This window comes from Urocampus carinirostris, chromosome 1, assembly GCF_059441175.1.
Source record: "Urocampus carinirostris isolate Australia breed hairy pipefish chromosome 1, RoL_Ucar_1.0, whole genome shotgun sequence".
Classification (NCBI taxonomy): Eukaryota; Metazoa; Chordata; class Actinopteri; order Syngnathiformes; family Syngnathidae; genus Urocampus; species Urocampus carinirostris.
Window position 1 is genome coordinate 32,829,740 of NC_142349.1, and position 231,796 is coordinate 33,061,535.

Below are 231,796 nucleotides of genomic sequence, written 5' to 3' on the forward strand. Positions count from 1 at the left end.
ACAATGCGTTTGAGAATTAAATATTGAGTTAAATATGCTTTGACAATTCCGTAAAGAACAGTCTGGAGGAGGGCGCAGTGGTAGAACCTACTTGTTCTTCTACCAGCAGCGCCGATACTTAATTCTAGCTCTGGGGCTCAGTGGATTGACAAAAATGTTGTGTAAAGCCTTTCAGGCTGTCTATCTGTGTTTTTCTTCTCTCTAGCTTCCATAAGACTCATGAGATAAGTTGGTAAATAGCAGTCTATTCCCTTTGCTGGAGCAGCAAACATACCTTGAGCCCATGGGGGAAACCTTATTTCCATAAGCAGCGTAGTTGCTCCGGGATCTGTCATTTATATGGTGGTTTCATGTGATGGCCTGAGATCTGATTTCAAATACATTTCTAGAATATCATGACAGTGGATAACCTTTTTAACAGGGGTAAATCAGACAATTTTTTTCCATTTATCTATCAAAATGCTAATAATAATGTGATTCCATGTGTTACCAGGTGGGATGCTACATGAGCGTCTGCATTACGGTCAACCTAAGGCAATTGCTCCCCTTAAAAATGGTTGCAATTCCCTTTATTAAGCAATAATAAACCTTACAAGCGCACCATGGCACCTGTTTACTCACACCAAGACAGACTATATAGAATAATGCAACAGTATTAGCTTTGAATATGTTGCTGTGTCCTATCAGTGACCGAGACAATCTGGATTAGAGCTTAAATAGACAAGACAAAATCGGTCTAACGAAAAAATGTTTTGTTTTTTTCCGTACAAAAATTGTTACACGGTGTACATAACTTGAAATGATCAAAAAACTTATACAATACGGGGAATATGTATAAGTCACCAGTTAGTGATGTCCGTCACTTCTCCCGTAAAACAAAATCGGTCTAACAAACAAAACAACAACAACAAAATTCCGTACCAAAAATGCTATATTGGCGCAAAAATGTGATATTATAAAAAAAAAACGTATACAATACGGAAAAAACGGACATTGTCAAGGCACAAAAAAAAACCCACACAAGGGTTGATTACGTTTACAAACAGGGAGTAGTACAAATGAGCTGAATATTTGGATTTCTGGGTCAATCCGAATGAATCATCTACTAGTCTATATGGTTTTCGTGAATAATCCGATTGGAAAGAACAATGTAATTGCACAAATACGTAATTTATGCATTTAACTTTTCTTATCAAAGGTGTGGTGAGTCATTTAAAAACTTAACCCTGAAATCCTGACTTTAAGCAGGGAGATGGGAGAAGAGTAACACATCTTTGGCGTTTATTTGTTAGACACACTCGAATAAACTTTTCTTTTTTTACCTTTTTGGGGGTTTGTTCCGCCCCAAACAAGCCTGATAAAAGTAAAATAAAAGCAGATAGACGTAGTGAAAAATAAGCATCAGGTCTCTTTGAATCTAGTTGGACATTGTTAACACATACTTAACAAAGAAAATATTTAGCTTTCAACATTTTAAGGACACCTTAAACTACACACCCCACCTTTAAATAAAAGATTTCACCTCTGCACTTACCACAATCAACGGAGTGCCATGCTTGTTTCCTCTTTCCTCATTTGCTGCATCTTGTGCGTTCACAAGTTATGCTCATACATGGCTTACCAGAAGCATGGACTTACAAAGTATGCACGACCATTCAAAACTTGGGGTCGGTTGGAAATTTATTTTTGGGGGAAAATTGCTGCTTTTTTTAGACTTAACCAATCAAAAAAGACATGCATTGTTAACTTTGTAAATTATTGTTTTAGCTGCTAATGTCTGTTTTTAACGTCATATCTACATGAGTGTACAGAGGCACATTTCCAGTAACCAGCTTTCCATTGTTCTAACAATACCCTGTGTATGCTAATTGCGTTAGAAAGCAAATGCATAGTTAGAAAATCCTTGGGCAATCATGTTAGCACAACTCAAAACAATTTTTCTGATTGGAGAAGCGACCTTTCTTTGAGCTAGTTGATTATTTGAAGCATTACTTTCGAAATGGCCGTAAAACAGTGTACTTTCATTTCATATAAAACTCGACATTCTATTCTAGAAATGAAAGATATTCAATACAAGAAATTGCTAGAAACTGAAGATCTCCTTCAATGGTATGCACTACTCCCTTCAGAGACAAACAGGCTCTAACAGAGTTGAAAGCGAAGTGGGGGGCCCCACCGCACAATCAAGCAAGGCGACAAGTACATTATAGTCTCTAGATTGATGCCTTACAGCTCCTCAACTAGCAGCTTTGTTAAATAATACCCGAAAAACAACAGTGTCAAAGCCATATCTGAGACTGGCCAATAAAAGAACACAGACAACGGACACAGAAAGATTGGAAAAAAATCTTATGGGCCAATCAATTGAATTTTGAGGTACTATTTGGATCACAAGAAAAAGCATTTGTGAGAAGCAGTAAAACGGGAAAGGTGCTGAAAGAGTACCTGACTCCATCTTTCAAACATGGTTTTGTTGTCGGGGCAGAATTAAAATGGTAATGTCCCAGAAAAATCAACCAATACACATAAGATGAAAATAAGCCAAAATTAGCTTGTATAATTTGTCTCTGTACCACGAGTGCACAGTAAAAATCCCTAATTAAGAAATTGCACATGAGCAGCACTGCGCAGGGCGGTACGGCGGCGGGGTGGTTAGCGCGCAGCTCCATGTGTGGAGTTTGCATGTTTTCCTGGTGCCTGTGTGGGTTTCCTCCGGGCACTCCGGTTTCCTTCCACATTCCAAAAACATTCATGTCAGGTTAATTGGCCGGTCCAAATTGTCCCCAAGTGGGAATAAGTGAGTTGTCTATCTCTGTGTGCCCTGCGACTGGCTGGTAACCAGTTCAGGGTGTCCCCTGCCCACTGCCCGAAGATAGCTGGGATGGGCTCCAGCGCCCACGCAATCCTACTGAGGATAAGCAGTGCAGATAATGGATGGACATTAATGCGCTAAAGTCAAGTCAAGTCATTTTTATTTGTATAGCCCTTAATCACAAATAGTCTCAAAGGGCTTCACAAGTTATTACATATAAGAAGTTTAGGTTATTCGTATGCTATAGAGTAGAAGTGAGTTTTAAGCTTAGACTTAAACATGTCCACTGAGGCAGCAGATCAGATCTCAGTGGGAAGAGCATTCCACAACACCGGTGCCCGGATGGAGAACGCTCTCGAACCAGCGGAACACTTCTTGGCACTTGGGATCACCAGGAGACCGGCGCTCTCGGAACGAGGGCTTCGGGCCGGGACATAGGGGGAGATCAGATCTGAAAGATATGAGGGGGAAAGTCCATGTATGATTTTGTATAGTAATAGGAGAACCTTAAAGTCGCATCTTAGGCTAACAGGGAGCCAATGCAGGTTAGCCAAAATTGGGGTGATGTGATCGTACTTTTTTGTCCGAGTTAAAAGCCTCGCTGCAGCATTTTGTACCAGCTGAAGACTCTTGAGTCTGGTCCTCGGATGACCGGAAAGTATTGCATTACAGTAATCGAGACGGGAGGTAAAAAACGCGTGAATTATGATTTCCGCATCCGACTGAGAAAGTGTAGGACGAATTTTAGCAATGTTACGGAGATGGAAGAAAGCGGTTCTAGTAATTTTCTTCACATGTGTTTGAAAGGACAGATCGGGGTCAAATATGACACCTAAATTTTTAAGTGAGTCGCTCTGTGTGATGTGGCAATTGTCGATGTTCACAGCGGTTTTAGAGAAAAAGTCACGGGACTTAGATGGACCAATAACTAACATTTCAGTCTTTTCAGAGATAAGACGCAGGAAATTGAGTGACATCCACTCTTTTATCTCAGTGAGGCAGGCCTCCAAAAATCCACAGTTTAGTGTGGCAGATTCCTCCATCGGGAGATAGAGTTGAGTGTCATCTGCGTAGCAATGGAAACTGATATTGTACTTGCGAATAATATCACCTAGTGGAAGCATATAAATACTGAAGAGAAGGGGGCCAAGCACTGAACCCTGCGGAACACCACAGGTAACACTAAAGGGCTCAGATGTCAATTCGCCATTTTTAACGCAGTGTGCCCTATCTGAAAGGTAGGATCTGAACCATAAGAGCACGTTTCCTGAGAGACCAATCAATTTTTCCAACCGTTCTAGCAAGATATTATGGTCCACTGTGTCAAATGCAGCACTAAGGTCCAGCAGCAGCAAAAGTGATGATGCGCCAGAGTCCATTGCCCGTAGGAGATCATTGGTTACCTTAATCAGAGCTGTCTCAGTAGAGTGGTTAGCCCTGAATCCTGATTACATTGATTCAAAGAGATTGTTCTCGGACATGAAATCATTCAGCCGCTGTGCCACTACTTTTTCAAGTATTTTAGAAAGAAACGGTAGGTTTGACACAGGTCTATAATTACATAAGTTTTCTGGATCAAGGTTGGGTCGTTTCAGTGTGGGTTTAATGACGGCGGACTTAAAAGCCGCTGGAACTACACCTGAGGAGAGTGATATGTTTAAAATATTTAAAACTGAAGGTGCAAGAACGCCAAAGAGACCTTTAATAAGTGAACCTGGAAGCGGGTCGAACTGGCAAGTCGTCGGTTTGGCCGTATTCACCATCTGTTTAAGATTATCGAGTGACAGTTCACTAAAACGGGACAAAATCCCTGGACAGCCACCATGTCGTGCATCTATAGATTTGAGTGCTTTAGTATGTGTTGAATTAATACTGTCTTTCGCGATTTCTTCCTGTATGCTTTGGATCTTCTTAGTAAAGAAGACCATTATGTCGTGGGCAGAATGAGTGGAGCTATCCGGGATAGTCTGTTGCCTTGTAAGCGATGCTACAGTGTCGAAAAGGACCTTGGGATTGTTCTTTTGTGATGCAAACACCTTCGAAAGGTAGGCTGATTTTGCAGAGGCAAGGGCCGCTTTATACTTCAACAAACTATCACACCAGATTTGATGGAAAACCTCAAGCTTGGTAGCGTGACATTTTCTTTCAGATTTCCTGCATTCTCGTTTAAGGGATCTAGTTTCATCATTAAACCAAGGCGTGCGTCTCTTAAGTCGTGATTTAAGCCGGATGGGCGCTACTGAATCCAGGGCACTAGCCAGGGTAGCATTAAATTCATTTATGAGTGATTTGATAGAGCCTATGTAGGAAGGAAAGGACGCAACTGCTCCTGGAAGAATATCGGAGAGCTCAGAAACTGTGCCCGTGCTTATATTGCGTCCATTGAATCCTTCATTTTTTTAGTACTACATCTAGCTAGCACCTCAAATGTAACTAAATAATGATCCGAGATAACTGTAGTACACGGTAACACCGTCATGTTTGAGGTTGAAACTCCTCGAGTCAGAACCAAGTCGAGCGTTTTTCCATCTTTATGGGTTGGCAAATCAACCAGTTGATTAAAACCAAATGCATCAATTAGAGACTGAAACGCAACAGTGAGTGAACTGAGTGGGGAGTTCATATGAATGTTAAAGTCCCCCATAATTATAATTTTTTCTGCATAGGTTACTAGTTCAGACAAAAGTTCAGCAAATTCGTCTAAGTTGTGTATGGTCCTGGTGCGCGATAGATAGTTATTACATAAATTGACAACGGAGAGGACCTCATAACAAGAGCCTCGAACGACTTGTGATTATTAGAGGTACGAGGAGTAAATTTGAGCGTTTTTTCAGAAATGAGCGCGACACCGCCACCCTTTTTCAAAGAACGTGCTACATGGCTGCTAGCGTAGTCTGGTGGCGAAGCATTATTCAGTGGTAAAAACTCATCCGGGCGTAACCAAGTCTCACAGAGACCGAAAGAGTTAAGTTTATAATCGCGAATAATATTATCTACAAGTAAAGCTTTAGGAGCAAGTGATCTAATTGTCATGGCCAGCATGGTCGCCGTGGCGACCGGCTGGCCACGCCCCCTGGGCACCAGCTGAAGCAGATCAGCTAATTGCGTGTGTGCTACTTAAGGCTGGGTTGTGGGTTTTGCGGGTGCTGGCTCATTACACATTTTCCGTTCTGTTATGCCCTGTCCTGTTTAGTTTGAGTCTTCTGAGTGTAAGAATGTTTTTGTTCTGTTTTGTCCCGGAGTTTTGGACGACTTTTATTTTGTTAAATAAAAGTTTATGATTGTCAACGCAATTGAGTTCTCGCTTCCTGCCTCCGTTCTGGTCCGGTCCACCCCGTGACACTAACGTTCAAAAGACCAAATTTTAGCTTTGAATCATTTAACTTAGCTGTAGTCTTTGTAGAGATCGTCACAAGATGTCGCCGTTCGTGTGCGTTGGGCTTCAGGCGTCGGTTGACTCGCAGAATCGACGAAGAAATGATGGTTGGATTAGACAGATCTTCATGTCCTTGCTCCTTCAACTTCACACGCTTCCCTGCACAACATCCCCGCTTCTGTTTTCTGTCTTTGCGCCGTCTTCGTCTTAGATTTTTCTTTTTCTTCGGTGGAGCGGGAAAGCAGGGCAAACCCGAGTCCCTTTGGAGCTCGTTCGGGATGTCATGGGTGGTATAGAAAGTGCCCGAAAAGTCGAAATTTAGACCCCCACCCAGTCGGAAGACCTCCTCCCGGCTGTAGGTCTTATTGGCCACGCATGTATCCAAAAAGGAAAGCAGGAGGACAGTGGTAAATAGTAGGATAGCCGGATAGCAAATAGCCGCAACGTAAACACGCGCCGCCATGTTGGAAACCCAAATTAATTGGGTTTGGGTAATTGGTAAAGTAATTGGTTCACTTGACTAAACATGCATGAGTAATCCAAAAATGAAATGATTATCCCAACACTTTCAATCAGACTATATGCAGTCGGACTAAGACCCTAATCGATGCAAAGATGATTTCATAACACGTGCACAACCAATTGCTGCTTACGAAAACTTGAAAACAGTTCTTAGTGTCATAAAACCTGTTCTAACTATTGCAAGAATGCAGTGTGAATGGTCTTTAATGAGTGTTTTTTTAGAAGTTCTTTGGGGCAGCAGTAACTCAGGTAGAGTGCTCGCCTTGGTACCGAGAGGTCACAGCTTTGATTCTTCGCTCTGCCGAGTTAAATGTGTTCTTGGGCAAGACACTGAATTCCTGATGCGCCCGATGAGCAGGTAGAAGCCTTGAATGGCTGACGCCGCTATCGGTGTGTGTGTGAATGGTACGTGTGAAGCACATAGTAAAGCGCTTTGAGAGGTCTCCAGTGACTTGAAAAACCCTATATAAAAGCAGACCATTCAAGTTAAAGTAAGAGATTTTTGGTATTGAAGAGTGGAAGGTGAAGTCTGTTGTTTTTTTTTCTTTTTACAAGGAGAAATGTATGTAGGCATGGTGTTTAGCAGTTTGTTTTGTTGTTGTTCTGTAATATGTGAGGGTAGTTGTGTGATAAATTTTAATGTGTGTATCGTTTGTCAAGCTGATATAGGTAGAAACTCATAACACTGCACAAGAGGGTAATCTGGTTTGACGTTTTATGCATGGGCTTTGTGCTTGAGACATTTTTGTGAATGGCATATTTTGCGAGTTTTTTCATGGGGGGTCATTCTTTTTAATTTGAGAGATTTTTAGCTTGACATACATTTTCAGGGCTTGTGCTTGAGAGCCTGTTAATGAATGTTACAGTTTTTGTGAGTGTAAGAGTCCCTTTTATGAAGTGTTGTGGTTGTTGAATTAATTACTTATTTGCTAGAAAGAGTTTTGATGATAATTGAGTGTGATTGCGTCTGTGTGTGATTCTTTTCTATCCCAAAAAGTTTTTTGTGTATGTTCGAACAACCCTACTGTCTACCCTTGAGTTTTCAAATAGCACTTGAAATATGCTTTATTTTCACTGCATTGCTGTGGTGGCAAAAAGCGAGTAGCAAAAAGCTCCTTGTAAATAAACCTCATTGACTGCTGACATGCTTGTTTTGCAAACAAGCTGAGAGTAAAGTAGCGCTCCGGTTGATCCTCCCGAACTCGAAGGAAGCGTATTAATTCAGCCAGGATGTGGTCTTATGAAATTATTTGTTGGACAAAGACCTCTTTTCCACTCCCCCATTTCCGTCAACTCTGCCCTGGGGTCAATCAAAGTATATTCCACTGTCAAAGTGTCAGGTGGAAAGCTATTTAAAGAGCTTGACTTTTCCTAAGTATCATGAGAATAAGTACATGGTTTAGTGAAATCCCTGCCCAAACGCTCAAAAATCTTTAGAGATTTTCTTCCCCAAGTACGGCCTAATAAACGACTCAGGAGTGTCAAAAAGAGCATTGTGAGCTAAGAATGCACTTTTAGGAAATATGATTATGTTAAGTTGAAACAACAAAACGTGAAGTGCAAGTGTGCTGGTAGTTTTTACATTAAATACAAAGTTTTGCCTTTGTCTGTTAAAGTAGAGGGTAAATACACTACAACTAGTTATGTCTGTTATGTGACTCAGTAAGTAATTCAAGGGACAACGTGTCTTATATACCGTTTCCTAGTGCAGTGTTTTTCAATCTTTTTCGAGGCAAGGCACATTTCTTTCATTGAAAAAAATCCTTCTGGACGCCGATAGTTGAAAATCTGGAGAAAAAAAGCATTCATTAACATTATAAGCGTTTTTTTAAATTTAAGAATGACTTTATATTATAATTTCCTAAATAGAAATCAAATAAACACAAGGTATTGAGTATTTTATAATCTTTCATATTTATACGTACTCAGTGTGAAACCTGGGACTGTTTGGATGAACACAGAGAGGATTTCCTGGCAGGAATCGATGAAAGACACACACAAAGCTCTTCCTCCACAGCTCTTAGTCTTTCCCTCACTTATTTCCTTTTCTCCAGGCACAAGGCAATTAGCTACTTGCTGCTGCTGCTGCTGCCGCTTATGGTATAGAAGAATACTACATGATTACTGTGCCAGGCGCTAGACTGCACAAGCACACAAATTGGATAATTTCCCATGGCACATCTGAAAAAACTAATATTTATTAATTAAAAAACAATATCTGTTTGAATAATAAGGAAACATTTGATTATACTGCTATTAAATTTTTATAGCAGCATGTCTGCATGATAGAGTTAATATTGGGTTATTTATGGGTATTGGATTTTATGGATATTTATTCTGGACATTTATTTTGTGAATTTTGTATTTTCTTTTAATTATGGGGTGAAAAGTCCCCCAAGAATAAAGATTAATTGATCTTTGACAAAGTCAATTAATATTCTGATTCTGCACCACTCCTCCCCCAACCCTTTGTCCCCCATTCCTCCGACCTAATGAGATCGCCCTGAACAGCTGTCCAAAAGGTAAGATATAAGCAGATATGTGCTGTGGAAAAATAAATAAAGGCCATTTGAACTCAGTTGGGCATTGTTAACACATACTTAATACAGAAAATATTTACCTTTGAACTTCTTTAAAGACACCTCAAACAATGCACCCTAATTTTAAGCCTGCGGCTTGAAATCCAATGTGGGTTGTATAAAGACAAAATTGAGATTTAATTCTTATATTAGATTCTTAAATTTGCGCATGCGTCTTTTAATCAAGTATTCACTCACGTACCCCCCCCCCCTGTCGTCATTTTTTTGCCCTCCCCCTAGCCCCCGTTGTGTCTACCTGTCCATTTCTTTCTTTGCCGTGACTCCGTAATCCACCTGAGTGCACGGACGACAGTTTTGACATAAGAAGAAAAGATAGACTTCCCAAGGAGAGGGACAGTATCTTGAGTGCCTGGGGATAACCGGATTAGCGCACACATTTTGTGCCGCTGGCACTTTTTCTTATTATCCGTTTCAACCAACAACACCCCTTTCACATCCGCCTCCTGCCCTTTCTGGTAGTCACACCAAACGCAGACCAATACACAATAGTGCTTTTGCGGTACTCAAAACTCAACATACATCGACCAGGCTTCTACTAGTTTAGAAACACTAGCCTGCATATACAAAAATAATTCTTATATTTGTACCATGAAATTGTGGTCCCCAACACCCTTTTTGGCAGCGCATTGTTTAGTATGAGTGTGTTTTTCAAAATTCAGCATCGACGCAGTGCTATTTAAACATAAACTGTCCAGTGGTCTCATTTACAATTCCCCCTCCTCAGCTATTCTGGTGCCACTCTCCCTTCTCGTTAGAAAAGTCGTTTTGTTTTTTGAATAAAAAAATCCTGATTGAGTTTTGATCACAACCCTTGTTTTACGTCTCCTTGTGTCCTGCATTTGGGTCTGTCCGCGTGACAGATATGGTGACAACAAATGGATTCAGAACCTCCAGCTCAGGCAGATAAGAAGCAGAGGGCGAAAGACAAGGAGATGGTTAGCTTGGTGACCCCCCACAGCCCATCTCTTCATCCGTTTGGCCCTTCTCCTGAAAACATCTTATCACAACTTCTGCTGTGCTACCGCACCCCTGGGTCTCCCATAAACAGTGGCTTCCCATCGAGAGAAGCAAATGATATAGACTCCCTGCAACTGCCGCACTTTGTGACTTTAATGAAATCCCATTGCCAGAATAAGAAACGCTTAAATATCTACTGTATTGTAAACTTTTTTTTCCATAACTCAATTTGTAATGTCTTTAGCAACTTGCACTTGAAGGCCAATATTGTGTTTATAATTCCATACAGTTAGTGCTAATTCAAACATTTCCCCATCAATTCCATTTCAATAACATATAGTGAGGCTAAAGCACATATTTGATCAGATAACCTATCTTCATTATGAAAATGATTTCAAGAAATCAATATAATCTCGCGTCAATGGCAGACACTTGTACACTATTTTCGTATTTTGAAATTGTCTTCTTATGCGACTCGATCATTGTTGTCACTGTTATTCCACTTTTCCTTTCCCTTATCACTGACCCATCATTATGGGCAGGAAGAGGAAATAAAACAAACAAAGTCACAATAGAATGAGATGAGGTCCCTCTCAAATGCAACATTGACTGCACAGAAATAAATTATGGCCATCTACTGACAAAGAGTGTAATTGACCCCCCATTTTTTTCTTTTTCTTAGTATTATTTTGCCAAGGCAAAATCCTGCGACCCACTGAAAACAGGTCCGCGACCCACTTTTGGGTCCAGACATACCAGTTGGAAAACACTGCTTTTATAAGATTTGTTCGTGGATGTTTTCAGAGGGGTGAAAAAGCTTAATTGTTGCGTGCCATTTCCAATGAAATGAAGTCAAGGTCAACTGCCTTTAAGAATGTGTCTCAATGATTTTGAATGTGATTTTTCAACACTTTTATTTAGCACTGAACTCAAGTTTTTGATTTCAAAACAAAGAAAATCACATGTTTTGTATTTAAAACAATCAAATTACGTTTCCCTAAAGTCTAGTGACTTAGTGGTAATACATAATGTAGAACTCGGAGCGGGTAAAAAAACTACGTAAATAGCATAGCACGGTATGTAGGACAGGGGCAACACTTGCAGGTATGTAATAATGTATAAGTCACGTTCTCTGCTGAAGCGCTGACGCATAGACACACATTGGCTGTATAATTCCCGTATTTAATGACATACTTGTGATTTATTTTCACGATTTGCTCCCCAACAATACTGACCCAAAAGCTACGTCCGTGCTTAATATTGCCAACAATCATCCCACATCTCTACTTTAGTTGGCCAGCGATCGTTGTTGGCATCATATAATTGAGAAGGAGATTAGATTTGCTGTGTGCAGCTTCAAACCCTGCTTCAAAAAGTTCTGTACGTATTGCAAAATGTGCTCATTGTAGCCATAAATCCAGATGGCATCTTTGATTAACCTGTTAGCGTTTCTGCCAGCCTGCTGGCGGGCTGACAGGCTGTTAAGAAGCAAAGACGTGTCTGTATGATGTCACCGGTCACTGAAATATGTCATGCCACATATTGGAAAACTTAAATTCATGGGATTCAAGATATAGAAATGAATATTATACTAATGTTTAGTTTTTTAGACTGTGATCAACTTTGACCTCGGACCAGGTAAAGCTTCATGCTTTTGTCCCAGCTATTTCTAGACAAGCAGCCCATGCTACACTTATTGTTAGGCATGTAATTGGCAAAGAAAAATTCAGGTGAGAATAAAACCTTTTTTTCTCTGTGTGTTCCAACATAGATTACTCAATGTATGTAGCACCTGCAGTGATTATTTCAAGTGGGAACAAAACTTCAGAGTGTTACCTTTCAAAGCAGACCAAGATTCTCCAAACAGTTCAACAACTGCATTCAATTTACTTTGGGTATGTCTTGGATCAGGGTTTTAGGTGAATTTTACATGATTGGTAAGCGGTTAAAAGCATCCGCAATTATTATTTAATATATTTTGGTTTTGCGTGTTAATGTGTTTTAATATTGTTCTGTTGAGCTAATGATCTGTTTAAATACATTATTATTTATTGATTTCATTAAAAAAAAAGTTTTAATATCATATCATTTGACATATGAGCACATATACAGTTGCCAACATTTTTAACATTGCAAGCATTATGGTTTTTGTGTGCCTCCCTCTGTGGTCGCAGTGAAGTGCTGCGTATGCTTAATCAAACTTCCTCGTCTTAACTTTCGGGATGAGACTTTTGTTTACTCTTTACCCCGTCTGTCTTTACTTATCAGTGTAAAGAAATGTCATGGGGTCAATTGAGGGTCTGCTACACTTTGCTTCTACACTTCCTACTAAATGCTTATATTCTGTGCTGAATGCACTGCGTAGAAGCTAAATGTAAACAAAACACTCACAAGAGAGCGCTACTGCATCCCAGAGTAGTGGAGGTGCAATTGCACATTTATTCTGGGAATGTTTAAAAAAAAAAAAAAAAGTTGCCTGAAGTGAAACGCAACCGCGCCCACCTTGCAAAGGCCGCCCCACTATTTGAGAACCTCTGATTTAGGCTGGGCGGCACGTCGGATGGGTGGTTAGCGCGCAGCCTCACAGTGTAAACCAGCTCAGTAGCCCAGATGGTAGTGTGCCCGCTTTGAGACTGGGAGGTCGCTGGTTCGCGCCTCGACCGAGACATACCTAATTGGTATAATGGCGGCGCCCTCTGGCTGCGGCTGCACCGACTCGCTACAACGGGTCAGGTGTATCGACATTTCGTTCTGTGTACATTGTTACAAAGAATGACAATACAAAGGAAATTATTCTTATTATTATTATAAAGGTTCAGGGTTTATGTCCATACAGCTACTGCAACCTCCCCGTGTGGAGTTTACATGTTCTCCCCATGCCTGCATGGGTTTCCTCCGGACACTCCGTTTTTCTCCCACATTCCAAAGACATGCATGTCAGGTAAACTGACCGGTCCAAATTGTCCCTAGTTGTGGATGAGCGAGTGACTTGTCCGTCTCTGTGTGCCCTGCGACTGGCTGGCACTTGAGGGTGTCCCCTGCCCACTGCATGAAGATAGCTGGGATGAGATTGCTACCTAGGATAAGCTGTGAAGATGATGGATAGATGGATGATTTAGGCTGACCTAATATGGTGGCCTTGGTGAAAGTCGGTCTTTGTATCGCTTCTTTCCCGTGCAAGTCTCTCATCTGAGATTTTGTGAGCTTTTTAACGTGTCAAGGGGGAGGGCATAAGTGGCGGTTTTTTTTTTGACGGGGATTAAATGCTCCCCCTTTCTCATAGACTTGTCCCAAGGCGACAGTGGAGTACAGATGAGAGGTAGACGTGAAAGGATTCGTACAGAACAAGCTGTTAACTTGCTGGCAGTCATTCTATTAAGGCACGCAGAAAAAAAAACATTTAATGGGATTTCATTGCAGTCTAAAGAAAAGCCCATGACGTTTCCCCTTTTTTCGTGGAAAAGGTGACTTAAATTGGTTTAAATGAACTTGTGGACAGACTTGGAAATGCCCAAACCTTTAGACCACATTAAGAGACCCATGAACGCGTTCATGGTGTGGTCCAGGGGCCAAAGACGCAAGATGGCTCAAGACAACCCCAAGATGCACAACTCGGAAATCAGCAAGCGACTCGGCGCCGAGTGGAAAGAACTCAGCGACTCCGAGAAGCGTCCTTACATCGACGAGGCCAAAAGGCTGCGTGCTCAACACATGCGCGAACACCCGGACTACAAGTACAGACCGCGGCGCAAAACTAAAACCTTCCAGCGGGCGGAGCACCTGCTCTTCCCGCACGTGGAGACCCTCAAAGGATTCTCCGTGGACTCGAACTTTGTCATCCAAGGGGAGAAAACGCTCCTGGCGCCATCCCCGCTGAGACATTTCCATCGGGTGGCCGACTTCCAGCCTCACTTAAGCGGTTTCAACGCGCCTGCCTTCGGGCACCAGTCTGGGGCGGTGGTCGGGGGGCTGGCTTGCCTGGGGCAACACACCCACGCGTTGCCCGGCACTGGTAGCCCCTACGTGGTGCCGTGCAACTGCAGTGCTTGGTCGCCCGCGAGCTTGCAGCCGCAGCTGGCTTACATTCTCTTCCCGGGAGGGATGAGCAAAAGCGGCGTGGACACGTATGCTGCCCCGGGGGCCAGTGGGTGAATAGAGCGCTTCGCACTCAAAAATCGAGATGAACTCACTATTCATTAAACTTGGATGGTTCGTCATTTTTTTAAGACTGCGTGGGGAAGTCTCAGATTTCCCCTCCCGGTGTCGCCAAAGAGCAAGTCGATTAGGCACAGTGCAATTATTCATACCGAAATTGAAAATATCTGAGGGAGACCAGGTACAGTTGTTACACATCTTGCTTTCCCCCCATTTCATATTTTTTGTGCTAGTCCCCTAACACCCTTAGACATGGTGGTACATTCATTTGTCTTTTTCAAGTACACATCAATGGTAGAGGGATCAATAGCTCCAAATGTCTGGGATATTCTTTCAAACAGAGATGCACAGTGCTACAACCGTACCCAGTACCGGGTACGATTTTAAGACTGCTAGTGGACTGTTACAACAGTGTGATTTATTATTACAAAAAAGCGCCAGATAGTCCAATATTTGAAGAACTCTTTATTTCAAGGTGGGGTGCATAGTTTGATATGTCCTTAAAAGGTTTCAATTTAAATATTTTCTCTATTAAGTATGTGTTGACAATACCAAACTTAGTTCAAAAAGCCTTTATGCTTTATTTTCTATTGCACCAATCTGCTTTTATCTTACGCTTAACAGGCTGGAACAACCCCCCAAAAAGATGAAAAAAAAGTTTATTCTTCCACGTCTAAAAATGCATGCAAATCATGATTTACTTGGCCACCATTTCAGCAGAGTAACACAATTTGTGTGCATTTCTGAGAGGCTCTCAAATTCTTCTTTTTCATCTTTTCGGAGGTCTGCCACAAAAGGCCTGATAAAAGAAAGACAAAAGCAGATAAGCGCAATGGAAAATAAGAGATTCGGTTGGGAACTGTTAACACATACTTAATAGGGAAAATATTTAACTTTCAACTTTTAAGGACACCTCAAACTACGCACCTTACCTTTACAGAGGGAAAAAACAACTATTAATTGTACCAAACATGTTAGGACTGCCTTTAAAAGGTGAGTGTACCATGGAAAGAAACATATGAAAAGATGTCTGAAAATCCAACAAAATCCCATCACGCATGTTTATGCATATGAGCGTATTTGTATATTCCCCAACAGGATTGGGTTGATAAATGTACAAATTTAATGTGATAGTTACTAGTTGTTTCTTAAAAATTGTTATGTTATGTAATCCAAATACTATAATATTGTAGTAATTTAACTCAATTCAATTCAAATACTTTTGTATTACTCCAATATCAAATTAAAAATGACAAAATAAACATTAGGGATTTTATTCATATTTAGTTTAAGAAAAACGAATAATTTAACCTTGTGAATGAAATAGAGGAAACCAAGGTCAGGTAGTTGCTTTTGGTCCTATAAAAAGTGCTCAAATTTTTACTACAGTATGAAGAGGGCTGGGCCCCACCAGGCTGTACTTGCCCAAGACACATTACAGGAAATGGTGCTCCTACGACCATAGTAGTCAAGGGATACAACCAACCAACCATAGTTTAAACAAAAATAAAATGGAAGACAAGATATGCTGTTTTAGTTTACATTAAGAGTATGTACACACACAAAGTGTTCATTTTCTAAATTTCCAACAAACTTAGATGTGTTGTGTCCAAGTTTCACTTGTTTGAAGGGAGGGTGGCAGACCTCTTGACAATATTCTGATTTACAAGGCTGTCCGTTCATTTCAGATTGACTGGTGTTCTCCTTAGTCTGACGCAAGTGTCTTGGAATTTAAATCCTCTATCCTACCATCCATTATCTGCATCGCTTATCCTCAGTAGGGTCGCGGGGGTGCTGGAGCCCACCCCGGGCATCTTCGGGCATTGGGCAGGGTACACCCTGAACTGGTTGCCAGCCAGTCGCAGGGCACAGTGACACTTGCTCATTCACACCTAGGGACAATATGAAATGACCAATTAATCTGACATGCATGGTTTTTTTTTTTAATGAGGGAGGGAACCTGAGTCCCCAGAGGAAACCCACGCAAGCACGGGGAGAACATACAAACTCCGCTCAGAAAGGCTGGTAGCTGGATTCAATGAACTCAGAACTGTGCCGCAGACGTATTAACCACTCAACCGCGGAATAAAGACAACTCCTCTATTGGCAGTTATGTAAATGTAAATTTAAAGTAAAATTGTAATCCCGCCAAATAATGCATACTTTTACTAAGTATGGCTGTAATTTAATAATGTATTTTTGTTACGGATTTGTTGTAAAATGGCCAGGATGAGATCAAGTCCAATCTCTAAATGGTACCTAAATACAATTGTACTAATACTGCTAGTACACATTTTGGACAATATGAACACAATAGGCCATTGGATGGACACCTGTTTTAATAGTCTGTCTGGTTCATTTATTTTAAAGAATTCGGATACTTGAACTGTACTTTGGAATTGGGATTTATATTAATCTAGTCAGTGTAATATGTGGATCATGGATTGCTGAGTAAATACATATCATTTGGAGTGAAGAACTCGTGGTATTATGTGCAATTTAGTGAAATTGGACCATTTCCATTCCTGTGCAAAACACTATTTTAAAGACTCGGATTTGTTGTTTTTTTTTCTCATCTAAATTCAGGGCTTGTTTCAAGTTTTTTTCTTTTGAATAAAAGCTCAAGATTGAATTTATATCAACATCGAAGAAGAATGTTTGTGGCAATATGTAAGCAACCACTAAGCAGAAATAGAATTAATGACCATTAAACTGTAATTTATCCCCAACACTAGGTGTCACTCTAATACAACTTGACTAGAGCTAGTCCGCAGCTGTAATTCTTAAACGCGACAAAACTCAATACCTTAAGAACTTAAATTTAAAAGAAAAGGAATATTTCAAAATTATATTATGTGCGGGGTGAGACTGACCGTCACTTCTCCACAAGACTAAATATTCTAATTACGACTAGATTATTCTTTAAAAAGGTACAACATAGTCATTAACTTAAAACTCCCGAGCGAAAAAAATCGTTTCTAAATTCTTGCAGTACTTAAGGCATCTTGTACACCCGCAGGACAATACGGCGTTTCAAAATGATTTATCAAACAGTTCAAAAGACAAATGTTTTTATTTTTTTAATATTCTAATCTTCACAAAAGAGCATCAAATAGTTTTCTGTCTGAAGCCACGGAACACAAATCCCATCAGAACTCACTTCCCAAAACTGGTTTAAGGTGAGCTCTTCACTAACGTGCCCCGTGACAAAATCTACTTCAAGACTGAAACTTGGCTCATTCATTCAAATATTCTCATCTATATGAATTTTTGATCATTAAACATATTGTGTACAAGAAAATCCGAAACTGTAAAAAAACTGAAACAATAAACCGAGCTTTTCAACAAACTCCCATTTTTTTACTTTTAGCATGATTTAGCAGCTATGTATGAATGCGAAACAGGGTCCTAATAAAAAAATATGTGGAAAAATGTGCATTTTTTGTATCTTATAAACTATTTAATGTCATTTTAATTTATCGTCATTAAGAATCCTTACCCCCAAAACATAACAGGAGTTAGAAAACCACTGTAGTTTATGTTCTTCACATATTAAATCAAAATTATGTTTTTATATCCGCTCCAATTTTTCACTCAAGAACTCCTCCACGCTGTCTGTGTTCCACTTGAGGATGCTGAGTTCCTCAGAGATGTTCCCGTTATCATCCAAAAGCTTGAGTACAGGATCGGAGCCTCGCACGTACTGAGAAAGTGAGAAAAATGTTTTAAGTGGGGGCGAAGAGAAATGATTTAAAATTTTAAATAAAAGCCAGAATAAGTAATCTATTCACATGGTTGTCAAAATCACATATTTTACTTGAGGTGTTATGAGTTGCAATTCTGGCAATATATCATGATTATTATTTTGCCAAGTTTCGCATTTGTAGCATAGAGCAACAAGTGATTACTTGCTATCACTCACCTTGATCTGAAGACCTTTGAACATCTTTGGCTTGTCACTCTTCACAAAAGCTGAAGAGATGGGGAAAAAAAAAAACGGGTTGGGTCAAGCAGGACTCAATTTACTGTTCTATTTTAAAATGACGGGCAGCTTTTTTATTGACAGCTGGCACAACCTGGTGATTAAGCCCCATCTCAAGACCGTTGAGATGGCTACAGCTATAGTCAACAAACAAAACAGTGGCCATAAGACACGATCCTCTCTGGCATGAGATCAGTACAACATGGGTGGTCTGCTTCCTTGGCAAATGGTCAAAACAAACAAACGATAATCTTAAGTGACCAAGACCACCTACTGAAGAATTTATAAGTGCCTAGGAGCTCTGTCCTTAGATCAGAGCGTCATAGAGGGCTGCCCTCTTTTTGGTGCTTGCTTTCACATTTTCAATATACAGACTGAGCACCAATTGACCAAGACGTCCATCCGTGCATTTTCCGTTAACGTCATCAAGCACTAACCTGGAAATGCACAAGTACTCGTAACGACGAAATGCCAACTATTTCAATTCATGGTACAAACTTCCTGGACTACAACAAATTTCTTTGCTGAGCAAAGAGTTGCATTCATGATGCTACGGTTTTTGGGGCTTACTGCCGTCGCTCGGTATTGAGAAGTCGAAAAATGTCCGGACATTGCCGTTAGTTAGATTTTGTATTGTGTGCACCTTTTTCTGAGTACAGGACAGTACTGTACTGTACTGCTACTTTCTGCCGTGTGGTGCTGTGAGAGGTCACACACAGGGTTGGGTAGGGTTATTTTAACTTGATTACTTTCAATTACTTTTGGATTACTCCAATACCAAATATGCTAAAAGACAAAAGAAACTAAATATGAATAAAATTATGACTCACAACACGTGGTAAGCTTTCTCTCCTGGCTTTGATCTCTGGCAAAACTAACATAAAATGCGACAGAAACAAAATAAAAATAAATCCCAACATCATTTTTGCCGTTCCATGTATTCCGTTACTCCCCAAGCCTGCACAAAATTTACTAATTTTATTCATATTTAGTTTCTTTTGTCTTTTATTAGCATATTTGGTATTGGAGTAATCCAAAAGTAATTGAAAGTAATCAAGTTAAAGTAACCCTACCCAACCCAACCCTGGTCACACAGCATCCACCCAAAAGTGAAATAAATCCGCTTCCTCTTCCTAGTTTATGTGTAAACATTCTATACGGTATCTCCAGCGCGCTAAGAACATAGACATTTTTATTGTCGTCTTGGGATCAAGAGATCGCAGTTCGAATCCCGGCTGCTGTGTTACATGTCAAAGTGTCCTTGGGTAAGACACTGAACCCCCAATACCCCCAATAAGCAGGTTAGCGCCTTACATGGCTGCACGGCCGCTATTGGGAAATGTGAAGCACACTAAAGCGCTTTGGGAAGTCTTGACTTGAAAAGCGCTATATAAATGCAGATCATTTAATTTAATTTGTTGTTTAATATCTCATGCATCAATTTAATATGGTTGGTGTAAAGAGCCAAACAGTTTCTTTTGAAGTGGAAAAAAAAAAAAAAACCTTCATGCGGTTGAGAAAATGGCTGGATGGCTTTTTTTTCTCATCCACTTTTTACCACAGAGGAGGAAGTCACCCGACTCTTCCAAAAGTAAGTTAAACTTAACTTTATAGTCAAGTCATGCTTATTTGTATAGCCCTTAATCACAAGAAGTCTCAAAGGGCTTCACAGACCACAGCTTGTCAAAGCCTAATGTGTAGCTTTGTTTTTCAGTACTATGCTTCATAACGTTATAGAGAATATTATTTTATAAATGTTTATTATTCAGTTTCAAAACAATGCAGGTTAAACATACATTCCATAATAAATATAGCTCTAGAGCAAATTCAAATTACAAACGATCAGTCGCAAGTATGTACACGACTTTCATTATCAACAGTAACAGCCCGCCCTGTGGAACGTTACCGTGTTAACCACTATGATAAATGCTAAATTCACTGTTGAAAACATCAGACCCAGTTATACCAGGTAATAAATTAATCTTATAAAATGGCCAAAGTTGGACCTGTACCTCAAGAGAACTCACCTTGGACTTGAGGGAACCTCCCCAATTTTCATCCGCACACCTCCAAGAAGGCCCCAGCATAGAGCTGTCAGTAAATGAACACAACATGAGATAATCGTTTACGAAAAGAGGCATGTGAAAACACATGGACGGCACAGAGTCGCCCACACATGGAGATAAGAGGCGGCCCGGCCGTTAGAAGGACTGTTGACCAGCGGGCGTCTCATCGCAACTGCTTGCAATCGTTAAGCCGAGTGAGTAAACATGTTTCAGAGTTGACAGATGGCCCCTTTGTCATTTAACCTCAGGAGGCAATGTTGACCACAATGGATACCTACTGCTGCCCCTTTACATTTTTTGTTTCTCACATATGGCAAATTATACTCACAAAAAAGTTACAGATCAGCCTAGGGATGAAATTCCCTCTTACCAAGTTGACTTAAAGATTTAAACATTGCATACAAAAGATAATGAGAAATGTCAAAAAAATCACTTGTTTGGATTTTTAAATTTGTCTCGTCTCCAAAAATGACTCAAACACCCTGTGCCTCAGCGCTTTTAATAGTCAAACGCATTAAAGGTATTAAGCACTTCTTTATTAAATGCAGCCAAGTAGAACCTCCATGCAGTGATAAAAAAGGTGCTCCCTTCCAGCCTCACAGCCTGGCGCAAAAATACACAAAAAGCCAAGCGCAGGCCGCCTACTGATGTTGAATCTTTACCTATGATCTGTTGAAGAATGATCAACACGCTAATTGTCCTAATTTGAAATACATGTATTGCTCTTAACCTCCAAGACGGGCTTTCAGATAGTCTTGAAATAAGACTGCAGCGCAGAATTAGTCTTTTTAGTTATTCATGATTTTAGAATACTTCAAGGAGCTTTTGTTTGTTAAATAATTCACTATTCCAAGGTTCAGCTTTATATAATTTACCACTTGTCGTCTTTAAAGAAAAATCCCCTGCAGCATGTTTCAAAACAATTAATAAAACAAAAAAAAAAGTAAAATATTATTTTCCACAGGATCATGTTCAGTTTGTTTGTTTGGTAACATTTATTTAACTACTAATGCTGACCAAGCGCTGCTGTTGCCCGCAGGTGAATAAGCCCGAACCTGGCCGAATCAGACTGAAGCTTGATTTGAGGGACCGAGCCCTGAGTAAACCCAAAGCTTTACTTACGCAGGACAAGCCGGTCCCGAATTTCTGAATTCCAAGATCTTACCTCACAAGACTAAATTCAGTCATCCCTTGCTTCTAGATGTAAGATAAGACTTAAAAACAACCCAGCCCGACCTGACTCGGCCCACGGGTATAAAGGCCCCAATAAGCCCTAGCCCAACCGATTAACTTGATTTAAGGGACTGAGCCTGGAGCTAGCCCGAGTTTTCTTTTTGTACTTGTGAGGTGGAAGGAGGATTTTGGCAGTCTCTGATGATTCCCCCCGCCCAAGCTAATATTTGTAACAGTTTGAATGCCAATCCAAAAAGCACAGGAAACATTCGTGGTGCCAATTACCAACATATTAATGGGAACATTTCTTTGCAATTGGTCTTTGTCCTTAATGTAGGCATAAACAAAATGTATTTTTCAAGAATGTAAATTTCAAATAGCAGTCATCCGGCATTTTTCCTAATGTACGCTAAGGGAGCAACACTTCTACCTTGCGTGCTTCCAACTGAGCTTCCTGCTGGCAGCAGTTCCTGCAGTCAGGCTGGATCTTGGTGAGGCTAAACTCCCTGAGCAGGTCACAAGAACTGCATAGAAGGTTGCTGGAAAAACCCAGATCCCTGCAAGCTTCAGACGTCACCTCGGAACCATACGCCGACAGCTAGAAGGCAGACGAGATGAAACGGAATATTAAAAAATGTCTTCAGAAAAACTTAAACCATGTAGTGCTGAGGCTGAAGAAAGGATAAACTAACTGGAATACATACCCGTCAACCTCAGCCAACTGCTACCCTAATCAATATTTGCAGTTTCCCTTATTAATCGATAATATAGCTTACAAACAACGCTGCACTTATTTACTTACGGCAAGACAGACTATGTAGAATAAAAACTAAGATAATTTGTGTAAACAATGTTATTTGTCAAATAAACGACACAAAAAAAAATCATTTCAGTATCTTTTAGTTCTCTCCCCACTTGTATTAAATTCTGTGTTTCTTATTGCAAACACTCCCCTACTCAGGACCATTCGACTTTCGTAAAACGGTAGATTTGAACGTTTTTTTTCGGGATGTCAAAAAATATCCGGACATAGATTTGGTATTATGTGCACCTTTTTCCGAGTACAGGACAGTACTGTAGTGCTTTTTTCCACCGCCACCTACGTGTGGTGGCACTGCGAGAGGTCACCAAGAATCCACCCTGAAGAAGAAATCCGCAATCTACTTCCTAGTTTGTGTGTAAACATAGAGTACGACGTGTACCGAATCTCCAGGCGCTCAGAACTTTAATATCTCGGGAATCTATTCGATATGGTTGGTGTAAAATGTAAAGAAGAGGTGAGCCGTTTCTTTTTAAATTAAAGTGGAATAATAACGCTTGATGCAGTTGAGAAAATCGTCAGAACATTTTTTTTTCGCCCACTTGTTACCACGGAGCAGGACCTCTTTAAGAGCTTCTTCCAAAAGTAAGTAAAACCGAACGTTATAGGGCATATTATTTTAGGAAATGTTTATTTTTTAGTACAAAACAATACAGGTTACTAATACAAGTCTTAAACATACTTATACAAACCTTAAACATACAAAATATGGCACGGAAGCAACTTACGAACAAATTCATCTTACGAACGATCGTCCGGAAACGTACTCGTTCGCAAGTCGGGCAGCGTCTGTATGCACCCTACCTCGGCCAAAGAAGCCCAGCACGACTTAATGATTGACATTTTAAGCCCGAACCGGGTGTTCTGCACTCACATCCTATGCGGCCCAGTGCACTTGCACAGGCATGCGCACTGAGTAAATAGCTGTTTCTTGGGAATTGTGCAGTCTATTGTCCTACGGGTCAGTCATACGTGCCTTTTACACACAGTGTATATGATAGCAGAATGTTAATAGTACCCTTGTTTCATATGAAGGATTTTATACATTTGACTATAAAGGATTTTATACGATTAAATACAAGTTACATTTATTGAGTTTAATGCAAGATATTCACTGACTGGGCTTTAGTTCAATAACAGGGCACGCTGTTCCAAATGCAGAGTATTTTGACTAGGGAATTTTGATAACAGGACTCTGACGGAGGACGGCAGCCGTTGTTTTGAGAACATGGCGCTGTGTTGTGAGAACGGTGGGCGCAAAACAATTCCTTGGCACGCCCATGGGAGGAGCAGACGCCATCTTGTGGGGAGACGTGGGCCAGGAAGAGAAAGCCAAACGACTTCAGAAGAAGGCTTCCCACAAACTTCGACCTCACTAATTTGGCCGTTTTCGATGGAGTACAATTAAATTTTTAGGGGAAAAAAATCTGCCCCTGTGTGGAAATATCTGCTTCCTGCTCATATTTTCCCTCAAGAAACGAGCGCACATAAATTGTTGGGTGAATGTAGGTTGTGTTTGGTTAATGGAGTCAGATAACTACTTCGAACAATTTGGTAAACGGTACATTTTGATATTTAATTCCCAACACATATAATAAGTAAAAGTTCAGTTTATAATAATTCTGAGTTTCGGCGTTGCTGGTTGTATTTTGTTGGAAAGAAAACAAAAATGAATGATGCTGAGAAAATGAACGCATTTAACATTACTGTAGATAGATAGGAAAAAAACAACCGTGTGGCTATATTTAAGCTCGTGCTGTCACACGTTGTTCTGATATGGCTTAATAGAGTACGTGTCCCCTATTTCTCCCTCTTTGAGTTAAAAAATTAGAATTGTACCCGATTGAAAATATTTTCCAACTGAATCTTAGAACATTGAAGCAGAAAGATTCGCAAAAGTAAGAAATTGCGGCAGAACACCGGCCCAGGCCAGATTTCAAACCTCTAATCAATTTGATGGGGATGCGAACGGAAATTTTAGATCAATTCATTAAATATGCAAACGTGTTTAACATTCGGTGAGGGTTTTACATTAAGTTAAGTGGTTTATCCATCGTACTCCTTAAATAATATTTCCATCTTTAATTGTAAACGTTTATATGACTGCCTTGTTGACTGTTTTATGTTAGATTTTCCATAAATTAATGAAGACTAGCACACAGATGTATGCCACTCAGCTACGAATAAGACAGTTAATTACTTTAACAATCGTGAAAGGATTTCAAGTTATCATTGAATAAACCGAAAAGGATACATTTTAAAGTAATAAATCACGTTAGCGCTGATTCTTCAAATACACGTCGGGAACTCTCGAGATTTTGAGTCAAGCCACGTCATAGCGGCGGAAACAATAAGACGCGTTTGTAAGCGTTAAACGTAGCACCGAGATGGAAAATGGGCCCAGATTGGAAGCACTTATGGATTCAGAATGACGACTTTATCACATATTTGACTTTAATGAGATAAACTCACCGTTTTTAAAAGCGAAAGCAGCCACAGGAGATACACCTCTCCCGACATTTTGAAGTGTGTCAGAAAAAAACTACAACGATGGACCCTTAAATTAACTCGAGTAGTGTCTCAAATTGTGCCTAACGAAAAAAAACGGGTGCACACTTGAGTTGAGTTAATCCCATGTTTTAAAGACACACAAATTAATGTATGGATGTGTGCACAACTTATGCATTATTTATAATAGTTTTTGGGGATAACATTTTAATGTTGTGGGGATTATTTTTGGAAAAGGCACATAACGGTATTCGTACTCGTAGTCTGCGTTTGTCCAATCCAACGTCGACAGACAACAGTGGTTGGCGAATAGAAAGCGACTGCTTCACCGTGACGTACACAACCCTGATTTATGCCTAAAGTGAATTTACTGACAGCAGCACATACCTGTATGCGCATTGACCATGTTGGATGTGTCCCCTTTACCACGAGTGTCATAGGAGCACCATTTCCTGTGGTGTGTCTTGGGCAAGTACAACCTGGTGACGCCCATTCCTCTTCAGGTGAATGTGCTATCCACGGCACTAATCCGCAAAAAATCAAATAACCTTCATCTGTTTGTGTGAAAAAAAGTTATTTGTGAAAAACATCAGCAGCTTTTTGATATCTTCATGTTAGTGTGCTAATAAGTAGTATAAGTAGGTTTCTCACAGTTCATGGATCCCTTAACTGCCGGGGTCGTTTAGGCACTCCTTACTGGAGTGTGTCTTGGGGAAGTACAAACTGGCAGAGCCCATATCTCTCTAAGACGGCTTTTTGGTCAGGGGTTTGCAGATAGTAGTGGTTTGCATGGTTGCCAGTATCAGGAGGAGCTTCTTTATCTGACTCAGATTCAGCACCTTCATCATACAACTCTTGTTGTCATTCTTGGTGTAAAACATCATCCCACTCTTCAGACATTGACGGGAAGCAGTGTTCAACAATACTCATACAAGATCCTAAGAGTAATATTAAAAGTCAGTAATTATATTTTAAAATTAGCACTCCAGAGTGATTGACTTGCAGACCATTTACCATTTAAAGAAAGAAATGACATTTCAAACTAATAACAGTATTGCAAGTGACTCCTGTAACACTAAACACATACAGTTGAGTGTCATCTGCATAGCAATGGAAACTAATATTATACTTGCGGATAATGTCCCCAAGCGGGATCATATAGATACTAAAAAGAAGGGGGCCAAGTACAGAGCCTTGAGGAACACCACATGGGACATTAGATTGTTTAGAGGTCAGATTGCCATAGTTAACACATTGCATCCTGTCTGACAGGTAGGACCTAAACCACAAGAGTACAGTTCCTGAGATACCAATGCGTTCTAGACGAACCAATAATATGTTGTGGTCGACCGTATCAAAAGCAGTGCTGAGATCCAGCAGCAGTAACATTGATGAGGCACCAGAATCTATTGTTAAAAGGAGATCATTGGTTACTTTAGCAAGGGCTGTCTCAGTAGAATGATTTGCCCTAAATGCTGACTGGACAGTTTCAAAAAGGTTATTTTCTGACATGAAGTCATTTAGCTGCTGTGCAACGACCTTTTCAAGTAATTTAGCAAAAAATGGCAGATTTGACACTGGCCTATAATTACCTAGGCCTACTGGGTCAAGGTCAGGTCGCTTAAGCGTGGGTTTAATGACGGCAGACTTGAAGGCTACAGGAACAATACCCGAGGATAGCGATATATTAATAATATTTAAAACTGATGGTCCTAAGATCCCAAACAGATCCTTCACCAGTGAAGCTGGAAACGGATCAAGCAGGCACGTAGTTTGTTTGGCCCTACTGACCATCTGTGTTAGATTATCAAGGGACAAATCATTGAAACTGGAGAATGTTTCTGAACAACCGCTGACACAGTCCATACCTAACACCTCCACATCTTTTCAGGTCATCATCTGAATCTTAAATAACTATATTTTGGGTTGGCACAATTGATTTTCGATATTTTGCTTGAATGTTGCTTCTTGAAGTTATGGATTCTCCTGAGATGATGAGTGTTTGCACTGTATAATAACAACTGTTGAATATTTGTTGGGAGCTGATGCTTACTTGCTTTGTGTACTAATAATAGGGATTTCATTTTCACTATACTGTATCTTGTTTTTTTCTGTCCAATATTTGTCTGCATCTTCTCATCACTGCAACTTTCTTTGCTCATTTTCATTATGTGCTATTTATATGGGGTCCTGAGCCAATATTATGGCGAATAATTACCACGAGAAACTCTTAATTTTTTATGTTCGAACATTACATATCTTCATTTGTATTTCCCAATTATCATAATTATTGTTTTTGGACAGCCTAACAACAGTAGCTGAGAGACGGGCACTGGAAAAGCTGCGGTCAATCATGGACAATCCATCGCATCCACTACACAGCATTATCTCCAGACAGAAGAGCAGTTTCAGCGACAGACTGCTGTCACTGTCTCGTACTACGGACAGACTGAAGAGATCTTTTCTTCCTCATGCCATGAGGCTCTTTAACTCTACCCGGCAGAGTAAAAGCCCACATTAAACCACACCACCTACATTGCATATTACCGAATTTTATTGCAATATGTATTCTGTGTAGCACTATTTAGATATTCTATATAACACGCTACAGTGGGCATTTGCACGTCACACTGGGTATTTGTATATTGTATTCTTTTTCCTTTATTATTGTATTGTTTCCAGCTCAGGGATGCTGCTGGAAATGTGAATTTCCCTTTGGGGATGAATAAAGTATCTATCTATCTATCTATCTATCTATCTATCTATCTATCTATCTATCTATCTATCTATCTATCTATCTATCTATCTATCTATCTATCTATCTATCTATCTATCTTGTAGTGTCATCAGCAAATAGAATATTTGACTTTAATATGAAAAAATGGGTTAGATTTGTTTTGGTTGCTCTCATGTTGATTGTATTTGTTTAGGTTAAGCAGCTATGTATCCTCGGTTATTAAATGTACCGTAGTCACATCCATGATGGCGGCGTCAACGACGTACGACTCCGTGCTGATCAAGGTATGAAAGAAGATTTCTATGCGGGACTCTTGGAACTGGCCAATGGCCGGGGAGCCTCTTGACAGTGTGAAGAGCGTAGACGGGTGCATGTGAAATCTGGACACCGTGGACAGTGGAAACCGGGGAATACTTGCTCACACGGCAAGGTGCCGCTGCGTGGGAAGCTTTTGTAAGCCGCAAAACGGGCCATGCAATCGATGCAATCACAAAAAATGGACAATTTGCATCGCGGGTGGATTTAAATATCCACGCAGGTGGACGCTTTGTGCTCGCCGGGTTCCTACGCGTGTCTTTTCGGTGTCTCGAGCTGCGTTCCCCTGTGTTGGGCATGGACTGACCTACTCATTCTCCAGATGATTTGATGGGGCTGCTCAGAGTCATGATGCCGCCCAAATTGCAGCTGCTGGCTCTGCTGGCGTTCGCCGTGGCCATGTTCTTCCTGGAGAACCAAATTCAGAAACTGGAGGAGTCCCGAGGAAAACTCGGTAAGTCCAACAAAGCCGAGTTACTGCGCTTTAGCAACGATGTGCACCGACATAGGATGTTTTAAGAGCGTGCGATGAGCGCCGCTGCGCATTAGGCGCTCACTCAGCTCAAGGAAGGTTTATTTGCATGAAAGATGGACAAAATATTAGTTTAGCCTATAGATTCACTCTAGAAATTATATTGACATAACCACACTAAAAATCAAATCATAATTATATCCAGATCGTGCTCATATTTAGAATTGCTCGTATCATGAGCACATTTTTCCAATAACGGATGACTGAAAACCAACACTCTGCCTTATATCTCATCTCATCTCTCATTAGCTACACCGCTTATCCTCAGTAGGGTCGCAGGGGTGCTGGAGCCCATCCCAGCAATCATTGGGCAGTGGGCAGGGGACACCCTGAACTGGTTGCCAGCCAATCGCAGGGCACACGGGGACAGACAACTCACTCGCTCATTCACACCTAGGGACAATTTGGACCGGCCAATCCACCTGAAATGCATGTCTCGTATTCCCACTAAAAATATAATCACAACTTTATCATAATGCTATCATCCAGCAATTTGACAATACAACTGCTATTGAATGCATACATGAATCAATACAGTATATATATTTTCCAAGAAGATTTTGTATTTTTGTTATACAGTGATACCCTTACGTACAACATTCATTTATAACCAGATCGTGCTCGTATTTAGAATTGCTGGTATAAAGTTTCTCAATACAGAATTACTGAAAACCAAATAATTTGTTGCCAGCCCCCTAAAAGCATCCAGGTTAACACTAAAGGGCTATGCTTGTTTTAGGAGTCTTGTCAAGTCATGTTTATTTGTATAGCCCTTAATCACAAAGAGTCTCAAAGGGCTACACAGACCACAGATTGTTGCAAACCACAGACTGTTATTACACCATCCCCTGATCTAAAGCCTACATGAGGGCAAATATTACACAGTTATTTTCAACATAGAATATAGGTTATTCATATGCTATAGAATAGAAGTCCGTTTTAAGCCTAGATTTAAACAGTTCCATTGAGGTTGCAGATTGAATCTCAGGGGGAAGAGCATTCTTCAGAACTGAGGCCCGAATGGAGAACGCTCTCAAACCTGCGGATCTCTTCTTGGCTCTTGGGATCCCTAGTAGACCAGCATTTTCAGACCGAAGTCTTCGGACCGGAACATAGGGTGAAATTAAATCTGAAAGATATGAGGGAGAGAGTCTATGTACTACCAACAGAACCTTAAAATCACATCTTAAGCTAGCAGGGAGCCAATGCAGGTTAGCTAAAATCGGGGTAATGTGATCAAACTTTCTTGTCTTAGTTAAAAGCCTTGCTGGAGCATTTTGTACCAGCCGAAGCCTCTTGATTTTGGACTTTGGGAGACCGTAGAGTAGTGCACTACAGTCTTCTAGTGTGCAATGTGCATAGCAGTGCATTACATACTTAGTCAGCTCAGGAAAGGTTCTATCTGCATGATGGATGGTCAAAATGATAAGTCCACAGATTCACACTATTAATCATGTTTACATATTAACACTGAAAATCAAATCATAATTTGATCACAATGTTATCAACCAGTAATTTGACAATGCAACTGTAAAAACACACACAAATGAATCAAAACAGTTTATTTTCCAAGAAAATTTTGTTATTTTGTTGTACAGTGATACCTCTTCATACAACAAAAATTTGTTTCCAGAATGTGCTCGTATCTTGAATTGCTCATATTTATTTTTAAAATTTGAATCGGCAGTTAAGCGGGTATGAGCTAGGGGCTAGACGACAAATGAAATAATTTCAATTCAATTGTCGTTTTAAAAATCAAGAATTTTTAACTTAAGCTAAATCTTGAATTTGATAAAGAGATTTTTAAATTGAATTAAAATTACTTGGTGCGGATGCTGGTTATTAAACAATAGCTGCTATCTAATAAGTTAATGGTGACAGGTATACACGTTAGTGACAAGCTATGAGTAGCAATTGGAGGGGACGAGGTATACGTTTTTAATATTCATTAACTTTGATTCTTGTCTTAATGTTAGATAGATAGATAGATAGACACTTTATTCATCCCCGTAGGGAATTTCACACTTCCAGCAGTATCCTTGTGTTGAAAATAAAACAATAATAAAGTAAAAAGAATATAATACATAAATACCCAATGTAACGTGTTGATATAGAGCATTTAAATAGTGCTACGTAAAATACACACTGTGATAAAAACATTGTTATACACCGGATGTATTTTTAATCAATTAAATCATCGCTGTACGAATACATGTTAGGTTATTTATTTTTTTTATTGTTTCAGGCTTCTAAAACCAAGATTTTATTTTTTCCCTATTGCCCTGTGATACACAAATAAGCAGCTCCTTCATGCTCCTGTGAATGTTTTTATTTCATACCTTTGTGCAATTGTGTTCTTTGTTTGAGAATTTGTATACAACTGAGTTACTCGCAGTCAATAGCAAAATACGATTCCCGGAGGTGCAACAGTTAAGTTCTGCCGCCTGCAAATCTTGAACGCATCATGGCTGTGAGCGCTTTTCCTTTATAGCCGAGGAGAAGCCACTGCATCTTTTCCATGCGAGAGAAAGTGCAGCACAAAGTGGCGCCGTGCATGAGTTTGACGCAAAGGCTGGATTTTTGCTGTACACCAGATGTGTACAGTAAATGTATTGTCTTATATGCTCGGGTACTAATATCTTGTCCTGTTTTACAGATAACCTTATTAACAATCATTATAACCCCCATGAAGGTGGTTTTGTCGTTTGTCTATTAATGTACAGTTTTGTTTTATTCAGGGTTTGTATTGGTACTTGAAATACTTGAAAATGCTTGAATTTTAATGCTGTGTTTTAAATGTTTGAAAGGTGCTTGAATTTGAAGTGCTTGTAAATGCTGGAAATTGTTGCCATGTTTTTAAACAGGTTCGCTTAAAAATGACACAGGTATAGCTCTCTGGTGGCTTCACTTTGCCATTGCATATCTTCTTCCACCATGATTAATGGCTGCTGGCATTAATTTGTATGGCATTGTCCTCTGAAGCCTCATCGCCCGCTACGGGTCGCACCCAAGCGGACAGGTGCATGCTGTACCAAAACAAAGCACTATGAAATGTGTATTTGTGTAAGGATTACGCGTCAATTATAATTATTTATTATGTTTTGTGCATAAAGTTAGGTATGGTTTCCCAGTGGCAAATTGGCAAACTTCCCACAAATGAAAATGTAAGCTACATACTGTATTATTGTCATTTTAACCAACACTTATGTCAGGAGAGACGCGTTTCAAACAAATACAATTGTGACCTACTCAACATCTAAAAACCATATGTCTTTATACATGTACACACAAGATTATGTAAATCACAGATATATTTGTGGTTCTGCAAAATACAGAAGTCAAACCTAATTTCTTCATCTAATGGTACTTTGAAAGTCCTTAAAAAAGTGTTTCAATAAAAAGTTGTATGAACATGTTTTATTGTAACATGATAGACGTAGATGATGTACTAAAAATTAGATTTTAGTTTTCTTTAATAACAACAATATTTGAAAATTAAAAGTTCAGTCACAAACTGTGAGGTAAAAATAACCTTTTTCTGGGGAGCTGATCCTAATTGTGCATTTGGTAGCTTCTTAAGGTGACCGTGAATAATCATTTTTTACAATTTCAGACGCCCACGTCTCTAATGAGTCTGTGTAGCATCTTTACAAAGGTTTAATTTGGATGCACTGCATTCCTTTATTTTCACAGGTTTTTACATTGCACATCCTCGCTGAAAATACACGAAGTGGAAGGTTTTTACAAAGATAATAGTAGTAATCAGACATGGGGACTTGAGACTTAGTGACTTGGACTCGAGTCGACTCGAGTCGCTGTTTTTATGACTTGTGACTTGACTTGGACTTGGCAATCTAAGACTCGGGACTTGACTTGTGACTTGACTTGCCCAAGAAAAAAATACTTGGGACTTACTTGGGACTTGAAGGTGAAGACTTGAGACTTACTTGAGACTTGCACATGTGTGACTTGGTCCCATGTCTGGTAGTAATAGTTTCATATTTTGTTGTTTTGGAGCGTATTAGTCACTTATCTATTGAGCCATGGTATCTTTTTAAAAATCTAGATTGTTTAATAACAACATGAGTTCATGTTTCCTCTGTTTGAAGAAGACCTTGAACACAGTTAATGCAAGTGATGCAGTTGTCTTTTTTGAAGTAGCAAGCTCGTGTGTTTTGAAAAACTATGACTGACTGCACGTATTGTGGATTGTTAAAAAGAGTTTTTTATGCCCATTTTGAGTTGGTTGGACTTGTGTGAGGTGTATTTTTAGTTTTTAGCTTGGGCTACAAAGTTAACGAGGCTAATGGTGCGTTTCTGATGATTGCGAGTTGTTCATTTTTATTTTTACATTTTTGAATGCAGTTAGAATGAATCCATCATAGGTGAACGTCATCACTGCAAGGAACAACTGAAGATTAAATTACTGCAAAAGGTTATTAAATGTCCTTGATATCCATTCTTAAGTGCATTCTCGCTTCCCTATCATCATGTACTGTGGTTTTCTCAAAAGTGCGTTAAAGATAGTTTCCGAGTCAAGATACTCTAATTTAGCTTCTGTACAAAATCCAAAAGACTACAAAATGCTTAAAATGAGTGTATTTCCAGATAAGTACATGTTTTATGTGCAATGATCCGTCACTTAACATTCGAAAGTTATGACAAATCCTTTCAGTCGCTTCCTTTATTGGTATACCATATTTAGTGGGAAATCACAATGAAAAATGACTGCGTATAAGTCATAGCAGGATCTCACTTTGACTCATAAAACAGAAAGAAAAATTATCCTTTGTTACAGATTTTATGAAATGGGGATTTAATTGCTCAAGGATTGAGTTTGCCTTTTGTAGGAATGCAATACAATTAAAAATGGGGAATGGTTCACTGCCTGCCTCAAACGGGCTCGTCTCAAATAATTTATATACTATGCGAGAGGTCGTAAAGTTTTGTTGTTTTTGTAGTGTGCATGCTATTTCAAAGCTATGTACTCGTTTTAAATTTAGGCTTTGCCAAAGTGATTCATGTTAAAAACCGAAGGGTGTTTGTCAAAATAGCATACTAATAAACTGGGTTGGGACGGTCACTTTAAACATTTTATTTAAGATAAACAAACAATGTAACCTTGAAAAGGAGTAGAAGAAATCGTGATCACGTAGTTGCTTGTAGTCCAACAAAAAAGCAATACATTTTAACCATGTAGTATAGTGTATTGAGCAAAAACAAAACTTTCTTTCTCACATGGCAGACAAGATATGTTCTGTTTTAGTTCACATTAAGAGCACATTAAGAACCCAATATTGTTTTAAACACACAAAGTCTTCACATTCTAAATTTCCCAATAATCTGAGATGTCTTGTCACCTCTTTTTGTAGAGTGACAGTGATTAAAATTACAAAGGACACAATTAGTCTTTCAGTGGATTATGTCTATGTAAATGTGAGACGCGTGAATGAGTGCATGAAGGGAATGAATGGATTATTGAAAGAACCTTTGGAAGAGGGCATTCAATTGCATTAATTATGAATCAATTTCATGCTATTTGATTTATATGTCCATACTTGTTTGTTAGTGTTGTCTCTTTAATTGTACTTTATTTATATGGAACTTTTCAGTGAGTTTTGCAAATTTTTTGGTCGTATAGTCATGTTTTGTACACATGCACCTCGGGCTACTGCGTGGGTCCTGAGAGTGAGCGCATCAGTGCATTTGTGTGGAATGAATGAGACCGCAGAGAGAGGGGTGCGAACAGACATGGCGAATATAAAAAAAGCTAATGCTAACGAGTAAAAGAACAAAAAGTTCAAATCAACGCACACCGGATTTCATCATTGTCCCCTGAAGTGTAAAGCATAAATATGCTTTTCAATAAATGTGTAATTGTGCAAAGTCATCTTTATTTTTATTAAACGAACCTGTGATTTGATGACTATCCATCAAACAGCGGTGAGATTTTCACAAGCCTCCATATGGCAGAATTAAAATAATAATTTCACGTCACATTATAGTGATTACTCAGTTATTTTTGACATGTGGGAACGTTATCAATGTCATCATTTCTCACACTTCCAATTGGAAGGGAGCATCCACTGCGTTCACATCTTTTTCACACCTCCCATTAGGGGTCCAGTCAGTCCCAATCAAGATCTGGGACACTGCAAGATTATCTTTCTGATGCTTCCACTGTGGGAGATTTGATGCAACGGAAGATACCCCAAGGCCTGGCTGCTACTTTAGGTTTCCTTTTGCCAAATTCTCCATGACCTCATAAGCATGCTAGACTGTCGAGGTCCTGCTGGGTAAGCACAATTGTGCACTAAATAACTATCAACATAACAAGTGACATATTTACTTTTAAGAATCTTTTTTTTTTTTATTCATCACGCAGATACACAATTTCCAGGGTTTATTACCAATATGACGTTTTCTTGAAGGCTCTTTCCATGGCAAATTGGAAATAGTAAATGGTATACAGTATGTTGTATCATATAACAATTTCATAAATACTGTACAAAGAGCCTTTAATATGTGACAATATATACAGTATATATACATCTCCAAGCCAGATGCACTATATATATATATATATATATATATATATATCTATATATATATATATATATATATATATATCTACCCTGGTCATATCCCCTGAGAGGGGTGACCGACAACACATACAAAAATTTAAAAAAGGAGAAGAAAATAAAAACATTTTAAAAAAGGGAAAAAGTAGCAAAAAACCCCACAATTTTTGGACCATGGCCAACCCAAATGCCCAAACACCCAAACAAGTTAAGCACGGCATCCAAGTTGGTCATGCTTTCGTCCCTCCAGATGATATATATATAATGTGTGTGTATGTACAGGTATATATGTGTGTGTATGTATATATGTGTATGTATGTATGTATATGTATGTATATATATATATATATATATATATATATATATATATATATATATATAGGCAGCGCCAAGAAGGAGGATGCCTCTCGTCTTAATAGACTGGTGAGGAAAGCGGGCTCTGTTGTGGTCACAGAGCTGGACAGCCAGACAACTGTAGCTGAGAGACAGTCACTGAAAAAGCTGCAGTCAATCATGGACAATTCATCACATCCACTACACAGCAACATCTCCAAACGGAAGAGCAGCTTCAGCGACAGATTGCTTTCACAGTCTTGTTCCACGGACAGACTGAGGAGGTCATTTCTTCCTCATGCCATGAGGCTCTTTAACTCCACCCGGGGGAGTAAAAGCCCACATTAAACCCCACCCCCACATTTGCATATTACCCAGTTTTTATTACAGTGTGTATTTTATGTATCACTTTTTAAATACTCTATATAAACACGTTACATTGGGTATTTTTGTATATTCCTGTTACTTTATTATTATTTTATTTCAACACAAGGATACTGCTGGAAGTGTGAATTTCCCTTTGAGGATGAATAAAGTATCTGTCTATCTATCTATCTAATATGTATTATTTGCCCTCATGTAGGTTTTAGAAGATTGGATGGTGTCATAATAGTCTGTAGTTTTGAGTAGTCTTTGATCTGTGCAGCCCTTTGAGACTCTTTTTGATTAAGGGCTATACAAATAAACATGACTATATATATATATATATATATACATCATTTATATATATTTAGATATGTGGTTTAATTCCACCAACCGGCCTCCTTGTGTGGCATTATGACGGTGTGCCGGAGTGGGTTTTCCCACTCCGGTTTCCTCCCACATTTGGAAAACATGCATGGCAAGTTTTTGGTGACTCCAATTGTGAATGGGTGGATGTCTAATATGTACTATGATTAGCTGGCAATCAGTCCAGGGTGTACACTGCCCACTCCCTGATTTCAGCCGGGATGGGCACTTGTGTCTAGTGAGTATAAGCTGTTAGGAAAATTAACAAATGGAATTTTGTGGCTGAAAACGCCAGCTGCTCTACAGGTTGGACTTTTGCGACAGTAAAGTTTTATTTTATAACCAAGGTGAAGCAAGTAAAACATGTGGAACAAAGGCAAAAACTCACTGAAAGTTAGCTGTAGAGTGCATCACGGTTCACAATTCACGGTGCCCGTAACGGCCAGGGTGATAGGGGCACCACCACTTCCTTTGGTGTGTCTTGGGCAAGTATAGCCCATCCCTTTCAAGGTTACCAGTGGGACTGCAACTAACTAATCGGTCGATTATTCTTTCGGTTATTCGGTGACAACTGATACTCGATGCTAAATCACTGGGGAAGCCTTTTTTGTTCCAAAATTTAGAGTAGGACTGTTTTGTTCCCATTCACATCATACATAAGGCAACGTATCACTTGTGGCTTTCATAATTTTCTTGAAAAAACAACTTTGTGGCGATGACGATCTTTGTCACATATAAAAGGCTCTTTGTCCGGTTTAGGATTCTCTGTTTCGTGTATGTTTGTATCTACATATAATTATTTATGTATTTACCTGTCCTTTGAACTTCAGTCCAACAGCGACAATGATATCCTTCCCCACCCCTTGTTTGGCAAATTAATTTAAATAAAATATTTTGTGATTACATTTCAAAAAAATTTTTTATTTAATCTGCTAAATTGTCGAAACTTATAGTGTGCTATGTGCAGGGCAGAGGAACATCGATCTCGAACATTAGCGTGTGAATTTGGAGTCATGCCTAACTAATTAGCACGGAGGTCCCATCCATATCAAACTTGTGAGCTCGACTACATTAAGCTTTCATATTTTGGCAGTGGCCCTAAACTATTGTCTCGCTGGCCGCAAATGGGCTGCATAGACTCAAAAATATAGACAAACACGAATGCGGGCATGCATGTGCGTGCGCCTACAATTGTCCCGGAAAGGATGTCCTTTTGCCTGCCCTCCACAAAGAAAAAGTGTTGACTTTGCAATCAAACAAATGCCATCCTGATGGCTGGAGTGACCGGGCCGACATCTGCATAATCGTGTCGAAAATTACTTGCTGTGTTGGCAAATAGTCTGTTGCAGGATTTTCTGCATCCATGGTGCTGATAACAAATCCTCATCTTTTGGTCAGCTAACAACTGGCTTGGAAATTGTAGTGCGGGTCAAACAACCACAGGGAACAAGTGTGTCAGTGATAAATATTTCTTTTAAAGCTCCCCTCACCAGCAAATCTGATTATGTTTTACAACTCCTTGGTCAAATTTATGTAATAACATTTTGAACTTTTAATCGAAATTAATCTATAGTTTTTTTTATGGCATTCTGTGCCATAAAGTATAAAAACGTTTTGACAAAAAGTTTTATTTAGAAAAAAAAAAACAAGTTTAAAGGCTTTGGCGCTGCAGCTTAGTAAGTAACAAGCCTCTGGAAATGACACCAGTATGATAATGATGGCAAGAATGAGCTTGATCAGATCTTTGTCCACATAGGGTAGTAGGTCCCACTTCTTAATGTTGCACTCAAGCGACCGAAATTGAGTGATCTTGTCATCGGAAACATCGGGTGATGAAAAGTTCTCACAAAGTTCATTCATCTTTCATGCATAAGATTAGTGTTCTTGCAATACAATTTTATTTTGCTAGCAAAGTGCTTTTGTGGTTTTAGAAAGCATTGTTTAGATAATGGAAATATCATAAATGAAAAAAATAAAACAACAAAAAATCACCAAAGTGACTAATTCATCCTTTCACAAAATATTATTTTGGAAACCAGTAAATGTTTACTAAAGATTGGTAAAAATTGGGCAGCATGCGGACCTCCCATTTGAGAGAAATGTCTGGCATTGAATAAGCTAACAATCAGTCAAATCAAATATTTCATTATATTCAATGTTACAAAAGCGGTCTCAATTAATGAAACTAAAAATGACTTATTGCGGGCTGTGTGCACAACCTTTCTTGAGGGATTCGGACAAATGGATCCCTCATTTGAAAGGATCCCAGTCGCGTCCCAGTTATAGAATCCAATCTATTCTCACTTTCATTTGTTAAGACCTGTAAGAGCAATCATGAGGCTCAGAGTGCCCCACGGCAAAGAGCAATAAATGAAAAGGAGCAAAAATAAACGAGGTCCCTTTAGACACAAACATGGGAAAATAAATTATAAGATACAAATAGTACTTAATGAAGGAGAAAGTTTTACACACTATCAATTGTAAAGTCTAAAAAATTTGGTATAAAATGCAATTTGGAATTTATTCAGGGTTTCTATGGGTACTTGAAATCCTTGAAAATGCTTGAATTTTAATGCTGTGTTTTCAAGGTTTGAAAGGTGCTTGGGTTTGGGATGAAGTGATTATAAATGCTGGAAATTGTTGCCAAGTTTCCCAGCAAGTTTGCCATTGCATTCCTTCTTCTCCCGTGATAAACGGCTGCTGGCATTAGTTTGTAACCCTAATTATCAGTGTAAAGCGCTTTGGGGGGTCTTCAGTGACTTAAAAAAAACGTTATATACTTTAAATGAAGGCCATTTACCATATACAGTATTTTCTGAAATTACAGATGATTACCATAAAATGTTTTGATAAGTGCAGATTGCAACAACCCCGCATTGCTGTACAAGGTTTGGTAGATATCCTGCTCTGATTACCCAATCAGAAGCCGAGGTTATCAATTGAAAAAGAAGAAAACACTTTTTTTTTTACTTTAATCTTGACAACAAGACCAAGTCAAGTCATGTTTATTTGTAAAGCCCTTAATCACAAGGAGTGTCAAAGGGCTGCACAAACAAGAGTATTGATATATATTTTAAAGTATGGAAATGCTTTTCTCCAGTTTACCTGTCTGATCTATCTTTGCGATTGTCCCCAACTAGATGAGGCCGTCTGACCAACGGTGATTTGTTCATTTTGTGATATGATGTTTGTTGCAGCACAACTGAAAAGAAAAAATAAACCTGAAAAATACAAACTATTACCAGCTGCCGTTGATCACGAGGGAAGCCGTGGCAAAGCCACCAGAGAGCCGTGTCAATAAAATTCCTAAGCATGCTTGTGAAAAATGGCCGCAATTTAAAGGGACATTTTGTATCATTTAGGGCCTCCTAGTGGTGAAAAACAACCCTCATTCTTTAAAAAAAAAATTAAAAATTGATTTGAATGATATGTAAAAATGCTATCGTACAAACCTGCATTTTTTTCATTACTCTTTTAATTTATATAACATTAGCTCACCTAAAAGCAGCGGACAGATAGTCCTCATTCTTGTACTATTAATACAATAACCAGTTTCTGTAATGCAGTTCCCCTTTCACGGTATCCCCACTTCACAGCTCATGGGTCCTTAACCACAGGGGTTGTAGGGGCACCACAGCCTGTGGTGTGCCTTGATGAAGTACAGCCTGGCTGTACCCATCCCTCCCCAGGCGGTTTTATTTGAGTAGAGGTTTGATCCCCCACATGGAACAGACCGTACTGGTTCTCACAGTTTCCTGTAGCAGGTGAAGCCTCCTGCTCTGATTCAGATACAGCACCTTATCATCTGGTCACCATTGTTTTTCAGTGTACAGCGACATCTAGCGCTTCAGAGATGAGCCAGCACCTCGGGAATGGGGGACAGCGTTGTTTTTGTGACGTTACTGATACTAGATACTAAATCAGTGGGGAAAATCTATTGTTATATTTTGAGTATCACATTTTACAATACTCATCACTTGGGGCTTTCATATTTTTGTGAAAGAATACAAATTGTGGTGATGACATTACGTTCTTAGCTTTTGTGATATATTCAACGTAAAGGTGGTTTGGATCGTGTCCATCACACAAGGGGCGCACTGCACGCTAGGGCGCGCCGCACAATTTGAGACATTCATGGGCGCGTTATGGTTGTGGAAATACGGTACTTGCTCGCCCAACCCTAAGCGGCTGCAATGATGAATCCAGTAGATGGCAGCAGCAAGTAAACAAGTTCCTAATTCTGTCCAGCTCCTTTTGAATTATTAATGTTTTAGCTCATCTTCACTCTTTGCTTCTCATTCATTATTCCTCGCAGAGGATAAAGAACCGCCTGCGAGCAATCTCGCTGTTCATGTAACAAATACAGTATTAGGCTACAATTGAATTGCTTTTGATGTGAATTTAAGATGCACAATGTGGATTCCACCCAGCCTGCGCCGACCCAGTACACGCAGTGCACAGCATGCGGTCGTGTTGGCGGCCATGCAGGTTGCACCATTTCCTGCGATGCGCTATTGTGCCAATGGCACTCCTGAGGTTTGGCCAAGAAGCCTCCTGCATGACAATGACACCGCCATGCAGCTGCACGACTGTGGGCGTCATCCATTATTCTGACACCACAGTTCTTTGAGGCTGCTTATCGGCTGCCTCAATGCCGATTTAGAACAACTGTGCAGCGAGTAACCCGATGTTTTCAGCACATTTCTGCCAGTTTTGTGTTTGCGTAGTGCCTATTTGGTTTTGTTGGTTTGTTTTGAAACTTAGCTTGAGAAAATAATCAAACAAGTCCTGGTCTACATTTTTGGCCAGAGCGGTGTGAAATCAGATGTTAGACTTTCAAGCATATCACTTTTTTTCAAACCTTGCCAGTAGTGAGTGTCTGAAACGGAATTAAAACACTTCATATGTAAAACAAAATCTAGATTTTTTTTTTCCCTCTATATTTGACAAATATAACATGCTGTTATTTATAATCAACTCAAATTACACTGCATTGTATAAAAACAAGGCAGCACGTCGGATGAGTGGTTAGCACGTCTGCGGCACAGTTCTGAGGTCATGGGTTTAAATCCAACTTTCTGCCTTCTTGTGGGAGTTTGCATGTCCTCCCCGTGCTTGCGTTGGTTTCCTCCGGGCACTCCGGTTTCCTCCCACATTCCAAACAATCATGCATGTCAGGTTAATTGGCCGGTCCAAATTGTCCCTAGGTGTGAATGAGCAACTGAGTTGTCTGTCCCTGTGTGCCCTGCTACTGGCTGGCGACCAGTTCAGGGTGTCCCTTGCTCACTGTCCGGAGATATCTGGGACTGGCTCGGACCTCCCCCGCCACCCTAATGAGGATAAACAGTGCAGATAATGTATGTATGCAGTGTTCATTTTACCTCTGAAAAGTGATGGGTCCCGGGGACTCTGATGCTCAAAATTCTATGGGTCCCAACAGAGATCTATGGGTCCCCAAAATCTGGTGGTATCGAGGTTGAAATTGTAAATCGGCGACAAATATATAATATAAATCTATATATTCATTCTGGGGCAGCACAGCGGCGCAGTGGTTAGCCCGTGTGCGGCACAGTTCTAAGGTCTTGGGAACCTCCTGTGTGGGTTCAAATCCAGCTACAGGACTTCCTGTGCGGAGTTTGTATGTTCTCCCCGTGCTTGCGTGGGTTTCCTCCGGGCACTCCGGTTTCCTCCCACATTCCAAAGACATGCATTTCAGGTGAATTGGCCGGTCCAAATTGTCCCTAGGTGTGAATGAGCGAATGAGTTGTCTGTCCCTGTGTGCCCTGCGATTGGCTGGCAACCAGTTCAGGTTGTCCCCTGCCCACTGCCCGATGATTGCAGGGATGGGCTCCAGCCCCCCGCGACCCTACTGAGGATAAGCGGTACGGCTAATGAGATGAGATGAGATGGTATAGTCTTTATTTAGTTGCGACTTACAGCAACTTCATACACAACTCAACCTCAATAATTGAACTTGGCGCAAATGCCATTATTTTAAGCAGATTCGGCTTGATTTTATTTTCTCTGGAATTTCTGTCACTTTGCTTTTACTCGAGAGAAATAGCAGAATGACAAATTTTAAACGTTTATGCATATGTTGGATTTTTGACCACCATAAACTGAGTTTTGCGCCTATCTTGTGCACATGAATTCAATGTAATTTATGTAAATTAAATTATCATTCCACTCAACCTATCTTATTTTTTGAAATCCACAATGATGTTGAAACCGTTCTTGTTCCCAAGTAACCTTGCAATAAAACAACTGTTAAGGCAAAAGGAATACGTTTTTCATCTCACTTCCAAGAACACGTCTTTTTATTCCATCGATCCTTCAACCTGAGTGACCTTCAAGGCCTTTATAAGAACTTTAATTGAAACTGTTGAAACTCCCTCAGAATGGTCATTTTTCAAAATGTATTTACTTTTATCTCGCGTCTCCAGTTCGGCCTTAGAGAAAGACCATTTCTGTTGTGAAGTACACTTTCTCTGACAAGGTCTTTCTTGTTATGAGTTGTGTCAAATAGTGAGTGCACTTATAGGATTTTTAAGGTGATGCAAGACTTTTTTTTGTCAAGGTCCAGCGCACAAAGGCTTGGGGCTGAAATTGGATTTAGTTATGCTGGCAACTGTGGTCATGTCGGTGAAAGGCCCACGGCAGACATTTTCTGGAAAAGAGAATTGGTCAGACATTGCTGACTTCAGGGAGACTGTAGGTAAAAAAGAAAAGAAATAAATACAGTGGAAGCCCAATGTTTTTCAAGAGGGAGCACATATTTTTTACAATAGAAACATGTCCAAATGTGTATTAGTACAAGCAATTGCATTCTGTAATGCCTTTACAGATATCAAAGGAGAGATGATTTAGTTCATCAGTTTTAAATATTTTCGATATTCCTTCGCGAATTCCAAACTCTAAACTGTCTATCTGTAAAGTTGGCCATTTTGGATATGTGCATTTCTCAGAATTCAATGCAATGAAAATAACTTGTTTTTATATTCCTAAATATAAAAACAATCTTTCTCACACACACACACACGCACATAAAGTAACGTTTCAATCATCAGTCTAATTACATCTTTTTTACGTTTATCAATCTTGTATTCTTTTATTGTGAAGTTGTGCTCATGTGTGTTCCTTTTCCTGTTTTCTGCTGACGAATAATAAACCACGCCTATGGACTGGTTGTTGCAGTCCGTCAGGGACACAGCCGGGGGAGCATGCCGTAAGCAGGGCTGCAGCTACCACGAAGTAGTTTTATAACTTAATATCTGTTTTTATTTGGGTAATACAGCCACCAAAGAGTTTTTATAATGTTTAACTTTAACACTATTTCATCCAAGACTTTGACCTTCTTATCACATTTCTCAACTATTTGAAACTACGTTCTAAAATAGGTTGGGTCATTATTTAAAGAAGGGCTCAGTAACCTATGGCTTTTTCATGAGTACATCTGGCTCGGAGATAAATAAAAATAATTACTGTACATGTATTTTTTTCTCGTATTATTCAAATCAATAGTTGTTTTTTTACCACTAGGAGGTACTAGATAACATCCCTTTGACTTAGGTCAATTTGAACCAACATCCTTGCTTTTTTGCCCAATCAACACCTTACAAAATGTTGTTTGAAATAATAATTCTAATGGCATTTCTACTTCTCTAGTTTTTACAAATCACTCCACCTTTCAAAAAAACTTGATTTTTATAAATGTGCAAATGTATCGGCCTGTTTTCATCCAGATTTAAGTGTAAAAACATTGTTTTCATTTTAAATAAAACCAGTGAATATTTAGCCTTCTAGAAAAAAAGACCCACTCAATTTTAATAGATAACCCAAAAAGGGACAGAGTGTAATATTTAACACTTCATAGTGTTAAAAAAGTTTATTGAAAAAACAATATCGATTGAAAAAAAATAACCAAAATCAAATTAATTATTTAATATGAACATGCAATGTTCCTTCAAAAATAAAATTGAATTAATCGAAACCACCCCAAAAACTGTCATTCTGTTTTTAATATCGAATCCCTTTATAAAAGTTTACATGAATTGATGAAAGTGTAGTGTAGCAGGTATATTTCAGATGCCCCAATTTGGGTTGACCTGATTTCTTTGCATCCAGTTGCAGTTGTTGATATCATTTTCAGTCTCCACTCAGGACTCTTTATGCTTTGACCTCCCTGTGACACCTCACTTCTTCCCCGAGGTTTCTAAAGCCTGCACGAGTCATTTGCTTTCACTCTCCTTGTTGGCATTCGGAACTTTAAGCAGCCAGTAGCCCAGATTAACTCTGTCCCTCTTCTGAAACATACCAGAGGAGTTGCTTGTGGAGGGGAGTCACTGTAGCGACAACCTTAGGGGTCTGTGACAAGATTCGCAGAGAAGTGACGTATTAACGCTCACGAACTGCAGTGTTATTGCATTGAGGGGAGCTGACGGTGCAAATATCAAAACCTAGACTCGCGACCCAGACGTTGACTAAAAATTTTAAAGTTGAGTAAACCCTCAAAATAGTGAGAGAAGACATCAATGTATTTTGAACTTGCAAGGAGAACAGGTGAGGGAGCCCAAAACGGAGATAAGACATTTCTACCTGTTCTAACCCCCCCGTATTGCCCAAAAACTAATTAAAAAAAAAAAAAACCGCTAGTTTGCAATAAGAACTCATTGAAAATAATGGCGTGGGCGCAAATAATAAACTGCAATACAGCACAGGAACACTGTACGTGACTTTACAGCTTGAGGGTCTCCTTTCCCATGATGAAAACAGGCCTGACACTCATGATTTATGGTGAGCAGCTTGCTCTTTAATGGTTTGTGTCCTTCTGTAAATGCAATGTTGTGCACAATGCAGCAAGTCCATCCTTGCTGCATTTTCTGGCTCCTGCAGCAGGATGACAGACAGGCTAATCAGAATGTTACGGACGGCTCGCATTCCCCCGCCCTTTTGCGACACTCTTATACCTTATATCTCTTATAGTATTTGTCGCCGATCTCAGTTGGTACCTCTTAAGACACGCCCACTTTCCTTATTGCCTACTTTCATTTTGCTGATGTCGCTTGACCAGAGGTGGCAGATCTGGGCGCTCACTCTCACCTTGCACCAAAACGTCTTGTCTCTGCATTTATGACGTACACGTAGCGGAAAATGAGAGTGACCGTCTCTAGTTTAAAATATATGGTTCTTGTATAATTTGCAAGGCATGACAGTAGTTTGAACGGTGCCTTGAATGCTAAAGGAACTGTCCCCTTTTTCCATTTTGCTCTCTTTTTTCTGGGGGTTGGATACAATGCACCCACCAATGCCCTGAAATTTTTAAAAAATGTTGTGTATTCGGAGTAAACATCTTACAATAGTTTTTCTGACCATGATGTCTACTCTATCCTAACTTGGAGCCCAATTAGTAAATGTTAAATGTGATTCAATCTGTAGAGGTGTAACAAGTAATCAATTCAAGTTGCTTATTTAATGAATTATTCCTTTAGATCAGTGGTTCTTAACTGGTCTGACTTGAGGACCCTCCTTCCCACCTTAAGTACAAGCTGCAACCCAAAAATAAGAAAAAAATCCACTCTCAAATGTATTGAATCAAAAGTGATGCAGTTTAAACCAGATATAGAACAATATATTAAATTCTTATCAGACTGATATAAGTTGTAAGTTCAATTTTCTTCCGTAATAAAAGTGCAACAAAAAAATAGTCTCATCTCATCTCATTAGCTGCACCGCTTGTCCTCAGTAGGGTCGCGGGGTGCTGGAGCTCATCCCAGCAATCATCGGGCAGTGGGCAGGGGACACCCTGAACTGGTTGCCAGCCAATCGCATGGCACACGGGGACAGACAACTCACTCGCTCAGTCACACCTAGGGACAATTTGGACCGGCCAATTCACCTGAAATGCATGTCTTTGGAATGTGGGAGGAAACCGGAGTGCCCGGAGGAAACCCACGCAAGCACGGGGAGAACATACAAACTCCGCACAGTAAGGCCGGGAGCTGGATTTGAACCCACGCAGGAGGTTCCCACGACCTCAGAACTGTGCCGCACACGCGCTAACCACTGCGCCGCCGTGCTGCCCTAAAAAAATAGTGAATTGTAAAATTAGTTTTACTAAAAGTAGTGCAATAACAGGGACAGTTTGGACCGTACATTTAACCTGACACGCATGTTTTTGGGAATGTGGAAGGAAACCGGAGTGCCCGGAGGAAACATGCAGGCCAGAACGTGCATACTCTCTTCAATGTGAATTTTAATTATTCATCTGTTTTACAACATTAGTAGGCTAATTAAAAGATTTGATTTTAACAATTCATCTATTAATTGACCAAATTGACTACCAGCTGAATTAAATAGCAAAATAGTTGTTGTTGAACAATTTTTGCAGCCCTGTGCTCACTAGCCTAGATGGTAAGGCGCCCGCTTTGAGACTGGGAGGTCGGTGGTTCGCGCCCCGGCCGAGTCATTCCTAAGACTTAAAAAGTGGTCGGCGGCGCCCTCTGTTGGCTGCGGCTGCATCGGCTCGCTACAACGGGTCAGGTGCAATCGACATTTCGTTCTGTGTACATTGTTACACAGAATGACAATACAAGGAAATTATTATTATTATTATTATTATACTCTAAAATGTACCAAAAATAATGATGATCCGGTGCATTTAAACAATTCAATAGAATCTGGCATACTAAAGTCAGCACCCTTAATTCTAAATTGTACAGAAAAACACTTAGATGGACCGTTAAACAAATCACATTCATACAATAGTTGTTGTAAACATTTAAAGGTAAAAAACTAAAGTACCGTATTTTCCGCACTATAGGGCGCACCGGGTTATAGGGCGCACCCCCAAAAAATAGTTTTTGGTCCTATATCTTCCATAGATAAGGCGCACCGGATTATAAGGCACTACAATGGGAACGTCGACAAAACAGTCTGATGATTCAGTCAAACTGATTACCCCCTTAACATTCCCAAAGCTTGCAAAGAAGCAAATACGTGTCGTAGACACGTGCGGATGCGGTGTCCGTACGATGTCACTCAAATGCATCATTTCAAATATCATTCGAAAGGTTAAAGTCTTGGGATTCAAGAAATGCCAACCATTCCTTAGTTTCTATTTTCTTTTTCGCTCGCAACTTTACTGTGCATATGACAATAAACATTTGGAATTGAGTTTAATTCACTCAACTCATCACAGCAACATCAAGATCGTTCTAAAACAAGATACCGGGAAAATATAAAGCCGCATAGCTCACCTAAGTTATCACGTTCAATAATGATACGCAATCATGGTCTTCTTACAACCGTGAGTGTAGTAAATCCAGGACAGTAAAATGTTTACATATACAGACTAATGAAACATGTTTCTTTATAGCGTAGTTTAGCAAGCTTGCTATTCAGTCATCTTTTTCGGCCAATTGCAGGGTTTGTTTTGGCCCTCTAGCCTATCCGAGGCTCCGAATAACTTCAGCCAATAGCGATCGATTTAACGGATGACTGACGCATCTTTTTTGGCCAATTGCAGGGTTTGTTTTGGCCCTCTAGCCTATCCGAGGCTCAGAATAACTTCAGCCAATAGCGATCGATTTGACTGATGATTGACACATCTTTTTCGGCCAATTGCAGGGTTTGTTTCGGCCCTCTAGCCTATCCGAGGCTCCGAATAACTTTAGCCAATAGCGATCGATTCAAATGATGATTGACACATTGGTTAGCCAATGAAACGCCGGTATATAAATCAGCATACACCGCGGACTACTCCACGTTCGGGGGAAAATCGAGTCGGCGGCTGTTGCGTAAGTTGCGAGACCTTGCGATTTAATATTGAGCCATATATAAGGCGCACTGTATTATAAGGCGCATGGTCAGCTTTTGAAAAAAATTAAGACTTTTACGTGCGCCTTATAGTGCGGAAAATACGGTATTTATACCCTCAAAAGCGCATGGGTGCAGCAGTAATGGCTCTCCAGATAGTTTTACATTTTTTACCATTTTCTTATTCATTTACTTTTTTACTTTTTCTCTTGGATACATGCCGAGCAAATAAAGCCTACAATCGCCATGACCTTATTGACCTGGGACTTAGGCTGTATTGAAACTATTTTGATAATTAATGTGGTTAGGTTCACACTGCAGAGCTTAATGCTCAGTTCCGATTTTTGTTTGAAATCCGCCTTTTTTGTGGGAGCGTTCATATTTTCAACTTAATGCGACTTATATGCGATTTGCTCTTCCTGCGTGAATGTGCCACAACTGTCATGCATGCAGAAAAGGACACATGACGTCACAAGCAATGCATGCACGCTTAATTTTGTTTACTCAATCTTGTGTTGATGTTGACTTCAAAATACCACATTTGAATCACACAGAGGGAACCTGCTTTGTTTTTACCCGCATGCATCTCGATTCTGGCTAAATCTGCTTGGGAAATAATTTTGCAATCTCGAGCCCTGATTTTAATGCCCTGGATAAATGTTCTTGTGCGCTGAGAACGTCTGGGCAGTGCGCAATTGAGCACGGGCGCCGCTTCGGGGGAACATTGGACACAGGCTCTGGCATTATTTTTATTTCATTGATTTTATTAGATCGTCAAACGTCACACAGTGAAGTAAAATGTGCTGAAGAATTAGCTTTTGTCTGAAGAGCGGGTTTGGAGGTATTGCTAAATATTGGCTTAATGTTGTGGCAAAAAAAACAACAGTTCTGCTAGTATGACTGTATGGGTCAAAGCTGTTCCCCACCCATGCTTTAGTTGGTTACTTTTGTCAAGTTGTCTCACATTTGATACAAAAGACTAGAGAGGATGATGCTTCACCCTAAAAAAATTCATTCTTCTAGAAAGCAAAATGAGGATTGTCTCCCTTTGATCCAGAACCAGAGCAAGTATATTGCAAATCAGTCTTGGGAAGGAAAACAATTATATGCCAATGAACTGCTTCACTGAGGAGTAGAAGTTGATGGAAAGCAGGATAAAAAAAAATCAGGAAAACAAACATTGAGGCAAATAAGACAACTCTATCTTGGAGAGGAAAGATCAAAAATCCGGAGAAACAATCTTGAAATTAGATTGGAAAAGGACAGCCACAGGTAGAGTGTTGAACCCAACAAGGCCCACACTTTATTCAATCTCATGTCACAGACTGGCTTTCGAATACTACAAATGAAGGTCTTGTTCTAAATTATTGATTCTGCTGGAGCTGCAAGAGAGCATTTTCATCAGATGAATTTACTATCAATAGCAGGTTGATAAGGAGCTGATTAAGGGAGAGCAATAAAGCAAACTCGGCAGGGGAGAAGAGCGCAAACAGACACCTGCTGTCGCATGTTTACGGCAGCGAGCTTTATCATCTGTTAAAAAGCTGCAGGCCTCCGTTGCATCGGGTTTTAAATTCATCCCACGGAATTTGTCTTCATTAAAAAAGGAGTGTAGTACTAATAAAAACATGCTCGTTGTAGCCAATAATCCACACCTCATCTTTGATTAAAAATCTGCTCTAATTTTGTTTGATATTTTTGTTTTGCAGGTTGACATGTTCTTATTATTGTGTTCTTGAGTTAATTTTGGTGATCAGTTTGAATAATTATTTATTGTGTTTATCTTATTAAATTTTTCACTGCCATATATGTTGTCACGATCATTCAAAAATGTTTATATTCAAAGGATTTGTATTTTATTTTCTGAATTTTAGAGGCACTTTAAATATTTCCCTTTACATCTAATGAAGTCACTCATTGTTTCAAGTCGCTCCATATTTACTTTTTTATTTTCTGATACGTTTATAATGGTAGTGTTATGCAGAAGGGTACCTAAAACAATTTTATGTATTAGACTGTTTGTAGTCCGGGACGCGGAGGGGTAGGTGTTTGAGTCCAGGTTTGTTGGTTTGGGGGGCGCGAGAGGTGCTCTTATTCCCAGATAGGGCATGGCAGAAAATAATTGAGAAGCACTGCTCTAGGTGAGCCTGGATAAATCAAAAATTCTCAACCTCTGAGTAATTTTAAACGATGCATGTTTATGTGATAGTTTATGTATTTTTGCCTATTCCACTATTGTTTCATTACAATATTATTTTATTTACCATTAGAAGGCACTGAAACATACCCAACTTTTACTGAATATTTGCAGTTTTATCTTCTCAGAGTACCTAAATAGTTATTTACCATACAGTCATAATAAAGACCCAACATCATAGTTTTAATGGGAAAGAAGGGATCAGTTGGGGCAATGAGTGTCTTGGGAATGCAAATCGATTCCGACTCCCTTGCATCTCCACGAGATATTTAAGTAGGAGACATGGACTTTTCAAAATAAAAACAACAAAAAGCAAAAGTGGAAGAAGACGGCGATGAAGAAGACGGCGATGAAGAAGACGGCGATGAGGAGCTGTTCAGTGCTTTAGTTGTTTTGGTCTTTTCAACAAGTGGCTTCTCATTCGGCAGCGTGTTCAATGTCTGGCGTGATGGCTCTACTCTCCCACTCATCATTAAGTCTATGAATAGCCATTTTCTACTGGTTCTAATAGAGTGCCGTGTTTTCCCCCGACTCCTGTGTATGCATTATTAATCGTCGCTTACTGGGCTTGGAGGTAGCGAGCAAGGGCGGGCTGTGATAATTCTCCTGCAGGTGGGGGTTTTACCTCGCTGCAGCTGACTTTATTATGCAAACACAGGAAAGCCGAGCTGCAATTTTGTGTCAGCTCGTTTAATTTGTCTTCTACGTGATCCTGTCAGAAGTCCTGACCTACATTTACAACCTGGTTTCTAATAAATAAAATGTTCAAACGTAATAGCAGGCAGCTTCATTTATGGCACTGCTAGTACCTTTCATAAGGGTTTTATTTTATTTCATCGCGAAACAAAACAACTCAAGGGGAAAAAAATATTCAAAAACTCTAACCTTTTCACCAATTTTAAACGTTTGTTTTGCATTGGCATTAATCACATTTATTTCACAATGCATTTCATGCTCCCACATTCTTTTACATTTTAAAATCTTTTTTTAATTTATTATTAATATATTTGTATTTATTTTGTGTACATACTTCCAAGCAGTGTCTCCTTTAGACTCAGATCCTCTACCAAAATCCTGGGCACAGGAACTTCGCTTTTCCCAGCAGTGCACTCTTTGGGACAGAGATTTCTTAAGCTTTTCCAGGTTTCTGCTGGAGTCATTCTCGCAGCATGGGGTCATGAGCAGTGCTTTTGTGCTGACTTTCAGTCCAGCCTTTTCAAGTCACTGGTATGTTTCTTTGATATCAGCCGCTTCCTCAATTTGAGGATTATGCATTCCGTTCAAGGGTTTGTCCTGCGTCAAGCATTCACTTTTCTTATTGGGGTCCATCTTCTTGATATAGTCCTGAGGTTCACTTTCCTACTGGACATTAGTTCTGGCTTTTACTAGTCCCTTTCCTCATCCTTTTTCTGTGTGTATAGACTCAGTATCCTGGACTTGGGGTACAATCCATGGTAAGTAGCTTCCTGGTCTCGTTATCTGTGGCTTGTATCTCTTCCAGTGACCAAGATACTAAAAAAGCATCCTATTGGATTACCTAGGTTTTAATTGAATGGACCTTATTAACACTGTGTGTATATATATATATATATATATATATATATATATATATATATATACACAGTGTTGTCGTTGGACGCATTGTGTCTAATCAACGTGCGTCCCCGTGACGCAACTTTTTTGACACGAAATTGTCATTATCATTTTTTAACAAAGATTTACCGCACTCCAAACTTTTCGTGTGGTAGATCCGCCATTGTTGTTCTGGTCTCGCGGTCCGAGTTTTCGTCTGCACGCCGATCTCCAGTTCGAGTTGTGTAGTGAAAGTCCGTTTCTTTTTAGAGAACCGGCTTTTTCGGCTCAACATATTAAATAGAGCCGGCTCTCAAATGGCTCACTTGCTTTGATGCATTAAATAACGAATGATTATGTTGTATAAAGAAATTAGGAAAAAAAGGAAGTATAAAAGGAGAAAATGAAAAAAGACAGGTTTGCGGTGATCCCTTTTAATCAGTATATTACCAACAATAATTTAATGCAGAAAATGAATTAATAATTTGAATAAGAAAATGTATTATTCTACTTAATTATATTTGCATGTATTTTTTCCTTCTACGGTGAACGTCCAAGCGACTTCATTTTTGAATTTTTTTTTTATAATAAACCTCATTCTTGTCGAGCAACTCAGTGTCTCACAACAAAATGTTCATTAACAATATATATGATATAAGGAAACACATGTACAATATAACATGTTAAACTGCATAAATAAACATGTTTGGGGAAAAAATAAGATTTTTTTTGTATTTTGTATGGTAAAATACGACAGTTTGTAAGGGCATGGAGCACACTAAATTTTGGGGACCCATCGATCTCTGTTGGGACCCATAGATTTTTGAGCATGCGAGTCCCCGGGACCCATCACTTTTCAGAGGTAAAATGAACACTGATTATATATATATATATATATATATATATATATATATATATATAAAATGTGCATCTGGAAAGTATTTCCATTATTTCACCTTTTTCCACATGTTTTTGTTACAACATAATTATAAAATTGACTTAGTTCACACAACATCCCATAAAAAATGTAATTATGTTCTGTTTTTTTTTGCAAATGTATACATAAATATTCACAGCATTTGCCAAAAGTCTCAAAATTGAGCTCAAGTCCATTTCGTCTCCAATGATAATCCGCGAGACGTTTCTACACTTTCATTACAGTCCATGTATGGTATATTTCCCAATAAAAGACCCAAACATGTTTGACACGAAGGTCAAAATCCATTACAACGGCGCTAATTACTGCCTTGAAGTATTGAGTTACCGAGGCCTACGCAATAAAACAATAATGATGATGATCGTCATATAATTTTTTTCCGAAATACAGGCTGGGGGCGTCGTTGCTGTCATACACTTTCCAGACAAATTTCAACATGTTACCTAGTGTTTACTATGTTTGTGTACTGTAACTCAATGCTAAATCTATTCCACCCTGGTCATCCTGGAAGGGGGATTACCACTTGTGAGGCCCCTTTTCAAGGTTTCTTTTTTCCTCACGCTGAGGTTTTGAGTTTTCCTTGCCCGCATGTTGGGTTAAGATCAGGTAATGGTATAATTGTAATCCTTTGAGACATTTTTGTGATTAAGGGCTATATAAATAAATGTGACTTGACTTGAACAAATAAATAATAAAAACATTCAATAAAAGTTGATAATTTAAACTGTAAATAAACCACCTAAAATCCAGGAAAATAGTGGAGTTAATGCAACGCAAACACGAGTTCCAGACCAACATTCAGGAGACCAAGCAGTTGACGAGGACCAGCCAATCATTTTGCAGGAATAGGTGCTCACACAGTGAAAGCGAAAGGACAAGAAGAAGGCCGAAACGAGCGATAAAGAGATGAAGTAAACCAAGCAGACCTACTCAAAGCATGCTTAAAGAGTAACAGACAGGATAGCCCCCCCGAGGACAGCTAAGAGGGGTTTCAGAACCCCTGCGCCCCTACTGAGGATAAGCGATGCAGATAATAGATGGATAAAGTGTCTGTTGGAAAAAAACGCAACAGCGACGTGTAATGCAAACTTTGCCGACAATGTTGGGCAGCCAAGATGGGCAACACAACAAAGTTATTCCACCATTTAAAACGGTATCACCTGCCAGAATAAACTTTAAGGAAAAACATCCTTTTTACTATCTGTAATTGGAATCCCCAACAGTGGTTAAGATTCAGATCAATTACAATTGATGTTCCTAGCACAGTCTGCTTCCGTTTTCTGGAATTCTTGAACAGCAAGTTACAAATCACATATTACGCTATCCCACCAATCAAGGTGTTTAGGGGCTAGCATTCTCCAGGCTGTAACACTGTTGTCACTTCTGCCTCCATTAAATAACTTGTAGCCCAACAGGAGCTTGTCCGATGTTTTTGCCTTCTTTTGAAACCAGAAATGCTTTCGATAAATGGCAGATAATTCCTGCTTCCTAATCATAGTGACTCCGTTCCAACGTTTTGTTCTGCTGTGCAGCCTTTCACGCCCGCCTTTACTTAGGGAGCCCTCAGAGTGATGCAATTTCCCATCTGTGTAAAATGCTCCATAATCTTATTTCATAACTTGTTTCTCATTAGGCCCGACTGAATGTGGCCTTCATTCTTTCCGTTATTAAATGTTTTACTCGCACAGACAAGGACAGTCATAGAGTCACATACTAAATTTTTTAGTAGCGGTTTACCCACTCAACACACCTTTACAGTCATATACTGTCACACTCTAATGAAGTTTTTACACGTTCACATGTGGATGCGGTCATTCTTTAATTGGTTCATGCACAATCACCCCCAAAATTGACCTGCTTTTAAAGTATACAATTATAAACTGTGACATGACCCCTGACAAAAAATCAGTTTATAAACTATTTAACTCGATTGGAAGGGGCGAGGTATGATTGACATCATTATGCAAATAGATAGTTTCAGCCTTCAATATTTTTATTAGATAAAAGATGGATTTTATCCAGGTCACTCAATCGAATGAATGAAGTACCCAGAGTATGTTACCTTGTTGCATCTCCTGCAATTACAAATTGTGCTTATACATTGCTTGCCAAAAAGCTGTGATTTACACTGCTGTGAAAAAAATATTTCCCCCTTTCCTGATTTGTATGTTATTTGCATATTTATCACTCACAAATGTTTCAGATCATTAAACCTATTTTAATATCACACAGAGACAACCCAAGGAAATACAAAATACAGTTTTCAAATGCTGATTCCATTTATTAAGGCACGAAAAAAATCCAAACCTATCTGGCCCTATGTGGAAAAGGAATTGGCCCCTGAACCTAATAGCGAGTTGGACCACCTTTGGCAGCGTTAACAGAAATCAAACGTTCGCGGTAATTGGGAATGAGTCTTTCACAACGCTGCAGAAGAATTTTGGCCCAGTCTTGGCAAAATTGTTTCATATCTGCCATATTGGAGATTTTTTAAGCTTGACCTGCCCGTTTACCACTAGAATTCCCAGGAATTTTCCTACCCCCCCAGAACGACCAGCAGACAGCCCAAGGGCTGTGTTACTTAAAAATGACAACTCAAGACCCATCTTGTCACTGTTGTTCTGTAAATGCGGCTAGGTGGTTTTATTCAAATTGAATTTGGTGAGTGTGGTGTTGATAAATTCATAAAGAGCTTGTGCACAGGATCCTTGTTCAATAACTCACTCAACTAAAAAGTGAAGAGGGCAAAGCAATACAACACTCAGGAGGCTTTGGACATGATCCTTGATGAAGTGCACTCCTGTAATATAACACTTCAGCTGACTTCAGACTCAGAAATTTCTTCTGATAAGACTTTGGAAACATCGTATTTTCATTTACTGATTGTGGCAGTTGTGTTTTAGGAAAATATGATAGCAATCCATAAGGCAATCCCAAGAAGTCATACAGACAGGAGAGCCCCCCAACTTTAGTTGTTTGTAGGTATTTGGTTACTCAAGAATCTGTTAAATCAATCAATAAATAAATAAAATGCGGCGACGTGCGCTGCAAAATCTGCCGACAACATGTGGCAATCACGACTGGAGACACGACACAATTACTCCTCCATTTTAAACAGTATCTCTGGCTAGAATATGCTGAAAGAAAGCAATTCAGTTCCAAACAAGTGCTAGTGGACATTCATCAACCACCGGGCCAGTGAGCAACAAACGGCTTGCTAGCAAAGCTCTACCTTTGAAAACCTGAAACCAGCTCCCACTCTGTGAAGGTCTTCACTTGTATAATGTTTGTCATGTTTGTGAAATGCTCTGTAATAGTTTGTAACAGTACGTCTTTGTTCTGACATTAAAGATAAAGATTGGTTAAAGCAGCATCCGGTTTTGTCAACTTTCACTCAGGGGCAAAAATTTAAATGTGAAAGGAAAAAAATGACGTGATAATTGACCAATAAGAAATATTTTATTGGGGTAACAATTTTTGTCATACCGCCCAAGCCTATCCTAATGCAAAAAAACTGAATTCATCTTTATATGTCAACTATATCAACGGTGGTCTAGTGGTTAGGATTCGAGACTCTCGCTGCCACGATTCGGTTTCTATTACCGTTACATCCAAGGTAAAACCTTGTGTACAATGCATACCCAAACTTTGAGTTCTTTTTAGGTAAAAATCAATGTGCGTTATACACTTCATGAGCTGTGCACATCACTTCAACTTCATCTTTAACCCATTATAAAAAAAAAAGTGCACAGTAACATCTTTGTTCCTTGTGGCCCTCAACTGGAGAATCGCAGTCTCTAGGCCTGAACCGGCATCCACTTGAACGATCCAAATGTGATGTCTGTGTGCACTGACAAGACCTGCTTTGTTTCTGTTCTTACCGAAGCTGAACGAACTTGTTCCTCGACCAAAACACTCTTGTTCTCAACATGCATGGTCATCGTCAGGGAACAGGAAAAAACACATTTTGGAAAAAGTGATCATGATGACCTTTACAAGATCATTGTTCGAATGTAAAATATGTTCCTACACTGCAGAAAGCAAATACTCTGACCTTTGCCTTAGTACGTCTTGCTACTCGATTAGTACTATGTGCAATTTATGATTATGGTAATTCACATTGCATCTTATAATTAAGTGAGCTGACTTTATCCGAACACAATGACATTGTTTCCAAATGTAAATGTTTTAATGTAAAATGTTTATAGTATGTCTTGTGAGAGTGATATACAACCTCAATTGACACTCTAATGATGATGTTCTCGTTGGATACAACCCAAGAACATTTCTAAATCTACATATCAAAAAAAGAGGTTCAGTCTGTAGAATGCACTTTTCAGGTTAAATTGACTGTCAAATGAAGCAACAACAACAACAAAAAATGACATGCACATCCAAACAACCACATAATGCTGCCTATCATGCAAACAAATAAAAGAAGATGTTCACTCATGTAAGCTTGCTAACAAATGATCTTTGTGGCTTAATTCCATGCACTGAACGATTGGAGTAACACACATTAGCATAATATATAATAATGTGACCATATGTAATAAAGTGACAGGCGTATAGTCTGTTTGAAATACTTTTTGCCAACAGAAGGCTCATTTATTTGTTTATTCTTGAGTTGTCTGCTGCAGCTGTCACTTCTTCAAAGGCAGTTTTCACCGAATCTGTTTGCTTGACATCACATACAGTCACAGTAGTGATGCAGGTTCTCTGTCATCAGACGTCAATGCTGCTTCCACTGCTAATCTTCATTTGAAAAATCAATTTGCTTGGTAATTTAAAATTTCCCTTTTTTATCGTGCGGGGTGCATTCCATACCCACTTACAATTAATCCAGCAAATATGATAACTACACTAAAATTCGATTTAAGGAAGTCAATGTGAAGCACAGAGTAGCAAAATAAAACTGCAAAAATTTAAATTTTTCTTTATTGGTTATGGATTATTATGAAGCAACTGAACCTGAATTATGATTTGGATAAAATGTCTGAATTTAGTGTTGTTTGACTGAAAAGAGGAACGACTCAATCCAGTCCGACTCAGTGATTCGAATCGATATTGTACGATTATTTAGCATGACCGTGTAATACGTATAAATAGCTTATTATCAAAAAAGACTATTCAATTGGTAATGTATCTCGATAATTTTGAATGTGGAAAGTTTTGGCTCAGTACACAATCCTTATGCCTGCAGTCCTACTATATCGGTATTAAGGGTGTAACAAACTAGAACTATTTTAAAATTTGTGTCAAAAAGAAGTGTGTGGCATAGTAGTTGACTGGTTAGAACATCTGCCTCACAGTTCAGAAGTCCTGGTTCAATTCCAATGACCAGACTGCCAGTGTGGAGTTAGCATGACTTCCCTGTATCTGAGGGGGTTAATCAAAGTTTTTTTTTGTCTTAGGTTTTGTTTTTGTGTGATTTGTTTTGAACCCCAAACAGGATTCTTTTAGAACTCCTATTGTTTACAAATATCGCCGTAAATGGCAACATTTGTAAATGATGCGATTTTACTAAGCTGGCAGTGAATGAGTAAAAAGAAAAGTTATCCAGTTTGTAAACACATTTATGGGAGCAAGTGCCATTTTTATTATGTGCCGTTGCCGTTGTAATATCATAAGTCTGAGTCAGAGCCCGACCAGAATTTCGGCTGGTTCGGACCTAAAATGTCAATCATTATGTTCGGGTCAGGCCAGGTTTTCTCTCAGTGACATTTTTGAAAATTAACAAATGTTTTCAAAAATGAATAGAATACTTTGAAAAAGAAAACCTATTTATTGAAAAACAACATTTTTATACAAACGTTTTCTTTATCTCAAAGTGCCTTGTTAGATTCTTAAAGCTCCAATGTGTAATATTTGACCACTGGATGGCACTGTGTTGTCTGGTACGATACCAGACAAACATGGCACTGACAGTGTAAATGGAATATGAATTTCTTAACCTATGATTTTTTTCTAATAGAAATTAACATTGGTATGATAGTTCATGTATGTTTGCCTGGTATTCAAATAAAAGTTTATTTTTTTTTGCTGGATAAAATTACCACTAAGAGGTACTAAATATTACACACTGTCCCTTTAAGGACATACTGCTGCTTTGGTCCATGGTAAAATTTTTAACGCGTCAAAGTTATGGACGACCTTCAATTTTTCAGTCACTGATTTAAAATTGTCGATTAAGGTAACGTATACAGACACAGAAATATGTAAATGTTTAGGCAGTCTTGTTTAATTTACATTTTGTTACAAAAGACGGGTTTTACCTCGTTATCATAAATCCCCTCTCTTCCTCGCGAGTCCTCACAGAAAAAAAAATCAACTTCGGGTTTGCTTCTGGCTCAGTCTTGCAAATCGAGTAATTCGTCGGGCTCGAGCTAGGTAGGGCTCTAAAGCCTGCAGGCCTGGGTCGTGTCGGGCTGGATTCATTTTTAAGCCCGAGCATACATCTACCGTTGATCACTGAAAAACAGTGGGCGTTATCTAGACAACCCTCTGTTAGTATAAGGTACCGTATTTTCACGCCCATAAGGCGCACGAAAAGGCACTATTTTTTTTGCAAACTGTAGGGCGCCCCCTATCGAGCAGACCACCCTTTTGCTAATGCAGAGCAGCGGATGGAGAGTCAACATTTATGGGTGAAATTCAATGTTTTTGTGTGATCGTCCACATTAAAAAAGGCGACTTCTATGTGTCTCCAGTGACTGTTAGCCACCACTGTTTGCGAAAGTGCTCATGAAGGCTAACATCGTAACGTATCTTGGATGCTAGATTTGAAGGTTTTGTGCTATTGGAGGCTGAAGAGAGTTTTAAACTAAACCTAAAAGCTCGCTTTTCCTCCATTGAATGTTTTCTGTGTTTTCGTCTGCCATGGTGTGCTGATTTATGTGCTTCGCAGAATAACATGGAATTTGAGCAGCCGCGAGGGAATTGAAGTTAATGAATCGAAGGTTTGCAATTTGGAGGAAGCTGAAAAACAAACTCCCACAAGTTTTTATCCGTGTTTTTATTTTGTAATCAATACCTAAATAAACCTAACCAAACTCTGCTTTGTTCCTGCTGCTTTTTTGTAAAAATACCCACACTTGTTTGCTTGTCTGTGCTGTTGTAAGGCAGTCCCACGGCACTCCCGCCCAATGACCCGGTGCACCGTATGAGGCGATTAATAAAGAACTAGAACCAGCTACACTGAGACCCTTATGGGTGTGAAAATACTGTAGAGAAAACACAGTGGTTCGTTAACCACGATTGTTCGGAAGTCACTGACTGTGTATTTTCGTCGCGCAATCATATAAGCTTCTGCACACCAAATCCGTAGAACCAACAGCAACATCTGTCCATTATTTTCTAAAGCAGCCATCCGGCCAGCCGGCTAGGTCTCTTCTCTGTCATCCGTCATTGATTTTGCAATTCAATGGCATCGGAGCAGAACGGCAAAAGCTGTGTGTGCCTCCATCAGGGCGCTGATAGCCGAACTCTATTATTACTCACCTTAACCCAAGGCCTCGGTTCAAGGGGCTAAACCTCTTCTGGGTTGAATCAAAGAGGCGATCAGCCATGAAGGATTTATGATCTGCTTAGGTAAAGTGGAACCCGGTCTCCTGCACTTTTAGTACGCCATCATGAGTGACGCAGCGGCGGTAGAACATGACGGCTCGTCCCATTCCCACAGATCTAGAAGCAAAATATGAATGATGACTCGGGTTGGTTGTCTCTAATCGGCCGCGAAATTGCCTCGGTAAATATGTTCGACTGCAAGCACTCGGTCTCTTCGCTGTCTGCTGGTGTGAATGAAAGGCAGGCCGGGGTAATAGGCTTGTAGTTGTCACAATGTTTAAGCCCTGTGTTGGATTCACACTTCATAATTGGATTTTAATGCAAAGAGATGGCTCCAGGGAAGAAAGTGACAGAAATGGGCACTGAAAGCAGGCCCGCTGGGTGGCCAAAGTAATCGTGCTTTTGTCCTCTAATTAAATGACCTCAGATGGGAGCGCTAAGCTTGGGTTTGTGCGTATGTGTGCTGCCCCCTGATACGGAGGTTTGAGCCAAGTGGTCTGCTAATGAATGAGGTGTTCTACAAAGCCCAAGAAGCTTTCTTTGTCCTTGTGGTCTGTGTGGAAATTTGGCAGTTGAACATACAGTGTCTTTAGCGAGAGCTTCTGTGCGCCTCTTACCATAGTTTAGACATTGTTGGTAGGGACTAGATAGCCCCAAGCTTTATTGAATCTGCTTCAAAAAAAATCTAGAAACCCTTTAAGCCTCCTGGAGCCTTTCAGCCGGCGCAGTTAGTATTATGTTTGTTCACCTGTTTGTTACTCAAAACCAGCAGTCAGAAGAGAACAGATGCATGTTATAAACTTGAACATGAGTGTCCTTCACTATACAATATACAGTTGGGGCGATAACTTACAAAGACATATACTGTATATCCCAAACATATGTGAACCAATAAACATATCGGAAAATTTATTAGGGTTTCCTCCATACTAACTAAGTTCAATCATCTCAAGCAGTGTTTAATTGTGCTCTATAGAAGAAAAACTCCACTTTCACACAATGGTGGTAAGATTAAGCATCAAGTTTAATTTTTTTAATTTTCTGGCAAAGTCAAAGTGATTAAGTGAGGACACGTAACGTTAGTCTAGTTGCTCGATTGTTGTTACGATAGTGGTGAATGCATGAGTGTGTGAGCGAGATACTTTTTTTCAGTTAAATGAAAGAATGAAGAAAGTTTTCTTGGACACGTCCGAAAAACAGTACCAACCTCTAATTAAAAAAAGGTAAAAAAAATCATTTGCACCAGACACACGGAAAAAAATCGGCTGAACAATAAAATATTATCATAAACATGTGCCCAAAGGGAGTAGGCCTGAGCAGCGTTTAATTGTGATTTATAAAAAAAAAAGCTTAAATTGCACACAATGGTGTTAATAAGTTTAAGATTAAGCATCAAGTTTGACTTTTCTGGCAAAGTCCGAGTGATTATTGTGTCCTTGTAAATCGTGGCATAATAAAACTCATTGTCACAGACCTGAAACGGACACAGGACCCAATAGCGCTCGTTTTCTCAGTTTTCATTGAAAAAGAGGGAGAGTAGGGCTTGTTTAGGAGTGAGCGGTGCGGAAGTGACACTTCCGTGTCTGGCGAGGAAGATCGGAGACAGGCGGGCATAGCAAGTCGTTGGCCGGGACTGGAGATCAAAGGTGATGTCGAGTTCGTAAGCAAGGTCGGTAGCAGGAGGCAGGCAGGTAAAGGGGCAAAACAGGTCACGTAACAGGGAGGCAGAATGGGGTGTAATCAGGTCCGGAAAAAGGTTTGCAACAAAGATCAGGCAGAAAAAAGCAGGGCAAAAATGGAGTCAGACAAAAAGGCTAACTGAGCTGAAGGCAACAGTTCGCATAACGATCTGACGGCTTCCTCTTGGAAGCCGGGGGTTTAAAAAGAGAGTGACAGCTAATCAGCTGTCCGGGCTGTTGGCGCCAATTAAGCCGCCGCAGCTGCGCTCAATCGTCAATCATGACACTCATACCATATGTTCTTATCTCAATTGAAAACAGCAAACAATGAATGACTAGCTTCATGATAAGAAAGTGACATCTTGCACGCCACAGAAAGCAGCTGTCATCACTGAGAGCATCCTCAACATTACCATACCAACATTTTAGGATTGCAATGCAAAGTTCTCAAAGAAGGAAGAGTGAGTGAGTTAGTAAGCAAAGGTGATAGCGGTTACTCTTTGCTTGTTAAAAATTACGTTACTCGGTTTTCACATTTCCATTTATTTCTTGTTCCAAAAGCTCATGTCCCTTTAAACAACAAAAATACAGATTCTTTTGCACTTAAACTTTCAAAGGATATCATATACATTTGTAGGCGTATACCATTGATTTGTATGTATTTTGTTTGTTATTTGACAAACACTGATTGTTCTATTGTTTAATATTGTTAATTGAATAGAATATTCTATTGTGTACAATATTTTCTTATTTGTCCACAAAATGTAAATATTTGAATAAACAAGAGGAAATTAATGATGTTTTTATTTTCCTGATCCATCGATTAATTGAAAAAATAATCGTCAGATTAATCGATTATTCAGATTAGCCCTAGATGAAATACAATCGAATGCCTTTTGTGTGTCATCTATAAGTGGTGCAGATAATGGATGGATGGATCTCTATCAATGGTTGTCCAGTGGTTAGAATTCAGTGCTGTCACAGTCGGGTTTGATTCCTGTTGCATCCAACCGCAAAGTTTGAGCTGAGAAAGAGAAACAGAGGTGCGCTTTATACATAGGTACACATTATATATCAATAAAAAAGGTACAAATACATATTTTATTTATATGTAATGGGTGTAATAATGACTTTTGTTTTGTTGAAAGTCCTGCTCAAATATCTTTGTATAGTCTGTTTATAATGTCGTGCAATGACGAGTCCAACAGCGCCATCTGCTGGTATGGGGTTGGGTAGGGTTACTTTAACTTGATTACTATCTATTACTTTTGGATTACTCCAATACCAAATATGCTAATAAAAGACAAAAGAAACTAAATATGAATACAATTACTAAATTTTGTGCAGGCTTGGTTAGTAACGGAATACATGGAATGGCAAAAATGATGTTGGCAAGCTGTTTGGATTTATTTTCATTTTGTTTCTGTCGCATTTTATGTTAGTTTTGCCGGAGATCAAAGAGATCAAAGCCAGGAGAGAAAGCTTACACCGTGTTGTGGGTCATAATTTTATTCATATTTAGTTTCTTTTGTCTTTTATTAGCATATTTGGTATTGGAGTAAACCAAAAGTATTTGAAAGTAATCAAGTCAAAGTAACCCTTCCCAACCCTGGGGGTAAGGTTAAGTTAAGTCTCTGATTTTATGACCGGAATCCGGATATTGTTGGCAGTCTCCAGTGCACTGCTAACTACATCAAAACAGCTTGACAACTTCTACTACATGACTGTGTATGTTACAAGATCTGTCAGTTTAGTTTTAATGTAGTTACTAAACTTTTTGCGGCGCACCAAATGATAGGGGCTTACCGTTAGCCGCAGGAATTTCAACAAAACTTTTAAGTTATTATTACACCTGTTACATATATATATATATATATATATATATATAATTACACCACTTTGATATTTCCTAATAGCCCTGCTGATCTGACATCTAAGGGTTGTGTTTTAAAAACAAAGTAAACGGTTACATCTCAGTAGCTGAATTTAAACGTCAGTTATGAGTAAGTTAATACTAGGATACTTTAAATTGGAAAAGTTATTATATATCTATAAAAGCTAATAAAGTAATGACCAATAACATTGCATCTGATTGAGATGGAGAGATAAGCCCCAAAAATAGTCTCAAATGGTGCTTTTATTCTACACTATCGCTACCGGGCCTTTTCATGTTGTTCCACTTAAAAGGCTTCAAATGTCTGGTTGCTTGACTGGCATTTAATATTTATGGCCGGCACTGTCGCAGCTTTGACTCACTGCCATTGTCTTGAATATCGCAGCCAGCGTTCCACGCACCCTGTTCATAAAAATAATCCTGCAGAGGACACATGAGCCCTGGGCCGTATCGTTCGACCGCCGCAACTGTTGTTGTGAATGATTTTTACCGCTGCAAATGCTTCTTTATGAAATACACAGTTTTTTTAGCCACCTGGTGCAGTTCCGGGCATGTGCTGTACATGGGAGCAGCTCGGCTCCATTTGTAATCTGATACGACTTTGATCAGGGGCAACGTTTATAGCAGCACAGGCAGGTGGAAATGCCACATTTGGGTGTAGAGGGGCAGGGATGTAGGAACCTAGATTCTCCATTATTCATTGAAAATGTCACAATTTGAGAGTAACAAGAGTAAGACTGTTGGCTGGAGTTGTACAGTAAATGACCATGAGATGGGAAAGAAATAATGATAAAGGCGGTCTCCCTGTTAGGATCTGGCATACCACCCACCAACAGAGGGACCCAACTGGTGTTTTGAACTGGGCACAGATGTCTCCAATGATTACACTCTGTGCCCAATCGTCCTGAATTCTACTGATTGGATTCCCATATACAGCTCAGGCTTATAATATTACAACGCATTCTTTTATTATATATTTTTGCTGGAGTGCCACGTCTTATTGTAAACAACATTGACTATGTTGTTATTAATGACAATATTTACAATTCTACTTTAATTCTTATCCATTTCATGATTTGTTATTCTTTCTGGTTTTAACTTCATGGATCATTTATAAAGAACAAAAATCTCTCTGACGTAAGGAAAGATAAATGGGAGTTGGACGTAGAGTATATATAAAATATGATACCCTTGTCAAAGACTTTTTTGCGTCACTTTTAAAAATGTCAACACCAGCAAAAAACATACGGTATATATTATCAAAGCTTTGGTGTCAATTTTGTTCATAACTTGGCCTGACAGCAATACAATTTACTTCAGGATGATATAAGTTGACTTAACTATAAAATGACTTACAATTATACAGTCAACAGAGTTTAATGAAATGTCAATGTGGCCTATATGGAAAATTATAATGCAGGATAGTTAAAATAATGCAACATATCAAGAAAGTAAATTGAAATGCTATAAAAACCCATTCATTATTAACACGGTTGACAGTAGAAGTGCCAGATGTATCTCTAGGAATAATCTTAGCCTGTTTTTAGCCCGGCTTGGCTGGAGTGAATAAGTCACCACAGTAAATGAGTTGAACTAAATTCAACCAAATTTGATGCAACTGACTTAATTCTAAATTCAGCCAAGATAATAAACATATCCAGTATAAATCACTAATCTTGGTTTTGTTCAATACCCCCCCTGGATATAAAAAACATCCAACCATCCATCCATTATCCACACCGCTTATCCTCAGTAGGGTCGCGGGGATCCTGGAGCCCATCCAAGATGTCCTCGGGCAGTGGGCAGGGGACACCCTGAATCGGTTTCCAGCCAGTCGCAGGGCACACAGAGATAGAAAACTCACTCGCTCATTTACACTTAGGGACAATTTGGACTAGCCAATTAACTTGACATGCATGTTTTTGGAATGTGGGAGGAAACGTGAGTGCCCAGAGATAACCCTCGCAAGCAGAGAGAGAACATGCAAACGCCGCACATAAAGGCTGGTAGCTTTGATCCCATGACCTCAAAACTCTGCTGCCGGCACCAATCAAAATATATCACTTGTATTTAGTTTTCTTCAACAATCTGGTGCCAACTCTCTTTGATTGCAGTTAACCACTCAGCCTCCTTGCCGCCCTCGCTACAAAAAACTAAGAACTGAAAAACAAAGACATCAAACAAAGAAAAGTACTTCTTTCCTATTTAGCTGGAACTTACTGGTGCCATTTTTGGGTATCTTTGTGTACACGTGTGTGTGTGTGTGTGTGTGTGTGTGTGTGTGTGTGTGTGTGTGTGTGAGATTTTAAAATATAATTTGCACACTCGTTTGTGCATAATAATAAGAATATTAGAAATATTTTCCATGTGAAGATTAAACTCTTTGAGAACCTGCTCTAAAGGTGGCAATGCTCTGACCGTTACGAGGTCCCATGGCTATTAGGGCTTCCCGAAATGTCCGTTTCACGCATGTGCACGTACAATCCCATCAGTCGTCTTTCCTGCAGGCTTCTCCCAGCATTGTTTAAAAGCAGTCGGTCTGCTGTGAATTCAGATGGAAAAAAGCCTACAGGCCACAAAGGCAAAAGGGTGCTTTTGTGTGCAATCTTTTCACACGACTCCAGTCTACACACAGAAACCTGCCATCCCCCTCGTTGGTAGTGAATTGATGCCCCATCCCACGTCCGCCAGCTTTCAAATAACTGTCAACTTCCAGTCAAACTGCCAACCTCTCACCATCAGCCTGTCACCTCTGGCTCTCATCTTGCGGCTTTCATCCCAACCCCAGCAGATAAGTACTCGCGTGGTAAATCGTGTCAAAGTATTCAACGCTGGCTGAGGAAAAAATATGATATAAAGCGGTGGTTCTCAACTGGTCTGATTCTGAGGACCCACCATCCCACCCTAATAACAAGTTGCAACCCTATTCGAGAAAATAATTCCACTTCACAATTGTATCGAATGAAAGGATCGCGTACTTTAAAGCAGAAATAGTAGAATATATAGAACTTTTTAAAAAAAAATTAAAAAATCGCCAGCAAAACCAAAACAACATAATGTACTGTAAATACCTGAATATAAGCCTCTGTAAGTGACCCCTAAAACTTCTTTAAAATAGCCACATACTTAAAAAAGTTTGTATGCAGGATAATAAAAAATTGTGTAGGAAATAAAGATCAAAATGTTGCTGAAAAAGATAGAAATATAGCTTCTTAAACTATTTACTGTACTTTCAAGTCAAGTCAAGTCTTATTATTATAATTATTTGTATAGCCCTAAATCACAAAGAGTCTCAAAGGGCTTCACAGATTATTACACTATAGTACACAGACTATTTTTCAGAATATTATTATACATTCCCCTGTTCTGGAGTCGACGAGAAGAGTAGGTTATTCATATGCTATAGAGTAGAAGTGAGTTTTAAGCTTAGATTTAAACATTTCAAGTACAATGTTTTCATATTTCGCAATGATTTCCTTCTTCCACTCAATCGATGTTGTCACTGTTTGACACTTTTCCTTTCCTTTATCACTAAATTACTTGGGATCCATTACTTTGGTAAGAAAAAGGAAATAAAACAAAAATAATCGCAATAAAATGACATGTGGTCCCTGTCGAACACATTTGGAACGGCGCTTATTGACTGAACAAGAAGAGATCGAGCAGGGGATTATCGACCATGCGTGTCCTGAAAGGAGCTTCGAAATAAAAAATCTCTATTATCTGTCTATCTATCTATCTATCTATCTATCTATCTATCTATCTATCTATCTATCTATCTGTCTGTCTGTCTGTCTGTCTGTCTGTCTGTCTGTCTGTCTGTCTGTCTGTCTGTCTGTGTCTGTCTTAGTCATATCCCTCGAGAGGGGTGACCAACAGCAAGACAAACACATACAAAAACAAAGAATTGTTTTTTTTTTTTTTTTTTTAAAGGGGAAAAGTAGCAAAAGTCACACAAAATGTTTGGACCATTGCCAACTCAAATACCCAAACAAGTTAAACACCTTGGCACCCAAGGTGGTCATGCTTACGTCCCTCCTGATGAAACGGGACACCAGAAAGTGGCCATGTCACTCGGGTCAGGGTGACAAAACACACTCTTCTGTTCAACAGCAGGGCCCGACAGCTTTTACTGGTTTACCCCTGCCGCATCATACAGGTCCCCTGCCCATCCCTTAGAACATGTCTAAACATCCCACTATCCTTTTACAACACCTCTCCACTCATTCCTATCACCAACAAGATCTCTAGCTTCCACTATATTTAGACCTCTTTCCTGCAGTGCACTCATAACACCATTCATCCACGTCAATCGCGGCCTTCCTCTTGGTCTCTATCCATTTACTTCTGCTCTTCAACATTCGCTCCTCATCCATCCTCTACATGTGTCCAAACCAACCGAGTACTCTCTTATCCACACGCTTGCTCAGTTCCACTACTACTCCAGTTCTGTCCCTCACAATTTCATTTCTCAGTCTATACAATCTTGTCACTCCTAACCTACTCCTCAAACAATTCATCTCAAAAACATTTAGCATCCTAAGATATCTATTTTGCAGGTGTCCAATAGTAAAAACAGAACACGTTCTTCATTGTAAGCATCCAGAGAAACATTAAATGATTTTTTTAATAAAACATGGTCCTTATTATCTGACTACATTATACTGTTTCTATCCATGTCAATGGGGAAAGATTATTTTAAATCAGTCTTTTGAGTCATCAGAACAGATTGAGCTCTTATGTCAAGGCATCACAGCATTCAGTAGTATTTGTTTATCAGAATGGCCCATGTAGACCCCCAAAATGTCTGGCCTCTCCTTCTTGCATATACGCAAGGGTAGCCCCCTTGCATGCAACTCTCAACTGTATTTAACTCTGAGACACTCTAAAACCGACTGAGTCATTTAATCCTATTTTCATTTACAAGTGCACTTTGTGGTTGTTATGCTGAAAGGTGAACTTAGTAGATGGTTTCGAGGAAAAGGTCTTGTGATGGGAACGGTTCATAATCCTCGAAATCAGGGATCTCCAACGTGGTGCCTACCTAAGGACAGCAAAGGTGGCCACAGTCTTGTTCTGAAAATAGCTCACCAGTGCTGGGTGATTGTGATTCTCTAGTAAAATGATTTGATTCTTAGTTATTAACTGAATGTATTAAACCCTACTTCGAACAATTAACCTGGTAATAACATAGTAACAACATTGTAATGATGTGATATGCATATGAAACTTGGTGACTTTTGCGCAAATTAGTGACAAAAAGTAGCTCTCAGCTTGAAAAGGGTGGAAGTTATATTACCATCTCGGCTTTAAACTGAAAAATCTTTCATTTGATACGTTTGAGAGGTGAATTTTTTTTCTTGCTGTAGCTGAAGAGAAATGGCAAACATGTATGATTTACTATTGTGAAGATTACAAATGCACAGTATGATTATATCTTTTTACTTAGTGCAGTTTTACCCATCTCAGTTGCATACATAATATGTGATAATTATTTTATATGCAACCAAAGTGTTTGCTCGTTTAACTGGGTTTGAATAGTAATTTAATATGTACTGTACAGTAGCAGTAAATAAGATTATCTGAGTCTGAATCTAGCAGACCTATGAGACATTTTGCACACATATTCCCAGAATAAATAGAGATGGAGCATGTGGGAGGGCAGCACTGTGGTGTTTTTATGTTCAGTGAGTTAACCATTAAATCATCCAAACTTCTGTTTGCTCGCCTACTAGCATAAATATAAAAATATGTTATTTATTGGAATATTCCAACAAAACAAATGGTAAAAAGGATGACTATTTTGCAAAGCTGTATTCTGAATCACAAGTGCTAGGGCTGGGCAATATGGTCAGAAATAAAATCTTGATTTTTATCAGTCAACTTGGATTATTTCAGTTTCAACTGATTTTTTAGGAATAAACCCCACCCAACATAGATTTATTTGAAGAAAGTCTTAGTGAGTAATCAAACATAAAACATCCCGTGCCAAATGTTCAGACAGAAATAACAGATATAAAAACAGTCTTGATCCAGAGATAACACTCAAAGCTGGTGCATAAAAAAGGTACAACAGGGAATTATCTGCATACTCAACGAGCCCTTACTTTTATCAGCCCTGTTTGGGGCGGAACAAACCCCCAAAAGATGAAAAAAGAAGAGATAATTTTGAGTGCCTCTATAAAATGCACGCAAATTATGTGTTACTTTACCGCCATCTCCTGGCATAAAGTCATGATTGCTGACTTAAGTGTCAAATCCCACAACCTTTCTTTAAACCAATTTGAAGGCCTGATGGATCAAAGTAGTCTTACATGTTTACATCTAAATACATGCCAAAATAAGTCACATAGTGTCTCAAAGGGCTGCACAGGCCCACATCTAAGTTATTGCCCATGATCTCAAACCTACGTTAGAGCAAGCAATAACACAAAAAACAGCATGAAGAATAATGAGAAACCCTAAGAAGGTAACATGAGGTAATCGTCCTTCTATGATAAACAGGCCGCAATGCATGTTGAGTGGGCACGAATAGACAACATATAAGGCACATCAACCATGAACAAACTACTGGATTTGTGCTAAAGTTAAATACAGCAACAACAAATCTTCCCATCTGAACCAGCTATTTGATGCAAAAGGCTCCAGGTAATGTCATGCATCATGTCCAAATGCTGGTCTGTTTACTTGGAAAACATGTGATGCTGTGTAAATTGGAATTCATTTTTTGCTTTTTAAAGCCCCCAAAAGACTGACACTATATTAACAAAAACACATTTAATACAAATTTTGTGCTTTTCCCGCCTGCGAGAATCTTTTTCATAGGGTCAAATAAAGACCTCTTTTTGATGGAACCAATATATAAACGGTAGCATATAAAAATAAAATTTTATTGTCTTACCTTAACTTATAAACAAAGTCTATGCAATGCTCCTTTCAGATAAAAGCATTCATAAATAATCATCCACTTTTAAAAATAATCTATGCAATGCGAAAAAAATACTGGATGGCTTGACTTGCTGTTGGCTTGCTATTGTTTGGGGAATCCTTGGTCTCACTATCGCCCTCTGCCATGAGGCAAGAGAATTGCGTGCCTCATTCTGCATCTTCAGACGCTCCGAACAGTAATGCGGTATATACTAATTGTATTAATAATATTCATAACATAATGTGAATCAGCGGTTTAAAAAAAAAAAAAAAAAAAAAATTGTGAAGATAAAAGAGAAGAAACTCTAGCACTGAATAGATATAACCATTTAATATATTTTTGACGACAGATGAGGCTGTGTCTTAAAGTTGTTTTTTTGTATCTGGTTGTAAAAGATTTACGACTTTTGTATTTATGTTTAACAATGGGAAATACTTTACAATTTGAGATGAATGCAGAAATCCAGTGGTAGGCAACCTTTTCTGTACCACGGACCGGTTCAATTTCTGAGAATATTCTCGTGGCCTGGCCCATTAATAACAATAGTGATATGAATGATGACACTAGGAATAATATAAATAATAATAACAACAATAATCCTAAATCCACTGTGTAATCACTTGATTACTACGGATGTAGATGAGAAATGAAAAGACACAAGATTTTATGTTATCATCGCACCACCTTTTACAACGTTTTCTGGCTGAACTCTCTCTCATAATGCTCCATTACAAAGTTGAACAATGTGGCACCGTGAATAGAAAATAGTCTGATGATGAGATAACAGAGAAAGCCATTTCTTTTGTCATCTACAATCCTAGTGGTTTAGTGGTTAGGATTCAGCACTCTCCCTGCCACAATCTGGTTTGGATACCAGTTTCATCCAATGCTGAGAAAAGGTGCTCAGCGGTGTTTGTTGACTGATCAATCATTGCTCAAATGCTTTGACATCCTACTGTAACACGTTTTCTATAACACCCAAACTTAAAGGGTAATTTTGGGGTTGTGTAAGCAAAAATACGGCAACTTTTTTTCATTTTGCGCGGCACATTACCAAACGACCCACCAATTGCTGACCACTGCAGAAATCCATGTACACCAATGGCAGCCCTCATTCGGTTTCCTGTGTCTTACTTCCAGAGCGGGCCATCGCGAGGCACGAGGTACGTGAGATTGAGCTGCGGCATAACCAAGATGGCCTCCGAGAACGGGACTCGCCATGGGTGTCTTTGTCCGAGAGCGAGGACGACATTGTGATCATTTATAACCGTGTGCCCAAGACAGCCAGCACTTCTTTCACCAACATCGCCTACGACCTGTGTGGGAAAAACCACTACCACGTCCTGCACATAAACACAACCAAGAACAACCCTGTCATGTCCATACAGGACCAGGTACAAAGTTATTTTTTTTAAAAACTTCAATTGTGTACCTTAGAATAAACTCAATGAAATTTGGATGTATTGTGTACAACGTTTGCCAATTGTTACCCTTACTAATGATTGCAATTCCCCTTATCAAGTCAAGTCATACTCATTTGTTTTGCCAGTGTCTGAAACTCAGTAGCCTAGATGGTAAGGCGCCCGCTTTGAGACTGGGAGGTCGGTGGTTCGCGCCCCGGCCGAGTCATTCCTAAGACTTAAAAAGTGGTCGGCGGCGCCCTATGTTGGCTGCGGCTGCATCGGCTCGCTAGAACGGGTCAGGTGCAATCGACATTTCGTTCTGTGTACATTGTTACACAGAATGACAATACAAGGAAATTATTATTATTATTATTATTATAACTCATGACAAAAAGTTACCGGACACCAGGGCAGACAACTCTGAAAAGTTGCCTGCCCAGCCATAAAGTTGCCTGCCTCATTTTTTACAACTTGAAACACAATAAGACGATTCCTCGCAAAAAAAAAAAACATTGTTGCAAAGTATTAAGGATTGAAAATCAGAATATATAACAGAAAAACACTTTAAAAATAAGTTTATTATAAATCTACTTATAACATTTAAGACCTCGCTGTTTTCCATCTGCCATCAGTATGTTCGTGTATTTACTCATCTTCATTCATGCAATGTTTGCGTTGCGTCGTCTGCTACAAGCCACGTGAACTCCTCTTTCCACGATGCTTTTGATGTACGTTTACGTTTTGTCGCGCCATCAATTTTGTTAGCTTCCTCTGGGGCTGAGGTTTTGGCTTGATTCCTAACCACTTATCAATTTTTCTTCTGGTCTCTGTGCGTCTACTTTGGAAAACGATATGCAAATGCATGACTTTATAACGCTCAGGAAATTCCGGAAGCTCGAAGTTACTCGATGCAGGCTTCGGATTGGCTGCCGAGTATGCAAATTGCTGAACGAAGATTTCAAAATCGTAATAAAGCAAACATTTGATTTGGGGGGGGGGGAAAACAAAAACGAAAGTACAGCACAGATTAGATTAAACGAAAGTTTTGATTCTTTTTTCTTGAAAAACTTAACGGCCACCCGGGCAGAGACGTTTTGTAAGTTGTATGCCCGATGTAAAAGATGCACGCCCCGGGCGCAGACGTTATTCCAGACAATGGTATAGCCCTTTATCACAAAAAGTCTCAAAGGGCTGTACAGAGCACAAAAACAAAAATGTGAATGTGAATTTCTCTACGGGGATGAATAAAGTACTTATCTATAGCTATCTATTTATATATATCTATATATTTCTATATATATCTTTCTATATCAATATGTATGTATATCTAACTATATCTATCTATCTCTAGTAAAATATAACATCAGCTATATAAAAAAAGGTTTGGGGAATGGGAATATTTTAAACAAAATATGGAAAAAGTAAAAATACATACACATACAATACAAATTTACATAGAGTCCAAATGTCAAATATGATTACATCAATGATAATTATATGGTAATGTAAAGTTTATAGCTAGCTAAAAAAGTAAAAACCATCTAATAGCCAGAACAAAAGCTAACTTGTTTAATGTGTTTGGAAATTATCAGACTATAAGCAAGTGCTTCTCAAATAGTTGAACTCACCAAACTTTTTTTGGGACCTTGAATAAAGTGCAAATGCACCTCCTGTAAACATTAAATTTTTCAAGTATTATGTTTCTAATCACCAATAAAAACAAAAAGGATACTAGTATTAGGAAATTAATACTAAAGAAACTAGCTAAAAACAGTAACATTTGAAAAAAAGAAATATATTTACAAAATGTAAAAAAAACCTTTGCATTGTGCCACATTTTGCCCATTTTAATTATTCTTTTTGGAAAAAAACTGTATAAATAATAAAATTATTTTTAGTATTTTTTTCTAATTGCGATAGAAAAAACAAATTATACGTATCAAAAATAAGAAAATTAACACAAGAATAACTAGTTAAAAACTGTCAAATTTGAAAAATAAAATGAGCCAAGATATCTGCTAGTTAGAAAAGACCTTTTTTGCAGTGTAAAACTTGTTCCTAAAATAAGCAATAACAAATCTTACTAACATAAACGTGGCGCTACTCACAGCAAGGCATTATGTAGAATGAAAACAGCAGTGCAAAGTTTATTTTATTTATCAGATAAAGAACAAACAATTATTCGAGCATCTTTCTTAATTCTTTCCCCGCTTCCAGTACATTTAGTATTGCTTAATGTACTTAGCAGTAGTGCTGCAACGAGTCGACAAAATCGATTAAAATCGATGATTAAAAGCGTTGGCAACTAATAAGATTACAGGTGTCAAACAGGCGGCCCGCGGGCCAGATCAGGCCCGCTAAGGGATTGAATATGGCCCGCGAGACAATACTCAGAGAAGCGCAATAGAAAATGAAATATGTCAACTTGATGTTGCCAAAGCCAGGTGCCTCTCACAAAGACACTGTACTTGTATTTATTTCTCTCTCTCTCTCTCTCTCTCTCTCTCTCTCTCTCTCTCTCTCTCTCTCTCTTTTCCACCCTTTTTCTCCCACTCTCTGTCTGTCTCTTTCACTCTCTATGTCTCTCTTTTTCTCTTCCTTTGTTCTTCTTTGTTTCTTTCTCTCTGTGTCTTTTTAACTTCTTTTGCTATAACTTCTTTTTTTCCTTTTCTCTTTTTTCTTTCTCTCTTCCTACCCTTCGCACTTTCTTTCCTCTTTTCTCTCCTTCTGTCTATCTATTATATCTTTGGATTTCTTTTTTCCTCTCCCTTTCTTCCCCCCTCCCTCACAACTTCTCTTTTTATCTCTTTTGTTTCTCACGCTCTCTCCTTCTCTCTTTCTCTTTCTTTGTCCAGCCCTCTCTCCTTCCCCCCCCATCTTTCTCTTATTTCTTTATCTCTCTTTTTCTTTCTCTTTAATTAACTAGTCCAGCCCCCGACAGAATGTTTGTTCTATCGTGTGGCCCCCGAGTTAAAATGAGTTTGACACCCCTGAATTAGATCGTCAATTCGTTGTATCACGTGATTTATAAGCCACCAAGTGACGCCGGGTAGTTCCGCTTTGGTCCAGCAGAGAACGCCAAGACAGTTTTTAAAAAAAAACAAAACGCTGTGTTACATTTTTTTATATTCTGCATTTTGAACACTGCATCATTTACAAACAAAATTGCTATGAAAGTTTCAACTTTGTAGTGTTTGGCGGTTTCATTATGAAACAAAGTTAACAATTTTCAAGGGAACAGACAGAAATACAGAGAAAAACAATGAGAAAATAAGTCGAAAATAAATAAAGTAAAAGAATAATAATAATAATAATGACACGTTTGACACTATTTAAGGGGCAAATTCATGAGCATGTATCATTTTCATATTGGCAATGTTTAACATATTCCAAAATTTAACACGCAAAAACAAATTTGTTGACAATATTTTGAAAAGTGGGTTTGTTTACATTTTCGATTACAGTGGAACTTCGGTTTTCGAACGCCTCTCAGTTCGGACAAATCGGTGTTCGACCAAAAATTTCGAGAAATTCTTGCTTCGCTGTTCTAGGGTGCGATGCTGAGCGGCGTACGGGTGTTTTAGCCCATAATTATGCCTCCGAAGAAGGTCGGTGCAAGCAGGACAGGTGAAAAAAGACAAGTTGTTCGCACAACTATTGCCTTTAAGAAAGACATAATAGCTAAATATGAAAGAGGTGTACGAATATCCGATCTTGCTAGTGAATACAGCATGGCTGAATCTACTATCAGGACGATAGTAAAGAATAAGGAGTCTGTGAAATCGAGTGATGCGGCTAAGGAAGTTAGCGCTATAAGCAAGCACAACTGCCGCAAGTTTTGGAAGAGGTTGAAAAACTTTTGATGATTTTTCTCTCCCCACCGTCCACCACAAAGGTAAGAAATCCTATTCATAATCCTTTTTTTTATTTTTACACGTTCATGTTAGCGTAATCTTTCGTACGGAAGATTACGCTAACATCGTACGTTTGCGTTATCGTAATCTTTCGTACGGAAGATTACGATAACGCAAACGTACGATTAGCCTCAGTTAGCTTTGTTTACGTAAAACATTCAGGGTGTTTGAATGGAGCTCCCTTTCCAATGAAGCGCTAGTCACTTTTTGTGGGGACCCGGGTGCTAAATGACGTGTTAACGACCTGATTTTTTTATTTTTAGACGTTCATGTTAGCGTAATCTTTCGTACGGAAGATTACGCTAACGGGAACGTACGATTAGCCTGGGTTAGCTTCATGTTTACATTCAAGGTAAACATTCAGGGTGTTAACGAATTAAAACGATTTTACATTACTTTTAATGGGAAAAAAACGATTTTGGTGATCGTACAAATCGGTTTTCGAACAGTGTTCTGGAACGGATTATGGTCGAGAACCGAGGTTCCACTGTATTCATTTTTTGTGTGGATAACCAAAATTACACAAATTGAAATGTATTGCTTTTCCTCTTTTGTTTTGTATGAAAATTTCAAATTTAATATAATCGGTGGATAAGGTGGTAGGAAAAGATTACATTTCTATTTTTTTCATTATCAAGGTTATTGACAAAATTACAGTTTTTTTTATTGTTTTATATCATAGAATATTTTGTTTTGTGCTTATCCGTCCAAAACTTCAATATTTAATCCGATTCATGGATTAATAAAAAAAAATAATCGACTGATACATCGATTATGAAATCAATCGTTAGCTGCAGCCCTACATAGCAGCGCAGGATTTCATGGACTTCATCTTCATAAGCAATCTACAATGATGTATTTTTTATTTCAGTGACCAAGGCCAGTGGTCTGCCACCTTTTCGGTATCACGTACTGGTTAAATGTGTGACAATATTCTCGCCGCTTGGCCCAATAGAGATATGAGAGGGATTACAATTGTCTTTATTGTCTTTAATATCAACGTTGTGAAACAATGCAACAAGATCAGATATGGCACTCCTATGAAAAAAAACTCCAAAAAAACATTAAAATTATGTCTCTCGTGGATGGGCGCTGACTTTTTACTGCACAATTTTTTCGTGTTCATGTTAACTCGACACTTCATAGCACATTTTCCTTGTTTTAGGTACGGTTTGTGAAGAATGTGACCGAATGGAAGGAGATGAAGCCAGCTTTTTACCATGGCCACGTCTCCTTCCTGGACTTCACCAAGTAAGATTATGGACACTTGACTCCTTGTCGTAATCTAGTGCAATGCATTTGCATAAGGGGAGGAAGTATTTTTCCTCCTGTCACATGGATTTAATGGGACATTGTTTATTATTTAGTGCCTCCTAGTGGTGAAAAATACATTCATTAAAAAAACAACATTGATGTCACAAAAAAGCCAAAATACATTAACTCTTGTCCAAACATGCTTTTTTTTTTAAAAATCCTCGAAGGTCAAGAAATTAGCTTTTATTTTACATAACATAAACTTCACTTAAACAAAACTGTCAAACGTGTCACCATTTTATTGCTACGGGTACGCAAAAGGGCTAGACAAAAAAAAAAAGTAAAATGGTGCATTTTTGTCACTTTGAGTCTTCATAGTATTTAATCTTCCTTGTGCTTTTACCACTTGTTTTTGGTTGTACTCTACCCATCAGTGATATCTAATGGTAAAATAATACACACTGTCCCTTTAAAAAAGGGCAAAGAAAAAAACGGGGAAATGTCCTCTGCTGGTCCCCAGAGGCGAGATGTCGGTGTTAAAGTGGTAAAGGTTTGTACACAATTGTGTGTTTTTTATTTTGAATCCCATGTGACAAAAATCTCCATTTTTCAGAAGGCACGGTTTTATATGTGTGGAAATTATGTTTATAAAAGTTGTATAGGCATACATGATAAATGGATACCTTTTACTATTTTTTGTATGATCTAGGATTATGAGTAGCTTGCGATCTAACTAAGTGCAATCAATTGAAAAAATACCTGTGTACTACTGTTGATTAAAATATGTCTTTTTAAAATTTATAATAGAAATAACAAGTTGTTGAGAATCTTAAGGAATCAAATGTATACCTAATAGTAGATGAATGTGCATTTTTATATAAGGTGTTTTGATACATACTGTACCGTAAATGTTCATTTTGTCTTGTTTATTATGACAGGTAATATGGTAAGGACTGCAATCCTTTTTTTTTTTTAAACATGTTTGTTTTAAACCAGAATTTTGACTTTAAAAACAACAAAAGCAAAGCAGTACATTATTACATGTCATTTTGAATTCAATGGTCAATTATGCTATATGCACAACATACAGCACAGATTACATTAATTCCTCTTGCCTGCGTGCAACCAAGCAATAAATAAAGCACAATATAAAAAAAAAACAAATTGGAGCAGGAACATACAGCAGCCATTTTGCGTTTGTATTTCTTTTGTCAGAAAAAGATAAAAAGTATGCACATGAATATATAAAAGTAAGCATGTACAGATATATAGGTTTCAAATAAAAAGTGCCAAGTATAGCCGTAATCTGTACAGGGCAGTTTTGCATTGATTTGGAAGAAGGTAGAGCGTCAAAGTCCTTGACAGCCTGCTGGGAAAAATCTGTCCTTGAGCCTACTGGCTCTGAGAGATTTTTCCCTGACAGCAATAGGTTAAAGAGGCTGTGAGATGAGTGGGTGAGGTAACCTGCTATCCTGGTGGTTTTGCGGGTGAGGCGCGAGTTGGAGATGTCCACAAGGGCCGTGAGAGGGACACCAATGACCTTTTCTGCTGTTCTCACCTGTGATATGTATTTGTATTTTTTTTTTTTCATTTTCTAAATATCCAGATCACTTTTCCTTTCTAACTAAATCGGGATACTTTTCAGGTTTGGAGTGAAGACAAAGCCGATCTACATAAATGTGATCAGAGATCCCATTGAGAGGCTGGTTTCATATTATTACTTTTTGCGTTTTGGAGACGACTATCGGCCCGGCTTGAGACGCCGGAAACAAGGAGACAAAAAGGTTTTGATCCAAAGACACTCATTCATATATTCATGCATTCACGACCTTCTGTAAAATGAATGCATTATCTTCATGTTTTTACTATGTTCCAGACATTTGATGAATGCGTATCAGCTGGTGGCTCCGACTGCGCCCCAGAGAAGCTTTGGCTCCAGATTCCATTTTTCTGCGGGCAATACTCTGAATGCTGGTCAGTGGTGACAATGAAAATTTTCATCAAGTTTACTTTGATTATTTGAACAAAAACATTTTAAACCAAATTCAAATGTTGTATCAATCTATTTTAGTTACTTTTTTATATTCTCCCTCCGAAACTTTTTATATTATTTTTTTAGGGGCCAATGTGTATTATTTAGCACCTCCCGGTGGTAAAGGAACTAAATCAAAAAACAGTATTGTTTTAAATACGAAGCAATAATACGTGAACTATCATATAAACATGCATTTTTAAACATACTCGTAGGTAAACCGGTTTTCATTTATTTCACATAAAATGAGCCTCATCTAGGGGGAGCTGACATGGTTGTCTGTCATTTTGTTCCTACAGCTACCCAAAAAACTAAAATTATTGCAAAAGGCTGGGCAAAATGGTGTGTTTTGGCCACTTTGTGTTTCCGTAGTTTTTATTCACGCTTGTGCTTTTTATTTTGCAGTTGTACTACATATTACAGCGGCATCTAGTGGTGAAAAAAATACCCTTTAATGTTTGTATGGATAGTAACACAGACATGTCAGGGTAAGGCTGCAATGGTCGAATTGACAACCAAACTCTTGAAAAGTTTTTTGTTTTTTAACATTCTAATGTTTCTGATCTGGGGATTTATGTGGTCAACTAACAACGTAGATGTAAGTTCAAGGTGGAGTGCATCTTTTGAGGTATTCTCAGAGTTGAAAGAGGAATATTTTCTCTTTTAAGTATTTTTCCTACTGAGTTCAAAAAGCCATTAAAATTTATTATTTTTTTGCCTATCTGCTCTTATCTTACTTTTAGCAAAGCTGTTCGAGGTGAAACACATTAGGTTGGAGAAATGAGGGGATGGGGAAACGTGAACGGATAGTGACTCCATGTTCATCCCTGCGGTTTTTGTTTTGTTCCTATTTGTTGGTGTAGCATGAAAGTGGCGAAAGTAAGAAAAGGCTCGTATCAAGCACAGTCCAAACGCCAAACCAAACCACAAGAAAGATAAAAAAAAGTAGTGTTTATTAAGGATTTGAGCTTGACAGAGGCCAAAATGATGACACAAACCAGAAGATAGTAGTGGCAAGTAAAAAAGTTCCAAATTATGTACACCTCCTTTTGAGTCCCCCGCCCAAAAAAAAACAGGTAAAATTATTTCATCACTTGGCTGATAGTAGTTTTCCACAGTGTCAAACTAATGTGCAAAGAAACACGCTATGAGTACACCTTCCAACATAGAACACTTAAAAGCTCCCAATTCCCATGTTGTTTTCCAAACCTTTCTAAACAAAAGTTGCACCCTTTTTGAATTGTTCTCTACCTTTATCCTTCCTTCTATCATAATCCTCCTATCTGCTCTATGTAAGATTAAAAACGTAGAAGTTTGTCTTTTGCAGGAACGTGGGCAGCCAGTGGGCTCTGGAGCAGGCTAAATACAACCTGGTAAACGAGTACATGCTCGTCGGAGTGACGGAAGAGCTGGAAGACTTTGTCATGTTGCTGGAAGCCGCTCTGCCTCGCTTTTTCAGAGGGGCCACTGAACTGTACAAAACAGGTAATACACAAGAATAATAAACACTAATAATTATTAATAAACAATCATACGTAATTCTTTGGGGTGAAATAACGGGACGAAAAAAAAATAGTCCACGGCGCCTCGACTTTAACCTGTGTGACCAGGCTCATTCGTAGATTTACGCCTATGTATCAACCTTATTATTATTTGTTTTCTGTACTTCACTAAAGAAGCAGCATGTCTTGATTATGTTTTATCAAGGTTAAAGTGTTGGGGAACAAGTACAACATGATTAAAATAGAAAAAAAATCGAATCCAAATAAATGTTGCCGAAATAGAATGTCAACTCTAGGATGTAACTCTTGCAAAGAGCCTGCAATCACTGTTTGTCTACCAAAGTACAAAAAAGTACAAAAAAAGTACAAAGTACTCAAGACAACAATACGAAAACGCATGCAAATGTGTCCTTTGATTGCTAATTTTTGCAGGGAGAACTGTTGATCTGATTTGGATTCTAATAAGGCCTCCTGTGATTAAGTGTCGCAGCGATTTTTCTGCTGATTAGTTTGAATGACTGCAGTCAAACTGCTTAACTGAAAGCCCAACAAGAATGAAATCATGTTTGTATATAAAAGGTTTTGGGGAAAAATGTCAACGCAGTGTTATATCTGTAAGTGGCGTGGTATTACATAAGGCTTGATTAAATCCCTTTTAAAAATGGGTAAACAGCATTGCGTATTTTCACGACCATAAGGTCCACCGTACTAAAAGACGCAGTCGCCGTTACGTGTGCTTTTGCTTATTTAAAACACACATAAGACGCACCAGATGATAGGGCACAGAATTAATAATCAATCGGGGCACCCACACTTCAACTTAAAACGCTTTCATGGTGTCTGTTATTATCTTCGTCTTACAACAACACACACACAAGCATACACGTGCGTATTTAAAAACAAAGCTAGAGCAAAATTGAGTTTGATAGTGTTGATTCTGTTGGTAGTATACAAAATCATGCATGGACTGGCTCTCTTATATCTTTCAGATTTAATTTCCCCCTATGTTCCGGTCCGGAGCCTTCGCTTTGAAAACGCTGGCCTACTAGTGATCCCAAGATCCAAGAAGAGAACCGCAGGTTCGAGAGCATTCTCCATTCGGGCCCTTGTGTTTTGGAATGCTCTGCTCCCTGAGATTCGATCTGCAACCTCAGTGGAACTGTTTCAATCTAGGCTTAAAACACACTTATATCGTCTATCTTATGAATGACCTATATTCTATGTTGACATTATCTGTTTATTATTTATTATTGCAACATCCATTGCAGCCTGGTCATCCTGGAAGGGGGATTACTTCATGTGCGTTCCCTTCTCAAGGTTTCTTCATTTTCCTCATATTGAAGTGTTTTAGTTTTTCCTTGCCCTCATGTAGGTTTTAGATCAGGGGATGGTGTAATAATATAATAAGGGCTATACAAATTAACTTGACTTGACAAGTGCATTGAGTATTGATGACAAACTATATTATCAATTGGCGTTAACCTAATAAAACTATTTATTTTACTGGTAACGGTCATCAATCAAACACATTGTAGTCTGCATTCTCTTTTTCTGATTCAAGCAGCTCCACCAATTGCCTATCAAACAAGTCAAGTTCACTTTCAGAGACATTTTTCGTGCCATCAGACTTCACAGAAATGTTGTCAACTTTTACGAAAGCCCTAACAGTGCATCCAGGCATGTTAGCCCAAGCATCTACAATCCACTCAGACTGATGGAAAGCTCAGTTCATTTACTTAACTTGTTTTTTCACATCGCCTATGACAGATTATATTCTTAGTCTGTTTCATACTGTTTTTATCTTCTTTTTTTTTCATTCAGTGCTATTTTTTTCTTAACACCTTGTAACAAATAAGCCCAATGTTTGCGTGGACTGATTTTCAGTACTAACTTATACAAGAAAGGCAAATGGACGCTCTACATTGTTTCCCACTTTGAGGAGCCACAATAAAACAATGCCAAAGAACGATAAGCAAACTTCCAAAAAAGGTCTCCTAAATTAAGTGGCAAATTATTCTGATCATATTTTACGCCTGGCTATATAACCTTCTATTCTGCAGTCCACTCAGTTGAGTCTTGTGATGGATGTGGTAACCGCAAGTGCCTTAGCCTCAGATCACCTCAGCTCCAATAATTGTGAAGCACCGTTCAAATACAGACTTTTCTGTAATCATTATAGAACAGTATCAGCAGAATAGAGGAAGGAGGGAAAAGAAAAAAAAGTTACTAAAGAAAAATCTGCTTTGTGCTCATGACTTCAATACTGATTCCTTGTTTAATCATGTTTCATTGGCAACAGGGCAATTACCAATCAATCAGTGAAATCTGGCCTTAGCACAGCCTCCTTTAACCAAGAGCAATCACAATTTCTCTATTTTAGGTCTCATGCATTTAAGAAGCAATACTAACTATAACATTTTGTTGGATTGTGGGAACAAAAGTGTGCACACTAGAGGTAAAATCTTGGGCCCGGACCCAAACCTGGGGGAAAATTTGGGATGGGGTGGAGGTGGTCTTTTTTGGGGGGGAGTCCTTGCCTGAGACAGCCAAAATCACTCCTTCTCCTTACAAATAAAATATGAAAATTGTATGGAATAAATATTGACATTTGTACATAAATCTAGAATAAACTACAATTATGTGATTTCATTTAAAGTACCTTATCAAAAGGCTGCAGTTCTATTTTCATAATTGCATCTTTCTGTTGCCAAGATAAAGGGCATGTTGTGCACGTACCATTTTGTTGTTGTTTTTTGAAACCTTAAAGCGAAAATGACATAAAGAAATTCCCCATGTTGAGGTTTTTGAGATTTTCCTTGCCCTCATGTAGGTTTTGGATCAGGGGATGGTGTAATAATAGTCTGTAATAATAGTCTGTGGTTTGCAATAACCTGTGCAGCCCTTTGAAACTCTTTGTGATTAAGGGCTATACAAATAAAAATGACTTGAATGACTTGATTTCTTTATCACGTTTCTTTAAATTTATCCCAGAAAAAATGAAACATACGGTAATTGATTAATATTATGATGATGTTAAACTTGATGAGTTATCCTACAATAGAGTTTATCAGGTTAGATTATTCTCCACAATATGCGCGGCATTAATTTTAGTCATTTTGATTGTGAGTCAAGTCAGTTTATTTGTATAACCCTTAATCACTAGGAGTCTCAAAGGGCTGTACAGACCACAGATTATTGCAAACCAATGACTATTAGGACACAATCCCCTGATCTAAAACCTACATGAGGGCAAGGAAAAACTCAAACCTCAACATGAGGAAAATGAGGAAACCTTGAGAAGGGACCGCACATGAGGCGATCCCCCTTCCAGGATGACCAGGCTGCAATGGATGTTGCAATAACAAATAATACACAGACGTTGTCAACATAAAATATAGGTTATTCATATGCTATAGAATAGAAGTGTGTTTTAAGCCTAGATTTAAACATTTCCACTGAAGTTGCAGATCGAATCTCAGGGGGCAGAGCATTCCACGACACCGGGGCCCGAATGGAGAACGCTCTCGTACCTGCGGATCTCTTCTTGGCTCTTGGGATCACTAGTAGACCAGCATTTTCAGAGCGGAGGAAGATAGGAGGAAATTAAGTCTGAAAGATATGAGGTCCATGCATGATTTTGTATACTACCAACAGAACCTTAAAATCACATCTTAAGCTAACAGGGAGCCAATGCATGTTAGCTAAAGTCGGGGTAATGTGATCAAACTTTCTTGTCTTAGTTATAAAGCCCGGACTTTGGGAGACTGAAGAGTAGTGCATTACAGTAATCGAGACGGGAGGTAACAAACACATGAATGATAATCTCCGCATCCGACTGAGACAGCATAAGGAGAATTTTAGCAATGTTGTGAATATGGAAAAAAGCTGTTCTAGTAATGGTCTCAATGTGTGTTTGAAAGGACAGATTGGGGTCAAATATGACATCTACATTTTTGACTGAGCCACTCTGGGTGATATTACATTTGTCATTGTTCAGAGCGGTTTTTGAGAACAAGTCACAGCATTTAGATGGACCAATAATTAACATTTTGGTCTTTTCAGAGTTAAGGCGCAAGACATCCATTCTTTTATCTCAGTGAGGCAGGCCTCCAAATTTCCACAGTTCAGTGTGGCATGGGAAGATATAGTTTAGTGTCCTCTGCGTAGCAATGGAACCTGATATTATACTTGCGAATAATATCATCTAGTGAAAGCATGTAAACGCTGAAAAGAAGGGAGCCAAGGACTGAACCCTGCGGAACACCACAGGGCCTCTATATAAAGGAAACAACGCAACTGCTCCTGAAAGAAGATCAGAGAGCTCAGAAACTATACCAGTACAAATATTACGGCTGCTAACACAGCATTTTACACACTTATTATAAGCCTTATATAAAACCTTTACATGTTTGCAGCTCCAGACAAATATTTTTTTTGTTTGTTTGGTCTAATTGGGCTCTTTCAACATTTTGGGTTGCCGACCCCTGGTTTAAGACAATACGATTGTACTCACCTGGATTTCTTAGCCAGTGTCCCTTTGTGTACCGCCATAAAAAATACTTTTTATTTTGCTCATGGCCAACATTCAAATATCCGGCTAAATTTGTATATTATTTTTTTTAAATAAATTTTATTAATTAGGATATTCATTTTCATGCAATAAAACACTTATGACTTTGCCCTATTGCTTTGGGTTCTTCAATTCAAATAATCAATTGTATTGCTTTCTCTAGCCCGCCCCCGACGCAATTTTTTCAAACCAATGCGGCCAACGACTCAAAAGTTTGTCGTGCCCTGCTCTAATTCATCTCTTAGGACATAATGAGTTGAGTGCATAACTCCTACACGTCAAAAATGCTGATTACCTTTTCTCATTAACTCTTGCCCCTATCTTTGATTCTCCCTTTGCCGTGTGATCACAGGGAAGAAATCCCACTTGAGGAAGACCAGCGAGAAGAAGCCGCCCACCAGGGAGTCCACGGCCAAACTGCAGCAGTCGGCCATCTGGAAGATGGAGAACGAGTTCTACGAATTTGCCCTGGAGCAATTTCAGTTCGTCAGAGCCCACGCCGTTCGGGAAAAGGACGGAGAACTCTACATGTTACCGCAAAACTTTTTCTATGAGAAGATCTACCCCAAAAATTAGAAGAGAGTGGGACAAAAAGTTTGGCTGGAGATGGAGAACACTTTTAATTTGATGGGAGGTAAACTACTTTACTAGTTTTGGTTATTTTGAATATGTTGTGAAAGATGCCAACAGACTGCAAATAGTTGGCATTGCCAACACATGGGGTGGCAAGGCGTATTCCGCCCTCAACCTAGCAGGTCAGCGGCTTCCCTTCACTTAACTCCACAGAGTACCCGAGGGACTCGGGCATACATCACAGGAGACGAGCAGAAGCCAAGTCCCACTTGACTCATCGAGAAAAAAACTCAAATTTACATTTGGAATATGTTGTTTACTTTTGTTTTAGCTGCTTGAGTGACAGATATACACTACCGTTCATAAGTTTGGGGTCCCCCAGACAATAGTGTGTATTCCATGAAAAGTGAGTTGCGAAATAAATAGAAAGTATAGCCGAGACACTGAGAAGGTTATAAATAACGATTTTTGTTTGGAAAAAAAAAAAAAAAATGCGTCCTTCAATTTTTGCTTTTGTCAAATAATGAAAATTCCTAAGCAAACCCAAATTTCTGAACATTAGTGTATATGTTAATCCTTCATACCCAATACATTGCACATTTAATGTGTTTAAAATGAAAATAACTCTATGGTGACCCTCCATTGATTGAGACCCAGGCAAAATCTTTAAATAGAAAATAATTGCCACAAATTAAAACAAAGCTCTATTATTGTCTTCTGTATTCTGTCTTCTAAAACAGTGGTCCTCAACCAGTCTGATTCCAGGACCCACCTTAGTGTCAAACTGACACCCAAATCAAGAAAAAAAACGTTGAGTTTTTATATTGATCAGATAAAAAGGATTTTGCAGTTAAAAGCAGAGATGACAGTAATATATTCCCCTTTTTTCTCTCCATGAAACAAAATGGCCCACAAAACCAAAACGACATTGAGTACTACGTGTACTCACGTATTAGCCTACAGAGCACGTTAGCAACCCCCTTAAACTGCGTCAAAATGGCCACATACTCTGTAAGCAAAATATTAATAAAAGGTGTACCGAAACAAAATGATTAATTATGTAGATAATGAAAATGAATAAATTGGTTAGAATCAACAAATATAAAAAAATTAAACCATTCACTGTACCTTCAAACAGCGCTTCAGTGGCAGACCATCTACATCTTTTTGTATTTCACAATGATTTCCTCCTTAGACTAATTTGTTGTTTTCCACCTTTACTCCCCCTTATCACTAACTTTCTTGGGACCCATTAAGGACAGAAAATGTAAAAAAAAAAAAAGTAAAACTAACAAAATCACAATGAAATAAAGTGCGGTCCCTTTCAAAAACTATTTGAACGACGTTGGTAGACTGAACATTAAGTGATCGAGCCGGGCATTATTATTATTACCTTTTACTGTTAAGGAGTGTAATTGACCCTCCGTTTTTTTGCCAAGGCTCGCAAGCCACTGAAAAAAAGTCTCAAGACCCAAAAGTAGGCCGCGAACCACAAGTTGAAAACCATGGACCGAAACATACCAAGTTGGTAATAAAGAATAAATGTTTTAAAAAAACGATTTTTTCCAATTTTTTTGAACAGAAAATGGACAAAGAAAAAAAATGGGTTCCAAATCTTCATAAAAGCATTTCTTTTTAAAAAACATTCTAGCAACAAATACGATGGTCTGGTAAATGTGATTGAAAACAGTCTGATCATTCGTTCATTTATTTATTTGAGTGGCTGACTGGTCATTGTTTTTGGCCCCCTCCAAAATTTGCAAATGAATGCAGTGGTTAGCCGGACGTACAAGTTTTATTTTGTTCCGTGAACAAAATTGTAATTAGCTAAAGCCGGTTTGGTAGGATACGGGAACTACCATAAAATTTGGACTATAGAGCACACCTGATTATAAGCCGCACTCGCCCACCTTAAAGCATGAGATATTTACAAAGAAAGACAGTAGACAAAAAGAGTTTTAACAATATACGGTACCTTAACCCGGACTTTTGATGAACAAATACGTGTCTGCATGATGTCACCAGTCACTGAAATACGTCATGCCATATATCATCGGAAAGCTTAAACTCTTGGGATTCAAGATGTGCGGACCATTTCAAAATACTCTTTAGAGAAACATAGTGATCAGTCTGAAACAAAATACCTTAACTATAAAGTAACTCACCAGTACGTCCCCGGGGCCGTCTTCTCCTTCTTTGAATGTGTGCAAGAAAGGGCTTCGTTACATCACAGACAACCCATAGAATCTGACCGAGTAAAATATTTACTCCAAAACATACGATAATGTCGACAGATAAATAGAAATCCACCTAATTTGTTGGACGTTGCTTCTTGTAATCTGTTCTGTTTATTTCCTTCTACAAATAAACACTCTTAAAATGATTCCATATATGTTAGTTAGCCCTCCCCTTTCGATTGATAGCTTTTCCATGATGAGGGTTTGTTCATGCTAGTTTGATCCATGCACAAATCGCAAAGTTACATGAAACTTGCGTCTTCCTCGACACATATATTCTATGTGTCTCACTTTTACCTTCACTTCTCGGGCGGCTGTTAGAAAAAAATGCATCCATTAGCCGCATGATTGCATAAGCCGCAGGGTGAAAAGCGTAGGACAAAAGTTGTGGCTTATAGTCCGAATTTTACGTTATGCTTGAGCGTGCAAATTCTGACTTCATGCCCTCCCTTGAAAATGGTAAACGGTCTGCATTTATGTGTAGTGGTTTTCAGGTCACAGAAGACCTACCAAAGCACTTTACAATGTGCTTCACACTTACCCATTCACTCACACACTGATAGTGGCGACACATAGAATATATGTGTCGAGGAAGACGCATGGCATAAGCCCTTATCTGGGGCATTAGGGGTTTCAGTGTCTTGCCCAAGGACATTTCAACATTTAAGTGTTCTCATTTTGCACGTTAGACTTGTCCCATTCACAAACCTGATAAAGCGTGTCAGCAGCTTTGATGTTTGTTGGCCACCTGCAAGGTAATCCTGGTACTTTAATGCCGTCAATTACTCCCAGTGCCATATCTAAGGCTTTGCCACAATACAAAAATAAAAAATAACAAGTGACAGTTTGTAACTACAAAAGCTCACATGTGTACAAGTTCTTCCTGGTGCACCACATCTAATCTTGTTGTAAACATGTTATCAATGACAATACACACGTTTTAACCATTTGAGGGATATGGGTAGTCAAGTGAACACCACTTTAGAAGGGGTTTGTGGCCTCTTAGACATGAAACCAAAACATGACCGAAAAATAAGTGAATTCATTTCAGATTAATAAATAAGATGTGAACATTGCGAGATGATGCCTGCCCTGCTGAGTTTGGACTTGAATTAAGACTTTTGAGGTTTTTATTGAAGGATAAAAAAAAGCATAATTGTATGTTTTGTACTTTGTGTTTTTGTTCACGCTGGTAAATGTGCAGCTTTAGGGGAGATCAGGTATAGTTGTAACACATTTGTCTTTCTCCTTCTCCATTTTATGATCTTTTATACTAGTCCTCTCAAATTTCTATACATATTTATTTTGTCTTTTACAAGTAGACATCAATTGTAGAATGCTAAGTAGCTCCAAAAGTCTGTGACAGTCTCACAAATGGATACAAAACGTTACAAGCGTACCCGGTACCGGGTACAGTTGTGACACTGTTTGTGGACAGTTGCAACAGTGGGATTTATTACGACAAATAAGCTTCTGATAGTCTAATATTTTTTTATACAGATACATGACAAAAAGAGCATGGCGTAGAACAAAGTGCTTGTCATTTATATGCTTTTGTAAGGACAGCATTGCTAATCATAGTCTGACAAGCAGTTGTGGCTAATGTACAGTATATCCCTGTGCCTGGGATGTAGCCTTCCTGGGCAAATTGCTTGCAATCAAAACACTGTACCCAATTTTATTTTTATTTTTTTTCCTTTGGCCTTGCATTTGTCCTTACAAACTTTACAGAAGTTGTCATTTTTGGATGTTTCAACTGTCCCCGTACCTATCAGCCACCATTAAGTTAACATTTTGCCCATATGGTTGTTAGCTAGCATGAAAAAAACACCTAGGATCGAAGCCAAAAATGTCACTCTTTAGTATATTTGACACAAAACAAGACAAAAACAGTGCGAAAGGAAAAGTCTGAAATCTTACCTGAAAATGTTTTTTATCATAAAATGTATGTATTATAATTCAATGACAATGTCACTCAGAATCTTCAAATGTCTTGTGTGAGGTCAAAATGGAAGGACTAGTATCCTATATCGGTGGCATCTATGAAACTCTCTTCCAATTGAGCAAACTTTAACTGTTATAACTGTCCCTGTGTTACAACTGTACCTGGTCTCCCCTGGATGTTCTTTTAATGGGGTGTGTGTGGAGGAATTTAATGTAGATGCTGCTTGCTGTAAATATACAATTTCAGTACATTATTCTAGGTGATATTGCTTTCTGTATGACATTTGCTTGTTTTAAAAAGTGTTCGTTTTTTATTTACTATGTAAATGGTAGAGTAAGGAACAGCCCTAATATGACAGTCCGCCACTGATGTATGCCCACCTTTTACTCAGTACTTCCGTGTATCAGACAGATCTAGGACCACCTATGTGACGTTCGTTGAGGTTCGTGTCTGGTGCAGCACAGATATACAAATAAATGAAACTCCTTCTTATTCATCATTTAATTGGCAGAGCAAGAAACTAAAAAAAAAAAACTAAACGTTTTTTCGTCAATTTGTAAAGGAAGTCTATGTGCTGCTCCTTTTGAATAAAAGCATCAAAATGTGAAAAAAAGAGGTAAAATAAAGTAAATACAATGAGAATTTTTTTTTATACTGGATTTCTTTCCTTGCTGTTAGCTTGCTAATACTTTAACAAATTATTTTGTTTGGCTGTGGTGTACCTTAAATCAGAATTATTGGTCTCACTATTGACCTCTGCCATGAGGCAAGGCAATTGCGTGCCTCACTCTGCAGATGCAGATACTCAGCACAGTTAGACAATAAAGAATTGTATTCATAATATTCATAAAACGATGTGAAAATTCAGCGATTTTAAAAGTGACGTGAGAAAGGACTTTCACACTGAATAAACATAAACATTTAATGTATTTGTATGTTATATTTCCTTGATGGCAGGTAAGGCAGCCCTGACTGCATGTCACTGATATTCCGGAAGCACTTGGTGAAGGCTGGGCATCCGTTGTATTAATGGAAATAATCACCTCTTCAAATGTATATAGCTGATTTTGTTCTTTATGCTACAATACCAATGGCCTGAAGACAAACTGCCACCTTTTGAAACCTCACTAATGGAAATATCTGAAGTCTGCAACAAGAATTCATGACAGTTTCTTGTAGTTGTAATCAAAATCAATTGATTTCTTTCAAAACATTTAGATGATCATTTTAGTGTGCCTTCTCTGTGCCCCAAACAGTGCTGCAGCTTTGTCCAATATAAAATAAAATATGGCTGTATTTTTTACATGTTTGTCTGTTGTTGTTGCGGGCGGCTAGTCAGTGCTCAATGGTATTTAAATGGTTTTTTTGCTAAAGGTGCACAGAAAGCTGATTCAGTATTTCTTTTACATACTTTGTGTACTATGATACAGAGTGGGTAAGAAAAAAGTAATTAATGTCACAAATATTTCTTTTTAAAAGTAATTCTTTTACTCCCCAAATTACTGACGCCCAACAGTAGGGCGTTACTCTGAAAGTAACTAGTTACAAATTACTGTACTCACATTGAAGTGGGCCACCTAAAACTGCTTAAAAAGAGACACATACTAAAAGAAATAAAAGAAAATGTGTAAACCCGTGTGGAAGCGGTGGACCCTTTATCTTTCTTGGCTGGTGTACTCTTGAGAGCTTGCATACGAACTCTTAGCCGAGACACACTATATCCATCTTGTTTCTGGGATTCAAACCGTTCCACGATTTGCTCATCAACTGCTAAGTACTGTCCAGGACATTTCTTTTTCAGGCAATGTTTATTGCAAAAATAATAATTTTACTTATGAAAAGATAAGGATTTAGCACTCTTCTACCATAAATCTTGTTCTCACATTTGTCCATTGACTTTATTGTTCCTGTACAAGCCACGCCCCGTACCCATGCGCTGTGTACCATTTGCTACTGGTGAGACACAATAGAATATGTGCATATAAGCTAACACTTGATTTGAGTAGGGTTTTATCAGAACAATATGGTCAATATGCATCTTTTTAACCCCAGAGATTCTGTGTTGGCTTAAAATTTGTTGAGTACAAAAAAGTTAACATTGTTTTACATTTTATCTTTTTTTGTACATTTATAAATATTTTGATTTATGTTTCCAGTGTTTTTAGGAATAATGTGCTTTACACAACGAATGTAAATTGAATTCTTCTATTTCATAGATTTTTTGTCACCCTGAAAAGTCAATATTTTTTAATTAAAGGTTGTTTGTTTTTCATAGATTCAGAGTTTCTTGACGTTAAATTTTCTACGTATAAAAATGTTTAAAGTGCAGATAAGTCAAAAGTTCATAATAATTTGGAGAATAAGTAGACTGTGAGAAGCTGACGTATACTGAGGCCTCCAGAAGGCCCTCACTTTGCCAACTCAAAAATCTGATTGGCTAAACCAACAGCATTATCAACACTTATGTTATTAAATGTGATTGGTTAAATGCTTAAATATGAAAGCACACATCTGGAAGCAGCACAACCTGGGTGAAAGCAATAATTAAAAGAAGGTCAGACAATTTGGAATAATAATGGACAAATATTATTACCTCACATGATTCGAGGAAATCTTTTACTAAAGAGATGCAAAAGGTAAGGACAATTTGGGAATACACGACAAGGCAACTAGCAGCGCAAAACTACTAAACAGGAATAAGACAGTGTCGGGTAAAGTCCAATAGTAAAGTATTGTAGGTGAACCTGAAAGCACAATAGAGCTTTAGTTTTGACTAAATGTAAATAATAATGAATTATGTATTTTCTTATCGGTGTGTGATAAAGACGTGTCTTACATCTGGTACTTAAGAGAGAGAAGGAGCAAGCATTTGTTTTCGTTTCAGTTCTTTTAATAGCACATTTGATTTTAGAACTATACATCTATAAAGCAGTATACATTTCGTATTTTTAAGTAATATCAAAAATATAATATTTAAAAATGAAAAAGATAGGAGTACATGTTTACTCAGGTGAAAGCCCTTCACTCATCCTTTCTGTGCTCATACTATCTATCCCTTGCCGGTCATCAATAGTAAAGGACTTTACTGTACCTTCCAGCAGCACTCCAGCACCATTTCCTTCTTCAACTTGATCGTTTTTGTCACTGTCTTCCACTTTTCCTTCCCCTTACCACTAACCTTTTTGAGACCCATTATCATGGACGGAAGAGGGAAATAAAAGCAATAAAATCACAATAAAATGAGATGAGGTCCTCCTCAAACATCACGATTGACTGACGGGAAGAACAGTCGAGAAACAATACTCTAGATGCTATTTAATTGCGTAGTGCAACCGCAAACAAGTGCTAAATAGCACAGGGAAGGGTATGGAAAGACTCAAAGTGACCAAAACGCATTATTTTTCTTCTAATTTTTCACCCAGTCTTTCACAAGGTCTATGTTTTTGGGTACCTGTTACAGCAAGAGGACGGACAATTAACTCTGCTCCGTCTAGATGAAGCTAATGTAAATGCAAATTTCTTGAACTAAGAGTGTTTAAAAATGCACGATTGTATGATAGCTCATGTATTTTTGCTTATAATTCATATCAGTAGTGTTAAAAACAATTGAGAATTGCATTTTGTTCACCACTAGGAGGCCCTAGAAAACACAATCTTCCTTTAAACAATCGGAATTTACAAGTTTGCAAAACATGTTGGACAGCTTTTGGCTGAAATTCCTGAAAAACCAGAGACTCTACAATGTCACAGAGGTTGCCAAAAGCTCTCTAAAGCTGCCTGGAAAACCACACATTTGCAGTTTAAGATGAACATTTATAAGTTGTCTGAAGCAACACTGGTTTCCTGCCAGATCAATTAAACTAACCAATCATTCTATCAATCTTAAGGCCCAGTCACACAGCCTTTCACGGGCGTATCGAGGCTGAATCACGGCCAGAAATTTCTGCCCGTGAAGCAGACGCTGTTGGACGCTTTTGAGATCGCGATACAGACGAGATACAGCCGCGCTTTTCACGCGGTAAGAAATTCACACGCGGTTGGCCGCGCAAAAAAGTTTTGCGCTGCCCAAAACTTTAGACCACGGGTAACCGCGGGCGGCACAGCGATGCAGCCGCGGTTATCAGCGATAAGGATGCGGAAAAATCGCCGGAAGGACGCGGAACAGTCGCCGGCCAATATTGCACATTTTCCACCGCGGGCAACCACGGGCAAAAAAACCCCGCAAAATTTTACCCGCGATACAGACGCAAAAGGCTGTGTGACCGGGCCTTTATCCAAAGCTAGCTGCTGAGAGCATTGCTTGTAGACTCCTCAAATGACTAGAGTAATTAATTCAAGCTCCACCTCATGTACGACAGAGTGACACTACTCATAGTTTTAATCCTATTCAAGGTCACACTTAGCCTGGTCATGTTCCAGCTGATTTTGGGCCAATGGCTATTATTAAGACTGGAAAACGGTTATCAACAAATCAGAAATACAAAAAACACATTTCACATAGCCTGAACTAAAGGCTGACTAGTTAGGTGACTAGAAATAACAATATTGCATTACTGTAAAAGTAGTAAATTTAGAAAATGTGGTGGTAAATTTAGAAAATCTGATTATTACAAGCCAATATACTGGTCATATGTCTATAAGGTGTTAAGATGACAACAATTAAATCAATTTATTAGAGCGAAAGACTTGTATCAAACATCCATCATCAAGTTTAATCCACTACCCAGCTACCTTCCCCTCCAAAATGGGGAAAAAAAATTACAAAACTGTTACAAAGTTATTAAACGACAATTAATCTCTACAAAGTTATCTACAAAGGTAATGGTATTTGGGAAACCCATAAAAGACTTTGAAATACAAATAAAGTCAGGTGAAGTTCAAATAAAAAAAGCTAAATAGATTCCGGTGCCTCGCCAATGCTGCTGGATCTCAGTGCTGGTTTTGATACTGTGGACCACACCATATAACTTGTTCCTCTAGAAAAAATGCATTGGTATCTCAGGAACCAAACTCTCGCGGTTTAGGTCCTGCCTGTCAGACAGGACGCAATGTGTTAACTACGGCAATCTGAGCTCTAAACATTCTGATGTCCCCTGTGCCGTTCCACAGGGCTCTGTACTGGGCCCCCTTCTTTTTAGTATGTATATGCTTCCGCTTGGTGATAATTTCAGCAAGTATAATATTAGTTTCCATTGCTATGCAGATTACACTGGAGACAACTGGTCAGTTAAGTTGTAGAAATCTGGAGGCCTTCCATACTGAGATACAAAGATGGATATCACTTAATTTTTTGCGCCTCAACCCAGAAAAAAACTGAAATGTTGACTGTTGGTCAAGCTCATTGTCATGATTTGTTCTCAAAAACTGCACTGAACCTCGACTAATGTAATATCACCCATAGTGACTCAGTCAAAAATCTAGGTGTTATATTTGATCTTAATCTGTCGTTTCAAGTACATGGGAAAATTACTACTAGAATAGCTTTTTTCCACCTATGTTATATGAAAGATTCCCCCGATGCTGTCTCAATCAGATGCGGGGATTATAATTCATGTCTCTATTACTTCTCGGCTTAATTACTGTAATATATTTCTGGTCTTGCGATGTCTACCATCAAAAGTTTGCAGTTGGTTTAAAATGTGGCAGCCAGACTTTTGACTTAGACAACAAGTTTGAGCATATCACTCCTATATTAGCTAACTTGCACTGAATCCCAGTCCGCTTAAGATGCGACTTCAAGGTTCTCTTACTAACACATAAATGTTTGCATGAACTTGCGCCCCCTTATCACGCCGATTTAGTTTCCCCCTATGTTCTTGCACGGAGACTACGCTTGGAAAATGCTGGTCTACTCGTCACTCCAAGAGCCAAGAAGAAGTCTGCAGGCTCGAGAGCATTCTCCATCCAGGCCCTGGTGCTGTGGAATGCAACCTCAGTGGAAGTTTGTAAATCTAGACTTAAAAACCACTTCTATTCAATAGCTTATGATTAACGTCGACCTCGTACTTTTTTTCACCTATCTCTTTCCGACTGCCTGGCTGGTGGTGATATAAGGGAGAAGGGCGATTTTAGATGAGAGATCAGACCAGCATCTGGACCTAAGGGCCCGGTCACACAGCCGTTTGCGTCTGTATCGCGGGTACAATTTTGCTGTTTTTTTTTGCCCGTGGTTGCCCGCAATGGAAAATGCGCAAAATTGGCCAACCCGCTGTTCATCGGTGGTATGCCCGCAAAACAGACGCCGGCGACTGTTACGCTTCCTCATTGCGTCATTTCCGCGTCATTTTCTCGTGTGGACCGCGGGTATAAAAGCTGCCGAGCCGGCGTTATGCCGAAAAATGCATCCTTGCCGAGATTTGCATCCCCTCGCTACTACAACCACTTTTACCTCATTTTATCTAACTTTTATATCACTTTTAGGGAATTCAATGGCGAACATATAACCAAAACCACTTCGTCTTGCATTTGTTGGGAATGTAATACAACTTAAACCATTCCGTCTTTGTATTTGTTGTGAATGTAATCGAACGGTAATGCACGCCGTATACAAATCACTTTTGAGCAGGTAACATGTTTATTTTGCCTTTTTCTATTCAAATCGCTCGTATTGAAACTGTTATGCACTCTACCATAAAGCTTACTTCTGCATAATAAGCTTTATGGTAGAGTGCATAACAGTTCTCAAAAGTGATTTATATACGGTGTGCATTACCGTTCGATTACGTTCACAACAAAAACAAAGACGGCAGGGATGCATTTCTCGGCATAACACCGGGCTGTAGAAATCATAACCGCTCAAGACACAGTCCCGTGAAGATCAAGATTTCAAGCTATGGCACCGAAGAAGAAGCCAATATGTTATTATTGTAATAGTTTTTCATTTTTATTTTATTATCTTGTTATGAAATGAAAATAAATGTCAAGAAATAAAAATGGATTAAGACGAGGTCACTACGGTGACGGGGATCCATGTTCACCCCTTGACGTCTCGAGCACAACTGACGTGTGCTCGGCAAATCGCCCTGTATACGCGGAGAAAGGTGTTTGACCGTCACACGCGTAACACGCTAATTTCACGTAATAACACCGCGATACAGGCGCAGAACATGCTATGACCGTGCTCCACCCACGATTACCCGCTGAAATTTCGCGCCCTACGCACGTGTAACCACGCCCTGGCCGCGGCCATAGCACGTCGTTCCGCGTCATTTCCGCGTCATTACCTCATGTGTACCACGTGTGCCGCCCGCGGTTAACACGTGGTCTAAAGTTTTGAGCAGCGCAAAACTTTTTCGCGCGGCCAACCGCGTGTGAATTTCCGACCGCGAGTAAAGCACGGCTGTATCTCGTCTATATAGCGATCTCAAAGCGTCCAACAGTGTCTGCTTCACGGGCAGAAATTTCTGGCCGTGATTCAGCCTCGATACGCCCGTGAATGGCTGTGTGACCGGGCCCTAAAGATTTGAGCAGTGCAAAACTTTTCCGCGCTGCCAGCCACGTGTGAATTTTCGACCGCGAGTAAAGCACGGCTGTATCTCGTCTGTATGGCGATCTCAAAGCGTCCAATAGCGTCCGCTTCACAGGCAGAAATTTCTGGCCGTGATTCAGCCTCGATACAGACGCAAACGGCTGTGTGACCGGGCCCTAAAGCATGTCAACGCCTGCATCGACCAGCCGGCAGAGATAGGAAGCTGTGTCGTTGCTGTTATGGACTTTTTGGACAATTTTACATCCTTGATGCATCGCTGCTGTCATGCACTTTCTGGACAAATTTTAACTTATTACTTCCTGTTTTCTTTTATAGATGTTCCATATGTTTTGTGTACCCAATGCGAAATCGATTGCACCCTGGTCATCCTGGAAGGAGGAGTACCACTTGTGAGGGCCCTTCTCAAGGTTTCTTATTTTCCCTGTGCTGAGGTTTTAAGTTTTTCCTTGCCCGCATGTTACTTTAAGATCAGGGTATGGTGTAATTGTAACCTGTGCAATCCTTTGAGATATCTTGTGATTAAGGGCTATATAAATAAATGTGACTTGACTTAGTTTATCTGAGTTATTTTCAGCCATGATGTTAGCTCAAGCCCCATAAAAATGGCATACAATCCGAATTAGCAAATAACACTGCAGTTATGAGTAGATGCAGACATATATTTGACCAGAAAACACATTGAATAATGGACAGTTCATTGATTCGGCCTTATTTAAGTTATTGTAGAGAGATTTGGGTGAATAAATGTATGAGAAATATAGAATCGCTTAATCAATTACAAAAGAAAGCTATTAGGATTCTCCTTAACGCTGGATATTAAGATCATATTAACTGTTTATAAAATCCAACATGTTAAAATTCAAACATAAAGTGAAACTAAAATCCCTATTATTGGTATACAAAGCAAGCGAGCACCCAGTACAAATAAATATTCAACAGTTCAGCCTATTCCCTTTGGGCACATGTTCAAGCATTGTATCCCTGTATTGTACAGCTGTTTGTGTACAAATAGTTTATTGTTCCTTCTTCCATTTGTTCATGAATGACTTGTGTTTTTTGTCCTGTGCCTAAATAAACTGCATCAATTCATACCTCGTTTTGTTTGTATGTTCTCAACACCCTAAATTAAAGAATCTCTTATTAAAATTCAATCCAGAAATATGAGGACTTTTGCTGCCCCCGATAATTGATTGCATAAAAGAAATGCTGGAAAACCCGCTGACATCTGCAATGTGACGGATGCACCAAACATGAGGATATACTTTGAGTTGTCAAGTCAGCTAGATGAGGTTGAGTTCCCACTAAAGGACAAGGGCTTGAGTTGTCTCCTCTGGGGCAACAGCATGACATGTCACACACCAGTGAGAAGAATATCTTGCTCTACATTATCTAACCCGCAACGAAACTACCCTCGCATGTAAGAAGAAAGTGGTATTTTTTTTGTGCTCTTGAAGTCTTTGCTAAAACATTTAATCATGTGAGCATCAAAAACATTTTCCCCTAATAAAAAACAGTTCTCGTCAAGTATGTGTATTTACTTTAGTCTTCAATTTTAGGCCGCTTTAATGTTTGTTCTGTTTTTATGTCTCCGAGGCGACCATTTTCACAGATTGATCGGGAGGCAGGTGCCCCTGACAGAATGCAACATGAATCATCACCAGCTCAGTAGCCTAGATGGTAAGGCGCCCGCTTTGAGACTGGGAAGTCGGTGGTTCGCGCCCCGGCCGAGTCATTCCTAAGACTTAAAAAGTGGTCGGCGGCGCCCTCTGTTGGCTGCGGCTGCATCGGCTCGCTACAACGGGTCAGGTGCAATCGACATTTCGTTCTGTGTACATTGTTACACAGAATGACAATACAAGGAAATTATTATTATTATTATTATTATTATTATAATGAAACAGCCATGCATGATATAATGCTCACAATCAAATCATATGTGATTATGCAACAGTACGTTCTATTTTTTTAAGTTAGATAATATGTATTTCTACAAAAAATATAATTTGTTTACAATTTTTACATGTGGAAATTAAAAACCATCTCATTCCTTTAATTGCTTGCCCACTTATCTTCACAAGGGTCGCAGGGGGTGCAGGAGAATATCCCAGCTATCTTAGGGCAGTAGGGAGGGGGCCACTCTAAACTGCTTGCTAGAAAATGAACACAAGAATAGATGACCAGTCACACTTGCATTCAAACAATCAAGGAACAAATCAGAATTGCCATTCAACCTGACATGTAGGACAAGACGAATTAATCATCCAGAACGAATTAAAAAATAGTATTTTGGGGCATACCAAGCATGTGTTTTTGACTTTGGCAAAAAATTTAGACCCTGAGAAAACCCACACAATCATGGTGGGAATATTCAGACTCCACACAGAAAACCCTGGACTTCTGAAGTGTAAGGCTGACGTGTTGCCCAATCATCAAATCTGGAATACAAAATATGTTTTGAAATAACTGCAGAATGATTTAGCATTATTAAAGTATCATTGGTAAAACACTATAGAAATTATATTTAGGGGTAGGCAATCTTATCCTATTTCCATAATTCTAGATCATGCTTTCTTGCTGCAACAATTTGTACTCTAACAAATGCGGATCTTTTTTTCTTTAAATAAAAAATATTTGTTTTTTTATACTGAATGTTGACAATATTTGTGTATTGTCTGTTATTGCAACACCCGTTGCAACCTGGTTATCCTGGAAGGAGGATTACCTCATGTGCAGCCCCTTCTCAAGCTTTCTTCATTTTCCTCATGTTGAGGTTTTTGAGTTTTTCCCTGCCCTCATGTAGGTTTTAGAACAGGGGATGGTGTAATGACAGTCCGTAGTTTGCAATAGTCTGTGTTCTGTGCATCCCTTTGAGACTCTTCGTGATTATAGGGCTATACAAATAAACATGACTTGACTTTACCAAACAGTGTAAAAAAGTGACATTTTTACTCATCAAATGCCAGTAAATGCAATATGTTTGACAATTGTAACACCTGGAGAATACACGTGCGGTTCATGGAGCTGAGATGTGAACACAAAGCACAACTAACAAGATAAGGCTGGATGAGACAAGAAGACACAAAACATCTAATGAGTAAAAATTAAATGTTGTCAAACAAACATTAAAGTATGGCACACATTGAATACCTGAATTTTTTTCAGGTACAGAAGTACTGTATACATTTTTTGTTTCTTGCTACCCTTAACTAGAGTGATTTTTTTACTCACTACGCTGGACTATGTTCTTTGATTTTCAGTGAAAAATTTTGTAAAAGCAATTATTTGGTGTTTAGGAGTTCCAAAGTAATTCTAAAAGGGATTACTGCTTAAGCAAACTAGGCAGTCAAGTTGTACTTTTAAAAAAAAATCCTGTACTGCTTTAAAATACAACAATCACCCTTTTCCTCCTGTTGCCTTCTATTTAGGATGGCCATGGGTTTCCAACATAACAATTATAGTTTTACTTTGTGAATGCCAAAATTGCTAGAAGCTAATCACTATAGAAAAAAAACAAGGCATATATTTCAATAAATAGCTGGTTATCCGCACCACCAAAGGATTTGTTAATTTATTTATTTTCGTATGTACTTTCTGGAAGATAATTTACATGAATATTACAGATGGCTCATTGTGTCAATGACATTCTTCAATTCTCTAAATTATTGAGGAACGGTTGATAACTTCTAAAGAAAGGTCATTTGAAAGATGATACATTTAAGATGATCTCATCACATATTAGTGCCTAGGAATTGTACATTGAAGGCAATATTCAAACAAGCATGTAATCGAGCGTAGAAACTGCTTTTTTTATTGTTCCAGAACCCTTAACAACCAGAATACAGCCTGCCTGTAAATCTAGTGGCTGGCCATTAAAGAATAAAGGAAGATAATACAAATGTTCAATATTTTTGTATACTCTCTGTTTCAAATGGGGGAGCAAACTATTTCCGCAAAAAAATGACCTGAAGAAGAAGAACAAGAACTACCACAGGAATTGGTGCCCCTACAACCCTGGCAGTAGACAGATCTGGGAACCGTGATATACTTTTTTTTTACTACTAATTACGAACAATGTGATTGTTTTTGAGGAAGTTATTTTCCATCCGTAAAAACAGATTAAAAGATAGTCACGTTAAAAAGATGCCAAATACATGCCAAGGTTCAGTCCAAAATGAGTCCCCATTTGGTTGGACAGTATTACCGGTAGTTACAAAAAACTTCTGAGGTCATTTTTGGGACAAAATTTATATCACATTAAATCATGTTAATTACCACTTGTGCATTGAAGTTTGCACTAAGAAGAACATTTTAGACATCTACTTTTAAACAAAAGCCAGACAACAGACTTGAACAGATTACAATTTCCAAATGACATCTGGTGATAGGTGGCTCATTCGCAATCATTTCAATATAATGTAGCAGCAACAACAATTATGACAGCTCCCTCTGGGTGAGACTCATGTTGCATACCAAAAATAAAAAATGTCTTAACTTACAAATATTTTAAAAAAACATAGGCTACTCGTCAACCTCAGCCAATTGTTTTCCCAATTAATCATTGCAATTCTTCCTGTTAAGTGATAATAAACGTTAAGAACACAAAATAGACCATGCAAATTAAAAACAAAGATAACACTATTTTTTTACCTTAAGAAGAACTTGGGTGCACCTTATAAACGCAGTTTTATGGTAATATATTACTGTATTTGTCAGTCAATTATATCCGTCCATCATCTGCACTGCTTATCCTCAGTAGGGTCACGGGGGTGCTGGAGCCCATCCCAGCCATCTTCGGGCAATGGGCAGGGGACACCCTGAACGTGTTGCCAGCCAGTCGCAGGCCACACAAAGACAGACAACTCCCTCGCTCATTCACACCTAGGGACAATTTGGACCGGCCAATTAACCTAACATGCATGGTTTTGGAATGTGGAAGGAAACCGGAGTGCCCGGAGGAAACCCACGCAAGCACGGGGAGATCATGCAAACTCCACACAGGAAGGTTTGATCCCACAACCTCAGAACTGTTCCGCATACGCGCTAACCACTGCGCCGCCGTGCTGCCCCAGTCAATAAGATCGCTTACCAAAATCGCAAAACATCCGATGCAGCCCTTTGAGATTCTTTGTGATTAAGGGCTATACAAATAAACATGACTTGACTTGACTTATTTGTGTCAGCACGTTTTTTTTTTATTTACCAAGTATACACCACAAACAATTCTTTTAACATCTTTCTTCGTTCTATCCCCATTTGCAGTAAATTATGTGCTGCTTACTATACCTAAAAGTGCTGGATTTCCAAGACTGTTCTATAGATGGTATTACTCTCTAACACATATGTGTCAAACAGGCGGCCCGCGGGCCAAATCAGGCCCGCCAAGGGTTTCAATCAGGCCGCAAGACGACACTAATAGAAGTGCGAAAATGAGCTGCAGTGTTAAATATGTCCACCACTTGATGTCACCCAAGCCATCCTCCCTTTTTTCTCTTTCTTTCTCACCCTTTCTATCTCTCTTTCTCTCCTGTTTTCTATTTATCATTTTTCTTTCTCACCCTCACTCTATCTTCCTCTGCCGTTTTTCTATTTTTCTCTCTGTCCTTTTTCTCTTTGGTTATTTCCTTTTTTTTTCTCACACTTTTTCCCATTCTTATTCTCACTCCCTTTCTTTTTCTGCCTGTTTCTCATGCTCACTCTTTCTCTATGTCTTTTCTTTCTCTCATTCTTCTGATTTTTCACTCTCTCTTTCTCTTTTTATCTCTATTTTTATTTATGTATCTTTCTTTTTCCGTCTCTTTCTCTCTCCTCCCCCCTCTTTCTACTGTGCTTTCTCTATTTTTCTCAATCTTTCTCCCTCTTACTCTGTCTCCCTTCTTCTCTTTCTTTTCATCTCTCTCTTTACTGCTCTCTCTTTATTTCTTCTTTCTTTAAAACCTACTAGTCCGGCCCCGTGAGTTTTTCTTTTTTAGTATGTGGCCCCCAGCGCAAATTAGTTTGACACCCCTGCTCTAACAGATACTGTCACAATTAAGTTTAATCTGCAACAAATATGTCAAGAGTATCAGTTCCCATTGTCTTCCTATACTCAATGACGATGTTGTCTGCTACTGGCGACCGAGACGATCTGTATAAGAATAGAAATTGGCAAGACGAGATAGAGCTAACAAAAAAACTTTTTTTTTAAATAATTATTTTGTTTTCTCGTTATAAAATAATAATATAGCGTACGAATGATAAAAAAACATGTAAAATACAGGGAAAAGGTATGGACCCCTTTCCAGCCTGAAGTTGTTAACTTTTTGGAGGGGGCATGAGTAGGTTCGATGTTGGCGGTGGCCTGGCTGCTCTGGGCGGACGCTTCCACCCTTAACCACCGCCTCTTTCTCCAACTGCTCTGGGACTGCCTTTAGTCTTCACTTTATTTGTTAGGAGTACGGCGGCGCGGGCGGCCGCTGAACAAGACAACCATGGGAAGTCTAACTCACCCGAGATGACTAAAAATTCCACGTTTTTGCTAGGAAACGTCCAAAGAAAAACTTGTTTTCGGAGTTCCACCTCCCGTTCAATCTCCTCGTAGGATTTGATTCATAGGCTACAAGCAAGATGGCCGCCGACTCCGTGCAGGTAGGAAAAGTTGTCAACTGTTGACGAAAAAGTGAAATAAGTCACGTAGGAGAAAGGAACGGAAAGCCAAAGCCAAAACGTTGACTTTATTGATGTATTGTGAACGAAACTAAGTCGTACTGAGTATGACGTTTGCCCAGATAAGTTTGACTGGTGGAGGGGAATGATTCTTGGATTTGAGGCCTGGGAGACGTTTATCCAAACTTTACTTCTTCTCCATAAAATTCCTAAACGCTTTATTTTCATCAAGTGACGACTTGTTAAATTCATGGTCACTATATAAACTTTAAGCGTCAGTGGTTCTCCTCAAATGGCGACTAAACGTAAATCCATATGGACCTTACTAACTTTCATCGTTTCTTCGTCTTTAATTTGCTATACAGTATAAAACATTGGAAATACGACCACGTTTTGGCAGCCACAGAAATGATTCACAACCCATGAACATATCATTTATAAATGGGTCACTTGTTCCCTCCATTAGTGGTTAAACATTACCTTATAGGACTATATTGCTAACATTCCGTTTTCCCTCCAGCCTTACTTAAAACATGAACAATATTATGAAATATTTATCTTTTCTAAGCACACTATACACTGCACACTGCTATACATTTATAAAGGGATCATTGGTAATGCGTCACTTTTTAATCTTTAATATAGTCACTCACTTTATTTGCTGTGTTTTCTTTAGATAAAAGGTAGCATGCATTCATCTTTGCACTTCAAATTATATCCCGTACATATAGATATGTCATCCCCAATAGGGTGTCATACTCGTTACTTGTTGAGTGCAGTTTGCTTTTTAGTTATTCTTTCCTTTCTATGTATTATTTAGTAACGCATTGAGTCATGAGTCACGGTTAAAAGTAGTTTCACTTGAGTGACGTCACACTCGGACGCACTGAGACTTTCTCAGAATAATAAATGCCTGCGGTGGCATAACAATTTTGCATGATGTAATTAATTTTGAGGATGATTGGGTGTTAGTATACAGCTAGTTTGTTTCTTAATATTGGTGTTAGGCACTTTTATTTTTAGACATGTACTGTGAACAGAAACTAGTCCCAACAAGTGGTGATGATGGGTCAAAGTTACAATCCAGTCATTTATTCTATGTATTTGGCTGCCTCCGATTATGATTTTACGCATGTAAACCAAACAAGTCCTAACTGCCCAATTTAATAACTTGTCAAAAACACTACCCTTTCTTAAAAATGGATCAAGATCATCCTGCCCATTCCGTCAAAGGTTCATAGGGATCAGAATTTTCCGCGGATCCGCGGATTTCCGCCGTTTTTGAACCCCAAAGGTCATTCCCGTAAATCGTCTAAATTCGATGAGAAAATATTTTGGGGGGGTGAGGTATGATACGTGACTGTTTCATCACCCCAAGTTAGCAGTTAGAGATCGCGAGAAAAATCGGCAAAAAGAAGCGCAGCGCATTGATCTATAGCACACAACAAATAGATTGACTCCTACCATTGGTCGATAGGTTCGCTGATAACCAATCAGCGGAGCTTTTGTTCAGAGCATTGGCTTTCTCAAACATGGCGCTCCTTCTGGTCTTTTCAAACGGTGAAATGAGTGTTTGAAAAAGTAAATATGAAAATACTAAGAAAAGAAGACGAGGCTTTTGTCTCCGAGATTGATAAAGGAATCAAGAATAAATTTAAGTGGTCATGGCTGGAGAAGACTGTCACAGACTGACATGTATTTTCTTTAAGCATGTTCAGTTTGTGCATTCTATTTTCAAATTAATGATGAATGGTTATTAATGTATATATTTTCATATATATTGTTGATTAGTAGCTAAATACAAGGTCCATCTTCATCATCAAAACACAACAACAATGGTGATGGTTGTAACATTGTAATCCCCCAATTGTTTTAAACATCTTAAAACTGAAAAAAATACATGGTTTCTGTTTTGTTGGATTTAATTCATTCTAGTGCAATTTTCACATAGCAAATAAGATAAATGCCGTTGGCTTCGGGTGGGTTTGCCCCCCCCTGAGCCCCGCACCGGGCTCCGACCTGATCCCTGGGTTCATCAAAAACATTCAACTGTTCTAAAACATATTTTTTAATTTTCTAAACTAAATAATATCTAAAATAACACTAGGTCAAACTCTGAATAAATGAATGTGAATAAATATAAATTAATCAAAAATTTGCATCAGCTATACTTACATTAAAGGGACAATATATATTGTCCCTTTATACTTTAAAAGTGGTTGCGTCAAACGATCGCCCCGTGACCCAATTGCATACCTTTCAACCTCCACGGCTCCATGCCCTTACAAACTGTCGTATTTTCCCTTACAAAATACAAAAAAAATCTTACACCATATTTTTTTTTTCAAACGTCTTCATTTATGTAGTTTAACATGTTATATTGTACATCTCATCTCATCCCATTAGCCGTACCGCTTATCCTCAGTAGGGTCGCGGGGGGGCTGGAGCCCATCCCAGCAATCATCGGGCAGTGGGCAGGGGACACCCTGAACTGGTTGCCAGCCAATCGCAGGGCACACAGGGACAGACAACTCATTCGCTCATTCACACCTAGGGACAATTTGGACCGGCCAATTCACCTGAAATGCATGTCTTTGGAATCTGGGAGGAAACCGGAGTGCCCGGAGGAAACCCACGCAAGCACGGGGAGAACATACAAACTCCGCACAGAAAGTCTGGAGCTGGATTTGAACCCATGACAGGTTCCCATGACATGAACTGTGCCGCACAAGCGCTAACCATTGTACATGTGTTTTGTTATATCATTCCGTACATATTCTTTATAATGAAAAATATATATATATATATTAAAAAAAATCAGTAACAATTGTTATCAGTGTAACTAAAATATCCATTAATAACAATTTAAATTTGTAAATAAAGAATTTTTTTTAAGGAAAAAAATAGTTGGTATTTCTATTTTTTAAACCAAACCACAATATCAACCATTGATGCTTGTATTTTAAATTTCAAATAGACTATTTAACAGGGACAGAAAATACAACCCTTTGCAGCCTTGTGACTGTGACTGTGAAGTGATTGGCAACTGTTGGAGGTATGTTGTGCTCTGCTGTGAAATGGCGAAACATCACTTCTGCAGCTGTTGATGAGTCTTCAGGTGTAGTGCCTAATTTTGACTCCTCTGCAAAATCCTCCCACACTCGCGTGAACGTGCATTCTGCTGTGCTTCCGACATTAGGCACTACAGCGGTAGACGCATGCGCACAGCAGCATCAAACGCTCGCTTCATTTGCAGCGGAAAAAAAAACAATACAGAGATACCGCGGCGAACCCGTTTGACTTGATTGATTTGCCGTTTCGTGATAATTGGTGTATACCGGATGGTACCCATAATTGACAAATTTGCGTTTTTCCGTACAGATTTTCTTGTACGTTGTGCATGTCTTAAAATGCATAATAAACGTACTTTGTACGGCAAAAACGTGCAGGTTGACAGGTATGCAATTGTGGCCCATGGGTCGCATGTTGGAGACCCCTGACCTAGACTGTCCACCCACTTGGGTCTCACAAAATTCTATGGGAAACACTGCCCACTATGACGAAGAACTCACACAAAAAAATAGCATGGTAAATGCATTTTCCTTCTAAAATCGAAAATCACATTGAAATTGCAATAATAGTCAGAAAGATTGCAATCAGGTTCCTTTTCCAAAATCGTGCAGCCCTAGTCCCTCCCATGCATTTGCAAATTTACAAAAATCTCCTTATGTGTTACTCGAAAACCAGGAACCAAATTGAAGACAGTCCATCAATTCTAAACCAATGGGACCTCAAAAATATTTCCTGTGAATGATGACTGTTTCATGGTAGTTGGAGCTCCTCGAGATCATGAATTGACCAACAACTATTCTTATTCGTCTTGGACTGTTGGAGGACTGTTGATAACTTGCAGGTTTTCGCTGTGGAGGGTACTGAGGATGGACTACTATATTTAATATGATATCTCGGTAGCCTAGATGGTAGGGCGCCCGCTCTGAGACTGGCAGGTCGCTGGTTCAAGCCTCGGCCGAGTCATATCTAAGACTTGCAACATTGGTACTCATTGCCTCCCTGCTTGGCGCTCAGCATTAAGGGTTGGAATTGGGGGGGTTTGGTCACCTAATGACTAAAATGTGTGCCCTGTTTGGCTGCGGCTGCATCGGCTCGCTACAGTTTAACTGTACGGGTCAGGTGTATCGACATTTCGTTCTGTGTGCATGGTTACAAAGAATGACAATAAAAGTAAATTCTATTCTATTCTTCTTCTATCTAAATTACCCTCCGATTTCTTTAGAGCCACCTGTGAGATGGATAGTAAGCTGGTTTTGGCATCATGCAGAAAGGGATGCAGCAGGACAATTGGCTCAAATTCTTCATTATCCTATTGTCTTGAAAAATTACTCTGTTTTGATTTCCATATTTTATGAGCAACTTGATGTTGAACCAAATGTTTATTTCTACCGTCTTGTATCCTGTAATCCACTCAAGTTGGACACATGCGTAAAGCAGTTGTTGACCTTTTGTAAAAATGATATAATTTAGCACCCTTGGCGGCTGTCGGATGGTCACCTTTAGCTTTTAGTTAAATAGTTTAACAGCTGCTACAGCATGTGACTTGTATAGTATTCAACATGTGATTGTGCTTATAGACACACGCGCTAACAGCAAAATCCACGGCTTTTTTTGTTCTGAAATTAGATTCTATTTACAATAAGTGTTTATCTTTTCTTTTAATACAGCGCAAAATGTGTTTGCACGCACAATTGTGAATTTTCAAATATTCATTTCATGATTTAAATAAATGAGTGAAGTTAATCTGGGCACAGCACAGAATAAACGGCATCAACCACTGATTAACAACGGGGAACAACAAAATATTTACACACAAAAAAACAGCTGAACAATTTGAATATCCATCCATCCTTTGCACTGCTTACCCTCAGTAGGTTTGAGAGGACAATATCAACAGATTTTCTATCATTTTTGAAATTTTAGTCGTCAGTACCTGTCCATTTTCTAATCCTTCCTTGGTCTGATTTTTGTGTGGATATGAATAGGACATGTATGCAATGCATGTGCTCTTTGAACGCACATTTGTACCTATCGAATACTCGCGTCATCAAAAGTTAATATCGAATATTTCTTCCTTGTCCCTTTATTTTTAAATGTACCTATTGTATACAGATTATTATATATATTTAGTTGTGATTGCTCCAGCAAGGCACGACTACATTGCCAAGTGCTGTAAGCATAGGGCAATGTAGTTTTAAATGCTAACTGCTTCATGCTAAAAAATTATGCGAATGGCCACATGCTAACGAATCAGCAAAATGAATGGGCTCAATGCATTCCGGATGGGCCAATTCAAATCGAACGGCCCATAAATGTGATTTTTAGACCTCCACAAGGCATATCCTTGTTGCTAACGGTTATGGGCCCATCTCAAATGAACTTGCCAGTACCGGGGTGTGTGTCCCCCCACAGTACCAAGTAAAAAATTACAAATACATCTCTGAGTTGAAAACTTTATTCTAACTCATAATGCTAACAACTCAACGCTACCGGTTCTCTACCAACATCTGCTAGATCCATCACAACTCTTACAATTGCCGCAGGAATTTTTAGTTTTAATCTGTTTTTGTGTACGATCAACATAGTTAGCTTGTGCAAAACATTTAGACAAAACAGAATTCAAGCACAAAAAGCTGGTGAGCAGCTAGTATAAACTGGCTAGTCTCAACTGACTTTTTATTGGTAGTTTCTGTTGTTTAATGGTAAAATATAAAACATTCATTTTTTTAAGTTTTACTAGCCCGCATATTTCCCTTTAATCGGATTGGTCATCTATATATTTCTGTGCACCGCGGAACGATAAAATGCTCCCTTCTCCGGTGTCCTCGCACCGTCCTGCTTTAAGCTAGGCAAACATGGCCAGAGTGCAGAGCCAATGAGTTTCACTGCCCTTTTAATTCTGCTATTCTTCTCATCTCCTGGAGTTTTAACCTTTATTTCAACTGTGACTCATCAGGAAGCATCGTGACCAAGTATTATGCAAACTATAGATTCCTTTTTGTTGAACTGCCTAAAGTTTCTTATTGATATGGTTTCTCAGTGACACTTCAGCATGTCTGGCTCAAATAAAAAAAATGTCAACTCTTGCATGGCTTTTGGTGGCATATATATATATATATATATATATATATATATATATATATATATATATATATATATATATTTAGGGGAGCACGGCGGTGCAGTGGTTAGCGCTTGTGCGGCACAGTTCATGTCATGGGAACCTCCTGCGTGGGTTCAAATCCAGCTCCAGACTTCCTGTGCGGAGTTTGTATGTTCTCCCCGTGCTTGCGTGGGTTTCCTCCGGGCACTCCGGTTTCCTCCCACGTTCCAAAAACATGCATTTCAGGTGAATTGGCCGGTCCAAATTGTCCCAAGGTGTGAATGAGCGAGTGAGTTGTCTGTCCCTGCGATTGGCTGGCAACCAGTTGAGGGTGTCCACTGCCCGGAGATGGGCTCCAGCACCGCGCGACCCTAATTAGGATAAGCGGTACGGCTAATGAGATGATATATATATATATATATATATATATATATATATATATATATACACACCGTATTTTCCGCACTATAAGGCGCACCTAAAAGTCTTAATTTTTTTCAAAAGCTGACCATGCGCCTTATAATACAGTGCGCCTTATTAGATCGCAAAGTCTTCCAACTAACTTGCAGCCGCCGACTAGATTTTCCCCCGAACGCCAAGTAGTCCGTGGTGTATGCTGGGATTTATTCACCGGCGTTTAATTGGCTAACCAATGTGTCAATCATCATTTGAATCGATCACTATTGGCTAAAGTTATTCGGAGGTCAAGGAGCGGATCCTCTTTATCATTTTCAGGCTGGCATAGGCTTAAGCTGTAAAACAAAGCCTGCAATTGGCCGAAAAAGATGTGTCAATCATCAGTTGAATCGATCACTATTGACTAAAGTTATTCGGAGGTCAAGGGGCGGATCCTTTTTATAATTTTCAGGCTGGCATAGGCTTAAGCTGTAAAACAAAGCCTGCAATTGGCCGAAAAAGATGTGTCAATCATCAGTTGAATCGATCACTATTGACTAAAGTTATTCGGAGGTCAAGGGGCGGATCCTTTTTATCATTTACAGGCTGGCATAGGCTTAAGCTGTAAAACAAAGCCTGCAATTGGCCGAAAAAGATGTGTCAATCATCAGTTGAATCGATCACTATTGGCTAAAGTTATTCGGAGGTCAAGGGGCGGATCCTTTTTATCATTTACAGGCTGGCATTGGCTGAAGCGGCAAGACAAAGCCTGCAATTGGCCGAAAAAGATGAATGCGTATAGCACATGGTTGACGGCATACAGAAAGCATCTTTTTACTATTCTGTATTTGTAAATATTTTATTCTCCTGGATTTACTAAACTCATGGATATAAGAGGACCATGGCTGCACATTATTATTGAACACAACGACTTCGGTGAGATACTCCGGGTTTTATATTGTCCCTGTATCTTGTTTCAGACTGAACTCGATGTTTCTGTGATAAGCGGTGCAGATAATGGATGGAATGGAGTGTCTATTTTTAAATTAAACTAAATTCCAAATGTTTATTGTCATATGCACAGTAAAGTTGCGAGCGAAAATGGAAACTAAGGAATGGTTGGCATTTCTTGAATCCCAAGACTTTAACCTTCCGAATGATGGAACGATGCATTGGAGTGACATCGTACGGACACCGCATCCGCACGTGTTCTCGACACGTATTTGCGTCTTTGCAAGCTTTGGGAATGTTAAGGGGGTAATAAATTGGACTGTACTATCTGACTGTTTTGTCGACGTTCCCATTGTAGCGCCTTATAATCCGGTGCGTCTTATGTATGTCAAATATAGGACCAAAAACTTTTTTCGGGGTGCGCCCTATAACCCAGTGCGCCGGAAAATACGGTGTGTGTATATATATATATATATATGTGTGTGTGTATATATAAATAATAAGGGTAGCACGGCGGCGCGGTGGTTAGCACTTGTGCGGCACAGTTCATGTCATGGGAACCTCCTGCGTGGGTTCAAATCCAGCTCCAGACTTCCTGTGCGGAGTTTGTATGTCCTCCCCGTGCTTGCATGGGTTTCCTCCGGGCACTCCGGTTTCCTTCCACATTCCAAAAACATACATTTCAGGTGAATTGGCTGGTCCAAATTGTCCCTAGGTGTGATTGAGCGAGTGAGTTGTCTGTCCCCGTGTGTCCTGCGATTGGCTGGCAACCAGTTCAGGGTGTCCCCTGCCCACTGCCCGGAGATGGCTGAGATGGCGACCCTAATGAGGATAAGCGGTACGGCTAATGAGAGATGAGATGAGATATATATAATATACTTTTTTGTTGTTTGTGAAAACCCAGTGACATGATTTTCAACATTAACAAGCAAAAAGTAACCACTATCCCCATTGCTCACTAACTCACTTACTCTTCCTTCTTTGAGAACTTTGCATTGCTATGATAAAATGGGAGCATGTCGTTGAGGATGCTCTCAGTGATGACAACTGCTTGCTGTGGCGTGCATGGTTTCTCCTTTTCATTGTTTGCTATTTTCTAGATAAGAATGTATAGTATGAGTATTACTATGGCACAGTCTAAAAGGACACAATAATCACTCAGACTTAACCAAAAAAGTAAAACTTGATCTTAAACCTATCAACGCTATCTTGTGCAAGTTGAGCTTTTTTTTAATAAAGCAAATTAAACACTGCTTGAGCCTACTCCCTTTGGGCACATGTTTATGATATTTTATTGCTCAAATGATTTTTTTATTTTTTTACTTATGTTTGGTTTAAATAATTTGATGTTTTCTGTGCTGTGCCCAAATAAACACCATTCATTCATAGAACTGAAAAAAGTATCTTGCTCACACACACATGCAGTCACTATTAGCCTAACAAGCAAACGCTAGAACAACAATCGAGCAACCAAACTAACGTTACGTTTACTCACTTAATCACTTGGACTTTGCCAGAAAATTACAAAATTAAAACTTGATGCTCAATTTTACCACCGTTGTGTGGAAGTTTTTTTCTTCTATAAAGCACAATTAAAAACTGCTTAAGATTATTAACTGAAATAAAAAGTATCTCGCACACACACACACACACACACGCACAGTCATTAATCAGTTAAAAAGCAAACGCGAACATCAGCTAGCTACCAGAGATGAAGTTCACGATTCCATACTTTGAAAAGCTAATAACAAACGAATCAAAACAAAAAATGTAGTAGCTTACTCTCCTTCTGAGATCCTTTCATCGTCGGGGACTCCATATTTTGGTTTGGATGACTGTGTCACCATCGCGGTGCTCCCGTGCCACATGACTTATTTACTCTAGTAAAATGTGGAGTGATCCCACACTTTTGCAGACTTGGATCAAACTGTTTTCTCCATGTTGGTCATGTTTCATTAGTTTCATTGACCATAGCCTTTGAAAATAGCGCCCTAATTGGCACGCCACCTCACTGATTCGTGCTGCGTGTGACGTCACTGGCTCCGCGACCTGATGAGTGATGCATAAATCGCTCGAGACTGTGGATTGTAGCACTAATTCATTTCCAACGTTTTTAATCAATAATTTTAATCAATTTAATCATTTTTTTTGTTGCAGCCCTAATATATACGTGTGTGTGTGTGTGTGTGTGTGTGTGTGTGTGTGTATGTGTATGTGTATATAAAAAAAAGTAATCCCTCGGTTATCGCGGTTAATGGGGACCAAAACCACCCGCGAAAAGTGAAAATCTGCAAAGTAGCACCTCGGTTCTTGACCATAATCTGTTCCAGAACCCTGTTCGAAAACCGATTTGGTCGATCACCAAAAATCGTTTTTCCCATTAAAAGTAATGTAAAATCGTTTTCATCCGTTCCAAAGCCCTGAATGTTTACAATGAACGTAAACATGAAGCTAACCCAGGCTAATCGTACGTTCACGTTATCGTAATAGAATAGAATATACCTTTATTGTCATTGTTACAAAATGGGTTAACATATTGTGACAACGAAATTGGGCATGACACTCAAGTTTTAAACATTAACAGTGAGGTATGAGCCAAGAAGATAAAGGAACAGAGAAGATAAGACTATAAAACAAGGGGGATAAGGCTATAGTTATAATTTACATGGTATTTACACAAGAAATGTCGGCATGTGGGATGTTACATACAGTTGTTATCGTGATACCGTTGGTATCGTAAGGGTTGTGCAATATTGCATTTGGTGCAAAAGTCATCATAGTGCAAAAAATAGTCAGCATATGCATTGGTGCAAACATAGTCATCATAGTGCAGAAAAAAGAAATGGTCAAACATAGTGCAAGGTGACCAGTAAACATAGTGCAGTCGACATGTGCAAGAACATAGACATGCGCACCATTATATTCGTATGAGGTAGTGTTGGCAAGAGTTTTCAGTTACGAAAGATTACGCTAACATGAATATATGTATATATATATATATAAATATAAAATATTATTATATATTTTTTAATTATTTTATTTTATTATTATTTTTTTAGACCCGGTTGATGGGGACCAAAACCACCCAGTGAAAATCTGCAAAGTAGCGACGCCCCTTCAAAAATGCTTAAAAAAAAAAAAAATATATATATATATATATATATATATATATATATATATATATATGTGCGAAGTAGCGACGCCCCTTCAAATTTATTTTTTTCATTTTTTTATTATTATTATTTTGTAGACCCGCGAAGCTCAGAACCAGCGAACGTGGAACCGCGAAGTAACGAGGTCCCACTGTGTACATATATATGTATATATATATATATAATATAATGAACCTATACATTGAAGGAAATAAGTATTTTAACACCCTGCTATTTTGCTATTTCTCTCACTTAAAAATCATGGAATGGTCGGAAATTTTCATTGTAGGTGCATGTCCACAGTGAGAGAGATAAACTAAAGAGAAAAATCCAGAAATCATAATGCACGATTTTTTTCATGATTTATTTGTGTGATATAGCGGCAAATAAGTATTTGAACACCTGGTTATCATCTAGAATGCTGATCCTGAAAGACATGTTAGTCCGCCCATTAGAAGTCCGCGAAAAATCCTGAATCATATGCATCTGTTAGAGGTCGTTAGCTGCATCCACCCCATACAATCAGTAAGACTTTAACTTTAACATGGCGAAGACACCAGAGACATAATTTCACCCATATAACCATTTGGATGATACAGAGGAGTCATGGGAGAAAGTTTTGTGGTCGGATTAGCCCAAAATAGAACTTTTTGGTCATAATTCCACGAGCAGTGTTTGGAGGAAGAAGAATGAAGAGTGCAATCCAAAGAACACCACCCCTACTGTGAGGCATGGAGGTGGTAGCATCATGATTTGGCAGTCTTTTTCTGCACATGGGACAGGACTAGTGCACTGCATTGAAGAGAGGATGACTGGGACCGTGTATTGTAAGATTTTGTGGAACAACCTCCTTCCCTCAGTCAGAGCATTGGAGATGGATCGAGGCTGGGTCTTCCAACACGACAACGACCCGAAGCACACAGCCAGGAAAACCAAGGAGTGGCTCCGTAAGAAGCATATCAAGGTTATAGCATGGCCCAGCCAGTCTCCAGACCCTAATCTAATCAAAAATCTTTGGAGGGAGCTCAAATTCAGTGTTTCTCAGCAACAGCCCAGAAACCTGACCGATCTAGAGAAGATATGTGTGGAGGAGTGGGCCAGGATCCCTCCTGCAGTGTATGCAAATCTGGTGAAAGACTACAGGAAATGTTTGACCTCTTTATAACCAAACAAAGGCCACTGTACCAAATATTAATGTTCATTTTTCCGGGTGCTCTTATACTTATTTACAGCTATATCACACTAATAAATCTTAAAAAAATCATGCATTATGACTTCTTGATTTTTCTTTTTAGTTTATATCTCTCACATTGGACATGCACCGACGATGAAAATTTCAGACCCCTCTATGATTTTTAAGTGGGAGAAATAGCAAGATAGCAGGGTGTTCAAATACTTATTTTCTTCACTGTATCTATGTACAGTATGCATGTATATATGGACTGTATGTATGTGTGTGTATATATATATATATATATATATAATATATATAATATATATAGTGTCTGTGTATATATATGTATGTATTTATATATAATGTCTGTGTTTATATATGTATGTATTTATATATGAATGTATAAGTATTTTTAAGAGGTCGATTATCTGCATTCATTTTTGTGAATTTGCCGTATATCGGTGTCTTAATATCATGAAGCTCATATAGCTAATATTAAGCTCAACACTGAGCAACAGTCGAGCCGAGCCTTTTTTTTCCTGCCTTCTGTCTTTGACGCCACCCACCCCGCGCCTTCTGATTGGATAAAAAGTCGGGGGGAGCCTCTGAAGCTGGAAGTCCCCACTTTAAACTGTCTGCAGACACAGACGGGAGTGAAAGTTAGGGCCTTCGCAAATATTAAAATATTTGCGAATACTTTTTACGTTTGCAGTGAGCGTCTTTTTGTCTCCCCCTCTTTTTCAACCAGCCTTGACTGAAATGTCGAGTAAATGTCGTCAACGTGAAGCGACGCACACACAGAAGCATAAAACACCGGTGTTGTGCCTAATTCCGACTCTCCTTGTGAAGGCAAACTCTGTTTTTCCTATGCTTCTCAGTGCTGTGCTTTCGATAGAGTGCAGCGACGGTAGTCTGTATAATGTGTTTATTAAGAAGTATGTTTTCTAGCTAATCCATTAAAATGTGATGATATGTTGTCAACTAATGGGGAGAAAATACATAATGATCAGAACTCATCTTAATGCGGTGCTAGGAATCAAATGGACGGAGCCAATTCAAAGCAGGGTAGTGTTTGACACTGCATGTGTACATTTTTGTTTTCCCCTTTTTTATCATTTACTTAAAGTTTTGATCATATTTCATCTTATCCTGTCCTATTTTGAGGAAAAGAGAGTTTTGAAAATTCTACAATATTAGATTTCCCTGTGGAAAGCACCGCACATATTAGTCAAGTGAAAGTGAAACATTAGACATGTTAGTTGTGTTGAAATTCTAATTAATTACCTTTCAACACTTTCATTGCACTACTAATGTTGTATTTGATTTCATAACAAATGTTTTATGTTTGTTTTTGCACTATTAAGAAATTCAACAATTTTTTTATCTTTTACAGCAAATATATATCGGCTGCAAATATCTGTTATCAGCCTCTTAATATGAATCTCAATATTAATCTGTATTTAAATACGTATGTGCGTATTTATATAAGTATGTGGTATGTATGTATGTGTGTGTATAAGAAGAGAAAAATTACTATCACCTTAGTGTAGTTTGTCATTTTTTGCCTCTCCTGTAGTGCACCAGCGTGGGAGGTGGTAATAGATGGCCAATGTTATGTTTTACCTTGAGTTAATTTTAGCCTCTGGATTGAGATTAGGTTCCATTCCGGGCTGCTCTGACCTCATAGAGTGAGAAGCTAATAGGGATTTGGTTGTCTCTACTCAGACGGTTTATCTTCCCCTAGTTTATGTCACTGGTATATGTGAGAGACTTAAGTGAGACAGATGAAGAAAATCTTGCGGAGTGAATGAATGAACAAGATTTTTTTTTAATTGAGCTTCACATAGAAGTGATCTTTACTTAATAGGGAACTTATTCCACTTTTAAAATGGCAGAACTTCAGTGGGGCTCTTTTGATGACCATTTAACCTGTCAGCATAACTTACGTGGAATGGTTTGGTCTGCTGATCTTGAGATGGAATTTGCTGAAATTGATGATGTTATGGTAAGAAAATTGTGTACTTGAGCGTTTGACTTCTGCAGACAATGCTGTTTTGAAGCTGCAATTTGTTTACATTTTATAAAGCTTCAATTATGTTGATTATCGATCAATCTCATTTTGAATGATAATCTAACACATCAAGCGCTTTAGGAAGTCTTCATTGACTTAAAAAGCGCTATATAAATGCAGATCATTTCATTTAATATCATTTCATTTCATCACAACAAATCAGCCATGCAGCAGACTTTTTTTTTTATTCAGTTACAGTTGTGGACGTATCAAAAGGCAGGCAACAACTCTTATTTGTTTTCCAAAGTGAAAGCAGATGTAATTGCTAATGTCTTTTTTGTAATTAAAATCAAAGCTTTCGTCTGCTTTTTGTAGTAGACGGCTCCAAAAAAATCATTTACCATTTCGATCAATGGGGTCTCCAACGTGGTGCCCTCTTAGGACCGCTAAGGTGCCTGCAGACCTGTTCTAAAAATAGCTCACCAGTGCAGGGTTATTGTGCTTTTTCTAGTGAAATGTTATATTTTTGTGTTCATCTAACACTATTTCCAAAAATTAACCTAGTAATAATACAGTAACAACATATTAATAACTAAATAAGTTATTTTATAAATACATATCAAACTTGGTGCGCTTTGCGCTAATGAGGACCAAAAGGAGCTCTCAGCTTGAAAAAGTTTGGAGACCCTGGTTTAGCTGCTTGAATACTTTCGATGTTGAATATTTCAACTTAATGTCTCAAAATTCATCAAAACAGAATTGACTCGATAATCAATTAGTTGTTGATTTATTCACTATACCTGTCCAACATTACTAAATCATCACCGTCTCAATATTTTACCTTTATTGTCAGTTTATACTTTGTTTTTCTGTAGAGACGCCTAAGGAAAATGACCAATTTTAATCTATGCCCATATTTCTGCTGAATGTCTGGTGACTATAATATATGTGTGATTATTCTTTATTTTGTAAGTGACTAAATAATTATACACCCCCCAAAAAAGAGTTGCACTTTCCTTGTGCACCTGCTTCATCTGTAAGTCACAGTCTCACTAAGAGTGCTGTGCCAAGTACCAGAGGTAATCCCCACATATCATTGTTAAATTTACACCTGTGAGCTGACAAACACGGCAATGTTGTAACACGTCACCTTAAAGAAGGATCAAATTGCAATAGCTATTGCGTAATCATTTGTTTTAAGGATGGATACATCCATTTCAAATACTCATTGATATTTTTTGATTGTATTTTACTCAAATGATTTTCCAGTCTTTAGGAACCACACAAGAAAATATGAACAGACATTGACAACAACGCGGACATTCTTCTTTTTTTAGTTTATATTTTTTTAAATTAATAATTGTCATCATGCCTTAACTCAGATAAGATTGTTTTTATTATTTCCCATTTTCCTCAGCTACCATTGTTAATCGTTAAAATTATAAATGATTGCTTCACTTCACCTTCCTTCTCTTGTAGGGGGATGCCAGGGGGCACCTGGTGTCAGAGCGGCTGGGCCTTGGCAATAATCTCGACCTGTCGGACACCATGGTCCAACAGAAACTGGAAGAGATCAAGGAGCAAATTCGACGCGAGATACGAAAGGAGCTTAAGATCAAAGAAGGTGCTGAGAATCTGCGCAAGGTACCGTGACACTCAACAGGGTCTCTCTGTATTGACATGAAAAACAAGAGAAATACTCACAAGCATTTTTTCTTTCATTTTAAGTAAGGTATTCAGTGGGTTATGTTTATAGTATCCATTGCATTAAAAGCCTTAGTCATGGACAAACTCTTGCTAATATTTGTTAGGTCACAACAGACAAGAAAAGCTTGGCTTATGTCGACAACATGCTGAAAAAGTCCAACAAGAAGGTTGAGGAGCTTCACCAGGAGCTACAAGAACTCAATGCCCACATTGTGGTTAAAGACCCGGAAGAACTGCAAGGTAACTAAAAAGAGTGTTACCCCTCCTGATATTGGAATATTGCTTAGTGATGATATTATTTTAACACAACCATTATCAATTATTAGGGTTAAGATGGCTATTAAACGCTATTGAAATGTGATATTCAGTTGCAGTAAAGTAATAACACTGGCATTAAACTTTTGAATAATATATTTATACATATATATATATCATAATGTAAAATCCAACAATTAATTTCATTTAAATGCCAAAAACCACCCATATTATTATTAATCAACAGCATTTCCAATTTACAACATATAATTTATTTTACTTTTATGAAATACATCTTTATTTAAGAATGTATTTACCAAAAGGTACAAAAGGGCCACATTAGATCACTTTATCAGGAGGTAAAATGGATTTAAAGTTTTAAATGGATTGCTCATCGGCCAAGTTTGACAAAAAAATCCTTCTTTGCTGAAAACTCGTGCGAAAGATCGTCCAGGAAGATAATCAGTTTTTGTCTATCACCGAGGCCTGTTGAATGCTATATGTTTGTATTTTTTTTTGAGGAAGTTGGAATATTAATTTCCATTTGTATTTTCAGTGAAAGTGCTTTTGAGATTCAAGTGTGGTCACATAAGGATAGTATCTCCAAGGACCACTCTATTTACACTACAGCTTTTGTTGGACTTTGTTATTACATTATCATCAAAGTGTTCCATTATTACCTCTACTTGAACGCCAAGTATCACATTGTAAGTAATTTTTCCAGCGTTGTGTCACAACACACCAGTATCGACATCAGCACATACATAGCCCCACTCAGCGCTGAGAGGTGACTCACCCTCAGGAGACTGACATTGTTGCATTCCACATTCAACTGACGATTAGCATGAGATGACAATTGTTGCCTTCCTAGGTACTTGATAGCTGGCTCCCACGTTTTTACCAACAACAGTGAAACACCCAAAGAGTCAACCACAACCCCAGTGTTTGTTTAACATGGTCGCTTACACCGGCGCTTTGAAGGAAGCAAAATAATGGTGTTTGTCCGCCTGGTGCTGTTGACATTTCCCCAGTTCGATTGTCATTGGGAAGTAAACGAGGAGTGCTGTTCGTTTTGGGGGAGGAAAGCAGGATTTTCTCTTTCAATGGCTATCTCGAGTGAGAACTAATATAGCTTGCTTCTGTGACTTTCTGACGAATAAGGTCTTTTTCTGTGTGACACGTCAGCGGAATGTCTCTGACCATGATGAAGTGACGGGTGAGCTGGGAATTTTGTGTGTCTCAGCTTGTTGGTCATGGACAGATGCTTGAGTTGTAGTCAACTCTTGTACAGCGCTCGTTTCTTAAATGAGTCCAAAATAGCTGCTGTGTCGCTACAAGAAGTTGGAATGGATGGATTTTGTTGTCTCATAACTTGGTGTTGGGTCTTTGCATGTCCTTTCTTTGTATATGAGATCCAAGTTGAATGGAAATGAAAAAAAAATATTTAGTCACACAAGATTATGTAGTGATATGTCTCAGTCTCAGCATGTCTGCCAGGCCACTTGTACATTCAAATATTTTGAAGATTTATCTTTAACATTGCTTGGCTTCATTTTCAGCATTTTTAAACATTTTCTTAAAACTTAAATCCCAAGATGTGTTTAGTGCATGAAGTGAGCAAATTTTTTTTCTCTTCTGTAGCACATTTGGTTTGCTTGTGTGAGGTTTCCATGCCAGTCTGTAGTGTACCTGCCATCAGGTTATCACCAGCTGTTGCTATGATGTCACTGGTGAGGGATCACGCCTTCCCACTTTTTCTTAGCGTTCTCATCAGAATTTAATAGAAGAAGGCCCTTGTCAGCTGTTCAATGGTGACATCATCCCTAGAACTGTTCTGTAGCTCTAAGTGTATTGTTCTCCACCCAGTGGAGGCTGAACCAAAAAGGAGAAGGCACCTCTTAAATTGAGTCATCCTTTTTCTTTCTTTTCTTTTTTTTACTTCTTTAGTAAAATCAGTTCAGCTGTAGTTTTTAAGTGGCAGGCTCATTTTTATACAACAGGAATTCTGTGACCCAATGAACACAGGAACTCTATATGAACTTGTAATTGTTGTCTGTGGAAGTCAGGCCAGTTTTCTTGCCAACAATAAAGCCTGCTTGCCTGTTAGTAAGATTGTGTTTGGATTTATTTGTGGGAAGTTTTCGACATCGCTTTAAAGTACATTTAAGTACATTGCATTCTTTGTATATTTTTCAGCTGTTCCCAGAGGTCAAGAAATCTGTCACTAATTTAATACATGTTAAGTTTTGTTTCAGTTCCTGACATGCAAATATTGCAAATGCAAATATTCATAGGTAGAAAAAACATGACAACTAAGGAAAGAGTAATTTGTTGTGTCTCTTCTATTACTGTAACATTTTAATGATTTGCAGCAGTGATTATGCTAATTTTAGGATCAGGGGGATGGTGTAATTGTGGCCTGTGCAGTCCATTTTGTTATTAATTGCTTAAGAATAAATGTGACTTGACTTGATTTATTTTCTTTTTAGACAAAGTGACACTCTGTTATAAGAAATTATAGTCCATTGATCTTCCTGAAGTTATTAAGTGACAGGGATTTCTCTAAGCAAATTTGTAAGTAATTAAGTCAGGCTGCAGGATTGTTTTGCTAAAGTCAACATAGCTGACAAGCAGAGTTCAGTTTCAACTCTATTTGTGACAAACTCCAGCCACAGTCATATCCTGTAGCGAGCTTGTCTGCAAAGTGCCAAAGGACCTGTCTCTACCCTTTATGTATTTCTCTGCAGAATGCCCCTTGACTCCAGATACTCCAAACAGTGAGAGCCGAATGTGCACAAGCAGCAGCCGACTGGCTGCCTTAAAAAGACAGAACGATATTGAGCTCAAAGTCAAACAAGGTGCAGAAAACATGATTCAGATGTACTCCAATGGACCGTCAAAGGTAGGCATTACCAATTCCTAAAGCTACGTTAATCATTACATACAGTACAGTCAGCTGAGAAAAAAACTATTGTGAGACCTGAATCCTTGTAAAATTCATCTTTTGTAAGTTAGAGACCACATACACGTTCCTCTATGGATTAACTTGCTGTTCTGGATGCTGGCGAGCCACTATGTTAGACTCTGACGAGAAAAAAACAATCTAAAGCACACACTAATGTTCGCAAAATACACGTTGGCTGGCAGAAACAATGTAGTCCAAATAAAAGCCATGCTTTCGTTGAGCAGCTCCAAAACCTCCAGCCACTACAGTCGTAAACTCCTACGGCACCCCCACTATATTCTCATCATCTCCCCAATGCATTCACTAAGGAGATGCTTGATGTCTTCAGATTCAAGCTTTTCATGTACAACCTTGATACTAAAACATGACATAATTAAACTAAAAATCCAAACAATAAGTTGTGTCATAAGAAATGTGTGCATTAATATATTAAAGCTGATTCTAAATAATAATTATTGTTATTACTATGTATATTTGATCTATTTTTTCTACTAGCTTTGGATGACCTTTATATGAACTAATGATTAGGTGAAAACAGATTTTTTTTTTTTTAACCTTAACAACAAAATGAGACACAGTCATGTCTGGTTTAAAAAATGCAGAGGCTGGCCTGTCGAGTGACTTGAGGGGCAGCCAATGAGCCAGTAAAGGAATGACAACATTTAGTTATATGTAATAATGACAATAATCCATATCGTGTTTAAATTTTAGTTGCTGGAGCAAATTGGATTATTGACTATAGAAAACTTAACCTCGTCTGGATAGAATACACAAATGTTTTTGTATTTAAAAAAAGATGTCGCTGGGTAAATACTGTGAATATAAATGATTGTAGCTGAACTCTGTGGATATATGTAAACTGTATGTTCAATTGTTTAATAATAAGACACATTGTGACTCTATGTGTTTGCTGGAATTAAAAAGCAAGCTCAATTCTACTTTACAGATGGTAAAATGATATTTTTTTTAGTAGTGCCTCTTTGTGTAAAGAGGAGGAATGTGCTTATGTGTCATGCTCACAGCATTTACAAACATTTATTAATCAAACGGCACATTTGGTGTGGTTTTAAGCACGTATCCCGTTTGGTTTCTATATATCGAATGGAATATGTTGGATTGCGCAATTGTGCAGAGCATTTGATAGGACTTCCTCATTAGAAATGAAGGGACAAATGAGAATTACATTGGGGTTAGTCGCTTGGGGTGGGGGCACCCATCTCATGTAAGAGCCACTATTTGTGAAGTTCATCAATTCCATTTTGCTTAACGTTTATTCTGAGTGTGCTGACAAAAAACACTTTTTTACTTTGGAGATTTGTAGATACATCTGTAATGACTAAACTGCTGCTTTAATGCAACTTGCTTGCATCAAGATTGTTCTACGTGTCCCATTTGCCATTGTTGTCCTTTTGTTGAACCTTGCTTTATAAACGTAAAGCACACAACTCTCTCACAAACCCATACATACTGGCTATGAGTTAAGAGTAAATGAGTGAACTTGATTTTCTCAATTTTGTGAATCCATATATGAATTGTGGGGCAAAGTAAAATAATGCATAGCCAATTCAATATTCACTCAACCAATCTTTAGTGTTTATGACTTTGCAAGGTCACAATGTTTTGTCATCACCCTGGCAGGCAGACAGCAGCACAGAGACAGTTTTAAACAGCTTCAATTTTAAACCGTGTTAATTTGATGTCAGAGAGGAAATTCCTGTTTCAGAGAGTCCCTTTTCCTCTGAGTGCTGCTGTCAGTGACCTGGATTTAAAATCTGAGAAATTCTAGGGTGTGTGCAAATGTGCATGCACACTTAAGACAGCCCAATTATTATGCACACAATAAGATGGCCGAAAGTTTTACCTTTGAGAAGTGACCACACATTCTCCATTTCTTTCCAACAGTTATTTACTATCTTGTCAAGGCCTAACAAGGGTATTTTTTATTTTTTTTGGAACGGTATTAAAATTGTGTTTTGTTGTCTTAAAGGTGGGATGCATCGTTTGAGGTGTCCTAAAAGTGTTGAAAGTAGGATAATTTTTTTAATAGATATGTGTTAACAATTCCCAACTGACTTTATAGATCCTTTATAACTTTAACCCACCACGCTTACCTCCTTTACATTACTTTTACGAAAGTGCAACACATCAGTTGGAAGGAAAAGGGGGGTTGAGGAGGGGAGTTTAGAGAATGCCTTTATGCTTGTCATCGCAGTTTTTTTGTTAGTGTATGGCCTTTTTTAAATACAGTCCAAACGCCAAACCAAACCTCCAAAAAGATGAAAAAAAGAAGTGTTTTTCCAGCGCATCTAAGAAATGCACAAACTTGATGAATAAGTTGTGATCATGATTTCAAGCCAGGAGATGGCAGCTTAGAGTTTTAAATTCAGGACAGCATCTTTAATGAACAGATCCTTCTAGGCGAGATTAATGGTCTGATTTTGCATTTAGGATCGTAAACTGCTGGCAACGGCGCAACAATTACTTCAGGATAGCAAGATGAAGATTGAGTTCATCAGAATGCAAATCCTCAAGGCCAGCCAGGCCAATGAATTGAACTTCGAAAACAATGACGTGATTGGTAAGACCTGCTTTTTGTAGAATGATGCATGTTCCATTCATGAGTAAAACAGCATTGGAAGGAGGTCAAGTTCTTAAATGTCCACCAGACAAGGCCATCATAAGCCCTTTGGACCTTCGAGTGGAGGAGCTGTGCCACCATGCCAGGATAGAGTCTGCAGTGGCAGAAGGAGCCAAGAACGTTATGAAACTCCTGGGCACAGGAAAAGTCACGGAAAAGAGAGCACATTTAGAGGTACAACACAGCTTCTAAAGCACATCAATCATTCAAAGCTGTTTATATATGACGATGACTAATTTATATTTATATAGAAACATTTGCTATCCATTGGGCATTTGTATCTTCACTCACCTGATTCATATAAGATAAAAATTTTGCTCTTTCTTTTCAGGCCCAGGCCCGCTTTAATGAATCTAGCCAAAAGCTTGACCTCCTTCGCTACTCTTTGGAGCAGCGCCTCAGCGAACTACCTAAGAACCACCCACGCAACAGCTGTTTAGTGGAAGAGCTGTCACTCCTATCAGCACCAGTCCTTAGCCCACGATCCAGCATCATCTCCACGCACAACCAGTACAGCACGGTGACTAAGCCTGCTGCGCTCACAGGTGATGTAAAAATAAAATATGTTGTACCCAAACCTTTTTGCTCCAACGTCTTTTCAAAGAGACTTCATCATACATATAATGCACAAAAGGAGCGTTTGGTTTCTGATTTTCGAATAATACGGCCGCAAAACAAATCCCCCTCCAAGGAAGTGAATCTGCATTAAATAAACTGACAGTAAACAAAGGACCACCATAGTAAATCTATAGTAATTCAGCTACATAAATAAACTAGATTATTATAAATGACACTTGGGTAATAGCATGTCCTCTAAAGTTTATTTCACCAAGAAAAAAAATCTTCTAAGCAGATAACTGACCAGGAATGTGAAATTTAAAAAATATATATATTTTGTCGCTCTCCAATACCAGGCACGTTAGACGTCAGGCTTATGGGCTGTCAAGACCTGCTGGAAAATGTTCCTGGTCGATCCAAAGCTGCATCAGTCCCTCTGCCTGGGTGGAGCCCGAGTGAAACCCGTTCATCCTTCATAAGCAGAGCAAACCGAAACCGCAGCGTCAGTTCGCGGAACATGACAAAAAGCGAGGAGCTCTCAAGTAAGTCTCCAATCAGTTTTTCAATTACACATACTAATGAAAATAACTACTTTGGGATTTTGACTTACAAATGTTAGGGGGTTGCGTTGGAATTGTGACCTGTTATAACCAGTGTTGGGAGTGTTAAGTCAATTCCCTTAATCACCAAAAGTCTCAAAGTGCTTCACAGACCACCATTACATCATCTCCTGATCTGAAGCCTACATGTTACTGATAAACAGTAGTTACTAGTGACTTCATTTAAAAAGTAATTCCGGTTTTTTTTAGATTGCAATGTTTGAAGTCGTATTTGATTATCATAAAATAGGAGAAATTTGTTTACTGTAATGCCGTAATTTAGTTGACAGGGTAAGATGAGTCCCGATTGTCTTTAGACCCTAAATGCAACGGAACAATTCCAATAGAAAACTGCATAAGCTCAAAACTTCACAGCTCTTAAAAAGATACGCCTATAACGCAAAAATATTTATCTGGTTTGCAATGACAGTAGATGGTTAAGAATAAACACGGCCTTCAGTATGCTTTTAGTCAACAGTAAGAAAACATGCATACATTATGAGTACAAAAACAACCACCTCTTTGCCATAACTCACTGTTATTAAACAGGCAGTCTGGCTAACGTGTTAGTCAGATATCACCTAGCCAGCTCAAGTTTCTCAATAATTGACAACCACGTAATTCACCAGATCAACCCTGAACTTTTAAATCAACATGCAATCTCATTTGTAGAACGTGTCAATGGTGAACCCAAGTGGACAACAGCGACATGTGCTGATGATTTTCTTTAAAAAATACAACCATTGGTTTTTATCATGATCTGTATAATATTTACATCTAAAAGTTTTTTCAACTGTAAATCCCACTCTAAAACCATCTATTTTTCTACAAATTCTCTGTTAGGATTTTACTGATTCACTGTTTGTTCAAACAATACAGAGGTATTCTTGAACAATAAATTTGCAAGTCACGGTATCACTGTGGTTGATTACTTCAAGCAAGGTCAGTGCTTGTAATTTGAGTGTTTCTTTCCTCAGATGAGATTAGCGCAGTTTTGAAGTTGGACAACACAGTTGTTGGCCAAACCAGCTGGAGGCCGGTCAGCAACCAGGCTTGGGATCACAAGTTTACATTGGAGCTGGACCGGGTAAGGAAAACACGCAAGCACACATACTCTTTAACTTTACGTTACAACTTTGTAATTTTTGTGTTCATCAACGGACTTGAAAAAACTGAAAAGCGCTCTCAGTGTTTTGCACACTCATCTTGACAAAGTTGAAACCCGCGTATCAAACGTGGCAGATGATAACATTGTATCGGCCAGAAAAAATGGAGCAATTGTGGTGATCACAAACATCGTGACTGGCTTAATAATGTCAAATTGATTGTGTCGAAGGAAGGTAAGGAAAGGGCCACATCACGAACGAATTCATGGGGGAAATGACTTGCGACAGACTGTGGCTGCAAGGTGACATATTTGAAATCAAGTCACACATTTAAAGTCTTTGAGGCTAAAGTGAAACTGCTATTCTTCCCTGAAACACCCATTTAAGTCCACGTTACTACATTGCATCATCAAGTGCAGGACCCCCTGGGGACCATCTTGGTGCAACTACACGGCACACCAGAAAGTGTTGACAGAAGCAAAGATACAGTGAGGGATACAATGGGAGGACTGCAAACATTAATATTTGAGGACATGACCAAAGAGTGTTCTGACAAGCAGAGGCAGTTCTCCCCCTTGATGTAAGGACTGTGGGGGCAACATGTGAAGCATACCCTTGCACATCCTGTTGTCCTCAAGTTTTCATGGAAGTAAAAAATACTGAGCTTTACCAACCCAAAGAAGGCCGAGAAATTAGTTCGGGAAAATATTCGTGCAACGGAAAAAAGCGGACCAACGGACATCGTCAAGATCCAAAATTCAACATTATTTCAAGGACCAGACAGATACCGAGGCTTTGATGGCTGCTGCTTGGTCTGGGCTGGAGGAAAGAAGAGGAAGAAGCCGTCTTGGTGAACTGTACGGACTGGAATCCTGAGAGCTAAACTCATTCTTACACTGTCATGTTTAGTTTAGATAGTGTTTTTGTTTTGTTTTTTACTTTTGTTTTCTGGGGTTCAGATATTTATTTTTGGGAGGTTCACGACAGGCACAACATGTTATTCAATTAACGTGGAGCAGTATTACAGGTTGTAGGGGGTGTGGATTATATCATCTCTCACCCAAAAATATGAGTAGCACACATATTAACATCTTGGAATACAAACGGTTGTGGGTATCCAATTAATTGAAAAAAGGGGATACTGACGTATCTTAAGTCTAAACAACAAAAAACAAAATTAATTCGTGACAGATCTTAAAATAGGAGCAAATGCAACTGAGATGTATTCAGCTATTTGACTATAATCATTTCGAGCTTGATTATCAGTTTGACCCTTATAACCATTTCTTATCCTCTTATCTCAAAAAACTGCAAGTACAGTGGGACCTCGTTACTTCGCGGTTCCACATTCGCGGGTTCAGAGCTTCGCGGGTCTGAAAAAAAAAAAAGATAAAATAAAATTATTATTATTGTTATTTTTTAAGAATTTTTGCCGGGGCGTCGCTACTTAGCAGATTTTCACTTTTCGCGGGTTGTTTTGGTTCCCCATTAACCGGGTCTAAAAATAATAATAATAAAATAAAATAATTTTAAAAAAAAATTAATTAAGCATTTCTGAAAGGGCATCGCTTACTTAGCGGATTTTCACTTTTCACAGGTGGTTTTGGTCCCCATTAACCGGGTCCAAAAAATACTAATAATAATAAGATGATTTAAAAAAAAAAATTAAGCATTTCTGAAAAGGCATCGCTACTTAGCGGATTTTCACTTTTCGTGCGTGGTTTTAGTCCCCATTAACCGCGATAACCGAGGGGTTACTGTATTATACTTAAAATATTTGTAATATTTCTGTTAAATCTTAAGGGATATTCTCAAAGATTCACCTAAACAGTAGAATATATCTGTGCAGATTTTGGAGCAATTACAGAATACGCAGAGAATGGCCAGCGAACCCTCTGCATCCCACCTTGAAAGGCTCACATCGTGCTTTCCACTCGTTTCTCCCCAGCCTTGATGAAAGCGCTCAAGTTCTTTGTTGGGCAGAGACGCTTGCATTGGCAAATGCCTGCTTAGGGTGTTGGATATGGACTTCAGGACATGGTTCATTTTGCCAGCTGTAGTGCCCCTCACCCAGGTCCTTTGCACAGCAGCTGAGAGTATGCTCCAGGGTCCCCCTCTTTAAGCAGAGGTTGCAGGCTGGCAACTCCACTATCTCACAGTTAAACAAGTTGGATGGAATCAATAGTACATCGTAGAAAGCCTAGTATAGGAATCGTATTCGATGGGGCTCAGCGTTCCACAACGCAGGTCATGCGGTCTTTTGCATGCTCCTATCTTGTCCAGGCTTCCTGCTGCTTCATTCCAATCATTGTGCTGGCCCACTCCTCCTCTACTTCTGCCTGCACCTCTTGCTGCACCAGTACTCTCCGGATATTCTCCTGCCCCTTGTTGTAGCTAGGTGTTGTATCGCTACCCAGGCCAGCTCTTCAATGAGTCACAGTCCCCACCTGTGCCCTGTGCCGTATCCTTGACTTTGCCACATCCACAGCTGAGTCTGCCTTCCACCTCCGTCTCGTCCTCACCTCGATCTCAGACTTGTATACCTTTCAGGGTTGGGTAGGGTTACTTTAACTGGATTACTTTCAATTACTTTTGGATTACTCCAATACCAAATATGCTAATAAAAGACAAAAGAAACTATATATGAATAAAATTACTAAACTTTGTGCAGGCTTGGGGAGTAACGGAATACGTGGAACGGCAAAAATGATGTTGCCAAGCTGTTTGGATTTATTTTCATTTTGTTTCTGTCGCATTTTATGTTAGTTTTGCAGGAGATCAAAGCCAGGAGAGAAGGCTTACCATGTGTTGTGAGTCATAATTTTATTCATATTTAGTTTTTTTTTGTCTTTTATTGGCATATTTGGTATTGGAGTAATCCAAAAGTAATTGAAAGTAATCCAGTTAAAGTAACCCTACCCAACCCTGATACCTTTGTATCCTCTGACTTTGTTTTGCAGCACCTCCTTTGCGTGGCTCACCTTAAACACCTCATTAAGGCTGCTGATGGGGAGCTGTAGCTTGTTGGTTGGGCCAAACAGGGCGATGATGCTTAGGCTTCAATTTCCCTAGAAACTTGCTGACTTTCCTCTCAAAGTCCTTGATGGTAGAGATTGGAACCTCATAGATCAGAAGGGGCCAGAAGATCTTTGCCCATGTCTTGTCTTTTCAATGCACAGATCAGGACACTTAGCCATGGGTGATCCTGCTGCTTGGGGGTGCTCACCCTCTAGCAGCAGGTTCAAAGATACTTTGTATGATGGACAACACACAGACACACACCGAAACAATCAGTTGTCATCAATAGCACCAATGAGAATTATTATTAGAATAGATAGTCTTATTATATAGTATGCTGAAAATATATGGAGACAGCAATGATGAAGTAATTGTACATCCACAGAAACTATGTAAATATGTGTTCATGAGGTGTTTGTTATATTTAAATACACAAGAAATGTAGCTGTCAGATACATATGTTAAGGAAGTTGAATGGGTAGGATTAAATAAGCATATGCTTCTTTCTTTTTGGACATGTTACGTTAACCTAGTTTTTCTTTCTTTTAGCTTGTTTTGTTTCATTTTGTTTTCTTATGTCTGAAATATAGTTTAATTCATTCATTTATCATGAGTAAATGTTTATGTGCCCTGTTGCTTTCCTTTTAGTCACGCGAGTTGGAAATTTCTGTATACTGGAGAGACTGGCGCTCACTCTGCGCAGTCAAGTTCCTTCGTCTTGAGGACTTCCTGGACAACCAGCGTCATGGCATGTGTTTATACCTTGAGCCACAGGGCATGCTGTTCGCTGAGGTTTGTGCATACCTGGTCATATTTCTTCCAAAACCTAAGTAGGTGAGAGACGCATACCCATTCCTGCTCTGTGTATTGTTTAGGTCACTTTTTTTAATCCTGTCATCGAAAGAAGACCAAAGTTGCAAAGGCAAAAGAAGATTTTCTCGAAGCAGCAAGGTTAGCAGGCTACATTTCACCCCAAACTGATGACGAAGAGCATTTATTGTCCCTTTATACACACATGATCTAAGCACACGAGGACACCATGACAGGCGGCAGGGAGCTGTAGTAAACAGTGGGTGGCTGGGTTGGGGGTACATGCGGATCCCTTTACCACTTGTGTTGTAGGGTCCCCATTTAATGTGGTATGTCTTGGGCAAGTACAGCCTGGTAGCGCCCATCCCTCTCCAGGCTTACAAATGTTTTCACCCGGTGTCAAACCGGCGATCTTTCGTGTGTTAGGCGAATATGCTAACCACTGCACTACAGAAACACTGTGTGTGGCTTGTAAACAGTAGAGAACAACAACAAAAACACCTATACAAGACCATTGGTAATGACTAGTCAAACAAATATTGTAAAGTTTTCCGATGAGGTTGCTCATCTTGTCGTAAAACACAAAAAGGGCTATTTAGAGAAATTGAGCACTGTCCCATACCTTCTTCCTCCAACATGGTTACAGCTCTAACCAGATAGTCCTGACTTTAGTCCACTCAATCTGTTTCACTGTGTTTTAATGAGTATCCCCATACACCAGTGCTGATCTAAAAGCATATAAAAGTCTGGATGCATACCAGTTTTTTATAGCTGGTATGTTTTGTGTTTTGCGGAAAAATGCACCCCCGGCTTGGAATGTCCTCGCACAAACGTTTCTAAAACGACTTTGTAATGTTGCTGTAAAACAATCCCTGTCTCGCCGCATGTTAAATTTCTGGGACAGGCCAAGTTTTTGGAAACAGAAAAAAATAAGAGCTAGAGAAAAGCAATTCAGTTGAGGACATTTATTACAGTTCCAAAATTTTTGTGCACTCCGGACTAATTGATCAGGGCAGCGCTCTCCCACCAATAAGCAAGAAGTGCGCTCCCCCAACAGAAGCCAAAGACAAGTAATTCACCACAGTTTTTATAAGAGAGGGGTCTGGATTTCCAAAATGGAAAATGAAGCGATAACAGACACTCTGGACTTGCGTTACAGGGCAAAAACAAGAACTCCATGTTCAAAAAAACTGCACACAGCTGACTCTTCAAAGTTGTATGATAAGATGAGGTTGACTCATCGGAAGACAATTGCCCAAAAAATACTGATGAATACAGCAAGTAAATACTTCATTAAAATATTTAAATAAATATGATGTGTTTTTATAACAACTAAATGAATAATGTGATTATCAAAATAATAATGTGATGATTGCGATTGGCTGGCCACCAGTTCAGGGTGTCCCCTGCCCACTGCCCAAAAAAGGTGGGCTCCAGCACCCCCGTGACCCTACTGAGGATAAGCGGTGCAGATAATAGATGTATGATTAAATAATTAATATAAGTCATGCAATAATGACACATTTTAGTAATTCAGATTCAGATCTACTTTATTGTCATTCTAGTACACGTGTATACAGAACGAAATGTCGATGCATCTGACCCCCACAGTTTCCTTGAATGTACAGATATAAATAAAGTTGTATTGTATTATGGCTACGTATAGTATTTTACCATAGTGCCGATAGTGCAAGAAGAGTGAATTTTTGGGGAAGGTAATATAACAGTAAAGCACAGGGCACTTGCACCTTGTATAGAAATCACTTTTGAGCATATTTAAAACCTATACTTTGGTGAAATTACATTTTATCTTCTGAATGTTTCTTTCCTGTTTTATTCATTGATAATTTGACAGTTAATTTCGGCGTAATAAGCTTTTAACAGTTTTCAAGACGTGTAATATTCGAAAGTTTTCTGTTTCGAATCTCTGGTTAAACTCAATAAAAGCTCGTTTACGTAGTAAGAAATGGCTACAGTTAAGACACCAACGTAGCTAGTTAGCACTGGCTTACTTATATTGTTGTTATTATATTGGCTGATTATATTGAGTCTCTAAAGCATTACTCGTACTCATTTAACATAAAATTGCTCGAAAATGCATGAAACGTACCTTGTAAAATAATGTCGCTGCAAATTTTGGAATACTTGAGTGCTGCCTTGGCACAACACAACTCCCTTTGTTTGCAGATAATCAAAAGGAATAAATCAGCAATAAATCACCATTTTAAAAAGTGCTGGTTATATTCTCATGCTGTCGTCATTGATATTGGTTTCAACTCAAATCCTTATTTAAGCACTGACCTCTACGGTGATTCTGCAGTCCATCATGGCTCTCATTCTGCCGGGGAAGTCAACGCGATAGGCTCATTTAAATTATGTTCCCCTTTTGTTCTCTTTTCTCCCTTCATTAGGTAAGACGTTCCTTCGAGCCCCTCAAATGAACATTAATATCGCGACTTGGGGTCGTCTGGTGAGAAGAGCCATTCCAACTGTGAGCACCAACTCCTTCAGTCCACAGACAGCTGAGACTGGATCCAGTAGCATCCCGGGTTCACCAACACCCAACGTGTAATAAAAGGCGCCATTTTTTTCATACCTTTCATGTACACTCCACAAGACCTTCATTTCTCTAATGACTCACTCCGCAGTGACCCTCTAGTGACCAAGTTGGACTTTGACAGAGAGCCCACCCCGGGACCAAAGTTCTACCCAATGCCCGACAGTATACAAGAATCACCGGAGCAAAATGACATGTTGCCTGACAAAGAAGAAGTGCAGGTATTATTTTTTTTTGCTATGATCAGGTAAAAAAAGGATCGGAAATGTTTAACAACAGTTGCAGAATATATATTTTTTTATGTTAAGGATTTGAAAGTATTTTTGTAGGGCCCAGGCCAGGGGTTGGGAATCGCCTTGACTCAGACATGAAAGCATTTTTTTTAGTCTTACAATTTCTTTGAATATTCAAAATATTTTTTGATTGTAAAGTATGAAAATGTTAAATGTAAGAAAAGGCCTGTTTCAAATACAGTTGAAACACCAACCCAAACACCCAAAAAGATTAATAAAGAAGAGTTTATTCGTGCTTGATGCATGAGCAGCGATAATAACTTGAAGTCAGGAGATGCCGACAGAGACCAACATTTTTCAAATTGTGGACAGCATCTTTAAGGGTAGAAAAACCCCACAGCATTCCTGCCAGTGGTTCTTCAAATGCAGTATTGCTCCTAAATAGGTTAAAATAGCAAATATTTTATTTGATGTCTGAGCGTGATATAATCATCGAAAGACCCACTTCTGGCTCACGTTCCTTTGTCGCGCATGATGAAATGTTAAAATTGATGAACAATGCGTTCTAGTTGTGAAATGCTAACATTAGCATTTTACTTCAGTAGCCTATCTGTGCTGCTGATCTATCTTATACTCAGGCAAAATATATGGTATTTTGCCGCATTTGATGAACCTCAATTTAATTCTGGGCAGCATGCTGGCAGCATGTTAGTTCTGACGTTGTGTGTTCATTCCAGCTACCAGCCTTCATGTGTATGAATCAATACATGTTTGTTTGAGCTTCTGACAGAGTCAGCTTGTCTCTTTGTGCCAAAACAACATACTTCATGTAAATTTTCAGATATGTTTCTGATTTGTTATTTTATGTTAGTCTAGGTAGCCTTGAGGAGACAAACATACAGAAAAGTTACACTCGTTTTTTTGGGGTCTCCCTCCTCAGGACGCGCTCGCTTCGTTCGACTTCTTGAACAACAGGAACAGCATGGCAGTGAAGACCGATCTGGACCTGGTCCCGGAGCCAGAGTTTCAGCGTCCTGATTTGGAGCTCACGGCCTTTCACAAAGATGCGGAGATAAGGTACTACCTGGCTATCAACGCTTGACTCTGGATTGAGGTTAATTTGGCGAAATTATGGGAAAAATATTCTTAAAGTCATGAATTGTGAATGAAGTGCTCACTAAATGCCCAATCCAGATCCAGCCCAATATAGTACTAATGTACTTTTTGTTGTGTATTAACAGCAACAGCAGATTTTATGTTTGAGGAAAATGACTTCATTCACACCAGAAACAATGTAGTAACGTGGACTTAAATGTGTGTTTCAGGGAAGAAGAGCAGTTTCACTTTAGCCTCAAAGACTTCAAATGTGTTGCAGTCCTCGGACGTGGCCACTTTGGGAAGGTCAGTTTTTAGGACCTTCTCTTAACTGGTAAATGCTCTGTATTTATGTAGCGCTTTTCAAGTCACTGAAGACCTCCCAAAGCGCTTTACAATGTTCTTTACACTTAGCAATTCCAACACTCACACAGTGATAGCAGCGACTGCCATGCAAGGCGCCTATCTACTTATCGGGGGCATGGGTTCAGTGTCTTGCCCAAGGACACTAATAAACTAATCAATGAAGTAAATGGGGAGAAACTCATTTGCCTGTATTTTTTAACTCCATTGCAGGGTTTAGAAATGTATGGCTCGCAAGCCAGATATGGCTTGAGTAAATAAGGCTCATCTTATAACCTTCTCAATATTGCTCAATTTATAGTAGATGCAAAGCCGAAGAGACGTGATATGTGGTTCGGTGTAGAACATAGGGAGCAAAGTTTCAACTACAGTTTCCCCTTTAGTTTTACACCAACCTAACCTGATTTGGCTGTATGTCTCTTAGGAATCCTATTTATCAAATCTCATTAAACGATTTATGTAAATGGTTGACTGTTTATGATGAAAACCTACTGAACAAACTGCAAACACCCCAAAAAAAGCCAGCTAAGCATCCAGAGCGATTTGAATGGGTGAGCGGTAGTGGGCAGGGGGAAGAGCTCTGCACTTATAGCGTAATTCCCTACATACATCCGTATTCCCATTTCTAGTATTTTATAACAAAATATGCCCCTAGGATCTTAAATAATTGCAGAAGACAAACTTCAGGTGGTATATTTGTTGACACCGGCTTTGGCATTATTTTATAGATTTTATCAAATTGTCAAACACACAGCAATGTGCTGAAGAATTATATTTTGTTTGGAGAGAGGCTTTGGTGGTTTTGTTGAATCTTGTCTTTGAATGTATAGTTTGTATCTAAAAAACTATCTTTCTTTTATGGCTCTTTGAGACAAAAACGTTCCCGACCCCTGTGCTATAACCTACGAGTAAATTCAAATGTGTTTTGTTGTAAACACGGGCTCTAATTTAGAATATGATTTCAACTTATGTTGCTATGGTAGTAGCGTAACTCATTGCTTTTTTCTTAAGTAGTTTTAAAACTGACGTTTAATATTCACTGAATTAATGCTGCTCTTAGAATCCTTTTGAAAAGGAGCATCATGCTCAATGAGTCATCTATAGTTTGTCTGAGGCATTTCTGTATTTTGCAGGTGTTGTTAGCTGAGTATAAAAGTACAGGCGAGATGTTTGCCATCAAAGCTTTGAAAAAAGGTGACATTGTGGCTCGTGACGAAGTGGACAGGTAACAACACCCTTGCAGACTTATCAACAAGAAGCACAAATGGCTGACCTCATCATCTTCTCCTTCCAGTCTGATGTGCGAAAAGCGCATCTTTGAGACGGTCAACAGTGTGCGCCATCCCTTCCTGGTCAACTTGTTTGCCTGCTTCCAGACTCAAGAGCACGTCTGCTTTGTTATGGAGTACGCAGCGGGAGGCGATCTGATGATGCACATCCACGCCGACGTCTTCTCTGAGCCACGGGCCATGTAAGTTCAGAGTTGTTTTCATTGCTTCATCTTTCATTTGTCTTTTTCTTACTATTACTGAAAATTGTATTCAAAAGCTGAGTTGCACCGTTTCTTTGTCCTTACCAAATATTTTCTTTGTATCAAATGTACCGTATTTTCCGCACTTTGTGGCGCGCTCTTCCAAATATAGTCTGTGATTTTTTTCTTTTTCTCCCATAATTAAGACACACAGAATAAAAACTAGAGAAAATGCTCGGGTTTTACAAAAATAAAAATGTCCTGCATTTGAAAATGGATTTATCATTTGGAATATTCACCTATCACAATTGCATAATATTGGATGCAACTGGAATCGAGTGGCGAGCCGCATGCTATCGACTAGATGACAGACAAAAAGGATGAAAGATTAAAAGGCCTTTGGTTGTATCTCACCATTCAACTATTTGTACACATGGCAATTAATCGTTGATGTTATTATTGGGCCAGGCTGCGAGAATTTTGTCAGACATTAAACCGTTCGGGAGTACAGAAAAGGTTGGGGACCACTAATATACAGGATTGTATCGGCAACTTGCAAAGTCTTAACGTAGCTCACCAGATTCTGAACTGAATGAAGGAAAAAAACATTTTGTGAAGCAATTCAGTCATCCTGAAAGATATGAATAAACACATGGTTGCACATATTCAAAACCTTTTTCACTTACAATGCTTAGTTTGAGCTGAGAAAAAGTAAAACAAATTTCATACCAATTTTAATAATTTCTCTAAAATATCTGGTAACGTGAATATAAATGGTGTGATAATGAGATAAGGCCTAATGACTTCATGTATCGTCTGTATCCATTGTGGTCTCGTGGATAAGATCCAGTGCTCTCCCCGTCGCAATCCGGGGTTGAGTCCTGTTGCATCCATTTTATGCAATTGTACACAACCATCCATGTCTATAGCGGCCTGGTGGTTAGGATTCAGTGCTCTTACCATTGCTTTTCGTTTCGATCTCAGTTGCCACTGTTGTTTTGCAATTGTGGTCAGTGATAAAGTATGGACCAACCAATAATTGCGCAAATATGTTAACGCATTTCCAATTCTGTCTGCATCTAAGGCCCACCAGATAATAAAGCACATGTTCAAATTACTGAACAATTTTGGGTGCACGTTATACTCCAGAAAGTGGGAAAAAATAAATCTAGGATAATTGAATAAGCGCATCTTGATCTAGTCCGGCCAGCGCATTTTTGCTTAACTGGTTGCACGTTTGCCGAGCCCGGATGACAAGGTCCGGCTAAGTTGAGCCGTCTGTAGGTACTTAGGATAAATGCGCATTCAGAGCATTCTCAAATATACCCACAGGATGGATCCTAGAATCACAGATCGGAAGTGTCACCCATCATCTTTTACGGTTGTTTAATAACAGATCTTTATCGAGTTTCATTAAAATTTGAAAGCATTTATATATTTTTAAAAAACGTTTCGTGAGAACCTTTTATTAAGAAAATGGAGAAAGCCTGGTGGTTGATGAACAGCATGCTGTTTGAAAGATAGATGTGCATTCTATGGTTCAGTGACATGATTTTTGGCTACCACGTGGGTTGCCCAGGTTCAAATCCTGGCTAAAGCAACTTTTTTGCTTATTATTCCTACCATTTTTTTATATGATTTCACTCTTAAGTATTTTATTACTCGTCTATCTGGAGTGCCACATCTCATTTCATTGTAAACGATGTTCAGTGCATTTTAATCAATGACAATAAATGCAAATCTAATTTGAACTCTTCCATTTAATTATTATTTGTTTTAAATTTCATTGAGCCCTCCTAATAACCAACTTTTTCTCAGGTGATGGAACAGTTGAATAAGAATTGTACCTATATCTACTATATTACCCCTGCCAAAGATTACATGTATACCATCTTTGCAAGTTTTTGTGTCAATTTTCAGTATGTCTCAATCGGCTATAACAAATTTTAATCAAAGCTCTGATTTTAATTTGACAGTTTTAATTGGAATAGCAATATAACACACAGCCTGACAGCAATACATCTACTGCATGAATGATAAAAAAAATTACTGTTTCAACTATGCAGTCAACAGAGTTAATGAAATGACAATATTGTTTATATGTTAACTTTTAATGCAGGATAATTAAAATAATGCAACATACCAAAGTTTAGGGGAATACCATAAAAGCCCATTGCCCAGTTAATTTCACCGCTATTCACACAATGGACTGTAGAAGTGCCAGATGCATCTCTGGGGATAATTTTACCTGGCTGTGAGCCTGGTCTGGCGCAGGCCAGCCGTAGAGAATAAATCACCATAGTAACTGAATTGAATTAAATCTTTTTTCATTCAACGGACTTTGGCTAAATTCAGCAAATATAATACACATATCCCTGCTTAATTTTTTATCTTGGTAAAGATAGGAGCTACATTCAGAACACGATATATTTGGTTTGATTTTCCATGGGCATGTTACCATGACAACTTTTGCGGCGATTAGTGTGCTGCAGTACTAAGTTTTATTGTACACGATGCTCTTGATGATCATTTATGATGAAACATCTCCCAAACAAATCAGACTTGAGCAAAGCTGCCTCTGTTTATCTTAGCATTGTTTGGCAAAAAATAAATACTAGGTTGTTAAATTTGCTGATGGGCAGAAATGGTTTGTGAAAAGTTGAAATCTTGTGTTTTAAAGGATTGTATTGATTCAATCTTTTTGGGCTTTAATAGGTTTTATGCTGCCTGTGTGGTTTTGGGATTGCAGTATTTACATGATCACAAGATTGTGTACAGGTGAGTGTTTTTGTGCTGTCCTTTATTCCATGAAAGAAATTGTGCCGTACTGTGTATTTTACAGAGCACCATATGACATGACTGTTTTTCATTGGCAGAGACTTAAAGCTGGACAACCTGCTTCTAGACACGGAAGGTTACGTGAAGATTGCTGATTTTGGCCTATGCAAAGAAGGTGAAACCAAGTTCCTTGAAATTTTGCACACCAATCAATTATTCAGAAAGTTTGTGCTAAAAGGATTTTTTTTTATATAATGCAGGGATAAATCGAAAAGGAGTAATTTGTGTCAAAAGTTATTTGCTGTATTTATTTGTACATACCGCACAATTGGTTATTACGCTAATTTTATTTTATTCTAAAAATTGGGATTTTGTATGATATATGTATTTATATTTATATATTATATATTCTTTATATAATATATAGATAGAAAGCATCTTCCTCTTCCATTTGGTGCTTTTGTCAGTCTTTTCAGAACGTTTTGTCGATATGTTTTTGTGAAAAATATCGATATAAACGTAGTGGAGGTTCGTTAAGCTGTTTTCCAGAAGTACACAACTACGACTGCAACGTCATTGGCGTGCAGGCAGCCAAAAGCAGAAAAGGGGCGGGGTGAATACAACATACGATAAAAATTTTGAAGTACTAAATCGTGATAAGTAAACCATGATGAAGCAAGAGATTATTTTTTACATGAATAAATAAGATATGTTTATCACAATACTGACAATTGTAATTGTTACCTACAGGAATGGGTTTCAGCGACAGAACCAGCACTTTTTGCGGAACACCGGAGTTCCTGGCTCCTGAGGTCTTGACTGAGACGTCATACACGCGCGCCGTGGACTGGTGGGGGCTGGGTGTGCTCATTTTTGAGATGCTGGTGGGAGAGGTGAGCGTGCATTTCGTCATCACGCCCACTGGATCCGAGCGGCGTCTTGAAGGCATCTCGCCATCTTCATTTTCAGTCGCCGTTCCCCGGCGATGATGAGGAAGAGGTGTTTGACAGCATCGTCAATGATGAAGTCCGCTACCCGAGGTTCCTCTCTACGGAAGCCATCTCCATCATGAGGAGGGTATGTTGGTGAATGCAGCTTGAGAAAAAAAAACCTCCACATCTTTTGAAATACAGTGATACCTCTTCGTACGAGCTTAATACATTCCCTGATTGTACTCACGGCTCGAATTGCTCGTGTAATGAGCAGATTTATCCCAATATGAAATAATGATAACAAATGATTCTGTACAAGTCTTTCCAAAGGGATCAAAACAAGCCAAAATGATATTGATTCAATAAAAAGCAAGTTTATTATGAGCACTTACCAATTGCTATTACAAAAGTTTGTGTTTGGTTTAGAGGGATTGCAAAGTGAAGGAGATGGCTTACCTGTCATCTTATACGTGTTCTCCGTATTGTAAAGGTTTTTTGATCTTTTCAAATTGGGTATGCCAAATATTAATTTTTATGCAGGAATTTAAAAAAAAAACAAGACTGATCTTGTCTCGCCCATTTCAGCTATGATCAGGATCGTCTCTCACTGGTCGAATCTGACCACGTCATCGTCGTTTGCGAAAATGTTCGCTGTATTCCGCCTAGTCTGTCTTCCTGCGCTGTGTTTAAATTTATGATCTCTCTATAAGGATTGACAATCATTAATAAGGGGGTCAATTGGCGGAGGTTGATGTATATTCGATGGAGAAACTGTTGATGATACCAGTTCGCCCCATTTTGGCTGCTTGCCATTGTAACATTCCTGCACACAACTGGACATAACACAGGCATTCTCCACCAAAAGTACCAAAACTTTGCTTAAAACACTCAAAACCTTTACGTCTAGTTAGGATGTAAACTAATAAGGTGACTAGCTTGCTAGGGTGCAGGTGTGCTCCTCATGACGTCAGAGCTCAGGTAGTGAAAGACGAGACACTGTTCAAAATGCATTGTCTTGGAAATAACGGGAATATACCTATGACATTATATATATATATGTGTGTGTGTGTGTGTGTGTGTGTGTGTGTGTGTGTATGTATATAATGCAAAAACCTGTAAGCTGTCAGAGTGTGTGAAGCTCATGGTAAAGCGCTTTGGGAGGTCTTCAGTAACATGAAAAGCGCTATATGAATGCAGACCATTTACCATCTTATTGTACACTTAAAGTTTACTTTATATGAACATAAAAAAAGGGAAAAAAATATTAAGCACAATTCTTTTTTCTTTTTTTAGGCTGTAGTAGTTTGCATGCGCAAACTGAGTTAAGCTGATGCTGTCGGTTAAGTCATTAGCAGCGAGTTGTCTAGTGGTAACCTGGCACTGCTGATGAACTGGATTATCCCCTGTATAGTGAGCAAGACTTTAGTCGCTAAAACCTTGTATACTGAAATTCTCGTGTTCATACAAAGAGGTACCACTATCAGGTTAGAAAGCATACATCTTTAAATACTCATCCTGGACAAGTGTAAAAAAATTCAATTACAACTACCCTAAAAAATCAAACGTAGTAATCACTCTTTGAGTACATTTCTGTTAATTTTTCCTTTATCCATGCACATATGTTAAGCTTTTGAGAAGAAACCCTGAGCGTCGTCTTGGAGCAGGAGAAAGGGATGCTGAGGAAGTCAAGAAACACTTATTTTTCAGGGTAAGTCACCTAGACCAAATGCACCAATCTTGTCTTTTTTGTATCAAAATATGTCCATCTTAAAGCATTCACTCATTCTCAACTCCGTACAGAGAACCCGCGCTACTTCGCGCTTCGGTAATCGCTGGTTCACTGCTTGACTGATTTCGATTTGTCTTTATTGTCACTGATATCAACGTATCCTGCATTGTGTTCTAAGAAGACAGTGCACAGCAAATGCTATCACGGGGGCAACTTTTGTGTGTGTGTGTGTGTGTGTGTGTGTCTGTGTCTTGGGTCAGCGTGACTCTGATAGGCTGGTATATGCTGTCAGTTAAACAAGTGGGCGGGTGCACAAGTCAACGTGTCCACCCAAAACAAACTGCAAAGCACGGCTACAGCTGGTGTTTCAGTGGCTTTTTACGTTCAAAAGAAATTCATGAAATAAATCCGGCGCTCAGGAAAGTCAGAAGAGCGCAAAGAAATGGTGATCACCAGCGGGTGCTTCGTGGATTGTTATCGGGTCCGGTAAGAGACTGAGGCGGCGTTGGGAGAGAAGGCAATAGTGTCATTGCAGGTCCGGCCTTCTACGGCTAGGCTACGTAACAGCTCTCACAAGCTACTCTGTTGAACCTGTATGTCACTAACGGCAGATCCACTATCCATGAAACGGACGAGATCGAGGCACAACTCATGGGAAACCGCTATATTCGGAACGGTTGTATTTTAATCTTCGCAGCAACCTGGCTCAACTTGAAGATCCCCGATGCTATCGCGAAGCTAACCAGCCCTCTCACAATCACTTTCTTACACAAAAATTAGAAAGTAGAAGCCCTCCAAATGTGTTGTTCTTTTGTATACTGAAAATTAATAGCATTCATTCAATTGCAATTCTGTTTTCTTTTATTGATCTATAATTAGTTTGTTAGTCGTATGCTCCGTCTTGGGGGCTTTAATGAAAGGGGGTTGGTACATCCTATCTCTAAACAATGTTTAGTAAAACCCAAAGGTATAGCAGAAGCATTTGCAGATTATTATAAAGAATTATACAAGGACTCAGAAAATGACTTAGATAACTACACGGCACAAAACTTTTTAGGAAAACTACATTTACCAACACTAACAGGGGGGGATACATTAGAAATTATTCGCCCCATTACAAAACAGGAAATACAAGATACAATAAATAACTTAAAAATAAATAAATCACCAGGAACGGATGAATTCCCGGGGGTGTTCTACAAAAGCTTTAAGGAAGAATTAACACCAGTACTGCATAAAGTATTTAACTATGCTCTAACAAAAGGAGATCCCCCCAAAACATGGTCGGAAGCCATCATAACAGTCTTGCACAAAGAAGGAAAAGACCCAATATTGTGTGAAAGCTATAGACCAGTTAGTTTACTTTGTAATGATCTAAAAATTCTTACAAGCATACTGGCAAAAAGAATGCAGAAATGTATAGCGAAATTAATTAGAAATGATCAAACAGGGTTTATTCCGGGAAGGCAGGGTGAAAACAATATTAGGAGGATACTAAACATAATTACGAGCACAAAATCTAAGACCCAACCCTCGATGTTACTGAGCTTGGATGCACAAAAAGCTTTCGATAGGGTTAAATGGAGCTTCTTACATCAATCACTTATAGCTTTTGGCTTCCCTCAAATATTTGTTGAATGGGTGAAAATAATCTATAAAAATCCTAAATCTCGTTTTAGAGTAAATGGTCACTGTTCAGATTTCTTTGATATCAAAAGAGGAGTCCGGCAAGGGGATTGTTTAAGCCCACTCTTGTTTGCAATAAGCATAGAACCACTCGCAGAATCAATTAGACAAAATGAGCAAATAAGGGGGATATTTGATGAAGGAGGAACAGAACATAAAATATCATTGTTTGCAGACGACCTGTTGGTAATGCTGAAGGAATCTTCGTTATCAATACCACCACTGTTGGAGAGCCTTAAAATATATGGAGAAGTAGCTGGGTATTCAAATAATGAGAGCAAATCAATAGCAATGATGATATCAGGAAAATGTCCAACAGATGTGATTGAAAGATTTGATTTTAAATGGACAAATAAAGGGTTTAAATATTTGGGGGTGACCATTACACCACATTCCACACAGCTGTTTGATGCAAATTATGGAATGTTGATAAAAGAAATAAGGAAAGATTTGGAAAAATGGGAAATTTTGCCCTTAAGTCTTATCGGAAGGATGGAAACAATTAGAATGAACATATTACCAAGACTATTATTTCTGTTTCAATCCCTTCCAATTCTGATCCCAGCACCACATTTAAAATGTTAAATAAATTGCTAACAAAATTCCTTTGGCAAAACAAGAAACCTAGAATAAAATACAAAACCCTGTTAGCTCCTAAAGAAAAAGGGGGCCTAGACCTACCCAATATTAAATATTACTATTGGGCAGCTCAAATTAAAGCACTTATCTTGTGGATTACTACAGACAAAGATACGATATGGGTGGACATGGAGCAGCGATCTTGTCCAAATATGCCTGTGGAATCGTTACCATACATATCAGTCACGAGGTGGAAGAAATTAAAAATCCAGAATGAATGGATTAAGGGAACTATTAAAACTTGGTCAACAATACAAAAAAGATTAAAAATATCAAGATCTGTGAATAGGGCTACCAAAATAGCGAAAAACCCAGACTTTAAACCTGGGGTTGTGGAGGTAGGGTTTCAAAAATGGGCCCAAAAAGGACTGATGTTGATTACCCAAGTATTGGAAGCACAGGCAATGAAATCATTCAAACAACTCCAACAAGAATTTGACCTACCCAGAAATGATTTTTACAAATATTTGCAACTAAGGCATTACCTCCAGAAACATGAGGAATGGGGGAAAATATGTAAGGAGCCAACAAAGGTAGAGGAATTATTAATAGCATATACAAAAGGACAATCAATAAAGGGGGTTATATCAAAACTATATAAAGCCCTGAGAATGGATCTCAGTAATGAGGACATGGCAGTTAAGGAAAAATGGGAACAAGAAACTAATGTAGCGATAAAAGACAACGAATGGGAAAAAACATTGAAAGAGGGACACAAAATAACCAACAGCCCGACATGGAGGGAGTTTGAATGGAAAGTAAAAATGCGATTCTTCTATACACCCTCTATCACTTCAAAATATAAAAATACCTCACATCTATGTTGGCGTAACTGTGGGGGGGTCGGAGACTTTACGCATATTTTCTGGAATTGCCCTGTAATATTAAATTTTTGGAGAAGTATCCAGAGAGAAATAAAATTAATTACTGGCTGGGAGTTGCGGTTGGACCCAAAGGCTTACGTAATAGGAATTTTGCCAGAAGAATTACTATCTGGTCAACAGAAATATATACTAAGGGTAATGCTTCTGGTAGCAAAGAAAATGATCACAGTGTCCTGGCTGAAACCACAACCTCCTGACATAAAACAATGGAGAGACAAATTAAAGCAAATGTACATTATGGAAAAAATCACTGCAAGACTTCAACTGAAACTTGACCAATTCGAGAAAAGATGGAAGCCTATCACACAAATTTTGCTTGATGTCTAAACACCTCCCCCTATTTATTATTATTATTTTTTTTTTTTTTTTTTTTTTTTTTTTTTTTGGGGGGTGTACATTTTTATTTATTATTTTTATATATATATATATATATATTTCTTTTTGTATGGATGTATTGTATGAACATTTATTCTTTTCTATTAATAGTATTTTTTCTTCTTTGTTGTTCCTTCTGTTATTTATGAGTGTGTCAAGTGTATATATTTTGTGTTGATGTAAGATGGTGGAATCAAACCTCTGTCAAAATTGGTGTGAGAAATAAAAAGTAAAAAAAAAAAGGGGGGGGGGGGGGTGTTGGTATTTTGCAGATTTTCACGTTTCCTGAGGGTTTCAGTCCTCAATTACCAAAATAACCGAAGGCTTACTGTAATCACCTTAGTAGCTTTTCAATTGAACTCTAAAAATGTGCCTGATTGCCTCCTTTTTCCTGATCTGTGCACACAGAATATGGACTGGAACGGCCTCCTGTCCAAAAAAGTGAAGCCCCCGTTTGTGCCGACCATCCGGGGCCCCAACGATGTCAGCAACTTTGATGACGAATTTACTTCGGAAGCGCCGATCCTGACCCCGCCCAGGGAGCCGCGGCTGCTTAACTCGGGAGAGCAGAACATGTTCTCGGACTTTGATTACATCGCCGACTGGTGTTAGCAAAAAAGGTTCTTTCCGGGAGGAATACCGTTTTTAAAAACAAAAGTCCTGACCAATTTTTTTAAGGAGAAGCTAGCGAAGGATGGAGCATGCTGTCTGACCACCGAGAATGTTTTTCATTTGAACTCCCAAAATGGAGACGACAATCCCGATCATTCACTGACACTTTCTTAAATTGAGTTTAATCCAATTATGGACAAATTCATCAGTGGGATGTTTTTATGCTCAGCGATGATGATCTCTGGAAACTGGCAGTGGATTAAAAAAAAAAGAAAAGGTATTGCTAGAAGCATCACTGAAGCCCAACACCACAACTTGACTACTACTTTTTCTTCCCGTTCAGTTTTTAGAAGCGGTGTTTTTTGCGACGTTCATCCAGGCTCACACATGAATTCAGCAACTGTTCAGTGTTATGACCCATACTGTATATTAAAAAAAAAGTTTTTTATTCCAAAGCTAAAGCAGGTTGTTATTACAACACTTTTACTTAGTTTTTTTTTTTTTACATTTTAGACAATTCAATTGTCTTTGTGATTAAAGGCATATGATGGAAGAAAATATCTCATTTGAATATTCACCTAAAATATGGTTTACTGCCCTTAAGTTTTAATTCATCTCCAAAAAATGACTTTCTCCGCAACTAAATATTAGACCAATCATATGCTGCCCATGCAACTGCTGAGACGAGGCTCAGAAACCAATTTTCTGTCATAGACTGCTCATTTTTTAATACATGAAATTTCCATCTCGCACAAAAAGGGCTTTAGGCCAATTTTTCTTGTTACCTCAGTTAATGTGATACCCGATGAAGCCACCAAATTAGCGTTGAAGTGACAAAACGTTCCGAAATCAAATGTTTCCTTTTCTGTCCTTAGAAACATTTTGCATGTTTCATGTAAACTACAAATGTGGGAAGTGTATTATACATGTGTAATTATACACTGTATATATATATATATATATATACATATATATATATATACTTTATTGTGTAAATACATTATCAAGATTAGATAATTATCTTAATTCTCAATGGAAATGAGATTGTACAGTTGTGTTGTAATCCTTGAGCATGTCATCAGAATGAACACAAACTTGATTTATGGTACAGCTATATATTCAAAGTGATGACTGAAGCTCTTCATCCTGGTTATATATTTTTGCTGTAATTGTGTCACTATCATAAATGCAAAAATTAAACATGTAGTGGAATTATTTGCATATTTTATACCTTTGTAATCTTTTTCCCCATTTGAAGCAAGTTACTTTCATTGCAATAACAGCTGATGTACTGTAAGGCCATTATTGCATATATCATTTTGAAATCAAGGATTTCCTACAAAATCAGAAGTCTATAAAGCCATTATGGCCGGGGTGGCCAACACGTGGCTCTTTGCCTCATTACATTTTCTATATACTGTGGCTCTTTGCCTTGTTTCATGTTTAGTTTTTTTGTGTATTACCTTGAAATCAACACAAGAACAATACTTGTAATGTAAGGAGAGGAGTGTGTTATGGGAAATGTTTATGTGTGTCTGTCATGGCAGGTCAGTGCGTGGTGTGGCTCTTCGACTCTCGCAATTCAAAATTTTGGCTCTTTGTGTCAAACTTTTTCGCCACCCCTGCATTATGGCATTAGAAATTTAATCAGTCAGGCCACTTTTGCACAAAAACGTTTTTAAAAATAAATACCATTTTTTTCCTAATGAATGTTTCAACAAACTTGTGGTATCGATCCAAATTGGTCATTTCCAAAAATAAGACAAGTACAAGTGAAAACAAGTACAATCGGCCTCCAAATGAAACCCTTTTATCGTTAGGTAAACAATACAGTGCAATGTGACTAATCAGAATATCTTTTGTTTTTAGTATATTTTTTTGTTGTTACGGCCCCTTGAACTTTGACCTTTTGCCACATTTCAGACTTCAAAGATGTAAAATTAATTTCTTGTGAATCACAGACAATAAGTGGGACACAATCAAAGTGGCTCGCACTTTATTGCATATTTTAAACTTTTTAGCAAGAAATCAAGTGGGTGTGCTAAATTATTGTCCAGAAGTTCAGTGAGGATCTCTGAATGAATCAATGTTGAATCTACCTGTGTGTAACCAAGTCTCCGTATAAACGCGCGTGCATTGTGATAGTCTTTCTCAGAGTTCTGTTTAAAGCGCAGAGAGCATCATGAAGAACGAGGAACACACCAGGCAGGTCAGATACTGTGGTGAAGTTTAAAGCTGCATTTGAATACAAAAAGATTTCCCAGGCTTTAAACATCCCAAGGAGCACTGTGCAAGCAATTATATTGAAATGGAAGGGGTATCAGACCACTGAAGCAATTTCTTGAAGATATACCCAAAAATTGTCGTTTAAAGTTTGCCACAAGTCACCTGGGAGACACACCAAACATGTGGAAGAAGGTGCTCTTGTCAGATGAGACCAAAATCGAACTTTTGGCCACAATGCGAGACGTTATGTTTGGCGTAAAAGCAGGACAGCTCATCACCCTCAACAGACCATCCCCACAGTCAAACATGGTGGCGGCAGCATCATGGTCTGGGCCTGCTTTTCTTCAGCGGGGACAGGGAAGATAGTTAAAATTGATGTTAAGATGGATGGAGCCAAATACAGAACCGTTCTGGAGGAAAACCTGATGGAGTCCGCAAAAGACCTGAGACTTGGGAGGGAGATTTGTCTTCCAACAAGACAATGATCCAAAATATAAAGCGAAAGCTACGATGGAATGGTTCACCAAAAAGCATATCAATGTGTTAGAATGGCCAAGTCAAAGTCCATACCTCAATCCAACTGAAAGAACTGAAAACTGCTGTTCACAAATGCTTTCCATCAAACCTCACTGAGCTCAAGCTGTTTTGCAAGGAGAAACGGGCAAAAAATATCAGTTTCTCGGTGTGCAAAACTAATGGAGACATACCACAAGCGACCTGCAGCTGGCATCGCAGCAAAAGGTGGCGCTACAAACTATTAACTCAATGGGGCTGAATCATTTCGCACACCAACTTTATCTTCTTTATTTTTTAAAAAGTTTAAAATATCCAATAGAGCGTGTTCCACTTCATTATTGCGTCCCACTTATTGTTGATGTTGAAGTCTGGAATGTGGCAAAAGGTCAAAGTTCAAGGGGGCTAAATAGTTTCACGAACCAATGTCCATGCCAAACAAGTTACCAGTAGATTCTCCGAAAACAAACAAGACTCATCATTCCTAATAGCAAGATATACAGTGCTTTGGAGTGTGCCTATTTTTCTAAATGTGAATCAATTATCTGTACTTTGAATTGTTCTGCCTGTTACTTTGACAGCAAAGATTAAAACATGCATTTTCCAGTTTTATATTGACCCAAAGTGTAAAAATGAAATGATTATCTTGAATCTTTGACCGCATTTTAAATGAAAAGTTTATTTTTTTAAATTACAGTTCAAACAAACTAACAAAATATAAGCAGATTGCTTTTCTACAAAATACATACAGTATGAAAGCGGCTGGAAATTTCCCCCACTTGAAGTCCATTTGGTTGCAAAGTTCTTGTTATCACTGGAATGTGTGTCCAGCTTTCTGCTGTGCCTTAAAAGACTTGAAAATTGGGGAACAAGAAATCTCTGACAAAATAAGAATACAACTGCGATGAAGTTAGCAGACAAAAGAAGTGCTGCTGCTGGATGAAAAGGGGGAGATTTGTTCACAGTTGGGGTAGTTTGTCAACGGGCGTGTCGAATTTGAAGTCCGGAGGGAAAAGCTCCGCGGCGCGGGGGTAGATAAGCCGATACGACTGCCTGATAGTGACGTCTGCCACGCCGGCGATGTCTCCGATTTCTGCAGTGGCACACAAACGCAACTGCTGTAAAAAACGAGTTCTGCGAAAACTCGCAACGGTGCGGTCGGGACGTCACCTTTCTGCGTCTTCTTCTCGGCAGAGGCCTGCGAGGCCATGTAAATGGCGGCGGCGGCCACGGAGATGGGGCTCCGGCCGGGTACCAGGTCCAGCTCCACAGCTTTCATGGCGATATACGTGGCGGCCATCTGCACTTGCTTGGGCAAGCCCAGGTTGGAACAGAAGCGGGACATGAAGTCCCCCGTTGTGATCAGGTCCACACTGGTCTCCAGGGCCTTCAGGATCAGCTTGAAGCAACGCCCGATTTCTTTCTTGGAGATGCGCGACACGGCGCAGATCTCTGAATGGACAAGGTGGAAGTTAGCAAAACAAACTTCGTGGCAATGACGCTTTTTCCATTTGTTACATATTAAATGCTTTGTTCAGGAAAGGTCCATTACCAGGTTGATTATCAGAAGTGTGGGTAAATTGACTCAACCACAAAAAGAAGAAATGACTAGAAATTCATAATGACCCAGGAGTGGTGCGCAGGCCACTGACCTGGCAAGCCATAAAACACACAATGGGCAGCCAACGAGCATCAACCAGGAGCAACAAAACAGGAAAGCCTCGGCGCTAACTGGGAGCTCGTCCAACAAAATTATACCAACCGCGACACGTGGGGGGGAAAAAAAAAAAAAGACTAACAAAAAACCGAAACCTCCAAGCAGAAATGAGCGACATGCAATCACAGTCTGTTTAGAAGCTCCCCTCACATGTCGTGTTGATGGGATTCACCGTTTCAAAAGTCTTGTGTAATTTCAATGACGTGACAGCTAAATGGCAAACAAGCCAGATGGGTCAACTTTGAGACTAAATTTCTCTAGTCCGCTGGTGCGTGGAATATTTTGCTACACATTTGCATAATTGAGGAACAGACACGTTCTGTACCTAATTGGAAAAAAATGTGTTTAGGAATACCTTTAAATGTTCTGGGGACACCTTCCTGCCGACAAGCGATGTAGAGACAAGCCGAGGCAATGGCGTCATTGGCTCGGCCCTTTAAGCTTTTCTGTTCATAAACTTGCTTGAATAGATTGTTGGTTCTATCCTGCCAGGCAAACAGGTGGACACATCGTTTAGTAGGGAGGAAAATGAACACATAAAAAACAAGACATTTTGTAAATGTATTGCCACATTTTTAACACTATAAGGCTCACTGGATTTTAAGGTGCATTTGATAGAACTACACAATAAGACCTATTATGTTTACAAATAATCGTTGCGTGTTGTATAAACGTCCAGTAAATACTACAGCAATGGTAGATAAGACAAAAAATGTTGACCGAAATCGCAAAACATTTCCTGCAACGGGAATCGAACCAAAGTGTTGACGTTAAGGGCGCGCAAACCTAACCACTAGACCACCAACCAGCCCAGCGGTTAAGTTGACACACAAAGGGCATTCGATTTTTTGCTCTGCCAGAAACATCAGTTAGAGAATGGAGAAAACAAAGTCGTACTGAAAGATATAAGAATCACGAAGAGGGAAACAACTCTTAGGTGTAACTGATGAGAAAAAATACTGTGATGATGAGATCAAATCCAAAGGCTTTCTGGATTTTGTCGGTATCACTAGTGGTTAAGATTCAGGGCTCTAACCGCAAACACCGATTCCATGTTTTATACAATGTTTTGCAATTAGGGTCAGCGATGTTTTTCCAATCATCGATCATTGCATGTACGTGGTAGTATACCGTGAAACTTTGCATAGTAACGCACACGAATACTGAAAGCATGTCCAATTTTATTCAGCAATTTTGGGTGGATTAAAGAAGCATCAGGTTAATAAGGCGCACTTTCACATTTCTGGGCAAATTGGGGTTTTTAGGTGCGCCACATGGTCCAGAAAATACAGAATATTTGGTTCAATAGTAAGATGGATTTTGGGAGCCATTCTTTTCTTCTTCTGTGCCGGCTTGCGGTAATCAATTTGGGCACAAGAAAACCTCTGTAGTAGTCCAAATCTTTGACGTATTACTTACTATGATATTCCTGGGCAAGTTGATGCGATCAGCCATGGTGGTGATCTCTTTAAAGGCGTTGAGCATGGCACGGTCCGAACTGCTCATGGTGCGGCGGTTCTGGTACTTGGAGTTGCCAAATTCGTCAAAACTGGCAGCGCCCGTTCCCTGTCGTTACAATATTGCTAGAGTGAGTACATCACCACAAAGATGGAAGACAGTGAAGTTCAACGGCAAGTTATTCCTTTACCACCAGAGAAGTGAAAAGGGGAGGAGATATGGTTCAACATATTTGTAGTGGTTGGTGTTTTAAAACCATTTTCCCTGGATCCCCTTCGAAGCCTACAATCTACTAGACCAGGCTTGCGATACTGTAGCAGAGCCATTAACATTATAAAAGAAAATTCCCAGCCCAGCCACGACCTCTTTGACCTGTTGCCCTCTGGTAGACCCTACAAAAAGAGGACAAACGGGCTAAGAGACTGCTTCTTCCCCAGGGCCATCACAACCCAAAATGAGCGCACATAACTGTGAAAACTTGTGACAATTGTGGGTTCATTTCTTGTTTCGTTACCACATGAAACTCCCCCCCAAAATTATAAATTATATATATATATATACACACTGTGTGAATTGTTACAATGCACTATTCTTTGTTGTATCATTATTATAACCAGTTTTCCAAGTACCATGTTGTAATTATTTTTTGGGCCAATTCACCCTGATAGTGTTTTATCATTTTCTCCTCTAAGTCATTATATCACACGTTTTACCCTGGAATCCTGTGTCTAATCTTGTTGCATACAATCTTTCACAACATTAATATCAACGACAATAAGGACAGTTCTAATTCTAGTTCTATGGCTGGCGAGTCATATACGGCTCTTTTCATGGTAAATGGTCTGCATTTATATAGCGTTTTTCAAGTCAATGAAGAACTCCCAAAGCGCTTTACAACGTGTTTCACACTTACCTATTCACACACACACATTCATGAGTACAGATGGCTCGGTGATAAAATACTATCGGTGCAAATTCCTCTGTAATATTCCAATTCCAAACAACATGCCCTGTTGGGTTTTAGTGCATAAATCCCAATTTTAAGAAACACATGGTTTTTTTGCAGTCCCCGTAAGAAACAGGACCCTTTAAAAGAACTGATCAAAAGAAGTGCTGTTCTTGTTGACCTTGATCATTAAAATAAAGTCGCTATCTTGCTGCTAGCACACTTTGCTCTTATTTGAGACATTACTATTTGCAGTCTACGACCTTTCTCCGACAATCATCTGGTATAAACTCACAATGAAGCCTCAACTATGCGTACGCAGCTCTAATACGTCACACTTGTCTACGAACACGGAAACACAGATTATGGCAACAGGATTTATTTTGCACAAAAACTACATGTTAAAACAAATACGCATTTAATCAGGATGAAAACTGACCTTGCTGATCATAGTGGTGAGGTCTCCGCCATTCAGCAGCGGGTTTTGAGCGTCTCCCACTCTGGACGGATCTTTTAGGGCTTTCTCGTTGGAAAACGTCCGCCACTCTGAGCCTACGTCGATCACACGGTCACCTGAGAAAATAAAGGGGGGGGAAATTGCCTAGAGAACCAGAAATAATTCGAGCCATCCTGTTTTCCTGGTGACACACACAAAGAGGGCACTTGCATCAGCTAGCAAGCATCAACTCCCTCCTGGGTTAAGCCCAATGCTCAGGAGGCTCATTAAAGTGAGCCGTCCTCCTCCCCGACCTGAACTTAAAGTCTGTGTTGTGTAGGTGAAGAATGGGCTGCACCAATTATTGCGTATTTTTTCTAAAACCACTAAAAGACTGACTGAATTGAACTTGGGCTTAAGCGCCTCTCTTTGACAGATCCCTTTGGACATGCACTTACCTACAACAAGGCCACACTCGGGGCAAATCATGTCCCCTGCTCGGTAATCCTCCACCAGGATGGCTTCAGGGTGGTTCGGGCACTGAACTCTGGGAAGGGTCGACCCATCTCCACTGGCAAAGCAAAACCCATGACGAGAAACATGCAAAAACATTGAATGAGATTACTCCTTTTTTCCAAGGCTCAACCACAAGAGGACTAGGACACCCTCGAGAACCACGTCTGTAACTAGTCTTTTGAAGTATTTGTTCAGTAACCCAGTGATCTGCAACCACTGGGCCGCAAACAGGTACCGAGCCGTGCGTCGTCTGGTACCGCCTCCCACTTATACCATATTAGTATACACACATTCATATGTCTGACCGTTTCCAAAAGTGGCCATTTGAAGAATCCAAAAGGACCAGTGACTTAGTCACACCATTCAGACATGTGTTTGCTTCTCAACAGTCTGAAGGGTTAAAGTATATCACTAGAATTAACCCTTGGATGCATAAGTGGGGTAAAAAAATGACCCTACGGGTTGATATTCTTCAAAATGTATTTTTTATTTTTATTCTTTCTTTTTTAAATTGTCATATTGTCCAATTGTCCTATTCCTCATAAAACATGTTCATAGAGCCATTTGTATTCTAATTCTAATTCTAGTTCTATGGCTGGCGAGTCATATACGGCTCTTTTCATGGTAAATGGTCTGCATTTCATTTTAATGTTAATCTGCACTTTACGGACACAAAATGTTTTGTTCAGATAGGCCAAATATGTACCAGTCAAGGCCCGCGGGTCACATCCAGTCCCCGGGAAGGTTATTTTCAGCCCCTAAGATGTTGATATTGATATAGTATCATACACCAGGAATCGTGTTTTTGTTTTCACCGCACGTTACTTCTCTTGCCACTTTATTTTATCGTAGTTTAGTAAATGATAAAAAATACTAATACTTTTATCTTTGAAGTTATTTTAGAACACTTAAAAAAATGTTTTTTTTAAATAAACAAACTACTCATGGTGGCTGAATAATAACATTTTTCATTTAATATTCAAGTACAGTGGAACCTCTGTTTTCGAACGCCTCTCAGTTCGGACAAATCGGTGGTCGACCAAAAATTTGGAGAAATTCTTGCTTCGCTGTTCGGTCAAAAAAATCGGAGTTCGAACGCCAGTCTGCTAGGGTGCAATGCTGAGCGGCGTACGGGTGTTTTAGCCCCTAATTATGCCTCCGAAGAAGGTCGGTGCAAGCAGGATAGGTGAAAAAAAAAAAAAAGTTGTTCATACAACTATTGCCTTTAAGAAAGACATAATAGCTAAATATGAAAGGTGTACGAATTTCCGATCTTGCTAGTGAATACAGCATGGCTAAATCTACTATCAGTACGATAGTAAAGAATAAGGAGGGTGTGAAATCGAGTGATGCGGCTAAGGAAGTTAGCGCTATAAGCAAGCAACTGCCGCAAGTTTTGGAAGAGGTTGAAAAACTTTTGATGATTTTGCTCTCCCCACCGTCCACCACAAAGGCAAGAAATCCTATTCATAATCCCTTTTTTTATTTTTACACGTTCATGTTAATCTTTCGTACGGAAGATTATGCTAATGCGAACGTACGATTAGCCTGGGTTAGCTTCATGTTTACGTTCATGGTAAACATTCAGGGTGTTGGAACGGATTAAAATGATTTACTTTTAATGGGAAAAACGATTTCGGTGATTGAACAAATCGGTTTTCGAACAGGGTTCTGGAACGGATTATGGTCGAGAACCGAGGTTCCACTGTAATAGGCATTAATTAAATTTGTCTTTTGTGCCTGTTGAAAATTAATAGTTACTGATAAGAGCCGTAAGAAAATATTGCTCAATTTATCTGACCACTTTGAAATATATTTGTTGGCTTTTCAGAAGGTTTATTTAAGTTTTACTAGACCTTATGCATTACTTTGAAATTATTCAACATTCAATCAGGCCGGCCCTCGGCTTGTAGCTTCATTATTTACTTGTTCTCCATCTGTTTGACTTTGACATCCCCGAGCTAGGCGCTTCAATATCTAAAGGCATAGTTATGTTATAATCGGGGTAGAGTATTGAATTGCGTCACAGAATAAGTAGTCATGATTGCATACATATTCCAGCTGTAATAGTTGTATTGCTTAATCAGCACATTATTTATTTGAAATGAAATGATTTGCATTTATATAGCGCTTTTCAAGTCAATGACTTCCCAAAGCGCTTTACATTGTGCTTCACATTTCCCAATAGCGGCCGTGATCTGTGCAGCCATGTAAGGCGCTAACCTGCTTATTGGGGGTATTGGGGGGTTCAGTGTCTTACCCAAGGACACTTTGACATGTAACGGTCAAGCTGGGATTTCAACTGGGATCCCTTAATCCTAAAACGATCGCTCTACCTCCTGAGCTACTGCCGCCCCTGATAATAGCAGTATTCAAATATTTGGATAAGCATAAGTTGCATTTATTCCAAGTAAATAATGTGTTTATCAAATTAATGATGTTATGCTTAAATTACAAAACAAACTCCTTGATGACTCAATCATGACTACATATTCAGTAACATGTTTTCATAATCTAACAATAGTCATTTTACAATGGTATTATTGTAGTGTTTGAAATAGGTCTGCAAAATAAAAAAAATAGACAAAATCGATTAAAATAGATGATTAAAAGCGTCGATGACTAATTACATCATCGATTTGTTGTATTACATGATCTAAGAGCCACCAAGAACGTTAAATCAGTGCGAATGAGAGGGCACACCATTTCGCTGAGACTAGGGGAATCTTAGTACCGCTTAGGTTGGGCATAGGGCGCCTAGACAGTTTTATAAAAAAAGCTGTTACATTTTTTATATAAAGTACTACATTTTGAACATTGCATCATTTACAAACAAAATTGACAAGAAAGTCACAACTTTGTCGTGTTTTACTGTTTTATCATGAAACAAAGTTAATAGTTTTCAAGGGAACAGACAGAAATACAGAAAAACATAATCGGAGAAAAAGTATAAAATAAATAACGTAAAAAGAGAAATAATTATAATGACATGTTAAACAAGGGGCAGATTCTTGAGCATGTATCATTTTCATATTGGCAATGTTTATCATGTTCCAAAGTATAACCCGCAAAAACAAATTTGTTGACAACATTTTTAAAACAGAGTTAGTTTACATTTTTTTTTTTTTGTAGTTAAAAAAAAATCTACACACGTTGCAATGTATTGCCTTTTTTTGTTTTGTACGAGAATTCCAAATTGAATATGATCTGTGGATAAGGTGATAGGAAAAGAGTAGCTTGCATATTTGCAGGTGTATAACATACATTTCTTTTCTATTATGAAGTCAATTAACAATTTGTTTGCATTGTTTTATGTCGTAGAATATTTTGTTTTGTGCACTGCTGTCTATTTGTCCAAAACTGCAATATTTGAATAAATAGGAAGGAAAGGAGAAATTCAATGGATTGAAAAATTAATCAACGGATTCATCGATTATGAAATTGACCGTAAGTTGCAGTCTTAGTTTGAAATGTAATGAAACTATGCTTTAATCACGAGACAAATCACGTAAGCATAGTACAGTGTACCAGTTGGTAATTGTAATTACCACAGGTAATTTTCTAATTAAGCATTTTCTAGTTTTCCTGGCTCTGACTAGTAAGAAATACAATTCCAAATGAATGTTATTATTGTGATATGCGTTTTTGATACATCTGTATGGCAACAAGGCAACAATATTCAAAATGTTCTGCAGCCACATTTCAGGTTTTTTTGTTTTTGTTTGGATATATAGAATGAACAGGTTTGAACGAATGTAGAGTTTAATTCTACGTAAGAAGTTTCTACTTCCACACAGTAAAATAAAAACAAATAATTAATCAGTCTGCCTTAAATACAATAATTGTTCCACTGTGATGACGCTGCGCAATGCCCGTCAGTGAGTAAGCTCAGACGCCACTACGTTAGCAATACATATTTGAAGTTTGAGAAGGGAAAAATGAAATATAATTCAACATTAGAGATGACCTCGACTTGATAGTTGGACTTTTATATCATTTATGATATTAAAGGTGAGCGCAAGTAATGGGGACATATTGACCGATTGCGCTAGCACGTCATGCTAAGCAACAAAATGCTACCTCAATGGTAACGTTGGTTCGAGGGGGTTTTCTTTTTCAGAGAAGTCGTTCTCGGTGACTTTGTTGGCCCGTATGTCCAAATAAACGAAGTATTTACGCTATTTTTGACGAACAATGACAGCCGTACTCACCGGCTTGTCGACGCCATATTGCCAGAGGAGTTGTCTGTCGAAGAAAAGAAGCGCTCCGGTCGGATAGACGCGTCTCTTTTTATAGATTTAATCACGTGACTTTTGAGGGAACGGAAAGCCAGAAAGTACAAAAATTTCCGTAGCGCTTATCCTCACTTGGGTCCGAAATTCATATACTGTACTGTAATGTAATTTATTTGATAAACCTCAAAATTTAATTGAGTCGAAGCATTCATTTGTGAGTTAAGAATAAAAAAAAATCAATTTTGATGAGAAATAATACAAACAAAAGAAGTTTGATACAAAAAACTCAAAGTCATCTTAATAAACTCTTTTTAGGTTCGGGGCTTTGGAGGTGCTGAGCCGTTTTTATAATTATCATTATTATGATTATTATTTTAACTTGAAGTGATTTAGAATCATTCAACACTGTTCAGAGTGTCAAAAAGACTGCAAACTACAGAGACTTTTAAGTGACCAAAACGTAACAATTTATTCCTTTTTTGTAGTTTTTTGGGTACCCATAGCATCATGATAGTGGATAATTATGTCAGCTTCCATTATGTAAAGCTCATGTTATACAAAGTAAATGCTAATTTCTCAACCTCCGAGTATTTAAGAAGACATATTTATTTAATAGTTAATAAAAAAAAATATTATAACGAATGAATTGTTTTACCACTAAGAGGCGCTAAATAATACAGATAACAGTATTCCAGTTAGGCAGGGGTCGGGAACCTTTTTGAATCAAAGACCCATTAAAGCAAAATATTTAGATTTATTTATTTATCTATTTATTTTCCCCAGGAAAAAAAAGACGCCATATATTTAAAGGCAAAAGATTATCATAACCGCCAAACCTGATTTCCAGACAGAAGCTAATTCTTCAGAGATTTTTTTATTTTATTAAATATATGAAATAAAGCCGAGTCCCATATCAACAAATATCCCACTTAAAATGTCTCTCACTCCTGCCTGCAGAAAGTTAACCTTATAATGCCTGACCCCAGACATAATGGACAGAAGATTCTGCTTTTCTGGAATCTGAAATCTTTATTTGGCTCTTTAACAACATTGAAAAAAACAAGAAATATTTGTGAATCCGTTTTCATATTTGTATCATAGATTATTGAGTAACCCACGTTCAAATGATATAAAAATACCGTCAGCCTGTATGTTTTCAAATTGCTACTTTCACTTTTTTTTGTGTTCAACATGAAATAGTTGCAGTCATTTCACAGGCAGAGATGGACATAGCATTTTGCGCAGCGCAATTAGGAAAAGTGCCCTGTGAGGTGCCTGTTCCTTTGGTGCTTTCCCAGGATGGAAAGTGGTCCTCCATATCTCTTCTGACATCCGGAAGCACTGTGGTCACCTTTGCTTTGGTTGTCCTAGTGATGGTGTTAATGTGGCTGATGGGAAACCGTTAAAGGGTAGGGTGTTCTGCCTACACCGACGTTCGCTTTTTCGGCCCCTACCAGGAAAGAGCCAACTGAGGCCTGAAACTTTCTCAAAGGCATTCCGTTTTTTATTTAAGTCCCGTTATCTGCAAATACTTTGTGATACTTCCCTGCTCATCTGATCACCACTTTGGTTAAACTTGGCAGTCTTTCTCCTCCTCTCTTTACTTCTCAATTTGCTTCTTCCAATGCCTTTTGGTTGCCTGTGATGTTGTTGGACCCTCTTTTTCCTCTTCAAGCATCTGGTAAGACATTTTATTGCTACTTTTGGATCTTTCTTTGTAACTACTGGTCCAATCCTTGTTGAAAACTATCATCTGCAGACATTAAGTCTTCTATGTCACTTCAATTGCCATCGAGGGAGCGGAAGACATCTGAATTACAGAAATGAAGTTTTATTGTTTTTGTAATATAATTACTGAGATGGAAGCGATATTGTCTCTGTCATAGACCTTTTGAACAATTTAACATATTACCTATGTTTTCTTATTGTTTATTGATGTTGACTACGTTTTGTGTATTGTTGCCCAATGACACGTCAATTGCAGCCTGGTCATCCTGTAAGGTAAATTTCTTCTTGTGTGGCCCCTTCTTAATGATTTTGGGCGGCAGTAGCTCAGGAGGTAGAGCACTCGTCTTGGGATCAAGGGATCCCAGTTCGAATCCCAGCTCTTCCGTGTTACATGTCGAAGTGTCCTTGGGTAAGACACTGAACCCCTAATACCCCCAATAAGCAGGTTAGCGCCCTACATGGCTGCAAGGCCGCTATTGGGAAATGTGGAGCACAGTGCAAAGCGCTTTGGGAAATCATTGACTTGAAAAGCGCTATATAAATGCAGATCATTTCATTTTGTTTTCTTCATGATGAGTTTTTTTAGGTTTTCCAAGTCAAAACTGCCAAAACTGCCGTCAGTACTACATCCACTTTTCTTTGGGTGGGAAGAGCGTGTCCATGGGTGAGCACTGCGCCCCACCCCGGTAACAGCCCAGATTGCAAACCTTAATATTAGCTTGGTGGTTTTGTTCTTGTGGGTGGCCCGGATGAATCTCATTTTCATCCATTTCAGTGGGGAAAATTAAAATTGAAATGTACAACATCTTCTGAGGATTGACAAAAGACATAACCTTTTTTTTAAAAATCTGCATCAGTTTCTACTCTCCGTGCATGCCTTCATTGTTTTATGAAATATGAGCAGTGTTGGGATTAGAGGTAAAATTGAGCCTTAAAATCCAGTTAAACCCAACCCGGCCTGCGGGTATAAAAGCCCGAACCAGCCAAAGCCTGACCAATTAACTTGATTTGAGGGACCAAGCCCAAAGTAAACCCGAAGCTGCACTCCGGCGCCACAATACATACAGCGCCGAAGTGTCTCGAACAGCTAGGATGCTGTTCAGATCTTCCACAAAGAAAAACAAAAAATCAGTGAGAGCGAGACCCGGGCAGGACGGTCCAGGCCTGGCTTCATGTTTGACATTTCCTGCCCCAAGACCTAAACTCTATTTAGGAGTAACTTGTTAACCCCCCCTCACCCCCTTCATTGTACTCTACATGAGTAGCATGACACCGACGGGATGGGGAAGAGCAGCCAGCAAGAAGGTCAAGACCGGTTGAATCCTGGGTTGGTAAATAGATCACGTGGACTCTGCGGAGTACTGGTGGGAATTCTGGCTCTTTTTAGAAAACCGGCTCTTTTGGCTCGGCTCATGGAAAAGACCCGGCCATTTTAGCTGTTGGGGCGACAAGGCCTCTTTAAAGTCCATACGTCGTCATTACTGCTTCCAGGTAGATAATGTGTGCAATAGTGCTTTCAGATAATAATACGCAAAGCAAGGATGGTCACAGCAACCTAGCGACACGGCTCAAGTCTTCTCATCTAACTATATATTATCAACAAGAAATAAACATTACGCACTAAAATAGCTAATTTTGAGAATGTGTTATGCTACTTTATTATAATAGCCTTTATTGCTTCAATATATCATGAACTTTTACCTAATTTAAACTTTCAACTAGTTTAAACGAAGCAAACAACAGAGACGACACCATTGATATTGACCATTTCAAGCGTCTTGAGAGAGAGAGAGAGAGTGAGAGAGAGAGAGAGTGAGAGAGAGAGAGGGGGGTGGGGGGGATTGGAGAAAGGGAGAGAGAGCACTTCATAGGGAGACAGCTTCTTATTGATAGGGAGTTGGCTCTCGTTCTTTACTTTAAAGAGTTGGCTCAAAGAGCAGTTTTGTTCGCCAACGACCCATTCCAACCGCGAGACACTTTCTCTGTCCTGGGCATCATCTGGTAATGGAGACGCACTCGTTTCTCTTGTATTATTGTAACTGCACAGCTTTTACTAAAGACTGAAGGAGTCACGCCAAAATGAATCATGGTTCAGAGCAGAAATAAAATTACAATCGTAAAGTCATCAACGTGTTTTTTGGCATGTTGGAAGTTATTGTAGCAGCGTGAACACGCTTTGGTTTGGTTTGGTTTGATTTGGTTTAGTTTGGGTTTATTTATTTATTGATTGATTTATTGATTTGTTTGTCTGTTCCTTTATTTATTTACTTGACTTGATTGATTTAATAATGCATCGATTCAAATGAATAATTGATGGTGCATTTCAAACATTTAATGTCACACTGATAATCGAATTGTTAACAGGTGTCTTGTATAGTTACTTATTCATTTGAACGCAACATGAGATGAAGTTAGTGAAGGAGAAACGTTTTCAGGAAGAAGCTTTCATTCCATCGTCCAATCGGATGCCAAGAAAGCACAACGGCGGCTCCATGTTGGATCAACCCCCTTGTCTCTTCCTCACCGGCCATCTCTTTTCTTTTTTTTGTTCGTTTTTGCACTTTTTTTCCGGATCCAAAAGGCTTGCGATACTTTTATGGATGTTGCTGCCACGATCTTTGACAAATGTCGTTTTTCACGACAGGATCGGCGAAATGTGGAACGCGGGTTCAGAAAGAAATACCCGATGTCCCTTAACGCCGCACCGGCTGTAAGCGATGTACAGTGTAACAGAACATTAGTGATCATTCGTTCATCCTAAAATGGAGGCCAAATGCTACGCTTGTCACTAAAGTAATTTTCGGTTCTCTTCTTTATTACTGTAACAATTATATACACCATATTATGTGACATGTATCAGTACAAAAAGTGATGTGTTGATTTCAATCGGGTGCATATTCAATCCAGTCATCCCAGGATAATAAATCGACGATTTTTCGTTACAAACGACGTCACAAAAGGTGTAGTTGCCCCCCAAATTCGACGATACACAAGTATCTATCCAGCATATTTCCATCCCAAATGAGTTTACAAAGAAATACGTGTTTTTTCGCAATGTTAGTGATTGTTGCGTGACGTCACAGTTTAACGCGTTCGAGTGCCGAGTCGCAACCATCGTTTCCACTTAACAAGTTGGGGTATGTGACTATTGGTCGTTTGCAATCATTTAATTCCCTTTAATTAATTCTCATGTATAAAATTAAAAGCACGTTCTTTCATGTATATTTGTTTAAACAGTTTCACGTTGAGGTAAATTCAGTCCAATTGTCTAACAAAGTTAAACAGATTTGCAATTAAACATTTAGGGACAATACAGTGTGCCAAAAAACGACAGTCCTGATTGACCTCACAGTGTAAATACATATTGAAACAAATAATATTTTTAAATTCACAAAGAGGACTCGAAGAAAGTCTTTACAATACCCATTACCAAGTGCAATGCACATACAAACGTATAATGAAACATCTTTCTAACTCTTAAAATGATCTGTTTTTCTTTCAAAAATATTTGATTCTCGGCACATTGTCAATTTGCTTTAATGAACACATGATGTTTGTTCTAAAGTTCAATGGTAGAAAATAGAATCATTTTAACTCTGGAAAACCTAAGAGCCCTTTTCTTCTTTGGAAATGTATGACCTGTGGGTTCATTAAAGTAAATTAACTAATAGGGACAGTGTGTGTTTTTTGGTTATTAAAAATTAACTCAAGAAACATTAATATCAATCAAACACACTTAAAATGTTCCACTGCATGAATAAACATTGTTTTCTTGATTTCATTTTAGGCCTAGTAATTGCTAGGGATGGGACGAGAGCTCGGACGGCAAGAACTTCATGAGATATCTCATCTTAGCACAGCACGAGATCTATTTTCTTAATTTCTTGAGGATTATTCCACTTGAGCAGTAAGTACTACATGGATTGTCTTTGGAGTTTTCAGTTTATCTTAAAAGTGTGATCTCAAGTGTGGCATTGCGGACCAAGTCTGACCCATGCAGATTTTTGTTCATTCAGGAGTAAAATGAATGATACAATTGTATTTTCTTTAATAAGTACACAACATATCTTACTAATAGTGCATGATTTACTGACTTTCTTTCTTCTTGTTACAGTAATGTTCACAATCACTGAGTTTGCATCCTTAAATGACGTCCATCCAACGTACCGCATCTTGAAGCCATGGTGGGATGTCTTCATGGACTACTTGACCCTGGTCATGCTCATGTTGGCGCTATTTGCCATGACCATGCAGCTTACCAAAGACCAGCTCGCTTGCCTCCCATTCATGGCCGAAACTCAGGAGAGCACTGCAACAGACCCCAACAACACACAGAATGCGCAGCAAGTTGTTGATAAAATGGACACAAAAGACCTGATAGAGAGCGCTGTGGGAAGTTATCAGGCCCAGTACAACAGCCCTGAAAGGGAGAAAGACAAATGCAGTCGTAATTCTCAAGCACCGGGAATCACTACTAATTTGGACTTTCAACAGTATGTGTTCATCAACCAAATGTGTTACCACTTTGTCTTGCCCTGGTATTCCAAATTTTTCCCCTACCTCATCTTGATGAACACAATTGTCCTGATGGTCAGCAGCAATTTCTGGTTCAAGTTTCCCAAGACAAGCTCAAAAATAGAACACTTTGTCTCAATACTGTGTCGCTGTTTCGAGTCTCCGTGGACGACAAAGGCTGTGTCTCAAACGGCCTGTGAAGTGTCTGAGAAGAACAAGCAGAGGTTGAGTGGCACCTCTTTTGCACAGCAAAACCCGTCTCTAGAGGGAAACGAAGATTTAAGTTCCACCTCGACTGCTCCTATGCTTGAAGGTGTGGTCTCGGCTGATAAGCCCATCGCTGAAACCCCTACGGCCAGTATGCCAATTTTGGATAAAAAAGACGGGGAGCAGGCCAAAGCCCTGTTCGAGAAAGTGCGCAAGTTTCGTGCTCATGTGGAGGACAATGATTTCATATACAGGTTTTATGTTTCCCAAACCATCTTCAAGACCGCCACTTTCATCTCCATGCTCTCTTACACGTCAAGCTTTTTGGTCAAAATTGATTTTGTACACATCTGTGAGACAGATGTCAAAGCACTGGTCGGGTACGAAAAGTTCTATTGTACGCATAACATGGCATATATGTTAGATAAGATGCTTATTTGCTACATAGCGCTGATGATATTGTATGGCATTGTGTGTCTGTACTCCCTTTTTTGGGTTTTTCGAGGACCTCTGAAAGAGTATTCATTTGAGAAAGTCAGGGAAGAGAGCAGCTTTAGTGACATTCCAGATGTAAAAAATGACTTTGCTTTCCTCCTGCACATGGTTGACCAGTACGACCAATTGTACTCCAAGCGCTTTGGCGTCTTCTTGTCTGAGGTAAGTGAGAACAAGCTGAGGGAGATAAGCCTCAACCACGAGTGGAACTTCAAAAAAGCAAGGAAGTGTGTGACCCGCAACGCTCAGGATCAACAAGAACTGCACCTCAAGAATCTATTTGGCCTTCCCAACGTGGTCTTCGACCTCACCGACTTGGAGGTACTAAAGCTGGAGAAGATTCCGGAGGTCAGGTTCACAGCCAACGTCTCTCAGATGACGAGCCTGCGTGAGCTGCACCTCTATGAGTGTCCCGCCAAAGTGGAGCAGACCGGCTTTGCCTTCCTCCGTGACCATCTTCACAGCCTTCACATCAGTTTCACTGATGTCGCTGAGATCCCATCATGGGTTTTCTTGCTGAGGAATTTACGGCAGCTTTACATTGTCGGGAACTTGAGTTCTGAAAATAACAGGATGTTCAGCCTGGAATCCATGCGGGATTTGAGACATTTAAAGACATTGTGCCTTAAAAGCAACCTCCAAAAACTACCGACAAACATTACAGACGTGTCGCAACACCTGGTGAAATTGATGATCTACAATGACGGAACAAAACTATACGGGATCAATACGCTGAAGAAAATGACCAACCTCATTGACTTGGAATTGCACAGCTGTGAGTTGGAGAAGATTCCTCACGCTATTTTCAGCTTGCTCAACCTGCAAGAGCTTGACCTGAAGAGCAACAACATCCGGACTATAGAGGAGATTGTTAGCCTCCAGCACCTCAAGCATATCACATGCCTCAAATTGTGGCATAACAAAATCTCAGCCATTCCTTCTACGATTGTCATGGGCAGATCTCTGGAGGCTCTCCACCTATCACATAACAAACTGCAGTCCTTGCCGTCAGCGTTGTTCAAGCTGCCCAAACTCCAATATTTGGATTTAGCCCACAACATAATCCAGTCCCTTCCACCAGATGTCGGTCTCCTGGTGGAACTGTTGCACCTAGACATCACCTCCAACAAGCTGGAAATGTTACCCAAGAATTTGTTCAAGTGTGCTAAGCTGAGGGTGCTTTGCCTGGGCCACAACTACCTTCGGGAACTGTCAGAAGCTGTGGGCGACCTGGTTCTCCTCAATCATCTGGAGCTGAAGGGCAATAGTCTGGAAAGATTACCACCGCAGCTCGGCAATTGCCGCCGACTGCTTAGAAGTAATTTGCTGGTGGAGGATCACATTTACATGACACTGCCTGTGGAAGTCAGAGAGAGCATCAGCCGAGAAAGCACCGCAGCTAGTACAAGTGTCATTGAATGAAAGTTTTTAAACCTTTTGGGTCGAATTAGAAAGTTTTGGAAAATCGGCACCTTTTCTTGAGATCCTGACTCTGAGTGAACAATCACCACATGTAACGTCAATCTCTCTTAAATGACAGCTAACACTTGATAAACGCTCCCCTTACTTATAAGAGAGACTCGAAGGCAAATATTCTAGGGGGAAGAGTTCGAGCAAAGAAAAAAAACTTTAGGTCTTTTCAAAAACAAATGTGTATTTTTCAGAATTTTAACACGTTGTCCATCATTAGTTTGCTTACACGACACTCCAGTCAATCACTAAGAATTAGGCATTTGGGAATTCTTACTTTCGCAGGTTTGTGTGCATGTGTGTGGCAAATCCAAAAAGTTATTGCTTTGTCACCATCTTTGGGTATCTCTTTGTAGAGGAACATTTGATGTTAGTCTATACACGTGCGTCATATTTATGATTTTTGAATGTATTCATGTATGTCACAAGTAAGGTTCTAGAAAAGCTACACAACATCTTATGGCACAATATACCAAAGATATTTTCATGTTGAGTATTGTTTGCACAAGTTATACATTAAAAAATCGTGGCACAAAAACATTTTATCACATGGGGTTTGTATTGGAATTTTTATTTTTAAATTTGTTAAATCTTCGGAAGGTCAACCATCAGAAGTACCATAAACAGGAGTCGTGATCTTTGAATGCATCCCATGGTTTTTGAATGGTAGAACTTTATAGTGAACTACATATACAGTACAAATACATTTTTAGCATTTTGTAAGTATGGATTGAAAAAAAAACAGCTTTATGGAAATTTGAAAAATTCAACAAAATGGGTAGCATTGGATAATACATGGTTTTACATCAAAGTAGCCTTAAATAAAAAGTTATATTTTTATGAATTTGTCGTGTACGAAGGTTGTTTGTTGTTCATTTAATTCATTTTGTTGGAACCTAAACTATGGCCTGAAAATGCAGTCTGGAATTGCAGTTCAAAGCACCAAATACCCACGCTTGGTAATTCATGTATTTATTATTGGATTATTGTGTGAGGCTCTTTGTAAGCTAAATGTCTTTCAGATATCTATTGCAGCGTTATGATAGTTTGCAACCATAGGAGTCCGTCAAATAAAAATACTAAAAATAAATCATTTTAACCTCTGAAACAGTTATAAGTATGGTTAAAATTGTAATTAAGATGAGTTTTCCAAACCCTTCTCTTCACAGAGCGCCTAAAAATATTCTATCGGTTGTTGTGCTCACTATTTGAATCATAATAATTATCAAGGTTACACATTTATACTACATTTAGCAACTATACTGTATAATCAATTTTGTATACATTTAACTTGCTTAAATACATCTACGAATGTTTTTGAACTTTTCTAGACTGGCAGGACCTTTTACCCATTTTCTCTATGTTCTTAACATGTCAATTCGTCGTGTCTGTTACAGGGCTGGTAAAAAAAGCATTTGCTATCTTTCTTATTTCTGTGTTTTTTGCATGTTTATCACTCATAAACGTTTCAGATCATCAAACCAATTTTAATACCACACAGAGACAACCGAAAGAAATACAAAATGCAGTTTTCAAATTCCATTTGTAAGGGCAAATCTAAACCTATCTGGCTCTATGTGAAAATGTAATTGCCCTGTGAAGCTCAGTTAAGGTCAGTGGTGTTCATGACTCTACTATAAGACACTGGCCAAATATGGCATCCATGGAAAAGTTCCCAGACAAAAAACACAGCTGTCACAAAAGAACACAAAGAGTTGTCTCATATTTGCCAAAAAGCATTGTGATTATCCTCAAGACTTGTGAAGAAACATTGTCACGACTGGTACGAGCAAGACCCAAACGCGTAACGTTTAACACAATGCTTTATTGAGGAAGTCAGGACGAGAGGAAAAAGACCGCGATCTGGCGCTCGCTTGGCAGGAGGAGCGGGAATCCCTCGCGAACCAAGCATGGTCGGAGATCGGAACAAGTCGGGTAGCCGGGACGAGAGAACGGAGCAAGGTCGGAGATTGGAACAAGTCGGGTAGCCGGAACTGAAGACCGAGCGTGGTCAGAGATCGGAACAAGTCGGGTAGCCAGGACGGGAGAACGGAGTGTCGTCGGAGATTGGCACAAGTCAGGCAGCCGGGAAGGGAGACGGAGCGTGGTCGGAGATCGGCAAAAGTCTGGTAGCCGGGACGGGAGACGGAGCGTGGTCGGAGATCGGAACAAGTCGGGTAGCCGGGACGGCAGAACTGAGTGTGATCGGAGATCGGAACAAGTCAGGTAACTAGAAACGAGCGGGTAGCCAGGGACAGGGGATCAATACAGGAAACGGGACGATATCGAGCAGGATGAGACTCTTTGTGATTTAGGGCTATACAAAAATAAAATGACTCGACTTGATACAGGAACAGGTCGGGAACAGAACGGGACCCAGAGTCAAAAATGCGGAGGTTCATTGACAGACTGACAAGGACAGAACAAGAATAACGTACTTAAATAGGAGGATGACTACTTAAGGAACGAGTGGCAGACCATGGCAAACATGTGGCCATGAAAGAGTGAGCGCAGGTGAGGGCAATTAGCAAATCATGAGAAACATATTGAGAAGGAGTCAAACATTGAAGGTGCTGTAAGGTGTGCAGCCTGTTACACCTTGCGTAAAAAAGCTCAGCACTTGACAAAAATAACTGCAAGCTCAGTGGAAATGTTTAAAACACACTTATATTCTATAGCATATGAATAACCTATATTTCATGTTGATAATATGTGTATTATTTGCCCTCATGTAGGTTTTAGATGAGGGGATGGTGTCATAATAGTCTGTAGTTTGCAATAGTCTTTGATCTGTGCAGCCCTTTGAGACTCTTTGTGATTAAGGGCTATACAAATAAATATGAATTTACTTTTGCCATAAAACAAATTGGTTACTAACTCAGTTACTCTCTGAAGAAGTAGCGAGTAACTATAATTAATTATTTATCTTAAGAAACGTGCCGAGCACTGGTCATCGCTGCCGAAGGTGCATACTTGCTACTAACTTCAGGGGGAATTACTTTTTCGGATAGGGCCAGATCGGTTTACATTTTTTTTTGTGTGTCCTTAACAAATTAAATTTCAAAACTGCATTTAGTATTTTCTTGGGTTGTCTCTGAGTGATGTGAAAATTGGTTTGATAATCTATTCTAAACCTTTTGTGAGTTATAAATCTGCAAAGCATAAAAATCATGAAAGGGGCAAATACTTTTTCAGAGCACTGTATTTTGACTAACCTGTCCATAGTGACAACAAAGTTGTCCAAGGGCTGCGTCTAAATATATTTCTAAAGGGCGGGACTGGATGGACTTCAATATCCTCTACTCCAATGTTCACAGCTTTTATGAATTCAGAAAAAAAGGAAGTCAAGTCAAGTCATGTTTATTTGTATAGCCCTTAATCACAAAGAGTCTCAAAGGGCTGCACAGATTATTGCAAACTATTATTACAGATTATTATGACACCATCCCCTGATATTGTCAACACAAAATAGAGGTTATTCATATGCTATAGAATAGAAGTGTGTTTTAAGATTAGTTTTAAATATTTCCACTGAGGTTGCAGATCCAATCTCAGGGGGAAGAGCATTCCACAGCACCGGGGCCCGAATGGAGAATGCTCTTGAACCTGCGGATCTCTTCTTGGCTTTTATAATCACAAGTAGGCCAGCGTTTTCAGAGCGAAGGCTCCGGACCGGAACATAGGGGAAAATTAAATCTGAAAGATATGACAGAGCAATTCTGGTTGTTTTACTCATTGGTTGTTCTTTTAAACCAGGGGTCTTGAACTTGAGTGCCATTTGTGGCCATGAGAATGATAGTTTGAGGCCCCTGCCTTAATAGGAAAATCAAAAGGACAGTGTGTATAATTTGACTACTAGATGTTAAAGTAATCTGTCGTGCAACTGAAAACGAGTTTAAATCACAATAAGAAATGCACATTACAGAGACTCGGAGTGACCATAAGGCACCACTTTATTCCTATTTCGCCATGTTTTTTTTGGGTACCCATCGCAGCAAGATGACGGGCAATTCTGTAATTGTGAGGCTCATGTTACGTTAGATAAATAAATAGAAAATTCTTGACGTAGAAAGAAAGAAATTGCAAATCTATCCATTCATCTTCTGCACCACTTATCCTCACTAGCGTTGCTGGGGTTGGCAGAGCTATTTTCGGAAAGTGGGCAGTTTTTGCTGGGCACAAAGGGTTGGATCTGACAATTGACATGCTTTGCAAGTTTCTGGAAGGTGGGAGGAAACCACAGTTCCTGGAGGAAACCAATGCATGAATGGGGAGAACATGCAAACTCCACACTGGGAAAGCGGTAGCTGAATTTGAACCTTGGACCTCTACACTGTGGGCAGACGCATTAAACACATACCCGCCATGCCCCTCCAATTGAACATCGCTATGGTAGTTAATGCATTTTTGATAAATACTTCATCAATTATATTTTTAAAGAATAAGAATTTTCCCAGTATGAGGCACTGAAACATACACACAGAGCCTTTAAGTGCAGCCTCAGCTGATTAGGTATTAATTTAATACTGATATATTAATTGATTGATTTTCATGTCAAGCCAAGTCATGTTTATTTGTATAGCCCTTAATCAGAATTAGTCGCAAGGGGCTGCACAGGCCACAGATTATTGCAAAATACAGACTATTATTACAACTTTCCTTCATCTAAAACCTACATGAGGGCAAGGAAAAACTCAAAAACCCCAACATGAGGAAAATAAAGAAACCCTGAGAAGGGGCCACACATGAGGTAATACCCCCTTCCAGAATGACCAGGCTGCAACGGATGTTGCACTAACAAATAATACACTGATATTGTCAATATGAAATATAGGTTATTTATATGCTATAGAATAGAAGTGTGTTTTAAGCCTAGATTTAAACATTTCCACTGAGGTTGCAGATCGCATCTCAGGGAGCCCGAATGGAGAACGCTCTCGAACCTGCGGATCTCTTCTTGGCTCTTTGGATCACTAGTAGACCAGCATTTTCAGAGCGTAGGCCCTGGACCGGAACATAGGGGGAAATTAAATCTGAAAGATATGAGGGAGCAAGTCCATGCATGATTTTGTGTAATACCAACAGAACCTTAAAATTACATATTTTTATGTTTTTATATTTAGATCTTAATTAGTGTATGGAATGCCCCTGAGTATTTTAAATCAAGTAAAAGAGCATCCTGAGTTTTACACATGTTGTTACCTGAATATTAATTGTCTCCCCAACCTTTTAGAAATTGATATGACTTGACTTAATATAGGCACACCTACACTGATGAAGGTTTTGGAGTTAAATATCCACAAAGTTTCAACCTTTGAACGACACTTAACAAAAGTTCAGGTAGGTGATTTTTAAGTTACACATTTACAATTAACACAGACGTTTTTAGGGCACTTTTTCTCTCGTTTTATGCAACGCAACTTTAATACAATTAAAAACAGGAAGACGTAAATAGTTAAACTTGAAAAAAGTTTAGAATATAGTATACATTTAAATTCCAGCAAAAATAAACTAAAATGAATTAGCTTTATTACTCCCAGAGCCACCACGACCACACATGATAAGAAAAACTTGCTAATGTCAATTGAGACAACATAATAATTTAAGATTTAAAAACACCCACCCACACACATAAACTTGTGCTAAGAATAGATTTAATAAACACTCTCGATGAGTAGTGTGGCTCGAGATAGAAATTATACCCGGGCTCCAAATACATTGGGCTGCACTACACTAATCCACAATACAGTATTTACTGTAGCGCCACCTACTGGTGATTTAGGGATACAATACGGATTTCCACTCGCTCTTTCGATATCCCTTTCCTTTAGCTCAATGCTAAAATGTATCCCCACCACAAGAACGTCGTTAAAAGCAACACTTCAGGGTTAACATCGACTGGGACCAGAACGCAAGCGAATTGTGTCAATACAAATCAAAGCAGGTAATTGTGTAATTAACTCGAATAACAGTTAGCTTCGTGCTAGCCAACCTTACGTTTGCACGAGCATAAACAATACATGCCTATAGGCGAAGAAAGGCAACTCATCACTTCTATCTTTTAAGAATAGTTTTTGATTTGCTAACGTGATGGAGTCGCCTTTGCATATTTTGTTTTGGTGTATATTGTTGAAGTTTTGTGGCTAAACTCGGGTGTATTCAGCACTGATAAAACCTCAACACCTACGTTAAATTAAGTAATGTGACGTGGAAGGAATATTTTTTCCATTCTACTACTTGTTAGAGTGCCCGGAGACTTTGCAGATCGCACGATGCACACTTCTAAGACCACCACTCAGGCCTCAAAGAGTGGGAGCTCATCTGCACTGGTGACTGATCATCAAAAGACACCTCAGCTTCATCGTCAGATAGGTAATCATTTAAAAAAATAATGTTTCCATGTCAAATTAACAAATATTCAAAATACTGTTCAAAGCTTTTGAGTTCGAGTACCAGGCCGTACTAGCCCAAGACCAGGGTTGGGTAGGGTTACTTTAACTGGATTACTTTCAATTACTTTTGGATTACTGTACTCCAATACCAAATATGCCAATAAAAGACAAAATAAACTAAATATGAATAACATTATGACTCACAACACTCGGTAAGCTTTCTCTCCCGGCTTTGATCTATTTGATCTCTGGCAAAACTAACATAAAATGCGACAGAAACAAAATGAAAATAAATCCAAACAGCTTGCCGACATCATTTTTGCCGTTCCATGTATTCCGTTACTCCCCAAGCCTATACAAAATTTAGTAATTTTATTCATATTTAGTTTCTTTTGTCTTATTAGCATATTTGGTATTGAAGTAATCCAAAAGTAATTGAAAGTAATCCAGTTAAAGTAACCCTACCAAACCCTGCCCAAGACACACCACAGGAAATGGTGCCCCTACCACCCTAGTGGTTAATGGAACCAACCAACCAACTAACACACCAACATTTAAAGTGGTGAAGAGCTAAGAGTTAGAGCAGGGATCCCCAAACCTTTTCTTATGAGGGCCACATCACTTTTCCGTTATCTGTTGAGGGCCCAGGGTCAGTTTGTAACAGAAGAAGTGTGACGATTGTAGGAGTGCCTAAATGTAGAATGTATTGTTTTCCAGATAGTCACAATCAAAAAACCCTACTGGATTCATCACAGAACAAAAGTCAGATAATAAAGAATAACAATATAAACGAAATAGATAATAACTACATTACCCTCTCTTAATTCTTCACAGAACAAAAGTCAGAAAATAAATAATAGCACTTTTTATAAGATAAGTGATAACCAGATAACACTCTGTGGAAAAAAAGTTGAACATACACTTTCTGGATTTTTTCTAGATCTAAGTTGAGCTTAGTTGTCACAGCCTTGGTCCACCAGTACTATAGATAACTTGGGAAAATGGCAGTAGATTGTATCCATTCATCACACACCTTTTAGTCATGGTACCAGAGACAGATGTTAATTTTGTTGTGCCTTTCACATGTTAAGATTGGGGTTCGGAACCTTTTAAACCCAAAGAGCCATGATTACAAAAAAATCGATTTTGTGTGTGTGTGTGTGTGTGTGTGTGTGTGCGCGCGTGTATCCTTTAAGACAAATTTAAGCAAACCTGCTCTGCAGACAAAATATTCTTTTAGCACATTTTATTTCACTGTGTGATGTTGGATTATTTGATAAAAAAAATTAAAGCAGAAAAATGCAAGAGCCAGTGTTCAATGTCAACAAACATACCACTTTTAACTTGTCTCCCTTCTGTAATCACTTGAGATCGTTGAGGCTCATTTTGGCCTTCATTTTTTCATAAATAAACATTTCAATACTTGTTGCTAGCAGAGTTATTTTCTAAAAATGTTGCAAACTAGGATACTAACGTATTTACTTTTGGTGCAGACGGAATTAGGCAGAGAGAAGTTTTCCGTGTGCATAGCTACGCCCACCCCTACCACTCACCCAATCAAATTGCTCTGTGTGCTTGGCTGGTGTTTCTGACTGTTTACTTTTTCTTCTGTGGGTTTTCATAAAGTGGCTCAACAGTGAAACTAAAATATGTTATGAGCTTCCATATAAAGGATTTCTGTTGGTGTGACACCTTGACTGTAAACTGTAGTTGGTGGTATACTACACTTTTTTTTTAATCCCTACTAAACCCAAAACTGTGTACCCAGACTTGGAGTTATTTTTAGGTACAAAAATAATATGCATCAAAATGCTCTCTGGTATTGTTCAGGGAGTCGGAACAAATGTGTATGGAGGCAGGCCATAGTTAGAGGACCACTGAGATAGAGGTTTTATTGAAAAGATAAAACAAATAAGTTAACCAGACAAGTTAGAGAGGATTGTGTATATTTTCAGGCTAAAATGTCTAAAATATTTGACATTTCAACCTCTATATAACCTTTTATATATATATTAGAGAACACAAAACAAATGTTCTGATCAACAAAAACAAGTAAACCATACGAAATGAGAACGACAAAGTATTCAACTCGTTGTGACACCATTTACAACTATTTACTTTGTATTTGGAGCTACATGCTTTTTAAAAGACTTGTGTTACTTTAAATGATGTTGTAAATAGAGAATCCTTAAAGTTTATCAAATAATCATTTTAAGGATTATTATACATTCATGTACATTTACTGTTGTGTGGACTTAAATATACCCTCTAAGTCACCCACAACAATGGGAAAACTTAGGTTTATAATTAAAGGTGGGAGAGAACTAGCCATGTCTCGTGTTCAAACCAAATCCAGGTCGCGAGACTAAGACGAGTATAAAGAAGGGCTAGAGTATTGCAGTTGCGTTTGTGCTTGTGAAATACAGAACAAGCTGTTTGTGTGTTTTCACAAAGGCTAGTAGACGAAATGGCGAGTGTTTTTTTAAATAACAGAAAAAGTGGCTCGAAGGCAGGGGACTGAAATTAGCTCACCGTTGCTCGGTCAGTATGATTTTCTACATTATTATGTCTGACACAATCAAGGTCCAAAACTTATCTTAATGAAAATGTCGCGCACTTTCTTAATTGGAAAACGTGGAAAAATACTGCAGCACACTAAGCTTTAAATAGAGTAATGCAAATCAAGTACATTATTTCCCAGACTATAACTCGCTCTGGAGTATAAATCGCATCCGCCCAAAAATGCATGATTAAGAAAGAAAAACATATATAAATCACACTTGGAACATTAGCATCTATTATACTCAAATCGTTCCCAGAGGCTTGATACTTACTGATGAGCTGCGCCAAACCCTTTTATAATAGTTTTTTTTCAAATAAAACAAAATAAACCAACATATTTTTACATCCTGGCGCTAAGGAACAATGCTTCTAAAACGTATTCATATGCTATGGCACTAAAAGAGTTAATTACAACTAAATTAACAATTTGATGCTTAACATATTCAAACAGAAGGTCCTGGAAACTTGGAATTATGACTAGATATAGATAAACATTGGCTTGCAAAACTATTTGGCCCCCTTGAACTTTGTGACCTTTTGCCACATTTCAGACTTCAAACAAAGATCTAAAACTGTAATTTCTTGTGAAGAATCAACAATAAGTGGGACACAATCATGAATTGGAACACACTTTTTATTGAATATTTTAAACTTTTTTAACAAATAAAAAACGAAAAAGTGGTGTGCAAAATCATTCAGTCCCTTTACTTTCAGTGCAGCAAACTCTGTCCAGAAATTCAGTGAGGATCTCTGAATGATTCAATGTTGATCTAAATAATTAACAATGATAAATGTAATCCACCTGTGTGTAATCAAGTCTCTGTATAAATGCACCGGCACTGTGATAGTCTCAGAGGTTTGTTTAAAGCGCAGAGAGCATCATGAAGAACGAGGAACACACCAGGCAGGTCCAAGATACTGTTGTGGAGAATTTTAAAGCTGGATTTGGATACAAAAAGATTTCCAATGATTTAAACATCTCAAGGAGCAAGCAATAATATTGAAATGGAAGGAGTACCAGACCACTGCAAATCGACAAAGATCGGGCCGTTCCCCTAAACCTTCAGCTCATATAAGGAGAAAACTGATCAGAGATGAAGCGAAGAAGCCCATGATCACTCTGGATGAACTGCAGAGGTCTACAGCTTAGGTGGGAGAATCTGTCAATAGGACAACTTTCACTGCACAAATCTGGCCTTTATGGAAGAGTGGAAAGAAGGATGCCATTTCTTAAAGATATTCATAAAAAGTGTTGTTTAAACTTTGCCACATGTCACCTGGTAGACACACAAAACATGTGGAAGAAGGTGTGGTCAATGCGAGACGTTATGTTTGGCGTAAAAGCAGCACAGCTCATCACCCTCAACGCACCATCCCCACGGTCAAACATGGTGGTGGCAGCATCATGGTTTGGGCCTGCTTTTCTTCAGCGGGGACAGGGAAGATGGTTAAAATTGATGGGAAGATGGATAGAGCCAGATACAGGACCGTTCTGGAAGAAAACATGTCCGCAAAAGACCTGAGATTGGGAGGGAGATTTGTCTTCCAACAAGACAATGATCCAAAATATAAAGCAAAAGCTACGATGGAATGGTTCACCAAAAAGCATATCAATGTGTTAGAATGGCCAAGTCAAAGTCCATACCTCAATCCAATTGAAAGAACTGAAAACTGCTGTTCACAAACACTTTTCATCCAACCTCACTGAGCTCGAGCTGTTTTGCAAGGAGGAATGGGCAAAAATAGTTTCTCGATGTGCAAAACTGATGGAGACATACCCCAAGCGACTTGCAGCTGTCAGCAAAATGTGGCGATACAAACTTATTATCTCAATGGGGCTGAATAATATTGCACACCCACTTTTTTGTTTATTTGTTAAAGTTTAAAATCCTATAAAGTGTGTTCCACTTCATGATTGTATCCCACTTACTGTTGATGTTTCACAAGAAATTACAGTTTTATATCTTGATGTTTGAAGTCTGAAATGTGGCAAAAGGTCACAAAGTTCAAGGGTGCCAAATAGTTTCGCAAGCCACTGTATATAGATGCTATGATATGTTACAATTCTTCAAGACTTTGTAAAGTGTGCAAAAATGTAGTCCTTTGTATTTATTTGACCTTTTAGACGCACCCACTACTAAATGGAAGTCATCATTCCAACCGCTTGGACAAAAAGACCCTGAAGATGAAAGACTGGAGCAAAGCAGTAAAAATGAGTAAGACATGTTATTGGTAATTTGGAAAATGGAATGAGAGTGGGCATAATTATCTAAAAGCATTCTTTCCTCCCCTTTCCTCAGTGACATTTATGACCCCTTTGATCCTCTTATTAACACATGGGAGGCCCGGTCAAACTCCCCGCTTGTGGCAGATGACGACTTAGTGTGCAAAGGTTCGCTTCCCAAGGAGGATGACAAACTTGAAATGCAAGACTCTCCGACTGTGCAGGAAAACGACCCGGAATGGCGGCGCTCTCCACCAGAACTGGATGAAAATTCTCCATTTCGATCTATAACTCCGGGCAGAACCCGCTGTCCCACCCCTCCGTCGAAATATGACAGACGCTCGGACATACCTAACTTTGGTCCTGGGAGCAGGCTCGGTGAAAGATGCAATGCTAATCCGGAACGGCAGGGAAGTTCTGAGCGAGTCTTTAACAGCCCGGACATGATATCCGATGAGCTTCTGGGTTACAGTGGGAGAGCTTTTGCTTGTGAAAGGTTTATATCCAGTCCGCCATATTCTGCATCTTATGGAAGTCAGAGGAGCAACGGCGGAGAAATGAGCCTTCCTCAGTACCGAAGCTTGGTAAAGTCAAAATCAATGAGCCATTATTACTTGTACATGCTTTTGATGCTTTCCCTGTTATGTCTCAAGTAGTGTTTCTTTTAATTTTTCAATTCAACTTCATCATGTTAATGAAGTAGAACATTCCACTTGGCAATTAGACTAAATTGCTGTACAAGCATGGCCACTAAATGAATATTGGAATATATGTATTATACTATGTACTATACTATATTTTATACAATTTTTCACTCAAAAAAATTTAAGAGCGTTTTGATTAGACGTTTTTTTTTTTTTTTTTTTTTTTTACTGTTTTCTTAGGTAAAATCCGTAAATTCATCCTTAAAATGAGCCACCGACTATACTTTATCTTGAAAAAATGTACTATATACTGCCTTTTTTAATCCAAAGAAGCTTTTAAACGATACAATTATTGTTTTGTAACGAAGTATTCCCAATTTTGAAAGTAAAGCGTATCTTTTCTACATGAAATCGATCACTTCCTTAATCATAAACTTGCTTTACAGAGAACAATAAGTGTCATTTTAAAAACAAAGTTTTGGTATTCTAGTTAAATGGGTTGGGGGTGGGAGGAAAGTGTCCTTTTGTCTTTAGGAAAAAATGTGTGAATCTCTAGTTAGAATAAACTTTTGTTTCGCTTCCGCAGATCCCACATGTTGGGTTATCCTCGCCCCCGTTGGAGCAAGATGATGATATGAGATCACCTGTTCAAGCTGGTAAAGATTAAACTAAATCAAAATGTGTTTTGAAACACTTTTCGGCCAAAGTGCTCTAAGTGCTGTGTAAAAATCGTACAATAAGGTATCAAACATTTTTCGAATATGTAATACAGACGCTGCCCTACTTATAAGCGAGGTTCCGGACGATCGTTCGTAAGTTGAATTTGTTCGTAAGTTGCTTCAGTGCTATATTTTGTATGGATCGATGTTTAAGGTTTATATAAGTATGTTTATGGCTTGTATAACTAACCTGTATTGTTTTGTACCAAGAAATAAACATTTTATAAGATAATATGCTCTATAAAGATAAATAAAGTTGAGTTTCATTTACTTTTGGAAGATGAGCTTCAAAAATTAGGCGACTTCCTCCTCTGTGGAAAAAGTGGGCAGAAAAAAGGCATTCTGACCATTTTCTCAACCGCATCAAGCTTTCTTATTCCACTTTCGTTTCAAAAGGAATGGCTCGCTTGTTATTTACACTTTACACCGACCGTATTGAATGGATGCATGAGATATTAAACATTAAAAATGTCGTAGCATGCTCAAGATAGTATAGATATAGTATAGAGTAGATAGTATAGAATATTTACAAACAAACTAGGAAAAGGGAGCAGATTTTCCTTCTTAGGGGTGGATTCTGGGTGATATCTCACAACGCCACCACGCGCCAGAAGAAGCACTACAGTACTTTTCTGTACTTGGAAAAAGGTCACTAAATACAAAATGTAACAGCAATGTCCAGATATTATTCAACATCCGGAAAAAAAATGTTCGTATTTATCGTTTATCGTAAGTCAAATGGTCGTAAGTAGGGGAGCGTCTGTAACGCTAAAATGCCACGTTTAAGACTCCTGAAAATAATGGCCTCGATTGTTTAACCAGATTCTTTAGAAAACATTTTTTTTTAAGAAAACAAGGTCAAGCATTATGGACACAGTATTCCAATAGAATATGTGGTATGAGTTAAGCAGGAAAGTTACATAGACTTAATTCGCAATTGTTAACCTGCAATGCTGGCGACCTTGTACCCACCCAATACCAATTCATTTTATATTTATTCTCACCTCAGAACCACATAATGTATTAAATGTGTGATGTTGCATTTATATTTGTATTGACTGTTTCTGCAGAACCGGAGCACCATGAATGGATGACCGGAAAGACAAAAAGAAAAATGGAAACAGCTGTACAAATGGACCAGTAAGTTACCAAAATATAATTTTTTGGCTTTTCACACAAAACAGTCGCCTTGACCTAATAAAATGATTGATTAACTATTGCGACGATTTTGCTTCAGATTTGAAAATCTGATTTCTTTAGGCCTTTGGCGGGGTACTTAGATTTATTCTTTGTGCCGTTTCCGTATTTTTTCTGTCATGTATAACTTGTGGCGTACTATCACGTTGATAGTTCTCAAACTCAGTCTACAGCAGTGGTGGCTTACTCATTTTAGCTCAGAGGCCTCATGGTAGATAAATGTTCTTATGGGGCCAGGTTAGTAGGGCTGGGAGTCTTTCTAGGTTCACAATTGGGATTCAGGGATATGAACGTTTTTTTTTCTCTCAATACAGACGCTCCCTTACTTACGACCATTCGACTTACGACACACGGTAGATAGGAACATTTCTTTCGGGATGTCGAAAAAAATCCAGACATTGCTATACGTTAGATTTTGTATTGTTTGCACCTTTTTTTGAGTACAGGATATTGCTGTAGTGCTACTTTCTGCCACTACCGGCGTGTGGCACTGTGAGAGGTCACCCTGCATCCACCCCAAAGAAGAAATCCGCTTTCTTTTCCGAGTTTGTGTGAAAACATTCCATACTGTATCTTCAGCGCTAAGAACTTTGACATTTTTATTGTTTAATATCCCGTGCATCCATTCAATATGGTTGGTGTAAAGTGTAAAGAAGAAGCGAGTCGTTTCATTTGAAACGAAAGTGAAATATGGAAGCTTGATGCAGTTGAGAAAATGGTCGGTCTGCTTTTTTTCGGGCAATTTTTACCACGAAGGAGGAAGTAGCTCAACTCTAAGCCCATCTTCCAAAAGTAAGTCAAACTTAACTTTATTTAGCTTTATAGAGCATATTATCTTATGAAATGCTTATTTTTTAGTACAGAACAATACAGGTTACTTATACAAGCCTTATTCATACTTATAAGAAAACTGAGAATAGATGGATTGTGGAGGGCTAGTTATAAGAAGAGTGCTGGTTTAAGATCAGGTAATTGTGTAATTTTGTAACTGTAATCCTGTGCAGTCCTTTGAGACATTTTTGTGATTAAGGGCTATATAAATAAATTTGACTTGACTTTACTTGAAGAGGTGAAAATGTCAGAGTGGAATAAGGCAGAAAAGCAAAGAGAGTTTATAGAGAGGATAAGGGAAGAGTATGAACGGGTTAGTAGAAAAGAAATGGAGAGTGTGGAAATTGAATGGAAGTGGTTTAAAGAGGCAGTGTTGAGGAGTGCAAAAGTAGTGTGTGGAATGAGAAAAGTTGGTCGAGGTATTAGGAAAGGAAGTAAATGGTGGAATGATGAGGTATCAGAGGCTGTGACAGAAAAGAGACGTGCCTTTGAGGAGTGGCTGCAAGATAAGAGTGGTGATGCGTATGAAAGATATAAAGTGAAGAAAAGGTTGGTAAAAGCGGAAGTGGAAGCAGCAAAAAGGAAAGCAAATGATGAATGGTGTCGAAAGATAGGAGTGAACTTTGAGGATAGGAGAAAAGTGTTCTGGAAAGAAGTGAAAAGAGTAAGAAACAGTGAGTCTGGAAAGGAAGAGAAAGTGAACGATAAGGATGGTAGATTGCTAGTTAGCGGTAGTGCAGTCAGGACGAGATGGGCAGAGTATTTTGAGGAGTTGCTAAATGTGGAGGATGGGAGTGAAGTGAGAGTCGAGGCGATCGATGGTATGGAGAGAATGCCCGTGTTGGGTGATTTAAATGTGAATCCTGTGGAAACATGGGAGGTGCAAGAGGCAGTGAAAGAAATGAAAGGGGGGAAGGCACCTGGGTTGGATGGTTGTACTGCTGAATGCCTGAAAAAAGGTGGCACAGCTATGATTGACTGGTTAGTACGCTTGTTGAATATATGCTTTTTAAGTGGTGTGGTTCCTGTTGATTGGTGTAGTGCATGTGTGCTGACATTGTATAAGTGTAAAGGTGATCAGTATGATTGTAGCAATTCTAGAGGTATCAGTTTGTTGTCTGTGCCGGGTAAGCTGTATGGAAGAGTCTTGATTAAGAGAGTGAGAGAAAGAACGAACGAGGTGGTGATGGAGGAGCACAGTGGTTTCAGGAAAGGAAGAGGATGTGTGGATCAGGTGTTTGCAGTACGACAGGTGTGTGAGAAATATTTTGCAAAAGGTAAGGATGTTTATTTGGCTTTCATGGACTTGGCAAAGGCGTATGACAGAATTGATAGAGAGGCGTTGTGGCAATTGATGGTAATGTATGGAGTGGGTGTAAAGTTGTTGGAAGCATTGAAGAGTTTTTATATGAACAGCAGAGCATGTGTAAGAGTAGGGAGTGAGACAAGTGAGTGGTTCCCTGTGTTGATTGGTGTGAGGCAGGGGTGTGTGATGTAACCATGGCTGTTTAATGTGTACATGGATGGTGTGGTGAGAGAGGTGAATGCAAGAGTATTTGGCAGAGGTGTAGACATGATGGACAACAGTGGAACAGTGTGGCAGGTAAGTCAGTTGTTGTTTGCAGATGACACAGCGCTTGTGGCTGATTCTGAGGAAACATTGAGAAGGTTGGTAACGGAGTTTGGAAGAGTATGTGATAGGCGTAAGTTATGTGTCAATAATAATAATATTAATAATAATAATAATGTTGGGATGAGTAAGGTGATGAAGTGTTCACGTGATGGAGTGGGCATGACGTTAGAAATCAGGTTGCATGAACAGGTGCTGGAAGAGGTTGAAAGCTTTAGGTACTTGGGTTGTGATGTGGCTGCAGTTGGTGGAATGGAGTGCGAGGTATTGCACAGAGTGAATCAAGTAAGCAAGGTTTTGGGTGCTCTGAGGAGAGTGATGAACAACAAGAGTATGAGTATGGATGTTAAGAGGGGACTGTATGAGAGTGTGATTGTGCCGACTGTGTTGTATGGTGCAGAGACTTGGAGCCTGAACGCAGAGTTAAGAAGGAAATTGAATGTTTTTGAGATGAAGTGTTTGAGGACTATGTTAGGAGTGACAAGATTGGATAGACTGAGAAATGAAATTGTGAGAGACAGAACTGGAGTAGTCGTGGAACTGAGCAAGCGTGTTGATAAGAGAGTACTCGGTTGGTTTGGACACATGGAGAGGATGGACGAGGAGCGAATGTTGAAGAGGATCTACAGAGCAGAAGTCAATGGAAGGAGACCAAGAGGAAGGCCGCGATTGACGTGGATGGATGGTGTTATGAGTGCACTGCAGGAAAGGGGTCTAAATATAATGGAAGCTAGAGCTCTTGTTGGTGATAGAAAGGAGTGGAGAGGTGTTGTTAAAGGATAGTGGGATTGTGGACGCGTTCTTAAGGATGGGCTGGGCACCCGTATGATGCGGCAGTGGTAAACCAGTGAAAGCTGTCGGGCCCTGCTGTTGAACAAAAGAGTGTGTTGTGTCACCCTGACCCGAGTGACATGGCCGCTTTCTGGTGTCCCATTTCATCTGGAGGGACGAAAGCATGACCAACTTGGGTGCCGACGTGCCTAACTTGTTTGGGTGTTTGGGCAATTGGGTTGGCCATGGTCAAAAAATTTTTGTGTGTTTTTTTTGCTATTTATTTCCCTTTTATTTTTTTTTTGTTATTGTATGTTTGTGTCTTGCTGTCGGTCACCCCTCTTGAGGGATATGACCAAGGTAGATAGATAGATAGAAATTAACCTTAAACATACAAAATATAGCACTGAAGCAACTTACAAACAAATTCAACTTACAAACGATCGTCCGTAAGTAGGGCAGCGTCTGTATTTTTCTTTCACTAAGATTTAATATCTTGTAACGTTTGGGATGGGAACCACCAGGCTATACTTGCCTAAGACACACCACAGGGAATGGTGCCACTACGACCTCAGTGGTTAAGGGAAGCATTCAATCAACCAATGTTTATCAACTTTATAAAAAAGCAAAATAACAATAAATTAATTTTCACTACAATGTGTTTAGGGAAACTCATGCAAACTGGATAGTGACATAAACAGCACATAAACACCCACTTAAGTGTGAATAATTTTAGATAACTGTTTCAATAATTGAAATGTCCTTTTCTGCTTTTTACGTATTATTTTAATTAAGATTTTTACCTGAATTAAGGACCTGGATGATAGTTTTTATACCTATCATAGAAAGGAGATATATCCTATTGAAACACCCATGTGCTATTTTTTAATTTGTAATTTTTAATCCAGGTGCTAACTGATCATTTCCAATCACTGGGGATAAAAAGCGTAGTCGAGTAGAAAATGTTGTGGTTAACTCATTTAGTGGTATAAAGTATAATTACGTTTTCAGAAGCATTGTCTCTGAGTGCCGAAACATATATATATATATATATGATATAAAATTAAATATTCTATAGGCGTTGGCGCTGCCGACAAGTATTAAGCCTCTGAGAATGATTTCCATGTGATAAATCACCAATAAATGGCAGGAATGGTTTCGATCAGATTTTTGTCCACACATCGAAGACCCCCCCCCCACTTACTTTTTGTTGCCTTGCTTCCTCTAACCAACATTTTAACTCTTGTTTTCTAAACAATCGTAAAGCTTTTTTTCACATGTCCGATGCCTATATAGCTACACAACTAAATGTTCTGTATGCCTTCAAAAATGAGTCAAAATATAAAAAATTGGTTGACACCTGCACTCCCCATTTTAGAGAAACGTCTGGCATAGAATGAGTTAAGAGCGAGATCCCCACAGCACACGTGAGTGCAAACATTTTGCTTCAAACAGCGCGTCCGTGACTTATAGTTCAAGTAAAATTAAATCGGCATGTGTGTTTTTAATTGTTCTCTAGTTGATAAATGATATTCAGCAAATATAGCTGCCGTGGAGTTATCTGGGAGTGGTGCCAGGCTTTGGTGACCTCCACTGGACATATAAAACTTCATGTGATTGTTTGACGTTGATGCGGTTCATCTCTTTCTATGCTTCTCTTATAATTGTCTTGCGTGCCGGAATAAATCCGTTGGCGGGCCTGATGTGGGCTATATGTTTGACACTCTAGTTTTGAAGCATTTTGGTTTTACTTTATGATTTGTGTGTCCCAAAATGATTGGAAAGAAAATCACAAAATGACTGTGAGGATGTTTTTTTCATAAAGGAAATCTCTAACCGTTGTTTTACAAATATGACCACTTTTGAAGGATAACCATCAATTGTGACATGTGTGACATCAACGTGAGTAACGGGCAGGAACTGGAGAAGCATTTGCAAAGCAAAATTCACTGGGACACTATGGAGCACATCCAAAAACAGAATCAGTACGACGACATGATCATTGCCTTCCTGCAGGTAAGAACCATAGAATGTTTTCTTATCTTATTTGCACGACTAGGTTGACACTAATTAGCAAACACATCTTGTTATGTTTATTCACACATTAAAGCCTGTGATACCTCTTCATACGAGCGTAATTCATTCCAGGATCGTGCTTTTAGCTTGAATTGCTAAGAGCGAATTTTCTCTGAATGAAATAATTACCATCAAATTTGCCCACTCCCAACCTCCCATTGAAGTTAACCCTAAATAGCTATGAAACACATCTTGTTGATCACAAGACACATAAAAGTAGTAATTAAACATACAAATTACACTAATAATACAAAGATGATATTGGCATATGCCAAACCACAGTCACAAAGCCAGTCCTTATCTCGAATTTCTCAAACCAACAATGACCAGCATTGAAATCCATTCTGATGGCCTCAAGTTGTAGGTCTTTATAGATACACTGACTTCTGCTCTCCTTGTCTCTATCTCATGCTAGCTCCTTGTCGCATATCCACGATAACATGCTTGTCATGAATAGTGGTTCGCAATTTTAACAACAGTCACACCCTTGGCCAGTTTCATAAACTTTCTTTTTTGAAGGCATACAAATAATAGACTATGGCCGATCTTAGCTAGGTCTCTCACACAAACACCATGATTGTCCATTATTTCCTGCTTTGTTTCATTCTCCCTTATTTCTCCAAAAGCATCCAAAGCATTTTCTTTTCTGGAACTGGCTAGGGTCAGAAAAAGGACATGCAATAAGATAAAAACAAACTTGCTGGATGATATGAACAAGTGGCACAAGATCAGGCATCTGGTGGTCGGGGGCACAAATATCTAATGAAGATATGTCATTAGCGTTCCGACATGGTGGCCATATTGGTCGGGTCAACGTTCCTCGTTAAGACAATGTATGTACTGTAAATTTGACTTTGTATCCTGAAATGCCTTTGTAACTAAAGGCAATATTTTCCCGTTCATGTATTTTGTAACCGAACATGTTTGTATCTAGAGACATTTGTAAGTAGAAGTACCACTGTACATCAAAATTCACGTGTTTAGAGGTGCTCTTATAAAGCGGTACCACTGTATATATTTTACGCCGTAGTTTAAAGTTTTCCGTTTTGTTTTTAATTGCAGGACGTCATGCTGTATAAAAGCATCAAGTGCAACCAAGCCATCAAAAACAGCGCTCTTCAAGGTAAAAATTGCAGGATTTCAAAATAAATTTCTTGCTAATTTTAGACCTGCTTGAATTGTGTGTTTTGTTTAGCGCCTCTTAGTGTCGTAAACTTGATTAAAAAACCTAATTAATTAAAAAAAAATAAAACGGTATTCGTAAGCTCAAAATATTCTATTTGCTGCCGCCATCTTCTGGCTGAAATCAGCATTGCAGCCCTATCACAGACAACAATTGGGCAAAACTGTTTTCACCGTCATTAAACTTGCGTTTTTTTCGTTCTGTGGCTAGCTCTTCAGGAAAACGAGCACATGACAAAAGTGTCGTTGTTCCATTGTGCGGCGTGTGAAGTGCTTGTGTCCACGGCAGCGGCAGCAGTAGAAGAACATATCAACTCAGCGAAGCACTTTTATAACACAAAGGTATCTTACATCCGACTTCATCCGCACACACATGATCGCCCAATTTGTTGAGTAAATGACAATCATCTTTATCGATTTCTTAAGGAGTTTGAAGCACAACGGAAACACGCATCACTTGACAAGGCAAAAACTATCATGAAAGAGTCGCAACATCTGTTTAAACATTTCCTCAAGGTATTTGTTCTAAAATTATGTACCGTAATTTCCAGACTTTAAGGCGCACCTAAAAACAACCCCAACAAATTGGCCAGAAATTTGCAGTGGCGCGCCTTAAGATATACAAGTATGAGATACAGTATTTAGGTGTGTGCATTGTCACACCAGGTTTTATGGTTTACCACCTTATTTAAACAATGAGCAATGTTCTATCAGTCGATACTCTGGCCCAAATTGCAAAACATTGGATGCAACAGGATTCGAACCCAGGTCTCAGTGGGTGAGTGAAGACATCTAACCGTTAGACCAGGGGTTGGGAACCTTTTCGACCCAAAGAGCCATACAAAGTTTGGTCCTAAATAACGTTTTAAAACAAGGTATGAGCAAAGTTCTTTTGTAAAAATGTCACAGAATACTGCAAACAAGGATACGAAGATACCGACATATTTAGACAGATGGAAGTGCTTGCGCTGTATGCATAGCTCTACCCATCTTGATCGCTCACCCTATCAAATTGCTTTTTTTTGTGTGTTTACAGTTTTTTTCTGTGGGTCTTCATCTTAAAGTGTCCCAACAGTGAACATACATGGTTTAATGAGCTTCCACATAAAGGATTTCTTCGAGATGTACAGCCAAAACGGGGTCTGTTGGTGTGACACCATGACTCTAAACTGTAGTTGCGACTGTGTCCTATTTATACCGGATCAAACTTAGGGTCTTATGTGTGCTGCTTCGATGCTCTATCACAATTCAAGTTAGATGCAGAGAAGACACTATTTTTTTACCAAAAAGCCAGATGTACTTATGAAATGAGCCATATCTGGCTGGTAAGCTGTAGGTTCCCAATCCCTGCGCTAGACTTTTTGTGGAACAGATGTCATACAAAATAGCATTCAAGCTTATTGCATTATCAAATTATAGTGAATTTTGTTCTGCATTAAACCAGGGGTGGGCAAACTGGGATCAAAAAGTTGGCCAGGGGCCCAGGCCTGAAGACCTTTCCAAGTTTTCTCATTTGCATTTACGAATTTATAAACATGCAGACATCCATGTTTCTTTTAATCTATTTTTTAACTAAAAAGAATCCAATAACCCTTCTTTGAAAAATTATGACTTGTGGGTTCTTCGGGGTTAAACAGATTTATTTCATCATTGGTTTTGAATTATACCCCCACGACAAATTATGTCCCTGTTTAAAGCCCTTAATTTGATATTTAGTTTTGTAGTATTTCATAGCTTGTTTGAAGTATTTGTGTAGTATTACTGTTGCCCTAATTCCATAATAGTATTTTTGCAGCATTACTGTGGTAGTATGTCTGTGGCAGTATTTTTCTATTATGTTGCAGTAGCATTTTTGTAGTACTTCTGTAGTATTTTTTTCTTTTCAGAATGAAAGCGTTACTAAATTTTTTGAATTCAGAATTGTAGCGGTTTTATAGTATATCTGTAGTAGTTTTTATGTAGTAGACACACAAAAGGACAAAGCTGACTCAAAAAAACATGTTTTATTAGGAATAGTTTATCTATCTAAAAATAGTCTGTGTAATATAGTGTAATAATCTGTGAAGCCCTTTGAGACTCTTCGTGATTTAGGGCTATACAAATAAAAATGAAATGACTTGACTACCAAATCGATGAGTCTCCATATATAAATATGATGTATTTTTTTACCATTTTCGTTCGACGGGCCAGATATATAAATATCTATATGAAGCATATGTAAATTGCAGATATAGTTGTGGATCTGCAAGGTATATGGCTCACACCGGATTTCTTTTACTGGTCCTAAAGAAATTGAAAAATCGTCTCTAAAAGTCTTTATATTAGAAAGTGCTTGATTTTGGCAATGAAAGGGTGTATGAAACTTGTACAAGTGTGTAGGCTTTTTTTGTTATTTTTTGTGGGGGTATTTCAAATTTACAATACTATTCATACCTTTAACACACTTGTCAACTGCATTTTTTACACTGGCAAAAAAGAAAAGAATGACATAGTGTAGTAGTCACAATGACTATTCTTTTCGATAATGGTAAATTCAATGTTTTCAGACAGTTTTCTTTGCACCAATGTTATTTGACTACCTTAACATTTATGCTTTTGTGGGCAACAGGGTTTCAGCCATTTTGAATGAAAGCAGCCTTCAAGAGATCAACCGCCGGTTCTAACTGCAACATCTTCAATAAACCGTCATAACCACACAAAACTGTTAGGGTAGATCAAAGATTTTTTTGTAATTAGCCTTTTCTGATTTTCCTCCCAAAAAACAAACTCACGAGCGACAGAAAGTCAACTTGTGCATTTTTTATTAACAATACAAATGTTTAACCCTTTTGTGTTTGTGATATAATACATTTCAAAATTAATTTAGGAACTGTACATCACATCATTAAATATTGTACACTATGTGTGAAGTGGATGAAAAGCACTGGAACTTGTTGGGACTTTTTTTTTTAATAAATTTAAATTTGTGTTTAGAAACAGTTAATGAATTTTTTTTCTTCAATTAAAATATGCAGCACCACAAGAAAACTATGTTCTCCTCTGATTTTTACAGTGAAGGTACCTCCAAAATTTGTGGTTGAGGTAACAGTTATCCTGAAGACAAAACTTACCTATCTGAAAGTGTTCTCTTTGATGGAGTATTACAACTGAAATAGAGAGAGAGCAATAATTGGCTTAATTAATATTATCAAAGTTGAATGCAATTTTAACTTCTTGTTTGACTAAAAAAGTAAAAAAATGTATGTAAACATACAGTCTATTAAAAATCTAACCCCAATGCCCCCCCCCTCTTAAAAAAGTACTTTTTTATGTATCAAGAGCAGCAGTCGGTTGAGCGCTCTCTGGGTCAGTCTTTATGCAAGATTGGGGATCGGCGTCGGATGGTAACGTGACCTCGGCCATGGGCAGGCCCGTGTGGGGAACAGCCGTGTTCATTATGTGTCTCTGTAAATGCTTGACCCAGTCCTCCTGGACAGACAAGGGACCCTGGAATACCAGGTCGCAGAATCTAAAACCACACACACAAAATCAAATCAGCATTGTTTATGGACTGACCATGCGCAGTTTTGAACGTGTTTACATCATTTACAATGCTTTATTCCCACCCTTGAAGTTTTAACAACTTCAAAGGCACACCATACCTAAAAGCATACGTTTTGTCTGCCATTATATTTAACACACACATTAGGCGCATCGATGTAAATTGCTTTAAATAATATTCAGAATCTAATTCGGTGATTACCGATTGGGCCAACATGTAGTGCTTACGGTTTTCAAACAGAATTAATTCGACATAGCCACATATCTCTAGCATTTATCATGAAAGAAGCAAGACTTTTTAAAATTTTAGCTTTAAATGATCGATTTTTCAGTTGACTGATAGGGATAATGATGGATCAGTCCAGAAGGAAAACATTACAGATGCACGAATAGATAATGCAAGTGCTATTATACTAAAACTATGTTTATTTACATTACAATGGAGATTTGGATCATACAAAAGAATAAAAGGCCAGGACAAACCTTCCCACTCTGAGAAATCAGGAACGGACGGGGGAAGATAACAAAATTATGATCCATAAACCCGATTAAAACAATCAACTTGTTTAGAGAACCGGAATTCTTTCATAGCATGCCAGAAATTAAATATTATTTGCCCTAACACCAAAAACAGTGAGTTGTGGAATAAATTCTTCCAAAAGGTGTATTGTTTGAAGAGTTTTTTTAAGAAGGATAGCGGACCACAAGGAGCCAACCTTCGGCTTCGTGGTCTGGGCCGCATGGGGTCCCGGCCTTCTGAAGAAACAAACAGCAGTCCGTGCTCTCCCAAAATAAAATATCAATCACCAAGTTTGTCCGGGCTAGGCTTCTCTCTCATGGATTTTAAAATTTTTTTTATTTACTGGTCATGTATCCCGCAGTATGTTTCTTTTCTGCATGGAATATTTAGGCAGCATGTATCCTGCTCGCCGCGTGCTCTGATCGCTGGCCAATCGGTGCTGTCAGAGACAGCCAAAATCATTGCTCGTCCTCACAAAGAAAACCAAGTGAAATTTAGGGCTTGGTAACTCAAATGAAGTTAATCATTTGTGCTCGGGCTGGTTCGGGCCGCGGGCCAGGTCGGGTTTGGTTACTAGAGGTAAGATCAAGCCTAAAAAAGCTGTATTTTTTTAGGCCTGGTCTTACTTCTAGTAAGAATGCAAATACAAAGTAATAGGCAATATGCTTAGGGTCCCATGAAGGCTTGGGAAGGCCCTGGTGGCAAATTGCCAGGTGCGCGCCGGGCTTTATGCTGACCTTTGCGAAAGCTTGAACAACAGTGGGAGCTGACACATTGACCTAAGCATTTACAATCTTCCCTGAAAGAAAGAGTTTACTGCGTCACTTCTTCTTTTACATCAACTATAGAGCCTGCCCGGACAAGACGCCATTAGCGATCAGCGCCAACGGCTGTCGGTGCCGTTCCCCGCCCACAAGATGACGTTTTCAAATACTGTTCAGGTTGAGTTGATCTCCCGTCTGGTATAACGTAACCATTCAGAATGGCAACATCGTTTACATAAGATATTTTCACAATCGCACATCTGTATCAAATATTTTCTACAGATATATACGAAAAGACAGCATGCCGATGATAAAGACACTGTGCAAAAGTACCGTCGCCATTGCCGACACCTTTCACTGTTGTAAAATAGTTTCAAGTGTGCAAGGGTCTTAATGTACATGCATAGTCAAAGTTCAACAACGACGGTGATGCGAGTAGAGAAAAAAACCACAATTTTCTGCATGACGCATAGACCAGTTCTTTCATATACATTCAACGCCCACACTTTCCCCTTCAATATTCTCATTGTTTTCTCTACTACATAAGTCTTACACACAGGGCACACCAAACTGTAGAGAGCGCCACACACTAATCTAATACTTGTGTGCGCTTTACAGTCATGAAGATAAAGTTATTCAAAAGTATTGCTGAGCAATCTTGGCCTTGCTTCAAAATCGAATGTCCTTGAACAAGAAGTGCAGAAAAGTACATTTACCAACCTGCATGTAAGTCTGAAAGCTTCCTCTGAAGTTTGTGTTAACTGGAGGACCTTCTTCTTTGAGCTGGGCCTTAAACGCTGCCTTCTCGTTTTACAATCCAACTCTGAAAGAAAACATTTAGATTAGAAATGAACAATGGAAGCTGACTGTTGAGAAGTATATAGACGCGTCATCTTGATGTCACCATTCACTGAAATAAGTTGTGTCACATATATTGTAAAACTTTAACTATTGGGTTTTTAAATATAATGATCATTTCAAAACGTACCCATCACAGAAACATCACGATCAGTCTTAACCAAGGTACCCGAAAACTATGAAACCGGTATAGCTCACCAATAACCTGCCTGGTAGGTCAAGTGAATCCAAGTGTGAAAAATATTTACTCCAAAACATACGATAATGCCGACAGATAAAAAATAATCCGCCTAAAAGTATTTCTGCATTTTTTGACGATCATGTTGTAATCAGTTTGTTTTGCCCCATAATTCATTTCCAAGAGTAAACAAACGCGTAAGATGATTTACAATATGGCCATTAGCTTCCTCCCTTTCGATTGACACCCCTCTCGCCCGAACGCAAGCTTTTTTTCCGACAGTCCTGCCATAGCAGGGTGGGTCTGTATGGAAAAAAACAGACATGACCTAATTTGGCTTTAAAAATCTTCAGCCAGTTGTGACAGATCCAAATGATGAGTAAAACATTGATTAGTCAATAAAATTCCCAACAAAAATATTTGCATATTCACGATGAGTATTCAAACAAGAGCCGAAAATAAACATACGTAATGCAAATCCGGATCCATTCTGCCGCGTGATTATCATGTGTAAGTGTGCACAATCAGTGATTGACTTTTGGAAAGAGAAGTCATATTTAAAACTCTTTCACAATGTCTAAAATTGGTGAAAGTTAAATACACAGTTGCAGAGGTTTAAGAGCTGTAAACTGGTCTTCTCTAAATGGCCAATTTTGGAAAGGCCTTGACATCCCTTTGGAAAAATGTGTAAAATACATCCATTATCAATTATCTGCACCGCTTATCCTCAGTAGGGTGGCGGGGGTGCTGGAGCCCATCCCAGCTATCTTTGGGCAGTGGGCGGGGGACACGCTGAACTGGTTACCAGCCAGTCGCAGGGGACAGAGACAGACAACTTTAGTATTTTGTTTGTTTTACATTTTAACAGCGCTGAAACAAGTGCAACTCAACCAGTACCTCTGTTACAAATAGGAACCAACACTGTATTGAGTACTTTCTATATTTCCTATTATTTTTTTCCACTTCAAGTCATGTATTCATCCATTTAATTGCAAACCTTTTTTAAATATTTATATTCCACCGGTTACTGAAATAGCTTACCTCCCATTCAAACTGAAAAGACAACTTATCACTAAAAAACTGAGTATTTGCCAAAAAATGTGATGTTGAGGGTACACCTACCGGTTACTTCAAGTGAGGTTCTTTTCCGTTTTAAACACGCTCGCAGGTGGTTGGAAAGGCTTACTCCACTGTGGAACGATGCCTTGCAGTGCATGCACACCTTCCGGTTGAATTCCCCCTTTTCTGTCAAAGGCACATTCACCAATCACCAAAATGGCTAAACCAGCTCATTTTTTTGTGTGTGCATACTGTACTAATGCCAATAAGAAATGGTGTTTTGTGAATATACTAACAGGGTAAATGGTAACAAATTGAAAATATTGGATGTACTATATTGGGTTCCTGCACTATTCCTACAGTGCATAGTGAAAAATATTGCCCCCTTAAGAATATTTTGTCATATTGCTACATTTCAGGCATCAAACCTTAAGCCAGAAAAAACTGAAAATATTTTCTAAGAATCAACGACAGGTGAGACGCAATCGTGAAGTGGATACAATGTAATTTTAACATTTTATATTATATTTGAAAAAAGAAAAGAAAAGTAGGCGTTGTAAATATACTGTCCCCCTGTTCATAGCTCAGCCAACTGACTTCAGAAGTTCCCTGATGACTTCTGAATGATTTAATGTCAACCTAAATAACTAACAATGACAGAATGTCATTAAGTTTCAGTTTAAATGCACCTGCTACGTAAGGGCTCAAAGGTTTGTGAAAACAGATACTGGAGAACAGACCGCATTATGAAGACCAAATGACACAGCAGGCTGGTCTGGGTTAAAGTTATGCAAAAATTCAGTGCAGGAGTGGGTGACGAAGATTTTGCTACATTTACACATCTCCCAGAGCAATGTGCGAGCGATAATATAAAAATGGAAAGGGCATAAAACCACTGCAAACCTACCAAGACCTGGCCGTCCATCTAAACTCTCGGCCCAAACAAGGAGAAAACTAATCAGAGCGGCACCATAAAAAGGCCCGTTTGGCAGAAGCTACATGGGAGACACAAACAAACATGTGGAACAAGGTGCTCCGGTAAGATGAGACAAATGTAACTTTTTGGGCTGGATGCAAAGCGTTACAGTAACACTCCCTCCTCGCTATTAAAAATGGTGGTGGCAGCACATGCCCTGTGGTTGCTTTTCTTTGGCAGGGACTGAGAAGATTGTGAGAGTCGATGGGAAGATGGATTGAGCCAAATACAAAGTGATTTTGGGAGAAAATCTATGGAGTCTGCAATGGACCTGAGAATGGGGCTCAGGCTCACCTTCCAATAGGACAACAACGCTAAACATAAGCAAATCTACAAAAGGAATGCTTTAAAACTAACAATATAAATGTTTTAAAATGGCCAAACCAAAGTCCAGACCTTAATAATCCGATGGAGCAGGGGTCGCCAACCTATGTCTCGCCTCTTTTTATGAGTACATCTGGCTCGGAGATCAAATTCAGCTATTGCAAATCTTATCTGTGTTGCTCCAAACTGGATACATGCAAAGCCAAATATTGTACATAAGAAGCTAAAGCAACACTTGAACTATAAAGATTTCGGTCCAGTGGGTGGAGTCACGTCACCAGACCCTGTTATGGCTGTATGTCGCTACGGAATCTTTCAAATGGAAGCTCATTAAACAATCAATGTTCACTGTTGAGACAACTTATGATGAAAACCCACAGGACAAACTGTAAAGATCTCAACATGCTTGGCAAGCACCGACAGAAATTTTATTGGGTGGGCGCCGTCTGTGCCGAAGGTCATGACGCCTTTATCCTTCTTGTGTGCGGTATTTTGTGACACTTTTACAAAATAACTATGTTTAGAAACCATTATCTAGAACAAAAATGATGATCGACATGAGCCTCAACACTCATTTAGTAACTGAGCGATGCAGAAAAATATTAAGTAATATATTTATTACTGACCAGCTCGGTAGCCTAGATGGTAGGGTGCCCGCGCCGAGACTGGGAGGTTGCTGGTTCAAGCCTCGGCCGAGTCATACCTAAGACTTAAACATTGGTACCTGTTGCCTCCCTGCTTGACGTTCAGCATTAGGGGTTGGAATTGGGAGGTTTAGTCACCTAATGACTCCCAACGCCTCAGTTGGGTTGAGCGAAGGGGCTGGGAATCCCCTCCTCTCAATCAATCTCCCAAAGAGTCAGAAATGACTCTAGCCACCTCCCACTAGGGGGATATGGCTGTGGTATATATATGTATAATATATTTATATTGATGGGCAGCATGGCGGCGCAGTGGTTAGAGCGTGTGCGTCACAGTTCTGAGGTCATGAGATCGAACCTCCTGTGTGGAGTTTGCATGGTTTCCCCATGCTTGCGTGGGTTTCCCCCCACTTTCCGAAAACATACATGTCAGGTTAATTGGCCAGTTCAAAATGTCCCTAGGTGTGAATGAGCGAGCGAATTGTCTGTCCCTGTGTGCCCTACGACTGGCCGGCAACCAGATCAGGGTGTCCCCTGCCCACTGCCCGAAGATAGCTGGGATGGGCTCCAGCACCCCCGTGACCCTACTGAGGTCTAGCGGTGCAAGAAATGGATGGATGGATTTATATTGATATGGGACACAGGCCCTTACATTATTATTATGTTATAAATCTGATCAAATCATCAAACGTCACAGTGAAATAAAATGCGCTGAAGAATTCGCTTTTGTCTGAAGAGCGGGTGAGGCGGTTTTGTTGATTTTGTCTTAAATAATATGGTCTGGCTCTCTTTAAAAAAAAAATCTAAATATTTTGCCATTATGGCTCTTTGGCTCAAAAAGTTTTCTGACCCCTGTCATAGAGCATTTGTGGAAAGATCTGAAAAATGCTGTGCACAAACGGTATCAAACCTTAAGGAACTTGAGCTGTTTTTAAGAAAGAATGGCCAAATATTTCTTTTTCAAGATGATTGCTGCGAAAGGAGGTTTTGCAAAGTGTAAACTCGAAGGGGGCCATTGTTTTTGCAACACCTACTTTTCTTTATTTCTTTTTAATTGTTAGCACAATATAAAATGAATGAGATTAATTTGTTTCTTTTTACGATTGTGACTCACACGTTGTTGATTCTTAGAAAATATTGAGTATAAACTCAAAACTTTCTATAAGTTTGAAGCCTTAGATATGGTAAAATGTCAATGTCAAAATGTTCTTGGGGGAGGGGGCAATACTCTTGTATGGCACAGTAGATTTCAAATTAGCCTTGGGTGGCTTGTGAGAAGTTAACATCTAAAACTTGATGTCCATTCCTTAGAAGACCTTCATGTAATTTGAAAGTATTCATCATGCTTCAAAGATAGCATTTTAGAGATTGAATTTCAAAGTTACTTACCCAATGTTGGGGTTGGCAGTGTAGATACAACTTTTGGCCCTGAATTTTGTTCATTTGAGGGAATTGTAATCGAGCACTTGGATATATGTAACAACCCCTTGGGTTTGTTGTCCTCCTGGCACTTTCTCTTCTTGAGTATTCCTATTAAAGCGGTGGTGTCCGTAAGAGAGTCTTTTTTCTCTAACTTTTTCAGCGGCTGCTTTCTATCAGAGTCCGTTTCCAATGCTGAAGACGCAGGTATGAGCGGTTTCACATCAATGTACACACTTGAGTCCGAATCGTCTTGAGGGAATCCATACGTAGATGACATAAAATGATTAGTTCCGTCACGGAAATGATTTCTTCTCTTTCCTAAAATGTGAACGGCCCTCATATACTCCTTTTTGTTGCACATCAACTCCTTAAGGACAATTAATGGGGATTTGCTCTTTGATAAAAAAGCTCGTCCAATCTTTTTAAGGTGGCCGCGTATATGGTTGGACTGTCCTTTTCGATTATCGAAAACGTCCCCACACAATGGACAGGAGTGGATATCGGTCTCGTCGAAATTTGGCGGAAGTTCGAACTCTGCGGAAAGACAAGAGCTTTTTTTAGCGACCTTGTAACGTGTATTCAAAGATTTGCTTCTAACTACACGTACATAAGTTTGATTTGCAAAATTGTTAATTTAAAAAAACCTGCAGACATTGTATTGAACAAGCAATGTGAACAATCATACAGTACTTTCTTTATCATGGTATACTGAACATTTTCGCTATTTCGCGGATTTTTATTGTGCATTGTGTTCTGCATTCTGATTGGTTTAAACAGAGGAAGATGTTCTCTATCGCCAACAACTTGCTCTGGCACCACATGTGGGTCTTTGGCGCTCCCTAATAGCAAGCTGGCCTTTAAAAAAATGTTTGGTAATGGAAAAATATATGGTTTCTGTAGGACAGAAGCAGAAGCTAAATGGAGTTTTCCATAACATCCGCTTCAAGGCTGCAAAGTAATAAAACAGCAAGTTTATTTTAAAAATTATAATTTGACAAGACAGAAGTCATTTACTAAAAAAATACAGTACTTTTATTTGTTAAATAGTTGAGCCTGTAAATTGGGTTTGTTTTGATTAATTAATAAGTAAATAAAATAGATAACAGTTTCTACTTTGCGAGTTTTGACTATCGCGGGACGTTTTCGGAACGCAACCCCAGCGATAATTGAAACCAGAGGTGAGAGCCTGAACCTGACCGGTTAACCTGATTTGAGGGACCAGGCCTGAAGTAAACCCAAAGCTGAATTTCGGCACCGTGCGTTCTTCAGTGCTGAAATGCAGCTTCGGGTTTTTTTCGGGCTCTGTCCTGCAAGTCAACTGTGCGCACTTCGGCGCCAAAGTACGCTTGGTGCTGAGGTGCAGCGCCGAAGTGTGTTACTCAAGTGTAAGTACAGTTACTTCAGAATAACTCAAGAAGTAAAAAGTACTCATCCACATAATTACTTGAGTAAAAGTAAGTGCATGCTGTGCAGGCCCACCATGAAAAGGCCTTGACTGCACGCACATACCACTAAATAAGCTAAAAATGACAAAAAGGGCAGAAAATAACTTCTGAAATACTTGTTGATACTTCAAAATCCAATTACAAATGAAGGAAATCATTGAATTAAGTGAATGACAACTATTAAATGTGTGGTTTGGAGCGGAAAATTGCATTTAAACTCGAGTTTCTTATGTGGTAGAAAACCTTGCGACAACTGCTGGGCACTAAATTATTCTTCTTTTATATTTTTTTCATATTCAAGGCGCACGGGACTATGAGGCATATAGAATTACAACTACAGTAAGTGCTAAGATTGCACTAAAAATAATTATTTATATTTGTGCATTCATTGATCAGTAGAAGTATATTGCTGATAACAATTGCAAAAATTGGAAGCAACAGAAATCGAACCTGGACTGCAGTGAGTAGAGCGAAGGTGTTTTGAAATTCCTTTCTACCCATCGAGACATCCTACTAATGCTGAGTGTGCACAACGCTGATAGCGATTTGTGCCTTCTAAAACGGTAAGTACCTTCGATTTTTGTTTTTATTTAGTCTTATTTGACTCTTTCACTGCTGGCTTGTTTTTCTGTGGTATCTTTGTAGCATGGTATTTGTTGACTACAGTAATAAAGCAGTTTATTAATGCAAACCAACCCTCGTCTGTATTATCAGTAAAAGTTCTCTTAGCAATTTGCGTATTTTCATGACTACAAGGCGCACCAGGTTATAAGGCGCATCCCCCAAAAATATTTTTTGCTCTATATTTTCCATACATAAGGCACAACAGTCAGATGGCTCAGTCAAACTTATTAACCCCTTAACATTCCGACAGATCGCAAACAAGCAAATATGGTCTCAGACACATACGGACACGGTGTCTGTACGATGTCACTAATCACTCAAATGAGTCACTCCAAATATCAATAGGAAGGTTAAACTCTTGGGATTCAAGAAATGCCAACCATTTCTTAGTTTCTATCTTCTTTTTCGCTGTGTGGACAGCAAATTAAGAATTTCATTTTGCAGGGAAACGTGGTTCTTTCCCGTGCATATGACAATAAACACTTTGAATTGAAAAATAGACTTATCACGTAAACATCAAAATCAGTCTGAAACTTGAAGATAATGGGAAAATATAAAGCCGGGTAGCTCACCAAAGTCGTCTTGCAGCCATCACGTTCAATAATATTACGCAACCCTGGTCCTCCTACATCCGTGAGAGTAGTAATACAACCGTGTAAAATATTTACACATTCAAACACGCAATAATGCCGACAAATAAAAGTAAAAAAAACGCCGAAAAGCATCTGCATCGATGGATGTTGCTTGTTGCGAGTTGTCTGTTTAGCCCCATAATTCCAGTTTACAAATACAGACTAGTAAAAGATGTTTTCTCCATGCCGTAGAGCAACCTAACATGGGATTCACACTCATCTTTTTTGGCCAGTTGCAGGCTTTGTTTTGTCCCGGCTTTTAGGTGCGTCTTATAGTCATGAAAATAGGGTATTTAGAATTTTACTGTAGCCGTTTTACTTGACTTTAAAGAAAACAAAATTGCTGCCGTCAGCTCAGTCTAAGGTCGGACTCCACGACAGGCTATAGGGTTTCGGTAGAACATCAGGTCCTATCCATTTGACTACTAGTGATATAGACGACACACAAAAAGGCATGTTTTTTCTCATCATCACATTACTTCGAGTCACGGTGCCACGTTGTTGGTGTTATCTTTGGGCTGGGCCGTGAGAATTTTATTTACGATCAGCCATTAAACTGGTCCGTGGTACAGAAAAGGTTGGGGGACCACTGCAATACAGTGTTGATACAGACTTTCTGTTTCCTCATTTCGGTAACATTTGTATCGGGTGCCGTGACTTAAAATCGATTAATGGATAAGACGTATTGCCTTTTCCTCCGACATCGCTATTCTTAGTGGTTTGGTGGTTGGGATTCCATCCTCAAACCGCCACTGTCCGCGTTCAATTGCCCTTGCCACCTCTGTTATGCAACTGTGATAAATATCAATTGATTAATAAGTGCACAAATATGGTATGCCACCGGTATCCATTTCCAATTCTTTTCCGCCCACATAGTCCCCCGATTATAAGGCGCACGTTCAAATTTCTTGCCAATGTGTTTTTTGGATGCATCTTATAATCTGGAAAATAAGGTTTAACAGTGAAACGAAATAATAACCACCCACTACCTTTTTTAATTCTGCGGAATGCTGCAATCCTGCGTCGGATCTTGGGCCGGTTTTCAGAAGCCACTTGCTCAGGAGTCAGAACGTGGCGTGCCGTATAGGTCAGCCCAGCTCTGTGAAGATGTCCCCTGACATGATTGGACAAGCCCACTCCGGACTGGAAGACCGCCGGGCAGTACGGGCAATTCTTGCAGTCTGAGTCCAACTTGTGCACTTGATTGGGAAAAGAATTCATCGAAGGCTTCGGGTGCAGATCAAAACCTCCTTGGAACACGTCGGTTTCTATGCATTCTTCTTTTATAGTGGGCTCATTGTTGTCCTTCACTGCAATCTTCGTTTTCTCAAATAGTCTCTTTGACGCCTGCAGAGCACCACGTATTGACATTCTTCTGCTATATGAATAAATAAGATCACTTTCTTCCTGCCTGACACCGTTTTCCAGGTCATTTCCATCTTTAAAACGGTGAAAGCGTTTTTCGTCCAAGTCTTCTGGGTCTGCTCGGTTGAGTCTATTAGGGCTTGGGGAAACAAATAACGCTTCTTGGTCGGACATGTTGCGGTACGGTTTTGACATCTTTCTTTTAGAGGGAGATTTTTTGAGAGGTGATTGATATGAGGTACAGTTAAGCAAACTACTCTTCCGAGGAACTTCTGAATCTTCATAGGATGATCCTGTTATGCCATTTGGAGAAACAGTCACTTTTTTACCTGCTCCTTGATAAGAAATTTTAGTCCCATTAGTTGAACGGTGAGCCAATCTGTTCTGTTTTGCAATATTATTTCGATCTTTTTGACGGGATAGCAAAACATTAATGGACTTGTCCAATTTGGATTCGTTGAGTTGGGCCTTTAAACTTCTCTTGAAATCACGACTCTTGAACAACTCCGAAATGTTTGGCTCGGTGGGGGAAGTTCTCTTTGGAGAGATCTCGTTCTTGATCATGATTTTTGATGTAAACTCTGCGTTTTCTACTGGTGCGGAAAGAGGAATGCGGTGCTCTTCGGATGGTTTGGCAGTCATGCCAAACTGCTCCATTTGGTAAGCTTTGAAATTTAGCTGATGGCGGCGCCAAAGGTGATTTTTAAAAATAGTTTTGCTAAAGGCTTTATATTTACAAATATCACAAGAGAAGGAATCAATCGCCTTACTACCGGTTTGCTTTTTAACTTCGAAATCCGTGTGTTGCGCTATATGTCTCTGAAGATCTTGCCAACTCACTGCCCTGAAGCTGCACTTGTCGCATTTAAAATGTTTCCTTTCCTTTGCGTGGGTTTTTGCATGTTGAACAAATGTATCGGGGCAGCTAGTTCCAAACGAGCACTGAGGGCAAAAAAATTGTGAATCGTTATACTCGTTACAGTCATCGGCCCATTTTTTCAGTTTCTCGCATTGTGCTGATTTCTTTTCATGGTGAATGTTCATGTGCTCAATAAGTACAGTCCTTTCCCTAAAAGACTCTCCACATTCCCTGCAGATAAACATCTTTGGCGGGCTAATATTTAGCACGGGGTCTTGGTGACTTTTCATATGACGCCTCAAATAATGAGCCTTCTTGAAAACCAGTTTACACTTAGTGCACTGAAAACTAGACTCTCTCACTTTGGAATGGGAATTTGATGCAAGCTTTCCCCCAACAGATGAAAGTTTGTACTCGTGTGGATACCTTTCAGGTGAAGAGCAAAATAATTTTTTGTTAGCTTTAATGGTTCCATTGGGATGCTTTGAAACCTCCAGTTTAGACTCCTGCAAATCAGAGGACGTTTTTGACTGTCTGATATGAAGAGAAATCAAATCTGTATTATCTTTTTCATCAGAAAACATATCTGGTAAATCAGCATACAGTGCTTCTGAGGGATCCGCCAGCGTCACCATGTCCATTTTCTGTTTTCTTTTGCTCTGACTACTTGAAGGGTGTGCTTTTTGGGGGTTTTCAGCAGGTATATCATTGTGATTCTCCCACACAAAGTGCATGAACTCTCTTCGGGGGTCCCACTTGAGATCATTGATCGTACTTAAGTTGTCTGATGATCTCTCAGGTAATCCTTCATCAATCCCCCAAATTCCAACAGTATCGATTTCTTGCACAGTTTTTAACTGGGTTATGCTTTTTTCTTCATCTTTGTCTGTGTTATTGGGTTCGTCGTCCTGCGTTGCCTCTTGTAGAGAAAACCCATTACCCAAGCAAACCGGAGACAACATTTCAGTGTTTGACAGAACATCTAGAACACTAGATTGCTTTAGGGAAGGTTTGAACAAAGAATCATTGCAATGGGTTGAGTCTTCTGTCATTTTTGTTGGTTCTTGCAGAAGGATGAGATTACTGATGTCAGGATCTGTATCTTTGTCATCCCCATCAACACCAGCCAGACACGACATTTCAGCCGCCATGACCTAAACAAAGTAAAATATTTATAAACCCAACATTTAGACTGCATGTACATTCATCATCACCTTTTAAAAGGAACCACAATTCTACCCATTCTTTAAATATGGATGTAAAATATCTAATTGTTGCAATGAATGGTGTAAAACTATTCACAGTACAATGGGTGTGGTTGCTATGTAAAAAAAGCTAACAAAATTGTAAAAACCGTTACTAAAAAATCATGGAGGAAAAAAAGTTTTTGAACATAAAAGCACTAACAATTCAGCTCAGTCATGTGACAGTCAGGTGCTCTATAATCACAGCAGCACAAAGAATTATGGTTGTGTTGTTTAAATTACTCTGTTCAGCTCAAACTGCCTCCAGGTAATTTGAAATGACGATAAACTAAACTGCGTTGATAAACAAGGCAGCAAAGGAAACAAGTTCTCCCAAAAATGGAATACAAACTTGCCTCTTAACCAGTGTACTGCGTTAAATATCGCGACAGGTCTAAGTTGATTGTGGGAATTTCATCATCACAATTTTTCAATGTCGCAATTGTTTTTACATCCTTCGTTTTACACAAACTGAGGAGTAATCACACAAAGTCACTAGAGTACCAGGTTTTTAAATTTTGAAGCACTTAGATTCTTTTTTTTTTGTTTTATAAAGTTTAAGAAACATATTAATTAGTATTGCCCTGTGACAGGCAGCCTTTTTCTTACTTTCAGCATTTTTATTCTAAAATTAAAGAATACAGTGAGGATGCGCATGAAATCACTCATCAACCATTTAACCCCTGCCTCCTTAGCTTCAGGCTAATGCGCTCAGTGGCCAGAACAACAATAATCAAGATAAAAGCAGATAGGTGCTGCTTAAAAAATAGTCTATTTGAACTCAGTTGGGCTCTGTTAACACATACTTAATGGAGAAAAATATATTTAATTTTAAACTTTTTAAGGACACCTCAAACTTCGAACCCACTCCTAACTTATTATTCTCTATCCATCCATTATCTGCACCACTTATCCTCAGTGGGGTCGTGGGGTTGCTGGAACCCATCCCAGGTATCTTAAGGCAGTGGGCAGGGTACACCCTGAACTGGTTGCCAGCCAGTCCCAAGGCACACAGAGACAGACAACTCACTCACTCATTCACACAGACAATTTGGACTGGTCAATTAACCTGACATACATGTTTTTGGAATGTGGGAGGAAACCTGAGAGCCAGAAGGAAACCCACGCAAGCACGGGGAGAACATGCAAATTCCACACAGGAAGGTTCGATCTCATGACCACAGAACTATGCCGCACACGTGCTAACCACTGCCCCGCCGTGCTGCCAACTTATTATTCTTCACTGTGGTATTTTATCTTATTGTTAATTATCTTGCACCATCAGGATGTCAATGTTTAATTTGGTTGTGCATTTGACATTTTACAAACACAATAAATGATATTAAAATATATGCCAGGCAACCATTAATAGTTTGCTTTAACAAGTCACGGCAAAATAAAGTGTAATTATTTATTTAGTAATGTTATTTCAATGTTGCTCTTTTGGCCAAGGAATACACATTTTTGGACCCACATTTTCGGTGCATCCCTAGTCGTAACCAACAAATCCTTGGACCTGGAGAGCAATAAACGTGTCACAACAATTGAATGAGGCACAACAATGAGATTCATGAGTTTCAGTCATAGCTATGAAGGTTTGAATAGCATTTTTTTTAGCAAAACGCTCGTGAATACATCTGAAACTTGCGTCTCAGTAGGGTAGTTCGTGCATGCATACCGGCTCGCATTGTAGTTGGCATACGTTTGCAGAACAGCTTCCCCGATTCGCATTTCGTTTTTTTTTTTTTAAATATCATAATTTGCACGAACATTTGCCTGCATTGTTGGATGCCGCCTGTCGTGAGCTGCAGACCAGCTCAAACAAGGGTACTCGAACACATACCCCCCAAAAAACCTCATTACCTTGGCTAAACTACAGCTAATGGCAGAACAGCACTAGCTGTATTCGACACAGACAACAAAGAAATGCTGGGGTAGAAGAACACAAGCATACATTACCCCTTAACGTTGTGAGTGTACAATGGAGACGTAGAATATTTTGCATTTGATCATTTTAGACTTTCGTCTTCCATCTATTTCACAGTCGCCATTTTCCGTGATGGTTTGGTATGGGACAGATCATAAAAAATAAAATGTGTCTTCACCCATCTGCTCGACGAAAGAACGTATAGAACAGTTATAAGCAATAACAAATATATTTCAAAGCACTAGTTCAAAGCATTGGAACATGCTGTTGCGTTTATTTTCATCAAACAATTCTACTATTCGGCGTGTGCACCCCCGCAGCAATGAAATGGTTTGTTCCAAAAAGGCATAAAGACCTAATGAACCTCTTTGGAGGCAGATTTTCGGTATGGTGAAGGTTGATTGAAATGTATTTTTGAAAAAAAAAAAAAAAAAAAAAAAATATATATATATATATATATATATATATATATCTATATATATATATATATATATATATATATATATATATATATATATATATATATATCTATATATATATATATATATATATATATATATATATATATATATATATATATCTATATATATATATATATATACATATATATATATATATATATATCTATATATATATATATATATATATATATATATATATATATATATATATATATATATATATATATATATATAAAATCTCATTAGCCGTACCGCTTATCCTCATTAGGGTCGCGGGGGGGCCATCCCAGCCATCTCCAGGCAGTATATATATATATATATATATATATATATATATATATATATATATATATATATATATATATATATATATATATATATATATATATGCATACATATATTGTGTGTGTGTGCAAAAACAAATAAATTGTTAAAGAAATTATGCATTGTCATTTTGTGTGTTTTTTTTTAGTTTTTAAGGACACCTCAAACTTCGAACCCACTCCTAACTTATTATTCTCTATCCATCCATTATCTGCACCACTTATCCTCAGTGGGGTCGTGGGGTTGCTGGAACCCATCCCAGGTATCTTAAGGCAGTGGGCAGGGTACACCCTGAACTGGTTGCCAGCCAGTCCCAAGGCACACAGAGACAGACAACTCACTCACTTTTTTAGTTTATCTCTCTCACAGTGGACATGCACGTAATTTCAAACCCGTCCTCGATTTCTGATTGAGAGAATTAGCAGAATAGCAGGTTGTTCAAATACTTATTTTCTACACAGTAAGGAATATATCTATCTATCTATCTATCTATCTATCTATCTATCTATCTATCTATCTATCTATCTATCTATCTATCTATCTATCTATCTATCTATCTATCTATCTATCTATCTATCTATCTATCTATCTATCTATCTATCTATCTATCTATCTATCTATCTATCTATCTATCTATCTATCTATCTATCTATCTATCTATCTATCTATATGTCCCTGTGTGCCCTGCGATTGGCTGGCAACCAGTTCAGGGTGTCCCCTGCCCACTGCCCGGAGATGGCTGGGATGGGCTCCAGCCACCCCCCCCCCCCCCCTGCGACCCTAATGAGGATAAGCGGTACGGCTAATGAGATGAGATGAGATATATATATATATATATGGCAGCACGGCGCGTGTGTGGCACAGTTCTGAGGTCATGAGATCGAACCTCCTGTGTGGAGTTTGCATGTTCTCCCCCGTGCTTGGGTGGGTTTCCTCCGGTTTCCTCCCACATTCCAAAAACATGCAGGTTAGGTTAATTGGCCAGACCAAAATGTCTGTAGGTGTGAATGAGCGAGTGAGTTGTCTGTCTCTGTGTGCCCTGCGACTGGCTGGCAACCAGTTCAGGGTGTCCCCTGCCCAATGCCCGAAGAAAGCTGGGATGGGCTCCAGCACCCCTGCGACCCCACTGAAGATAAGCGTTGCAGCTAATGAGATGAGATGATATATATATATATATATATATATATATATATATATATATATATATATATATATATATATATATATATATATGATTGGTGAAAATAAGGACTTATCTACTTTATTTCTTTTTTTTAGAGTTTACGTCGTAGGAATTGACTTGTACATAGAAATGATCTTGACTAAATAGAGTAAATACCTGTCCAAATGTAGTGTATTGAATGTAAATAAATAGCTCCAAAAATTAGACATGTAAATCATATTCTTATGACTTTATTTGCTTTAGTTACTTTAAAAATGAGACTTTCTGAAATAATTTTTTTTTTTTTTTTTTTTTTTATCTGTGCGCCCTTTGAGAATCCTTCTGATTGAGGGCTATACAAATATACAGTACATGACTTGTAAGTTATTTTGTGATTACATTTGATTTGCATTTTTCTTCTGCACCGCTCCTAAAAAAGTGAAAATTCCGTTTTTGTTTTACTTTTAATCAATATTCAGGCCGATATGCCGTCTGTTCGCACTAAATGACATTTTCGGTAACTGATGACATTTGTGTGCCCTCGCGACAGGGCTCACAAATTCGAACGGCCGCTTGACTGGTGAGTGCTGACGAATTCAACGTTTTCAGGTAAATAATCATGGAATAAAGGGCCAGCTGTTAAAAAAGGCGTAGAATAACCGAAAATGTATTATTTCACAGATAGAAAACAAACCTAATGTAAGTGTTGAATTTGAATCCTGTTTTTATTTAATGCTCCGACAGACAAAATAAAATGCTAATCGTCGACGTTTTGGTACTGTTAGCATGCTAGTTTATAGCTAGCAATGAGTGCTAACATTTTCAGTCGTTTTTTTTTTTAAATCAGTTTCTTACAAAACACGTAGCGCTTTTTTCTTTTATGTATATATGTGTAAGATAGTTATGAAATTTAAAAAACGGAAAGAGTTGTTCTATAGTGTTTTGAAGACAAGTGCCCAGCGAATGTGCTAAAACAACTGAGACGTCAACACACAAATAATTATTACATCTATATAAAAAAAAAAACCAACTAAATATACATATTCTATGAAATTCTGCACTTGTTCCCCCCTTTTCACGGGTTCTCTCACGGCCCTTTGGCTTCCCTGCCAATTCCTTGCAATTATGACGTCAAAAGTGACAAAGTATTAAGTTATAAATTTGATGAATACATATCTTTCTAGTCAATTTTTACTTTGATAATTTTTTTTATTTCCTGGGTGTAGTCAATCTTTGAATGTGGTTAATAAACGATTGAAATACTTTAATTAGGGTCTCAAGTTCGGTTATTAGCATCAAACTAAACCCCACTCAAGTGAGTGTAGATTTATGCCAGGTGAATCATCATGTTTATGTGGATTTTTTGCAGGTGTCTCCACTTTATCATTTACTCTGAAAAGGTCACATTTCCTTTTTTTTTGCTGGAACTTGCTTTTTATTGTTCTTTTTTCTATCTTATTTTGAACATACAAAAAAAGAACACGTGTCAATTCTTGTGAAGACATAGCAGCGTTGGGGAATATTTCCCATGATCAAGTCATTTTTCAAAGTCCAGTCTTCATTGTTTGGAAGTGGTGTCTTATGTTTTCCTACAGTCCCTCCATTTTTTCCCTTTGTCCATAAACTGGGCCTCCTGTATTCTTATTCGGAATGTCGTGCTCTCCATGACAAAAAAAAAATCCTCCACAGTGCACACCCACTCAACTGTGGGGCGCTCCTTTTTGTACCATAGTCTTGTTATGATTATTTTTTCCTGTCAGAACAACATATTTTTTTTCAGCAAAATTTTTTCCGTTAGATTCCCCAAACTGAGTGCCTCGAATGTTTTTGGTGTCAACTTTCTTTAAAGCATACCACAATTTGTACCAATAATATTGTATTCATTGACAAAGCCGCAATAAATGCATGTGGTGGACCTCTACCTCTCCACATGCTCTCCAGCGTGGTCGCTGAACCCCCCAGTACCTTTCTTAAATTCGAATTGGGGGTAATATAAAATCTGACATTGTTTTTACAGGGGTCAGCACGGCGGCGCAGTGGTTAGTGCGTGTGCGGCACAGTTCTGAGGTGTTCGAACCTCCTGTGTGGAGTTTGCATGTTCTCCCCGTGCTTGCGTGGGTTTCCTCTGGGCACTCCGGTTTCCTCCCACATTCCAAAAAAATGCATGTCAGGTTAATCGGCCGGTGCAAATTGCCCCTGGGTGTGAATGAGCGAGCAAACTGTCTGTCCCTGTGTGCCCTGCGACTGGCTGGCAACCAGTTCAGGGTGTCCCCTGCCCACTGCCCGAATATAGCTGGGATGGGCTCCAGCACCCCCGCAACCATACTGAAGATAAGCGGTGCAGATTATGGATGGATGGATGTTCTTACAGGTGAATTTTCTCCAAATCCTGCAGCTTGTGGATGTGCACTGCGTTTTACAAATATTCCACCACTCGTCTTCTGTTATCTTTAAATCTAACTCATTTTTTCCAATTTCCCTTTTTTACTTTGTTCACATAACAAGAATGAGAACAGTAAAACTGTCAAACCAAGCAGATTTATTTGTTGTTTTACAATGAGATTCCTCTGACGTAAAAGGTGTTTTTTTTCTCTTTAAAGGTTCAAACGGACTGAACTAATAGTTAAGATGTGGGATTCGGATGACTGTACCTTTTCCTTGGACAATCTATTTTTTGAGAAACCTATTGTCCACAAAGTGTGAGTACAACAAGAAAACTATACCTCTTATTTTATTTATTTACAACTTTTCACTTTTTGGGTTGTAACTTGTCATCATCAGAAAGCCACTGCTCCATGAGGTGAGTCCATGTCAGCTGGAAGCTCCTCCATCTCTTTCCCAGATTCCAGAAATGCAAGTCATGCAGGAAGAAGCAGAGTCACTTCACACCCTATATAGTATGATGTTTTTAATTAGGTTCATATTGTTTTTACTTTATTTCTATAAACAACTAATTTTTGGGCATAATTAAGTCAACTTACACCAAGTTTAACTGTAGGACTGCTTTAACATGGTTGTGAGTTTTTACTTCTTGTAAACATATTCGCATGTTGTTTTTATGAAGGATTCACAGAAAAATCTATGATAATCCTCAGTAATGTATGATCTAAAATGAACAGGTTCTCAACAAAGACTGACAAATTTTCATATTGAGAGGGTGAATGAAAAGATCCATGACATCACCAGAAACCGCGATAGACTTTACGGCCTTCGGGGAGGTGAAGGTTTTAGGAACCTCAGTCATGGTCCCTCTCAGAGTAGTCATAATGAAAATGACAGTCTACAAGATGGTGATCGAGCAACCAGCAACATGAAGTATTTCTCTTTGGGGGACAGGCAAACTCCACCTCTGCAGAGGAGGCAAGTGGCCGTTTATTTTCAACAACGATGTGCAATTCCTCTTAAACAATGTCTTCTGGTAATCATGTATATTTGATTTTAAGATGATACTTTTTATTGACTACATGTGCTTTAGACCAAGTGACCCAACTTTATTTTGGAGTGCTGATATATACAGTATTACCTGTCTACATTGGTTGCTCCACAAGCGTTATATTTTAATGCCACTACTTAAATGCTACTGTATTTTTAGGATGTCATCGGCATCTTCCTTTGTGTGTTAGCATTGAGGTAAACAGACAAACCTTATAGTTAAGGGGTCTTGAACTTGCGGCCAGAAGGCCCATGTGGCCCATGGGATGATAGTTAGAGACCCCACCTTAAAATAAAAGTTTAGAGAGTCAGATGTATTATTTAGCACCTCCTCGAGCAAGAGAGGAAAAAACATTCAATAAAAAGAATAATATTGTCTTAAATATAGAATCCAAAATCCAAACACACACTATGATATAAACATGCATTTTAAAAAAAATCCTTCTTGGTCAAGAAATAAGAATTTATTTTACATACCGTGAGTTAATTGTCAGCCATTTTGCTGCTATGAATACCCAATCCCTCAAAAAGGTTGGCAAGAATATGAGAGTTAAAATTGTGCATTTTGGTCACTTTGAGTCTCCATAATTTGTATTCTTCCTTGTACTTGTTTTTGGTTGCACTAAACAATACAGCAACATCTAGTGGTCAAATTATATGCAATTGTCCCTTTAATGCATGTAAAGTCCATGCAAATTACTGATTCATTTATACTTTTCACATTCTTTAAAAAAAAAAATTTTAACGTTTTTTTTTTTTTATTCTTAGATCTAAATTTGACAAAACTTATCCGAGAACAGTGGAATGTTTTTCAAAGCTTTTCTTGTGGAAAACCCGATTTAGCCCAGTCTTACCCCAAATAAATTGAGTTTGAGACCGCTGTTGTAGTTAATCGACAGAGTGTAATTTCTTTTTTTTTTATATATATTTTTTTGGGGTGAGAAGCTTCGGCTAGGAAAGGCAATCATCTTGGAGGTCTAATTTTTAAATATTTTTGCTTTGTGAACTGACATGACATAAGTTGACTAGAACCACTCAGTAGTCATATTTTTTAAACCACCAAACCAAATTCTTTATTATGAAAATCCAATTAGTTGGGTTCCTTTTACGCCATTTATAAAGCTGCTAAATGTACTTATTACTATTTTTGAAAGCCTGGTTTCTTCATCTTTCTATCCCTCTGTGGACCCTGTTCAACAGCTTGTTCAAGGCTCCCATGGCAAGACGTAGAGGTGACTCGTCAAATTCAAACAATATCTGTAGTAGTCACCTAGCATCCAGACCTCAAACTTTTCTTAGTCCGGTTGCCATGGCGACAGCACCTTCCCCACTTCGTCCTCCACCTCCGAGGGTGACATATAGCCTGGCCATTACTTCCTCCCAAAAAGGAATGTGTGGAAAGGGCACGATGAGACCTTTGATTCAGCCTGACATCTCTCAGCCACTCCGGATCCAAGGTGTTGTACTGTCCTGACAACAAAACACCTTGAAGAGCATTCTTACTATATAATGTATTAAATATGTTTCAGCTAACAACCATGCCAATGTGTAGCCATGACAGTAGCTAGTGCAATGTACTTGGCTTTTGATTACCTCCTTAACATGCTTACCACTGGGTTGTAGAAAATAACACATTGATATATTCCCTGTTCCTTAGATATTATCGAACCCTATAGTACATTATAAATGAACTTTGAAAAAAAAAAATTATGTCAGAGCTAACCACCGAACGAAGTTACACATAGGTAAAGTATGTTTAAAATGAGTTAGAATTGTTTTCATCTGTGAATTTTGTGCATATAGGGTCTTCAGGATCTGACACTTTGCGTCCTGTCTCAGAAATCCGTATCCTTTTTGAAAATTATTAATGATTTACACTCACAACTGGCGCGTCTGTAAAATGAAAATAAAGTTCTTCACAGATAGACTCATGCTATATTTAAAATTACTTCTTGTGCAGTTTTTCTAACCCCAACCAAAAACTCAGAAAACATCAGTTGCATGCTTTAGTTCCATAATAATTAGAAAGTTAACATTCTTTGCATATGTTGATGTCTTTAAAGAAATTATCTTCAAGCATTATTATATCCTGCAATCACTTTAAATGTCCTTTTAAAGAAATGTCGAACCCTTAGCTTTTGCCATTTTTTCCTTTACTAATGCTAATAGCAGCTAAATTCAGACCTGTCTTCAGCGAGTTCCCATTTTTTAACTTTGTTCAGTCAAAGGCCCTAGATAAGGTAGGATTGGCAGAGTCTTTGAACGTGAGAGAAAGAGACGTTGGTAACAAAGGTATCTCAGATTCTTTACACAGAACAGAATTTTGTGGCATGTGCTCCTACCGGATCTGGTAAAACTGTGCTGTTTGAACTGGCCATCATTCACCTGTTGATGGAGACGTCAGAGCCCTGGAGAGGTGTCAAAGTTGTATACAGTGAGTAACAAGTGGAGCCATAAGATGCTTAAAAACAATAGAGCTGAAAAGGCGAAACAATTATCAAGTTAACACACAAATGAAAACATTGTCTCTTGGTTGTATCTGCTTGGTAGTGGCCCCCATCAAAGCCCTCTGCAGTCAGTGCTTTGAAAACTGGTCAAAAAAGTTTGGAATTTTAGGGCTGAACTGTAAAGAGCTGACGGGCGACACAGAGATAGATGACTTATTTGAAATTCAGGACTCCCACATCATCTTAACCACTCCAGTGAGTGACAGCTGTGCAAGAAGGGAACCAATTATGAGCAAATGTCTTAACTAGCTTTTCCTTAGGAAAAATGGGACAGCATGACAAGAAGGTGGAAGGACAACTCTCTTCTGCAGTTGGTCAGACTCTTCCTTATAGATGAGGTCAGTGTGTGTATTTAACCTCAATTTCAATAAATTAATCCAAATAACATTTTTTTTTGCAAAATGTACATTCAAAATGACTTTTTGTTATTCCAGGTTCACGTAGTGAAGGATGCAACCCGTGGTGCAACTCTAGAAGTGGTGGTTAGCAGGATGAAGGCTGTGCATGCCTACAGGACAGTCCAGAATCAAGACACATGCATCTCTATAAGGTTTGTGGCTGTGTCAGCTACAATACCCAATATTTCCGACGTAAGGACTCAAGGAGTGTACTTTTATTTGGAGCTCCTGCAGCAGATGTTGAGTAACCTGTTCACTGCGTGCAGATAGCAGACTGGCTGTCCAATGAGAAGGGTCCTGCTTCGTATCTGGAATTTGATGAGAACCACCGCCCAGTTAAGCTGAGGAAAGTTGTCTTAGGTTTCCCCTGTAGCCCAGACCAAACAGCTTTTAAGTTCGACTTGTCCCTTAATTACAAGATGGCCAATATTATACAGACTTACTCTGACCAAAAGCCTACTTTAGTGGTATGTGTTTTCTAAAAGTTAAGTTTTCTACAAGTCATTTTGTTGAAATGGTATTGTTCTTGGTAATTTTTTGACAACAAACTTTGGTTCATGTAGTTTTGCTCAACCAGAAAAGGGACCCAGTGGTCAGCTGCTGTTCTGGCTAAGGACATGCGGTTCATTATGGGTCCTGAACGCAAGCAAAGGTTTATGTTCACTAACATAAGTTATAAAGTCTTGGATGTAATAACCTCACAAAGAAATGGTGTCATTTTAATAATTTACAGGTTGATGAGATATGCACAGTCCATTCTTGATTTAAAATTGAAAGGTAAGTTTTTTTCCCACTATAATCCTTCTTGAAGTTCAACAAAATTATGTTACAGTGCTGGTTAGTTGGCTTACAGATTGACATTCCACCTCTAGATCTGGTGTTACTGGGAGTGGGTTACCATCATGCTGGAGTTGATGCGTCAGACAGAAAAGTGATTGAAAAGGCTTTTACGCTTGGCGACCTTCCTGTCCTCTGTAAGACGACTCACTGTGTGTGACAAATCATCCGGTTTTCTTCTAAAATGTTCTCAAAACTGTTCAATATGGAAACACTTTTAGGATTTCTGTTTTTAATGTGGATGTTTTTCATTTTGTAGTTACCACTCGCACTCTTGCAATGGGAGTGAACCTACCTGCTCACCTGGTGGTGATCAAGTCCACCATGCAGTATGTTGCAGGTTCCTGTGAAGAATACAGTGAGGTCGACATGCTGCAGATGATTGGTCGGGCTGGAAGACCACAGGTTGGCTCAGGAATAAACCTACTTAGAACTTTGTTAGAATTTTGTAAAATTAACAATTTAATATCGTCTTAGTTTGACACGTCCGCCACTGCCGTAATCATGACGAAAATTCAAACAAGAAACAGGCATTTGAATATCATGAATGGGATTGAAATTATCGAAAGCAGGTATTGAAAGTTGTACAAGCGGATAACTCACTACAATAAACAATGCTTGATATACTTCTAACTGTGTGTTTGGGAAAGTTTGCACAGTCACTTGGTGGAGCATCTGAACGCCGAGATAGTTCTCCAAACCATCAGCAATGTTAACATGGCCCTGGACTGGATACGCTCAACCTTCCTCTATATTCGAGCGCTGAAGAACCCGGCACACTACGGTTAGTTTATGGCATAAAGCCTCTCAGTATTACTATTACAAACTTGAAGTTCTAGTTGAATAGCATTGCGGCTCTCAATGTTAGACTATAATACCTACACAAAATGAAATTTGTAACCCAACTTTTCAGGCTTCTCTGCTGACATAGACAGATGTGGAATTGAAGCAAAACTTCAAGGTGGGTTTCTAGTTATATTTTGTAATTAATTCTCTAAGGGCAGTCCGATAACTTTCATTGTGAAATTATGTTCTCTTCATTTATTTTAGAACTTTGTCTGAAGAACCTCAGCTCTTTGTCGTCTATTAATCTGATCACTATGGATGAGGAGATCAATATTAAACCCACAGGTAGTGAAGTATCATTGATAAATTATTATATAAATATATATACTCAATTGCACTTGGGTTTATTTTAAACTCTGGATTCAGTTTTCATTAATTGTTGCAAATGTCCATCAATTTAAAGGATTTATTTATTACTGTTTATTATTTAATTCTTTTTATTTTCAGAGGCTGGTAGGGTGATGGCTAAGTATTGTGTGGCTTTTGAAACAATGGTAAAGTTCAGCAAAGTATCTGGCAAAGAGAACCTGTCTGACCTGGTAGGTTACCCGAGAAAGCTGTATTTTATTGTAATACCTGTTGTCACAGCTATAAAACTGAAATATCTCTTTGCAGATTGAGCTTGTGTCAAAGAGCAAAGAGTTTAGTGACATTCAGTTAAGAGTGACAGAGAAGGGGCCCTTGAACGCCTTAAACTGCAGCAAGAACAGGACCACCATCAGGTCACATCATAGATAAATGTTGACCTGTTTTCAGCTTTTAATTTGGTTAAAGATAATTACAAATAAATGGTTAAAAAAATGACCTGGGCCAGACTCCGAAAAATTCGAAATACTTTGCTCAGTTGCGAGATAATATTTGTGATATTTGTGTTCACCCATTTCTCAGATTTCCAATGGAAGGAAAGATCAAAACCAACGACATGAAAGTCAACTGGTAGTTTAATTAATTTTCTCTGTAGATTTTTTCCTTATACAAAGAGAATGCCTTCTTTGAGCTCTGATTTAATTTATCTTCAGTTTGATTCAAGCTCAGTTAGGGTCCATCACAATTCAGGAGTTTGGGCTCACACAGGATACAGCAAACATTATGAGGAACGGGTCGCGCATCAGCAAGAGTATGTTAGACAAAGCATCAATCATAAATTAGTTTGTGCTTTCAATGAGGAGTCTAAATTGTGTTTTGACTCCAACCAGGCCTTTCCGAATATCTGAGTCAGCAGCCCAATATGGGTTTTAATGTCCTGCTCAGTTCCCTTATACTGGCCAAATGTTTCAGTGCAAAACTCTGGGAGAACTCTTTGTATATTTCCAAACAGATTGGGAAAATTGGTGAGGCTGCTTTGACACTAAAAAATTGCGTTGCATCTTCAAAATAAGCATTTTAAACTATTGTTTTCCTTCTTCAGGCCAAACTTTGTCAACTGCTATGATGAATGTTGGACTCACCACATTCAGCAAGATTGAGCAAACAAACCCAAGAGAGATTGAGTTGGTCAGTGTTGGGCTTTGATGCACATTATTGAAGTTCTTTTGAATTTACTAGTAACCGTTTTAATCAGAAGCGCTTACGATTTTCAGTCTGCGAGCTACTTGCACAATAAACAAATACTGATCTACACACCACAAGAAATGTAAAGCATGTAATTATTTTCAAATGTGTTGAGTACAGTTCATTATCCCATCCCATCCCATTAGCTGCACCGCTTATCCTCAGTAAGGTCGCGGGGGTGATGGAGCCCATATAGTTCATTATTACAATTAAAATTAATGTTGATAACTTAGATTAATGTATGTCTATTCATTTTTTTTTCTAATTTGTGTAATTAAATGCTTACAATATATATCCATAAAAATATGTTTTAACAAAATAAACTACCATCGAGAAATTCCAACAAGTGTCAACAACATGAAGCAAATCAAGCCAGTCTTTTTGCAAGGGATAATAAGTAACACTGTATTAGTGTACTGCAGTTTGATGACTTGCAGATTAAATGCCCAGTATTCAAATTATGCATGTACATAAATTTCATCTCATCTCATCAGCCGTACCGCTTATCCTCATTAGGGTCGCGGGGGGGCTGGAGCCCATCCCAGCCATCTCCGGGCAGTGGGCAGGGGACACCCTGAACTGGTTGCCAGCCAATTGCAGGGCACACAGGGACAGACAACTCATTCGCTCATTCACACCTAGGGACAATTTGGACCGGCCAATTTGTGATGGCTAAATGAAATGTCAGTATATACTTAGAAATGTGGTTTGTATTGTCTAGATGTCCTTAAAGTAGTGGGTTTTTCTTCTCTATTAAGTGTGCGTTAACAATGCCCAACTGGGTTAAAAGAACCTTTATTTTTGTTTAATGAATAGGAAAACATTTGTTCTATGAGAGATTCAGTATTAAGCATGGATAACACAGTCTTCTTCCTAAACTTAAATACACAGAGTCAAAGGTGTTGTATTATTTTTACTACAGAAGTATGTCATCAATAGAGCATTATTGAAATAGACTTGGTCCTGACATTTTGGTAAAACCTGTTTCTTGATCGTGGTGTTGGCAAAGGGACTGTAATCAAAGTATCTTTCCGTGATGAAATAAAAACCATAACAACAGCAAGAGAATCAAGGACTTTTTATATTTTTTGCAATAACTGTATACCCATATTTTGTATTTGTTGTTTTTTTGGAGCAGATTCTCAACAGACATCCACCATTCGGAAACCAAATACGGGATTTTGTCATGCACTTACCAAAGTATGAGGTCACTTTGGAGCAGGTACTAGTTTAACCTTTAAGCTAAATTGTTTTCTGTGAGTAAACAGAGTTGTCTTCAATTTTTAAAATGGCTAGAAATCTCAAACCAAGTTGTCTTCAGAAATGCAACTGTTAGCCGTAATGTTCAAAATTTGATTTTGTATTCCTCCTATGAATTTCACAGCTGCCAAGATATAGCTGCAATATCGCTGAGATCATAGTGAGGGTGGATCTTAAAAACCGAGAGCTGCTTTTGACCAGGAGAACAGCTCGAGACAACCACTATATGTCCTTGGTCATCGGAGACTCTGACAACAATTGTGTTTTCCGGCATAAATTTGTGTAGGACATATTTAACAAACCCAATTTGCTTGTCTCAAAAATATACATCCAGTCATAATATTATATCATATATATGTTTTCCCTAGTGATCTCTTGCTTTTAAAGTGCAGTCGCTGGTCAAAAAAATTTGAAGTGTCAAAGCCCTTGAAGGGAAATGAGATCAGCATTAATCTCATCAGCTCGGAATATGGTAAAATTAGGTTTCCTTAAAAACGTGATGTTTCAAGGCACCTTCAATTGATGACTGGTTGGCCTTTACTGTTGTTTTATCCCTGGACAGTTGGCCTTGACATCCAACAGAAATTCAACGTGTTCTACTCAGGAGCACATGAATTAGGGACTGTTAATCAGTGCAACATGTCAAAAAATTATGCTAGAGAGTCGGCAAAACCGTTAGCAGCAAATGTTCTGTCCACTGGAAAACCCACATCTCTCACAGGAAACACAACATTGTCGCAAGAGCAAGGTACTACACACATCTGATTTGGTCATGATATAAAAAGTGACTCGTTTTCATCATCTTAAATGTGATTTCATGAAGGCAATAAAAGACAGTGTAACCACTTTTGCAAGAATAAGGACCAATGTGGCCATGATTGTTGTACGTATAATAATTTAATCTTTAATTAGTCTGTCAATTATCAGTGTATCAACTTTCTACTTAGTATATTTTCTCTGCTTCCAAGGCAAAACTGGCGTAACTGTGGTACGAAAGAGGCTTACAAACAAAATTCACGATTTCCCATCTTACTTGAGCGACCTGAAAAGAAGGTGTGAAGAGCTTCCACCCACTCCAGTCAAACGACTCAAGGTGAGATGATAACGGATCATGTTGCATCATAACATTATTTTTGCAAGGCCCAAATGGAGAGTGCACAAGAACAGAATTTGTTTTTTAGACTAGTATTTAGATGTTGTTTCAACTATACCTTTTTTTTTCTTGCAAGGTAAAAATGATGGAGGACATGAAGCAGCAGTTTTCATTCAAAGCTAAGAAACTGCACGACTTGTACAGGTGATTCTGTGGCGCAATAATCAATGAATGATGATAATGATGAAAGCTAATCCAGACGGTTTCATTTTCCTGCTTATTTTTTGCCTGAAGCAATGACTGCTACAAACTCAAAGCTTCCGCTGAAATGACGTATCAAACCAGAGAAGGTTTTTTGCCATATCCTTGCCATATGGACAACTTTTACAAGGGTAGATAACCAACTGTTTGCATGATCATCGTCATGGTCTATTTGAATTTCATGTCCTATTCTCCATGCTTTTTATTTTTTGCAAACAGTGAAGTAAAGAGCTTAGCCTATCTGCACTTAAAATGTTATGGTATTTGCTACTCCATGTTTAGACGATACCACTTTTATAGATTTTCTCAGACCAATGGAGAAGCCAGTCCAAGCTAGTGTTGCATCCCGTACCCACCAAGGTTATACACCTCAAACAGATGATTGTCATTCCACAAACCCTTGTACAATACTAATATTGTATGTTGTTTTCATATTATTAATTTATTCTCAGATTTGGTTAGATGGCGGAATGGTGGATCAAACGCTGCTGTAAGTAAATTCTCCAAATGCACATGAAATTGCTCAACACAGCCAACCCCACCTGTGCTGTCCCACAGAGATCCTGGCAAGCTTCAAATCAAAACAAAAATGAGGTTTTGCCTCTAATACCCAATGTCAGCTTTGACCTTGGGAACGATTGGGATGACTGGAGTGACATTGATGGAGAAAACTTGTCTCTTGCCAGCGACGCACCAATGAGTCACATTCAGTCAAATGAATGCAACACATCAGGTACTATGTCTTAGGTGTGAGATGCGTTAAGTATGTGGGGGTTTTAGGTAAAAATGGCTCAAACAACACCATGACATTTATGATTGCTTATCCAGGTGATGTGGCTGAAACGTCATTGTGTGCTCCAACTGCTGCTGCACTCAGGTAGCGTCGGAACAAATCTTACTCTCTTATCTTGCGACATGACATTTTATTACTGATGAACTATTTATAAATATTTTTTTTCAGAAATTCTATTATCCATACCTGTATCACATCCAGTTCAGATTTGCTTTAAATCATGTTTTTATTGATGGAAGCCAGGAAATGTTGACATTTGATCCCCCTTCTTATTTGTGTAAGGTCAATTTCTCAAAATATACAGACTGATCCTGGAGCTTCTTCTTTTACATTCGGAAAGCAAGACCAAACAAAGGTATCGGTACAGTATAGGAATGGCATGTTAAAGTACAGATTAAAAAAAAAAAACGGCCTATGACTTTATGATACAGTGACTTTTTTACAACTCACAGTGATGTGAGTTTGCTTCATCCGCAATAGAAAGTTAGAATTTTGTTCATGGGATTTTGTTTAATCGGTTCAATATATTTTCGTCTTATCCTTTAGCTTAGTATTTATGTTGTACTATCGGTAGATAACTACTTCAGGGAGTCAGGATGTACTGTATCATGCGTGGAGAGTTGTAGAAAATCTTGCCTTAAGCAAAGAAGGCATGCTTTTTAATCAAACTCAATTAAAAAATGACTCCTTAGAGGCATTGATAAAATGTTGGTACATCTCCTTTGTATTGTTGTCTCTTTCATATATGCAGAGACCAAAGATACCCAGTCAGGGGATCATAGCAAAGTCACCAGAAAGAAATATTTCAAGTTGTGTAGCCCCACCTACACAGAGATTCAATTTCTTCTTAACAAGTTCGCCTCTTGATGTGATTTCAACTAACAACTGCAGGTACATGCACCTGTAATCACAAGGCTTTAGAATTTAAAAAATACATGTACAGGACTGTCTCAGAAAATTAGAATATTGTGATAAAGTTCTTTATTTTCTGTAATGCAATTAAAAAAACAAAATTGTGAAAAAGAGCCGCTTCCAGAATTTGGGGGAGCTTCAAAGACAGTGGGCTGAAGCTGGAGTCCAGGTATCAAAAGCCACAGTTCACAGACGTGTCCGGGAAATGGGCTACAATAGCCGTATTCCCATGGTCAAGCCACTTCTGAACCCAAGACAACGGAAGAAGCGTCTGACTTGGGCTATGGAGAAGAAGCACTGGACAGTTGCAGAGTGGTCCAAAGTCCTCTTTTCAGACGAAAGCAAGTTTTGCATTTCATTTGGAAGTCAAGGCGCCAGAGTCTGGAGAAAGGCTGGAGAGGAGCAAAATCCAAGTTGCTTGAAATCCAGTGTGAAGTTCCCACGGTCAGCAATGGTTTGGGGAGCCATGTCAGCTGCTGGTGTTGGTCCACTGTGTTTCATCAAGTCCAGAGTAAATGCAACTGTGTACCAAGAGATTTTAGAGCACTACATGCTTCCATCTGCTGAAAAGCTCTATGGAGATGAGGATTTCATTTTCCAGCATGATCTGGCTCCTGCCCACAGTGCCAAAACCACCAGTAACTGGTGCACTGACCATGGCATCACTGTCCTTGATTGGCCTGCTAATTCCCCTGACCTGAACCCCATCGAGAATTTGTGGGGTATAGTTAAGAAGAAGATGAAAGACACCAGACCTACAAATGCAAATGAGCTTAAGGCCGCTATCGAAGCATCCTGGGCATCAATAACACCTCAGCAATGCCACAGGCTGATTGCCTCCATGCCACGCCGGATTGATGCAGTAATCCGTGCAAAAGGATTCCCAACCAAGTACTGAGTGCATCAATGGACATTTTCAAATGCTTGATTTAGTTTTGCTGTTATAAAATTATTTTTTTACTTGGTCTGAGGAAGTATTCTAATATTTTGAGATAGGATTTTTGAGTTTTTTTCAGCTGTAAGCCAAAATCAGCAATATTCAAATAATAAAAGGCTTAAAATAGTTCAGTTGATGTGTAATGAATCCAGAATGTATGACATTTTTGTTTTTTTAATTGCATTACAGAAAATAAAGAACTTTATCACAATATTCTAATTTTCTGAGACAGTCCTGTATATATATTTTCTGCACATTTTATAATGTGCCTTCCATGTATTAGTTTCATATTGCTAAATACCTGACTGTTTTCCATCTTTTATTATCAGGACCAACGATCAAGAACAAGAAGTTTTTGTTGGAATATTTGATGGTCTAATTTAGAACTTCAGGATAACAAAATTACCTAAATGTTATTTCACCCTGATGGAAGTGTCGGGTTGTTATTTTTTTCACCCCAGTAACAGTTACGGTATATTTTAGTTCTTCTGGGTAAACAAATGATATGAAATGATAAGTGTTCTGGAATAGTGCTTATTTTCCTCTATTTGTTTCTTGCTCCAACAGTACAGTGGAGACAGTACAGGTTTCATATATAACTAAAGTGTTTGTGTTTTTGAATATTGAATTTTTGGGAAGACATTTGGTGCGCATTTATTCATTCATTGCTATTGTGTCTAGTAAAGAAAGACAGCTATAATTAGAACTATTTATTTATCTAATTATTAAGTTGTTTTTGTGAATACATGTATTTGGATATTCAATTATTAAAATAATGTATTATTGAGACAAGACATTGTGACTGTTTTATCTTTTATTTTGATTCTTTAAAGTAACATACTCAAAAATTATGAATAATAATTATTCATCATGAGATAAGCAGGTCAGTGCCTTGCATGGCCGCCATAGGTGTGTGAGTGTGTGTGTGAATGGGTAAGTGTGAAGCACATTGTAAAGCACTTTGGGAGGTCTTCATTGACTTGAAAAGCGCTATATAAATGCAGACCATTTATAAGAATTTCAGTTCAGTCATTTCGAGGGCGTAGTTCTCACATTTTAACAACAGAGAGCGCTGTCTAATAAAAAAAGCTGCTGCTTTGCCTGGAGATCAGTCTCAATTTGTAGCGCTCAGGCACCCTTTGAAGCATACTGTCCGTCGAAAATGTTTGAAAATAAATCCCAGGAACCAGTTTTTCAAACTTAAATCATCACCTTGTCTAATTTTACGGAGTCATACTTGTATCATTTGTGGTCTCCGTTGCTCAGGAGGAAACACAAGTTATAATTTTTAATTTTGGTAAATCATTCTGCTTTCGTTTTGGATTGTACTACATTTCCATACCCCCCAACACCACCACCACAGTTTTTCTCCCCTTAAAAACGGCAAACACCCTCTATCACTTCAAAATATATTCAATTTATCTTGGCGTAACTGTGGGAGGGTCGGAGATTTCACGCATATTTTCTGGAATTGCCCTGTGATATCCAATTTCTGGAGAAGTATTCAGAGATAAAATTAATTATTGGTTGGGAGTTGCAGTTGGACCCAGTGACCTATGTATTAGGAATTTTGCCAGAAGAATTATTGACTGGTCAACATAAATATGTACTAAGGGTTATGCTTCTGGTAGCAAAGAAAATGATCACAGCTTCCTGGTTGAAAACACAACCTCCTGACATAAAACAATGGTAAGACAAATTAAAGCAAATGTACATTATGGAAAAAAATCACTTCAACTGAAACTAGATCAATTGGAGAAAAGATGGAATTTTATCACACAATTTTTACTTGATGTCTAAACACCTCACCTTTTACCTTATTTCTTTTTTTTAACATTTTTGTCTGTGGTTTCTTTGTTTATTTACGGGTATGTTAATTATATATATTTTTTGTTCATGTTGCTGTATGTCAAACGATTGTTGAAAAAGAAATCCACCCATTTTTCCCTTTTGAACAATAAGAACAAAATCTTGACTCGAAACTAGGATTTTAGCCTACGGCTCCTTTATTTTACGTATAAACCGCTCGTTAGATTGCATTGGATTGTCTTTCTTTCTCACAACCACAATGCCATCAAAACGAATAATATTTGTAAACATTTTGGTATTTTTATGTAACTTATCTGTTTCCGCCGTGGCATGTTTGTTTAATTTTTTTTGGGGGGTATTTAGGATTACTTGCACTGTTTGGTAATAATGTTAACGCAACATTGCTGTGGAATTTTTATATGGAAGTGTAGATTAGTTTTGTTCAATAAAGCATTAATAAAATATATATTTTAGTTTTGGTGATGTTTGTGGCAATACCTTCCGAGTTGTTGGCCACTTTTATTTTTTTCTGTGCGGATTTCCATCCCATACTGGGTTGATGCTATGTCCAGGGGATTGACCAGATCTCTAAGAAAATAAAAGTAAAAACACAGTTAATATCTCAATGGGGATACATATTGATCAATGTAATTCCCTTACAACTATTATTTTACCCTTTAATTGTCTTTTTCATATTAAGAATCACATTTTGCTGCTTGCCTTTATTCACAAATATTGGTCTGTACAGTATTTTTAATTATAATATTTTTTTGTACTTTTCAGTCACTCTTCCAGCCGGCGTATTTTAACAGATGTGGTCATTTGAAAAGGGCCACGCTCAAAATATATTTGAGAAGGAATTTGCCTTTTTTAATTGAATGTGGTGTAGTTAAAACTGTTCCATGCTATATGTCACTGGCTCTTGTTAAGTCAAGTTGATTAAGGCTGGTGGGTATTTAATTAAAATGCCGCAAAACCCCTCTCATGGCTGCTTAAATGGTTGACCAGGTTGACATTATATGCGGCACTGTGTGGAACACGGGAGCAAATGACATCCCAAGATTTAAAAAAAGGGCACGCTGCAAATGAGCATCCCTGCAGTTGAAGCAGTGGGAAGTCTTCCTCACAAACATACATCCAGGAGCATTGCCAATGTATGATGTGGGATCATGTCATCGATAATTGAGACCTTTATTTAGAGTGCACGATAACAAGTTTGCAGTTTTCATCAACGACATCTGTTACCAAGGTTGTAAAAATGATACACCTTTCATATTGCCAAGTAGATCTCAAAATGAAATGAAAGGGTTACTATAATCAGCAATAGTTCATTGAGGCGTTTGAACTATTCCTTTGTACAGTAGTTGGAGCTACTTGGCTCCTCCACGATTTTCCTCAAGGCGCCACTTGTCTATGTAGATGGCGCAGCCGTTCTCTCTCTTACCCACCACTCTTAAGCTTATACCTGAGTGTCTAACTGACAGGCACACTTTTAGCACCTCTCCCTACCCGGCCTGCTGAAGAGGGCCAAATAATGGCACCCATCCCTACCAGAAGCTAAAAAATAACGAGGCAAACAGGAAGTAGTAACAAGCTGCAACCAAACAATGTAAACCTGTTCCTAAACAAAATTTATAAATCCATTGTCACCATGGCAACAGAGCCAATTAGAGACAATTGACACCTTATTTGCAAAACTGACTTTTTTTAAATATTGTGCAATGGAATGTACTTTAGTTCTCCTCATAGTTATTTAGTATTATCTTTTTTGTTACATTGCTGCTTTTTGGTTAGAGATTTTTGGAATTAGTTCTGAAACAGTTGTAGTAGAAATATTTCCATTAGTTTTTTTTATACAGTACTGTTAAAGTTCGCAATGTTGTTAATATAAAAAAAAAAAGAAAAAATATATTCTCTTAAATATTTGTGCTGTTTTCATAGTAATTGTAAACCTACTCGAGGTGGAAAGGGTTCAATTTTTTTAATGATCGTGACACTTCCAAGCGAAAACTATCAACTTCGTATCGGTATCGATCAATACTCTCGTACATTCACTTGGATCGGATGAATACCAAAAATCCCAGGATTGCCTACCCCTATTTATTGGCACTGCTCTAAAAATAATTAAAGATACTGACTCTTCTGTGTCGTTTTTTAAAAAAAATATATATATTTTACATTTTTTTCATGAATTCAACCATACTAATTGAGTACACCATTGCCTCCTGTTCACACATTCTCCTACCCAACATAACAATTATATAATTTGTTTAAATTAGGATTGACCTGACCCTAACTATTGCAACAGTCTGATGCAAGCCAGAACTGAATTGGAACTGACAGATTTCTTTTTTAGAAAAAAAAAAAGATCCATTCCTTCATTCTCATGCAGACCCGATTGCTGCCGTGTTGCAAATTCTTCTTTGTTGAACTGGAAAAAGGGTGCAGCGATTAAAAGATCCCTGATTTAGTCTACTTTTTTATCAATATGGTCAACTTTACCCCCATGGTATACAAGAGAAAATTGTAATAAAGTACCTCTTTTTCCTGATAACTATTGTTTTTAATATTGGACACCTGCAAGTTCATTATTTTGACGATTATTGCACACTTTGGTTTCAATATTTGACCATTATAAACTGCTTACATAATAGTCACTATCCAATCATGTTACTGTTCTTTGAATTCCACAATATAAAGGGCGGATTTACTTTTTTAACTTAAGAGATTTAATAAAAAGACAGGAACTGTTCTAAAGGTCTCTTTCTGACGATTTAGCTCTGTCCTGTTATCCTTGCAAGTTCAAAATCCATTGACATATTTTCTTATTTTAAGTGTCCACACAACTTTAAACATTCTCTCCATAAAAATTTTTGTAATTTATTTGTTGTTATATACCGAAGCTGGTTGCACCAAAAAACTCTAATATCCAATTTCCAAACCGTATAATATCATTACATTTTGTAATAGTAGGCTATTCAACCAATGGGTAATATTTGAATAATAAAAGGAATTTAGTTGATTGATATTGAATTCTGAGTGTATGACATTTTTATTTGATTTATTTGCATTACAGAAAAAAAGAACTTTCACACAATATTCTACTTTTCTGAGACAATCCTGTTCTATGAATGCAATAGTCTTCTTTTTTTCTGCAATTTATGCGTGAGGGCGCCTCAGTAACCATATAGTCTTGAGGCGAATTCCGAGAACATTTATTTAGTCTGCCCTAAACGTGGCACCGACTCTATTAGTTTTCAAAACACACGTGGTTCATTACACTCGTAAAATAGAGAAAAATCAAAACCCACTGCTGCTGATAAACGGTTCAAGAAATCCTGTAACCTGAAGAGTACATTTGCATCATGCACTGAAAGCAATTTAACAATCGGTCTAGAAAAGAGAAATTAGCGATAATAAGAACACCAGAAAAACAAACAAGCTTTGGACGAATCTAAAAACAAAACTGTTGCCTAGGAACCACCTCTGCTAAACTTGACTGCCAACCGCACCCTCCGCAAGACACGCGCATTCACATGCACACGCATGTCGCTTTGGGAGATTAGATCAGATCAGAAAAAGTTAGGCTAATTTCTGACTGTTCCTAGGCAACAAATATGCCGTTTGCTTGCTTTTGCGTATCCTGCCTTTTGGCGCCTCTGGCTATCACATGTCAGGAAGATGTATTGACCACAGACCATTTCCACCTAAACACTTCATTTGAGAAGAGTACTGTATTTTCTGCACTATAAGGCGCACCGTATTATAAAGTGCAACGCCCAAAAATGGTCTTTTGTCATATATTTTTCATACATAAGGCGCACCGGACTAGAGGCCGCTACAGTAGAGGCTGGGGTTACTGTACGTTATGCATCCATTAGATCATAGGTGTCAAACTCACGGCCCAGCGTACAATTATATTCTACCGGTGAAGTCATTTTATATTCATCTACTCTACCGACCCGGCTCTATGTAAAGTTGAAAACTCTCAGACTGAAGAACCCTCAATGCAACGCTTCGGTTGTCTTGCCGCTGCAAGACTTCTCAGAAACATTCACGCATCAATCAAGCTAGCTGTAGCCTGACGAGCGCAGCTACTTTTAAAACTAGTAGTGAGTATTTAGTGTCAGCAAGCGGAGACGAAACGTACGGGGACAAACTTCTATCTATCACGATGTATTGAAAGTCTCAATGGAGAAAAGCAGGGCGACTTTTCTGTAGCTGTGGACTAGGCGGATGGTAAACCCTCACAATCACCAAAATCAAAGTTGATTCTAAAAACTGAACCTGGTACCGTCTGGTCTGAGTGGGATTTTCTCCCCATGGAGTTAGAAGGGTACCAAGACTATTGGGGACCTGTATGTGGGAGGTGTGTTCTCATTCTCGCAACTACAGCGGAAGTTTGGAATAATATCGACAAATTTCGTTCAATATCTGCAAATTAGAGATTATATACGAAAACATCTGAGGTGTTCTTTTAAAAATGGTCACATATATTTGCTCATTATTTAAATCAATAGTGTTTCGGTTTTTTATAAGGAGGTATTTTTTTTAATAATACACTTTGCTTTATTTGCAGAAATTTCTAAGCTCACTCATAATTATTACCTGGTTTAATATCGAATTGATTTCCTAGAAGAGGTTATCAAGGAAACACCTCCACGTGTCTGCCTGGTATGTTTGAGAATTTGTAACAAAGGAAGTGTCAAGAAAACAGATGGTAGCCTATATTTCAAAGGGCGGGGAATTGTTTACATTTAACCCTCATACTCTGAGGGGCTCGGTTGGCAAGGCAACAGAGTCCTCAGCCTCTTTCCTCTTACTGCGCCTCCCGATATTCCACGTCAGACTTCTTATCCTTCACCTTCCTTCAGACCGCCACGACGCGAGTCGAGGCTGCCATGTCAGCTTCCGTTTTTCGGTGTTTATCTGACAGGTAATTAACTGCCAGCCCATTGAATTCACCTCAAAGCCAGATCACAAAAATCTCTCACCAAAATCAATGAGATAACAAATAGTATTTCTACCGACATAGGGCTACAAACCCCATGAGGCTAAATATAGTATTTTAAATAAATATCTCTGCTTTTGTCCATTGTACAGTGCTAGCTCTTCATACAAGGGTAATTCGTTCCAGGACAGAACAAATCTTCTCGATATGAAGTGATTAGAAACTAAAAGGTCGGGTCCCGTCTTCCCAAAATAATCCAGGTTAACCCTAAAGAGTCCTAAAAAAACACCTTGACGGAGGTTGACAGGTATGAAATCGAGAGACTGTTGATGACATGTAAGTGCTTGCTCTATAGTGTTAGGAAATAAATAAATTAAAATGTACCGTTATAAATTAAAATTGTTCGAATTGGTTATCTGACTCTATTAACCAAATATAAGCTTCATTCACCTGACAATGCATGCTCGTTTCTTTTTGTAAAAAGACGGACAAGAGACCGGCATTTCCACACGGGCAGATTTAATTTCTGAAATAATAAAGTAAGTGAATTCCATCGAATTAGCCGAATTAGTGTCGCTTGAGTCTTCGTCAAGCCTCTTTTTCGATTGTCCCTCTCGTTCTCCGATCTTCTGAAGTCCTTCCAGCCCACGCCTTTTTCCCAAGCTGGCGTGTCGTCTCCTCCCATGGGCGGGCCAGGAGAAGCCCCCACGTGGCCCCACCATCTCGCCTCGATATCTGGACCCCGAGCGATTATCAAATCAGTGCCTGGCGTCCTGCGTCTTGGCCTTCTCCGTCAGAGTCCTGTTATCAACAGAACTGAACAAAACATTTGCATTTGGAACGGCGTGACCTGTCATTGAACTTAAGCCTTCTCTGTGAAAAATCTTCATTGCATTCAATAAATGTAACTTGTATCAAATCCTTTATAGTAAAATGTATAGAATCCTTCAATAGTTAAGATTCCCGATCGTCTCCAGTTACCTGACTTGTCCCGATTTCCGACCACGCTCTGATCTCCCGTCCCGGCTGCCCGACTTGCTTCCGTCCTCTGACCACGTTCCATTCTCGTGGGCTTCCTGCTTCTGACCTCCCCCGATTTGTGTAAAACGTAACGCGTTTGGGTCTACTGCCTGTTCTGGTTCTGACAATGAGATCCCTCTAGGAGAGTCTCACGTTATGTAAAAACAAATAAAAATGTCTTGAGTATTTAAAAGAAATGTACATTTGTAAGATACTTCATGTATTTCTGTTTGTTATTCAAATCAATATTGTTTTTTTTTAACAAACGAAGTCACTAGGAGGCGCTAACCAATACACTATGTCTCTTGAGGTGTCTGGCTATTTCTGTTATTTGTCTGACTCTACTCTATAGTTTTTTTTTTCTAACTATTTGTTATAACCTGAATAGAATTTCAGGTTGAGTTGAAGGTATTATAGCCAAATTTTATTTTATATAGTCGTATAAGTAATATTGTACGCATTCATTGTTTTGTTGTCGTTTTAAGTAATTAAGAAACGTAATAGACTGAGTCTGGATTCCATTTATGCAGTTCAAGCATTCCTTGGTGGTCAGTCTATGCGTGCAGTTTAATTTCATGAAGAACATTTGAGCCGGTGTCATTTCCAAAGGTATGTCATACAGGGAAATATCTTTCAACGTCAGGATTAAAAAAAAAAATCCTGTTTCAGCTGAAAGCAGGACTGTGGACTATGCAAATAGGAGACCATCAAACCACTGTGCCAAGTGATCACGTTGAAATGTCATGACATGACCGAGCCTCTTTCTTTGTCACTGCTATTATGTGAAAAACGTCTCAATCTTTCCCACAATATTTTGATATTTATCATATTAGGAGTTTCATACACTCATAGAAATCATATCGGGGCAATTGTGCTGTGTAAAATTGTCAACTCAAGTCATGTTTATTTGTATAGCCCTTAATCACAAGGAGTCTCAAAGGGCTGCACACACCACAGAA

At 38.8% G+C, this 231,796-nt stretch overlaps 9 protein-coding genes and 1 long non-coding RNA gene across 25 annotated transcripts; 6 read left to right on the top strand and 4 right to left on the bottom strand.

Moving 5' to 3' along the window:
- The first annotated feature begins 13,578 nt into the window (after window positions 1-13,578).
- Window positions 13,579-14,419, top strand: LOC148374377 (transcription factor Sox-14). Its single transcript, XM_088322896.1, has one exon. The coding sequence runs from the start codon at window positions 13,751-13,753 to the stop codon at window positions 14,417-14,419; it is 669 nt and encodes a 222-aa protein (XP_088179022.1). The 5' UTR covers window positions 13,579-13,750.
- A 3,057-nt stretch (window positions 14,420-17,476) lies between these two features.
- selenof (selenoprotein F) lies at window positions 17,477-25,093 on the bottom strand. The gene is made up of 5 exons (XM_088335645.1): window positions 24,936-25,093; window positions 22,074-22,241; window positions 20,432-20,495; window positions 18,345-18,394; window positions 17,477-18,125 (listed from the first exon to the last, which is right to left on the bottom strand). The coding sequence occupies exons 1-5, from the start codon at window positions 24,981-24,983 to the stop codon at window positions 17,994-17,996; spliced, it is 462 nt and encodes a 153-aa protein (XP_088191771.1). The 5' UTR covers window positions 24,984-25,093; the 3' UTR covers window positions 17,477-17,993.
- Window positions 25,094-28,009: 2,916 nt separating this feature from the next.
- hs2st1a (heparan sulfate 2-O-sulfotransferase 1a) lies at window positions 28,010-91,518 on the top strand. 3 transcript variants are annotated; one of them, XM_088335530.1, is made up of 7 exons: window positions 28,010-28,477; window positions 71,926-72,179; window positions 77,268-77,353; window positions 79,002-79,140; window positions 79,233-79,330; window positions 80,716-80,873; window positions 85,813-91,518. In XM_088335530.1, the coding sequence occupies exons 1-7, from the start codon at window positions 28,354-28,356 to the stop codon at window positions 86,034-86,036; spliced, it is 1,083 nt and encodes a 360-aa protein (XP_088191656.1). In that variant the 5' UTR covers window positions 28,010-28,353; the 3' UTR covers window positions 86,037-91,518. The 3 variants fall into 3 exon arrangements, with proteins under 3 accessions (XP_088191656.1, XP_088191673.1, XP_088191665.1); XM_088335547.1 differs by having other exon boundaries at window positions 85,624-85,821; XM_088335539.1 differs by lacking the exon at window positions 28,010-28,477 and adding an exon at window positions 62,295-62,424.
- Window positions 80,435-104,337, bottom strand: LOC148374380 (uncharacterized). 2 transcript variants are annotated; one of them, XR_015850480.1, is made up of 3 exons: window positions 104,190-104,337; window positions 85,756-85,894; window positions 80,435-80,860 (listed from the first exon to the last, which is right to left on the bottom strand). It is a non-coding gene; the product is annotated as an uncharacterized LOC148374380 (long non-coding RNA). The 2 variants fall into 2 exon arrangements; XR_015850479.1 differs by lacking the exon at window positions 80,435-80,860 and adding an exon at window positions 84,294-84,499.
- pkn2a (protein kinase N2a) lies at window positions 104,054-150,566 on the top strand. Of its 2 annotated transcripts, none has more exons than XM_088335374.1 (23): window positions 104,054-104,328; window positions 119,685-119,849; window positions 120,017-120,152; window positions 122,915-123,069; window positions 125,581-125,710; window positions 125,799-125,944; window positions 126,102-126,315; window positions 126,685-126,870; window positions 127,905-128,014; window positions 131,700-131,843; window positions 131,927-132,002; window positions 134,273-134,429; window positions 134,510-134,639; window positions 135,592-135,728; window positions 135,977-136,052; window positions 137,243-137,334; window positions 137,404-137,580; window positions 140,296-140,358; window positions 140,457-140,533; window positions 141,109-141,251; window positions 141,328-141,435; window positions 142,918-142,998; window positions 147,012-150,566. In XM_088335374.1, exons 1-23 carry the CDS (start codon window positions 104,308-104,310, stop codon window positions 147,213-147,215), a joined length of 2,928 nt encoding a protein of 975 aa, XP_088191500.1. In that variant the 5' UTR covers window positions 104,054-104,307; the 3' UTR covers window positions 147,216-150,566. The 2 variants fall into 2 exon arrangements, with proteins under 2 accessions (XP_088191500.1, XP_088191492.1); XM_088335366.1 differs by lacking the exon at window positions 104,054-104,328 and adding an exon at window positions 117,958-118,199.
- Window positions 150,567-150,613: 47 nt separating this feature from the next.
- Window positions 150,614-159,306, bottom strand: gtf2b (general transcription factor IIB). The gene is made up of 7 exons (XM_088335571.1): window positions 159,239-159,306; window positions 154,970-155,082; window positions 154,515-154,648; window positions 153,091-153,237; window positions 152,027-152,156; window positions 151,125-151,406; window positions 150,614-151,047 (listed from the first exon to the last, which is right to left on the bottom strand). The coding sequence occupies exons 1-7, from the start codon at window positions 159,253-159,255 to the stop codon at window positions 150,914-150,916; spliced, it is 957 nt and encodes a 318-aa protein (XP_088191697.1). The 5' UTR covers window positions 159,256-159,306; the 3' UTR covers window positions 150,614-150,913.
- A 3,550-nt stretch (window positions 159,307-162,856) lies between these two features.
- lrrc8da (leucine rich repeat containing 8 VRAC subunit Da) lies at window positions 162,857-168,483 on the top strand. 5 transcript variants are annotated; one of them, XM_088335694.1, is made up of 3 exons: window positions 162,857-162,991; window positions 164,778-164,897; window positions 165,105-168,483. In XM_088335694.1, the coding sequence occupies exon 3, from the start codon at window positions 165,107-165,109 to the stop codon at window positions 167,627-167,629; it is 2,523 nt and encodes an 840-aa protein (XP_088191820.1). In that variant the 5' UTR covers window positions 162,857-162,991; window positions 164,778-164,897; window positions 165,105-165,106; the 3' UTR covers window positions 167,630-168,483. The 5 variants fall into 5 exon arrangements, with proteins under 5 accessions (XP_088191820.1, XP_088191802.1, XP_088191811.1 ...); XM_088335676.1 differs by lacking the exon at window positions 162,857-162,991 and adding an exon at window positions 163,468-163,783; XM_088335685.1 differs by lacking the exon at window positions 162,857-162,991 and adding an exon at window positions 163,468-163,700.
- Window positions 168,484-173,439: 4,956 nt separating this feature from the next.
- On the top strand, window positions 173,440-190,888 carry LOC148374384 (uncharacterized). The gene is made up of 11 exons (XM_088335733.1): window positions 173,440-173,621; window positions 173,922-174,049; window positions 178,757-178,847; window positions 178,932-179,439; window positions 180,086-180,155; window positions 181,289-181,358; window positions 186,516-186,663; window positions 187,786-187,846; window positions 188,117-188,247; window positions 188,332-188,421; window positions 190,514-190,888. The coding sequence occupies exons 1-11, from the start codon at window positions 173,521-173,523 to the stop codon at window positions 190,532-190,534; spliced, it is 1,419 nt and encodes a 472-aa protein (XP_088191859.1). The 5' UTR covers window positions 173,440-173,520; the 3' UTR covers window positions 190,535-190,888.
- znf644a (zinc finger protein 644a) lies at window positions 190,690-206,578 on the bottom strand. Of its 2 annotated transcripts, XM_088335722.1 has the most exons (7): window positions 206,316-206,578; window positions 201,878-204,266; window positions 198,155-198,721; window positions 194,888-195,010; window positions 193,450-193,552; window positions 191,208-191,413; window positions 190,690-191,051 (listed from the first exon to the last, which is right to left on the bottom strand). In XM_088335722.1, the coding sequence occupies exons 2-6, from the start codon at window positions 204,261-204,263 to the stop codon at window positions 191,212-191,214; spliced, it is 3,381 nt and encodes a 1,126-aa protein (XP_088191848.1). In that variant the 5' UTR covers window positions 204,264-204,266; window positions 206,316-206,578; the 3' UTR covers window positions 190,690-191,051; window positions 191,208-191,211. The 2 variants fall into 2 exon arrangements, with proteins under 2 accessions (XP_088191848.1, XP_088191841.1); XM_088335715.1 differs by having other exon boundaries at window positions 190,690-191,413.
- A 1,953-nt stretch (window positions 206,579-208,531) lies between these two features.
- hfm1 (helicase for meiosis 1) lies at window positions 208,532-223,849 on the top strand. Of its 7 annotated transcripts, none has more exons than XM_088335769.1 (42): window positions 208,532-208,609; window positions 208,781-208,839; window positions 210,831-210,929; window positions 211,012-211,127; window positions 211,350-211,590; window positions 212,863-213,119; window positions 213,466-213,507; window positions 213,832-213,902; window positions 213,964-214,096; window positions 214,213-214,364; window positions 214,430-214,507; window positions 214,604-214,759; window positions 214,834-215,034; window positions 215,131-215,219; window positions 215,301-215,344; window positions 215,440-215,541; window positions 215,664-215,809; window positions 215,882-215,976; window positions 216,055-216,188; window positions 216,318-216,365; window positions 216,455-216,535; window positions 216,698-216,789; window positions 216,866-216,972; window positions 217,139-217,186; window positions 217,270-217,367; window positions 217,447-217,581; window positions 217,659-217,744; window positions 218,940-219,023; window positions 219,186-219,343; window positions 219,430-219,533; window positions 219,624-219,809; window positions 219,885-219,944; window positions 220,030-220,154; window positions 220,291-220,358; window positions 220,449-220,546; window positions 220,698-220,775; window positions 220,868-220,905; window positions 220,974-221,148; window positions 221,244-221,292; window positions 221,491-221,563; window positions 221,960-222,099; window positions 223,387-223,849. In XM_088335769.1, exons 3-42 carry the CDS (start codon window positions 210,859-210,861, stop codon window positions 223,439-223,441), a joined length of 4,314 nt encoding a protein of 1,437 aa, XP_088191895.1. In that variant the 5' UTR covers window positions 208,532-208,609; window positions 208,781-208,839; window positions 210,831-210,858; the 3' UTR covers window positions 223,442-223,849. The 7 variants fall into 7 exon arrangements, with proteins under 7 accessions (XP_088191895.1, XP_088191912.1, XP_088191904.1 ...); XM_088335786.1 differs by having other exon boundaries at window positions 208,587-208,609; window positions 208,781-208,810; XM_088335778.1 differs by lacking the exon at window positions 208,532-208,609 and having other exon boundaries at window positions 208,741-208,839.
- Window positions 223,850-231,796: the final 7,947 nt, after the last annotated feature.

What these genes read in the sequence shown, in the direction of transcription:
- znf644a (XM_088335722.1), bottom strand. Translation starts at nt 204,263, where the DNA reads ATGGCGGCTGAAATGTCGTGTCTGGCTGGTGTTGATGGGGATGACAAA. An exon ending in ATTCCGCAGAATTAAAAAAG is followed by an intron (nt 198,722 to 201,877) that starts GTAGTGGGTGGT and finishes GTCTTTCCGCAG; the next exon opens with AGTTCGAACTTCCGCCAAAT. An exon ending in ACTGCCAACCCCAACATTGG is followed by an intron (nt 195,011 to 198,154) that starts GTAAGTAACTTT and finishes TGCCTTTGACAG; the next exon opens with AAAAGGGGGAATTCAACCGG.
- LOC148374377 (XM_088322896.1), top strand. Translation starts at nt 13,751, where the DNA reads ATGAACTTGTGGACAGACTTGGAAATGCCCAAACCTTTAGACCACATT.
- pkn2a (XM_088335366.1), top strand. Translation starts at nt 118,083, where the DNA reads ATGGCAGAACTTCAGTGGGGCTCTTTTGATGACCATTTAACCTGTCAG. An exon ending in AGACCCGGAAGAACTGCAAG is followed by an intron (nt 120,153 to 122,914) that starts GTAACTAAAAAG and finishes ATTTCTCTGCAG; the next exon opens with AATGCCCCTTGACTCCAGAT. An exon ending in TAAGCCTGCTGCGCTCACAG is followed by an intron (nt 126,316 to 126,684) that starts GTGATGTAAAAA and finishes CTCCAATACCAG; the next exon opens with GCACGTTAGACGTCAGGCTT.
- gtf2b (XM_088335571.1), bottom strand. An exon ending in CGAGTGTGGCCTTGTTGTAG is followed by an intron (nt 154,649 to 154,969) that starts GTAAGTGCATGT and finishes TTATTTTCTCAG; the next exon opens with GTGACCGTGTGATCGACGTA. An exon ending in TGTCCCCAGAACATTTAAAG is followed by an intron (nt 151,407 to 152,026) that starts GTATTCCTAAAC and finishes TTGTCCATTCAG; the next exon opens with AGATCTGCGCCGTGTCGCGC.
- LOC148374384 (XM_088335733.1), top strand. Translation starts at nt 173,521, where the DNA reads ATGTATCCCCACCACAAGAACGTCGTTAAAAGCAACACTTCAGGGTTA. An exon ending in GTCAATACAAATCAAAGCAG is followed by an intron (nt 173,622 to 173,921) that starts GTAATTGTGTAA and finishes ACTACTTGTTAG; the next exon opens with AGTGCCCGGAGACTTTGCAG. An exon ending in TCAGCTTCATCGTCAGATAG is followed by an intron (nt 174,050 to 178,756) that starts GTAATCATTTAA and finishes TTGACCTTTTAG; the next exon opens with ACGCACCCACTACTAAATGG.
- lrrc8da (XM_088335694.1), top strand. Translation starts at nt 165,107, where the DNA reads ATGTTCACAATCACTGAGTTTGCATCCTTAAATGACGTCCATCCAACG.
- hs2st1a (XM_088335530.1), top strand. Translation starts at nt 28,354, where the DNA reads ATGGGGCTGCTCAGAGTCATGATGCCGCCCAAATTGCAGCTGCTGGCT. An exon ending in TCATGTCCATACAGGACCAG is followed by an intron (nt 72,180 to 77,267) that starts GTACAAAGTTAT and finishes TCCTTGTTTTAG; the next exon opens with GTACGGTTTGTGAAGAATGT. An exon ending in CACTGAACTGTACAAAACAG is followed by an intron (nt 80,874 to 85,812) that starts GTAATACACAAG and finishes GTGTGATCACAG; the next exon opens with GGAAGAAATCCCACTTGAGG.
- hfm1 (XM_088335761.1), top strand. An exon ending in AAACCTATTGTCCACAAAGT is followed by an intron (nt 210,930 to 211,011) that starts GTGAGTACAACA and finishes TGTCATCATCAG; the next exon opens with AAAGCCACTGCTCCATGAGG. An exon ending in ATGGTGGATCAAACGCTGCT is followed by an intron (nt 220,906 to 220,973) that starts GTAAGTAAATTC and finishes GCTGTCCCACAG; the next exon opens with AGATCCTGGCAAGCTTCAAA.